The 268,912-nt window shown below is 40.1% G+C and overlaps 2 protein-coding genes, 5 long non-coding RNA genes, 1 other non-coding gene and 1 pseudogene across 18 annotated transcripts, besides 19 other annotated features; 3 read left to right on the top strand and 6 right to left on the bottom strand.

Annotated features, from left to right (window-relative positions):
* Nucleotides 1–47,001: 47,001 nt before the first annotated feature.
* Nucleotides 47,002–55,661, bottom strand: LOC105375185 (uncharacterized). Of its 3 annotated transcripts, XR_927095.3 has the most exons (4): nucleotides 55,475–55,661; nucleotides 55,169–55,279; nucleotides 49,394–49,489; nucleotides 47,002–47,115 (listed from the first exon to the last, which is right to left on the bottom strand). It is a non-coding gene; the product is annotated as an uncharacterized LOC105375185 (long non-coding RNA). The 3 variants fall into 3 exon arrangements; XR_007060253.1 differs by lacking the exons at nucleotides 55,169–55,279; nucleotides 55,475–55,661 and adding an exon at nucleotides 53,260–53,312; XR_007060252.1 differs by lacking the exons at nucleotides 47,002–47,115; nucleotides 49,394–49,489 and adding an exon at nucleotides 53,253–53,407.
* Nucleotides 55,345–56,544: an enhancer, noted in NCBI's record as "P300/CBP strongly-dependent group 1 enhancer chr7:23060419-23061618 (GRCh37/hg19 assembly coordinates)". NCBI's record gives its function as "activates an origin of replication core promoter dependent on BRD2, BRD4, P300/CBP, MED14 and CDK7 cofactors, with strong dependence on P300/CBP, by STARR-seq in HCT116 cells {active_cell/tissue: HCT116}" and the evidence as "EXISTENCE:reporter gene assay evidence [ECO:0000049][PMID:35650434]".
* Nucleotides 62,884–63,063: an enhancer, noted in NCBI's record as "active region_25715". NCBI's record gives its function as "activates an Ori minimal core promoter by ATAC-STARR-seq in GM12878 lymphoblastoid cells {active_cell/tissue: GM12878}" and the evidence as "EXISTENCE:reporter gene assay evidence [ECO:0000049][PMID:35858748]".
* On the top strand, nucleotides 63,214–181,501 carry HYCC1 (hyccin PI4KA lipid kinase complex subunit 1). Of its 5 annotated transcripts, none has more exons than NM_001363467.2 (12): nucleotides 63,214–63,419; nucleotides 86,205–86,283; nucleotides 93,299–93,400; nucleotides 98,896–99,075; nucleotides 99,923–100,003; nucleotides 100,536–100,651; nucleotides 101,039–101,134; nucleotides 112,813–112,929; nucleotides 116,022–116,109; nucleotides 116,929–117,088; nucleotides 130,097–130,311; nucleotides 131,181–143,133. In NM_001363467.2, exons 2-12 carry the CDS (start codon nucleotides 86,233–86,235, stop codon nucleotides 131,193–131,195), a joined length of 1,221 nt encoding a protein of 406 aa, NP_001350396.1. In that variant the 5' UTR covers nucleotides 63,214–63,419; nucleotides 86,205–86,232; the 3' UTR covers nucleotides 131,196–143,133. The 5 variants fall into 5 exon arrangements, with proteins under 5 accessions (NP_001350396.1, NP_001350395.1, XP_011513892.1 ...); NM_001363466.2 differs by having other exon boundaries at nucleotides 130,097–130,392; XM_011515590.3 differs by lacking the exons at nucleotides 130,097–130,311; nucleotides 131,181–143,133 and adding an exon at nucleotides 181,226–181,501.
* Nucleotides 63,224–63,413: an enhancer, noted in NCBI's record as "active region_25714". NCBI's record gives its function as "activates an Ori minimal core promoter by ATAC-STARR-seq in GM12878 lymphoblastoid cells {active_cell/tissue: GM12878}" and the evidence as "EXISTENCE:reporter gene assay evidence [ECO:0000049][PMID:35858748]".
* Nucleotides 63,604–63,873: a silencer, noted in NCBI's record as "silent region_18005". NCBI's record gives its function as "represses an Ori minimal core promoter by ATAC-STARR-seq in GM12878 lymphoblastoid cells {active_cell/tissue: GM12878}" and the evidence as "EXISTENCE:reporter gene assay evidence [ECO:0000049][PMID:35858748]".
* Nucleotides 63,831–64,512: an enhancer, noted in NCBI's record as "H3K27ac hESC enhancer chr7:23052451-23053132 (GRCh37/hg19 assembly coordinates)". NCBI's record gives its function as "activates a minimal SCP1, AML or CMV promoter by ChIP-STARR-seq in primed H9 embryonic stem cells {active_cell/tissue: H9 hESC(primed)}" and the evidence as "EXISTENCE:reporter gene assay evidence [ECO:0000049][PMID:30033119]".
* Nucleotides 84,296–84,375: an enhancer, noted in NCBI's record as "active region_25713". NCBI's record gives its function as "activates an Ori minimal core promoter by ATAC-STARR-seq in GM12878 lymphoblastoid cells {active_cell/tissue: GM12878}" and the evidence as "EXISTENCE:reporter gene assay evidence [ECO:0000049][PMID:35858748]".
* Nucleotides 87,406–87,916: an enhancer, noted in NCBI's record as "NANOG-H3K27ac hESC enhancer chr7:23029047-23029557 (GRCh37/hg19 assembly coordinates)". NCBI's record gives its function as "activates a minimal SCP1, AML or CMV promoter by ChIP-STARR-seq in primed H9 embryonic stem cells {active_cell/tissue: H9 hESC(primed)}" and the evidence as "EXISTENCE:reporter gene assay evidence [ECO:0000049][PMID:30033119]".
* Nucleotides 87,917–88,428: an enhancer, noted in NCBI's record as "NANOG-H3K27ac hESC enhancer chr7:23028535-23029046 (GRCh37/hg19 assembly coordinates)". NCBI's record gives its function as "activates a minimal SCP1, AML or CMV promoter by ChIP-STARR-seq in primed H9 embryonic stem cells {active_cell/tissue: H9 hESC(primed)}" and the evidence as "EXISTENCE:reporter gene assay evidence [ECO:0000049][PMID:30033119]".
* Nucleotides 184,489–187,600, bottom strand: LOC124901600 (uncharacterized). Its single transcript, XR_007060251.1, has 3 exons — nucleotides 187,537–187,600; nucleotides 184,780–185,015; nucleotides 184,489–184,540 (listed from the first exon to the last, which is right to left on the bottom strand). It is a non-coding gene; the product is annotated as an uncharacterized LOC124901600 (long non-coding RNA).
* LOC107986776 (uncharacterized) lies at nucleotides 185,921–202,653 on the top strand. Of its 3 annotated transcripts, none has more exons than XR_001745119.2 (5): nucleotides 185,921–186,409; nucleotides 187,651–187,985; nucleotides 188,731–188,839; nucleotides 201,644–201,733; nucleotides 202,152–202,653. It is a non-coding gene; the product is annotated as an uncharacterized LOC107986776 (long non-coding RNA). The 3 variants fall into 3 exon arrangements; XR_007060249.1 differs by having other exon boundaries at nucleotides 201,618–201,733; XR_007060250.1 differs by having other exon boundaries at nucleotides 185,922–186,409; nucleotides 187,827–187,985.
* Nucleotides 194,912–195,523, bottom strand: RPL12P10 (ribosomal protein L12 pseudogene 10; annotated as a pseudogene).
* Nucleotides 204,606–204,715: an enhancer, noted in NCBI's record as "active region_25712". NCBI's record gives its function as "activates an Ori minimal core promoter by ATAC-STARR-seq in GM12878 lymphoblastoid cells {active_cell/tissue: GM12878}" and the evidence as "EXISTENCE:reporter gene assay evidence [ECO:0000049][PMID:35858748]".
* On the bottom strand, nucleotides 215,908–223,104 carry SNHG26 (small nucleolar RNA host gene 26). Its single transcript, NR_146320.1, has 5 exons — nucleotides 223,064–223,104; nucleotides 220,788–220,822; nucleotides 220,328–220,371; nucleotides 216,706–216,797; nucleotides 215,908–216,458 (listed from the first exon to the last, which is right to left on the bottom strand). It is a non-coding gene; the product is annotated as a small nucleolar RNA host gene 26 (long non-coding RNA).
* Nucleotides 217,635–218,834: an enhancer, noted in NCBI's record as "BRD4-independent group 4 enhancer chr7:22898129-22899328 (GRCh37/hg19 assembly coordinates)". NCBI's record gives its function as "activates an origin of replication core promoter dependent on BRD2, P300/CBP, MED14 and CDK7 cofactors, and independent of BRD4, by STARR-seq in HCT116 cells {active_cell/tissue: HCT116}" and the evidence as "EXISTENCE:reporter gene assay evidence [ECO:0000049][PMID:35650434]".
* SNORD93 (small nucleolar RNA, C/D box 93) lies at nucleotides 220,658–220,731 on the bottom strand. The gene has a single exon (NR_003075.1). It is a non-coding gene; the product is annotated as a small nucleolar RNA, C/D box 93 (small nucleolar RNA).
* Nucleotides 222,100–222,329: an enhancer, noted in NCBI's record as "active region_25711". NCBI's record gives its function as "activates an Ori minimal core promoter by ATAC-STARR-seq in GM12878 lymphoblastoid cells {active_cell/tissue: GM12878}" and the evidence as "EXISTENCE:reporter gene assay evidence [ECO:0000049][PMID:35858748]".
* Nucleotides 222,100–222,732: a biological region, named in NCBI's record as "NANOG-H3K27ac-H3K4me1 hESC enhancer GRCh37_chr7:22894231-22894842".
* Nucleotides 222,121–222,732: an enhancer, noted in NCBI's record as "NANOG-H3K27ac-H3K4me1 hESC enhancer chr7:22894231-22894842 (GRCh37/hg19 assembly coordinates)". NCBI's record gives its function as "activates a minimal SCP1, AML or CMV promoter by ChIP-STARR-seq in primed H9 embryonic stem cells {active_cell/tissue: H9 hESC(primed)}" and the evidence as "EXISTENCE:reporter gene assay evidence [ECO:0000049][PMID:30033119]".
* Nucleotides 222,830–223,289: a silencer, noted in NCBI's record as "silent region_18004". NCBI's record gives its function as "represses an Ori minimal core promoter by ATAC-STARR-seq in GM12878 lymphoblastoid cells {active_cell/tissue: GM12878}" and the evidence as "EXISTENCE:reporter gene assay evidence [ECO:0000049][PMID:35858748]".
* Nucleotides 233,140–233,640: an enhancer, noted in NCBI's record as "H3K27ac hESC enhancer chr7:22883323-22883823 (GRCh37/hg19 assembly coordinates)". NCBI's record gives its function as "activates a minimal SCP1, AML or CMV promoter by ChIP-STARR-seq in naive H9 embryonic stem cells {active_cell/tissue: H9 hESC(naive)}" and the evidence as "EXISTENCE:reporter gene assay evidence [ECO:0000049][PMID:30033119]".
* On the bottom strand, nucleotides 243,501–254,387 carry LOC112267993 (uncharacterized). Its single transcript, XR_002956543.2, has 3 exons — nucleotides 253,645–254,387; nucleotides 245,466–245,582; nucleotides 243,501–244,190 (listed from the first exon to the last, which is right to left on the bottom strand). It is a non-coding gene; the product is annotated as an uncharacterized LOC112267993 (long non-coding RNA).
* Nucleotides 254,254–255,014: an enhancer, noted in NCBI's record as "H3K27ac hESC enhancer chr7:22861949-22862709 (GRCh37/hg19 assembly coordinates)". NCBI's record gives its function as "activates a minimal SCP1, AML or CMV promoter by ChIP-STARR-seq in naive H9 embryonic stem cells {active_cell/tissue: H9 hESC(naive)}" and the evidence as "EXISTENCE:reporter gene assay evidence [ECO:0000049][PMID:30033119]".
* Nucleotides 254,265–254,474: an enhancer, noted in NCBI's record as "active region_25710". NCBI's record gives its function as "activates an Ori minimal core promoter by ATAC-STARR-seq in GM12878 lymphoblastoid cells {active_cell/tissue: GM12878}" and the evidence as "EXISTENCE:reporter gene assay evidence [ECO:0000049][PMID:35858748]".
* Nucleotides 254,495–264,370, top strand: TOMM7 (translocase of outer mitochondrial membrane 7). Of its 3 annotated transcripts, none has more exons than NR_168014.1 (3): nucleotides 254,495–254,623; nucleotides 259,296–259,344; nucleotides 264,159–264,370. NR_168014.1 is itself a non-coding variant. In NM_019059.5 (3 exons), exons 1-3 carry the CDS (start codon nucleotides 254,565–254,567, stop codon nucleotides 264,172–264,174), a joined length of 168 nt encoding a protein of 55 aa, NP_061932.1. In that variant the 5' UTR covers nucleotides 254,495–254,564; the 3' UTR covers nucleotides 264,175–264,370. The 3 variants fall into 3 exon arrangements, 1 of the variants encoding a protein (NP_061932.1); NM_019059.5 differs by having other exon boundaries at nucleotides 254,495–254,667; NR_168015.1 differs by lacking the exon at nucleotides 259,296–259,344.
* Nucleotides 254,505–254,584: an enhancer, noted in NCBI's record as "active region_25709". NCBI's record gives its function as "activates an Ori minimal core promoter by ATAC-STARR-seq in GM12878 lymphoblastoid cells {active_cell/tissue: GM12878}" and the evidence as "EXISTENCE:reporter gene assay evidence [ECO:0000049][PMID:35858748]".
* Nucleotides 265,175–266,130: an enhancer, noted in NCBI's record as "NANOG-H3K27ac hESC enhancer chr7:22850833-22851788 (GRCh37/hg19 assembly coordinates)". NCBI's record gives its function as "activates a minimal SCP1, AML or CMV promoter by ChIP-STARR-seq in naive H9 embryonic stem cells {active_cell/tissue: H9 hESC(naive)}" and the evidence as "EXISTENCE:reporter gene assay evidence [ECO:0000049][PMID:30033119]".

Here is a 268,912-nt window from a genome sequence, read left to right as displayed (position 1 = left end):
CTCTTTCTCCCACATGTTTATAGAGCAAGTCTGTGAGCCTGTTGTCTGGCTTCTCAAGTCACGAATGAGTGAGCTGTAAATAAAATTAACAATTAGCCTTAACCTTAGCCTTTCTATTATCAAAGGCAAATCTACTTGAAATATAAATAAGGAGAATCTGCTTTCTTCTCCTGCCTTATCTCTCACCAGCTTCCTATGCCCCTGGCTCTTGCCCTTGATGTTCCTGCCAACTGGATTATCATCATCAGCCCCCTAACCCACGGTACTATTTTTGGCTTCTGGGTCTCAGTATCTGCTGCTAGCTTCGCTGGTGCTAGCTCTACTTGTTTGTCAGGTCTAATCTCAGACGTTTCCCCTTTCAGGAAATCTTCCCAGATTCTACTGGAATGCTAAAACAAACAAACAAACCCTGAGTTACTTTCCCCTCCTTTGTGCTTCCCTATCTGAACACCTAAGTAGTGTTTTACTTCTCTGTTCACACATCAGTCTTCTCTGTTGGAATAGTCATATTAGCTGTGATAGCTGTAATTCTAACAACTAATACAGTGCCTGGCATAAACCAGATGCTTGATCAATAGCTGTTGAAGGAGTGAATTAGTTTGTTAATCTTATTTCACTTCATAGGTCAAGTTGGCTAGAGGAAGTATGCACTTTTTCTAAATTTATTCCCATTGAGCATCAGCATTCTTGTCCAGTTCATCTGAAGTGTCCATCTGCTGCCCCTCCACCCCACTCCACTTTTTAAAGGATAATTGTGTTCTTCTGAGCTTATAGAGTATTTCTTTTCATCCTTCCTCATTGTCCTTCCCCTACCTGCAAACACACACATGAGAGTGGCCCTGAAAAGTCAGTGGAAACTCTTCTCCCCCACTCCTTTCTCACTGGGGACTTGTGGACTAGGCATTCCTGGTAATTCCTTACAGCTTCTCTAGACTTATTTTCTACCCTCTTCCCCTTTGTATTTCCACCTACCTTTCTCCACTCTCTATTCCGTGAACATTTCCAGCAATAGACAAAACAAACAGACAAATTATGAAACAATCAATTTCTGAATCTCCAAATAGGTTAAGCACAGTTCCCAAGTATTCCATTGCTGGAATTCATTCCATGCCATTCCCCAACATTTAAAATCTGTTGGGAAATGGTTCAAAAAGACATCCTTTTGATCTGGAAAGATAGCAGAACATATTGAAAATACATATAGAACATATTGAAAATACATAGAAAAATTGCCTGCAAACCAAATTATAAACCAATCACTAACATTGGTTATATAGGGGATGGGAAACATTTAAACAGAAATAAAAAGGTTAAAAATATTCTCATAACCCTTCAACATAAGCCTTTCTTATTTTAAGTCTTACTACTTGTTTTAGGGAAACAAGGGGTAACAGATATAGCAAAAATAAGGAAGTTATAAATATTGCAAAGTTCTTTCAGAAAAGGCTCCTGGGTCCATTTCTCTTGGCGCAGAGCTTTGGCATTTTGCTATATTAAGACTTTGGTATTTTGTTATCTAAATGGGCCAGGGCAGGTCATTTGCTGTTTCTCTCCTTTCTGGTGACAGTTAGCTGATGAGAGGCTGGAGAGGAGAGGCCTGGGGTGCTGCCATCAACAGAAATCTCTCTCGGTCCCAACCATGAAGGTATCAAAATAATCAAGGAAGTGGTACTCCAGGGGTAAATGTTAAGATGCCTCCCTCCTTCTGCAGACAGCCTAGGAGCTAAAAAGAAAGTGACGGAGATCAAGTACCTGTGAACTTGTTAGTCTTTATGGACTGAAGGTAGTTATCTCAGATAATGTGTGGGAAAAAAAATACAAAACTTGAAAAGCAAAATCTCTGAACAAAGTTATTCATTATAGTGTGTCAAAGTTTTTTTTAAGCCACTAGTGAGGGAACTGGAAATTAGACAACTAGACAAAAGAATTGGCTTTTCCAAATGCACACACACACACACACACACACACACACACACGTATACAGTAAGCAAAAGAAAATATTTGCTAATTTAGATATAAAATTGGCTAACATTCTACAGGGCAATAAAACTATAACATCTTCGGTGTTAATTTATCTAAAGCTTATAAAACATACCACCTGATCAAATCCTTCAGGGTAACCTCTAACTTTACGGCACTGTAACACTATTGGCCCTTTTATCAGTTGTGGGTTGTTAGTCAAATATACTTTGTAAACAAAGTTACAATGCACACTAGAATCAGAAAGAATGAACCAGAACTACATGGTTTGACTCCACCTCTGGGCTAGAGAGTCTCCTTTCAGTATTAACTTTGGAAGTTTTCCAAGTTTACCTTTGAAAGGGAGCCAATATTCTTTTATACCACAATTGCTAGAATTGTACATAAAGTAGGAAAAAGCCTCGAGGAGTCATGTCTAGGGATTCAACCCATAACTTTAGCATTTGGAATGTGTTGAATCTGTTTTTGGCTGCTTAGAAACCTTTTTTACTCACCAGCTAGTTCCTCACTGAGTTCTATTTAGGCAAAATGATCATTTCTTTTCTATAATAGCTGCCTTCACAACCAAAGCTGCTTCTTTTAAATGCAAGAGTCAGAGAACTGTTGTAAAATAGGACCAAGAGAAATCTTGTTGGCAGAGATTATTTTTTCCCCTCTTTACCTTTGTATTCACATTCCTAACATAGAACCTGGCATAGCAGGCATTTAGTAAATGAAGTAAGCATATACAAACTTAGCTAGACTATAAATGCTTCTTGCTGAAGAAGTTTACCTAGTGCTGGAATGTCATGAGATTGGATGAATGGAGTTTGTGAATTGCCTATTTGAATTTCAGTATCTTTTCAGAAAGTAGGACAACTGGATATTGTGTTAACTTCACCTTTATGTCTTTGATTATGTAAAATATTTTCTAAATTTTTTCATTCATCTCTTTCTCTCCATAGATAGATAGATAGACAGATAGATAGATAGATAGATAGAGACAGAGCGAGACTCTGCCTAAAATTAAAAAAGAATTTTAGACAGAGTCTTGCCCTGTCACCCAGGCTAGAGTGCAGGGGTGCCATCTCAGCTCACTGCAACCTCCGCCTCCCGGGTTCGAGCGATTCTTGTGCCTCAGCCTCCTGAGTAGCTGGGACTACAGGCACACACCATCAAGCCCAGCTAATTTTTTGTATTTTTAGTAGAGAGAGGGTTTTGCCACATTGGCCAAACTGGTTTCAAACTACTGGTCTCAAGCAATCCACCCACCTCGGCCTCCCAAAGTGCTGGAATTGCAGGCATGAGCCACCACGTCTGGCCCATTCCTCTATATTTGTGATGATGAGTTTCCAAAATTTGCCTCATAAATGCTTCAAGAGAGACAGTAATTTAAATGTGTTCCCAAATTTGGCTGGTTTGTGATTTTTTTTATTTTTTTTATTTTTTTTTTATTTGAGACCGAGTCTCGCTCTGTCGCCCAGGCTGGAGTGCAGTAGCGTGATCTCTGCTCACTGCAAGCTCCACCTCCCGGGTTCACGCCATTCTCCTGCCTCAGCCTCCCCAGTAGCTGGGACTAGAGGCACCTGCCACCACGCCCAGCTAAGTTTTTGTATTTTAAGTAGAGATGGGGTTTCACCGTGTTAGCCAGGATGGTCTCGATCTCCTGACCTCGTGATCCACCCACCTAGGCCTCCCAAAGTGCTGGAATTACAGGCGTGAGCCACCGCGCCCGGCCTGGTTTGTGATTTTTTAAAAATTATTAATTTATCTCCTTTGGGGGCAACATTAACTTCTCAGTTAACAGAAATAAATGTAGCACTTTGTTGCTTCATAGTCAGTTGGCATTAACTGCTACTTTCTTCAGACTAGTAAGGAAGAAGCTGTTTTCAAGACTGGCATATAACAATCTCAGTTAATGGACACTTTAGTATTTCCACAAAATGTATAAAAGCATTCAAGTGTATTCTTTTCCTAGTGACACAGTCTTGGGAAGAATCTTATCATCACACAACAGCATTTAACTGTTTTGTGTGTGCATTCGTGTGTGTTTGTGTGTGTATGTGTTAGAGAGAGAGAGAGATAAAGAGAGAGAGAGATGAGATCTTAAATGTTTGACTGCCTTTGAGAAACAATCTAGATTTGATCCCAGGTCACATGAGCTCTGTGCTAAGGCACAACCAATCCCCTTTTTCCCCTCTGGCTGCCTTACAAGAAGACTGGGAGGGTTCCTGAGCCTCCTAATTCAGATTCAGCTGTATTTCACACTGACAGGCACGTTTGAGATCCCACACCATTCCAGTCCTGTAGGTGGGGCAGGATGCAATTTTGTTCTCACAAAACCTGCAACTTAAAGAGAGGAAAAAAAGGAAACACTCTAAAATCAAACGATACCTTCAATTCCATCAGGACTTGGGGAAGAAAAAAAAAGAATCAAGTGATATCTGATCCTCACAGGCAAAGATAAAAATTCCACAGTGGAAGTAGTTGTATTTCCTGCATTAGAGAAAGCTCCAGGAAATTGTGAGCCACAATTCCAGTGTCCTTTGAGACCACTGACATCTCTTTGTCCCTGTCAAGTGGGAGGTTAAAATGAATGTTTTACTTCTCCCAGTGGACTGGGGCCCATTTGAACCCGGAGGAATGGAGATTGAGACGGAATGCTTGATTTTTCTTGTTCATGGTTCATATCTTCTGTCTCTAAAGAGATATCACCGAATCCTTGTGGTTTCCTACCCTCTTCCCTTCTCTGGTTATATGTAAATAACTATACATATGAGATAAAAGCAAGGAAACAGGTTAAGGTAAAATACAACATTTCTTTTATAGCCCTTCCCCAAACCCTTCCTCACTGCATCTGGAAACCTATATCTGTGTTTTTTCAAATGAGTCTAGCATCTTTTCTTTAGCAGAAAGATAGTAAAAAGTCTTAGAGGTCAGTGAAACCCTGGACTATAAGAAAAGTAGGGCATAGCAACTTAATATGCTTGGGAAAATCAGTATGAACTCAGGACTTTAAAATGACATATTTTCCAGCCCTGTGACTTCTCAAATGAACCAGCAGCCACAGCAGGGGCACTCACTCACCACCAACTCTCATGTAGACTTACAAGGCCCAAATTTGGGTCTTTGATAATTTTCTCCACTAGAAGGAGCCTGAACTCTTTGGATTGTGGATTTCCAAGATATGAGACAGAAAAACAAAACAAAACAAAACCCTAAATCAGTCAGGAAATATTATTCTTCCATTGGGAGAAAACAAGGATTCTTAAAAAACAAACAAACAAACAAACAAAAACATTAGAGGCTGGGCATGGTGGCTCATGCTTGTAATCCCGGCACTTTAGGGGACTGAGGTGGGAGGATTGCTTGAGCCCAGGAATTCAAGACCAGCCTGCGCAACATCGTGAGATCTTGTCTCCACAAAAAATACCAAAAAATTAGCTGGGTTTGGCTGTGCATGCCTGTAGTCCCAGCAACTTGGGAGGCTGAGGTGGGAGGATCACTTGAGCCTGGGAGGTCGAGCTGTTACTGGGCCACTGCATTCCAGCCTGGATGACAGAGCAAGACTGTGTCTCAGTATGTATATATATAGTTTGTCTGCTTTGCCTTTCAGCTCTCGCTTGCTCTCTCTCGCACTCTCCCTCTCTCTCTATATGTATATGTATTAGAGTGAGTGCTGAAAGGGCAAAGGAGACAAATTAAAAGTGTTCTCATTGGCTAAGTTTTGAAAAATTAAGAATCAAAAATGATTATTTGTATTATTTTAAGTTCAAAATGATACTCAAAACAATTAAAATAAAGTGTAAGTAGAAAGGTGGTTATAAAACAAGAGAATAATGAAGACAAATAGATTTGTTCAAGTCTTATTAATGAAAGTAATTAGTAAATTAGTAAATAAGTAATTTTTAAAAGTGGGTAGCTTTTTTCAATTAATTATCTGTCTTGCTAAAAGACTATTTTTAAAAGAGAGCATTATATCTATATGACTCTCTTGGGCAGATATGAAATAAATCCATGTGGAAGATTTTACTTAACTCATTCATTTTTTTTTTTTTTCTTGAGACAGAGTCTCACTTTACTGCCCAGGCTGGAGTGCAGTAATGCGATCTTGACTCACTGCAACCTCCGCCTCCCAGGCTCAAGCAATTCTCATGTCTCAGCCTCCTGAGTAGTTGGGACTACAGGCGCCAGGCTAATTTTTTTGTATTTTTGGTAGTTACGGGGTTTCACCATGTTGGCCAGGGTGGTCTCGAACTCCTGGCTTCAAGAGATCCACCCACCTGGGCTGCCCAAAGTGCTGGAATTATAGGAGTGCGCCACCACGCCCGGCTAGATTTTACTTAACTCATTAATTAATCAGGGAACCAGTGCTATGTTACTACTTGGTCAAAGGAGGATTTAAAGAATCACCTATATATAAGCAATAAGGAATGCTAAGATAAATTTACAAATAAATGCAAAATGAATCTATCCACAAGGCAATAATCAAGTGCATTCCACTTTAGTTTCTTTTCTATGGACAAGAATCCATTGTACTACTGTCAGTTCACTACAACTTATAGAATTATAAAATAGTTCAAAGACAATGAAACCTAGAAAAATGTGCTAGACAGGGCAGCCAATCATTTTTTGTTGTCTTTCAAAATCTTTTACAATTTTTCCTGACAGCTTGTTTATGAAGTATAGAAAGGTCTTTATTTCCATATCTATGTACGGGAAAGAATAAACACAGGGAACATCGAATAAGTAGATATTTGTTTCAAGAAAGAGAACAATTGATCAACACTAGTAATCAAATGAAATAGCCAGGAAAATGAAGGTTTGACAGTTAATCAGCAGATGTAATAATCATGCAGGAACATAATGTGTTCCAAGAAAATTAAGGAGCCAGATATCCCAGAGGAATTAGCTACATAGAGTCAATCCCTTACCACCCAGGAGAAGGAAGATATTCCTACATCTTTGCTATGCAAAGTACTTGGATGGTTCAACAGCCAGTAGCAATGGCATCTCTTAATCCAGGCCCTACTCCAGCTTTACTAAACCAGAGTATATACGTTAACAAGCTTCTCAGGTGATTTGCATGCACCGTGAAGTTTGCAAAACCCTGAACTAGATATGCTACTTATTATTATGAGATATTCATGAGACAGAAGTCTCCCTTTATACCTTCAGGCCAGACCATCATATTAGAGTGGCAGGACTATTGGTTAGGTACAGGCAGACATAGAAAACATGAGATAATTTATCATTTTGTAGAGAGAAACCATGCATTGGAAAATTCAAATCTATAGGAAAGGCAATTGATTAGAAGCAAAAGTGAATTTTAGTTGTAATAGAGGTTTAATTTAAGTTCTAGTAATTTAAAGATGAATTATTTTGGGCTGTGTGATCAGATTCCAAATCCAATGGAGAAACAATCATTCAACCACCCAAATCCTGCAGTTTTGGTGATCAGTATAATATTGCATGAGTGCTTTGTCTCTAGTTTAAGTTGTTTAAAACATTTACAAGAACCTGATATATTAAATTTGTGATTTTAAGTAATTATTTAGCATATAATTAAAGAAGTTTATAATCAGTGTTTGAATAGCTGGGAAATTTTTTTTTTTTTTTTGAGACGGAGCTTCACTCTGTCGCCCAGGCTGGAGTGCAGTGGCGCTATCTCGGCTCACTGCAAGCTCCGCCTCCCGGGTTCACATCATCCTCCTGCCTCAGCCTCCTGAGTAGCTGGGTCTACAGGTACCCACCACCACGCCTGGCTAATGTTTTGTTTTGTTTTTTTTTTTGTATTTTTAGTAGAGATGGGGTTTCACCGTGTTAGCCAGGATAGTCTCGATCTCCTGACCTCGTGATCCACCCGCCTTGGCCTCCCAAAGTGCTGGGATTACAGGCGTGAGCCACCGCGCCTGGCCATAGCTGGGAAATTTTAAGTTGTTAGATCTGTTATTTGGTTTATCAGTTGTATGAATAGTATATGAATGTTTACAGTAACCATTTAATATTTAAAGAAATATTAACTGCTTAATGTATCAGTCAGGTTTTTGCTGCAATATTGACATATGAAAAACTCCCAAATTACTTATTTTATATTCCTGACCTGCAGGTGGGCTGGGGAGGTTCTCCTTCAGTCTGTGAGTTTAGTATGTTTTACGTGTTTCTATTCTGGGACCAATGGTTACCTAGGGTTATTCTCATGGCAGATGGCAGAAGAGTAAGGGAGGAGAATGGAAATGTGATGGCTAAAAATGGACATGTTCTCTTTTCCACCCACATTCCATTGTCTAAAGCAAGAGATGTGGCCAAGCCCAACATCAAAGGAGTAGAATGACTGGGCATGGTGGCTCCTGCCTGTAATCCCAGCACTTTGGAAGGCCAAGGTGGGAGGATTGCTTGAGCCCAGGAGTTTGAGATCAGCCTGGGCAATGTAGGAAGACTCCATATCTAAAATAAATAAATAAATACATAAATAATCAGCCAGGCACGATGGCATACGTGTGTACTCCCACTTACTTGGGAGGCTGAGGTGGGAGGATCACTTGAGCTTGGGAGGCTGAGGCTGCAGTGAACTATAATTGAGCCACGCACTCCGGCCTGGGTGACAGAGCAAGACCTTGTCTCAAAAACAAAAACAAAATAATCCAAAGGAGTAGAAGGCTTTACCTACAGTGAACCATGCAAAGGTGGGGAGGGAAAGAATTGTGAGTAAATAATGTAATCTTCCACTCTTAATAAATCTATGAGATTAAAATGTTAGATATATAAGTGCAAATAGTCACGATCATTCTTCATGCACAAAAGCCTCACATAAATGACTTTATAGCAAAGTTCTGAGTCATGAAAGAATCTTTTGTTTTTGGGGTCAAATGCAATATAATGTGAACTTATTATTTATTTGAGTGTTTTTGTAGCAGGGTTGCAAAATTACTTGTGATACAGAAATTTAGAAGTGATTTAATTTCTTTATTTTGTTTAGAGCTTATTTAGTCTTGTGACCTGGTAGGTGGTGGGAAAGAAAAACAAAACCAAAAAACACAAATTAATCTGGTTTAAAATGTATTCTGATCCAGTCGTTTAAACCACCCCTTATGTAATTCTCAGGTTCTCAGACTTCTCCCATTTTCACCCCTTCATTGCCTTCCTACCTGGAAGTACGTGGGGGAGGGGTATAGTTTATTGTATTCTTACGATATAGGGCGGGAAGAGGGGTCTCTATGGCCTTAATCTTGGTTCTTGAGTGTGCATTGATTAGTGCCTATTGAAGTTCACCCAAGTTTTGGCGTTAGACTTCAGTGGCTGCTAAAGTTGTCTATTTTTTCCTGGTTTAGTCAAGCCCTAGTCACCCTTCCTTGTTGGCTTGGCCTACCTTCAGCTCTCTCTGGCTAGAGACCTTTCTGAATCTCTCCCTTATCCAGCCCCCAGTCAGGCTATTCATCCTGAAGACTTTTGCTGTGGGATCATCTATCCCAGTGCCACAGCAGGCCCCATGGCAGGCTTGTGGCTTTCAACTCCGTGTCCATGTTACATAGGTACCAATGTAGGCTTTGGAGTGCACATTAGGATCTCTCTCTCTCTCTTTCTCTCCCCCAAGGACCTTAGCGCTCCATTCTCCTAATCATGCCAGGAAATCTCGAGGTGAAGACACTTGGCAGAACTGACCTGGAATCTCAAATAGGCAAAATGACCACCTTGGAGCACAAGTTTCTCACCATCCACCTTTCCCTTCCCCTGTTTCCTGTTTTCCTTCTTGCCATTCCCTGGACAACAAGAGGAAGGTTTTCTTTTACTTCTCTTCTATCACATCCTGTTTCTACCACAGAGTGGGAAGCTTCTTGGCAAAATGTCATAGGCAAAAAAGAAAATCTCTATGATTTGAATTGCCAAGTCTGGCTCCTAACATGTGAAGTAGGAGTCAGAGAGATGTGGAAAAATCTTCTCTTTCACCATAACAGTTGTCTCATTACAAAATCCTACTTTACATGCCAGAAGCTGACTGTTGCCTCTTTCATTCCTAATTACTACCCTCCCCCCAAATCACACAGACAGATGCTTTGAACTCTTTAAAGAGAAGATCGTGACTAGGAAAAACAAAAGAGAAAAGCATGTGATTTTTTTCAAAACACTGCTGCTATTACACTGACACTTTACGTTTGTCAGGGCACGAGTTGAATAGCATTTCAGAAAATCAGATTTGTTTCCATCTTTAGATCAATAACCTTCTTAAGGCAACATGGTGGAGATCAATCTTAGACATACCTGACAGCCATGGAGTTTATGTTTTTGTGTATTTGGGGGGGTTGTTGGGCAGCCAGGGGTGATGAGAATTATCCAGGAATAGGAAAGAGAAATAAATTTGTCATCATCAAATTACCTATCATTATGGGGTAAGCAATAGGAATCCCTGTCCTGTTTATCATCCACCCTTCATTGCTGATCAAAAGATTTGCATTGTCATGATCCCTGTGTCATCTGTGGTGAGACCATAGGATATACAGGTTTAGGACAATAAGTTGCCACTCTGGCATTCAGCCTCTCAGAAGGAAATACATCTCTTCTACCAGTCATCTGGGAAGATTAGGATCTTGATTAAGAGTACTGTTGTAATCAGAGCCCTAATTGACAGTGTTAATGCTACTCGCTTTTCAGTGCTTTCACGAAATGGAAACGATGTCATACACATCATTCAGCTTATAAAATCCTACCAGAGCAGAGTTTTATAGAATTTTCTATAGGAGGTTTCAAACCAATCTCTACCTCCATCAGGACTTGCCAAAATCTGGAAGATCAGCTGATTTGTCCAATGAGAGGGAAAGGTCATACCTACTGCTTCTATTCTCTTACTGTCCTGGCAGCTGGGGTTGGCAGATATACCTTGATGACAAAACACTTTGATAGCATTGTGCCTTGTGAAGTGATACTCTGAGAGTTACAGCCTTTTTCGTAGAAGATAGTGTTTCTTTCATCTCTCTCCCTGGACCTTTAAAGTCTTTTTAAAACTCAGAATCACATTGACATAAACTTTATGGGACAATTCAGACTCTTAGATTAATTATTCAGTCAAGAGGAGAGCTGCAGATATTTTAGAACCATTCTAGGCAAAGACAGAAACAGCATTTTAGAGATTGCTTCTGTATTACTCACTATTCTCAGCAATATTAACTTAATTGGCATGAGCATGAGGCCAGTGAGACTAAGGTTGTGTGTTCACACCTCCAGAATGCAGTCATCTTGATGCTGTTTCATGACCTTATATGAGTATCTCAACCCTAAAGAGCTGCCCTTGGTCACAAGGGAAGCAAACAAGTGACTGAAGTGGTGTCTCACGCTCAGGTCTTACTGATCTCTTAGATCCTTACTAATCCTATGAACTTAGGAGACCCTAATTGTATCATGGCATCAGGGTCTCAAGATTTTCAATTTTTGCTGCAAAACTTGTCAGATTCAGTCACTGGTTACAGGTCTCCAAGGTTAAATATTTTGTTATATCTGTTTTTTTTTTTTGACGGAGTCTCACTCTGTCGCCCAGGCTGGAGTGCAGTGGTGCAATCTCGCTCACTGCAACCTCTGCCTCCCAGGTTCAAGCAATTCTCCTGCCTCAGCCTCCCAAGTAGTTGGGACTACAGGCGCATGCCACCACGCCTGGCTAAATTTTTGTATTTTTAGTAGAGACGGGGTTTCACCTTGTTAGCCAGGATTGTCTGAATCTCCTGACCTCGTGATCCGCCACCCTCAGCCTCCCAAAGTGCTGGGATTACAGGCATGAGCCACCGCACCCGGCCAATATTTTGTTACATCTGAACTGAGGTCCCTACTGGTTCTTGATTCTAGGCACCAAATTTAGACAGATTCAAAGATTCCTCAGGCCCCAGGAGGAGCCTCAAGAAAATTTAATATTTTTAATATATAAAACAGTGATCTTCCTCAACTGGATGGGGGGTGGGCACTGTTTTTGAAAGAGCCATTTAAGAATCTGTGAGAGAAAGCCAGCCACAGTGGCTCATGTCTGTAATCCCAGCACTTTGGGAGGATGAGGCAGGAGGATCGCATGGGCCTAGGAGTTGGAGGTTGCAGTGAGCCATAATTGTGCCACTCTACTCCAGCCTGGGCAACAGAGTGAGACCCTGTCTCTAAAAAAAAGAAAGAAAAATCTCCAAAAGGAGGCATTAATTTTAAAACATTACTTAATACTATAATGTACTTTGGGAATAGGATATTACATGAACTTTTCCTGCTATCTCAGAGTTTTGGCGGAGGCTTCAAAGGGCAAAAATAATACAATAGGTATCAGCTATTCTCACATCCTAAAGAAAAGGCTGGCCACCTTGGGCTGGCCACATTTATTCTGCTGTCATCTGCCCATGACCCACTCCCAGGTTATCTCAGAGGATGGGAAACATTCAAGTTTCAAGAGATTTGGAACGAGGGGCATTGTATTAGTCCATTCTCACATTGCTATAAAGAACTGCCTGAGACTGGGTAATTTATTTAAAGAAGAGGTTTAATTGACTCAAAGTTCCACAGGCTGTACAGGAAGCATAGTGGGGATCGGGGGTGGGTGCTCAGGAAACTCAAAATCATGGCAGAAGACGAAAGGGAAGCAAGCGTGTCTTACATGACTAGAAAAGGAAAAAGAAGGCACAGAGGAAGGTGCCACACACTTTTGAACAACCAGGTCTCATGAGAACTCACTCACTATCATGAGAACAGCAAGGGGGAAAACCTGCCCCCCATGATCCAATCACCTCCCACCAGGCCCCTACTCCAACACTGGAAATTACAAATGGATGTGAGATTTGGGTGGGGACACAAACCCAAACCATATTAGGCAGGTTGCTGTGCATTTCTTCTCCTTCCCTCCAAGGAAGCAGAATTCAGAGGGGAGAGACTTCACTTACTTAAAATTTATCTAAAGCCAGTGAAATAGGCTGCAATGGAGCCATTTGGAGAACTTGAGTTGGAGGGACAGAAAGACTGACACTTGACACACACCCAGGAAGTCTGAAATTGAGAGGTTGTGTCCAGGTCTGACTGAGTAGAAAGCACTTCAGCAGGTCAAGAACACAGGCATGTTTCTCCTAGGCCAGGGTCAATCTGACTAAACCTGGGCATGGGTTGTATCATTGTCTTGAAATGGGCCATGCCCAGGAGGGCCTCCTGATAAAGATGAGGCAACTGCAGCAAGAAGAATCTGCAGGTGCACCTTCAGACACAGAGTGGAGGCAGGGCAGCCTGAGGGGGCAGAGACAGGAAGATGGACAGGCAAGAGGTAGGGCTTCACCCATGATCCCAAAAGTGGTATCCCAAAGAGAAGGAATACATATTTGGGAACTAGCACACCAAGGCAACTGTAGTGGTCAAGTGGAATTGCTCTGTCCTTATGCTGCTTCTCTCTTGCCCCAAACCTGTAAGGGGTTCTGACTGTAGCCAGCAGATGTGGGAAAGGATTGCTGGAGACAGAGAGAAGAAACTGATGCAGCACCCCTCTAAATCCACCTAAGCAGAAAGGAGGGGAAATGTTTTCAACTGCATCAGAGTTTAGAATTTTGATATTTCACCGAACTAAATTATTTGAGATCTGACAAAAGAAAATATTCCTTTATTACCACAGAATGGCACCTCCTTTTCCTTTTTTCATCCTAATGCATGAGTGAGTTTTGGATATATGACAACATAATGTTAATATGAGCCCAGTTAAATTACATATGTCTTATTTCTCCATACTCTTTTCATAGAGAGCTTTAAAAACTCTCCTAACTCCAGTCATCAATGATTTTTATTATAAAACCTAATGGATGGTGCTTTAAATTAATTAGGAAGATTTTGGTTGCAAGTAAGAGAATACGTGACTAAATTTGGCTTAAACAGTAGGGGTCTATTATCTTACATTAAAAAGAAGTATAGATGTGGGAGGTTCCGGAAGAGTTAATGATGCTTGAGCTGCTGGCTAACTATGCTGAAATTCTCTTGACTTCTCCTCATGGCAACAAGATAGCTGCCACCATTGTAAACATTACACCTTCAATCTGACAACACCAGCAAAAGTAAAGGATTTTCTTTTCATATGACTCTCTATTTAATCAGGGAAAAAAAGATCTGGCTGGGTGCGGTGGCTCATGCCTATAATCCCAGCACTTTGGGAGGCTGAGGTGGACAGATCACAAAGTCAGGAGTTCGAGACAAGTCTGGCCAACATAGTGAAATCCCATCTCTACTAAAAATACAAAAAATTAGCCTGGTGTGGTGGTGTGCTTCTGTAGTCCCAGCTATTCAGAAGGCCGAGGCAGGAGAATTGCGTGAACCCGGGAGGTGGAGGTTGCAGTGAACTGAGGTCGCACCATTGCACTCCAGCCCAGGCGACAGTGCGAGACTCCATCAAAAAAAAAAACAAAAAACAAAACAAAAAAAACTATTTCACTGCCTTCAGCAGATTTTGCCTTATAATTAATTCACCTTCATTGGGTCACATTCTCATCCTTAAATCAATGACTAGTAAAGGGAAATGAGAATACTGTGATTGGCTTAGACCAATTATGATTCATTCCCAGAGGCAGAATCTACCTTTCTCAGCATATTGCTGCCTGGTACTTGAACAAATTTGACAGTCTAATAGCAATGGAGGAGGAAGGAATGGCATTTGCACTCACAATGTCTGCTACAGAAGTCTGTGCCAAAGGCTCCTAACAGTGGAACTGCGTGGGCTGGGCTGCAGTGCTGAGTCACTGCGCCTATGTGTTGAAGATCCTCCTTAATAACAAATGCCTCTGTCATCCCTGCCCCAAGGCCTAATGCGAAAAGTTGGGTTAGAGTTTTTGACTTTTTTTTTTTTTTTGAGACGGAGTTTCACTCTTGTTACCCAAGCTGGAGTGCAATGGCGCTATCTCTGCTCACTGCAACCTCTGCCTCCCGGGTTCAAGCGATTCTCCTGCCTCAGCCTCCCGAGTAGCTGGGATTACAGGCATGAACCACCACGCCTGGCTACTTTTGTATTTTTAGTAGAGATGGGGTTTCTCCATGTTGGTCAGGCTGGTCTCAAACTCCCAACCTCAGGTCATCCACCCACCTCGGCCTCCCAAAGTGCTGGGATTACAGCTGTGAGCCACCATGCCCAGCCCGAGGTTTTGACTTTTTAATTGTGAGAAATAACTACCATTCTTTGGTACACGGTGTTTTAATATAAAGCATATTGTTGTTCCATATTATTTCTACTTTGCTTCAAGTATATTTGAAGAAAGAATAATATGTTATCTTTCATAGGACTAGAAACGTGAATACCTCCCTTTGAAAATAGCGCACAAATACATAACCAAAAATGGTAAGCACTCTTATCACCATGTTTTATGTTCTTGGTGTAATAATAACACAGTTATAATAATAATAATAATAATAATAATAATAATAATAATAATGATAGTGATATCTACCACTTGTTGAATGGTGCCAGCCACTGGGCTGAGAATATTTATACACACACACACACACACACACACACACACGTTTTTTTCCAGTTTTCATAATGCTTTTTTTTTTAACTTTTATTTTAGGTTTGTGGATATGTGTGAAAGTTTGTTCCATAGATAAATGTGTGTCATGGGGGTTTGTTATACTTATTATTTTGTCACCCAGGTATTAAGCTTAGTACCCAACAGTTACCTATTCTGCTCCTCCCCCTCCTCCCACCCCCCCCCCAAGCAGACCCCAGTGTCTGTTGTTCCGTTCTTTGTGTTCATAAGATATTATCATTTAGCTCCTACTTATAAATGAGAACAGGTGGTATTTGGTTTTCTGTTCCTGTGTTAGTTTGCTAAGATAATAGCCTCCAGTTCTGTCCATGGTCCTGCAAAAGACATGATCTCATTCTTTTTTTATGGCTGTGTAGTATTCCATGGTATATATGTACCACATTGTCTCTATCTAATCTGTCGTTGATGGGCATTTCGGTTGATTCTTTGCTGTTGTGAGTAGTGCTGCAATTCACACGCATGTGCCTTTACGGTAGAACGATTTATATTCCTCTGGGATATACCCAGTAATGGGACTGCTGGGTTGAATATACTTACATGTTTTTAAACCTGTATGCATCATGAATGAGATAGGATTGACTCTCTCCATTCTACAGATGGGAGAATTAAGAGAGAGCTGGCAAGAGCAGTGGCTCGTGCTGGTAATCCCAGCACTTTAGGAGACTGAGGCTGAAGGATTGCTTGAGGCCAGGAGTTTGAGACCAGCCTGGACAACACAGTAGGACCCCGCCTCTCTATATAAAAAAATAGCTAGAGAGCTAATAGAAGTTGCCCAGTTTTACACAGCTGGGAGCTGTACTTTGAATCCTGCTGACTCCAGGTGAGCCAACTGAATGACTGTGGTGTCCTGTTCTCACTAGGCTTATGATCTCACCTGCTACGGATGAAGAGCCACAAGGGAAAGGGGAATGGGAAGAGAGATGTTTGCTAATGGCTGAAATTGATAACCATGTGGGCAGAGTTCAAAATTCATTTATCAGAAGACAAATCTTAAGTTATAGTTTTAGAGAAGCATAACTGTATTGGCAAGGCTGCCTGAGGTTAAGTCCCAGCTTGACCACTTACTAGCTGCATAACCTTGGCCAAATTATTTCAGCTGTCCCTGCCTTAGTATCCTCATGTGTAAACTGGGAATAATAATAGTACCTCCATCACAGAGCTACTGTAAAGATGGAGTTAATGGATAAAGCACCTAAAACAATTGCTGACACTTAATGTGTCATTGAGAGGATGTGAAAATAATGTGAGCTTCAAGTCAGACGGGGTCGGGTTTTGAATGCTGACTCTGCTACTTGCCGTGTGACCTGGACAAAAATGTCAGGCTCTCTGTGTCTAATACATAGTTTGTGTTAATGAATGGGGTTTTAAAATATGGCCTGTTTTAATATTATGTCTGCAACACTGTCCCTTCCCCCATTATCATTTCCTCCTATTTTGGTAGGTGTCACTTTGGTACCAAGTGACTTATTAAAATCAAGTTGATGCTGTGTTGATATAGCAACTCAGACTCCCCATCTTCAAAGATAACTAGACCTCAGTTTAGGATCTCAAATAATATCTGGCCAAAGAATTGTCAAAAGTAAAACATTTAGTACTAAAAAGAAGTGGGAAACATTGGGAAAGGTGATGGCAGTTATCTACTAGGTATTTTATCCTCTGAATTTCTCAGCAAAGGAATATAGCCATCTGAATAGGAGGCAAAGGTATGTGACTATTTCCTGTTTCTACTGGTGCTTATGATAATTTGAAGCAAATGCACTGTTGCTGTAATGAATTTGGGCAATTTCCTGAGTGCCCTGCTTTTTCTTCTTCCAAAATTACTTCTCCTCCCTATCTTCAATAGGTATATCAGATTATATAATTTATTTAGGGCCCTGTTCTTAGCCAGATGCCATAAAAGAGAAACCTGACAAATGAATTCATCCAAAGGTGTTAGTAACCTCCATAACTGCAATTTATAATGACTGACCGAAAAGAACTGCAATTTACAAAATAAGATTTAAAAAATGCATTTCTTTTTTTTTTTCTTACAGACAGAGTCTCACTCTGTCACCCAGGCTGGAGTACAATGGTGTGATCTCAGCTCACTGCAACCTCCGCCTCCTGGGTTCAAGCAATTTTCCTGCCTCAGCCTCCCAAGTAGCTGGGATTACAGGTGCCCGCCACCATGCCCAGCTAATTTTTGTATTTTTAGTAGAGACGGGGTTTCACCACATTGGCCAGGCTGGTCTTGAACTCCTGACCTCAGGTGATCCACCCACCTCGGCCTCTCAAAGTGCTGGGCCTACAGCCATGAGCCACCATGCCCAGCCAAGAAATGCATTTCTAATAAGAGTTTAAGCTGGTAGAGATTTTAGGGGTTGGAGACTCACCCAAGGCCCCTTATAAGCTCACATTGTCTGCTCTCTTGGTCAGAAAGGTCCTGGAAGCCCTGGTGGATTTGGCTTTAGTATATGCACCAAGTTATACCCTGAGCAAGATAAGTACAAGGTAGGACTCTAATGAGGGGGCAAAGATTCACTTCCTTTGATTTTTTCTTTCTTTCTTTTCTTTTCTTTTCTTTTCTTTCTTTCTTTCTTTCTTTCTTTCTCTTTCTTTTTTCTTTCTTTCTTTCTCTTTCTTTCTTTTTTCTTTCTCTCTTTCTTTCTCTCTTTCTTTCTTTCTTTTTCTTTCTTTCTTTTTTCTTCACATAGGGCAGAGTCTTTTCCTTAGACACAAACCAAGCTCATTGAATTGCATCAGACAAAAACCATATATTTTAACCTGAATAATAGGAACAGTTATGGCTATAATCTTGTCCTATAATTATTATTATTTTTTCTGATGGCTAAGGTTAGACCTGCTCAGTAGTGCTCAGTAGTGAAAACAGGAAGTTGTTTTGTGAAATTTTTATTATCACAGACTTAAACTCCAAACAACTCAGACCAAAAGATAAACTGCTGTCCTGAAATTGCTCAAGCCATTGCCCAAATGTCCACTTCCCTTTGAGCTTTATAGAGATGGCCGAAAAATACTTTAGCATTGGTAGGCACTAGGGGTTCTGATGAGTACTTATAAGGATCACAATTTGCTAGGCTGCCATTCTGCTTTGGGATGAAATGGTAATCAATTTTAGAGCCTAAGACATTTTACAACTTAACTGACAAACCAAAAGCAATTTTCAGTTTTTCACCAGGATCTGGGGACTAGAATTCCCTACCACACTATTAAACATTTCTTGGCAGCGGCTCGTGGGATGTGCCTGTCAGCTCTTGGCAGAAGCTATAATAGAATCGTCCTTCTTCCCTCTATCACTCTAGCAATTCACAGTCGATTTACAGTACTTTCTGGGAAAGGCAATTCTCAGTCCTAAGGGACATCAAAATGAAAAGCACACCAAATGAAGTGTTTAATTTCATCAACCCGAGGATTAAGTAAAAAGTCATTTTCTCCTTTAGGCTCATAATAGAAAAATAGCCTTCTGTTAGAGAGACTTAATTATGTGAGCACTTATAAAATAAATTCCTGTCATAGATTATGTGTCATTTAAAATTGTAACAGAGAAAAGTGTTTAAATGTAAACTTGGTTGTTGATGAAAAGAGTCAAACTGTAAAATATTTTAAGAGACTTATTCTGAGCCAAATATGAGGGAGCATGGCCTATGACACAGCCCTCAGGAGGTCCTGAGTACACGTGCCCAAGGTGGTCGGGGTACAGCTTGGTTTTATATATTTTAGGGAGATTGAGACATCAATCAAATACATTTAAGAAATACATTGGTTTCATTCAGAAAGGTGGGACCACTCAAAGTGGGAGCTTCCAGGCTATAGGTAAATTTAAACTTTTTCTGGTTGACAATTGGTTGAGTTTATCTGAAGACATCGGATCAATAGAAAGAAAATGTTCAGGTTAAAGGATTGTGGAGACCAAGTTTTATTGTGCAGAGGAAGCTCTCAGATAGCAGACTTCAGAGAGAGCAGGTTGTAAAATGTTTCTTATCAGACTTAAAAGGGTCCCTGGCTCTTAGTTGATTTTCTCCTGGATCTGGGAAGGGAAGAAGGAAAACAAAGGGGAAAGGGGCTTCTCTATAGAATGTGGATTGTTCCCACAAGAGACTTTGCAGGGCAATTTCAAGATATGGCAAGGAAATATATTTTGGGGTTAAATATTTTGATCTTATTCCTTGTCTCATAGTGTTATGCCAGAGTCAGACTGGAAAGTAAGCCACGATATGCAGGGTTAAATAACACCCGTCTGATGAGAATTTACGGTTTGCAGGGCATAACTCCCCAGGCCCCTTAGGTAGGAATTTGGGCAAGATAAAAAATCAAAGCTTAGTCTTCATGGTCAATTCATCCTTTATGGACTGACATACATTTTTTAAAAAGTAACAAATAGATCCTAAAATATATTTCAAAAGAATAGAAGCTTATTTCTCTTTTAAATGAGTGGACTATGTTTTTTTTTGTTTGTTAATTTTGTTGTTTTTGTTGGTTTTTTTTTGAGATGGAACCTCGCTCTGTTGCCCAGGCTGGAGTGCAGTGGTGTGATCTTTGCTCACTGCAGCCTCCACCTCCTGGGTTCAAGTGATTCTCCTGCCTCAGCTTCTGGAGTAGCTGGGATTACAGGAACATACCACCACCCCCGGCTAATTTTTGTATGGACTATGTTTTAAAGCAGTTTTAGGTTTACAGAAAATTGATTGGAAGGTACAGAGAGTTCTTATATATCCCACTTTGCAGCCTCCCAGGCCCACTCCCCACCTTCCCCTTCTTTATGATTTCCACCACTATTCACATCTTTCATTTGTTACACGGTACATTTATTACAATTGATGAGCTGATATGGACACATTATTATTAACCAAAGTCCATAGTTTACATTAAGATTCACTCTTTGTGTTCTACGTCTACCAGCAAATGTATGACATGCCTCTACCATTACTATCATACAGAATAGTTTTACTGCCCTAAACATCCCTTGTGCTCCAAGTTATCATCTGTCCCTCTCCTCAAACCCCTGGCAACTACTGACCATTTTCTGTCTTCATTGTTTTACCTTTTCCAGAATGTCATATCATTGGAATCATACAGTATATAGCCTTTTCGGACTGGCTTCTTTCACTTAGCAATATGCATGTAAGGTTCATCCGTATATTTTCATGACTTGATGGCTTTTTTTTCATGTCATTGCTGAATAATGTTTCATCATATGGATGTGCCACAGTTTATGTATTCATTCACCTGTTGAAGGATACCATGGTTTCTTTTGGGGATTGGCAATTACGAATAAAGGTGATATAAACATTTGTCTGCAGAGTTTCCTGTGGATATAAGTTTTCAACTCATTTGAGTAAATACCAAAGAGCATGATCGCTCCATCATAGAGTAAGATGTTTAAAATTTTTTAAGACTTGCCAAACTGTCTTCCAAGGTGTCTGGACCATTTTGTATTCCTACCCAGCAGTGAATGAAAGTTCCTTTTGCTCCACCAAATCCTCACCAGCATTTGGTTATGTTAACATTTTGAATTTTAGCCATTCTAATAGGTATATAGTAGTTTCTTATTATTGTTTTATTGATTTTATGCATTTCAAAGTGTATTAAAACATATTTCTACCTCCTGTATCCAAGGTTCTTAACCTTGAGTTGAGAGATGGAATTCAGGACCTTCATGAAGTTGTGTATAAAATTGTGTGTGATTTTCTGGATAATGAGTGGAGCTTATTTTTATCATTAGAATTTAAAAGAGATTTATCACAAAGACAAAGTACCTTTGTTTTAGACCATTTTATTATTATTGTTTTAATTTAAATCACTTTTAACAGTATTGTTTCAATTTAGATTCTGTGCTGTTTGAAAAGTTAGGCCATAGGCAATTGCACTTATAATTATCCAACAGATTTCTGGGGAATCGTTAATGTAACAATCACAATATTAGACACTGGAGATACAGAGCTCAAGAAAATATGATATCTGTTCTTAGGAAATTCATACTCATGTAACTCCTGTTATCAGCCAATAATCAAAGAGGAAGAAGAAAGGCTGCCCTGTCATTCTGATTACTTCTGGGTGCTCAGTCCTGATTGTGCCAGTAGATGTCACTGTAGTGTAGGACAGCTAACCTGATCAGTTAACCTGAAGGCATGGAATTCAGAAATCTCTCTCTTTTTGGTGCATGATGTACATTTTAAAAAAGTAATGTAGATTTTTTTCTTACCGACACAGACACAGAGCTGACATGAGTATAAAATTGTAGTTATTTAAAAATTTAGAGGATATTTTGAAGCCTAACTAAAAATATTTCTGCAAAAGAATATGCATAGCCAACAATATTATAATTTAACATATAATGTTTTAAGCTGGCAATTTGAAACTTCTAAGCTTTCATCATGATTTTAAAGGTAATTGGAGGATTCACATTAAACAAAAAGCCCAACAACAACCATTACTTATATTTGTTAGCATCTGGCATTTCTCTTGTAAAACCCAAAGACAAATTGAATACTTCTAGTAAGAGTGAAAGATTTAAATTTTAGCCTCTATGACATATATGTTATTTCAGAGATTCTTCTATTCTGAAACAAGAAGAATTCTGTACAAGGAAAAGCTGAACTAAAAATCAAAAGTCTTGCTTTAATTTTTAAAGTGCTTATTCATTAATCAAATAAATTATGCTCATACCCAAGATTTTTTTTTCTTTTCTTTTCTTTTTAAACGAGATAGGGCCTTGCTCTGTTGCCGAAGCTGGAGTGCAGTAGTGCAATCATAGTGTTGCAGCCTCAATCTTCTGGGCTCATGCGATCCTCCTACCTCAGCCTCCTCAGTAGCTGGGACTATAGGCACATGCACAGGCACATGTCCAGCTAAATTTTAAAATTTCTGTAGAGATGAAGTTTTACTATGTTGCTCAGGCTGATCTCAAACTCCTGAGCTCAAGCAGTTCTCCCGATTTGGCCTCCTAAAGTGCTGGGATTACAGGTGTGAACCACTATGACCGGCTGAATTTTTTTTGAAATAAAAATTTGAGTAGCAGTTGTATAGACTCAGACTCAATTACATTTAATGTTTTTTTTTTTGTTTTTTTTTTGGCTAGTCTCAAACCATTAAGGACCAATGAGATAAACTAATATACATCATGCTGAGGTGTAGGAGTTTTTCTTTATGCTGAGGAGCTAATATTCTGGATCCAATCACCCAATGAGAATGTCTAGCTTACTTTTTAGCATCCATATCCCAAGGAGGGTTTGTCAATGCAAACTCCTTTTCATATACAAAATCACTCTGAAGAGGTCTTTTGTTTCTAAATGTTCACCAATTAAGTGGGTGGATATTTAAAAGCTGTCTAATTTGTACTGGGAAGGTTGGCATGGGAAGCTCATTTTATGAGCCAGCATTACCTTAATATTGAAACCAGACAAAATAATTACACGTAAAAAAACTACAGACTAATATCCCAAATAAACATAGACCCCAAAATTCTCAAGAAAATATTAGCAAATTAGATGCAGCAATAAATAAAAAGGATAATGCATCATAACTAAGTGGGATTAATTCTAGGAAGGCAAGGTGGCTCAATATTTAAATCTAAATTAACGTAATTCATTATGTCAATAGATAAAAGAAGAAAAATTATAGGATCATCCCAATAGATGCAGAAAAAGCACAACAAAATTCAATATTCTTTCATGATAAAAACTGTAAGAAAATATCCTCAACTTAACAAAGGACATTTATGAAAATCCTATGGCTGACATCATTCTTAATGGTTGTCTTAGTTTGGTCTGTGATATCGTTTGGTGTGTCCCCACCCAAATCAATCTCATCTTCAATTCCCATGTGTTGTGGGAGGGACCCAGTGGGAGGTAATTGAATCATGGGGACAGGTCTTTCTCATGCTGTTCTTGTGATAGCAAGTAGGTCTCATGAGATCTGATGGTATTATAAGGGGGAGTTTCCCTGCACAAGCTGTCTTTTTGCCTGGTACCATCCATGTAAGACGTGACTTGCTCCTTGCCGTCCACCATGATTGTGAGGCCTCCCCAGCCACACGGAACTGTAAGTCCATTAAACCTCTTTTTCTTTCCAGTCTCAGGTATGTCTTTATTAGCAGTGTGAAAATGGACTAATACAGTCTGCTGTGACAGAATACAGATTGAGTAGCTTAAACAATAGACATTTAGTTTTCACAGTCTGGAGTCCGAGAAGTCCAAGATCAAGGTCCCAGCAGATCTGGTGTCTGGCAAAGGCACTCTTCCTTCTTTGCAGATGGCTGTCTTCTCATTGAATTCTCACATGGCCAAGAGAATGGTGAAAGACTAAGTGCTTTCCCCTAAGCTCAAGAATAAGTGAAAATTGTCTACTCTTACCACTGCTATCACCTTACCAGAGGTCATAGACAGGGCAATAAGGAAAGAAAAAGAAAAGACAGAGATTTTAAATGAAGAAATAAAACTGTTGCTATTTATAGATGAGAATCTGTAACATAGGAAATCCCAAAAGAATATACAAAATGGCTACTGGAATTTATAAGGGAGTTTAGCCAGGTTGTGGGATACAAGCTCAATATTCATATATCAGTTGTATTTATATATATTCATAATAAAAAAAGGAAATTAAAATTTAAAAATCACTTTGCAGTAGCACTCAAATTATTAATTACTTAGGTATAAGTCTAACAAAATATGTGCAAACTTTATATGCTGAAAATTAAAATATTGATGATAGAATCACAATCTTTAAAGAAAGAAGTATCTGTGTTCATGGATTGGAAGACTCAATATTGTTAGGGTGCCAGTTATTCCCAAGTTGATTATAGATTCAGTGCAATCCTAATAAAAATTTTAGCAGATTTTTTCTTTTATAGAAGCCAGCAAACAACCGAGCACAGTGGCTCACACCTGTAATCCCAGCACTTTGGGAGGCCAAGGCCGGCAGATCGTGAGGTCAAGAGATCGAGAGAATACTGGCCAACAAGGTGAAACCCCGTCTCTACTAAAAATACAAAAATTAGCCAGGTGTGGTGGCACGTAGCTGTAGTCCCAGCTACTCAGGAGGCTGAGGCAGGAGAATCGCTTGAACTTGGGAGGCGGAGATGGCAGTGAGCCAAGATCACGCAACTGCACACTTCAGCCTGGTGACAGAGAGAGAATCCGTCTAAAAAAAAAAAAAAAAAAAAGAGAAACCAGCAAATATACCCTACGTTTATATGGGAAAGCAAACCGGCAAACATACCCTACATTTATATGGGAAAGCAAAAGATAGTCAAAAATTTTTGCAAAAGAAAAAAGTTGGAAGACTCAACACTGCTAACTAATTTCAAATCTTACAAGCCACAGTAATCAAGCCATTATGGTATTGATCAAAGGATAGAAACAGATGAATGGAGCACACGAGAGCAGGAGTTGTCAAATTATGGCCTCCAGGACTAATCTCACTGGCTGTTTCTGTAAATAATATTTTATTGAAATAAAATAATACTTCATTAAAATACAGCCATGCTCACTTATTTACATGTTGTCTATGGCTGCTGTTGTACTATAACGGTAGAATTGAGTAATTGTGACAGAGACTGTATGGCCTGCAAAGCCTAAAATCTTACTTATCTGTCGCTTTAGAGGAAAAGCTGGTGAACACTTCAAATAGAATCCAGACATAAAACAACATATACATGGTTAATTGAATTTTTTTTTTTTTTGAGACGGAGTTTCACTCTTGTCCAGGCTGGAGTACAGTGGCATGATCTTGGCTCATTGCAGCCTCTGCCTCCCGGGTTTAAGTGATTCTCCTGCGTCACCCTCCTGAGTAGCTGAGATTACAGGTGCATGCCACCATGCTGGCTAATTTTTGTATTTTTAGTAGAGACGGGGTTTCACCGTGTTGGTCAGGCTGGTCTCAAACTCCTGACCTCAGGTGGTCCACCCAACTTGGCCTCCCAAAGTGCTGGGATTACAGGCATGAGCCACCGTGCCCAGGCTGTTAATTGACTTTTGACAAACATACAGAGGTAATTTAATGTAGAAAGGATAGGCTTTTAAAAAATGCTGCTGCAACAATTAAACATATGTGTGTAAAAATACGAACCTCAATGCATACCTCACACTGTGAGGGCCTTTAGGCAGAATTATCTACTTCCTCCCTTAAACTTAACTCAAAATGGATCTGAAATCTAAGTGTAAAACCTAAAACTATAAAACTTCTAGAAGAAAACACATGTGAAAATCTTTCTGAGCTTGGGTTAGGCACAAATTTCTTAGCATCCAAAAAGCACAAATCAGGAAAAAAAAGTTGACAAATTGGAATTAATCAAAATTAGAAACATCCACTCTTCAAAGGACACTGTTAAGAAAAATGAAAGAGAAGACACAGTCTGAAAGAAATATTTGTAAAACACTGTATAATAAAATACTGATATCCTTAATATGTAAAGAACTCAATAATAAGAAAATGGGCAGGGCACAATGACTCACACCTGTAATCCCAGCACTTTGGGAAGCCGAGGTGGGCAGATCACTTGAGCTCAGGAGTTCCAGGCCAGCCTAGGCAACATGGCAAAACCCTGTCTCTGTTTAAAAAAATACAAAATTAGCTGGGTGTGATGACTCAGGCCTGTGGTCCCAGTTGAGGCAGGAGGATCGTTTGAGCCTGGGAGGTGGAGGTTGTAGTGAGCCGAGATGGCACTACTGCACTCTAGCCTGGGTGACAGAGTGAGACCTTGTCAAAAAAAGAAAGAGAAAGAAAGAAAAGAAAGAAAGAAAGAAAGAAAGAAAGAAAGAAAGAAAGAAAGAAAGAAAGAAGGAAGGAAGGAAGGAAGGAAAGAAAGAAGGAAAGAAAGAAAGAAAGGAGAGAGGGAGGGAGGGAAGGAAGGAGGAAAGGAAGGAAAAGAGAGTGAAAGTAAGCAAGAAAGAAAGAAAGGAGGGAGGGAAGGAGGGAGGGAAGGAAAGAGGGAAGGAAGGAAGGACAGACAGAAAAGAAAAGAAAAGGAAGCAGCCTGGGTGACAGAGTGAGACAAAAGAGAAAGAAAGAAAGGAAGGGAAGGAAGGAAAGAGGGAAGGAAAGATAGAAAAGAAAAGAAAAGAAAGCAGCCTGGGTGACAGAGTGAGACAAAAGAAAAGAGAAAGAAAAAAGAAGAAAGAAAGAAAGAAGGGAAGGGAAGGAAGGAAAGAGGGAAGGAAGGAAGGAAAGATAGAAAAGAAAAAGCAGCCTGGGTAGCAGAGTGAGACAAAAGAAAAGAGAAAGAAAAAAAGACAAGAAAGAAAGAAAGAAAGAAAAGAAGAGAAGAGAAGGCAGCCAAGCCCATTTAAAAAAATGGACAAAATATTTGAATATTTTATGAAATGCAGATGCCACATAAACAATGAAAAGATCATTAGTCATCAAAGAAATGAAAATTAAAACCACAAAGAGATATCACTACACATCCATTAGTGCTGATGGGTATGCTGTGCCAATGGAGCTCTCATACATTTTGGGGTGGAATGTAACACTGCAGTAACTTTGAAAAACAGTGTGACAATTTCTTATAAAGTTAAACGTATACTTATTAGATGACCCAACTCATCTTTTAGATTTTTACCCAAAAGAAACAAAAACATACACAAAGATCTACACATGAATATTTATAACAGTTTTCACCAAAAAACTGCAAACAACCTAAATGTTCATCAGCTTGTGAAGGGATAAACCAACTGTGGTACATCCATACTGTGTACAGGTAGATTCCACGTGATAGAATTTCATACAGAACAGTACTACTAAGTGATAAAAAGAACAAATTTCAAATACACCATGCTAACTGAAAGAAGGCAAATTTATAAAGCCATATGGGATATGTTTGAATTTATATGACACTCTGGAAAAGTTAAAACCACAGTGAGAGTCCTGGACTGGGGATTAACCACAGGGGACATGTGGGAACTTTCTGGCATGGTAGAAATGTTCTGTATTTTAATTGTGATGGTAATTGTGTACCTGGATGTGTTTGTCAGGATTCCTAAAATTATGGGTATGTCTAAAAAGGGTGAATTTCACTCTAGGAATTATATCTCAATAAACCTGACTTTAAAAAATGGCCAAATCAGGGAAAGATTCTGAGTAAAAGTAGAAAAGCTCCCTGACTTGTATTGGGAGCAAACCCAGAATTTGAGAAATAATTTAGGAGAAATCCAGAAGCCCATATAAACATTTTTATGTTCAAATATTTGTATCTATGAAGTCTCAGGGTATCTACCTTGTGAATATCAAGGGTCTATGGCAGACACAGTGAAACACAAGCATCTAATAAGAATCTATTTTCACATAGGAGATCTATGGGTATTTAAGGGAGGAAGTAGATAATTCTGCCTAAAGGCCCAGGCCAGTGCTAACAGAGGTAATGATATTACCTATAGAGTAGCTTCTTGGTGGATGAACAGAGGATTAAATTGAAGAGAAAATCATTCTAGACAGAAGGAACAATGTAAGGTCCTAAGATTTGAGGTAGTAAAGTGCATTCTAGGAAAGATAAGTTATTTTCGAAACATTGAAGCACAGTTATTCATTTTATTACTAACTTTTCTTATGCTTAATTTGTTTTCTTCATTCATTTCACATATTCTTGAGTGCCTACTTTGTGCCAGGTACTAGGTAAGGTTTAAGGAGGTAAAAATAAGCCTGAGAAATATGACAAGATCCCAACTCTACTAAAAAAAAAAAAAAAAAAGCCAAGTGTGATGGTACACCTGTAGTCCCCAGCTACTCAGGGGTCTGAGGCAGGAGGATTGCTTGAGCCTGAAAAATCAAGGCTGCAGTGAGTTATGATCACACCACTGCACTCTAGCCTGGGTGACATAGCGAGACCCTGTCTCAAAAACAACAACAAAAAATAAATAAATTAATAAATTTTAAGTAACTAAATATATAAGCCATTATTTCTGTTCTCAAGGAGATCATGGGCTAGTAGGGGAGTCCCAGCATGTGCATGCTTGTGTACACACAATAATGACTCTTGAGTATCATAAAATTTCTAAATAAGGTATTAGCATGCACATGCAAGTTGCTCAGAGAATAGAGGGTCTAACTCAATATAATGGTTGTGAGCAACTAGTGACAGGGAAAATTTCACAAAAGAAGGACATGTGAGCTGAGTCTTGAAGTATGAGTAAGTTTTGTCAAGTGCACAGGGGACAAACATCTCGCAGGACAGAGGGAATAGTGTACACAAAAGCATAGCAGCAGAAGAGAACACAGCACTTGGAGAAAATGACAGGTTGTTTAGCAATATGACTAGACGGCACAGGACAAGGTGCATATGAATGCACAAAGAGTAGACGTGATTTAGAAAAGTGGATAAAGGAAAATCATGAAGTGTTTATATGACACACTAAGGAATTTGGACTTCCATAGACGGTTGGGATCTACTGAAATATTTTACTCAGAGTAATGACATGATCAGATTTGCATGTTAAAATGGTCATTTTGCCAGCATTCTTGAATATGATTTGAGGAAGGAAGAGACTAGAGATAGGGAGACTAGTTTAATGATTGCTGCAGAAATTGAAATATGGCATGCTGGGCACCTGACCTGAGGCAGTGACCATGAAAGTATAGTTTAAGGGGGCCGAGTGCAGTGGCTCATGCCTATAATCTCAGCATTTTGGATCACTTGAGGTCAGGAGTTTGAGACCAGCCTGGCCAACATTGTGAAACCCCATCTCTACTAAAAATACAAAAATTAGCCAGGCACAGTGGCACATGCTGTAATCACAGCTGCTTGGGAGGCTGAGGCAGGAAAATCACTTGAACATGGGAGGCAGAGGTTGCAGTGAGCTGAGGTGGCACCACTGCACTCCAGCCTGGGCAACAGAGGGAGACACCATCTCAAAACATAACAAAACAAACAAACAAAGTAGAGTTTAAGGGACATTCTTAAGGGATATCTGAGACATGGAACTGATAGGCTTGGTAATCAATTCAAAGTGTATGGGAAGAGGCCTACTGAGGGGAATCCAGGGACTGAATATATCTACCAAAGTTCTGATTTGGGTAACTGGACGTTGATTATTACAGGAGAAGAGCTGTTATTACAGGAGAAAGAGCAGATTTTAAACACAGTTGGCTAATAAGAATCTATTTTTCACATAAGAGACCTAAAGCAGCACAAATTTAAATTAGAGAAAGATGTCAATTAAAAATATATTACAGATCTATGCTGGGTGCAGTGGCTCACTCCTCTAATCCCAGCACTTTGGGAGGCCAAGGCGGGTGGATCATCTGAGGTCAGGAATTCGAGACCAGCCTGGCCAACATGGTGAAACTCTGTCTCTATTAAAAATAAAAAATTTGAAGAATGAGGAGGAGGAGGAAGAAGAAAGAAGAAGGAGGAGGAGGAGGAAGAAGAAGAAGAAAGAAGAAGAAGAAACTACTACACTACTGCTACTACTGCGCTACCACCATATTTTTTCTGTCTAAATTTGAAAAGACATTTAGCCTCTCCCTCTCCCTCTCCCTCTCCCCCTCCCCCTCTCGTCTCCCTCTCCCCATGGTCTCCCTCTGATGCCAAGCCGAAGCTGGACTGTACTGCTGCCATCTCGGCTCACTGCAACCTCCCTGCCTGATTCTCCTGCCTCAGCCTGCCGAGTGCCTGCGATTGCAGGCGCGCACCACCACGCCTGACTGGTTTTCGTATTTTTTTGGTGGAGACGGGGTTTCACTGTGTTGGCTGGGCTGGTCTCCAGCTCCTAACCGCGAGTGATCCGCCAGCCTCGGCCTCCGGAGGTGCCGGGATTGCAGACGGGGTGTCTGGTTCACTCAGTGCTCAATGGTGCCCAGGCTGGAGTGCAGTGGCGTGATCTCGGCTCGCTACAACCTCCACCTCCCAGCCGCCTGCCTGGGCCTCCCAAAGTGCCGAGATTGCAGCCTCTGCCCAGCCGCCACCCCGTCTGGGAAGTGAGGAGCGTCTCTGCCTGGCCGCCCATCGTCTGGGATATGAGGAGCCTCTCTGCCTGGCTGCCCAGTCTGGAAAGTGAGGAGCGTCTCTGCCCGGCCGCCATCCCATCTAGGAAGTGAGGAGCGCCTCTTCCCGGCTGCCATCACATCTAGGAAGTGAGGAGCGTCTCTGCCCGGCCGCGCATCTTCTGAGATGTGGGGAGAGCCTTTGCCCCACTGCCCTGTCTGGGATGTGAGGAGCGCCTCTGCCCGGCCGCGACCCCGTCTGGGAGGTGAGGAGCGTCTCTGCCCAGCCGCCCTGTCTGAGAAGGGAGGAGACCCTCCGCCCGGCAGTTGCCCCGTCTGAGAAGTGAGGAGCCCCTCTGCCCGGCAGCCACCCCGTCTGGGAGGGAGGTGGGAGTCAGCCCCCGCCAGGCCAGCCGCCCCGTCCGGGAGGGAGATGGGGGGGTCAGCTCCCTGCCCGGCCAGCCGCCCCATCCAGGAGGAAGGTCAGGGGGTCAGCCCCCCGCCCGGCCAGCCGCCCCGTCCGGGAGGTGAGGGGCGCCTCTGCCCAGCCGCCCCTACTGGGAAGTGAGGAGCCCCTCTACCCGGCCAGCCGCTCCGTCCGGGAGGGAGGTTGGGGGGGGGTCAGACCCCGCCCGGCCAGCCGCCCCGTCCGGGAGGGAGGTGGGGGGTTCAGCCCCCGGCCCGGCCAGCCGCCCCGTCCAGGAGGGAGGTGGGGGGGGTCAGCCCCCCGCCCGGCCAGCCACCTCGTCCGGGAGGTGAGGGGCACCTCTGCCCGGCTGCCCCTACTGGGAAGTGAGGAGCCCCTCTGCCCAGCCAGCCGCCCCGTCTGGGAGGGAGGTGGGGGATTCAGCCCCCCGCCCGGCCAGCCGCCCCGTCCGGGAGGGAGGTGGGGGGGGGTCAGCCCCCAGCCCGGCCAGCCGCCCCGTCCGGGAGATGAGGGGCGCCTCTGCCCAGCCGCCCCTACTGGGAAGTGAGGAGCCCCTCTGCCCGGCCAGCCGCCCCGTCTGGGAGGAAGGTGGGGGGGTCAGCCCCCCGCCCGGACAGCCGCCCCGTCCGGGAGGTGAGGGGTGCCTCTGCCCGGCCGCCCCTACTGGGAAGTGAGGAGCCCCTCTGCCCGGCCACCACCCCGTCTGGGAGGTGTACCCAACAGCTCATTGAGACCGGGCCATGATGACAATGGCGGTTTTGTGGAATAGAAAGGGGGGAAAGGTGGGGAAAAGATTGAGAAATCGGATGGTTGCCGTGTCTGTGTGGAAAGAAGTAGACATGGGAGACTTTCCATTTTGTTCTGTACTAAGAAAAATTCTTCTGCCTTGGGATCCTGTTGATCTGTGACCTTACCCCCAACCCTGTGCTCTCTGAAACATGTGCTGTGTCCACTCAGGGTTAAATGGATTAAGGGCGGTGCAAGATGTGCTTTGTTAAACAGATGCTTGAAGGCAGCATGCTCCTTAAGAGTCATCACCACTCCCTAATCTCAAGTACCCAGGGACACAAACACTGCGGAAGGCCGCAGGGTCCTCTGCCTAGGAAAACCAGAGACCTTTGTTCACTTGTTTATCTGCTGACCTTCCCTCCACTATTGTCCTATGACCCTGCCAAATCCCCCTCTGTGAGAAACACCCAAGAATGATCAATAAAAATAAATAAATAAATAAATAAAACAAAAAAATAAATAAATAAATAAAAATAAAAATAAAAAATTTAGCCAGGAGTGGTGGCGCACATCTGTAGTCCCAGCTACTCGGGAGGCTGAAGCACAAGAATCACTTGAACCTGAGAGGTGGAGGTGAGCTGAGATGGTGCCACTACACTCCAGCCTGGGCGACAGAGCAAGACTCTGTCTTTTCTTGTATCTCATACGGATTTTGAGATATATCTCATACGGATACACACACACACACACACACACACACACACACACTCACACACACACACAATCTAGATTCCATTCTCCTCTTTCCCAGCCAGGGACATATATAGATATAGATATAGATATATCTGTCGCCCAGGCTGGAGTGCATATATATATTTGCTACTTCTCATTCAAATACAAAACAAAATGGAATCAGAGACCTTTCAGACTCTGTCCAATTTATGCCTGAACTGTTTCACCGGCGATACAATGGTTACCTTAGAAATGAGCTAAATAGAAAGTTGTTTCCTTTTGTGTTTGGAATAATTGTCTTGTTGCCTAGGAAGATACATTCTAACCTTAGGCTTTCTGTGGAAGGTTACCACCTCTTCCTCTCTGTTAGTTTATTTCAACTCTGCTTTGAGATTTCCACTGAAATCTTAAGACATGTTGTTCCAGGTTTGTTTGAAAGGCCTCTATCTTTAATAGCTTCTACAATTGTAGCAATAGTTATCAAGTGTCTGCTATGCACCAGGCACTGTGCTAGGTGATTTAGTGATGTGATTTCTTTTCTTTTAATTCTCAAAATCCGTATGAGATACAAGTTAGTTCGGTGATTTTGAAGATAAGAAGTAGAAGCTCTGTTAGCTTAAGAATCTTGCTCCAGGTCTCCTAACCAGTTAGTGAAAAAAAACCCCAGTATTTATATATTAGGTTCGCCTGACTACAAAGACCTTGAAATTTCCATAGTCATATTGATTAGAGTCACACATAAAAGAATAAAAAATTTTAACGAAAAAATTTAAACATAAACCAAAGGGGAGGGAATAGTATAATAAACCCCCACGTATGTTCACTCAGCTTCTGCAATTATTTAACTCATAGCTAATCTCGTTTCATCTTTGCTTTCTACTATTTCCTCCCTCTTTCCCCTACTATTAAATTATTTTGTAGCAAATCCTAGACAGTATATCATTTTATTTGTAAATATTTCTCTATGTAGCTTTAAAAGATAAATATTCTTTCTGAAAACCCACTAATCATAATACTATTATTGCACCAAAAGAAGTAGGCAATAAATTCCTTAATATCATCAAATATATATAGTTAGTGTTCATATTTTCCTGGTTGTCTTATACATTCTTTTTATAGTTGGTTGTTTGAATTAGGATAATTAGAGCTAATTTTTACTTGAGGCACATTGTTTAAATTAGTTAAACCTCATCTCAGTTCAATCAATTTATCATTGTATCTGCATGCATAAAAGCTAGGAAAAACTCAATGACAAATTGTGAATAAATTACTGAATCAGTGAGTGACCAGCCAGTCTCTATTTCTGATGTAGACCAGGACAGACAAGGTAGTCAGTCCCATTGGTAATCTGTGTGAAGTAAATAATCACATTGGTTCCTTAACCAATGTGCGAAGTTTCACAGTGTTTGACCAGCTATGACACATCAGATTATTGTGGCTTCCTTGGCTAACTGAGATCAGCAGGGACTTCCATTTTGGGACCTGTGGACCACACCCCCAAGCATAAAAAAATTTTTCAAAACCTTAAGTTCCTTCAAAAAAATTTCAGGACCTAGCTAGCCCCCAAAAGTAAAAACAGTAAACGACAACAACAAAATAACAGCAGCTTAAAACAATAGCCCCCAAAATAAAAATCATAGGATGTTTATTTCTCTATAAAAAAATAAACATAACAACTTAATGTATGTCCCTGTCATTTTCAGAAACCCAGACTGCCACCAAACAAATCCACTGGCACATAAACTTCAAATTAAACAAAACAAAACAAACAAAAAGAAAACAAAACAAAACAAAAAAACAAAAAAACAAGGACTAAACTCTGACTGCCATTCTTTGTCTGCCATTCTTTGTTCTGAATTTCTTCCTCAGGGCCCTATAAAAAGTCACACCCATGAGCCAGAGCTAACATTCTTTTGTGTTGACCCAAATTTTATTTTTAATTTTTATTTTTTATTTTTTATTATACTTTAAGTTCTAGGGTACATGTGCACAACGTGCAGTTTAGTTACATATGTATACATGTGCCATGTTGGTGTGCTGCACCCATTAACTCATCATTTACATTAGGTATATCTCCTAATGCTATCCCTCCCCCCTCCCCCCACCCCACGATAGGCCCCAGTGTGTGATGTTCCCCTTCCTGTGTCCAAGTGTTCTCATTGTTCAATTCCCACCTATGAGTGAGAACATGCAGTGTTTGGTTTTCTGTCCTTGTGATAGTTTGCTGAGAATGATGGTTTCCAGCTTCATCCATGTCCCTACAAAGGACATGAACTCATCCTTTTTTATGGCTTCATAGTATTCCATGGTGTATATGTGCCACATTTTCTTTTTTTTTTTTAATTATACTTTAAGTTTTAGGGTACATGTGCACATTGTGCAGGTTAGTTACATATGTATACATGTGCCGTGCTGGTGCACTGCACCCACTAACTCGTCATCTAGCCTTAGGTATATCTCCCAATGCTATCCCTCCCCGCTCCCCCCACCCCACCACAGTCCCCAGAGTGTGATATTCCCCTTCATGTGTCCATGTGATCTCATTGTTCAATTCCCACCTATGAGTGAGAATATGCGGTGTTTGGTTTTTTGTTCTTGGGATAGTTTACTGAGAATGATGATTTCCAATTTCATCCATGTCCCTACAAAGGACATGAACTCATCATTTTTTATGGCTGCATAGTATTCCATGGTGTATATGTGCCACATTTTCTTAATCCAGTCTATCATTGTTGGACATTTGGGTTGGTTCCAAGTCTTTGCTATTGTGAATAATGCCGCAATAAACATACGTGTGCATGTGTCTTTATAGCAGCATGATTTATAGTCATTTGGGTATATACCCAGTAATGGGATGGCTGGGTCAAATGGTATTTCTAGTTCTAGATCCCTGAGGAATCGCCACACTGACTTCCACAATGGTTGAACTAGTTTCCAGTCCCACCAACAGTGTAAAAGTGTTCCTATTTCTCCACATCCTCTCCAGCACCTGTTGTTTCCTGACTTTTTAATGAGTGCCATTCTAACTGGTATGAGATGATATCTCATAGTGGTTTTGATTTGCATTTCTCTGATGGCCAGTGATGATGAGCATTTTTTCATGTGTTTTTTTGGCTGCATAAATGTCTTCTTTTGAGAAGTGTCTGTTCATGTCCTTTGCCCACTTTTTGATGGGGTTGTTTGTTTTTTTCTTGTAAATTTGTTTGAGTTCATTGTAGATTCTGGATATTAGCCCTTTGTCAGATGAGTAGGTTGCTAAAATTTTCTCCCATGTTGTAGGTTGCCTGTTCACTCTGATGGTAGTTTCTTTTGCTGTGCAGAAGCTCTTTAGTTTAATTAGATCCCATTTGTCAATTTTGGCTTTTGCTGCCATTGCTTTTGGTGTTTTGGACATGAAGTCCTTGCCCATGCCTATGTCCTGAATGGTAACGCCTAGGTTTTCTTCTAGGGTTTTTATGGTTTTAGGTCTAATGTTTAAGTCTTTAGTCCATCTTGAATTGATTTTTGTATAAGGTGTAAGGAAGGGATCCAGTTTCAGCTTTCTACATATGGCTAGCCAGTTTTCCCAGCACCATTTATTAAATAGGGAATCCTTTCCCCATTGCTTGTTTTTCTCAGGTTTGTCAAAGATCAGATAGTTGTAGGTATGCGGCGTTATTTCTCAGGGCTCTGTTCTGTTCCATTGATCTATGTCTCTGTTTTGGTACCAGTACCATGCTGTTTTGGTTACTGTAGCCTTGTAGTATAGTTTGAAGTCAGGTAGTGTGATGCCTCCAGCTTTGTTCTTTTGGCTTAGGATTGACTTGGCGATGCGGGCTCTTTTTTGGTTCCATGTGAACTTTAAAGTAGTTTTTTCCAATTCTGTGAAGAAAGTCATTGGTAGCTTGATGAGGATGGCATTGAATCTGTAAATTACCTTGGGCAGTATGGCCATTTTCACGATATTGATTCTTCCTACTCATGAGCATGGAATGTTCTTCCATTTGTTTGTATCCTCTTTTATTTCCTTGAGCAGTGGTTTGTAGTTCTCCTTGAAGAGGTCCTTCACATCCCTTGTAAGTTGGATTCCTAGGTATTTTATTCTCTTTGAAGCAATTGTGAATGGGAGTTCACTCATGATTTGGCTCTCTGTTTGTCTGTTGTTGGTGTATAAGAATGCTTGTGATTTTTGTACATTGATTTTGTATCCTGAGACTTTGCTGAAGTTGCTTATCAGCTTAAGGAGATTTTGGGCTGAGACTGTAGGGGTGGGTTGCCCCTACACACCTGTGGGTGTTTCTCATAAGGTGGGACGAGAGATTTGGAAAAGAAAAAGACACAGAGACAAAGTATAGAGAAAGAAATAAGGGGACCCGGGGAACCAGCATTCAGCATATGGAGGATCCCGCCAGCCTCTGAGTTCCCTTAGTATTTATTGATCATCTGTGGGTGTTTCTCGAAGAGGGGGATGTGTCAGGGTCACAAGACAATTGTGGGGAGAGGGTCAGCAGACAAACACGTGAACAAAGGTCTTTGCATCATAGACAATGTAAAGGATTAAGTGCTGTGCTTTTAGATATGCATACACATAAACATCTCAATGCTTTACAAAGCAGTATTGCTGCCCGCAGGTCCCACCTCCAGCCCTAAGGCGGTTTTTCCCTATCTCAGTAGATGGAGCATACAATCGGGTTTTATACCGAGACATTCCATTGCCCAGGGACAGGCAGGAGACAGATGCCTTCCTCTTGTCTCAACTGCAAGAGGCATTCCTTCCTCTTTTACTAATCCTCCTCAGCACAGACCCTTTACGGGTGTCGGGCTGGGGGACGGTCAGGTCTTTCCCTTCCCACGAGGCCATATTTCAGACTATCACATGGGGAGAAACCTTGGACAATACCTGGCTTTCCTAGGCAGAGGTCCCTGCGGCCTTCCGCAGTTTTTGTGTCCCTGGGTACTTGAGATTAGGGAGTGGTGATGACTCTTAAGGAGCATGCTGCCTTCAAGCATCTGTTTAACAAAGCACATCTTGCACCGCCCTTAATCCATTTAACTCTGAGTTGACACAGCACATGTTTCAGAGAGCACGGGGTTGGGGGTAAGGTTATAGATTAACAGAATCTCAAGGCAGAAGAATTTTTCTTAGTACATAACAAAATGGAGTCTCCTATGTCTACTTCTTTCTACACAGACACAGTAACAATCTGATCTCTCTTGCTTTTCCCCACATGAGACGATGGGGTTTTCTAGATAAACAATCATGTCGTCTGCAAACAGGGACAATTTGACTTCCTCTTTTCCTAATTGAATACCCTTTATTTCCTTCTCCTGCCTGATTGCCCTGGCCATAACTTCCAACACTATGTTGAATAGGAGTGGTGAGAGAGGGCATCCCTGTCTTGTGCCAGTTTTCAAAGGGAATGCTTCCAGTTTTTGCCCATTCAGTATGATATTGGCTGTGGGTTTGTCATAGATAGTTCTTATTATTTTGAAATACGTCCCATCAATACCTAATTTATTGAGAGTTTTTAGCATGAAGGGTTGTTGAATTTTGTCAAAGGCTTTTTCTGCATCTATTGAGATAATCATGTGGTTTTTGTCTTTGGCTCTGTTTATATGCTGGATTACATTTATTGATTTGCGTATATTGAACCAGCCTTGCATCCCAGGGATGAAGCCCACTTGATCATGGTGGATAAGCTTTTTGATGTGCTGCTGGATTCGGTTTGCCAGTATTTTATTGAGGATTTTTGCATCAATGTTCATCAAGGATATTGGTCTAAAATTCTCTGTTTTGGTTGTGTCTCTGCCCGGCTTTGGTATCAGAATGATGCTGGCCTCATAAAATGAGTTACGGAGGATTCCCTCTTTTTCTATTGATTGGAATAGTTTCAGAAGGAATGGTACCAGTTCCTCCTTGTACCTCTGGTAGAATTCGGCTGTGAATCCATCTGGTCCTGGACTCTTTTTGGTTGGTAAACTATTGATTATTGCCCCAATTTCAGCTCCTGTTATTGGTCTATTCAGAGATTCAACTTCTTCCTGATTTAGTCTTGGGAGAGTGTATGTGTCGAGGAATGTATCCATTTCTTCTAGATTTTCTAGTTTATTTGCGTAGAGGTGTTTGTAGTATTCTCTGATGGTAGTTTGTATTTCTGTGGGATCAGTGGTGATATCCCCTTTATCATTTTTTATTGTGTCTATTTGATTCTTCTCTCTTTTTTTCTTTATTAGTCTTGCTAGCGGTCTATCAATTTTGTTGATCCTTTCAAAAAACCAGCTCCTGGATTCATTGATTTTTTGAAGGGTTTTTTGTGTCTCTATTTCCTTCAATTCTGCTCTGATTTTAGTTATTTCTTGCCTTCTGCTAGCTTTTGAATGTGTTTGCTCTTGCTTTTCTAGTTCTTTTAATTGTGATGTGAGGGTGTCAATTTTAGATCTTTCCTGCTTTCTCTTGTGGGCATTCAGTGCTATAAATTTCCCTCTACACACTGCTTTGAATGCGTCCCAGAGATTCTGGTATGTTGTGTCTTTGTTCTCGTTGGTTTCAAAGAACATCTTTATTTCTGCCTTCATTTCGTTATGTACCCAGTAGTCATTCAGGAGCAGGTTGTTCAGTTTCCATGTAGTTGAGCGGCTTTGAGTGAGATTCTTAATCCTGAGTTCTAGTTTGATTGCACTGTGGTCTGAGAGATAGTTTGTTATAATTTCTGTTCTTTTACATTTGCTGAGGAGAGCTTTACTTCCAACTATGTGGTCAATTTTGGAATAGGTGTGGTGTGGTGCTGAAAAGAATGTATATTCTGTTGATTTGGGGTGGAGAGTTCTGTAGATGTCTATTAGGTCTTCTTGGTACAGAGCTGAGTTCAATTCCTGGGTATCCTTGTTGACTTTCTGTCTCGTTGATCTGTCTAATGTTGACAGTGGGGTGTTAAAGTCTCCCATTATTAATGTGTGGGAGTCTAAGTCTCTTTGTAGGTCACTCAGGACTTGCTTTATGAATCTGGGTGCTCCTGTATTGGGTGCATATATATTTAGGATAGTTAGCTCCTCTTGTTGAATTGATCCCTTTACCATTATGTAATGGCCTTCTTTGTCTCTTTTGATCTTTGTTGGTTTAAAGTCTGTTTTATCAGAGACTAGGATTGCAACCCCTGCCTTTTTTTGTTTTCCATTTGCTTGGTAGATCTTCCTCCATCCTTTTATTTTGAGCCTATGTGTGTCTCTGCATGTGAGATGGGTTTCCTGAATACAGCACACTGATGGGTCTTGAGTCTTTATCCAACTTGCCAGTCTGTGTCTTTTAATTGGAGCATTTAGTCCATTTACATTTAAAGTTAATATTGTTATGTGTGAATTTGATCCTGTCATGATGATGTTAGCTGATGATTTTGCTCGTTAGTTGATGCAGTTTCTTCCTAGTCTCGATGGTCTTTACATTTTGGCATGATTTTGCAGCGGCTGGTACCGGTTGTTCCTTTCCATGTTTAGCGCTTCCTTCAGGAGCTCTTTTAGGGCAGGCCTAGTGGTGACAAAATCTCTCGGCATTTGCTTGTCTGTAAAGTATTTTATTTCTCCTTCACTTATGAAGCTTAGTTTGGCTGGATATGAAACTCTGGGTTGAAAATTCTTTTCTTTAAGAATGTTGAATATTGGCCCCCACTCTCTTCTGGCTTGTAGGGTTTCTGCCGAGAGATCCGCTGTTAGTCTGATGGGCTTCCCTTTGAGGGTAACCCGACCTTTCTCTCTGGCTGCCCTTAACATTTTTTCCTTCATTTCAACTTTGGTGAATCTGACAATTATGTGTCTTGGAGTTGCTCTTCTCGAGGAGTATCTTTGTGGCGTTCTCTGTATTTCCTGAATCTGAACGTTGGCCTGCCTTGCTAGATTGGGGAAGTTCTCCTGGATAATATCCTGTAGAGTGTTTTCCAACTTGGTTCCATTCTCCGCATCACTTTCAGGTACACCAATCAGACGTAGATTTGGTCTCTTCACATAGTCCCATATTTCTTGGAGGCTTTGCTCATTTCTTTTTATTCTTTTTTCTCTAACCTTCCCTTCTTGCTTCATTTCATTCATTTCATCTTCCATTGCTGATACCCTTTCTTCCAGTTGATCACATCGGCTCCTGAGGCTTCTGCATTCTTCACGTAGTTCTCGAGCCTTGGTTTTCAGCTCCATCAGCTCCTTTAAGCACTTCTCTGTATTGGTTATTCTAGTTATACATTCTTCTAAATTTTTTTCAAAGTTTTCAACTTCTTTGCCTTTGGTTTGAATGTCCTCCCGTAGCTCAGAGTAATTTGATCGTCTGAAGCCTTCTTCTCTCAGCTCGTCAAAGTCATTCTCCATCCAGCTTTGTTCCGTTGCTGGTGAGGAACTGCGTTCCTTTGGAGGAGGAGGGGCGCTCTGCGTTTTAGAGTTTCCAGTTTTTCTGTTCTGTTTTTTCCCCATCTTTGTGGTTTTATCTACTTTTGGTCTTTGATGATGGTGATGTACAGATGGGTTTTCGGTGTGGATGTCCTTTCTGTTTGTTAGTTTTCCTTCTAACAGACAGGACCCTCACCTGCAGGTCTGTTGGAATACCCTGCCGTGTGAGGTGTCAGTGTGCCCCTGCTGGGGGGTGCCTCCCAGTTAGGCTGCTCGGGGGTCAGGGGTCAGGGACCCACTTGAGGAGGCAGTCTGCCCATTCTCAGATCTCCAGCTGCGTGCTAGGAGAACCACTGCTCTCTTCAAAGCTGTCAGACAGGGACATTTAAGTCTGCAGAGGTTACTGCTGCCTTTTTGTCTGTCTGTGCCCTGCCCCCAGAGGTGGAGCCTACAGAGGCAGGCAGGCCTCCTTGAGCTGTGGTGGGCTCCACCCAGTTCGAGCTTCCCGGCTGCTTTGTTTACCTAAGCAAGCCTGGGCAATGGCGGGCGCCCCTCCCCCAGCCTCGCTGCCGCCTTGCAGTTTGATCTCAGACTGCTGTGCTAGCAATCAGCGAGATTCCGGGGGCGTAGGACCCTCCGAGCCAGGTGTGGGATATAGTCTCGTGGTGCGCCGTTTTTTAAGCCAGTCTGAAAAGCGCAATATTCGGGTGGGAGTGACCCGATTTTCCAGGTGCGTCCGTCACCCCTTTCTTTGACTCGGAAAGGGAACTCCCTGACCCCTTGCGCTTCCCAGGTGAGGCAATGCCTCGCCCTGCTTTGGCTCACGCCCGGTGCGCGCACCCACTGGCCTGCGCCCACTGTCTGGCACTCCCTAGTGAGATGAACCCGGTACCTCAGATGGAAATGCAGAAATCACCCGTCTTCTGCGTCGCTCACGCTGGGAGCTGTAGACCGGAGCTGTTCCTATTCAGCCATCTTGGCTCTATTTCCGTGCCACATTTTCTTAAACCAGTCTATCATTGATGGACATTTGGGGTGGTTCCAAGTCTTTGCTATTGTGAATAGTGCTGCAATAAACATACATGTGTATGTGTCTTTATAGCAGCATGATTTATAATCCTTTGGCTATATACCCAGTAATGGGATGGCTGGGTCAAACGGTATTTCTAGTTCTAGATCCTTGAGGAATCGCCACGCTGTCTTCCACAATGGTTGAACTAGTTTACAGCCCCACCAACAGTGTAAAAGTGTTCCTATTTCTCCACATCTTGTCCAGCACCTGTTGTTTCCTGACTTTTTAATGATCACCATTCTCACTGGTGTGGGATGGTATCTCATTGTGGTTTTGATTTGCATTTCTCTGATGGCCAGTGATGATGAGCATTTTTTCATGTGTCTGTTGGCTGCATAAATGTCTTCTTTTGAGAAGTGTCTGTTCATATCCTTGGCCCACTTTTTGATGAAGTTGTTTGTTTTTTTCTTGTAAATTTGTTTGAGTTCTTTGTAGATTCTGGATATTAGCCCTTTGTCAGATGAGTAGGTTGCGAAAATTTTCTCCCATGTTGTAGGTTGCCTGTTCACTCTGATGGTAGTTTCTTTTGCTGTGCAGAAGCTCTTTAGTTTAATTAGATCCCATTTGTCAATTTTGGCTTTTGCTGCCATTGCTTTTGGTGTTTTAGACATGAAGTCCTTGCCCATGGCTATGTCCTGAATGGTAATAGCTAGGTTTTCTTCTAGAGTTTTTATGGTTTCAGGTCTAACATTTAAGTCTTTAATCCATCTTGAATTAATTTTTGTATAAGGTATAAGGAAGGGATCCAATTTTAGGTTTCTACCTATGGCTAGCCAGTTTTCCCAGCACCATTTATTAAATAGGGAATCCTTTCCCCATTTCTTGTTGTTGTCAGGTTTGTCAAAGATCAGATGGTTGTAGATGTGTGGTATTATTTCTGAGGGCTCTGTTCTGTTCCATTGGTCTATATCTCTGTTTTGGTACCAGTACCATGCTATTTTGGTTACTGTAGCCTTGTAGTATAGTTTGAAGTCAGGTAGCATGATGCCTCCAGCTTTGTTCTTTTGGCTTAGGATTGTCTTGGCAATGCAGGCTCTTTTTTGGTTCTATATGAACTTTAAAGTAGTTTTTTCCAATGCTGTTAAGAAAGTCATTGGTAGTTTTATGGGGATGGCATTGAATCTTTAAATTACCTTGGACAGTATGGCCATTTTCACAATATTGATTCTTCCTATCCATGAGCATGGAATGTTCTTCTATTTGTTTGTATCCTCTTTTATTTCGTTGAACAGTGGTTTGTAGTTCTCCTTGAAGAGATCCTTCACGTCCCTTGTAAGTTGGATTCCTAGGTATTTTATTCTCTTTGAAGCAGTTATGAATGGGAGTTCACTAATGATTTGGCTCTCTGTTTGTCTATTATTGGTGTATAAGAATGCTTGTGATTTTTGCACATTGATTTTTTTGTATCCTGAGACTTTGCTGAAGTTGCTTGTCAGCTTAAGGAGATTTTGGGCTGAGACTATGGGGTTTTCTAAATATACAATCATGGTGTTGACCCAAAATTTTAAATAGAGCTTCTTTTCCTTAACTAATTGCAAATCAGAAAATCTTAAAATCTCCTTAGGACCTGTAAGCCCCCACATCAAGATGTTCTATCCTTTTTACGTCAAACCAATATATAACCTTCATATATTAATTTATAATTGTTGCCTATAACTTCTGGTTTCCTGAAATTTACCCCTGCCTTTAAAAACTCTTAACCTGTGGCTAGGCGTGGTGGCTCATGCCTATAATCCCAGCACTTTGGGAGGCCAAGGCGGGCGGATCACGAGGTCAGGGGATCGAGATCATCCTGGCTAACACAGTGAAACCCTGTCTCTACTAAAAATACAAAAATTAGCTGGTGTGGTGGTGCACGTCTGTATTCCCAGCTACTCAGGAGGCTGACGCAGGAGAATCGCTTGAACCGGGGAGGTGGGGGTTGCAGTGAGCCGAAATCATGCCACTGCATTCCAGCCTGGGTGACAGAGTGAGACTCCATCTCAAAAACAAACAAGCAAACAAACAAAAACCCTTACTTGCAAGCCACTGGGGAGACAGGGTCTTAAGTGTGAGTTGCCTGATTCTCCTTGCTTGGTGCCCCGCAAATAAACATCCTTTGTCTGGCTACAAACCTTGGTATAGATTTTTGGCCTTACTGTGCCAGGCTAGTGGACCCCAGTTCGTTTCAATTACAACTGCTTCAAAAACAAATTAAAGACTTAATGAGCCCAGAATTTGAATGTAGATCTATGAGATTAAAATGTCACATGATTAAAAATATAAGAGCTGCATCTATTTATTTTCTACACAACACCAAGTCATGCCTGGATGTCAAAATCCATTTAATGGTGCTCAAGTTTTTGAAGCAGGTAATGCTTGTCTCTAATGCCCTCCCTCTCCCTTTAGTTCTTTCCCAGATCCACTGTGGCTGGGGTCCATGTTTCCCTGTCTTCCTAGAGTTCCCTTCTAGAACACTTATTTAGGACTGGTCCGACTCCAAATTCACACCTTCTCCAAAATTGGTCATTCTCTACCTCACCCTCCAACCAAAACCCCTTTCTCTCAGGATAAGCTAACGTAGTGGAAAGCTTATGTTCTCTGGAGCCCAAAAAGTATGGGGTGGAATCTCTTCTCCACCGCTGTGTGACCTTGATCAAGTTGGTTAACTTCTCTAAGCATCGGTTTACTGACTTGTAAAATAATAAAATTACCCATCCAGGTGCGGTGGCTCACGCCTGTAATCCCAGCATTTTGGGAGGCCGAGGAGGGAGAATCACGAGGTCAAGAGATCGAGACCATCCTGGCTAACCAACATGGTGAAATCCCTTCTCTACTAAAAATACAAAAATTAGCTGGGCATAGTGGCGCACAACTGTAGTCCCAGCTACTTGGGAGGCTGAGGCAGGAGAATTGCTTGAACCCAGAAGGCAGAGGTTGCAGTGAGCCGAGATCGCTCCACTGCACCCCAGCCCGGGTGACAGAGAGAGACTCCGTCTCAAAAAAAAAAAAAAAAAAATTACCCATGGGGTTGTTAAAAGGCATAGAAGCATTTATGCATCCTGCAGCTTTTAGCCACCTGCATCCAAGCTCTCTTTTGTATGATGATCACAAAGATGAATCAAAGTTCCAGACCCTGAATGGGGACCCAGTACATAAAAAAACCAGTGGTTGAGCCTCAGGGGTGGCCAAAGAGACAACCAGCTATCAGCCAGCCTTTTCCTCTTTTGTTTTGTTTTCAACAAAAAACAAGATTCATATGCCAATTGCCCACAACCACTTCCCAAAATCACCAAAGCAAAGTTGTCAAAACTATGCTCCTTCACTCCACACATTCCTTTCAGGCCATAGGTTGCCCTTTCATAACTGGGTATCCCTTTTCAGATCCCTTGAGATATTTGTTGAGACCTGATTTGGAGACAGGGGTACAGCAGATAAGAGAGTGGGAGCACACTGTAAAGTTTGCTTCATTTTTCAACCATTAGAAAAGGCTCTGCTTAGGCCGGGCGCGGTGGCTTACGCCTGTAATTCCAGCACTTTGGGAGGCCGAGGCGGGTGGATTGCCTGAGGTCGGGAGGGAGTTCTAGACCAGCCTGACCAACATGGAGAAACCTCGTCTCTACTAAAAAAAATACAAGGCTGGGCGCGGTGGCTCATGCCTGTAATCCCAGTACTTGGGAGGCCGAGGCGGGCGGATCACGAGGTCAGGAGATCGAGACCATCCTGGCTAACACGGTGAAACCCCATCTCTACTAAAAATACAAAAAAAAAAAAAAAAAAAAAATTAGCCGTGTGTGGTGGTGGGCGCCTGTAGTCCCAGCTGCTTGGGAGGCTGATGCAGGAGAATGGTGTGAACCCGGGAGGCAGAGCTTGCAGTGAGCCGAGATTGCGCCACTGCACTCCAGCCTGGGCGACAGAGTGAGACTCTGTCTCAAAAAACAAACAAAAAAATTAGCCCGTTGTGCTGGCGCATGCCTATAATCCCAGCTACTTGGGAGGCTGAGGCAGGAGAATCGCTTGAACCCGGGAGGCGGAGGTTGCAGTGAGCGAGATCACGCCATTGTACTCCAGCCTGGTCAACAAGAAGGAAACTCCATCTTAAAAAAAAAAAAAAAAAGTAGAAAAGGCTCTGCTTAGAATTAGCCACTCTGGGAGTTGGAGGAGAGCCTTCTTCTAAATTTCCACAGTTATTGGTGTTTCATAGCATGGTCATGGGCGAGCGGAAGTAGATCCAGGACTTCCTGGCTGGAGTTGAGTGTTGCATGAATTCAGCAGATTGTTCTGGGGGCCTTTCCATCTCGTTTGATATGTGACTTCTCTTGGCAGCCAGTCAGTGAGACAATGACGTTCTCTAGTGTCTGAGAGACAGATTTAAAACGGTACTTTGGGGAGGGGTGTGGTGGCTCATGCTTGTAATCCCAGCATTCTGGGAGGCCGAGGCAGGTGGATCACTTGAGGTCAGGAGTTTGAGACCAGCCTGGGCAACATGGCAAAACCCCATCTCAACTAAAAAAATAAAAAAATAAGCCAGGTGTGGTAGTACACACCTGTAATCCTAGCTACTTGGGAGACTGAGGCAGGAGAATCACTTGAATTCGGGAGGCAGGGGTTGCAGTGAGCCAAGATCATGCCACTGACTCCAGCCTGGGCAACAGAGAGAGACTCTGTCTCAATAAAATAAAATAAAGTAAAATAAAATGGTGCTTTGGGAAGCCTGGGGTTCCGATAATGATGGAGAAGGAATAGGAGAGCAGAGGGGCTTGAGGCCCTCTTCACTCCACTTCAGATCTGTCGGGTTGGCTTTGTTCGGTGTCATTTGTTATTCTGAAGGAAACTTCATTTGGAAAAAGAACAGAAAGCTTTGCTGCTAAACACACACACATACACACGCACACGTGTGCTTGCGCCAGCAAACCACTATCTTGGATATTCTGCTCAAGGAGAAGTTAAAGAGGAATCATGGGGAGAGGGAGCAGGTGGGCAGCAAACAGTAAGGCCTTATGTGTACTATAATACTGTATTACTAGTAACAGGTATTCCCAGTGAAGTTAAAAATATATGTGTTCAAGTGTGGTTGGTAGAACCTTTGGATGAGTGATTCTCAACCCTGGCTGCACATCGTAATCACCTAGGGGGTGTTAAGAAAATCCTAGTGCCTACGTTTCATCCCATAGTCTCAAGATACTTGGTTATTAACCCAGCTCTGGTTGCTAGTAATTAAAAACATATATCAATACAGTAGCAATAGAATAATTATATATTATATAAATACACATATAGAAGGACATAAAATAAACATACAAAAATTGTAGGGAAGTAGCATAATTACAGAGTTGAATTATTAAGAATGTCTATAAATAATGGCATCTTGGGATATCTTCTCAATTTTATGTTCTTCTTTGCTCATGAAGACACAAGATAAATGGCCATCAGCCTTCCTGGTGTTGTGTCAGATTAACAGAGATCATAAAACAAACATTTATAATTATGTCTATATTAACCAGAGAAATAATGACATACATTCATCTTCATGATCTATTACTGGCTGTTAGTTACAATAAAGAAAATTTTAAAGTGTTATCCTTCGGGTAAATTATCTGATGTTAAATACTTGCTCCAAAATGTGACTATAAGAGGGTATTGGTCATGGTATTGGAAAACACAAGGCCATAAATGTCCACTCTGTTGAATAATGTTGCAAGAAAGAATAAGCATTAAATAACTTCAGAAACCATTTATTGTAAATTTACTCCAAAGTGTGTTATTCTTCAAGATGACAAAATTTAATAGCCCACAACCAACTATAATATTAAAATCTATATTAGGGCCAGGCGCAGTGGCTCACACCTGTAATCCCAGCACTTTGGGAGGCTGAAGTGGGTGGATCACCTGAGTTCAGGAGTTTGAGACCAGCCTGGCCAACATGGCGAAACCCCGTTTCTACTAAAAGTACAAAAATTAGCCAGGTGTGGTGGTAGTCACCTGTAATCCCAGCCACTCAGGAGGCTGAGGCAGGAGAATCGCTTGAACCCGGGATACGGCAGTTGCAGTGAGCTAAGATCATGCCACTGCACTCCAGCCTGGGTGACAAGAGCAAGACTCCATCTCAAAGAAAACAAAAAGCCATATATTTTTTATATTATATATAATATATAAGACATAAGAGTAATAGAAATATAAGAGTAATTTTATAACATTAAAATAAAAAAATAGGAGCTTCTTTCTTTTCTTTTTTTTTTTTTTTTTTTGAGATGGAGTCTCACTCTGTTGCCCAGGCTGGAGTGCAATGGCATGGTCTCTGCAACCTCCACCTCCTGGGTACAAGCAACTCTCCTGCCTCTGCCTCTCTAGTAGCTGGGATTACAGGCACCCGCCACCAAGCCTGGCTAATTTTTTTTTGTATTTTTAGTAGAGATGAGGTTTCACCATGTTGGCCAGGCTGGTATTGAACTCCTGAGCTCATGATCCTCCCTCCTCAGACTCCCAAAGTCCTAGGATTACAGGTGTGAGCCACCGTGCTCAGCTGGAACTTCTTACTTTTCAAGCATTTGAAATGGATGTTTCCTAATTTCCTGCTTTTCAGCATTAGAAATGGTATGATGATAGAACCATAAAATAAATTGTCCTAAAAAGTCCACCAAAACCCCTGGATGTGAAACATGAAATATTTAGAACACACACTCTTCTGAGTTCATAGGGTAAAATTCTTTCCTCCTTGATGCAACTGCTTTGAAGGGAGCATTCTTTCCTTGGGAACCATGGCCTTTGTTGTTATGGATCAAATAGCTTTCCTGAAACTCCCTCTGTGGGTGCTGGTACCCCTTCATCATGGGAGCACGGTCTGTGAAAATGAAGAGCAGACTCCTTACCCCATACAGACTGTTTCATTTTGAGAGTAACACAGGTTAAGATGGGCACTTCTGGCCGGGCGCGGTGGCTCACGCCTGTAATCCCAGCACTCTGGGAGGCCAAGGCAGGCGGATCACGAGGTCAGGAGATCGAGACCATCCTGGCTAACACAGTGAAACCCCGTTTCTACTAAAAATACAAACAATTAGCCGGGCATGGTGGCGGGCGCCTGTAATCCCAGCTACTCGGGAAGCTGAGGCAGGAGAATGGCATGAACCCGGAAGGCAGAGCTTGCAGTGAGCCGAGATCCCACCACTGCACTCCAGTCTGGGTGACAGAGCTAGACTCTGTCTGAAAAAAAAAAAAAAAAAAAAATGGACACTTCTGAAATTTGAAAATAGTCTTCCAGATTCAAATGTGGACCATGTGCATCCCATTTGAAAAAGCCTCTAAGAAATGATGGTTGGGAGAGGGTGGCTATGGGGAGGCTGATGGAAGGTACTAGAGTGTTCTTGTCCTGGACAAGGTCATCCGTCTGTATTCTTAGGTCTAGAAAAGTTTTAGCCAAGAAGATTCAGGCAGAATTTTTCCATTCCTAGTGGTACTTAGTAAGGTCATTTATAAATGCAAATATCTATTTTGAGAAACAAATAAACGTTCCAAAATATTTCCCTCTTGTGCATCAAATAACATTTTCCATAGGGCAATAGGCAGGGGAAGAAATGAACATATTTTGAATACCTATTGTGGTCCACACACTATATAAATTATTTTTATATGTTTTATCTCCTTTAATCCTCCTTTAATGCCAGGTAAAAAATGTTATTCTGTGGATTACAAATTAAAGTTTCAGAGAAGCTAACTTACCCAAAGTCATCAATCAGAGGAATATTGATGCCAAGATTCAAATTATAGGCTGAATTCAAAGTTCACATTCTTTAATTTCACCAAACTGCTTTTTTTCTAAAAGGTATAAGGAACGAAACCACATGAAAACAAATGAATGACAGAATTGGAGTTTGATGGAGGTTGGGGAGGGGGCTGCAGTATAGTGTAATGACTAAGTAAATGGACTTGGGAGTCAGACAGACCTGAGTCCCAGATTCTTCACTCAGCAGCCCACTGAGTTTGGGCAAGTTATATCCTTCACAGGAACTATTCTAAGTATTAAATGACAGAGTGATAAATAAAATCTTTGGCAGATACCATCACAAAGAAGATGAGAAAAAAATATTTGACAGAGCATGGCACATAGTAAGTGCATGATAAATGCTGGCTATAATTGTTTTCATTTTTAGAAATTTAAACACTCTGTTCCAACACTCTTATGAAATAAAAGCTGAGGTCCAGAGAGTCTAAGTGAATTTCTCAAAGACATAGGATGAACCACTGACATAACTAGAATTGGAATTCAGCTATTTTGTGTCCTGGCATATTCTCATTATCTTTCTAAGACATTGTGCTTCACAGGAGGATTTCAAGAGTTTTTGAGATAGTCATCTTTTTTTCTTTTCTTTCTTCCTTTTTGTTTTTTGAGACCAAGTTTCGCTCTTGTTGCACAGGCTGGAGTGCATTGGCGTGATCTCGGCTCACAGCAACCTCTGCCTCCCAGATTCAAGTGATTCTCCTGCCTCAGCCTTCCAGAGTAGCTGGGATTACAGGCATGAGCCACCTTGCCTAGCTAATTTTGTATTTTTAGTAGAGACAGTGTTTCTCCATGTTGATCAGGCTGGTCTCAAACTCCCAACCTTAGATGATCTGCCCACCTTGGCCTCCCAGAATGTTGGAATTACAGGTGTGAGCCACCGTGCCCAGCCGAGATAGTCAACTTAATGGCCATGTTTTGTGAACCACATGAAACAGAATATTTGAAACTAATACTATTCTTGAAAAATCCAGGATGTGAACACTGTTATGAGCTCAATAAACATAACTTCTCCTTCTTCCTTTCTAACAGAACCTCAATTTTCTCCATGTATCCTCTCCTTCCCCATCTCTAGAAGTAAATTCTGTTTAGCCTAAAACAGTAGTCCTCAGACTATACAATATATGGAGGACTTGTTAAAACTCAGATTGCTGGACCCCACCCTCAGCATTTCTGACTCTGTAGATGTTCATTTCTAACAGGTTTCCAGGTTCCCAGCAGCTTAAACTGCCGCTCTGAGGACCCTGTTTTGAGAATCACGGGTTTAGGACCATCAGTGGCAGCTCCCTGTTCTAGGGACAGGCAAGTGTAGTAAGTTGGCCCAGTCAGACTAAAGGCAAAGATTTATGTTCCTTGGTGGGAGGATTTCCTCTCTCCTGTTGTAGGTGAATAGTGAACAATATTGCTCCAGTCCTTGCAATTGGCCATCTTATCACCATGAGGAGAGAACTAGCTTCGGTCAAAAGCCAGCACCGTAGATGGAAGAGCAGAGAGATGGATAGAGCCCAAGTGTTTGATTACATCATTGAGCCAGTGAATCAGCTAAGCCGGAGGCTTGATCTTCCTCTGTACCTTCTGGTATGAGAGGTTGTGCAAATGTCCTAGTTTAAGCTAGATCAAATCAGAACTTCTGTTATTTTGGCCACACTTAACTACCTAAAGTCAGGTAAATTCCTAAGACAATAAAATGAAAACGTGTATTTGAAAATAAGAAATATTTTAACTTAATGCCAGCTTTTTTTCATCCAAATAGCTGGCAACTGTAGCTTTCTTTTTTTTTTTTTTTTTTTTTTTGAGACGGAGTCTCGCTCTGTGGCCCAGGCGGGAGTGCAGTGGCGCAATCTCGGCTCACTGCAAGCTCCGCCTCCCGGGTTCACGCCATTCTCCTGCCTCAGCCTCCCGAGTAGCTGGGACTACAGGCACCCGCCACCACGCCCGGCTAATTTTTTTGTATTTTTAGTAGAGACGGGGTTTCACCGTGTTAGCCAGGATGGCAACTGTAGCTTTCATTAATGAGATAATACACACTTAAATACGAATCTATTTCTGTGCTTTACCTCACAGAAAGTGCTTAATAAAAGCACAGCCCTATTCTTAGTGTTTTCTTGATTTACTGTGGGCAGGAAAAACAATTGTCTTTCAAAAGATTCACTGTGATTAGTGAGCAGTTGTCAGTGGGAAACATACTTCAGAATATTACTAAATTAGGAAACACTTGAAATTCTTAGACAAGATAAATTCATTTTATGTCAGTTGATCCACATAATCTTAACTATTGCCAGTTTTTTAGAGCCTCTATTCTGTTTTATAAATATAAGTAGGAGTAAATAAGTTAATCCAACTCCTTTATGTTATCATATTGTTACTGTAAATAGCTGCAACTATGGTAAGGATATTAAAAGGAAAAAAATGCTCAAATAACATACTAGGTCCTCCTCCTAACATCACAGAACTGGAATATATATATATATTTACCCAGTCCATTTCTTTCTCATAGAAACACGAGATTCATTGTTTATGACTGTAAGCAAACAACATTTTTGTCTACGATTCTGATACAATTCCATTTAAGGCTTCTCTGTGTAAAGGTCATTTTATTGTGGCATAAGTATTTGGTTCTCTTTCAGAAAATATATATTACCTGAGGACAGAGCTGATCTAAATCTTTAAGTCATTTGGAAGGGGACAAATAACAGTTTGAGCTTTTCTGTTTCCCCTACACCAAAGAACAGGGTGTGTAGTAGTAACAGCATTTGTTGCTACTTGGCTCTGCTTCAGATATTGTGCTAACTGGTTCAGGGTAACTTTTGTTTCATTCGATCATTAATTCATTCAACATATATTTTTGGAACACCTAACATTTGCCAGTCTGCTCTGTCAGAATGTTCTATAGAACATTTTCTGCTAGTATGTTCATCGGGGTGAAAAAGAAGAGCAGTCTAATTTTGGATTCCAGGGCAAGAGTCATATTGCCCAGGACATAGGAGATGAAGAAGATAGGAATCATGTTTCCCTCCTTTTTATTTCCCGAGTTTCTGCTCCCAGCATGATATACTGTGTTTCTCAAAGGGTATTCTTTGTAATTTCAACAAGATAATGATAATAGATGTTATTTTAAAAGTTGTCATGGCTAAAATTTTGAGGAAGAAACATGGGAGTTCAACCATTAAACAGGATTCTTGCTACAGAAGTTCTCAGTGCCTTTAATAAGCTTTGGGGAACTCCGAGAAGGAGGCACATTTTGCACTATTTCTCAAACTTATTTGACCATAACCTCTGCACCTACCGAGCCCCATGGGAGGGGCTTACAGTGTCAGGGCTTCATGGTACACACTTCAGGAAAGGGCTCATCCAAGCTATTTTTGCTTTTAAAAGTTTGTCATTTCTCCTTCCCCTTCTAAGCTCTTTCATGCTCTGAAATCTCAGGGTTTTATTCTCCACTACTGCAAACTCATCACCTTTCTGCCAACCTTTCACATCTTCAACATATCTAGTTGAACCTCATAGACATTTCTAGTCAGACCTCACAGACATTTCTAGTCACATTTGGGATATCTATAATAGACATTTAGCTATGATGCAGGAGATGCAGAGCAACAGAGTGAGGAGGAGAGAATCTCAGGTACCAGAGCAAGTGAGGATCTCAGGAGGAAACGAAGAATAACCAGGCCTCCTTTGTCACACTGGGTAACAACGGGTAACAACTTTGAACAAGCCCCCTATGCTCAATGAACAGAACATTTTACTTTCAGATCAGAGTTCAGTCCCTTCATTTTACAGATAAGAAAACTGAGAACACACATCTTACAAGAGCGATGTGAGCTTTCAGCTCAAGCCTGACTTCTGGTTCAAGGCTCTTTCCATTCTCTCACTCTGCATCTTTTATAATCTCTCTGGGTCTTCTCATTATCTTACTTCAGCCTCAAAATTCCACTTGCTCAGATCTCTGGTATCTCCTAGGCAAGGAAAAAGAGGGATGAAGATTTCCTCTGCAGGCACACATAGGCTGCCAACACTAGGCTATTCATCCGAATAAGGAAAACATTCTCAGTTTCTGCAAACACAAGGCGCAAATTGCACAGGAATAAAAGCAGGCTTATATTAAAGCCTGGCTATATCTCATTGGCTGAGCTGGATGGATCTGAAGAACTGGCTCACCAGGAGAGGTCAGCTTGATCCATCCAACTATGCCACAGGTATTCCGTGTGGCAATCTCAATAGGTGATGGAGGTGGCCAAAATTAGGTTCTACTAGGGTTAGTGGTGGCTTGGGCCACCTGAGGAATGTAGGGCACTTAAGGTTTCCATGCTTCAGGGCCAGCCTTGGGGAAACTGGGAATTGATTGACCTTTCTTTTAAGTGACCTCATACCCACACCTTCTTCCAAGGTTCCTTCTTCCCCTTCCATCTCTAAGCCCTGGCTTAGCCTGGAGCCACTCTCTTTCCTTTTGAATGAGGCTTCATTGAATGTGGTCCCACATTTCAGACTGTCCTTGGCCCTCTGCTCAGTTGAGGCTTAACTATCCTTTAGGGTTTCCCTTCCAGTGAGATTTCTGCAGGGGTTCTGATATCTAACTGTTCAGGGTGGCTACTTAGTGTGTAATGTGTTACCCTTCCCAAGTACTTGCCCCATTTTCTCACTCTTGGCTACTCTCTCCACATTTACAATGTCTCAGTGTGATAAATAGACCCTGTGATGGAATGTTCATATACTCCAGTCAGTCTGTAATGCAGGCAGCAAGGGAACACCCACCTAGCATCCCCTCTTGGTTAGGATGCACAGGAAGGCAATTCAGAGCCTCTTTTTCTAAAACAGAAGGAGCTTCCCATTGGCCGCTGTTGCGTCTTTGGACAAAACTCTGACAGATGGGATTTGAGGTTAAGTAAACCTGTCTTTGTCCCTCAACAATCATCATGTTACCAGAGGTTCATCCACATTTTCAGAGAAACTGTTTTTTCTATGAGTTATTCAGAGAAAGATCTTTCTGGGAGATTTTTATTTCATAGTATCATCAAACAACTGTTATAGTTCACTTTTCCCTTGTTTATGAGGACTAGTGTTATCTGTAGCAGTATTAAACATTATCCTATTTTATGGCTGATAGGTTAAATTATGTAGTTGTAGAAACTGTCATCAACTATTCTTAAGCCAGAAAGCTTGAAAATCCAGCTGGTTTTCATTCTCTACACTCAACCCCATTCCTGCCCTCTGCCCCCAGCCCTGCTGGGACATTCTCTTCCCGGAAGTGCTCTCTCCACAATGTCAGTGATAATATATCCTAGAGCGAAACCAGCAGGACTGACCAGAAACCACTTAGTCCAGAAAAAAACTCTCTCACCACCACCTTCAGGCCGGGCACATGGAGGCATCTAACGTATGTAGACTGACTCACGGTAGGGACTTAATAAATGGTTGTTGATTTTAAATCTCAATACAGCTGAGGAACGATTTGCAATGAAACAGACATGCAGAGTTGCTTTAAAATTGCAGAGCACGAAAAAATCTGTGTGAGTCATCAGGGAAATGCAAATTAAAGCCACAATGAGATAGCACTACACACCCACCAGAATAGCTAGAATTTAAAAGACTGATAATACAAATATTGGCAAGGATGTGGAGCAACTGGAACTCTCATATTCCACTGGTGGGTGTGTAAGTGATACAATTACTTTGGAAAGTCATTTGGCTGTATTATATAAAGGAGAGCATATGCCTACCTTCTTCCCAACAATACCCCTCCTGGATATATACCACAGAAGAGTATGTAGATGTGCACCAAGAGGCACGTACAAGAATACTCCAAACGGCATTCTTCGTAATAGTCTCAACTGAAAAGAACCCAAATATCCATCAGCTGTAGGACTGTCAAACAAATCATGGCATATTCATATAGTAGAATACCTAACAGTAATGAAAATGAACACACTACAATTCCAATAAGAAATATAGATGGACTTCACAAACACAAACTTGATAGAAAAAAACCAGACACACAAGCATATATCCCATATGATTCCACTTACATGAAATTTAGCAGGCATAGATGAACTAAACCATCATGAGTCAAAACAGATGTTGTCTTTGAGAATAAGAGACAGGGTGATGATTGGCAGGCGGTCCAAGGGAGCTTCTGGATTGCATCAATATTCTTTTTCTTGACCTGGTTGCAGTGTTTGCCTGTAAAAATCCACTGAACTAATCATATTTTTGTTGTCTCTACTTTCCTATATGTATATTATACTTCAATGTTTTTTTTACAAAAGTTCCAGTTGCAGAGCTTGTAGGACTGATCCAGGTCAACATAGTCTGCCCCCTTTGACCCTTTAGATTCATCTTATTTCCTTCAACAGTTGCTTTGATTCTTCTCAGCCTTGGTTGTGTCTTACTGTTCATGGTCCCCAGAGATTGAGTCCTCCCTGGATACTCTTCCAGGCTCAGATATCTACATTTCCTCCCACTGCCCTCCCCATTTTTTTCCCCTAAAGCCCCACACTTTCTTAGGGACCTAACCAATTAATCTTAGCTAAGTTGCTGATGACTAATGTGACTTCTCATCCTGGTGCAACTCAACTTTGAAAAACACCCTCAAGAGTGCTTTAAAGGTTAGTATCATGGTCCAACCCACAGGGGTAGAGGTTTTTTGGATGATGCCCTTTCAATGACAGGGTAGCTGGCCCTAGACATGTCTATGCTGAGGACTTGCTTCAGGTAAGCAGAGAAGATGAGAGAATAAGTGCTTTGCCTCTGCCAGCATAACAGGGGTTTTGATAATGGGATGGGTCACTTCCACATGGTGGTAGAGGAAATGGAAGCCACACTTGTTCTTATTGAACTTTGATGATGTACTCGCTTGCTGAATTTTTTTTTTTTTGGCATAAGTATCAGGGTGTGGTGCTGATGACTAAGTAAATGAGAACAGAATTGAAAAAATGGAAGTATTACTCATACATTGGACTCCCTTAGCACAGAGTTACAAACCAGCGAGAGTCAGCTGGCAAAACTTTTTGGGGGTATGCCTCTTTCTGGCATTTCATCCCTCCTCTTGCAGCTGGGCCGAGTTCCCAAACTCACCCTCCCTTCATCCAGTGCTTGTGCTTGTTGAATTCCTTTGTGGGAACCACTTAGCAAAGGAACCAAGGAAGTGTGTGCCTTGATTGCTGCCTCTGCTCTCTGGGTGAGGGGTTAACACATGGGAAATGATTTTGGAAAGATAAAAGGTGATACACAATGAAGTGTTAAACTGCATCTAATGAATGCAGCCAGTGGTCAGAAACGGGAGAAGTCACATTTTCCAATCCTTGGCCTGTATGCTTGGGGACAGGTGTGTAAACCTGAAAAAGATTCAAACCCAACCAATATAAGATGGAGGAGGAAAATGGCCATCTTTTCATGTGCTCCTTTAACCTGTCTTTTTGAAGGTCCTCCATTGGCCAAGCACTATACTATTGCAGGGGGTCCAAAGATGACAAAAAAAGTTCAACTTCTTCTGCGGGAGTCAGTTTATCATATTTACCTATGTATTTTCCCCATGTTATTTTCTGTTCGCTGGGCCACCATTTGTCAGAGAAAATCTGTATACAAGTTCATGCTTCTATACTAAATACTCATTAGCAAGGTCTTTTGCTTGTCAGCAATAACCAGAGCTTCTCTGTGGAATTTATGAGAACATTTTAAAGAATTTTGAATAATGCATTAGCTAAAAGTGAAAGGAAGAATGTTTAACTGAGGTTCACTTAGGCAGAATTAACAATAAGCAAGGCACAGTCTGCTGTGTCTTCATCTAAAGAAATAATGTACACTTCTGCTTTTTTTTTTTTTTTTTAAGACAGTATCTCACTCTGTTGCCAGGCTGGAGTGCAGTGGCACGATCTTGGCTCACTGCAACCTCTGCCTCCTGGGTTCAAGCGATTCTCCTGCCTCAGCCTCCTAGTAGCTGGGACTACAGGTGCCCGCCACCATGCCCGGCTAGCTTTTTGTACTTTTGTAGAGATGGGGTTTCACCATGTTGGCCAGGATGGTCTTGATTTCCTGACCTCTTGATCTGCCTGCCTCGGCCTCCCAAAGTGCTGGAATTACAGGTGTGAGCCACCGCGCCCGGCCACACTTCTGTTTTTTTGTTTTTTTTTTTTTTTTAATAAAACCAACACTTGTTTATTGTAGAACATTTGGTAATTTGAAAACATGTATGAAGAAGAAGATAAAATTCACTTATGATTTCTCCATGCTTATATGTTGCTGATATATCCTCCTGACATGAACACTTGCCAGATAGTGACCATGTCATATACTGTGCAGTTTGTAACCATCTGTTTCATCTAACATGATGAAAGAAATGTCTTTTTCCCATGTCATCAAATATTTTTCAAAAACATGATATATAAAAGCTGCATAATAATCCTCTCCTGACAGGAATTCTTCTAGAAGACATTGGTTAATAAAATGTCTTAGAAGATAAATGTGGATATTTTTCATTTCCAGTCATGTGAGGGTAGCAGTTAGTCATTATGTTTTCCACTCCTATCTATATGACCTACTCGTAAATATGAACCAGGTTGGTGCAGCTATTAAAAGACAAGAGAAAGGAGACGTTTTTCCCCTTAAAATATAACATTATAAAGTTTTAATTTATGTCTTGTTGTTTAAGATGTGAAGAATGTTTTCTTCTTTTGAGAGATGTTACTCCTAGAAAAACCAAAATTCTCTTCACAAAATGCAATTGGTCCAGCTTCTTTCACTGAATGCATGATTCTGGAAGTCTACGTATTGGTTTACACAGGGGTGAAAGACACAATGATTTACTTAGAATAGGTGATGGAGATGGGAATTTCGGGGACTCTGGGAACAGCTGCAGTTGGAACTCACAGATGTTGAATGCAAACACTGGGAACTGGAGCAATTCAGTGCAGCTGCAGGAAATGGATTATCTCATTGTCCTTTCCACAACAGGACCTCATTGATCCCCATCTTTGTTACCGTGACTCATTCCATTGTCTCTACTTCTGCCACTCCTTTGTTACCTATTACTTCACCATCCACTTTATACGTCTTGACGCTACCTAATGGCTTCAGTTTACTGAAAACGTGCCCTTTTTATAGCTTCTCAGGGCTTCTTTCTACTGACTGATTTTTTAGCTTCTGCTTCCACCACGTGATTTTCTCTTCCTATTTCCAGTTCAAATTCTTGAAAGAGAGTGGGTGTTCATGTCAGGTCACCTCTTGAGGTTGGCTGCCCTTGGGTTATACAGTTCATGAAGGGGGTTGTATGGTATAGATCATGGCTCAGGTTGCTGCCTCAGCTGGGTCCACTGGCTGGGGTAGTTCCCTTAAAAAGGGAATCTGATATAGCAAGCCCTTGAATGACCTCTCAGGCACACTCTTTTTGTTTTGACTTCATTTCTTTGATTTTCTTTTTTCTTAAAGAATGTTTAACATACCACAAAAGCAACATTTTGACATATTTTTCATGTTTTTTTAAACAAAATTCTTTTTAATTTAAAATAATCATGTTATCTATTTTAACCATTTTAACAACAGTTGTTGTCCAATTGACTTTAATAGAAATATATAATATTTGAACTAGGCCGGGCATGGTGGCTCATACCTATAATCATAGCACTGTGGGAGGCCAAAGTGGGCAGATCACTTGAGGCCAAGAGTTCGAGACCAGCCTGGCCAACATGGTGAAACCATGTTTCTACCAAAAAAATACAAAAATTAACCAGGCACGGTGGCACACACCTGTAGCCCCAGCAAGTCAGGAGGCTAAGGTACGAGAATCGCTTGAACCCAGGAGGTGGAGGTTGCAGTGAGCTAAGATGGTGCCACTGCACTCCAGCCTGGGTGACAGAATCAGACTCTGTCTCAAAAACAAAACGAAACAAAGAAAGGAAAAGAAAAAGAAAAAAAGAGAAAGATATTTGAACTAAATTTTTCTTAAAATTCCTGAAATTTAATGTCATAGGGAAAATGTTTATGTTTATAATGTTCAACTGGCACTTTTATACAGTTATTTGCAAGAAGATAAATGCATTTTAATAGTTACTTTAGAATTATGCGTGTGGATATCAGAGACTAGCAAAGATGAGCAGGAAAGATCTGGAATATGTTGACTTTTATAAAGTAGGTTAAAAGCATTTTCCTTTTGAAACAGAATGTTCTCTTAGGCATTTTTTCTGGTGCTTTGCGATTAAAATATAAACGGCTATGTGTAAAACTTAACTGCAGACTGTTATTGTTGGAAATTATTTTTATATGCACAAATTGTGATGGAAAGGAGAGTAGACTGGAAACATAAATTTGTGCTTTCGTTTTACTCTGACTTAGAGGGAAGACAACTTAAATTGCCTTCTATACTACCTTACCACTGCAAAATGGGAAGTGAAGTCAGGCAGTAAACTGCTTCCTGTCTTCTTGCAGGAAGGAAACAAATTATATATAAATATACATAGCCAAACTTCAGTTTCTCTCCACTCAATCTATCCTATGCACGGCACTGATTTGGCACTAGTAACATGTTATATTATTTCCCTTTTGTCAACCTTGGGTGTATATTAGAACCACTTGGGAAGCTTTTTTAAAAACCCAATGACTAGCCTCACACACCAATTTATTTATTTATTTACTGTGGGGTGCGGTTTGAGTACTGATAATTTTGAAAGGCATCCTAAGTGATTCTAATGAGCAGACAGGAAGCCACAAGGCAAAAGGAGAAAATCTGAACAACTGAGCTTGCCTTCAAGGTGTTCTATTATCTATCTGCAACCTAGCTTGCCAGGCTTGGCTGACTCAAGTTGCCTCCCATGCCCTCTGAACATTGCTTGTGCTTCCCCTCTTGTGTTATTTCTCCAGGCATTCTGGGAGTTACTTTCTCACCATTTTATCTGGTTCAAATTCCTCCCCAGTTTTCTAGACCCAGCCCATTTTGCCTTTTTCATGAAGCCTTCCCTGACTGCCCTTGACTGCAGTGCTTGCATCCTCCTCTGAAAACACAGCGGCTAATGCCTAGAAAATCATTTGAACAATGAATCGATTATGTACTGCCTTATGTAATCTCTCCACTGCTGCATTAAATAATTACTTTAATCTTTGCTTAACCTTTCATCTGTTTGTTATGCAGCTAACTATACTATAAGCAAGCTTCTAGCATTCATCTGTATCCTTGACAAGCCACGTGCCTTGTACAGTACAGGAAGTCAATAATATTTACCTGTCCCTTCCATCCTGACTTCCACAGGTTTGGTTCGAGATTCTCTCCTGGAATCTTGTCCTGGTCTTGGCTGGGCTTCCTGCCACCAGAAACTTTGGCTCTTCAAATCAGGTCAACACATTACTGGCACACATGGCCAATGGCCAGTAAAACTGATGGTGTGTGTGTGTGTGTGTGTGTGTGTGTGCATGCGCGTAGGTGTGCACTCTTTTGCCCACTCTTGTTTCTCTCTATCTTATGATCTGGCTGACTCGGTTTCTTTCCTTCCTTGGTCCCTCACTCTCCTACTCAATGGGACTTGACGGCAGAATTCAACGTCTCAGGTTTTGACTGCTTGTGTTCTCTAAGATGAATAACATGCTGCCTGGATCTTCCTCTCCCTATTTCTTTGAGTAAACACTTGTCCTGAACAGGCTCTGGCCAAGGGGACCTAAATTAAGTCAGTCTGATCTGTCAAGAATTTCCTCTCTACCCTGTTTTTTTTTCTTTGGATTCTCACCATTTAAAAGAAACCTGATTGCATTGTCCACATGATTAAAAGCTGTTGTCTGTCCCTCATTGCCTTAAGAAGAAAATCTAAACCTGAGCTATCCAATATGGGAGTTGTTAAAGTTAAAATTAAAAATTAATGCCAGACATGGTGGTTCACACCTGTAATCCCAGCACTTTGGGAGGCTGAGGTGGGTGGAGCACCTGAGGTCAGGAGTTCGAGACCAGCCTGGCCAACATGGTGAACCCCTGTCTCTACAAAAAATACAAAAATTAGCTGGGTGTGGTGGTGAGTTCATGTAACCCCAGCTACTCAGGAGGCTGAGGCAGGAGAATTGCTTGAACCTGGGAAGTGGAAGTGCAGTGAGGTAAGATCCCACCACTGTACTCCAGCCTGGGTGACAGAGGGAGACTCTGCCAAAAAAAAAAAAAATTAAAAATTGAGTTTCAGCCGTGTATGGTAGTTCATGTCTGTAATCCCAGCACTTTGGGAGGCTGAGGTGGGAGGATCACTTAAGCACTCTACCCCAGTTTGGGTGACAGAGTGAGACCTTGTCTCAAAAATAAATAAATAAATAAATAAATACATTGAGCTCTTCAGTCACACCACATTTCAAGTATTTGATAGCCACATGTGGCTAATGGCTACTATTTTGGACAACACAAATATAGAACATTTTCACCAGTGCAGAAAGCTCTGCTGGACAGTGCTTGTCTGAATATCTTAGTGTAGCTTGTGAGGTCTTTTACAATCTCACCTCAACCTTTTGCTCCAGCCCAATTTTTGGCCGTTCCTCATCATTTAACCCCATCTACCTTCTCAACATTCCACAATGGCTCTGTGCCCTTTCACAGCTCCATGCCTTTGAACATGGTGTTCTCCCTTTCTGAAATACCCTTTGACTTTCTTCTCTGGCAAACTCCCATTTACCTTTTAAGATCCAACTCAAACATTACCTTCCTTGTGGAGTTCGCTGACTTTCCTAAACAGTCATTTCTTGTCCTCTGTTTCCATTGCTCATTGAACCAATCTCTATTGTCCTTATCACTGTAGTTTGTTATTATTTACTCATTAATCTGATCCTCCCTTTGGAGGGGGATCCTATCTGTTTTAGCAATCTGCCCTAATAATTACCTGAAATTGTTTGCTTGATACCCTTTTGATATCAAGTAATATATCTTCTTATTTATGTGCTTGTTATTTATGAGTTCAGCATGTTTGAAAAGTTCACTTAGTGTTTCTGGAGAAATCCTGCCCATTTCTAGTGTAAAGCTAGAATGAACTTCCTGTCTTCTAGGGTGGAGGTCAGTTTTTCTTCTAATTAATCCTGACCAGTCTTGAGAAGGATGTGGTAGGAGAGGTTTACAAGGTCAAAAACAGCAGTACTGTCTGCAGGCGCAGGTTCAGGTGTTCTCGGGTTCCAGTTATTATACAAAACATTTAGTATATGTTCAGAGAAAAAGTAGGGAGGAATGATGGAAAAAATAAAAACAACCCCCATGGAAAGAAAACTGAGGCATCGTATTTGACTTTTTCCAGGCTAAGCCCAAAAGCAATGATGTAGTGAGGGGGAAGTTTGTATTTCCATTTTGCAAAAACGTAATTTTTTTTTCCTCCCGGGATTTGATAAGATTTTGATAAATTCTTGTGAATTTAATTACAGGGAAGTAAATCCTACTGACTAGTAAATTATCAATTTGTTTCTCTTTTCTCACAAAAGAGAAACAAATTGATACCCTTCACATCATCCGGTAAGGTTTATTTTTTTCTGAGAAGGCCATAAGCCCTAACGGCTCAGAATCTAAGAGACCTTCGCTGATTGTCATCGCCTAGCGGCCACCGCAAACCTTACAGTCAATCAACTTCCCTCGGACGCCCGGATCACGCCCATTGCTCAGACCACGCCCACTCAAGGCGCCTCATGGCTCCGCCCCAGGCCCAGCAGAAGAAGATTCTCATTGGTGGAGAAGTTGTTCTGATCCCGCCCCGGAGGACGGCGATAGGCTGAACTGGCGTGGGGCGGTGGTGGTTGGCTGCTTGAGGACGGGTCCCTGGTCGTGCCTGTCAGAGAGGCTGGCGGCAGTGGTGGCTCTCCCGGCTGGGTTGTCAGTCAGTGAGAGGAGGGGGAAGATGGCTCACCGGGACCCGTTCTGCTAGGAAGAAGGGGAGCAGGTGGTGCTGCTACTCGGGAGGAAGCAGAGCAGCCTCCGTCGCTGTCGCTGAGAGCCTCACGAGTCGAGGTCCTGCAGGTGGAGCTCCGGCAGCCGCCCTGGTGAGTCCAGCCGAGAGACCCACGCCGGGCCCCCAGGGCGTCCGGCAACGGATAACTTTTTTTTGTCAGGGAGGAGCCGGGGCGAGGCGGCGGCGAGGACAGGACCGGGACTTTGTCCCTGGGGCCGCGGCTCCACTGGGGGTAACGGCTCCCGCGCGAGGCGCCATGGGTGGGTGCGAGGCGGCGCGGGGCGCTGGGGGCGGCTGGCGGGCGGGTGGGCTGCGGCCGGCGCTGCTCGCCCCGAAGTTGGGCGCAGCCTGCCCGCTGCCTGGAGGGCGGCAGCTTTGTGCGCGCGACTCGGGTCTTTCCTTCCCGGCGAGGAGCAGTCCAGCCTCCTGCTGTGACCCGGGTGCCGCCGCCTCGGCCCCACCGGCCGCCCCTCTGCCGGGTGGGCCTGGGGCGGGAGCCCCCCGTCCCCTCCCTGCCGCGGCGGATGCTCTGGCCTCTGCCTCCTCTCCCACTCGCGCCCTCTACTTCGGCGAGGCCGCCACTGTCCGTCCGGTCTGGTGGCCACAATGGTCACTGTCGACCCCCCGCCCTCGCCCCCTGGAGAGCAGCGTTGGCCCGAGTCGGTCTTTGGTCCCCTGCAGGGCGGAGAGGTTCAGACAGCAGCCACGCTTCCTTCCTTGGTTATTTCGCTGAAGATCTCTTCTTGAGCCCTTGCCCCTTCTTTCTATGAGTTATTCCTCTCCTGAGGCTCATTTTAACATACTCGGGAATCCTCGGGGGTTTGGCTGAAAATGGTTGCATTAAAACACCCCCAAGTTTGTACGCTTCCCCGAAATTTGCTGTCTGCCCGTCAGCTTGCACATGTGTGCTTTGTGAGTTTAGACATTCCTGAAAGATTTTAATTTTGCCTAAGTGGTTTAGTACTGCACAGAATCTGCTCTCTGAGAAATACACTATCACAAGCCTGGCAGCCGCGGCGCTCTTCAGGTAGGGGGAATTTGTTCCACCGGCAGCTACTTCTTATCTCAGAGACTGCCCTACAGGCAGTAGGGCCAAGCTGACCTTTTGCAAATTATTTATCCTTGGATCACACAGTAGTTTTTGGAGCAGGTGGGCCACCTCTTTGGTTCATGTAACACTTTACAGTTTGAGGTTTTCAGCTTTCAAATCTTATTGCCATAAAGTCAGAAAGACTGGGAGGCTTGTTTTCCATGAAAACATTCTACTGCTAACATCCACAGGCACCCCACCTCCCCCGACATTTCCAAGTATTTTTTTTTCTTTAGGTGAATACATTTTAAGGTTTACAGGATGAATAGTAGTCTAAACCACCATATTTTTGAAGTGCAGGCAAAGACAAGGAAGGAAAAACATTTAAGATCTGCTTGGCCAATAGTGGCTTCAAAGTCAGCTATTCAAATAATCAGTTCAATCAAACCAAGTGGCAAGGGGGAAAAGCATCACATATTTAGGAAACAAATTCTGGATTTGGCTCGTTTATCCTTATTCGATTTATTGAAATTACCATGAGGGATTAGAAGGATTAGAAACCTTCTTAGTCATCGGCATTAGCAGTACCTGGATACAGACACCCGATAAGGCATTAGCTGGGTCAGCGTTTATCCTTGCTCTGCTTCCTTTCATTGTTGTATTTCTGTTTTATGAAATTTGCTCTGGGTTGTATTTTTTAGACTGGTGTCTTTGACGGTGAGTTTAAATATATGTACTGTTTTATTCAGCATCCTGTTGCCTAATATTTATTTTATAATGGATCTTAAGAAATTTTAAGAAATCTTAGTATTCAAGACCTATTTTGGGGTATCGTTTATATTTTATAAATGATTGAAATTATATCAAACATAAATTTATTTTTTCACTCTTCCAGGCTGAGTAGGTACTAGGGATACAGAAATGAATGTCATAGCTCTTGTCTTCAAGGAATTTACTATCTAACATACAAGATGTTAGTAACATTACAGTAAATTAACAATTATAATACTATGTAGTCAGTGGGAATAGAGATATGCCTAGTGTAGTAGGAGAGTTTAGAGTAGGAGATAGTTAACTTGCCTTGAGTGTAGGTGGAGTTGGGAGCACACAGCCAAGTTGTGAAGGATGATATGATTTTGCCAAGTGCAGGAGGTAAGTAACTTCCCAAGAGGAGGATATAGTAATTGAGAAGGCAAGGAGGCCTGAGAAACTGTGGCAATTTAGATAAGTCATTGACAATGACGAGTCAGTGTCAATTGACATTGGCAGTTGACAAAGTCAATAACATTGACATTGATATGGCTTGAATGCAGGGGTTAGTAGGAAATGGTGCCAGATGAAGATAGTGAGGGTGGTAGAGGGCCAGATCAGGGAATGGTATCCTTAGCTAAAGGGATTGGATTGAACGTGATAGATGAGAAGCCATTTATTGGATTTGTATTTTAGACCTTTACTGTGGCAGAGTGAGGGAAAAACTAACAAGTCCTAATCACCTATGAGAAGAAAGGAGGACTCAGGACTGTGAAGGTTTGACTTGGGGTTCTGTTGATGGAAATGAGGAACACAAAAATGGAAGGAAGATGATAAATTCTGTTTTGGCTATTTTGAATTTGAGGAAGCAGTGGAACTTCAGGCGAAGATATAGATAGATGTTTGTATCTGTGGATGTGAAAATCAGGATTAGAGAGATGATTGGGGGTTGAATTGAAGCTATATTGATTTAGTTGTGATGAAATGACTCAGGGAAAGCCTTTAGCCTGGTGAAAGTGGCAGCCAGAGAACAGACTCTCATAAATAGCAGAAGTAGGAAGAAGAATTGTCTGAAAGTTAGAGGAATAGTAGCTAGCAAGGTAGGAGGACCATCAGGAAAGATGCCAAGGGCGGGGAGATTTTCCAGTGGAGGAGGAACAGGTTAACAATTTTGAATGCTGTAAGGAGGTGTCAAGTTAGGAGAGGGCCCCAGTGACCACTGAATTTGTCAGGAGTCCATAGGTAACTTTAACAAGAACAGTTTTAACTGAGTGGTGGTTCAGAAACCAGGCTTCAGAAGATTGAGAAAGAATGGGTGTGATAAAGTAGACATGCTTAAGTGAGACTTTTCAAGAGAACTGAAATAAAGAAGGGAGAAAATGATAGCTATAGCTTTCATTGAGTAGTGGTTCTCAATCTTGGCTGTGCATTTACAATAATGTAATAATAATTTACAATAATCTCAGGAACTTTAAAGAATTTTGTTTTCCAGAGGGAATCCCTATACCAATTTGGTGTGGGGGGGTGTTGAACCCAGATATCAATATTTATTTCAACAGCTTTTCTATTGAAGTGTAATTGACATATAGTATACTACATATATTTAAAGTGTACAATTTGATATTTGACATATGTTTATACCTGCAAAACCATCACCATAATCAAAATAATATTCACCTCCAAAAGTTTCCTGTGTGCCTTTATAATCTTTTCCTCTTATCCCCAGGAAACCACTGTCTACTTTGTGTCATTATTGATTACTTGCATTGATACTTTTTTATAGTTTCTTAAGTAATTCCAGTGTGCAGCCATGGTTGAAAACCATTGCAGAGTGATATTGTTTGAGGGAATGTTATGTTTGTTTGTTTACATGCATAAGGAAAGAGTGAGTAGAGACAAGTAGGAAGAGATTCTTAAGCAATTCAGGAAATGAGATAATTATTGGAACTAAGACCCTGAGGAGATAGAAGTGAATGGAATTCAGAGCTTTGGCTAGTAAGAAAGGAAGACATTCCTGGAAGCAACATCTCTAAGAATATAATGTTAAAGACAGTATATTTCTTTGTTATCATCATCAAAGTTGGCATATAGTATCCAAATTGGTTCCCTGAAGTACTTCTGAAGTACTTTAAAAAATTAGAGAGCATCTTAATATTGTGAAAATGGATACCCCTCAGAACAATTCCTTAAATGGAGCCTGAGATCCCTGGCATCATCATGTAATGCTTTGTCATTTTTTGGAGGGGAGCAGATGGAATTAGCAGTTTGACTATTGCTTATTGTTGAGAGCCAAGTCCTGCCAGAGTCTTTTTGCCCTTCTCAGAGTTAGGCTGCATATCTGCACTAAGGAAAAAGAACATTTAACACTTGAAAATCTCCTATTTAAAGTATCTTTGCTCAGAAGAAATCTTGTTTGCTTGCCCTTTGGATATATGCCTTTTAAATACACTGGAGGATAAAATCATTCCTCTGTCTCCTAAATGAGACAGAGAAGAGTTGTGACTAGAAGTTCTCAAAGGCTCACATTTTCTATCTTGAGAAAAGTAATACCTATCCTCACCTCACCACCTTTTTTTTTCTTTTTAAAATTTCTGGCTCAGGATTTGGATATAGGAAAAATCTGAGTCCTGCTGGTTCTGAAGTCCAGGGCTTGTTCCTCAGCCTTGACTCTTGGCTTTCATAGGGGGCTGAAAACAGAATAGCTTATCCAAATATTATTTGGCATTGTAACTTGGTCATAAATAGAGAGGAAGTGAAAAGTTTTGTCTGATTGTCTTCTAGAGTTCTGAAAATTTCTTTCATTGTGATAAAGAATTAAAGTATGATTCTTTTCTAGAGAGGAAGGCATCCCTAATTTTGGTGCAGCCTAAAAGAGTGGAAATATCAATGTTAGCATGATATTGGTTATTATTATTGTCACAGCCTTATTGTAAACATTCTATAGTTTCTTAATTACTAATATAATAATCATTGTAGGAAATTTGAAAAATTCAGGAAAGCATAAATGGTAAATAACACTTATAATGTCTCCACCCAGAGATACTTATTTCCTTTATGAAATATCTATTAGTGTCCTTTGTCTATTATAATACTGGAGATTTTTAAAAACTAAGTTACGAGAGCTCTTTATGTATACAAACTATTAGGCTTTTGTCAAATTACATTGCAAATAATTTCCCTAGTTTGTCATTTTTATCTTAATTTTGTTTTTGATGTGAATTTTCTTTTTAAACAGATTGCTAACATTTTAATGTGTTTAAACCTATCAAATTTTTCTTTTATGATACCTCACTACTTAGAAAGGGCTTGCATTTCCAAATTATGTGACTATTCACCTCTGTTTCCTTATATTAATTTCACAGTTTTTAAAAAAATTTACATCTTTAGTCTATTTGCAGTGTATTTTAATGTAGAGTGATGGTTCAGTTATTTTAATGCTGTTTATTGAACAGTTATCGTCTTCAGAGGTTTTAAATACCAAATCATGTGTGTATACTCTGTCTGTCTATAGATATGGATATATGACTTTTTCTAGGTTTTTCTATTTAGTTTAATTGGGCTATTTCTTTTTGCTCTAGTAATTCCAAACTGTCTTAATTATTGTGAGTTTTTAATGTATTTCACTAAATGGTTTTGTGAATACTTATTATTGTCTTTGTCAAAACATTTTCAGTATTTCTCATGTATTTCTTTATTCATGTTACATTAAAGGCAGTTAGGATCCTAAAAGAACCTCACTGGAATATCTGAGTTAATTTTCTAGAGAAAGTTGTACTATCTCTATTAATACAATGTTATCATTTATTGAAGTCATCTTTTATGACTCAAAGATGTAGTTTTGAGTTTTCTTCATGTATTTTATAGTTTGTAGTTTTCTTCATGTGGGTTCTGCCCATTTTTCAAGTGGTATATTTGATATTTTAAAACTTATTGATTCTATTGGGAATGGAACTCTTAAAATTATTTTATAAAGAGGATTAAGTGTACCTGATGGAACATAGAAAGATGGCTAATTCTCGTATACTGTTTTCTAACTGGTCATTTTATGAAACTCTTAATTCTGATAGTTTTTATTGTGTTTTGTAGTAACTAAATTATAGCATGTGTAAAGCGCGTGAATGATTTTGTCTTCTTGCTAACACTTAATCCTTATTTCTTTTTCTTAGGACATTGATCAGAACTTCTAGAATAATATTAAGTTATAGCAGTGAACAGTGAGGATCCTTGGCTTATTTCTCATTTAAATGGAAATGCCTTTAGGGTTTCACAGTTGTGTGTTCAAAATTTTTATTTATGGTATGTTAAGGAAATAGTCTTCTATGCCTTTTCAGGGGGAACCAAGATAGATATTCAGTTTGATCACATGCCCTCTTAATGTACCTTGAGATGATCATATGGTTTTCCTTCTTTTACCTATTGGTTGATGAATTGTGTTAGATTTCCAAGTAGCTTTCATCAAACAGTTGCTGTTTTAGGGATAAAGGCAACTTGATAATAGCATATCTCTTTAAAATAGTGCTATATTTGATTTGCTATATGAGATTGATCTTTAGTATTCCTTTTGTATTACCTTTTTAAGGTTTTGATTTCTGAATATGCCAGCTTTGTAAAAAGAGAGACTGAGAGAGAAGCTTTCCATGTTTCCATTTTTGCATGTGCTCTGGCAATTAATCTCTTCCTTGGAAGATTTGAAATAGATTGGCTCTAAAAATGTCTAGGTCTTTTTGGACTGAATACAATTATAAAGATCTTAATATGTGCTTGTGTACTAAGTATTTTGCATAATTAATTTCATTTAGTCCCTATATAACTTTGTGAGGTGAAGATTATTATTTCTATTCTACAGATAAACTGAGACTCAGAGGTTAAGACAGTCGTCCACCATCAATAAAGTACACAAAGTTTAAACTCAATTTCTATCTGATGTAATAGCCCATGTTTTCTAATCAGTACCGTAATGTTTTTCTTAATTAGGACTCTTTCTTCACCCCATATTACTGAGAAGTAAATTTAATCATTTTATTTGAGCATCTTATTAAGTATTTTTCCTCTTTGCACACTTAGTTTTAATTTTTGGTAACCCTGTTATATTATCACTGTTCTGTTCTGTGTTGATGTGTCATCTTTTGCTATTTTAATAAATACTGTGATCTTGGAGTGAGGTGGGATAGGGTGGGGGAACTTAAAATTGTTGTTCATATAATGCACTTAATATAATTTACATTTTAATTCGTTGAGTGTTCAAGATCAATTTGCATTCCTGAATCTTGTTTGTACCTTGTAAGAATGTTATGTTAAGTGTACCACATACAAGAGATCAAAGAGTTTTGGAAACACAGTACTTTTCCATTTTAGTTTGAATTATTTTTGTTGTGAGCCTTGCATCAGGGTAGCTTTTTAGTAGTAATGTTAAGTGATATATGTTTGGTGTGCGTTTTCTTGAACAAAGAGTCTTTTCATAGTTGACAAACATTAGTTGCTTTCTCATATAAATACATAGAATTCAGTCATTTGTACTTGACTTAATGAAAACATAATATATGAGTTATTAAACTGTACCATGAAGATTAGGTTTTAGCTACTGGAATATTTATATTTACTATTATGTTGAGTGATGTATAGGCTTGGAAATTTAAGAGAATAATGTAAGCCTTAAAAGTGCTTAAATTGGCCGGGTGCGGTGGCTCATGCCTGTAATCCCAGCACTTTGGGAGGCCGAGGTGGGTGGATCACGAGGTCAAGAGATCGAGACCATCCTGGCTAACATGGTGAAACCCCATCTCTACTAAAAATACAAAATAATTAGCCAGGTGTGGTGGCAGGCGCCTGTAGTCGCAGCTACTTGGGAGGCTGAGGCGGGAGAATGGCATGAACCTGGGAGGCAGAGCTTGCAGTGAGCCAAGATTGTGCCACTGCACTCCAGCCTGGGCCACAGAGCGAGACTCCATCTCAAAGAAAAAAAAAAGTGCTTAAATTGGGAAAGCAGTCATAAACTCTATATTTATCTTTTTGAACTCTTCTGTTCCCTCCCTTTAAATATAAATTAACATTTAATTAATTCAGTTAGGGTTTTGGTTATAATCAGCACACCCAGACTGCACTCCCCATTCCCTTCCTATGGGGACAATCTGACCCTCTTAAACCTGCCAGACACATGCATGCTCTTTTGTTCTAAATTTCAAGGTTCCTGCTGATTTGTTAATCAGTATATGTCACAGTAGTGGACAAGGTGACAAATAGCCCCCGCAGCAGTGTACACATTAGTAGTTAAGAAAAGGGAGAGACTGTTTTGGAAAATCATGAAACTTCAAGTGAGTCCTGATAGGGAAATGGAGAGGAAGGTGAAAATATTATAGAAATGGATGGGGGAAGAAGGGAAGATAAAAATGTGTAAATCAAATAGATTGTTGGAGAAATATAGAAAATTGGAAGAATGGTTACATGGGTGGTAGAACCAGAATATTCAAGTCAGTGAGGTCAAGAAGTAGAGTTTCAGAAAGGAAGACTCTTGCTTCAGGTTACAGAAGAACAACCACCATAGAGAAAGAGCTGATAGAGTTGTCATTTATAAGGTCATGGAGAGTAGATGATGAGACCCAAATTTATACTGTAAAAGGGGTTAAGGAATAAATTGATGGTGAGCAGCTGGAAGTGCTGGTAGTAGATTAAGCTACTAAATCAGAAAGTTAATCAGTGAAGAGTAAATAAGGATGGAGTAACTAGGGCATTAGAATCTGATGAAGCCTTACTCCTGTGCCCCCTCTTTTCAGAACTATAAGATCATAAAATACATTCTCAATTGTCCAAATGATTAATATTTTGTTAGTGATACTTAGAGGTATCATTCATTGAGTACCTTTTGTTTGCCAGTGCTTTATTTGCATTATTTTTAATCCTTAAAACATCCCTAAAAGACAGATGTTATTATCTATCATTCACAGTTGAGGAAACTGGGACTTAGAAAGTTTAAGTAACTTGTTGAAAATTGGCCCGGGTTTTTTGGACTCCAGAGTCAGCATTCTTTTCATTATGCCATGTTGCTTCCTTTATTTATTGAGCTATATTAAAACACTGGGGGCTTATAAGAGGAATATAGGTGGGATTCCTCTGCTTGTAGAAAGTAGTAGAAGAGGCCGGGCGCCGTGGCTTTCACCTTTAATCCCAGCACTTTGGGAGGCCAAGGCGGGCGGATCGCGAGGTCAGGAGATCGAGACCATCCTGACTAACACGGTGAAACCCTGTCTCTACTAAAAATACAAAAAATTAGCCGGGCATGGTGGCACGTGCTTGTAGTCCCAGCTACTCAGGAGGCTGAGGCAGGAGAATCGCTTGAACCCGGGAGGCACTGGTTGCAGTGAGCCAAGATTGCACCATTGCACTCCAGCCTGAGCGACACAGTGAGACTCCCTCTCAAAAACAAAACGAAACAAAAAAAGCAGTAGAAGAGAAATCCTAATTATGCTTGCTGTAATTTGTGTTGACTATATTTTTATTTAAAATGTTTTTATAAAGGGAATCCTTCTAGTAAGCTTCCCTACTATACTTATAATATCTAATTTTTAACAATTGCTGTTATTTGGAGATGAGATTTTTTTTTTACCCATGATAATGATGGGTTGAGAGGAAAGGAAGGACAGGCCAAGAAAAAGCATGTAAAGAAAAATAAGACTAAAACTTTTTGTTTTCACTATGAGAACATCAAATATGTCATACAATTTTAGGTTGCACCTCAGAAAGGCCAGCCTCTTCATGGAAATCATATTGAGCTAGTCACAAGATGGTAATTAAAGCAGATGCTCTCCATGTCACCAGATTATAGAGCTCCAAAGAATTTATTGTAATACAGTGTGATTTACTGAATTTAGGTTTCATCAATCAGGAATTAGTTATTGGTGAAAGGGTCTAAGCAGATGTTTGGTTTTTCTATAATAAACCCTTTCTTCAAAAACAATGTGTAATTGAAAAAGAAATGCTTAAAATACTTTAGGGATTAAACAATCTTATAGGACTTTCAATTACTTTGGGAGGAACCAAGATAGAAATTTTTGCTCTGCTAATTTTAGCCTCACATTCAGCTACAAAACAACGTCTAGGTTACATTCTGCTATACTAGTATAAGACAGTATTATTGAAAACTTTATCTTAAAAATAATTTTATATTTCAGCCTCTGCTAAAACAAATTGACTCTTAGCCCAGTTAATATGAATCAGCATGGTCATACTGAACTATTTATTTCTGCTTTGGTTACTATAATGTTTTTAAACCAAGAAAAACAACTATATTCATAATATCCACATAGTTTCTGATTGGGGAGAATCAAATAGAATTTTGTACAGTCAAGATCTGTTGTTTTTATTATTATGGCCCTATTAGCACACATTACCACCATTAACTGTGTTTACTTACATTTTCTCATTGCACTTCCCTCTTTGCCCTACTATTTTCTGTTGAACATCTGAGCCTCTATTGGCAGACCTCATTAAAGGCTGAAAGTCTCATTCCAACATATTAAAGGGCAGCGACTCCCTCTAAGACATTAACTCCCAACTTAGTTGGAATTTGATTCTCTTAACATTTCTGTCTTTCTTTGTCCCCAACATTGTAAAAAGGAAAGCACTTAGAATGCAAAGAACTTTAAGGAATCAAAGTAGAGCTGTGCTTTGGAAACCATATTTCCATATGCTGTTATGTTTGGGAGAGAGGAAAGAGGGGTTATTGATAGCAAAATGATTGAAAGATAATGTTTACATTGGGCTTTCTTTTACATTCCTCCTCATTTTTTCTCATAGCATTTATTTATTTTATTTTATTGTTTATATTCTGATTTACCTTGATTTGTTTTAAAAGGACTTAAGGCACACTCATTTCTGCTGTTTTAGGTTTATTTGTCTCTCCTAATAGACTGTGAATCCCCTAAGTCAGCTATGTCGTATTCATTTTTGTAAATCTAGTATCTAGGACATAGTTGGCATTTAATAGTTTATGAATAAATGGATGATATTTAACCACCTTAATATAAGAAAAAAAAAGAGCCAGGCTGGTTGCTGAACCCTAGCTTACTGCAGCTTTAGTGGTATTATGGGCTGCATTGTGTCCCATCCAAAATTCATAAGTTGAAGGCCTAACCCCCAGTACCTCAGAATGTAGCATCATTTGGAAATAGGGTCTTTAGAGAGGCAGTTAAGTTAAAATGAGGTAATTAGGATGGGTCCTAATTCAGTATGATTGGTGTCCTTGTAAGAACAGGAAATTTGGATAGGCTGTATAGAAGGAGGACAATGTGAAGACATAGGGAGAAGACCGCCATCTATAAGCCATAGGGAGTGACCTGAAACTATTCTCTCAGAGCTCTAAAAAGGAACCAACCCTCCTGAATCTTGATCTTAGACTCCTAGCCTAGAGAACTGTGAGAAAATAAATTTCTGTTGTTTAAGCCACCCAGTCTGTGGTACTTTGTTACGGCAGCCCTAGCAAACAAATATAGGTGGCTTTTATACTTGGATGTAGCAAAATCTCAAATACCCTTAATTTGCCTGTTCCCAAGAAATAGTTTGCCAAGGCTAATGTCAAAGCCTCAAAAATTTATATACTTCCCCTAGGTAAAACATGGAAGAGAAAAATTTGGATAGCTTAATGAAGAAAGTAATAACTATTTGCCTCCTCCTTCACCTTTCCCAATACAGCCAATGGCAAGCAACTGGCTAATTCCTTAATTTAATTGAATTTGTTTAGTTTGGCAAGGAGAAAGTGTTTACAGGGTATTTGTGTTCCTAGGTGTTCAAGAGCCTCTCCCTGGTTGCTTCTTCATGGTAGAAAATGGAAGGGGAAGACTAAATAAAATACTTTTTAATATGATGTTGATTTGAGCTAATTGCTTGTGTATAATCTTAGTCACATTATTTTACTTGTGTTATAGTCAACAGGGGCAAAACAGTATATCTTTTACATGCCCATTGCTGTGGTAGTTGCTGTACCCTTTGATCATCAACTAGTCATACTGAGTTGCCACAGTGGTTTTTCAGCATTTTTCATTACATGCTGTAGCCGCAAACTATATGTATATATATATATATATATATATATATATATATATATATACAATTTTTACCATTATTTCTTCTTGACAATTTTAATTGAGTTGTATATCAAGTAGTGCTGTGTTCAGTCAATTTTTATAGTGCTTTGAGATGCTTTGTGAAGAGAAAATTTCAAACATATACAAAAGCAAAACATTTGCTCTTTCATCGTTTGGAGGCAGTTTTCCCAGAGTTCTGAAAGTAGGGTAAACTAAATTAGAGAACTGAACAAAGGTCTCAGCCCCAGAATTAAAAAAAAAAAATGTTTGCCATAAAGCAAAGGAAACCAAAACCAAACAGAAAACCTCTGACTTAGGGGCAAATAAGAATTTTGGTCTAATTTTGGCATTTCAACTTCAGTCACACCCATGTTTTTGGATCACTCTTGTTACCAGTATGTAGGCACTGTGGTAAATACCAGTTGATAGATTTTTCTCATCTTTTTTCTTTTCCTTCATTCCAACTGAGAAAAATACTGCAACCACATGCTAGCAAGTGGCAGAGCTGGGTCTAAGTAAATTGAATACTTTTTCTCCAGTACCCTACCATGTTCTTTTACTACCCTATAGTTCTCAACCTGGCTGCCAAACACAATCATCTGAATAATTTACTTTTCCCTAGCAATTTATTTTAAAATGAAAATATCCTACTTTTCAATTTAGAATGAAAATATTAGGAAGAAGAAAAGAGTAAACCAGAGTAAATTATTTATGAGACAAGGGAAAGGTTTTGAACTGTTTTAGGTGCCATGGGTAGGGATTGCTGATAGCATGGTGATTAGAATGGGGTCTTTGGAATTGGGCTGCATGGGTTCTAACCCTAACTTAACCACTTTGGTAGTGTGTGATCTTGGGCAAGTTACTTCTTTAAGTGTTAGCTTTCTTTTTTGTGAAATAGAGGTTATGTTAATTTACCAGCTAGGATGGCTATGAGAATTCAATTAAAATTCCAATAAATCGCTTAGCATAGTGCCAGAAACATAAGTGCTTGAGGAATGTTAGTCATTATCACAACATTATCTATGGACATCTACCATTGCTATGTATGACACATTTGGTCACATTGAGTGTTTTCCAGACCATATTCCCAATGATGCCAGTTGTGTATGGACAGCAAAGGATCCCATGGTCAAATACATTTAGGAAAATATTTCATTCCAAATGCTTTTCTTAGAGATTAATAATACAGATTTAGCATATTAAAGGCTCTGAAAAGTCCTTTGATAAAAAAAAAAAAAACTTCTTTAACTTTGTCAAGTAGTTAGTTAAATTTTCACAAGGAAAGCCTTTTTTTTCTGCTGTCCTCCGAGGTCTGTCTTCATGTGGCTTCTTATGCAGATGTCTATCCCTCAGCTCTTGTAGCATGGTGGTTGCCTTCTAAGAGGGATTATTCAAGAGGACAGGCCCTAGGTGGAAGCTCTTATTAAGTCTCTCCTTGCAGCACCTTGCTAAATTCCACTGGCAAAAACATGTCACTTTGCCAATTCCAGCATTGATGTGGAGGAGGACTATACAAAGGACTAAATAACAGGAGAGATCGTTTGTTGAAGGTCGTAAATATAATAGTAATAGTGTACCACATATTTTTAAAAAATGTCCATGATATATTAGGTGAAAAATAATCAAGTTTTGGTAGAATGTGATTGTATTTTTATGTTAAAATCAAAATATAAATGGACTATGTATACATGTATGTGTATATGTGTATATATACATATGTACATGTTTTGATAGAGCAGATATATTTTGTTTGGTTGAGCAGATATCTATATAGATATAGATAGGTACCTATCTATATAAATATATTATTTGGTTGATATCTTTTTCTTGGTTGAGGAGATATATTTTGTTTTGGTTTAGATATACTGCTCAATATTTTTAAGAGTAGAGAGTTTTCAGAACTGCTGATTATATAGCATATGTGTAGAAAAAAGTTTGAAATAATATAAAGTTAACAGTATTTTCTTTTGAAGAGTGGGATAGCAGCAGTGAGAAGGATGATTATTTATTTTAATTATGTGGAAAAGATTTAAGTGTGGCCATTTAAAAAAATCTCCCGTAAAGAAAAATATTAGCAGGGATGGGAGATCGGTTTTCTCCCTAGGTGTTGATAGTTTTTGTGTATGTTTTATTTTCTTTCTTGGTGGAATTTTTATAATCTTTTATAGTTGCATAGTGAGCAGAACCCTTGTTTTAAACTTTTCATTGTTGATTTTGTGTATTTCTGATAATTTTCTCATGATGGCCCTTGCAATTATTCGTCTAGAAAATGTAAGGTGCTACCTTGACTTATTTTCCTCTCGTCTATTCCCTGCTTTTCCTTTGCCATCTGGATTACAATTGCCTTGAGGACACAGATCATATTTTACTATTCTTTTGCTAATGGTGCAAACTAATAGAAACACTTTGCATTATACTCAGCAGGCAATCAAGGGCTTGCTGAATTATTAATGTTGCAATTTGAACATATACTAGTATTGACTTTTTGCATATACGACCTCCCATTCTATGTTTGTTTTTGCTACTTCTGTTTCTTTGCTCTTACTCTGACTCTGCCCAGCCTACTGTCTGGATAAATTATATGAACGGGCTGTCGACTTGACATCCTGTTCAGTGAATATGTAGAAAGCATTTCTAATCACCATGTTATTTAATATGCAATTGTGTGATAATCATGTTAATGAATGTGATTGAGGTAATTATTATAGTTCAGCACTTTTACACTGATCTCTTAAAATCTGTTAACATAAACTTTATCATTTGTATGTTAGTTATCAGGGCTTACTGAAGTTTGATTCACTGAGGTAATACTTGAATCACTTAGTATGTGCTGTAATTATATTTTGTAAAAGGTGGTGCAAACATTTTGGAAAGCTTTATTTCAGCAATAACTGCTCTTGTAGATTTTTACCCAATATTAAATGTAAAATAATTTGTTTGTGATATTTTTATATTTAGTGAAATACATAACATATTAATGGACTTTTAAGATTTCTTATAACATTCTAATAAGAGGTTTTCTAAGTCAAGATTATCTGCATCAATCAGTCTTTAAAATAATCAGATGATGCTGTTTTGGTTCACAGATGCAGTGCCAGTTCTCTCCTGGCAGCTTACCTTGCCAATGCATGCATTTCATTAATAAGAGCCCCAAGTTTTTCCTAGGTAGGGTGTAAAAGCTGAGGAGTGAAAGGAAGGTAGAGAAGAGAAGCATAGGCAAAGACATGGAGCCTGGAGTGGCATGGATTATTTTGGAGAATAGTGTTAAGTAAAATTTGGATAGGTAAATTATGACCATATTTTAGGGAAAGTTTGATGTAGAAGATTTGTGAGGTCTGATGTCATGGTGTGTTCAGGAGAAAAGAAGTTTCAGCAAGATTATATGGCAGCAACATGCATGGTGCACTGGAAAAGGGAAGAAATCAGGAGCCAGAAGGCTGTGTGATCAGCAGATGCAGAGGAAATAAGGGCCCAGACTCAGGGCGTTGCTGTGGAGATGGAGAGCAGATGGTAAATTTGACGGGCATTATAAAGGGTGAAATTTATTCTTCTATTCAATAAATATTTATTAGATACTTGCTGTATGTTACTTATGCTTATAGTATCTGGACTGAAATTTGCCTGTAGTTACTAATACAGTTTAAAACTTAAAAATTATGTTATATAATTTTTATTTGAAAAAAATTTTAAAAAATGTTGAACCACTGAGTCATGTGCTATGTTAATGTCAATAAGAAGTGCTCATCGTAGTGCCATAGTTCCCAGAGATCTCACCATTCTGTCTGCTCTTATCTAAAAGAAATCTAAATTGTTAATAAATTGTACATGATCTTAGTCAAGGCTATTTGAATGCTGGCTCAAAAAAGAGGGAGAATATTTGCAATAGAAATCCAAGAGCAGTAACTGTTGGCCTCAGAAGTTTCATAGCATTCTGTTTGCTGCATTCTTTTGGTCAACATGGTTATTAAAAAATAGTTCTTCCTAACTTCTCTTATTAGAGTCCAAATCAGATATCCTTTCCCTGGAAAAAATGTTCTTCTGAAGTCCTGGAGGATCTTGTCTATGACCATACCACCTTGAACGTGCCTGATCTTGTCTGAAGTCATGGAGGATCTGAGAAGAACAGGAAGATAGAAATGGGAAATGAGAAGAAAGAACTTCTTACCTTCTAATTGTTCTAGCTTTTCCAACAGAAACACACTGGGCTGGTTGCCACAGCACACTGATATCCCAACATGATCTTATTTGTCCTTGGGGTAGGCAAAAGATGGTTTAGCCAAAAACCATTTTATAGAGTAAAAACCTATGTTCTATTCTTGATAATCAGACACTTGTTTTGTGATTTTTGGGGAAAATAGGCCTAAGTAATAGGCCTTTGGAAAGACTTCCCAAACCTCTCTTACTATGAATTATATTACTTCTCCTGGTGCCTTGAGAGGCAGCTTTATTTACTTGATGACCTAGGTAGGCAGTGAGGCATCAACACTTCTTTTTAAGCAACAGCACATATACTGTCCTCCTTCACAATTGATTGGTCAGTTTCTAAGCAGCAAAATCCTAAAATTAAATTAATTTTATTCTGTAACATAATCTGAACATTTCTCTCCATTCTGTTTTCCTGAAATTCACCCAGGAATTCTTGATAATCTTCTGGTAGCGCTTAATTTAACTACAGCAATGGCCTCATTGCATAGGAGAGAAGTTTAAAATTTCGTGATGTGTCACAATCCATTTATAGAAATTTGGTTGCTCTATAAATTTATAGAAACTTAAGCTTCATAATGATATATAAAACAAATGGTTATAAAAAGTTTTATAGTAGTTTGTCGTTAGTGCTTAATGGTGAAGGGGATGATGTAAAAGATAGGAATAAGGAAATTTTTAGAGTTTTACAGTGAAAGTTACAAATACTTTTAAAATATTCTTATAAAATAATTAAAATGTTATATGTCTCTGATGACAACACTAAAAGATAAATTTTGGTAATTGTTATTAATAACATAATGTGGGAATTGAAGAATAAGACATTTGACTTAGAAAGGTTTTATTGTACATTGAAAATATAAAAAATTAATGTTATACAGACTTATTGGGCTAGTGAAATACTACATAGACTCCTAGCAAGCCTTCTAATGTAATTTTAAATATTCTGCTCCGGAACATGTTTGGCAAAAATAGGAAGTTAGTTACACAGCAGGAAACATGTATTTTAATTGTCTCTTTTATCTTTGAGAAGAATAAAGTTTTTACAAATGCAAGTATATTTTGAATATTACTAGAGATGTCTAATTAGATTTATAAAGCTTGCAGAGTTATATAGTCAAGTCTTTGGCATAGATGTTAATAGGTTACATATTATATATGAAATGTGGGGGTGGGTTAGCAACTTGTAGAGAGCCTCTTGCTGCTTGCTGGTAGAGAGAAACAGTTTTTAAATCATTTTGTGGCCAGTTTGCTTTTTGTCCTATCTAAGCTTTACTGATACCTTTAGTCAGAACTGTTACTCATCTTGAAGCCCAGGGCTAATGGAAAGAATTTTTTTTTTTTTTTTTTTTTTTTTTTAACAATTGTACTGTACGTGGTAAGGACAAAGAAAAGCTTATGTCAGCTAGTAAACACTGTTGGCTTTTTAATTTTTTATTTCTTTAAATACTTATCCTACAATAGTACTCCAAACCTCACCATCACACAGTATACCCATGTAACAAACCTGCACATGTACCTCCTGAATCTAAAATAAAAGTTGAAATAAAAAAATTATCCTATACTTTATAGAATTCCATTATTCTCTTTCCTACATAATGCATTGATATTTCAGGATTCATTTTTAATGTTTGTATATTTTTGCTTCTTTTTTTTTTTTTTTTGAGACGGAGTCTCACTTTGTCATCCAGGCTGGAGTGCAGTGGTCTGATCCTGGCTCACTGAAACCTCTGCCTCCCGGGTTCAAGTGATTCTTCTATCTCAGCCTCCCAAGTACCTGGGATCACCTGCACATGCCACCATGCCTGGCTAATTTTTGTATTTTTAGTACAGAGGGGTTTCACTGTGTTGGCCAGTCTTTCTCAAACTCCTAACCTCAAGTGATCCTCCTGCCTCAGCCTCCCAAAGTGCTGGGATTACAGGCGTGAGCCACCGCACCCAGCCATACTTTCTCTTCTAAAGATATTCTTACTTTTATAGTTAAAAGGAACTTACCAGGGGCCAGGCACGGTGGCTCATGTCTGTAATCATTTTGAATGGTACTTGATATTCACATGACGTCGTGTTGATGTTAGCTTAGATCAAGGCAGTGCTTGCCCGGTTTCACCACTATACAGTTACTCTTTTCCTCTTTCCGTACTCTCTTTTTTTGCAAGTGAATAGCTATGTCCAGTGCACTCTCAATGGGGGAGCAAGGACTAAGCTCTACCTCCTGGAAGAGATAGTGTCTACATCTGTTACTGGGAATTCTTCCGTAAGGAAACTTTATCTCCTATTCTCTTATTTATTTAATCATTTATTTATATGAGTATGGCCTCATGTATGTTTATTTTATACTTTGGGTTATAATGCAGTACTACATTACTTGTTCTGTTGCTTGGATTGTTCCAGCTTTGGCCATTGGGTGTTCTTTCAGGTTGGCTTAATATTTAAGAGTATAAAGAGTCCCTAACCCAAATGTTTGAAAACAGGTGGTCTAGGCTATGATCATAGACTTTGATCGTAGGATTGAGTAGCTGAGGCAGATAGGAAGAAAATATTGTAGGAGGAGAATTCTAGGAATTAAGACTTCTAGGAATTTAGACTTCAGGTAAGAAAAAAAATCACCAAGATTTAAGCAGGAGTTGTTTGAAAGCATGACAGTGAGCTAGGAGCTAAGATCATCCAGAAATGAAGGGGAGGGACCGAGCAGGGCAAGGGCGTGGGGTGGATTGATTGATAGATGATGGTGATAGAGTTTCAAAGCAGCTTTGGGTGGATGGTTGAAGGAGGAAGAGAATGATCTTGAGTGGTAATAAGAAGAAAGGAGAACACCTACTTTACCTCTAAGCCCAGTGGTTTGTTTCAGGGATGTGTGAGGAAATGCAATCACTATTTGGTAAGCTTGCATGCAGGGAAACTAGTGTCTCATGAAAAGAAGAAAGCAACATTTGAAGAACTGTTGAAGATGTAGAGGATTTTGCTGGTAATAGACTGTAAATTCCAGAGGACCCATGGAAGTATATCGTCCTTCCAGAATTAGGATGGGATGGGAGATGGGAGCAAAACAGAAGATGTACAAAGAGTTATGATGACTAGTGTGTGAGATGAGTGTCATCTAGGTGTCTGTAGCTTCTTGTGGTGCTGGACATAAACAGAGATGAAGGGAATAAAGACTTTAGTCCTGGTGGACCTAAAGCAGACAGTGGTGGTGAGACTGTGAAAGTTTCAGGATAGGGAGGCATGTCATAGACTCCCTTTTGAGTTCTGCAGGAGACAGAGAAGTTTGGGGAGGAACAATTTTATTCTGAGCTTGCATGCGTGCTAAACAAGTGAGTGTCCATGTGAGCTCAGCTATACAATGAGGGCTCCCATTTGATCTCTATCAAGTGGAAGATAAGAGACCCAGGGCTGACTGGTGTTACTAATGTATAATATACATACAGAAAAATGTACAGTTTATGAAATGTTTAGCTTGGCAAATTTTCACCAAATGTATACACTTGAGTAACCAGCACCTAGATCAAGAAACAGACTGTTATCAGAACCGACAAGATAGGCCCCTCAAGAGCAGCCACTATCCCAACTTCTAACACAAATGGATTCGTTTTATCTGTTCTTGAAATTTACATAAATGTAATTATATAGTATGTACTCTGTTTTCCTGCATTCTTTTATCCAACACTGTAACACAGATATAGTTTATTCATTAAAAGTTATATTTTGTTGTATAGAATTTCAGATATTGTACAGTATACTGTAATTTATTCGTTCAACTACTGATGGACATTTGGTTTGTTTCTAGTTTTTGACTATTAAAAAATACCTGCTGTAGCCAAGCATGTGGTACACTCCTGTAGTCTCAGCTACTTGAGAGGCTGAGGTGGGAGGACCCCTTGAGCCCAGGAATTTGAGGCTACAGTGAGCTGTGGTAGCGCCATTACACTCTAGCCCGGGTAACAGAGTGAGACTCTGTCTCTAAAAACAAAACAAAAACAAAAGCCTATTGCTCAGATGAACATTTTCTGAACATAGCTTTCAGAGAACATATGTCCTCATTTCTGTTGAGTATTAACATGGGTAGAATTTCTGGGTTCGTAGAGTATATGTATATATCCTCAAGTTTAGAGGATATTGCTAAAGAGTTTTCCAAGATATTGTACCAATTTGCATTCACATTAGCTGTGTCTGAATATTGATTGCTCCATATCTTTTTCAACACTTGGTGTGATCTTTCATTTTAGCTACACATGCGTACGTGTGTGTGTGTATGTGTGTGTGTGTGTGTGTGTTTGTATGGTGTATTTCACTGTGGGTTTTAACTGACATTTCCCTGATGACTAACAAAGTTGAGCACGTTTCATGTGCTAAGTTTCCATTTGAGTAAGTGATGGTCTTGATTTCCTATAGGATTGTCTACCTTTTTTCTTAATAATTTATGAGTTCCTTATATATTCTGGATATGAGACTTTTGCCATGTATATGAATTGCAGATATCATCTGCCACCCTATGGCTTTGCCTTTTCATTCTCCTAGTGGTATCTTTTGGTGAGTAGAAATTCTTACTTTCAAGGAAGTCCAGTTTATCCTTTTCCCCTCCTTGTGATTAGTGCTTTTGTGCCTCTTGTTTAAGAAACCTTTGCCTAGCCTAAGATTATGAAAGTACTCTCTTGCATTTTCTTCTAAAAGCCTTATGGTTTACTGTTCACAATTAGATCTGTGGTCCAACTGAAACTGTTTTTATTTTTGCATACAGCATGATCTCTAGGGTCATGGTTCTTTTTGTCCTCCCCATGTAGCTATCCAAATAACCTAGCCCCATTTATTATAAAGAGCATCCTTTCCTCACTGAATTTCAGTGTCATTTTTGTCATAAATCAGGTGACCATATATGTGTGGGTCTGTTTCTGGCCACTCTATTCTGTTCCATTGGTTGTTTTCTATTCTTCTGACAGTGCCACCACTGGCTTAATTACTATAGTTTTTGGTAAGTTTTATACTAAGCTTTGCTGTTGGAAGTCCAGGTCCCACAGTTCTGTTGTTCTTCAAGACAGCCCTTGACTGTTCTTGGTTCCTTGTATATTCCTCTTGATTTCTTTTAATTTTTGAAAAATTAACCTTAATTTTAACTGGAGAGTTATTTTGAATTTTTGTAAAAATTTTACCTCCCCATTTCTATGTAACTTGATGTAGTGTGGTTCCATTTGTGATAACTTTCTGTCCTAATTTATTAAACAATGGAATTCATACAAAAGAAAACTTTTGTGCATTTATATTGGCTTTGCTTTACAAATATACATAACAACATAAAAAAAGTAGATACAGGCAGACAGAAAATAACAGTAAGACAAAGAGAATTGGTTATGAAACTCACAGTATTCATAATATAAAAACAAACAAGTTACTCCAAAGGAGAGATTTTCCTAGTACTGAAAACTTAAGATGTGAATTTTCTAGACTCTGTTGGCTTTTAAGGAGGATAAATGTCATCTAGCAGTGCTTTGGTAACATTTTGGACATAATTTCAAAGCCCAGTTTCTCCAAACAGACAGTTCTATAAAATCAATAATACAGTACATATATGTGGTTTTCTGTTAGTCTGACTTGATCCAAGGAGAAATATTTTTTATTTTAAAAATAAAATGCGTATTACCCAAGTAATCTTTTATGAGTGAATGAATGAATGAATGACCAAAAAATGTTTTAATCATGTTTTTTTATGAGAATTAGACAGCAGGAACCTTAGAATGTATTCTTTGACAAGAACCTGCGTTGTTCATTAAGGCATATCTGGATACTTTCGTAGACAGCTGAGCAGAGTTTATAAGAATTAATAATAATAATAATATTGCATAGTGATAATAGTTTGTTGCCAGGAATGGAAATAACTGCTTTTATTTGCATTTTAAAATGTACTCCTCACAATAACTCCTTGCAAATAGGTACTGTCATTATCCCTATTTTGCAGATTAAAAAAAAGTAAGGCAAATATATCTTACCCAAGTAAGTAATAGAATCAGAATTCATTTCTGGCTACTCTACCTAAGTTTCTACTACCTTATAATGCTGATGAAAATTAAGTAGCTTAATGAAGGATTTGTGACTGAATTTGGAAGTTAGGAAATTCAGATAGAGCTCAAGTTTTCCGTCAGGAAATAGTTTCCAAGTCTACTCCCATACAAATGGATAGGTAAAGAAAAATACGTTGTATTTTGACAAACATTTTGCTTGAGATAAAACTGTTCTGCATTTCCTTTAGCTTACTTCTTTAAATTTATACTTAAGTAAATCCCAGTCTTCTGCATCACTGTTGTCAAATATGGTCATTTTGAATATTGTCACTTTTACTTTTTAAAAAATGAACATTACACTTTCAAGAAACCACATGGCTTGCCTAGTTACTGTTGTAAAGAACTGAAATATAAGCAAATTAAATTACTTTAATGCTTTCTATAAAGTCAATTTTGGATGCGTGTCTTCTTATATTTTCACAATTTTGAAATATTTTCTGCTTTCTTTTAAGATAAATGATCTTTTTGAAATTATTTTATTGAAACTAGGGAAAAATGTCCAATATGTTTTGCAGCTGGCATTCCTGAAAACTAAATGAAAATTGGAGAGCCAATTTCATCATGTTATGATATTTATACTTTTGTCAAAATTCTTGCATTTTAAGGCTTGTTTGTGCACATTGGTTTTGAAATGAATTTAGTAATTTATGTTTGAAACTCATTTCACAAATATGAAGTAAAAACTTTATAGGATTATCTCTGTTCATAGTAATCTGACTAAATAAAATATATTCAAAACGTTAACATTTTTCTATGTTAATTTTCAGGTTGAAGGTTTAGAACAGATGTGGAAAAATGTTTACTTCAGAGAAAGGGGTTGTGGAGGAATGGTTGTCAGAGTTTAAGGTAATATTTACTGTTCTACTATAGTAATTATATTCCAAGGAAGTTTTGTCTGGCGTTTAAATTCCAGTGATTTTTGTATTTTATATGACTGAAAGGCTAAATATCTGTGGAAGTATTTTCTATCAAATCTCAATAGAGAGTTATTTACACATAGTAATCTTTTCTAGGAAATTGATTCCTTTTTTCCCCCAAGTGGTTCAAAGAGTTTATTCATTTGTTTATTTTCTTTCTTTCATGGCAATACCACAAAGTAGTTAAAGTCTCTGAATGTTGATGTCATTCTCCAGCGACCATCAGTGATTCATTGTCAAAATGTTTCTTCCAGTTTGGAGGGCAGTGGAACTGGGGTGACCAACAATGAGGAGAGGATGGGAAGATATTTGCTCAACTTTATACCAGTGAATCTTTCTCTAGTTGGCTAACCCAGTGGCTATATAAGGGGTGTATGACCTTTGATTAGTTAATGAAGAAAATAAAACATATTTTCTTGTCTCATGAGCTTTTCTCTAGGATAGCTAAAATAGTATTTCTTTAATCAGCTAATTACTTTTCTCTGTCCTTATGTGACACATAATTATGTGCACTTGCATGATCATGAACCACAGGAATGAAGAGTTTGGGCTGCAACTATCAGTTTGATTTTGTCCAGCCCAGTCAGCCCAAGACCTATAAGGACAAAGTTACAGTCTGACAAAGTCAGGCTTATTGGCTTGTTGCATTGAGAGAGATTGCCCAACAGACACCATGGGACCATCTCACCAAACCAAAGAAAAGATAAAATTATAGTAATTTGGAGGAAGGGTAGAGTTTAGGTGAAATTTAAATGAAACGGTATTCTGGTAGACTCAAAACAAAGCAGGGCTATTTATAATGGGGTGAACATCTGGTCTGGCCTTCAAAGTAGACCCAGGATCTTGTTGTCTTGAAAACTACAAAGTTAATGTAGATTTGAAATGTTATGTTCAGAAACTCCATATTTATATCTCTGCACCTGGGTTGAAAATCAAGGCTGCTTCTCTATGTCAAAGTGACTTCGATGCTCTAGGCAAGAGTGGGATGTTTTGTTCTTACTGATACATGTTCAACAACAAACTTTTTTATAATCTGTGATTTTAGATAACAAGTCATCTTAGTAAGTAAGAACTTAGTAGTCACTCAAAGAAGGAGATTGTTATGACATTTTTCAGTTGCAGTGTGTATTTAGGAAAAGCACCGTTTCCTGTTAATTTTAATAGCTGGCCTTATCTGTCTCTTTTATCTAATCCTGATGAATAGCTGGGCAGACTTTTACTTTCTCAGCTTTTATAGCCATGAATTGAGCATCCTTCTATGGATTCCCCAAGTCATCATGAAGTGACATTAGAATGTTACAGAAGTGCTTTCTACATATTTTAATAACTTGTGGCCAGATGAGGTGGCTTATGCCTGTAATCCCAGCACTTTGAGAGGCAGAGATGGAAGGATTGCTTCAGGCCAGGAGTTTAAGACCAGCCTAGGCAACACAGCAAGACCCCCTCTCTCCAAAAAAAAAAAATAAATAAATAAATTAGCTGGGCGTGTTGGTGCATGCCTGTAGCCCCAGCTACTTGGGAGGCTGAGTTGGGAGGAACACTTGAGCCCAGGAATTCAAAGTTGCAGTGAGCTATGGTGGCACCACTGCTGTCCAGTCTGGTGACAGAATGAGACTTTTGTCTCTGAAAGAAAACAAAACAAAACAAAAAACTTTGATTAAATCTTGTGTGTGTGTGTGTGTGTGTGTGTGTGTGTGTGTGTGTTTCCTGCTTGTGTTATCTTTGTGATTAAAATAGTCTGTTATCACGGCTTTTTTTTGGCAGATTGATGGAAATAGTCAAGTTTAACAGTTGAATGCTATTTCTTCTAGGGCATTCTTATGTTAATGATGAAGTAAAATATGCAAAAGCAAATGTCGACAGCTATCCATTCTTTAAGATGGGAGTTGTGGAAAGAGAGCATGTTAAAGGGTGGGTTGTAGGGGTGAGATCAGCTAGTAAGGTAAAAAATGGAAAACCATGACTGATCTCCTTCCCTTTCCATCTGTTTGTTTATTCCCTTCCCCTCCTGGTTTGGATATATAGACACCTAGGAAGTGCAGTACCGAGGAGTGAGGGGCAGAGCAGCGGTTAACAGCAGTAGTGTCTGAGGAAGTAGGTGGTTGGGGTGAAGGGCTGCAGAGGTGGCGTGTAGAAGAATAGCCAGAGTAGTTACATTGGTAGATTGGTTACATTGAGCAAATAAGTTGATTGAAGAAATAAGTAAATATTTTGAGGATAATGGGAGTTAGATTTCTATCTGTCTGAAAAAGGAATTACAATCATGGAACAGCGAAAGCCAAGAAAGAACTCTAAGGTGTTGTGTTGGAATCATTATGAACTCATGGGTTCTAAGTATGCATATGATACATATGTGTGTATGTATCTGTACATGTATGCATGCATATATCTCCTAGCTTTGTTCACTGGGAGGACCTAGAAACAATGGCACCCTGGTCGCAGTGAGTACACTAAGCTCCCAGATCTTGTTTTCCAAATACCATCTTCCACTACAAGAAACCAGAGTATGAATAAATAGGAAATATTATTTAAGTAATATTTTATCAATATAACATATTATGTGGGTAACAATATTTTATTAACATTTTTCATAAATTTAATGCAAGCATAGGGAAACTTTTCCTTTAGGAGGAGAGAGTGAATCATGGCCTGCAGGAAATAAAATGTAGTTTAAGTAGTTTCTCCTGCCCAACCCCAAGATTAACTTTACCCAATTTTGAATCAATTTGATATTCAAATGTTTTAAATTATCTTCAAATCTGTATTATAGCCAGTTCAAGGAGGGATATTTCCCATTCCTTGGTTAATTTGGTAGGCATTCCTGATAATTATTTGGAGTGTTATTCTAAATTGGGTTAATGTGTGTTGTATTCAGCTCTATGTTTGACAAAGAGAAGAAGGTTATCAGGCAAAATCAGCAGCATACCAGAGGTAATAGAATATAGAAAAGTGCTTGGGAACATGTCTGCTAAGTACTTTTAAAATTAGAGTAACGTATCTCTTGAAATCTCTGGTGTTAAATTACATATTTTTGTTAAAATATTTAAGAAAGGTTTTGGTTACATACATATTTCTAGAAAAGCTTCTGCTTGATTGTTTTATTTAATAACCATGATGCTAATAAGGCCAAGTCATCATGATTGAGTAAGTGAACTGAAAGAAACCCTTTGACTTAATTCTAATTCTCCCCAAGCTGGTTTTATGATGTTGGGCATAACCTCTCCGGGTCTCATATTTTCATCAGAAAAGTTAAAGTACTGTAAGTGGTTTATGAAGATGATTTTTAGCTCTACACTGTTGCACAGTCAGTCTGAACTCCTAACCTCACCCAACATCTCTCAGATGTGTAGAGATGAAATTTTTGAAATTGAAAATTTGGTAAAATTATTCATTGTCTGCTCTAGCTATGGACTCTCATTAGTATTTTCTTTTTTTAAAATTTGAGACAGGGTCTCACACTGTCACCCAAGCTGGAGTGCAGTGGCACAGTCTTGGCTCACTGCAACCTCCACCTCCTGGGTTCAAGTGATTCTCATGCCTCAGCCTTCTGAGTAGCTGGGATTACAGGTGTGCACCACCATGCCCAGCTAATTTTTGTATTTTTATTAGAGCTGGGGTCTTGCCGTGTTAGCGAGGCTGGTCTCGAACTCCTGGCCTCAAGTTATCCGCTTGCCTTGGCCTCCCAAATGTGTTGGGATTACAGGCGTGAGCCACCGCGCTTGTCCTATTTTCTTTATGTACCAACTAAATGATTAGTCTAGGACTTCATTATTTTAAGATTTCATGAATAGTTCAAGCTCTATCTTTTCAAAGATTTACTTATAAAATATTATCTTTCAGATTGTGTTATTTTTGTTACTGCTGTGTGGTAGATTTATCTAGCAGATTTCCAGACTCCTGATTTTTTTAAATTTTCTGATAGTTGCTGAATCTCAATATGTGACTCAAAATCAAATCTTATGTGTGATGTTGTTGAATAGGATTGTTTTAATTACTGGTTCTTCACCCATCTGTCCATCTTCATTAATTCTCTGCTACTCAACCCCTATCACCTCCTTACATTTTTGAAAAACCATCTGTCAAATGATACTTTAGTATGAGGCATCTGTCTTCAAATTTTGTTGTTGTTGTTGTTGTTTTTTGAGACAGAGTCTCGTTCTGTTGCCCAGGCCGGAGTGCAGTGGCACTTTCTCAGCTCACTGCAACCTCTGCCTCCCGGGTTCAAGCGATTCTCCTGCCTCAGCCTCCCGAGTAGCTGGGACTACAGGTGCGTGGCACCACACACCTGGCTAATTTTTGTATTTTTACTAAAGACGGGGTTTCACCATGTTGGCCAGGCTGATCTTTAACTCCTGACCTCGTGATCCACCTGCCTCAGGCTCCCAAAATGCTGGGATTACAGGCGTGAGCCATCGCGCCCAGCGTCAAATTTTGCCAAGAATAATATACCAACATAATTTTCCATTAGGTGCTTTTCAACTCCAGTTATGCCTTCTGAAATGTGAGAAAGCTAAGCTAGTATTTAAGAAGGTCACTACCTTTGAACTAGTACAGTGTGAGAAAATTTAAATGTTTTTGCTATAATAGTATTTAAATTCATTTGGCTCCTTTAGATCTTGTTTTTTAAAACACCATTCATGAACACAACATTTTCTCCCTCTCTACAGACAAAATTAACTTTTCCCACATTCATTAAATAAAATGATGACAGAATTGTGAATAAAAGGTATTATTACTGCACTAATATTTAAGATACCCTTCCTTTCATTTATCAGTGGTAGCCTGGGTCCATGGTATTTTCCAGAGCTTGTCTTTTCAGACAAACAGCTGTCTTTTTGCCTTTGGGTGTTTCACAGAAAATATTTTACCTCGTGACGGTCAGCTAGTATATAAGCTGAACATTGTAATTCATGTTTTTAATGAATGATCTAGTTTTAGCCTAGATGATATATATATATATAAAGTAGTAATCTTTCTATTCACTAATTTTTTTAAACATTTATATTTTGGTTCATTTATTCTTCAATTTTATAGTTAGATATATATGTTAGACATGTATACACAGTATACATAGACATGTATACATGTAACTATGTATACATAGTTACATATGTTAGACATCAATGTGTTTTAAATATATATAATGCATTTTATATATATAAATTATATATATAATTTAGATTTATTTTTATTCAGAGGATTAGGAATCTGCTGTTTATTTGACTGTTATTCCCTTTTATATAAATTCCCCCAGTATTAGGTTACTCTTGATCAAATGACGGAAATGGAATGTTGCCTCGAGATCTTTTGTGTCATACTTTTGAAATATTGAAGAATGCCTTAATCTCGTCTTTATGTAAGCAGTTGCAGTAAAACCTTTTTTTCCCCCGTCGGGAGAATTGTGAAAGGTTTCCAAATAGTCCACATTTGCTTGCCCTTCTGGTAAATAAAACTCTCTTATTAAACTTAAAAAAAATTCTATTCACTTATATATCCCAAGGTGAAATATGACCCACTTTTAAAGAATCTACCAAAGTATAAGCAATGGCAATTTTCATTTCTTATTTTGTTTATCTATAATATGTTCCCTCAGCAAAGATTTGCGTATGAGGGCCTGTGGTGAGTGCTGTGGTTGCAGAGATGATAAGACAGTTCTTGCCCTCAAGGAGCTCACAGTAAAGTGAAAATGAATCAAATGTCTTTATTGTAAAAATTTATGCTGTTTAATTTATGCACACATCCACCTATATACTAATCATAACCCATATTAAATTTTGAAATACTAGGATATGAGACATATAAGGAATAATGTATGTTTAGAGTGAGTTAGGAATATCCTGAGACATGGTATCTACTGCAGGATTGGCAATGACTGACTGAAGGAAGTAATTTGGGTGAGAGAGAATAATGACTTAGGAAACAGATATCGCTGAGGAGGGGGTGTGCTCCAGAAGGAAAGGTTTTTATCATTATGATAATGAAATGTTTTTATTCAGATTTCCCTACTCTTTTATTCAAAATCATCTGACTTACTACTGGAGTTTTATCTCTTCCCATTACTCTCTGGTCATGGTGTTTGTTCTGAATAGGTGGTTCTGGCAAGCTGTGACTAGTTGTCTGTATTTTAAATGGCATTAGGAAAATTCGTTTGTTGGTAGTGTGGATATCTTTTTCTCTAGCTCTGAAAAGTCTAAATTTTCCCTTCAATTGGTTAAGTAGAACAGCCTTCTCATGCTCAACCGTCAGAGTATGTAACTCCGGAGTTAATTTGACCCTGTCTCATTCTGTTACCCAGGCTGGAGTGTAATGCTGCAATCATGGCTCTCTGCAGCGTTGACCTCCCAGGCTCAAGCCATCTTCCCACCTTAGCTTCTCGAGTAGCCAAGACTACAGGCATATGCCACCATGCCCAGCTAATTTTGTTTGTTTTTTTGTAGAGACGAGGTCTCACTATATTGCCCAGGCTGGTCTTGAACTCCTGGGGTCAATCAGTCCTCCTGCTTCAGCCTCCCAAAGTGCTAGGATTACAGGCATGAGACACTGCGCCTGGCCTATATTCCCATCTCTAATCCCAAACTATGATCAAAGATGAAGTGTTGATGTTAGTTTATGTCCTTGTTGATAAGAGGATAAAGTATATTTTTTGTTTTATTTTGAATTTTTGTTGAGATATAATTAATATAAGATAAAATTTACTAATTTAAGGTAAACATGTTTACCTTGCCTTGGTTTTTGATATATTCACAGTGTTGTACAACCAATGCCAGCATCTAATTCCAGCACATTTCCATCACCCCAAAAAGAAACTTCATACCTGTTAGTCACTCCTAATCTTCTTCTCCCATCTGCAGTCCTGGCAACAACTAATTTACTTTCTGCATCTATGGATTTGCCTATTCTGGACATTTCATAAAAGTAAAATGTATTTTTTTAAATTTGTTTAGACATTACCAGAAACATCTTTACCAAATTATGCCACAAATTTGAAAGACAAGAGTTCTTTAGTTTCATCTCTCTATAAAGTTATCCAGGAGCCACAAAGTGAGGTAAGTACTTTTATGGTTTATTGTGCTAACAGTATTGACTTGATTGATTTTTAATTTTTTATTGTGAAATAGATATAAAGGGGTAAGAAAATGTATATGTTTAAAGAACAATACTGAAATGAACTCTAGTGTACCATTCCCCAAGCCAAGAAATATAATTTATTACCGTATTCCAGAAGCCATCTCTGAACATTTTCTCTCTTTTTCTCTCTCGCTAGAGGTAGCTTTGAAAAGTCTATGTCACTGCATTTCATTTTATTCATTCAGCAAGTATTTGAGTGCCCATTATGAGCCATCGGCTATGCTAGGCAGTAGAGAATCAAATTGAGTAACACATGGTTTTTATCCTGAAAGAGGAAAGTGGGAGAAAATAAGTAAACACATGGTTTCAAGGCAATCCTTAATCCAGTCTACGGATAAGCACAAGTTTTCCAGGTGGCAAGGTAAAAGAATATTCCATGCAGTGGGGATAGTATACGGAGGCTCAGAAAATGCAAGGCATTTAAAGAATGGCAAATAGTTTAGCCCGGCTAGTGCCTTTCCCAGTCTTTCCTCTTGCCCCACTACCACTCTTTCTTTTTTCAGATGGCTAATTTAGATTTTTTTTTTTTTTTTGAGACAGGGTCTCATTTTGTTGCCCAGGCTGGAGTGCAGTGGTGTGATCATGGCTCACTGCAGCCTTGACCTCCCAGGTTCAAGCGATCCTCCCACCTCAGCACCCCCAATAGCTGGTACTTCAGTCGTGCACCATCACACCTGGCCAATTTTTGTGTTTTTGGTGGAGATGGGATTTCACCATGTTGCCCAGGCTGGTCCCGAACTCCTGGGCTCAAGCAATCCATCCACCTCAGCCTCCCAAAGTGCTGGGATTACAAGCATGAGGCACTGTGCCTCACTAGCTGCCCATTTAGTTTGAAGGTAATAAAATAATCTATATTCCAGATTCTGCTGCTTGTAAATCCTACCATTCATAGTAGAAATAGAAAAAAAATTGGAAATAGGATGAAAAGTAAAAAGGTATGGCATTTGGAAAAAGGTGAATAGGCTAATGCAGTAGTTAACAATAGAGGGTAAGGCTGTGATAGGAGCTGAAGCTAGAAAGCTAGGTTTAGGACATAACCATGGTGGGCCTCAAATTCCATCTTAAGCAGTTTAGACTTTTTTTGCACTGAGGGGTTAGGAAGGTGGCTATGTGGAGGATAGATTGGCAAATGAAAAGATGGGGAATGCAAGAAGACTAGGAAGCTATGACAATAGCCTAGGAGGGAGCTGTTGAGAACCTAAACTTGGGCAGCGTCAGGAGGAGTGGAAAGAGGTATGGTAGAAGAGAGGGATCTGAAGTACATAATTCCTTTTGTACTTGAGTTTGATTGATGGCATGATAGACTCTAACAGCAGATTCAGTGGTAAAGTAACATATCCTGGAGTCCAGTCCAATATGGATCTATGTATCTCTGGGATGAAACTACCAAAATTGAGGGAGGCTCTTCTTTTGAGTAGTTAACCTCTTTTGGAGGGGGTATAGAATATCCCACTCCTACTGGTAATACTATAATGCGTATCATGAATTTTAGGTGCTGAAGGGATTAGGGAGTATATTGACAAGCCAAAAAACTTTAACTGGAATAACTGAATTGAAGAATCATATTTGTCTTGTCTCTTCCTTCTTCCCAAAGCTTCTTAACTTGTATAGAATGCACAGGTAGGCTGTTTTCTTGAAGGATTTTACTTTTTAAATATTGAGTGAAAGCTGTTTTAAGGTTTTCCATGTTTGGTTTAGAATTATATATTTCACCAAATAGGGTAAGTATAGCCATACGCTTTATGTTTTTTAACAAATGTTGTTGATCATTTATTATTTATTATTTTGAGAAGCTTAAAAATTATTCTGTCATGAAGTATGTTTTAACTAGGCTACTTTGGAAAGTGTTTGTAGGATAAATTTATGATTGGCTAGATTAGTTTATAGCATTCCTTTTATTCAGATAACTCTAGTGAATATAGCTCTAATGGTTCAGAGCAGTGTTTCTCAAACTACTAGTGATGATGGACCAGTTTTTTAAAAAAATTATCATCTGTCACAGACAAATATGTGTATCTGAAATACATGACTAACATGAACTCACACCATGTGTGAGGCACCACACAAATTTGATATTCCCTAACTGATGTATACTCTGATAAATCTGCTAATCACTCACTTGGATCTTGTAACAATATTAAGTTGCTATAAAAGTTTATAAATATTTCCTCTCAATTTCTATATTTATATTGTTGGAGATTGATAACAGTTTGTGGATGATCCTCAGGACCACACTTTCCGAAGCATTGGTTCTGGTCTTGCATGTTAGTTTCGTGCTTTTATTCTGGTTCATGTGGTGAAGACTGTGTGTATTCTGTATTCTTAAAAAAACCACTCGCTCTTTCAGATATATTTGGAAGTGCTTCTAAAATATAACAGTGTAATCTACTTTAACATTTTAACCTCCCTTTTGCTGTTTAGAATATTTTGTGTCTAAATTTGAAAATATTCCTAACAAGTTGATATTATTATTTTCCAGAATTTTTGAAATTTGAGATATTGTTTCTGGTATTATTTGAAGTGCAACAAATTTGGCATTTAAACTTCACTAATAGTACTTTTTCATTATTCAGTTTTATTCATTTAATAAATATTTATTAAACGCATTTAATGTGTCAGGAACCACTTAGGAATTATGAGAACAAAATAGACTAAATTCTTGATCTTGTAGATTAAAACTTGTTTTCTAGTTAGTGAGAAGACATTAAACAAATAACTAAACATATAATACTATGTCAGTTAGTGATAAAGCTATAAGGATAAATAAAATGAAGTAAGGGAAATATGTGTTGGGACTGAGGAAGTTGGCGATTGAATCAAGATCCAAACGAATTAGGAGTTGGGGTGGAATCAGGGGCAAGAGCCTTCCAGGAGAGGGAACTGTAGGTGGAAAGGCCCTGCGATATGTGATGTGTTCAAGAAACTTATAAAGAGGCAGTTTATATGGGTACAGTGCAGTTTGCTTAAGCGGCGCTTTTAGTTGACTATAACTTTGAGACAGGCCTATGAGTAGAGGTTGATACTACTTAAGTCTGTTATGAAATCAGCTGTTTTTTGAAAGACCTACATAAAGTCTCCTTGGAGTTCTAGGAGTCGGGAGTCCAGAGAGTGGAGAGGTCCGGTACCAGTAGCTGCTGGTTCCTGAATAGTAGTGTTCTCCAACTTTTCCGTATCTTTTTCTTACCCAATGTTCCTGAGTAATTGTTCAATACAAAAAATTTTGCAAGATTTTCCTTCTAAATTTACCAAAACTTGACTCTTTTCCTGCTTAGTCATTAAAGAACATTTTCCTTACTTAGTCATTAAAGAACATTTTTGAGTCATGTGCCTGTTACCACTAGAAATCTCTCTTAGGATACAGACTTGTTACTTATGAATGAATTGTTGTAAAAATCCATTTGCAGCTTAGTTGTTTCAGAACTCAAAATTTATTTTACAATGGAGAGATGACACATGGTGACTAGGTTCTCATTAAACCCATAAAAGCCCATTTAACACATATAAATATACTTGAGGTACAGTCTCTCTTAATAATACTGTAAAACCTAACCACCATAAATAATATGGTTTCCATGAAAAAAAAAAAACATTAAAAAATGCAACCCAGACACCAGGAACACAGCAGGTTCTAATGCTCCTTTGCTTGCTTCAAATATAGTCAAGTTAGATATGTCAGACACTGTCCGTATTTCCCACACTGTATATCATTTTATTCTTCCTGACATTTTTCAGGTATGTTGGTAAAGAAGTCAAAATACCTGGCTCCAGGTCTGACCCTTGTGAGTCATGTGATTTTGGTCATAGTGGATAGCCTCTTTGTCTTAGTTTCCTTCTGTGGAAAGTGTGGATAATGATATTTTACCCTCCAGTGTTGTGGGAATTTAATGGGTTTATGTATGTGTAAGTACTTTGTAATCTGTGACACACTATGCAGATATTGATATTTATCTGTACTAATTTCAAATGCATAATTTCATCTAATCTTGTTGCAATATATTTCTACCTCCCCTTTGAATCTGTCTTGTTATATTTTCGTATGGCAAAAACTCTAAATTTTGGATTTTAAATGGGTTATAAAGCCTTTTGAGTATGTTTTGATTAAAATTATGTGTTCATACAAACTGTCTTGAATAAAATTTCAAATAAGATTTCATAATTTTGCAATGTTTGTTAGACTATCTCAATTGATTTAGCTTTCTGAGGGATTTAGAGATGAGGGAGGGATGTTATGCCACAATTCAAGATTATTGATGTGGGTCCGCAAAGAAAATTTTGAAAACTCCACCCTGAAAGCTAAATATCCCTAACCAGTCATTCTTTCTTCCAGCCACCTCTATCCCCATTCCAAATTCCTACGCTAAAAACTTTTCTTGCTATCTCTGAATGGCATGACTTTACCTCCTGCCCCTCTGTTTTTCTGTTATCTTTCCATGGCCACAGTGGACATCTGTTGCCCTCTAAAGACCATTTCAAGAGTGGAGAAAGTATTCCTTGTGGAAGATTAACTGTCAGAAGTTAGGTAATTTTTCAATAGGAAAGACTAGTTTGACTTAGTGTTTATTGAAGTATAACTTTTGTTATACCTTTTATAAACAATATTGACTTTAATTATATTCAGTTTACATATTTCACTTACTTGAAATCAAAACATCCACTGTAAATTAGTTTTTGTTCATTACCATTATTGGTTGTAGAAAATCTGTTTAGTATATTTAAATTTGTTGCCTTAGGTGAGGTATAGTTCATTGGATATATATAATAAATAGCCTGATAATTTGCTTGAAAAATCAGTACCTTGTGAACAGTACCTTGTGAATCTCTTAACATATTTGATTATGACTTGTGTGCAATCATTGTATATGCTTTAAGAGAATACTTACCTATAAGAGGGTCTTACCTTGCCTATCTGATTTTTTAAAGCCCATTATAAAGATACAGTCAGCTCTATTAACTGGATAATGTTGAGAGTGTGGTGGGAGAGGAAAAGGTTGTAGATGACTCCAAATTATGTTTAAAATAAAATTACAGCAATATTTAGATTATCCAGGGCCAATTAATCATGGTTACAATAGGGTTCTAGATCCAGGGGAGTCTGTAGTTATTTAGCCCCCCTATGTACCAATCATTCCTGTCAGATGCTGTCAAATTATAAACTCAGGAGGCGGGAGATAGGACAGTAACTACCCAGGATTCCCATTCAATTTCTTCAACCCCATAGTCAATCCTTTATATAGTGGCATGTGTTTTACCAGGAAGAAAGGATATTTTAGGAAGAAACTCCCTACAACTTAGCTATTTTAAGAACTTAAAAAGATATGATTTTTACCAATCTGAGAAAACCTTTTATACTTCATATAGTAGTTCCATTCAAATACAGTCCAGTTCTTGAATTAACATTTTGTCTTTCTTCTAGTTGCTAGAACCTGTCTGTCACCAGCTCTTTGAATTCTATCGCAGTGGAGAGGAGCAGTTGCTTCAATTTACGCTGCAATTTCTCCCAGAACTAATTTGGTGCTACCTTGCAGTCTCAGCCAGCAGAAATGTGCATAGCAGTGGATGCATTGAAGCTCTTCTTCTAGGGGTTTACAATTTGGTTTGTATTTAATGGAGTTAACAAAATCTTTTTTGACAAAATCAAATATATAACCTGTGCAACTGCTTTTCATTTTAATAAAGCTAGTGTTTGTTTTTTCATACACCAAATGACTCATAGCCCATTCTTCCAAATATAACTTTCTGGGGATTGGGAGACATACAAGCGTACATGTAATTATGTAACTTACCTTTATGGATTGATTGAAGGTTGAAAATCAGACCATTTCATTTCTTTTATAGAGATATCTGAAAATATCAGTGTTGCATTTTAAATTTTGTAAACTTAAAGTCCATTGTCTATAAATGATCTGTTTCTGACCTTCACAGAAAGTTTGGGAGAAAAGATTTACTCTAATATTCACCAATCATAGTTGCATAAAATCTAGACTGTCTCCAGAGTGTACAACATTATTTTAACATACGGCTTGCATTACTAATAGAGTTTATATGTTAATTCGTATGGTATTCTAGATACTTAAGTTTTGTACCTTTCAAAATAGAAAAGAAATATAAGGTCATTTTCTTCACATATTTCATATTTAAATGATTACTTCGCTTAGCAAATATAACTTGTTACATGAGTAAGATCAAGGATTATTAAGACACTGTATCTGTATCTCAGCCATCCTGAAAATTTGTTACATATGTTTTTTAAGTGGAAGGATGTACAGTTTAACTACCGGTGTTGATGAATAATAATGGATTATCATGGTTTAAGGTTTTAACTTAAAATTCCTTTCTATTCAGGTCTTTTTCAAAAAAATGTTTTAGACTATTTAAATTTAGTTTGTAAATTTGTGTGTAAGAAAGTATGTATTTTAATATATTTTCTTTCACTTCTATAGGAAATAGTTGACAAACAGGGACATACCAAAGTATTGAGTTTTACGATTCCATCTTTATCCAAACCATCTGTATACCATGAAGTAAGTGACATTTTATCACAGTAAGTTTATTGACCCTAAGCTTTGATATTGCCACAAGTTATAATCTAGTTATTTAGGAAAAAAATTGATCAATTTATTAGTACCTGCAAAAGTATAAACACCCACAAAGTATTTACTATTTCCAAATTGAGATAAGAAATCAAAATAAATGAACATCAAACTAAAATGTGCTAATAAGAGATCTATTGAAAGTATTCTTTTTGAAATATTTTTCCCTCTTCCTGATGGATGGCTACTTGTGTGTGTTGGCCGGCGGGCAGGGGGGTGGTGGGTGGGCAATTGTGTATTTCCATGGTAGAATTTGTGAAATTAAACTAATTTTTATTTCTCATTTGTGGTTTGTTTTAAAATTAGTTATTAAATCTTCGAGCAGAAAATTTGGTAGGCAGCCTAAATATGTTTAAGATATATGATGTTCGTGGTAGCTATTTTAGTGGTATATATATATTCTATATATCACCTTTTCAGCAGAATAGCTTTTTTTTTCTTTATTCAAATGTCTTTTCTCTAGCCTTCCAGCATTGGGTCCATGGCTCTGACTGAGAGTGCACTATCCCAGCATGGTTTGTCAAAAGTGGTATACAGTGGACCTCATCCTCAAAGGGAGATGCTGACAGCACAGAATCGGTATACTGTGGGGATAAAAATTCTTATCTTAATCCACTAATTTTTTAAGAAAATTATTTCAGTAGACTTATAAATAATGTTTAATGAGTTGTGTGTGACAATTTATTTGAATACTGAGTCATTTTATACAAGAGAAAAACAGATCTAGATTTGTCACTGTGCTTTGCTTCAGGTGTCAGCTGGAACACTGAATTTTAAAGACAGGTTTCATATGGCTGTTACTTGGAAAGTCTTTTTTTCCTTGTAGTTTTTCATTATTGGTGTGCTTATACTGTGCAGGTCTGTTCTGTAACATTGTATCTCTCCCCAAGGAGTGCTCTCTCCCCTATTATAGTTGACTTCTTAGAATTCTAAAGATTTGTTAATATTCTTTTTGTTTGTCTTTAGGTTTGAAGTGTTGACATTCCTTTTGTTGTGTTACAATGCTGCCTTAACTTACATGCCCAGTGTTTCTCTTCAGTCACTGTGTCAAATTTGTTCAAGGTAAAGTAAAATTCAAGTGCTTCTAATATTGAAATATATGAATCTATGATTGCTAGTCTGGTACATACCTAAGTTATTTTTGTTTTGTGTAATCATTTGTTTAAAACATTAAATAAGTTAATGTAAAGCTCAGCCTACCCAACACATGGAAAGTTCCCTATAATTGATAGTCACAAAAAACATGATAAAGGGCCGGATGCGATAGCTCATGTCTGTAATTTCAGCACTTTGAGAACCTGAGGTGGGAGTATTGCGTGAACCCAGGAGTTCAAAACCAGCCTGGGCAACATAGCAAGACCCCTGTCTCTATAACAAATTTTAAAAAATCAGCTGGGCATGGTGGTGCACGCCTGTAGTCCCAGCTACCTGGGAGGCTGAGGTGGGAGGATCACTTGAGCCCGGGAGGTTGAGGCTACAGTGAGCTATGATTGCACCACTGCACTCCAGTCTGGGCGATAGAGCAGGACCCTGTCTCAAAAACAAAGAACACAAACAAAAACAACAAAAACAAGAACATCATGAAGAATGTAAAGCTGAATAACGTTTAAATTGACTATTTAATCAGAAAAGGATTATAGTATATAGCTAAATGATAGAGCTGTTATGACCTTTCAAGTTTTGGCATGTGGTTGGCTTCTTTTTGTTTGCATTTATTTATTTATTTTTACTGTGCTCTAATTTGGAACTAAGAAATAAGTAAGAGATACTGGTTCTTAAACTTTTCTTGTTAAAAATAAATTGAGCCAAGGGGTTATAAAATAAATTATATCCTTGAGTATAGTATATTCACATTTTAAAAATCCTGATTTAAAAGAGTAGTTAATGATAGTATGTATGGTATGATTTCCTGATTGGTTGAATATGACCAGAATATTAACAATGATTATCTCTAGTTGGTGGAATTGTGGTTTATTTTAATTTTCTCCTTTGTGATTTTTTTTGTGATTTTCTAAATTTTTGGTAATGTGAATGTTACTTTTTTTAAAAAGGAGAAACAAAACAAACAAAAATGACAGATTATTCCCCTCGATAATTCAAGTAAATAAGAGATATTATAGAACTAAGGAACATGTGGAATAATTTCTATTTGAGGAATTTATTTAGAAAATGCAACTTATCCTGAGTGTATTAGTCCATTTTCATACTGCTATGAAGAAATACCCGAGACTGGGTAATTTATAAAGGAAAAGATGTTTAGTGGACTCACAGTTCCACATGGCTGGGGAGCCTCACAATCATGGTGGAAAGTAAAGGAGGAACAAAGGCACGTCTTACATGGCAGCAGGCAAGAAAGCATATGCAGGAGAACTCCCCTTTATAAAACCATCAGATCTCATGAGACTTATTCACTATTGTGAGAACAGCATGGGAAAACCCAACCCCATGATTCAATTACCCCCTGACTGGGTTCCTCCCACGACATGTGGAGATTATGGGAGCTACAGTTGAAGATGAGATTTGAGTAGGGACACAGCCAAACCATATCACAGAGGACGGGATCATTGAGCAATACTTAGAAATGAAATGAAAACAAAATAAACAAAAAATCAGAACTTGATACTGAATAGGATAGAAAGCCATGCAGAATCAGCAGAGGAAGAGAATTCACAAGACAAAGGGCTTGGTAGAGAAGATAGAGACGTGAAGTCTTTCAGGTGTTTTCCAAATTAGAGCATAATTACATTTCCTAACCTTAAAAGATGGTACCAGTGGTTCATCTCTCCCACTCACCAAGTCGTTCTAAGATGTTTTTTGCTTTAAATTGTTTAAAGGCAGAAATGTCCGGACTTTTGAATTTCACAGATCTGTAAAATCTCAAAAAAGGTGGAACAGCTGGGTTATTTACATAAGTGTTGGCAACTTTTTATTTTGCCAAGTCATTATATTGTAAATGTCTACCATCAACATTATTTAACAAAAGGGAGACTATTTTAATATCAAAAAGGTGGGAGGGTGGAAGGGAAGGAAAATAATTTATAAGTTAAAAATGGGATAAGTTTAGCTTTCCTTGCTTTTCGTTTCACTATGGTCTAGTGAAAACTCTGTTATCGACTAAAATGGGTATAAGGACCAACATTCAGAAATACTGGTTTAAGGAGTAACAATGCAGCAATTTTCACCTCTAGAACTTAGAACACACTGCAAAGTCCAGGTCCTACTTTGAAGCAGTGTATTAGATGGTAGGATCCAGGAATGCCTATATATGTATATATTTGTATTTTTATGTATTATATATAAATGTATTTTTTGAAGCTCCATAGATGTTCTAATACAGTGCCCAACCACTCTTGACGTTTCCCTGAAACTACTGACGGAAAAGTTAGAAAAGAACATGTGTCACTGATTTTTAGCCTATCTAACTCTAACGTAGTACATTCTAATATACTTACTTTTATATTATGAGTAGAAAATTGCTAATATACCAATTTTACCTGACCAGGGAACTGAATAATTCTTCAACAGAGAATGCAAGTAAAAACTGGCTTTAAAAACAAAGAGAAACAGATTATTTTAAAACTAGCTATAGGATTTTGGCCAAGGAAGTTTTGGTAGAAATAGATCAATTTATGCCACAAGAGAAATTAATTTCATGTAAATGTCCACCAGCTGTGAAAAAAAACAAGAGTGGGGGAAAAGATCTAAGTAATTTAAAAGACTTAAGCTATCTAAATAATGCTAACTCTTAACTACAATGTGTTATATTAGAGGAACTCTATCAAATTTATCATTCCTGTCATTTTTAGTTGTTTATGTCTTTAAGTTTTCATTTTAGATTCCCTATTGACTGTATTCTCAATGATAAAATCCAGTTATTTATTTCTCTTACCTACTGGCTTTCTTAATCATTTATCAGATATTCTAATTAGGAGGTTTTGTACATTTCTAAGATGAATAGAAAAGAATTAGAAAACACTTTTGTTAATCATGTTAAGCCTAGTTCATATCTATGGAAAGAAAATTGGTTACAGAACTGTGGTGATAAGTAAGTTAGAAATGGTTATACCAGTTAAAGTACAAGAGCTTCTTAATGATCTTAGCACTAACACAGGTTTTCCTGAAGATGAAAGTGATCCTGCTGTTACATGGGCCATCTAATCCTGTTTGCCATGTGATAGTTGTTTTAGATTGCTGCTCAATTTGGTTGATGACTATACCAAAATGATTGACTGGGTCATCTAGGAGAAAGGATACATAAATACAACCAGAAAAAATTCATGGGATAGATGAACTAGATTCAGTGACAAATGTGTTACAGTCTTTTTTTAATCTTCTGATTTTAATTAGTTATGAAAATAATTAAAACAATCTTGAACACTTCCCACCCTCCACCTATGCTCACACAAATTCATTCTACTGAGCAAAAATCTGTTCAGTTACTATAAGCTTTGCCTTCCTGATTCAGACTGATTGATGGCCAGCTTGATAGCCTGTTTTCTTCCTACATAGTATGTGTGAACAACTTGAAGAAGAGATCTGACAGCAAGCAAGAGCTAAACTGAATAAGCTATAGTCAGGAAGCTTTTGTTCTCTGCTAGTACTAAATGTATATGGCACTATGAAAAGAAATATACTCACCAATGCTACAAATAAGTTTTGCTAGTATATGCCAGAGTCCTCTAAGTTTGAGGAAATGATTTCTTTCTGTTGGACATTTAATACAAGACTGTTTAACAAATGGCTTATCTTCTTTTTTGATGTGGAATATAAATATTAAGAATGAAACTATGCTCAGCTATTAAGTTGAATTCTCTCCCATTGTCTAAGGGACAGCTCTGATTTTGTTTAGCTAGTGAGTCATCTAACTGACGAACCTGGATATGGATAGCTGTGAGTTCCTGATCAGTGTATTTGTTTCTGTGTACCTGTAATGAATCCCTGCCTCTCCTCACTTCTAGGTCAATTTTTCTGACCACCTGAACAGATTGTTTTCTGTCAATTAAGGGCAGCTTTGTTACGAGTAAGCCATTTTGCTCCTGACTAATAAAATTTATATAAATATAAAGCACTTAATGCAGCATCAGCCACTTTGCTATCATCTAGTAAATGACAGCTGGCATATTATTGTACCCCATCAGTGAGCACACACATTCACTATGGATGCACATAAGTCATTGCTTTCATTTTTTTTCTCACCTGTTTGCTATGACTGTATCAACAATTCTAGAGCATATCTGATATAAGGTCATTTCTGGTTGAAAGAACCTATGGCAAATTTTTCAATTGCTTGTTATTTTATTTGGAAACTTCTTTTTACCGGTATGTAAATCTTGCCCATCCTTCACAACCCAACTGAAATAATCTTTCCTCCAACTACGTGAGCATGATTTTTGTGTGTGATCTTCACTTGAGAAACATGACAGAAGATGCAGACTTTATTAAGCTCTTAAAGAGCAGAACAAGCAGGACAGAAAAGTGCTCATTACTATTCAGGCAATTCTTCCACTTTCTCTTTTCTCCTTTCCCCTTTTTCTATTCTCCTGGTCTTTTCCTCTCCACTTCTCTCTGCCCCTCTTTTTTTTTTTTTTTTTTTTGTGAGATGGGGTCTTGCTCTGTTGCCCAGGCTGGAGTGCAGTGGCACAATCTCTGCTCACTGTAACCTCCGCCTCCCAGGCTCAAGCAATTCTTGTGCCTCAGCGTCCTGAGTAGCTGTGACTACAGGCAAATGCCACCATGCCCAGCTAATTGCTTGTATTTTTAGTAGAGACAGGGTTTCGCCATGTTGCCCAGGCGGGTCTCAAACTCCTGAGCTCAGGCACTCTGGGGGCCTCAGCCTCCCAAAGTGTTTACAGATGTGAGCCACCACACCCGGCCTGTTTCCCCTTTTCAGCCAAGTTTCTACTCACTAGCCTGATGATCTGGAGATCCGATAATAATAATCTGATAATAATATTATATGTAATATTATAATTATATATTTATATATAAATATATTATCTGAATACATTTATATTATCTGATAATTAACCTTTCTTTTCTACTTTTGGTTCTGGTCTATCATGAATAAATAAACTCACTGGAATGGGTCTTCCTAATCATTTTATGGTTTGTAACTGAGGCTATATTAACAATCCCAAAAGTTTATTTTTATTCTAAGAATAACACACATGTCTCTCACCAGAGAATGAGAATCACAACAAGAGTTTTTCTCACTTACACATTGATGCTAAGAACTTCTCCAAGAAATATATTGACCAAATACACCTTCCGGAAAGGATTTTATTTTCACATGCCTTGTGAATTTGGCAGAGTAAATTTAATACAGACATAGCTGTTATGGCACTCAGCTGCTCTTTTGTAAGGACATACCCTTATGTTTGGATTTGTGAAGGGAAATCAGAGAACTTCAGGACATAGCCGTGATGAACAGAGGAGCCAGGCATTCATGTGGCATATAGCTTTATTGCTTTGTTTTTTTGGCATTTAAATTCAGTGAAGGGTATATGGGCAAACAATATCCTTGAAGATAGGAATCAGAAAAAACCTAATTCAGAGAATTCTTAAGTACCAAAATAAAGGAGTAGAGAAAAGAGATGCCATTACCAGTTAATGATGCAGAGGGATAGGACTAGATTATTTTGGGTCTCAGCTCAAATGATACCTCCTTGGAGAGGCTTTCCGTGACCATCATTCCTAAAGTAGCACTTTCCCACCCTAGTTTATTTCCTTGTAGCACTCATAACACTGTAATTACCTTGTTTGTTCTTTTGATATAGACTGTCAACTGCTAGAAACTTCAAGAGGTCAGGAACTTTTTGTTCACTGCTATATCACAAGAGCTTAGAAGTGCCTGGCATATGATAGAACCTCAATAACTGTTGAATGAGTGAATGATAGATGAGCTCTTCAACTCAGATTTATGATTTGATAAGTAGAGTTAGGATTAAAGGAAATAATTGGATTTTTACTTTTAAAAAATCTTTCATTGGTAAATAAAATCATCAGTTTTAGTTTTCCTAGTTATAAAACATTAACAATTTGCATTTCTGAATAAACGTTTAATTTCAGCCTCTGATAGATGATCACTTATTTCCTTACAAGTAGCTAGTATAGAAAATGAGAGAACCTGGAATTTTATTTCCTTTGTAAATCTTTCATGTGTGTTGGTATTTGAGAGAATTGTCTCTGTAATTCTTACATAAAGTAAGTTTAAAAGATGAGTGACCATCCTAGAGCCATGCAAATTTTTTTTTAGTTGTATAATAACAACAGTAACTTACCTATGTTCTGTTTCCTGAACCCTATACTATTTCCTTCCTGATTCCTAAACCTGTATATTCAATCCAGGAACCATCTCTGTCAACATGTCCCATAGATACCGTGTAAGTTTTAGGACTCTTCCTATGGCAACCAACTGATATCTACATCAAACTAAATTATACCGAAGGGGCCAGATGCGGTGGCTCACACCTGTAATCCTAGAACTTTGGGAGGCCGATGTGGGTAGATCACTTGAGGTCAGGAGTTTGAGACCAGCCTGGCCAACATGGCAAAACCCCACCTCTACTAAAAATACAAAAATTGCCAGATGTAGTGGTGGGGTGCCTGTAATCCCTTCTACATGGGAGGCTGAGGCAGGAGAATTGCTTGAACCCGGGATGTGGAGGTTGCAATGAGCTGAGATCATCGTGCCACTGCCCTCCAGCCTGGGCGACAGAGTGAGATTCCATCTCAAAAAAAAAAAAACCAAAAAAAAACACCCAAATTTTTGTACCTAGGAAGAGCAGTCATGGAACTGGCCTCAGGATGGCCAGACGTTGGCTCATGCCTGTAATCCCAGCACTTTGAGAGGCCACGGCGGGTGGATCACTTGAGGTCAAGAGCTTGAGACCAACCTGGCCAACATGGTGAAACCCTGTCTCTAATAGGAATACACACACACACACACACACAAAATAAACAGGTGCGGTGTGGGAGGCTGGGGCATGAGAGTCACTTGAGCCCCAGAGGTGGAGGGTGCAGTGAGCAGAGATTGCACCACTGCACTCCAGCCTGGGCAACAGAGTGATACTCCATCTTAAAAAACAAACAAACAAAAAAAGAACTGGCCTCAGGGTCAGCTGGATCCAGAGACTCAGATATTTTTAGGATATTCCCTCCCATCTCATCATCTTCATTTGTTGGCACTGTACTTTGTTTTTGCAGATAGGCTTCTTCCATGTGGTAAGAACAGTGACCTCAGGCAGCTAAAGGCTTACATTGTCCACTTTTTTTTTTGTTTTTTTTGAGATGGAGTCTCGCTCTGTCTCCCAGGCAGGAGTGCAGTGGCGTGATCCCAGCTCATTGCAACCTCCGCCTCCTGGGTTCAAGCGATTCTCCTGCCTCAGCCTCGTGAGTAGCTGGGATTACAGGCACATGGCACCATGCCAGGCCAATTTTTGTATTTTTAGTAGAAATGGGGTTTCACCATGTTGGCCAGGCTGGTCTTGAAACCTGACCTTGTGATCCATCTGCCTTGGCCTCCCAAAGTGCTGAGATTACAGGTGTGAGCCACCGTGCCAGGCCCTTACATTGTCTGCTTTTAGTGACCTCAGCAGAAAGAACTTCTCCCAGCTTCAGTATTAAAAACATCCAGCAAAGGGGGTGACAGCCTGAGACTTCTACATACCCCTATAGGGCCATATTGGGTAATACAATTGGAAGAGTACTCTGTCAGGTTAAATATTGCTTTGGTTGTATTAACACAGATAAACAATGATAACTTAAAGTAGATATTTATTTCTCTCTCACATAAAAGTCCAAGCTGGTAGGTGGTCTCAGAGGTAGATTGCTTATGTTTCCAATGTGTTCAAGTTGCTTCTGTCTGGGGATTCTGCCATTTCCTATGGTATTGCCCTTGTTGGTATGGTCTCAGATCACTACTATTACATCTGCCTTCTATCCTGCAAGTGGGGAGAAAGGGAGTGAAAGGCAAGTAGCTGCTTTTTAGGGGTATGACATAGAAGTTTTTTTAGGGGTATGACCCGGAAGTTTCACCACTTTGGTTAATACACCATTGTCTAGAACTTAGTCACATGATCACATCTAAATGCAAGGAAAGCTAGAAAATGTAGTCTGTAGTGGAGCGGCTGGCATTCCTAGCTAAAATTGCTGGGGGAAAGGAAGGGAATGTGACTTATATGTATGTATTATTACAAATAGATATGGAGGTAGTGATCTCTGTAATAGATAGTTTTATTAGCAGACTCACCATAATCATGTGATTATTCTTGATTTTATGGGGAAAGACTAGTTCCTAAAGGGAAGAGGGATGGCAGTGCTTTTAATAGAAGATAGGGATGGTGGCATGGCAGACAAAATTGATACTATACCACGGTACCTAAAAATCAACATATCTGAAACAGTATATTCCAGTGTTCCTATTTGTTCTAACTCAGTTAATGACACCGTCATGTGGTCAGCTATTCAAACTAAATGTGGAAATAATTATCCACTCTTCTTATTTCTTTGGTCTCACCTTCTTTATACTTCCTAGATATGACTCCAAACCTACCCTTCCTCCTACCCACCATTATGTCTTGTATTCAGTCCTCCTTCATCTCACTACTGGGATCCTCATCCCACCCATCTCCAGTTTCAATGAACTCTTCCAATATAGCCAGAGTGATGTTATCGGAAGACCAATCTGATTTTGGTACTCCTTTGCTTAAAACAAAACAAAACATCTTTAGTTGCTTACCAGTGTCTACGTGGTAAAACCTAGCAGGTTATAAGATATTCATGTTCTGGCTCCATGATGTGATGAGCTTCTCTAGTATTTCCTAGTGTCCTAGCCCTCTATCCTGCTAAAATATCCACAGTCTCCTCAATGTCATGCTGTTTCATCCCACCTCTGCCTTTGAACTTTCCTATGTTTTCCACTTGGAAAAATATCACTTTTTCTTCAAGACTCAATTCAAAGGAATCTCTTTTCTGAGAATTCCTCTCTGACTCTCCGCTTCTTCTACCTGAGTTTACCATTCTCTCCTTTACCACATCTTGAACTTGTTCATTGAAAATATTTGCTTACTACACAGTCTCCATGATTAGATTGTGAGTCCCTGTGGGAGCTACATCCATCATGTATATCTCTAGAGTCTGACACAGTATCAATCTTTAATAAATATTTACAGAATGAATAAATGAATTAACTGAAAATTTCTTTCATCCATCGGTTCTCTATTATTTACAACCATACAATCATCCCTATCATAACAATGTGAGATGTAAGAAAGTAAAATTTTTTGTTTGCTTCTTTAGTTAATAAGAGTAACAGGAGTCTCTATTCTAGTTTGGGCATACATTTTTGTAAATTCAAACAAAACTTGAGTTTGTTTTATTTCACATGCAGCTAATTTTTCTGTTTCCCTGCTTACTTTTTACTCTTGGTTCTAAAAAGTTCTGGGATCCTCTAATATCAAATGCATTTATGTTGATTTTTTAAAGTTGCTCTGAATTAATGACATTCTTGGGGAATATTTTTGAAATGGTCTGTGGCATACTTAGACATTTTAAAGTGAAGGCTTAGATTCATTGAGTAGGGGAAATAACTTTAAGTTCTAGGTAGTCAGTGCGGGGGAAGAGTGAGTAAATAATTACAATCTATTGGCTAGTATTATATTAAGTGAAGCTCATATTATATCAAGCATAGAATATTATGTGAAAGCATCTATTTTCTAGTAAATTTATTAAAAATAAAAACTTACTGTTTATTTTAAAAACAGTGCATGCTGACCAACGTGGTGAAACCCCATCTCTACTAAATACAGAAAAATCAGATGGGCATGGTGGCACAGGCCTGTAGTCCCAGATACTTGGGAGGCTGAGTCAGGAGAATTGCTTGAACCTGGTAGGCAGAGGTGGCAGTGAACCAAGATCATGTCACTGCACTCCAGCCTGGGCGACAAGAGGGAAACTCCATCTCAAAAACAAAAACAAAAAACAAACAAACAATAAAACAGTGCATGTTGGTCAGAAAGTTCAAAAATACATGTAAATATAAAGAAGAAAATAGATCTATAATCCCACAGATCAGAGATAACTATGACTTTTTAATGTACTTTTTGCAGTGACACACACTATACGCCTATTTGTTTATTGCAAAATGGGATTATGCTGCATCTGTTGTTTTGGACAGTTTTTTTTCCCTGTCATTTAAATAGATTTTCAAAACATTATGTTTAGTTTCTATAGTATTCTCTGAATGATTTATATAATTGGTCTCCTGTGTTGGACTTTTAGGTTGCTTCCTTTTCGTTATAATAAATGCTCCTTAGCTTTAGTACTCCTTAAATATTCCTCACTATAATACATATTTCTGGAGCTGAGTGTGATACCTGTAATCTCAGCGACTGGGAGGCTGATGTGGGAGGATTATTTGATGTCAGGAGTTCAAGACCAGCTTGGACAACATAGCAAGACCCCATCTCAAAAAAAAATTTTGTTTTAAACAGCTAGGTGTGGTGACATGCACCTGTACTGGGGAGGTTGAGATGGGAGGATTGCTGGAACCCAGGAGTTCAAGGCTGCAGTGAGCCATGATCATGCCACTACACTCCAGCCTAGGCACACAGCAAGACCTTGACTTTAAAAAACTAATAATAATAAATAAATATTTCTTTGTTTTTTTTTTTTTTTTAGTTTCCATGTCTTCTTTTTATTTTTATTTTTTTACTTTAAGTTCTGGGACACATGTACCGAACATGCAGGTTTGTCACATAGGTATACATGTGCCAAGAAATAAATATTTATTTACATGTCATTTTGTTTATGGTAGTTTCTTGAAAAAAAAAAAGTAAAATCTATTGATCTTTCTTTAGCATTCTACCTTTGGTGTCATGTTTAGGTAGCATGCAAAGAGTATGTAACTATTTGCCTATGTTTTATTTCCTTTGTGGTTTTTAAACATTAACGGTTATAATCTATCTGAAGTTTATTATGGTATACTGCATGAAGTTTGAGTCTAATTTATAGAATTTTTTTGGATCCTGCAGTTTGTGTCAAGAACTTTGTCAGAAATTGTGGATCATACCACACATCTATTTATGACAAATAGTGCCAAGTTTCTTTTGTCTTTCTTTCTTTCTTTTTTTTTTTTTTTTAATGGAATCTCACTCTGTCACCCAGGCTGGAGTGCAGTGGCTCGATCTTGGCTTACTGCAACCTCCACCTCCCAGGTTCAAGTGATTGTGCTGCCTCAGCCTCCCTAGTAGCTGGGAATACAGGCACATGCCACCATACCCAGCTAATTTTTGTATTTTTACTAGAGACAGGGTTTTACCATATTGACCAGGCTGGTCTCGAACTCCTGGCCTAGGTGATCCACCTGCCTTGGCCTCCCAAAGTGTTGAGATTACAGGTGTGAGCCACTGAGCTTGGGCAGTGCCAAGTTTCATGTAGTAGGTTTAGCAGTACCCAAAAATTATTGGTAGTTAATTGACCAAAATTAGCGAACTAACCAGTAAGTGAATCTGGTTCATTTACTCTGTGTATCAACATACCTCAGCTTTATATGTTTTTTCCTGGTATAACTTACTCAGGAATGTATTACAGACAAATGTTCTGTTTGGAAAGATTCTTTGTTTCATAAATATTAGGTTTGTTATGAAAGTGTACCTAGTACATTGTTGGCTTATAAATGTTAAAATAAATCACCTAAAATTTTACCAATTTTAGAAATACATTTATTTTGGTTTTTCTAGAATCTGTGTTTGTGGATATCCTCGACAACATGTAAGAAAATATAAAGGTATAAGTAGCAGGATACCAGTTTCTTCAGGATTCATGGTGCAAATGTTAACAGGGATTTATTTTGCCTTGTAAGTATCTCATCATATGCGAAATAAACATTTAATTTCTTTGGAAAATTATAGTCTGTTCATCTATTGTCACTATATTATAATGTCAATAGATAAGTGATTTGCATACTTTTTGTGAAATATGAAGATCTTGATAATAGTTTTAATACTTTAAAACTATTATCTTAGTTTAAAACATATCTTTTAAAGTTCTGAAGAATTTCTAACCAACTAAAACACTTCATCATCTTTCTTAAATTCAAGGACGGAATGAAAATCAGTAACACTTAAATATATTCATGGTCCCTTTCTTCATTTTTTTTTTTGCTATAATTTCCAAATAGCTTTTTTTCCTCAAGAAATATATTTTTCCATTGCCAGAAACTTTAGCTCTTAAAAAAATTTCAGAGCCTCTTTGATTAGAAATAGTTTATTATTAGCTTTCTATTAGTTTCTAATATTGGCGCTCAGTCTGTCTTACCTGATGACTTGGGTACTAGTATTTTTCTTTGAACCCTATCTTTTACTTTATAATTCTCTTATTATATGTATCTCATTTACTTTGCATTATATTCACTTGATACTTTTAATTTTCTCTAGTAGAGTATAAACTTTTTGAAGACAGAATTTATAAACTTCTTAAAGGCAGAATTTATGGTCTGTGGGCCCAGTCTGGCCTGATGCCTGTTTTTGTCAAGTTTTTTGCAATACAGTCATGCGTGTTTGTTTATGTATTGTCTATGGCTGCTTTTGTGTTACAATGGCAGAGTTGAATAGGTGAGACTGTACGGCCCACAAGCCTAAAATACTTATTGTCTGGCCCATTAAGAAAAAATTTTCTGACCCTTGTGTTAGACCATTAATATTGTCCCACAGTTCTTGGATGCTCTGATCTACTTTATTTTATCTTTTTTCTTTGTGTTTCAGTTTGAGTAATTTCTGTTAGCTATATCTTCAGCATTTATGGATTTTTTTCCTTGACTAGATCAAGTCTAGAAAGGAGACCACTGAAGGCATTTTTCATCTCTGTTACCGTGTTTTATTTCTAACCATTTCATTAGACTCTTTCTTGTAGTTCCCGTCTCTTTGCTGAAATCTTCATCTGTTCATGCATGTTGTCCGTCTTTTCCACTAGAGCCTTTAGTATATTAGTCATAGTTATTTTAATTTCCCAAATAACTTCAACATTTAGGTCATCTATGAATTTAGTTCCACTGCTTGCTTTATCTCTTGACAGAGTTGGTCTTGTTTGTTTTGCTTTTCATGTGCCTTGTAATTTTTGATTGTTCATGATTTTGTTTAGCAGTAGGACAGTAGAGACTGAGGTAAATATTATTTATGACAGGAAATGGGCATGCCTCTTCTAGGCTGCTAGTGGAATTATTATAGGCAGAAGTGACCTAGGATTGGGTTTTGTTGTTATGGTTACCCTCAGGGCACCATCTACTTCAAATTCCTCTAGTGCTACCTGGTACTTAGGTGGAGAGCTGGATTGCTGGAGGGTTTTTCTTAATACTCCTGCTTCGTCCTCAGCTTTCAGCCTTCTCTGTATGCCTCCACTGCAGATAGGTTTCTTTCCATGTTCTCACCCCTTCCTCCAGCAGTACAGTTCTGTTGCTTGGTTCTGGGTGTGCACTAGCCTGGTGGTGGCTGGGGCGGTGGTGGGGTTGGGTGGGGGGGCATGGAAATGGGGGGAGGTAGTGTTCTCTGTTGTCCTGGTCCAGCCTCAGTTTTAGGCTGATCCCATGTCCCCGCATCTCAGGGATGGGAGTTTCTCAGTAGTCCTGCCCCTTCAGTGATGACCCCCACTACTTATCTCAGCATAGAATGAGAGGTTTTTTGCTTTTTTTTTTTTTTCTTACCCTCAGAGCCGAATTGGTCTTCACTTGTTCGCTGGGGGGTGAAAGGGATTGCTGCTCTTTCCCCAAAGGCTTTAAAATTTTTGTTCTGTGTGATAAAGGCATCTGGCTGGCTCTTTGTACTTTTCTCACAGGAGTGGTTACTCTTTTCCTTCAGGCCTATACCATCAAGGGCAGTTTTCTCTGACCTGCCCTGTTTCTAGTTTTTCTTGTGAGTGCCTAAAGGAGATTTATGGCGAAGAGCCTGTGGTGGATACAGGCTCCCACTTGTATGTGCTTTTAGAGATTCTGTACTCTCCTGCTAGCCCATGAGTTACCTTTTAGCAATTTGGCTTCTAGGAATTTGTTAAGAAAATTAGCTAAATGTTTCTTACCTGCTTGTATTGTGGCCCATCTCTCCTTAGAGGCACCTGTCTCCCTTTAGGGTTCCGGCTATGTGGAAGCCCTTGTTACCTCGGCTCTTTGATGGATTCTTGAGAATTTATAATTTTGTAGATTACCTGGCTTTATCTTGTTTTTATGGTGGGAGCAATGTTCTTGCCAGTTTTTAGGCCTCGCTTGCACTCTTGATGTAATTTATACCTCTTTATTTTGTTGGAAGTTGATCAAGCCACTATATCCCTGTTCATTTTTGTAATTTAGCTGATTTTTAGGAAGGGTTTGGCATATCTTTGAAAATTATGCATACACACACACTCACACATGCACACACACACACATGCACAGACACACACACACATGCACACACACTTTTTCCCTCAAGTTGCTCTGCTATTTGCAACATGTAGCAAATACACTTCTAAGTGATTATCAGAATGCAAAGAAATAACTACTCAGGATACTGCAAGCCACACTGGTAGTAGATTCTCATTAAAAACTGTGGGAGTTACAGAATAATTTGGCCATAAAGTGTTCTGAACATTTTTCTAAGGTATATAATTTATTATTCTCTGATTTGCTTTGAAAGTATAAAATGCTTTGAAATTGCCTTAGCTTTTTTTATTTCTGTTCTATAAATAGTCATGTTCTTTAGAGAAGAAATGTACATCTATAAAATTTTCTTTGCTATTAATAGGCATTTAGATGCAATTGAAAGGAATTCAAAGATTTAAAGATACATTTTTAAGAGGAGTAGAATGTTAAGCAATGTGCTAATATGATCTTTTATTTTCTTCAGTAAAGATAGTTTCTCATTGTATTTTGTTCAGTTATAAATAATTATAATTTCTTCATTTAATTCATCTAATTTTATAGTTATAATGGAGAATGGGATCTAGCTCAAAAAGCACTGGATGATATTATATACAGAGCCCAGCTAGAATTATATCCAGAGCCATTGCTGGTAGGTGCCTGACTTATTTATGTAAATGTTATAATTTAAGATTTCTCAATTTAGAACTATAAATTGAGAGCCATTCATAGTTTATTAATATGTCATTAATACTCAGTGTATTCATGCTCTTGTTATACATGGAAGTTTTATAACTTAGAAAAGTAACAAATAATTTTTTTTTAAATTTTCTTTGAGACGGAGTTTAGCTCTTGTTGCCCAGGCTGGAGTGCAATGGCACGATCTCGGCTCTCCGCAACCTCCGCCTCCTGGGTTCAAGCGATTTTCCTGCCTCGGCCTCCCGAGTAGCTGGGATTACAGGCACGTGCCACCATGCCCAGCTAATTTTTTGTATTTTTAGTAGAGACAGGATTTATTCATGTTGGTCAGGCTGATCTCAAACTCCCGACCTCAGGTGATCAGGCCCCCTCGGCCTCCCAAAGTGCTGGGATTACAGGCGTGAGCCACTGCACCTGGCCAAAATAAAAATTTTTATTAGACTGACTTCCTAGACACCTAACTGTCTTTTTAACTTATGAGAATTGTTCTCCTTAACATACTTTAGCTGCATTTATTAATTAACATTAGGCATTTGGAAATCTAATTGAATATTTTGAAATTTTTAACTTTATCATTTACATATTTTTTTAACCATGAATTTCCCTCTTAGCCTCCTATTCTTATCTTAGAGGATTTCTGTATCATCTTATAAAATGCTTGGGAAGAGCCTCTTTGTATAAGCCTGTTTAGCATCATGTTTTATCGAAGGGTTAGATAATATATCTGCTCTATCTGCTCATGTTGATCTTAAACTATATTTTTTCTCCTTAGGTTGCTAATGCAATAAAGGCTTCATTGCCTCATGGTCCCATGAAATCTAATAAGGAAGGTACAAGGTGTATTCAAGTTGAAATCACACCAACTTCCTCTCGAATATCAAGAAATGCAGTAACCAGCATGTCAATAAGGGGTCATAGGTGGAAAAGACATGGTAAGAAATACGTAACTCTTCAAGTCAAACCATTGTTGATTCTTTTACATTTTTCACTGTACTTATGGTGCTATAACTTCTAACTTCAGTAAATAGTAATCTGGAAGAAAGAGCTGTGGAGTTGCCCTTAACTCCTAATTTATTATCTAGGAGCAATAGGCAGTAAGAAAAATGGAGCCCCTTATGTTACACATATGAATGAAAATGTATTTAAAAATCATATTCAATTTGAAATTGTTACTTCAGTAGGAGAATAAGGAAAATGCATTTTAAAATTACTCATACATTTTGGGCTTGTATTCAAAAGTATTTGCAAATGTTCCTTAATTAATATTTCTGATTTCTCAGTGAACTCTTAAGCAAGTGAATTTACATATTGAAGTAGAACAACTAATAGGGACTTTAAACACTTTGTCTGCACTTTCTGGTAAAGAATGCCATAGTGTTGACGCAACACTAGTTGTATTTTCTTGAAGTTAATTTTCTTTCAAGATTCTGTGTATGTGTGTGTGTATATATATATCCCTTCTTGTCTGCTTCATTTTATTATTTTAAAATTTTATTGGAAGTCATTTTCATTCACTATGGCTTTTTCAGTGCTTTCCCATTTCCCTCCCTTGTCTTTTAATTTATTGTTCTTTATTTAATTTCATATTATTTTTATAACTTCCCTCCTACCTAGAAGTTATTGTAGTGTCAACAACCAGTCTAAGAAGGAAATTATCACCTTCCTCAGAAGGTAACCATGGTGGGAAGCAAAAAGCTACTTCTTTACCCTAAGCAAACGTGTATATTAGAGGTAAAACAAAATCCATTCTCTATTTTCTTCTTCCTGTAAACTGAGGTGAAAATAATAGTTCCTTTTGGTATATTTGGTACTGGTTGTGTTGTGGTTTCTATAGAGAAAATGGGAAAGGAGAAGAATGGAGCTATTTATGGTAAACTAGAAAGTTGGTGATGAGAACAGTTGCCATTGTTTTCACTTAAGGAATCTAGGTGATTGTATGTCAGAAAACAATAATGATTATCCAGCTTACCTAGTGATCATTTTTGGTGTTTTTAAAGTGTAGCAATTCTTGAAAGTTCCATAGGAAAGTATAAAAGAGGCGGTGATGTTTGCCAATAGCAAGGCAAATTATACCACCATTTAAAACATATAGTCTAAACATACTTCAGCTTCTTCAGTGAAAATTATGCTACTGAATGGGGCTAGATTACAGGTAGAAAGTAATTTAATTAGATATGGTTTACCCTGAGGTTGGTTTTTCTGTTTTGGCATTAATGTGTGAGAACAGGCACGGAGGCAATGAAGCAGATCATAGTGGTTACTGTGGCCATAATTGCTTCTAAGCTACTGCTACAGGAAGCACAAGAATGAATTTTAATTTCTTTTCCACTTTCCTTCTTGCTATTTAGGTAGACATATTGGGAATTTGGGAGAGAAATGTAGGTCCTGCAGTTAAAAATGTGAAATATTGATGCTCCCTTGTATTTGTGCATATGTGTGTATATGAGAGAGAGTATGTGTGCATGTCCAGGCGTACATTTAAACAAGGAGGTCTGTACCCTGCAACAAAATGGAAGCCATTTCCCAGACATATTTTATAGGAAAAAAATTACAAAACAAGAGAAAAGACTGCTTGAATGTATTGTTTCTAGCAGATTCTTACATATCTTCCAGATTGTATTTTGGCTGCCACTTGAGGGGTTAGCACTCTGTCTTAGGATTGTACCCTCATTAAAGTAGCATTCTTATCACCTGTACCCCTTCACAATTCTAACACTTGGGAAACTCTGTTTATTATAACAATAAAGTCACAGATGAGAATATAGAAGTGAATGAACTATAAAAAGTAAGTCACATGCATGGAACAGGTACAGAATACAGCTTAGCCTTGTTTATCACTCTTCTTTAGTGTGAATTCCCTTTATCCAGTGGACTCTAAAATACTCTTAAGTCCTTCTTATTTGCCTCTACAGGTAGGTTGCAGTCTCCTCCCTTTTTAGGGTAGTCTTGGCTTTCCCTTCTAGAGCAGTAAAGTTACCATGTTCGGCTGAATTTGAAAGGTTTCTATTTTCCATCCTCATGGTCCTGCTTCCTACTTGAACACATTGTTTTTCTAGGCTCTCTAACAGGCACTGGCTTCCTGTGGGGAAGGTAGACACCTTTGCTGTACTTCTTAGATATATAGACAATTCTCAAATTATAAATAGATTTTTAAATTTAATTTTGTTTATATATAAATTACAAATTTCTCAAATTATAGATTTTTTAATTTAATTGTGTTAATATATAAATTCTATTGTTAATATTTATATATAAATCAAAACAAAATTTGTTTATACATTTCTTTAGAAACAATGTTAAAGGGCTTGTAGATCCCAGGGTGAGCCACAACAGCCTTTTTATCTCATAATGTTTCTGAAACATAGGACTATAGAATGTAAGTTCAGTTTATGGCTGTATGAAAATACATTTAGAGTTTCTATATTTAATGGAACTCTAAATGTGTTTCCCATTCCACCCACTCATATCCCTACTATTCCCTCACCACACCAACCCTCACAGTAGGACAAATTTCTTCCCAAACCCTCAGCTGTATCTATCATACAGTAGAAACAAGGAATATCCCACCTTAAGCCAGTGGTGATGAGGATTGGGAAAGGAGAAGGGACGAGAACCATGAACTTTAAGAAATATTCTTTTTTTCCTCTTTCTCCTTGCCTCTTTGTTTTCCTAGTTTTTGGAAAGAAGAAAGCAATTGGCCCTTTTTTCTTTTTTTCTGTTGGAGCTCTTCTCTTTTTCTTTTACTTATTTGTCTTTATTTATTATTGCATTTCCTCTAATTTCTCCTCTTTCTATCTTTTCTGGGTAGAAGAGGGAAACGAGTGAATGAGGTTTTCTCATGGAAGACGCCAAGTAAAACTTTCCTTTTTGCTTTTTTTTTTTTTTCCATCTCCCTTTACCATAAAAGAATATACGTAATTAAGCCATGTGAATGTACTGGTGTGTTTGCATATCTGAGTCACCAAAAATTATTACACAGCCGACAAATACATTAAATTAGAGCAATTAATGGATATTTATTCTCTTTTATTATCAGTAACAGAAGAATCTTTCAATTTTCTTTACAGCCCAATCTCACATTGTAGTGTTTTTAAAATGAATTTTGAAAAGTTTTAATTGTTTACATTTTAAAATATTTTAAAGCTATCCTAGAATGTATTTTAGGATTCTGTAACGCTTCATAGATCTGCCATTTTTTTCTTAAGGTTAAGAATTATTCACAACATATTTTAATGGAAAGTATTATAATGGAAGTTTAAAAATTACTTTATTCTTAACATTTCTACACATTTCAGAATACGCATCTCTGGCCATGGTTTTGCTGTTGTTATCAATTCAAGTTTCTAGAATTGTATTTTGACCAGTCCTGTTATTTGCTTGGCTCTGTTTTTTATTTTTATTTTTTTAGTAAACTTTATTTTTTAGAGCAGTTTTAGGTTAACAGCCAAATTGAGTGGAAAATAAGAGAGTTCTTAAATACCTCATGACCCCACATTCATAGCCTCCCCCAGTATATCAACATCCCGCACCAGAGTGGTACGTTTGTAAGGACCTATAATTTAAATTTTGACCAGACAGTGCATCCTCATGTCAATTAAATAGGATGATTTTTAAAGAAAGGTTGGTTTTAACTGAGGTATTATTTTGGAGAGATCTGTTTGACAACTAATGGTGTGTTTGCTTGATTTGCCCCACTTTTCAGTTTAAGTTAAACAATTGTATGGACATGGCTTAACTTAATGTGTTTTTCAAATTTTTTAAACTTTGTGTTTAAATCTTTGAGAAAATTCTAATGACTTCATAATTTTATGTCAGTAAATATGTTTGGGAAATAAAATTACAGTGTAGAATTGCTGCTTTCGACTTTTAAGGAACATAATTTCAGAATTAAAAGCTTTATGTGTTGCTTATTCTTTTATGCGTATTGTGTTTAATTTAGTCTATAGATGGCAAATAATTCAAGGCAAAGGTGTATTTTTTCAAACATAGATTTTCAAGTCACCTACAAATTGAGGGCTGTCTAGAAGTCATAATTTGAAAGTAAAACATAGTGGGAGAAAGATAATAATAAAATAAGCTTTAAAAAGCATTCAATAAGTTTAGAGAAGACTGAATAGATTATGACCATAATAAAAGTCAAAATGAAAATTCCAGTAAGAAAAATGAGATAAAATTTAGTAAAATAATTCATTAATTTTTCAAGTTAATCATTAAAATTCAATTTTGCTTAAATATTTATTTCCTTTTAAAAATAAAAAGAAGTTAAAGGAAAATAGAAAGTTATTTCTTTATAATTATGCTTTAATTCTATAGTCATTCTTAAATGTCGTTTCCAAAGATACCTTCATCATCTACCATTTCAGCTATTTTAAAAAGCCCCTTTTCTTAAGTCCCTGAAAAGTTCTCTACCACTCCAGTATTCTAGTATACAATTTATACTTGTTTATTTCCTTGTGTTTTTCCATTCCTTCCTCCTTTTCTAGAGCAAATCTAATTGCTATTTTCTCTCTGTTCACGACAACTACTACTACCATGATTACTCATTCTTCTTCCACTTTTTAAGAAATTATCCATACTTGGAACAATGTAAGAGATTTCCTCCTTTCTTTCAAAATAGTTATTGTAATACTAGTCATTCATTCTATAAAAGTCCCCTAATTAAGTTATAGTTCCAAATAATGAGTGCTTATATTTTTTGCCAACTAATCAAAAGGCTTATCCAGTGGAATCTCGATTTTTTTATTGCTGCCCATCATTCTTCCCACTTGTGCCTTTGTGAGATAATGAGACAAGTAAGTGAAAACATTTGGTATACTTTAAAGCACTACATAAAGGTAGATTATTAATTAAGAACAGTTTTGTTTGTTTTACTAGCTACAAAATAAGTATATTCTTAATAAGTTTTTATTAGCTAGTTTGCTATTCAAGTTGTCCTGTGATTCTTTAGTACTTTCCCAAAACTGTAAGTTTTTGAAACTTGTAATTTGGATTTTCTCAATTTGAGTTAAACTTGTTTAGTTTGAGTATAGCATCAAATGCAAAAATACACGTTATATAATAGTAACAATTACTTTAAAGATTTTTTGTATGTTCTGTGATACTGGAGTATAGTACTCTAACTTTATTATCTAACGTGTATATCACTATTACAGTAAGGATTTTAAAAATGTTGTTATTGTTTCAATCCCAAGTTAATATAAAAATAGAAATTACATAGACAAAATTTATGTTTCTTATTTATGTACAGTTATAACTGTTTGCAACTAGTAGGTATCAATAATAAAAGGAATGTTTATAAACAAGATACTTTCAATGTTTCCCTACTTTTGGTCCTGGCAGATGTTAAATGGTTTATTTTAATAACAGTGCATTTAATTATTTTCAGTTAGGGGATCCAAGAGTACAAAATTTTAAGTAGTAAAAAAGAATTAAAAGTAGCAACTGTATATATTTCTAAGTCTTCTAACTTAATGATGCAAAATAAGTACTGCAAGAATTTTAGAATATTTAATTATATGCAGTGTTTATGTGAACAATCAGACTAAATGAAATTTATGTAGTTGAAATAAAAAGAAAGTACAGTTTCATGTTGTTAAAGCAGTTTTATTGCATTTTTCAGCATTTAAAATAATTGCTTCTCTTTAATGGATGCCATCATATTTAAATAAAGTTAAATGATTATAACAGAGTTCAAAGAGATTTAAAAAAAACAAAAAAGTGATTTGTTTCATAATTTGCTTATTCAGTGGTTTAGTACTAGCTTGTTAGATGAAAAAAGAAAAGAATAAAAGATTGCAATTCATATCGGAAAACATTTAAAACTGGTTATTGATTTAGAAAATTCTAATAAATTTCTGCTGTATAATAACATTGATAAAGCAAGGAAGTACTAATTATTGAACAAATCTGAAAAATTATAATGGGTGTATTTTAGTAAATATTATAAATAATAATTGTTTATAAATATTTTTAAGCATTTAAGGTTGTCTTTCTAGATATTACAAAAGGTAAATGGTAATAAATCTTGAAATGGAACATTTATTTTGTAAATCTGATTTTACAACTATGAGAAAAGTCTTCAGTTGAGGAGAAATAAAGTTGCTAACAGTTAAGAAGCATTTTGAAAAACAAAGAAATGGTAATAATTTTAAACCCCAAAGTAGTAAACTTTACAGAATTGTCTATTGGAATGATTTTTACATCGGCAATTAAAAATTTATAATGTGTATGTTTTTATTTTAAAGGTTGTCTATACTTATTAAGGAAATTTAGAAAATAAAAAATTATCTGGCAGTTTTATTTTAAAAAATGTAAATACTTTTAGTATCATTTTGAGAAGCTCCATTACTTTCAGATTCTAAAATGCTATTTGAGGAACAGATTTTCTTTCCCAATATAGAAGATAAAACATTTGGACAAAAATAAGCATTTCTTTCTTACCAAAAATTTTGTGAATTTTAACTGGCATTTTCAATGTGGAACTTCCATGGAGGACAAAATAAAATATTAGGAAATATTAGATTACTCAAGGAAAAAAGACATATTAACCAAAGAGCTGAAATACATTGATATGTTTGACACATGTGGATATTAAGTTTGAGAGAGGAAAGAAAGACTGTGTACAGAATCCTGACTTAGACAATTTTTGAGGAAAACAAAAAATCTCATTTTATTTCCAGGTAAAATGAAGTTAAAAAATTTTCCAGCCAGAGACAGAATTATTGGTCTCATGAGGCAAAAAAACTTGTTCGTAAATTATTGTATTCTACATTTTTACTAAGGGGGACTTACATAAATCTTGCTGTAGTTAAGAAAGTTATTATTTTTTATTATTGATTATTGAGCACTCCTCCTTTCTCCACCTTTTTATGAGCATTTGCTGCACATTGCACACCAAGGAAGAAATAAGCTTTTACAGGTAGTTTTGTAATAGGTGTTGCTGACCTGTTTTTGGTCTGTGCTACGTGGTCATGAGGATCTGTAATAATCATAAAGGATTCACCTGGTCCTGCAGCGGCCGTATGTTGCAATTCTCTATTGGATTTTATTTAAAACTTGAGACTTAATAAAGATGACAAAAGGAGTTACTGAGAGTAATTGAATCCACCTCAATAAGGAGAATTCTGTCATTTACCATGTATACAACTAAAGCTAAAGATCTGACTGTTTATCTCTTATGGAAACTGCTGATAGCTCCTAACTGGTGTGTCTATACAAATTGTCTTGTTCCAGACTGTTTTTCTGTATGCCCCAGGCTGCTCTTTTCTTACCTAGAAAGACTACTTACTGCTTCAGAGCTCAGATTTTGACATCTTAGTCTTTGTTTTTGCCCTTGCTCAGAGTGCAGCCCTTTAACTGCAGGGTCCCATCCTGTGTTTCTGTGATAGCTTTGTTTTCCTCTAATCTGCCTTGTAAATACTGGCCCAGGTTAAGCATTGCCACAGTGCTATTCTTTATGACTTGGGACACAGTTTATGCTCAGTATCTTGTGTTACGCGAATGTGACTTCTATTGATAAAAAAGGCTAGTAAAGTATGAAAGATATGCAAATAGTTTTTTCATGTAGCTGTCACTGGCCATCCACTGTAATCACAATAAAATCCAGACTTCGTGCTATGGCATATGTGATCCTGGTGATATGACCTCTTGACTACTGCTTTGACCTCACTTTAAGACCACTCTCACCCTGGTTCATTAGACTCCTTCATTCTAACACTTCAACGTACTAAGCCATTCTGCCTTAGGGGCATTGTCTAGTTATTTGGAGTATTTGAGCTGAAATTTGAATAGTGAAAGGTATGTTGACTTCCCTTACTCCAGATTGTTGTGTGGCTAGCAGTTTTTCATCATTCAAACCTCAGCTTAAACATCTCTTCTTCAAAGAGGTTTTCCCAGACCACCCATCTAAGTACTTTTATCCCCTATTACCCTACTTCCTCTTTCCCATCTTATTTTTTTATTGCATTTTCTGCTATTTAAATTATCTTGTTTACTTGGTTCCGATATTACAGTGTGAGCTCTGTTCCCTTATTATATAGTGAGGGAAGAATCTATCTTTTTGGCTGTTGTATCCCCAGCATCTAAATCAATGTCTGACATATTATAGGTGCTCAACAAATTTCAGTTGAATGCATGAATAAGTGAGTGAATGATAAAGAAATGTATAACATAGGGTGAGCAAGTTGTTCTTTCTTTTCTTGTTTTGTTGAAGAACAGTATAACAACATGATAGTAAACTAGATTAGGGGATATTTACTTATAATTCCAGTATTTAAAGAATTTTCATTTAGTTTTTTCTATGCATGTATGTTTTCATGGTTGTACTCTATTTAAACTTTTTTGGTATTTTGTTTTTGTTTAGTTAATATTGTCAGACATTTTCCCTAGTTCTCCTAGTAAATACAGTTATTTTAATGGCTACATGATATCACATTGAGTTAATATTCCATCATTTGCTTAATCATTCTTCTAATATGTTAAGAAATTTGTTTCTGAGTTTTGCTATTATAAATAACACTGTAAGGAATAGCTTAATGAATACAGATAACATTTTTCTCCATTGAACAGAATATATTATAAACATAAAATGACTATATTAAAGGATATTTGTTCTGGTATGGCATTTAAAATATCTACATCTCATAAATTGTAAAAGAATGTGTATGACTTTGTTTTGGGGTTTATTCTAAGTTAAAGTATTTTTCATAATTCATGTAAAAAATTGTATGATGCAGACAAATAATAAATTATATTTTTAAAGCTTCAGCTTATTATTTTCACAAATAAGTTTGTAAGCACCCCATGTCAGAGCCAGATGCCTTTAGACTCAAAGTAATCTGAGTACAGAGATGTATAAATTCTATGAATAAATAAATTATTCTTTTATTAAAATTCTCACCTTTAGTAAATATGGCAGCCATAAAACAAATAAAAGCAAAAGCTAAGGTGGTTTTGTAAGTGACATAATAAAATAGATATTTGGGATTATAAAATGACATTTGAGAGAAATCACAACTTTTCGTCATCAGTTTTAATAATATTTGCAATTTGCTTCACTTTTTTTCTTAAAGCTGGAAGAAATTTTTTTGGGCAAAATTATTTGAGTACCTTTGAGAACTAATTTGGAAATGTCTATTAAAAGTATTCTTTAACTTTCATTTCTACATGTGGAGAGTTTACCTATTTGTGCATATAGGGGGTTACACAAATAAAATATATCCTGAGAAGTTTCTTTTTGGATCTTTTTTGAGCTTTTTGAATTATTTGAAGTCAAGTACTTGTTTTTTGTTTTTTTTTTAAGGTGTGGATTAATCATGACTCCATTTGCATAGATTGTTAAGTTCTGGGAAAAACAAAATCTATTTTATTATGCATTTATATTCCCTTACAGCATCTTCTATATAATTTTCTTAAAGAAAGGATTAAGTTCTACTCTTTAGCTATATATGCCATCCTCTGGATAACATAATAAAAAAATAGATTTTAAAAATGATCTTTTTGACCTAAGCATCTTGCTAAACCTACATTTAGAGACGGCTCCTTCACTTTTCCAAAACAAAGAGGCTTTGCTTTTCTTTGCCATGTAAAAATTCTTATTAGCATAAGCTATATGTATTTCATTTATCCAGTCAAGTAACACATTCACAGCTTACCCTTCTCATGTCTTCTGTATGTTTTCTCACTTTTATTTATTCTAATAATTTAATCTCATAACAGAATATTCACTCAATTCATCAAAAAAAGATGTATTGAGTGTCTACTATATACAAGCTACTTTTCCAGGTACTAGATACATAGTAGTGACTAGATGAAAATTTTAAAAACTCCTTCCTCATGGAACTTAGGTCTAGGAAACAAGATAAATAAATAATTGTAGGTTAGAGAGTGTTAAGTGCTAAGAAGAAGAAAAAAGGAAGAGGGTATGTGAAACGTGGGGGCTATTAAAACTTTGGATGGGTTGACCAAGGGAGACTTCACTGTAAAGGAAATTTTTGAAAAAGATGTGAAGTAAGGAAATGAGCCATTCAGCCACCAGGAGAAGACAGCAGCCAGGACAGCAGTAAGACAGTGTGGGTGGGAATGTCGGGTCACAGAGTTATATAGGGAAAGAAGTTGGAGAGCTGATAGAGAGCAAGATTAGGTAACAAATGTTTGTTTGGATTACTTAATTATCTTTCTTTATTCTGTAGTTTTCCTGAGAATTATGTTTCTGTTCTTTCTAGCTCTGTACAGAATTACTTGCTCTTCTTATAAATTTAATAAGCAGTTTAAAAAATCTGCCATTGTTAACCATTTTTGAGTGATAACAAGTATCAATTAATTAGGTAAAGACTTATGCTTGTGGGAAAACACATGATCTTATTTTTCTACTTGCCATTTAATTCCATGATTTTTTTAAATGTAATATCATTACTTCTTGGGCTGCAGACCTTTATTCTGATAAAAGTGATTACATTTCAGTTGCGTGGTACTGCTTTATGTAATATTCTCCCTGTCATTTTCTAGTTTTTCTTGCAAAATCCTGAATTTCTGCCATTGAAGCACCACTTTAGATTAACAGCTTTCATTGGCATCTCTTAAAAAATTGACCCAATTAAAAAAATACACAGACCTAAACTCAAGAATTATTACTTTCCTAGGATTTCTTCCAGACTTTTATTTTCTCCGGCTCTCCATTCAAAGTAAATTGTTTGCTTTTTGTAAAATGGCCAGGAATCTACATGAATAAATTAAACCTAACTGTGGGATGTCAGAGGATATTTAACTCAAACGGACTCGAATGAAGAGTTAGAGTTAGTATTTATAGTATGTTAGAAGAGACATTTGAAGTTAAAAGATTTTACTGGTTAGCTTCCCCCACTGAATAGTTGTGTAGCTCTTCCTGAACTTCAGTTTCCTTGTCTGTAAATGGGAATCAAATTGCCTACTTCAGAGGCTCACTAATAGATTGTTTTGAGATTACAATTGAATAATATATGTGAACACTTTCAAGAAAGCGACTTAGGGCAATTCATTGTAAGTATTGTTCTGTATTCTATTAGGCCTATGCTTAGCTTTTAAAATTTTATTAAATTTTAATATTCATTGCCTTTTTTATGTCTGGATAATTTCCGAAGTTTGATTTTTTTTGGACTGGAGATCCCTTTAGTAGATCTTTTGTGAAACAGCTTCCACAATGTAAATAAACAAGTCTTGGCTGTCACTCCACAGTGCCATGGCGATTTTATCTCAGTTGCAGTGACCTCTGGCATGTACCTCAATAAGAATTTATTTGCCCTAACTTGGAAGACAGTTGTTAGCAATTGGAAACAGGCTTGGTTGGAGGTTTTTAGTTTCATTAATCCTTTATTACAGAGCACCCAGAAGCAGCAGTGCACTACTACCTCACCAACATTCTTCAGCCTATCTAGGAAATAAAAACTTCATTTAGAGAACCTTTAGTCAAAAGCCTATGAAGCACTAATTTAGGGGAAATAATTACACCAGCATGTTGGCTCAGCAGTGCGAGGCACCATGAAGCTTTGAGGAGGGGCTCCCAGAAGTGCATATTGCTGCTGGGTATGGAGTATCCAAGGCACCCGTAACAACTTTTATCTTAAGTTTTTAAAATTTGAAAGAATCAGAATAGAGCAGTGGTTCCCAGACTTTGTTACACGTTAGTCACCTGGGGCTTTTAAAAATCTTATGCCCAGGTCATATCTCACACTAATTATAAATTAGAATGTTTGGGGGTTGGAGCCAGGCATCAGTAGTTTTTAAAGATGCTCAGGTGATACCAATGTGCAGCTAAGTTAGGGAACCACAGTAATATGTGGCTCTGGCCTTTGTTCTTTTACTACCTGTTACTGTTTCTCAGCCTTTAGCATCATTAGTGGGAGTCTGATAATCCTATCACGAAAGTATTTGAAAATAGTAGGTGATGTCCCATAAGCAGGTTTGTGGTCTACAGTTTTTAAAAAGTATATGCTGTTTTACATAGTCTTATGTTGCTTTGAACTTTGTTTCACTACTGTCACCTTCTAGGTATATTTATGTTACTTTTCCCCATTTACATGAATAACTCCTTGTAACATTATGCCTTTCTTATTTAAGACCAGAATAAAATCATGTCTACAGGTATTAACTAGTTAGGAGTTTTGTTTCTTTGTTTCATTTATAATGGCTGTTTTCAGATAAAGGGCTGACAACGAATTTGTTTTTCCAAATCCATTTTTATTTTTCTCTAGTCTAGTAATGAACTAAATTTATGAAATTGGTATGAGTCTGAATAAATCAACTGCTTAACTATATCACAGCCACATTAATACTTACTGTTAATAATAGATGATGTATATGTGAGACAAAAACTATACCTGTGCCATTACTAACCATGATATCATATATGAATAAGCATTTTCCCAAATATCATGGTTTATTAAGTCAGTCTCAATGTAGCCTCATAAAAAATAGAATTTTAAGAGTACAAAGGGGAACTTCTGTGTGGCTTGGTTCCTAATGTTGACAAAAGCTAAAGGTTTGGCTGTAGATCCTTGAACATTTGCCTAAGACTTGACATAAATTCAGGTGGTCACCATATTATCTTAAAAACACTAGAAAATTACCCAAAGAACACAAAAAGAACAATTTAAAAACAAATTTTATTTTGATTTATTAGAAAATTTATCTTTCATATTCCATGTGAAATGTGTGTGTGAAAAAATGCAGAACGTGAATTGATGCTCTGTGAATTTTTTGTTTGTCATTTAAAATTAAAGAATATGACCCTATTGTCTCTGGTGCTATCAGAGTATTATAAATTATGGAAATTACTACAGTGCAAATATTTGGCTTAATTCATAACATTCAGTCATCTAATTTTTGTTTTGAGTCTTTTGCTTTTCTCATTTCACGTTTTTGTTTTGTTTTCATCCATCATTTTGTCTTATCATCTTCAATTCTAGAGCAACCTGACAACAATAATGATGCTACTGAATTGGGCATCCTTGTCATTCCTGAGATTAGTGTCACAAATGTGGCCGGAGAGAGAACCGGGAATGGGGAAAAAGGCAGAACACTAGGAGAGATTGATGCTCAGCATATACAGGGTGTGCAGGAAACAGCCACAGATCCTAGAACTGAGAGCAAAGGCTTGCCAGAGATCAGGAGGCAAAAATCTGTAAGAAAAATGATGGAGGATGGAATAAACTCACCTGGCAGAGTGCAGTTTTAGCAGAGCACTTTATAACTGCACTCCAAGGTATCTTAAGGCAAAGGGCCACTGATGCATGTTAAGCAGCAGTTGCACAGTCACAAAAATTTTGCATGTAATCTAATCCAAATGCATGAATTATGCACCACATTTCTCAATGACTCTTAATGTTCTTTGGAATGATTATACCTTTATCGTCTTTGAGTAAATTTTTATGAAAACTGAGGCAGAAAATTCCTTCTAAAATAATTTTCTGCTTATGTTTGGAGTTCTAAAATTACTTTTTCGGCTTTGTCTTTTTGCCATCTTTGTTATGAAGGATAATGTGTATAGAATTTTATGTTTGAGCTTGTGATATTTAGAGTCTAGATTTTTTTAATTTGATAAAATAATCTACAATATAGAGTACAACCTTCTAAAAAAGTCTTTAAAGTATTCTAATACCAATTTTTTAAAAGTTCCTTGGTAAGAGCTTTGATTTTATACTGCTTTGCTACTGAAGGAGAGTTCACCCCTAGTTTTACTGCGTGATATTTCTAATTGTTTCTTATCTTTTGCATGAATAGGAGAATTCTTTCTAAAAACTTAATGGGGTATGGTTTATGGCATGCTTTTTGTTTAATACACTATAAATTACTGTCATTTAATTACAGTGAAGTATTTTTGACATTTTATAATAAATGTTTTGATTTATCCTTTGATTTTCTATAATCTGTTGCTTTATAAATTATGCTAAAGCTTAATTTATGTAAAGCATAACTGATTTGGTGTTAATCATTTAAAAAGATTGCTTAAAATACTTAATGTTAATTAATCTTTGTCATTTCTTTGTTTAGGAAATACAGAATTAACAGGTCAAGAAGAACTGATGGAGATATCTGAAGTTGACGAGGGATTTTATTCCAGGGCTGCGTCTAGTACCAGCCAGTCGGGTTTATCAAACAGTAGTCACAATTGTAGTAACAAGCCAAGTATAGGAAAGAACCACAGACGGTCAGGAGGAAGCAAAACTGGAGGAAAAGAAAAAGAAACTACAGGGGAATCTTGCAAAGATCACTTTGCTCGAAAACAAACTCAGAGAGCCCAAAGTGAGAATCTTGAGCTTCTCTCTTTGAAGAGACTTACTTTAACAACCAGCCAATCCCTACCTAAGCCTAGTAGCCATGGTTTGGCTAAGACCGCAGCGACTGTATTTAGTAAATCCTTTGAACAAGTCAGTGGTGTCACAGTCCCACATAACCCGTCATCTGCTGTTGGTTGTGGGGCTGGGACAGATGCCAATAGGTTTTCCGCTTGTAGTCTCCAAGAAGAAAAGCTTATTTACGTTTCAGAAAGAACTGAACTTCCAATGAAGCATCAATCAGGTCAGCAGAGACCTCCTAGTATTAGCATTACTCTGTCCACAGATTAATTAGTAACATATTTTTCTCCCATAACCTAGTGAACCTGGAAATACAACTTTGCTTCTTTATGAAAGTACCCTGGGTCTTTCATCCGTATTCCTGACAGGAGCCCTGATGTCTTAAATTCTGAAGGCTCCCCTGACTTTATGAAGGGAAGATTGTCTAGGTTGCAGTAAGTTGAAATATGGTTTTGTTATTTCTTGATTAAGATTTTTTCCCCTTGGTTTGAGTCTTTTTTTTCCCTCCTCTTATTTGTTATTGTTGCCCTAAGATTGTCAGTGACAATAAATTTTGACAGGTTGTCTAATCAAGTTGGTTATGTCTCATGTGAGGTTGTAAGGTGGTTTTTCTTGTTTTGGTTTGGTTTGGTTTTTTAATAGCTCCTATTTTGATGGCTGTGTGTTTGGCCTTCAGAGTCAAAGGGAGTCTGCATGTATGGGAACTGTTTTATAGAGAATGGGGCAGAGGCACAACTCCAGGAATTCTCTAGCTCCTGGTCAGGAAGCCAATCTGAAAACAGGCATGTGGAAACACAAAAATGATGTGTATGAAAAGCACCTGATGAAAATATTTGTAAGCAGATCATCTTTATGATTAGAACAATTTGCTCAAAGCCCTGGAAAATGCCTGGTAACCCAGTGCCTAGAATATTATATGATTCCAGGGGATGGCTAGAGGCATTTCTGTTGTTATCTCTGAAACATTTTTATATCAAAAATCAGATTGCTGGTAGGTGTGTTGTTTTGAAGTGTTTTATCTGGATTTAGCATGTGAAGATCCCTTTCAATTATTAAGGTATAATAGGCTGTAAAGCTGATTTACCCTACTGCTGGACTTTGGAAATCCTAGTTAGTTTGGACTCCTATAATTCAGAGCATACGTCATTGGAAGACTTCCTGGAAATCAGTGTAAATCTTGCAACATAGCTCTCAAGATACCACTGTATAATATGTAATTGTTTGTCTGCAAATGCATTTTTCATCTATAAAATGTCATGAAAGAAAATAAAGGTAGTGAAATATGGACAAAGGACATTTATATATTAACTAAAGTTGTTTATGTTTGTGTTCTTAAATTTAAAACACGAAGAAAAAGAAATGTCTTTCTTGTTAGTGAACAGGCCTGTTTTAAATATCTTAGTATGATATCAAAAGAATAATCAATTTAGTTACCTCCCAACTAAAAAGTAAAAATGAAAAAGACGACATGGCAGAAGTTGAAACAAACTTGTATGTATCTGTATGTGACCTCTAGATGGAAATAAAAGTTTGATGTTTGCTAGCCGTGGTCCTTTTGGCTATGGTTGCGGTTCCCCTGTAAAGCAAATGTACTTAAGTCATCATTCAGAGTGAGAGAGAGAAAGCACGGCTGAGGCTGAGTCAGTTGACCGTTGAGGAAGACCTAAGGAGCTGTCCAGTTCTTGGCTCTTTTTCACTGTGACTGCACAGCGGTTTCCTTCTTCATAGTCCCTTGCTGTAGTCACCAAGAGAGCATGCTAGTGTTTTCCTCTTGTTCCTGCTTATGCAGAGCTCAGATATATGAAAAATTTGTATGCTTTGAAGGCTGCCAAAGCATTTATACTCTGGACATAGTTTTAACTGCAACTGCTTTGGCTACCAGTTTAAACCGAGTTCTTCAAAAAGCATGAACTCGTTTTCATTCATTAGCCCTGTTTACAATGTGGATTTTGACATAAATGAATTTGATTTTCTTTTAGCTCCAGTAACAGAATGGAATAAGATCTATTGCCATAAATTGTAGTTAAGAACTGTAAGGCAATCGGGCAGTGAAACTTGATATTGTATTAACTTAATAGGAACCCTGTGTACAATTTAAAATATTTGTAAAATATCACTGTGAATTTACAGATGTCTTTTTGTCATTCTTTAACAATGAATTTCCCCTGTGCATAGTTATTAATAGTATTGGTATTATTAAAAACTAATTTGGCATTTTAAGATTGGCATTTTAAGCAAGTTGAGGTGCTTAGGAAACATTGTAGAATAAGTTTGGGGAAATGTTAGCTGACAGAGCTGAGAGATCAGATTTTCATGTTCTATCACTGTAATGGAACCTCATTTAGACCTCTCTAGACCTTTGCTAGCTGTGTGGTCTGAGGACCAGTAAGTAGGATTGGCATTATCTGGTATCTTGTTAAAAATGCAGAATTTCATGCCACTCTAGGTCTACTAAATCAGAATTTGCATTCTTAACAAGGTTCCCAAGTGATTTTTATGAGAAGAAAGTATCAGAGTGCAAACAAATTACTCGTCTAATATGTAGAATTCCCAGTGGTCTCACAGCCCTAGATCAAATGTGTCAGACACTAGATCATTATAATCTTCATTGGTTTTGACAGCTAATTAATTAGTTTAATAATATTGACATATGGCTTCTTAAGTATTTGAATTCTAGATTGCTAATGATCCTTATTTTTGCAGTAAAAAAGTAACACTTTATATTTTTCTTGTTAACTATAAATGGAATCAGAGCTGTAAATGCCTGAAATTTTAAGTGTGAAAAGGGGTGCCACCCTTTTATATACTGCACAACAAATTTGCATTTGTATATTCTTTTTAAAAAATCTCTGAAGACTTGCTCAGTGAAATGGTTCTGATTTTTTGCTTCAAATGATTTGCACTAATTGATTTTCTGGAGAGCGGAGTTACGTTAACAACAAAATTCTTTTATAGTTCCTTTGATACTATTTCAAATAAGGATTACACATTGAAAGTTTTTATAGAAATTATGAAAATTGGATAATCTTAACTATGGTAACCATTACTATTATCCATACTACTTTCTCCCCACTGAACTTTCAAATTTGAAAATTGGGGTAGCTTTTGTAGGTCACTTTCTTATAAAGATGCTGATGGTCACAGATCTCCTAAGTATCCAGAATAATATTTTTATCATGAGAAGGATTCCACACAAAATTGGGGTCTTGCACCCCATATTTCAGAGGATCTGAACAGAAATTGTGGCTTCATTGCACATTTTAAATCTCTATAGATTCTTGAAATCACCCAACCTCTCACATTTGAAAACCCAACGGCCTGGAGTATTCTGGTGGCACTGGAGCCAGCACTAGCTTTTTGGAATCCAAGTGGGGAGAGAAACAAAAATAGACTTTTCAAGGGACTGTCCCAGACTACCCAGGGCAAATGTCTTCCCTTCCCTTCCTGAAGCCACAGGAAAGCACCCTGGAGTCCTTTGTATACCACTATGGAAATTTTTAAGGCAAGCTCTCAAGACTTGAAGAGTTGGAATTCTCGGCATTTAAATGATGCCTGAAGTTTGTTTTGAAAAAGCAATATTTCATTGCTCTTTTCAATTGTGAAGCAACTGCTCAGCAAATATTACTCATTTTTTTAAAAAGTTGAATTAAAGGGAAATATATTTTTAAAACCAAAATAGATCAAAATGATCCCAGTTTTAAGGGATTTTGCCTATTTTGGAAGAATAAAACTAAAATGTTAAAACTGTTGAATTACAGAGAACAGATGTACTCTGAGACATAATTTTAAACAAATATTTAAAATAAGGCAGGTTAACATTTGCGTTTAGGCACAATAAATCTGTATTAAAGGGAAGCACATCAAGGAAATATATACATGTTGAATAATGTAACTGAAAAATATTTTTTAAAAACCACTTAAAAAGAAAAATAATTTGATGGGTACTTTAAGCATTGTAGATAGAAATTAATGTATAATAGTGTCCTCCCAGTCTTTGTATGAAAAATTAAAACTCTCTAGTCCTTTAATGAGCATGAATTTATACTTCTACATTTGTTGCTTAGTAAAATTATACTCAGTACTTTGAGTTATTCAGATTTATGTTTAATATTGTTAAATTCTTCATCAGAGAGCATAAATATATTGTCTTCTATACTTTGTAACTTGTGCATATCTAAAGAAACTAACAACGAACATTTTGGGAGATGTTTTTGTGTTTTTTTATAGTAGAGTTTTAGAGTACATTTGTCTTAATAGGAAGTTTTTACCATAAACCCAAGATTTTATTTCACGTATTGTTGCTTTCTCTTATATGGAACTTATTGTGTACCTCTTACCTTTATTTCTAATCATTTAGTGATACTAATCTTTTCATAGTAAATATATTTGTTTCTAATTGTATTCCTAGAGTTTACATTCCTAAAGAATAAACGACGACTTTGGCTATTTTTGTGTGTTCCCTACCTTCTTAAGGCTATGGAAATAAACTGGAGTTTAGTTTTTTGAATTTTTGTATATTTGTGTAAATGTTCTCCATATGTAGTACTTTATACAACAAGTGTTGCCTCTTGTTTTATTGAAATAAAAACTGAAAAAAATATTTTTTCCAGATCAGTTTACTCATTTAAAAAATTATTATAAAAATTTGCAGAAGTTTTGATATGAAGGAAGAGAATAAAGGAGGAAGACTTAGGTAAGTTGAGCCATTGAGAGCTTTTGGGGGTAAGTGATAAGACAATGACCTCATTCCTGGCTTTGTGCTTTACATGTCATAGGGCTGAGGAGTATGACAGGTCCACTCGTATTCATCCAAAGATGAAGATGAGCTCTATGGGCCATGCACCAGTGGCGGATTATTTGTCATATCAGAAGCACAGGCAAATTTAGGTAACATCACTTTGTCCTTCTAACTTTAGAATCTTTATTGCCATGTGTGGTGAGTAGTAGTCCCAACTACTCAGGAGGTTCACTCGAGCCCAGGAATTTGAGACCAGCCTGGGCAATATAACGAGATCTTATCTCTTAAAAAAAAAAAAAAAGCAAAAGAAGAAGAAAGAGTCTATATCTCTTGAGTACAGAGATTATATGCCCCTAGTACCTAGATAGGACTTTGTGCGTGGTAGGTATCTAGACATTTATGAGACAATAAATGAGTTAGGTTGATGTTAGCTTTGGAAAAGAATCAAGGATAAGTCTTCAGTGTTTTCTTTAACAGTACAATTTTAGAATTTTGTTTGTTGGCTTTAGGAAATCTCAGTGGCATTACATGAATTGCATTATAGCATGTACTTAGAAAAAAGAACTTATGGCTGGGTGCGGTGGCTCACACCTGTAATCCCAGCCTTTTGGGAGGCCGAGGTGGGTGGATCACCTGAAGTCAGGAGTTCAAGACCAGCCTGACCAACATGGCGAAACCCCATCTCTACTAAAAATACAAAAATTAGCCAGGCATAGTGGCGGGCACCTGTAGTCCCAGCTACTCAGGAGGCTGAGGCAGGAGAATCACTTGAATCTGGGAGGCGGAGGCTGCAGTGAGCCGAGATCATGCCACTGTACTCCAGCCTGGGCAACAGAGTGAGACTCTATCTCAAAAAAAAAAAAAAAAAAAAAAAAAAAAAAAAACAGAACCTATTAACCTATTAGACACTTGAAAAAATTCCTGGCTTGTAGTTGATTATATGTTTGGTTAATTCCATTTCATCTAAGGAACTAAGTAATTTAGGAAATGTGTTCTTAACTACTCTTAGAAGGGTACTTGTAGAGAACCAGAGTGGTGATTTTGTAAGCAGTATTTTGTCCTATACAATATGCACTCTTCCAGTAACTCCAGTAGTCCACATAGCTGACTCACCTCCTACAACCCGACTTTGTTAATATCAAGATAACTGTTTTATAATTGTAGAGAAAGATTTTTTACAACCAGTTGTAGTTATTATTTTCTTTGCATTATGTTATTGTGATAGTAGTGGTAGCTAATATGTGTAATTAAAATGATCATCTTATCCTCAAAATCATCCTATAAAGTGCATAGAATCCCCATTTTACAGAAGAGGAAACTGAAGCTCTCAATAGGGTAGAGGACTTGGCTAAGGTCACCTAGCTGCTGAGTGGCAAAACTCAGCCTTGAACACAGGTCTTAGGACTCTCACTTTATATAGCTTGGTAAAAGAAGATACTAATTAAATCCTACCTAATAGAGATGTATTTAAAATTCACTCACCCCATCTGTCTTACAGGTAATAGTTTTAAGGTAAGATAAAATCAAAGTGTTCTAAAAGTAAATCATAATACATTTTACAGAATTAGAGATAATTGTGTTTTAGTGGTCAAACAATGCTCGTTATTCTGTTAGTAAAAGCATGGTAAAATGCAAATTAAAATAAGATTTCTCTTTTTTTTTCCTGTCAGATTGATAAAGATGAAAAAGATTGGTTCTAGTATTGACATTGGTATGGGGAAATCATTAGTCACTGAGATGATTAGCAGGACTGTAGATTGGTACAAATGAATTGGTGGGCAGTTCAACAGGATCTATCAGACTTTAAAGTGTATCTCATACCCTCTGAAACAGCCATCCTACTCTTCTATATTTATTCCATTCTCTGTATTCTACTGAAAATTTAGCACAAATATATAAACATAAGCATGCAAGGTATTCATTGCAGTATTGCTTGTAATAGCAAAAACAAGCCAGCAAATCTAAATGTCTGTTAATAGAGGAATAGATAAATTATGGTACGTACATATAGTGGAATATAATGTAGCCATTAAAAAGAATGCAGATCTGTATGTGATGATTTACATTGATTATTCAGTGTATGATCCCACTTGCATTATAAATGTGTGCAGTAGTTAAATATGAGTGTGTGTATATGTATAATACACACTTACGTTTGCTAGTATGGGGGAGGAGAGCATTGTTTCTCAAAGTGTGGTCTAAAGACAGCCTGCATTAGGAAATTTTTTTTTTAAATGGGGATTCCTGGGCATTGTGCTAATTTCCCTGAATCAGAATCACTGTGAGTGAAGCATGGAAACCTGTATTTCTAACGGGTTCCTCAGTTGATGGCTTATACAAATGTAAAATATGGTCTAGTAGCTGTCAGCAATGAATTGGATATCTGGTAGTGGATTGTAGTTAGAAAGGGCAAACTTCTTGAAGAGATCTTGTATTTTAAATGAGGCCTACCTAAAATAAAGCCAGTTGAGTAACGTTATCAGCATAGACCTGTTAATGAAGGTGAATTGGCCTGACATAGAAAAATGATTCTACCATACAGCACTACACACCAACTAAATGAGCAAGCCTTTTAAAAAATCCTTGTTGAACTTCCCAAATATCAGATGACCTGTTAATAAAGCACAAGTAAATAATAGGACTTACTGTGGTAAGAGAAAGTGCCACCTTGATTTGGTTGTGTGTCAGAACCAGAAAGTAAGATTATTTGTAGGGCTTTGGGATCTATGCTCAAATGGTTTAAGGTATGTCTGTCAAGGCAGGGAACTGATTGGGATTAGCAAAGTTGATAGTTCAGAATTAGTGGACACAGCAAGCAGGGTTCTTGAAGATTCCTGAAAAGTCAACTGTTGTTTGAGAAACAAGCTGTTTGCCCAGGTGAGCAGGGCTTCACCTGTAGGAATTGTCTTCAACCTTAGGAATTTCCTCTACAAACAACAACAACAAAAAAATAGGGATTGTTCTTGTTTTTATTTGCTTTGTTTTGTTTGTAATCTTATCTTTCCTGGGCAAAGATTTCCTGGAATAAACAACTAAGTTATGTTGACATACATGGGCTACAGTCTTATCCAAGCTGTATTGACACTGATGGATTCAGTTTGTTTTTCTTAGCTCTCTCTATTCAAAGATTATAAGTCAATATTATGTATATAGCAATTGACAGGTCATAAGTACGGCATGCTAACTGATCGTACCACTGGAGCTCCAACAATTGATGTATCTTTGGTGACTTCTTAGTGTTCTGCTGAAGATCGCAAAGATTTCTGTAGCTTCTTGACCTCTATAACACTTGGTTCACACTTGTTAAGTGTTCTAATATAATCCACATCACATTGTGCTGTGACTTATCTTTCTCATATTTGTCTCCCTCACTAGACCACAGCCCTGTGGGAATATAATATAACTAATACATAATGGTGAATAAAGATTTGTTTTACTAGATAGAATATAAATCGAATCCAGGAAATCAGTGGCAGCATAGGAGAGACTGTGTTGCTTCTCTTCTATTCAATAGAAGTCTTTGAAACTCCTTTTATTCTCTAATATTCTTCATGGAGATGAAAATGAAGGTTGTAAAGCTTTACTCTGATTATTTTAAGCATGCCTGCATAAAAATGTTTTGAGAAGTAAATTATGCATCATGTTTCTCTTTAGTTAGACTATGAATGGTGTGAAGAATTTTCTGGGCTAATGTTTGACATTTATTATTCACTCCTGTAGATTTGTGGTGAATATGAATGGTATCTGGACTAATCAGAAAACAACGTAGGAAAGGCCTAACTTCAACACTGAATTCTTGCTCCTTGTCTCACTTGCTTCCTTTTGTAGAAACTACAAGTATATTTAACTTTTGTATCCTAGATCCACTACGGCCTACTGAAAGCCTATCATGCATTTATCTTTAAACTTTTACTCTCTTCATTTAGCCAACATATTTCTACTTCTATGTTGCCTGCTGTGCTGTGTAATTTTCTACAAACATTTTCACCTCCAAATCCCTTGAAATGAAACCCTCTGGAAGAGCATCACCACTTTTTCTTCCTCTATTCTAATTCCCCTCTAGTTTCCCCTCTAGTTTAAGACTTTTGTTTCAATATTTATTCTTTCCTTAAGCCTTTAAATTCATTTATATCCACCAAGTTGAATTTGATGAGACAGGACATGTTTGAAAGAAGGACAAACCAAACAAGCAAGCAAACCCATGAATACTCGTACAATAGGACATAATATACATTTCCCAGTTCCCTGAAGGGGTAAAATTGAGACTGGTTATACAAGCAGTATTGCACAGCATGCTGATACTAGCTAGACATAGCCTACAGTGTTTCAGCTTCACTCAAAGATGGTTCTGGAGGACAGTGAGGAAATGAACTTTTTCCAGCGAGAATAAATATGAGCAGTATTTCTAGTCTGCTTTGCACCGAAAGTGAGCCATCCCAAGATACAGATCTACACCATTTATACCTGGCCAGGTGGTTGGAAACACAGACGTAATAAGATTGGAGGATGAGTGACAAAAATTGGGAGCTAAACATATTGGACTTCTTAAAATAGGCTCAGATTGCAAGAATAATTGTTTCCTACAGACATATTAAACAAAGGCCCTGTGGTGAAGGAGGTGCTAAATAATCAGATGGTCAAGATGACTTTGAGGATATCAGTAAATCTCTTTGGTATTCCAGCCTTTGTTCAAACAGTTTATGGGCAAAGCGGCTATACTGGAAGGATAGGGCTACACAGGAACTTCAACAATACAGGCCTCCTTTCATCAAGGCTGTCCTTATTACTGCCAGGAGCCGAACTGGCCAGCAGCAGTGACCATCCTAAGATACAACATCTGAGGGTGACCAGATAGTTAGTGGCAGATTGATTATATCAAATATTTTCTTTCATGGAGAGACAACTATTTGTCCTCATGGAATAGAGCCTTACTCTGGATCTGGCTTTAAGTTTGCCTTCCCTAAGCACCATGCTTGTGTGTGCAATAATAAGCTTCCTGTTCACCATTATGATTTTCCCCAAAATATTGCTTCTAAGAAACTTATTTTACAATGTAATCAGTGAGGTAGAGGTAGAATTACACTTTCAGTCATGGGAAACTAGGTAATTAACATCAAAATTCCCATTGGCAACTAGATAATCCAGCAAAACTCTTCAAAACATGAAAATCTAGGCCAGGCGCAGTGGCTTATGCCTATAATCCCAGCACTTTGGGAAGCCGAGGTGGGTGGATCACCTAAAGTCAGAAGTTCAAGACCAGCCTGGCCAACATGGTGAAAGCCCGTCTCTACTAAAAATACAAAAAAAATTAGCCAGGTCTGGTAGCACATGCCTGTAATCCCAGCTACTCAGGAGGCTGTGGCAGGAGAATCGCTTGAACCTGAGAAGCGGAGGTTGAGGTGAGCCGAGATAGCACCACTGCACTCCAGCCTGGGCAACAGAGGAAGACTCTGTCTCTAAATAAATAAACATGAAAATCTAGAGAGGCAAGCATTGGCACAACTTCTTTCCTGGAGGTATTGGCTGATTCTAGAAGCATTTAAGGGGATAAGCAGTGCTTCTTACTGCTCCAGGATATTAGGAGGACAAAAACTGAATGCCAGTGCCTGCCAAGTCATAAAAGAGGGCTTAGGAAATTCCCATGCTTTGGGCTGGGACCCAAAAAAGCTCCACCATAGGAGTAAGAGTGAATTGGAAGTGCATCAACTCTCCCCCATACACAGGGAATTCAGCACGGATTCAAACCATCCCAATTCCTGAAATCAGATTAAAAATGATCCCCTAAGTGCTTGGTAATAAACAAATCCTCTGTGGAGGTGGAAAAAAAACCCCATCATCTTAAGCCTCAAGTTCTACAATTTTTCAAATACAGTCTTCACAAGAGAAAAGAAAAATAACCAGACACTTCTATAGCAGAGCAACACTCATTGAGAACAACAAGCAGCTTTGGGTAAAATTGCTTAAAACCTCTGTTTGAAGCCATTGAAGAACTTTCAGCTAAACAGGACTCTAGAAGACAAAACGCCAGAGAGAAGGTGTGCAGAAAAGAGTTAACATAAGAGGCTGAGATGCTATCCTTAGCCCTGATTTTAAAGCTGGGCTTTGGCTAGTGTCTGGGAACTTGGATTACCGGAATGTTCCCACCATTCCCTAACTGATAAGGGGGTTTACTCTTTGTAAACTATATAAACAACATGGTTTATGCTGAATTCCCGCTTTGCTTCTAGGAGTCTGGAATTATGATTTGTGCTGGGCAGAGGGTGCCTCTATCACTAACTTCCAATACAAACTTTGGGCAGTAAGACTCTAACGAGCATCCCTGGCAGACAACATTTCACACCTGTTGTCACAATTCAGTACTGAAGTAATTAACCACAGCCTGTGTGATTCCACAGGCAAAGGATTCTTGGAATCTTGTGTCAGGTTTCCTCTGGACTTCACCCCATGTCCTTTTCCCCTTTGCTGATTTGCTTTGTAGTACTTTTCTCTAATAAATCATAGCCATGAGTATGACTATATGCTGAGCCTTGTGAGTGCTTCTGTTGAATCACTGAACCTGGGGTGCTGGCGTGGTCTTGGGGACTCCCAATACAAAAGTATTTTAACCAGAGAAGTGAGCAGACATTCTGCAGCTACTTCTTCCATTATGGAATTTGCCAAATCTGGGTAAAAGGCCCAAGAAGAGAGTTACTGTTAAGAATCAGAGAAGCAAACAAGTTATGGAAACCACACAGGACTGGAGAAACAAAAAGAACAGGGCCTTTAAACCAATCGCACTTGGGAGAGCAGAGATCCTAGTAAGACAGGAAGTTCAGAGAAGTGAGCCTGGCACTTTCCTTGTTTTCCTCTTGAGTATTTGCTGAATTCTTGGATTGCTCAGAGAGGGAAAAAAAAAAAAAAAAAAAAAAAAAAAAGAAAAAAAAGAGGCGGAAACTTGCTGAAAGCCAGAAAAAAGATTTTTAGTTTTTATGCATCATGGCACTGAGAGATAAAAATGTTATTTCACAACCCTTCAAAAGGGAAAGCCCCTAGTACATATCCCAGGATCTCATTTAAGAACTCTGTAGAGATACAAACAGGAGAATCAAAGTAAATTATACCTTATAAAAATTGTAACTTAGCTTCAAGTCAACTGAATGATTGATTGAATTAATGCAGTCTGCCTGCCACCACTCTATCTTCCCACCAGGAATATATCATCCAGACACTATAAAATGTATCATATCTAATAGCTAACATTGTGTCAAAAATTTCAAAGAATATTAAAAATCTGAACTATGAGGGAAAAGGCAATAAAAACATCCACAGATGACCCAGTTATTAGTGTTATCAGAGACAGACTTAAAAAATAGCTTTGATTAATGAGTAAAGATGGAGAATTTCATGAGAATCAGAATCTATTTTAAAAATTCAAAATTCCAGAATTAATGCAAAACATACATATTTATGCATATTGAAGAATGGATTAATCAAAAGAAAGAGATTGTCAGACTGGATTTTTTTTCAAAAGATCAAACTATATGGTGACTACAAGAGACATGCCTTGGATTCAAAGACACAAGACACAAATAGGTTTAAAATAAAAGGATCCAAAGTGCTATACCATGCAAACAGCAACCATCTAAGAGAGGCAGAATGGCTACACTAATATCAGACCATTAGACTTTAAATCAAAACAAAGAAAATTGTTATTAGAGATAAAGAGAAATTTTATAATGATGAAAAGGTCAACTATCACAAAAATATAACAATTATGAACATGCATGCACCTAACCCCAAAATACACGAAGCAAAAATTAACAGAATTGAAGGGAGAAACCGACAATTTGGTAGCAGTTGGAGATTTCAATATTTTACTTTCAGTAATGGATACAATACCTAGGTAGAAGATAAAGATTTATCACAATAATTCAAGGTTGATGAATTAGCTTCCTAGAACTGTTGTAACAAAACACCACAAACTGCATGACTTAATACAAGAGAATTTATTCTCTCATGGTTCTGAAGGCTGTGTGAAATCAAGGTGTCAGCAGGAAAATATCCCCTTTGAAGGCTCTAAAAAATCTTTTCTTGCTACTTCCTAACTTCTGGTGGTTCCTGGCAGGTCTTGGCTTGTAGCTGCATCACTCCAATCTCTACTTCTGTTGTCACAGGGCTTTCTTTCCTGAGTATTTTCATATGACCTTTTTATAAGAACACCAGTTATTGGATTTAGGGTTCACTCTAACCCATTATGACTCCAACTTAGCTAACTACATCTGCAAAGATTCTATTTCCAAATAAGGTGAAATTCTGAGGTTTTAGACCAATGTGTTTTGGGGGATCATCATTCAATCCCATACAGTCGTCCCTGTGACTCCCCAAAATTCACATTCATCCCACATGCAAAATACATTTACCTAATCTCAGCATCCTTCAAAGTCTTAGCCCATTCCAGCATCACTTATAAGTTCAAAATCTCATCTAAATATCATCAACTAAAAAAGTCCTAAATCTCATTATCAAAATTAGGTATTGGTGAGAATCTGGGTATGGTTCATCCTGGGGAAAATTTCTCATCTGTGGACCTGTGAAACCAGAAAATAAGGTATCTGCTTCCAAAATACAATGGTGGGACAAACATAAGAGAGATATTTCCAATCAAAAAGGGAGAAATTTGAAGGAATAAAGGGGCCTCTGTTAGCCAACAGGTTTCCTGATTCCATTAAGATTCAAGATGTAAGAATAATTCTCTGTGACTTGGTGCTCCATCTTCTGGGCTGCAGCAATAATGACCCCATCTACTGCATCCATGGCTCAGTCCTTGGAGCCAGACTTCTTTCATTTTACCCCATCTTTACCCCTTTTAGTACAGGCTGGCAGTGTTCCTACTGGCACAAAATCCTCAAAAACCTGTCTGCTTCCTATGCAGCTCATGGGCGTTCAAGCCATTAGACAAGGGAGTCTTGCATAGATTTGTTTCTAGATAACTCCATCTCTATTTGTGGCTTCTGATAAGATGGTTGATTGTATTTGTAAGTCGCATATCTCATCAACAAACTTTTGTCCACCACGCCTTTGGTGTTCTCTCCAGACCATATTTTCTCATCTTTTGCTATCTAGATAGGCTGAGAATTTTTTCAGGCAGCAAATGCTGGTTCCTTTCACATAATAGTTCCCTTCTCAATTTATCTCACACCTCTTGCATTTATACTATAAGAAGCAAGGAGAAATAAGATCACATCTTCCACACTTTGCTTGCAAATGTTCTCCACTAAATCTCCAAGTTTATATCTCACAATTTTTACTTTCCATCCAAATCTAGAACACAATTCAGTCAGCTCTACTGCCACTTTATAACAGTAATCACCTTTCCTCCAGTTTTTTAATCATGTGTTTCAATTCCTTCTGACCTCACCAGAAGCATCTTCAATGTTCACATTTTTACCATCAGTCTAATCATGATGACATATGTGTTACCTAAAGTGATAGAAACTCTACTATTCTCTTCTTTTCCTTTGAGCCCTCACCAAAATCACCTTTAATGCCCATATTTCCACCAGCAAACTTTTTAAAGCAATTTAGGTTTTCTATCATGTATCTCAAAATTCTTTCAGCCTCTACCCATTAACCAATTCCAAAGTCCCTTCCACAATTTCAGATATTTGTTATGGCAGCACCCCATGCCCTGGTACTAAAATCTATATTAGTTTCCTATGGGTACTGTAACAAATTACCTCAAACTCTGTGGCTTAAAACAACAGAAATTTATTCTCTCACAGTTCTGGAGGCTAAAAGCCTGAATTCAAGGCCTATGCTCCCTTTGAAGGGTGTAGAAGTGTCACCACTCGTAGTGGTGACAGGCTGGTTTTTTTTTTTTTTTTTTCTTTTTTTTTGGCATTCCTTGTCTTCTAGCTGCCTCATTCCATTCTGTCTCTGTCATTAGATGGCCTTCTTTCCTGTGTGTCTTCATGTGGCCTTAAAAGGATACTAGTCATTGGATTTGGGGCGTATCTTAATCCTATATGACTTCATCCTAACTAATTTCATTTGCAGAGACACTATTTCCAGGTAAGATTATATTCTGAGATTCTGTCTTTCACGTTATGATGCAAACTGTGGGTTTATCTCACATGTTCTTTATCACATTGAGGAAGTTGCTTGATATTTGTAGTTTGTTGAGTGTTTTTAAAATCATCATGAATGAATGTTGAATTTTGTCAGATGTTTTCTCTGTAAGTATTGAGACGAACATGTAGTTTTTGTCATTTATTCTATTAATATGGGGTAGCACATTAATTTATTTTTTGAATGATAAACCAACCTTGCATTCCTGGAGTGAAGCCCACTTGGTAATGGTGTAAAATTCTTTACACCATAAAAATTCTTTTTATGTTTCTTTGATTATTTGATTTGCTAGTATTTTGTTGAGGAGTTTTACATCTCTACTCATGGGGAATATTACTCTGTATTTTTATTTTCTTATGATGTTTTTTCTGGCCTTGTGTCAGGGTAATAGTGGCTTCAAATAATGAGTTCCCCCCTTCTCTATTTTTTGGAAGAAATTATGGGGTATTGTTATGAATTATTCTTTAAATGTTTGGCAGAATTCACCAGGGAAACCACTAGGCCTTCAACCACAGTATTTTCTTTGTGCAAAGTTTTTTTTGATTACTAGTTTATCTCTTTACTTTTATAGATCTGTTCTGATTTTCTATTTCTTCTTCTTTCTTTTCTTTTTTTTTTTTCTTTTTCTTTTTCTTTTTACTTTGTTTCTAATTCTTTTTTTTTTTTAATTATTATACTTCTAAGTTTTAGGGTACATGTGCACAATGTGCAGGTTTGTTACATATGTATACATGTGCCATGTTGGTGTGCTGCACCCATTAACTCATCATTTAGCATTAGGTATATCTCCTAAGGCTATCCCTCCCCCCTCCCCCCACCCCACAACAGTCCCCGGTGTGTGATGTTCCCCTTCCTGTGTCCATGTGTTCTCTTTGTTCAATTCCCACCTATGAGTGAGAACATGCAGTGTTTGGTTTTTTGTCCTTGCGATAGTTTGCTGAGAATGATGGTTTCCAGCTTCATCCATGTCCCTACAAAGGACATGAACTCATCATTTTTTATGGCTGCATAGTATTCCATGGTGTATATGTACCACATTTTCTTAATCCAGTCTATCATTGTTGGACATTTGGGTTGGTTCCAAGTCTTTGCTATTGTGAATAGTGCCGCTATAAACATACGTGTGCACGTGTCTTTATAGCAGCATGATTTATAATCCTTTGGGTATATACCCAGTAATGGGATGGCTGGGTCAAATGGTATTTCTAGTTCTAGATCCTTGAGGAATCGCCACACTGACTTCCACAATGGTTGAACTAGTTTACAGTCCACCAACAGTGTAAAAGTGTTCCTATTTCTCCACATCCTCTCCAGCACCTGTTGTTTCCTGACTTTTTAATGATCACCATTCTAACTGGTGTGAGATGGTATCTCATTGTGGTTTTGATTTGCATTTCTCTGATGGTCAGTGATGATGAGCATTTTTTCACGTGTTTTTTGGCTGCATAAATGTCTTCTTTTGAGAAGTGTCTGTTCATATCCTTGGCCCACTTTTTGATGCGGTTGTTTGTTTTTTTCTTGTAAATTTGTTTGAGTTCATTGTAGATTCTGGATATTAGCCCTTTGTCAGATTGAGTAGGTTGCAAAAATGTTCTCCCATTTTGTAGGTTGCCTGTTCACTCTGATGGTGGTTTCTTTTGCTGTGCAGAAGCTCTTTAGTTTAAATAGATCCCATTTGTCAATTTTCACTTTTGTTGCCATTGCTTTTGGTGTTTTAGACATGAAGTCCTTGCCCATGCCTATGTCCTGAATGGTATTGCCTAGGTTTTCTTCGAGGGTTTTTGTGGTTTTAGGTCTAACATGTAAGTCTTTAATCCATCTTGAATTAATTTTTGTATAAGGTGTAAGGAAGGGGTCCAGTTTCAGCTTTCTACATATGGCTAGCCAGTTTTCCCAGCACCATTTATTAAATAGGGAATCCTTTCCCCATTGCTTGTTTTTGTCAGGTTTGTCAAAGATCAGGTAGTTGTAGATATGTGGCATTATTTCTGAGGGCTCTGTTCTGTTCCATTGGTCTATATCTCTGTTTTGGTACCAGTACCATGCTGTTTTGGTTACTGTAGCCTTGTAGTGTAGTTTGAAGTCAGGTAGCATGATGCCTCCAGCTTTGTTCTTTTGGCTTAGGATTGACTTGGCAATGCGGGCTCTTTTTTGGTTCCCTATGAACTTTAAAGTAGTTTTTTTTTTCCAGTTCTGTGAAGAAAGTCATTGGTAGCTTGATGGGGATGGCATTGAATCTATAAATTACCTTGGGCAGTATGGCCATTTTTATGATACTGATTCTTCCTACCCATGAGCATGGAATGTTCTTCCATTTGTTTGTATCCTCTTTTATTTCGTTGAGCAGTGGTTTGTAGTTCTCCTTGAAGAGGTCCTTCACATCCCTTGTAAGTTGGATTCCTAGGTATTTTATTCTCTTTGAAGCAATTGTGAATGGGAGTTCACTCGTGATTTGGCTCTCTGTTTGTCTGTTATTGGTGTATAAGAATGCTTATGATTTTTTCACATTGATTTTGTATCCTGAGACTTTGCTGAAGTTGCTTATCAGCTTAAGGAGATTTTGGGCTGAGACTATGGGGTTTTCTAGATATACAATCATGTCATCTGCAAACAGGGAAAATTTGACTTCCTCTTTTCCTAATTGAGTGCCCTTTATTTCCTTCTCCTGCCTAATTGCCCTGGCCAGAACTTCCAACACTATGTTGAATAGGAGTGGTGAGAGAGGGCATCCCTGTCTTGTGCCAGTTTTCAAAGGAAATGCTTCCAGTTTTTGTCCATTCAGTATGATATTGGCTGTGGGTTTGTCATAGATAGCTCTTATTATTTTGAGATACATCCCATCAATACCTAATTTATTGAGAGTTTTTAGCATGAAGGGTTGTTGAATTTTGTCAAAGGCCTTTTCTGCATCTATTGAGATAATCATGTGGTTTTTGTCTTTGGTTCTGTTTATATGCTGGATTACGTTTATTGATTTTCGTATATTGAACCAGCCTTGCATCCCAGGGATGAAGCCCACTTGATCATGGTGGATAAGCTTTTTGATGTGTTGCTGGATTCGGTTTGCCAGTATTTTATTGAGGATTTTTGCATCAATGTTCATCAAGGATATTGGTCTAAAATTCTCTTTTTTGGTTGTGTCTCTACCAGGCTTTGGTATCAGGATGATGCTGGCCTCATAAAATGAGTTAGGGAGGATTCTCTCTTTTTCTCTTGATTGGAATAGTTTCAGAAAGAATGGTACCAGCTCCTCCTTGTACCTCTGGTAGAATTCAGCTGTGAATCCATCTGGTCCTGGACTTTTTTTAGTTGGGAAGCTATTAATTATTGCCTCAATTTCAGAGCCTGCTATTAGTCTATTCAGAAATTCAACTTCTTCCTGGTTTAGTCTTGGGAGAGTGTATGTGTCGAGGAATTTATCCATTTCTTCTAGATCTTCTAGTTTATTTGCGTAGAGGTGTTTATAGTATTCTCTGATGGTAGTTTGCATTTCTGTGGGATTGGTGGTGATATCCCCTTTGTCATTTTTTATTGCGTCTATTTGATTCTTCTCTCTTTTCTTCTTTATTAGTCTTGCTAGCAGTCTATCAATTTTGTTGATCTTTTCAAAAAACCAGCTCCTGGATTCATTGATTTTTTTTGAAGGCTTTTTTGTGTCTCTATTTCCTTCAGTTCTGCTCTGATCTTAGTTATTTCTTGCCTTCTGCTAGCTTTTGAATGTGTTTGCTCTTGCTTCTCTAGTTCTTTTAATTGTGATGTTAGGGTGTCAGTTTTAGATCTTTCCTGCTTTCTCTTGTGGGCATTTAGTGCTATAAATTTCCCTCTACACACTTCTTTGAATGTGTCCCAGAGATTCTGGTATGTTGTATCTTTGTTCTCGTTGGTTTCAAAGAACATCTTTATTTCTGCCTTCATTTCGTTATGTATCCAGTAGTCATTCAGGAGCAGGTTGTTCAGTTTCCATGTAGTTGAGCAGTTTTGAGTGAGTTTCTTAATCCTGAGTTCTAGTTCATTGCACTGTGGTCTGAGAGACAGTTTGTTATAATTTCTGTTCTTTTACATTTGCTGAGGAGTGCTTTACTTCCAACTATGTGGTCAATTTTGGAGTAGGTGTGGTGTGGTGCTGAAAAGAATGTATATTCTGTTGATTTGGGGTGGAGAGTTCTGTAGATGTCTATTAGGTCTGCTTGGTGCAGAGCTGAGTTCAATTCCTGGATATCCTTGTTGACTTTCTGTCTCGTTGATCTGTCTAATGTTGACAGTGGGGTGTTAAAGTCTCCCATTATTATTGTGTGGGAGTCTAAGTCTCTTTGTAGGTCACTCGGGACTTGCTTTATGAATCTGGGTGCTCCTGTATTGGGTGCATATATATTTAGGATAGTTAGCTTTTCTTGTTGAATTGATCCCTTTACCATTATGTAATGGCCTTCTTTGTTTCTTTTGATCTTTGTTGGTTTAAAGTCTGTTTTATCTGAGACTAGGATTGGAACCCCTGCCTTTTTTTGTTTTCCATTTGCTTGGTAGATCTTCCTCCATCCCTTTATTTTGAGCCTATATGTGTCTCTGCACGTGAGATGAGTTTCCTGAATACAACACACTGATGGGTCTTGACTCTTTATCCAATTTGCCAGTCAGTGCCTTTTAATTGGAGCATTTAGCCCATTTACATTTAAGGTTAGTATTGTTATGTGTGAATTTGATCCTGTCATTATGATGTTAGCTGGTTATTTTGCTCGTTAGTTGATGCAGTTTCTTCCTAGCCTTGATGGTCTTTACAATTTGGCATGTTTTTGCAGTGGCTGGTACCGGTTGTTCCTTTCCATGTTTAGTGCTTCCTTCAGGAGCTCTTTTAGGGCAGGCCTGGTGGTGACAAAATCTCTCAGCATTTGCTTGTCTGTAAAGTATTTTGTTTCTCCTTCACTTATGAAGCTTAGTTTGGCTGGATATGAAATTCTGGGTTGAAAATTCTTTTCTTTAAGAATGTTGAATATTGGCCTCCACTCTTTTGTGGCTTGTAGAGTTTCTGCCGAGAGATCAGCTGTTAGTCTGATGGGCTTCCCTTTGTGGGTAACCCGACCTTTCTCTCTGGCTGCCCTTAACATTTTTTCCTTCATTTCAACTTTGGTGAATCTGACAATTATGTGTCTTGGAGTTGTTCTTCTCGAGGAGTATCTTTGTAGCATTCTCTGTATTTCCTGAATTTGAATGTTGGCCTGCCTTGCTAGATTGGGGAAGTTCTCCTGGATAATATCCTGCAGAGTGTTTTCCAACTCGGTTCCATTCTCCCCATCACTTTTAGATACACCAATTAGATGTAGATTTGATCTTTTCACATAGTCCCGTATTTCTTGGAGGATTTGTTCGTTTCTTTCTCTTCTTTTTTCTCTAAACTTCTCTTCACGCTTCATTTCATTCATTTTGTCTTCCATCACTGATACCCTTTCTTCCAGTTCATTTCATTGGTTACCGAGGCTTGTGCATTTGTCACGTAGTTCTCGTGCCGTGGTTTTCAGCTCCATCAGGTCCTTTAAGGACTTCTCTGCATTGGTTATTCTAGTTAGCCATTTGTCTAATTTTTTTTCAAAGTTTTTAACTTCTTTGCCGTTGGTTCGAACTTCCTCCTTTAGCTCGGAGTAGCTTGATCTTCTGGAGCCTTCCTCTCTCAACTCATCAAAGTTATTCTCCGCTCAGCTTTGTTCTGTTGCTGGTGAGGAGCTGCGTTCCTTTGGAGGAGGAGAGGCGCTCTGATTTTTAGAGTTTCCGGTTTTTCTGCTCTGTTTTTTCCCCATCTTTGTGGTTTTATCTACCTTTGGTCTTTGATGATGGTGACGTACAGATGGGTTTTTGGTGTGGATGTCCTTTCTGTTTGTTAGTTTTCCTTCTAACAGTCAGGACCCTCAGCTGCAGGTCTGTTGGAGTTTACTGGAGGTCCACTTCAGACTCTGTTTGCCTGGGTATCAGCAGCGGTGGCTGCAGAACAGCTGGTATTGGTGAGCCGCAAATGCTGCTGCCTGATTGTTCCTCTGGAAGTTTTGGCTCAGAGGAGTACCCGGCTGTGTGAGGTGTCAGTCCCCGCCTACTGGGGGGTGCCTCCCAGTTAGGCTACTCGGGAGTCAGGGACCTACTTGAGGAGGCAGTCTGCCCATTCTCAGATCTCAAACTGCATGCTGGGAGAACCACTACTCTCTTCAAAGCTGTCAGACAGGGATATTTAAGTCTGCAGAGGTTATTGCTGTCTTTTGTTTGTCTGTGCCCTGCCCCCAGAGGTGGAGCCTACAGAGGCAGGCAGGCCTCCTTGAGCTGTGGTGGGCTCCACCCAGTTCGAGCTTCCCAGCCACTTTGTTTACCTACTCAAGCCTGAGCAATGGCGGGTGCCCCTCCCCCAGCCTTGCTGCCGCCTTGCAGTTTGATCTCAGACTGCTGTGCTAGCAATGAGCAAGGCTCTATGGGTGTAGGACCCTCGGAGCCATGTGCGGGATATAATCTCCTGGTGTGCTGTTTGTTAAGCCCGTTGGAAAAGCACAGTATTAGGGTGGGAGTGACCCGATTTTCCAGGTACCGTCTGTCACCCCTTTCTTTGACTAGGAAAGGGAATTCCCTGACCCCTTGTGTTTCCCGGGTGAGGCAATGCCTCGCCCTGCTTCGGCTCACACACAGTGCGCTGCACCCACTGTCCTGCACCCACTGTCCGGCACTCCCCAGTGAGATGAACCCGTTACCTCAGTTGGAAATGCGGAAATCACCCGTCTTCTGCATCGCTCATGCTGGGAGCTGTAGGCTGCAGCTGTTCCTATTCGGCCATCTTGGCTCCACCCCCCTTTTTTTTTTTTTTTTTTGATACAGAGTCTCGCTCTGTCACCCAGGTTGGAGTGCAGTGACATGATCTCCCTCACTGCAACTTTCACCCCCTGGGTTCAAGCAATTCTCACACCTCAGCTTCTCAAGTAGCTGGGATTACAGGCGTGCACCACCGCACTGGCTAATTTGGGTTTTTTTGGGTTTTTTTTTTTTTTTTTTTCATTAAAGTCAGGGTTTTGCCGTGTTGGCCAGGCTGATCTTGAACTCCTGACCTCAAGTGATCTGCCTGCCTGGGCTTTCCAAAGTGCTGTGATTACAGGCATGAGCCACCATACCCAGCCTTCTATTTCTTTTTAAATCATTTTCGGTAGTTTGTACCTTCTAGTAATTTGTCCATTTCATCTAGGTTATCTAATGTGTTGGCATACAGTTGTTTATAGTATTTCCATGTAATTATTTTATTTGATTCCTAAATTTCCTTTATTTTGTAAGGCCAGTAGTAATGCCCCCTATTTTACTTCTAATTTGTGCAACATGAGTCTTGTCTTAATCTTATTCAGTCTAGCTAAAGGTTTGTCAATTTTACTGATTTTTTTGAAAGATAAACTTCTTTTTTGTTTATTTTCTCTCATTTTTCTATTTCCTGTTTCTTTAATTTCTGCTCTAATTCTTACTATTTTCTTCCTCTTGCTTTGAGTTTCGTTCTTTTCTTTTTACAGTGTACTTAATATGGAAGATTAGGTTATTGATTTGAGATATTTCTTCTTTTTTAATATAGGAAGTTACATCTATAAATTTCCCTCCAAGTACTGCTTTAGCCATGTCCAACAAGTTTGGATATGTTGTATTTTCATTTTCATTCATCTAAAAGTCTGAATTTACTTGTGCTTTCTTCTTTGACCGTTTGGTTATTTAGCAGTATGTTGTTTTATTTCTACATATTTGTGAATTTCCCACATTCCTTTCTGTTAATAATTTCTATTTTTATTCCTATGGTTGGAGAGCATACTTTGTATTATGTATGTCCTTTTAAGTTTATTGAGACATGTTTTGTGACCTGACATATGATCTATTCCTGAGATGGTTTCATGCACACTTAAATATGAGTATTTTGTTGTTGTTGGGTGAAGTGTTCTACCAATGTGTGTTAGGTCAAATTTGTGTGTAGTGCTCTTTAAGTCTTTGGTTTTCTTGTTGATCTTCTGCATAGTTGTTCTATCTATGATTGAAAGTGGAGTATTGAAGTATCTCACTATTATTGTTAAATTGTGTATTTCTTCTTTCAATTCTCATTTTTTACTTCACATGTTGTAGGGTTCTGTTGTTAGGTGTATATGTATTTCTAATTGTTATAGCTTCCTGATGGGTTGACACTTTTATCATTATAAAATGTCCCTATTTATTTCTAGTGCTTTTTTGTTTTAAAGTCTATTTTGTCTGATATTAGTATGGCCACTGTAGTTTTTTTATGTTTGCTGTTTGCATGACATATCTTTTCCCATACTTTTACTGTCAACATTTTTCTGTCTTTGAATCTAAAGTGTGTATTCTGTAGACAACATATACAGATGGTCCCTGACTTATAATGGTTCAACTTATGACTTTTTAACTTTACAATGGTGTGAAAGTGATATGAATTTAGTAGAAATCATACTTTGAACTTTGAAGTTTGATCTTTTCTTGGGCTAGCAATATACAGCACAGTACTCTCTTGTGATGCCAGGCAGTGGCAGTAAGCTGCAGCTCCCTGCCAGCCATGCTAACGTAAGTGGTCTGAGCATGTTCAAGGTGGGCTAAGCTAAGCTATGATATAGTAGGCTGGATGTATTAAATGCATTTTTGACTTATAATATTTTCAGCTTATGATGAGTTTATCAGGACATAACCCTATCGTAAATTGAGAGCATCTGTGGTTGGATCTTGCTTTTTATCCAATCTGACAATCGCTGTCTTTCAATTGGATATTTTGATCATTTGCACTTAATATTATTCATAAAGTTAGATTATGTTTATTAGTAATAAATATTATTAATCATAAAGTTAGATTAACTTTATTATTCATAAAGTTAGATTAACTTTATTATTCATAAAGTTAGATTATGCCGTTTGATTTTTTGTTTTCCATGGGTCTCATGTGTTTTTTGTTCCTCTATTTTTCCTTTACTAATTTCTTTTGCATTAAATGAATATTGTCTAGAGAAACATTTTCAAACTCATTTAATGATTTTTTTCACTGTAGGCTTTTGAGTTTTTCTTACTGTTTGCTCTAGAGCTTTCCTATACATATTAACCTATCAGAGTCAGCTTCAGATTTGTTACAGTTGACCCTTGAGCAATGTGGATTTGAACTGTATGGATCTACTTGTACATGGATTTTTTTCAACCAAACTTGGCTTGAAGGTTTCTCAATTGAATGTGAAACCTGTGTATATGAAGGGCTGACTTTTTGTATATGCAGGTTCTGCAAGGCTGACAGAATTTTAAAAATTCATATTTTTAAAAATATGAATTTATGTTGCTATTATTTTTACCCATAATCCTCACTATGTGAGTTCTATGGGACACATGGGTGTGGGGAGCCGTGTGGAACTAATCCCCTATGTATACCAAGGGACAACAGTAACTTAATTCCACTGAGATGTAGAAATGTTACTCCACTTCCTCTTTCCCTTTTTTTGTGCTATTGTTGTTATACATACCAAATATTTATATTCTACAAACCCAAGAATACATTGTTACAATTATTACTTTATGTAATTTTGTGTCTATTAAAGATGGAAAAAGAAAGAGGAGAAAGTATATATTTATAGTGTTTGCTATATTTAACTTCTTCTTTACCTTGATACTTTTTATTTGTTCTTGTGTGTTTGAGTTACCATCTGGTATTATTTTCCTAGTCCAATATTTTGCCCCAAGCTACTGCCTTTATTCTGTTTTTGCAAAGTATTCATTTCTATATGTTTTAGGCCCAAGAATACATACATATGTACATGCAAACATATATACATACATACATGTAGTTTTATATACTTGCTTTGTAAATCAGCCAAGAGAAATGTGTTAGCTCATTTTTGCATTGCTATAAAGAAATACCTGAGGCTGGTTAATTTTAAAGACAAGAGGTTTAATTGGCTCACAGTTCTGCAGGCTGTACAGGTAGCATGGTGCCAGCATCTGTTTCTGGAGAGGCCTTAGGAAGCTTATAATCATGGCAGAAGGGAAACAGGGAGCTAGTGCTTCACATGGCAAGAGAGGGAGCAAGAGAGAGGGTGGGGAGGTGCATATGCTTTTAAGCAACCAGATCTCACATGAACTAGCTGAGCAAGAACTCATCACCATGGGGATGGTGCTAAGTCATGCATGAGGGATCCACCCTCATGATCTACTCAGCTGTCACCAGGCCCCACCTCCAACATTGAGAATCACATTTCAACACGAGATTTGTAGGGGACACACATTCCAACCATAACAAAAAGAAAAAAGAAGAAATATGCATTTATGCCGGTATATATTTTTACCTTTACCCATACTTTTTGTTTTTTCATGTGGATTTATACTTTCATTTGAGTTTACTTGCTTTCAGCCTGAAGAACTTCCTTTGGTCTTTCTTGTAAAATATCTCTGCGAGCAATGATTTTTTTTCAGTTTTGTTTATTTGAGAATGTCTTTATTTCATCTTCATTTTTAAAAGATGTTTTTGCTAGATATAAGATTCAATGTTGACTGTTTTTCCTTTCAGCATTTTGCATATGTTATTCTATTGCCTAAGGTTAGTCAAATACTAACCTTATTTGGGATCTCTTATATGTGATAAGATGTTTTTCTTTCCTGCTTTCAAGATTTTCTTTTCTTTTGTTCTTTTTATTTTTATTATTATTTTTTAAATACAGGTCTCACTCTGTCACTCAGGCTGGAGTGCAGTGGCACAATCATGGCTCACTGCAGCATTGAAGAGATCCTTCCACCTCAGCCTCTCAAGTAGCTGGGACTACAGGTATATGCCACCATGCCTACCTAGCTTAAAATATTTTTTTGTGGAGGCAGGATCTACAAAAAAATCACACCACCCTATGTTGTCAAGGCTACTGTCAAACTCCTGGGTTCAAGCTATCCTTCGTCCTTTGCCTCCCAAAGTGCTGGGATTACAGGCATGAACCACTGTGCCTGGGCAATATTTCCTTTTTATCTTTGTTTTCAGCATTTTTACTCTCATGTGTCTGAATTTGTATCTCTTTGCATCTATTTTCCTTGGAGTTCATTGAGCTCAGATATGTAGATTAATGTTTTCTCAACATATTTAAACATTTTATGCTATCATTTCTTCAAATAGTTTTTTTTTCTGTTTTCTTCTTTTTCCTTCTTCTGATATTCTCCTTATGTGAATGTTGGTGCACTTAAAAGTTTCCCATATTTCTCTGGGACTCTTTTAATTTTTCTTCATTCTGTTTTTCTTTCTGTTCTTCTGATTGTCTAATCTCTGTCAATCTATCTTAAGTTTGTTGATTCTTCTGACACTTTAAATCTAGTTTAGTTGAGCCCCTCTATTAAATTTTCATTTCAGTTATTCTACTTTTCAATTCCAGTATTTCCATTATTAGTTTTTTTTTTTTAATAATTCATATCTCCTAATTGATACTCTCTACTTGATGGGACATGGTCATCATAACTTCCTTTACTAATTTTTTTTGAGACAGAATCTTCCTCTGTTTTCCAGGCTGGAGTGCAGTGGTGTGATCTCGGCTCACTACAACCTCTGCCTCCCGGGTTCAAGTGATTCTTCTGCCTCAGCCTTCTGAGAAGTTGGGATTACAGGCACGTGCCACCACACCTGGGTAATTTTTGTGTTTTTAGTAGAGATGGGGTTTCGCCATGTTGGCCAGGCTGGTCTCAAACGCTCAACTTCAGGTGATCCCCCTGCCTTGGCCTCCCAAAATGCTGGGATTACAGGTGTGAGCCACGGCGCCTGGCCTCAATTTGCTTTACTTTTTAATGCATCATTTACTTGAGTTCTTTGTACGTATATAATGGCTACTTTGAAGGCTTTGTCTATTAAATCTGAAATCTAGCCCCTCTCACATGCAATTTTTTTGTTCCCATGTATGCCTCACACGTTTCTGTTTCTTTGCATGTCTCAGAATTTTTTATGAAAATTGGACATTTTAGGTAATACATTGTTGGGACTATGGATATGGATTTTTCTCTCCCTCTCTGGGACTTGTTTTTGTTATTGGCTTGAGTGTGTTTTTGTGACTTGGCTATACTATTTTAATGAAATCTGTTGTCTCCTTGTCACATGCGTCCATGTGAAGAGACCACCAAACAAGTTTTCTTTGAGCAATAAAGCTTTTTAATCACCTGGGTGCAGGTGGGCTGAGTCTGAAAAGAGAGTCAGCAAAGGGAGTTAGGGGTGGGGCAGTTTTATAGGATTTGGGTGGGTAGTGGAAAATTACAGTCAAAGGGGGTTGTTCTCTTGCGGGCAGGGGTGGGGGGTCACAAGGTGCTCAGTGGGGAGCTCCAGAGACTTATTGTCCAGGAGAAGGAATGTCACAAGGTAATGTCATCAGTTAAGGCAGGAATCGGCCATTTTCACTTCTTTAGTGATTCTTCATTTGCTTCAGGCCATCTGGATGTATACGTGCAGGCTTGGGCTCAGAGGCCTGACATTCCTGTCTTCTTATATTCATAAGAAAAATAAAACAAAATAGTGTTGAAGTGTTGGGGTGGCAAAAATTTTTGGGGGTGGTATGGAGAGATAATGGGCCATGTTTCCCAGGGCTGCTTCTAGTGGGATTAGGGGTGGCATGGAAACCTAGAATGGGAGAGATTAAGCTGAAGGAAGATTTTGTGGTAAGGGATGATATTGTGGGGTTGTTACAAATAGCATTTGTCATACAGCATGATTAGTGATGGCCTGGATATGGTTTTGTATGAATTGAGAAGCTAAATGGAAGACCCAAGGTCCAAATAAAAGAAGGAGAAAATCAGGTATTAAAGGACTAAGATTGGGAGGACCCATGACATCCAATCAGAGTGCCTAAGGGGGTTCAGTGTGATTATTTGCTTGGTTGGCGAGTTTTGGGGTCTATTCTTGAGTTTTTTTATATTGTCATATACCAGGCTAGATTGATTTTAGGTAAAAACAACACTCTTCTTTTAAAAATATACAGAGTCCTCTTTTTTTAAGCAGTAAGTTGAGGCCTCAGCAATTTTGGAGGAAAGAGAAATGCAAAGCCAGCAATTGTTTGTTAAAGAAGGATTAGAAATGGCTAGGAGTGAGATTGATAGTGTGGTGGAGATAGCTGGGGAGAGGTAGAGGATGGCATAAGAATGGGAACGAGAATAAGAGTGACTATGAAAGTAAAGAATAAGACTTTATCAGGGTGAAAGTATTGGATTGTACCTTGCCACTGAAGATCTTTTATCCACTTTAAGAGAGACTTAAGGGTGGTGGTTTGAGGTAAAACCAGGAGCCACTGAATACCAAGAGCCTGAGAAACTGCTTGGGCGATTTGACTAATAAAGGCCAATCCGTTATCAGACTGTATTATAGAGGTGGGAAGGCCAAACCCAGGAATTATGTCTGACGGAAGGGAAGAAATGACCACAGTGGCCTTTTCAGGCCCTGTGGGAAAGGCCTCTACCCATCCAGTGAAAGTGTCTACCCAGACCAAGAGGTATTTTAGTTTCCTGACTCGGGGCATGTGAGTAAAGTCAATTTGCCAGTCCTGGACAGGGGCAAATCCCCGAGCTTGATGTGTAGGGAAGAGAGGGGGCCTGAACAATCCCTCAGGAGTCGTAGAATAGCAGATGGAACACTGAGAAGTTATTTCCTTGAGAATAGATTTCCACGATGGAAAGGAAATGAGAGATTCTAAGAGGCGGGCTAGCAGCGTGTAACCTGCATGGAAGAGGTTATGAAATGACAACAGAATAGAATGGGCCTGTGAGGCTGGAAGGAGATATTTTCCTTGTTCAAGAACCATTTGCCTTGTGTGGGAAGAGATTGACAGGTGGAAGTTTCAGTGGGGGAGTAAGTGGGAGTGACCGATGAGAAGGAGAAAAACTGCCGTGAGGGACAGAAGTTGGAATGCTAGCTGCTTTTTTAGCTACCTTAGCAGCATAAGCATTACCCTGAGCGATGGGATCTGACACCTTTTGATGGCCCTAGCAGTGAATGACTCCAGCTTCCTTGGGAAGTAAAGCGACCTTGAGAAGAGTTTTTATTAAAGAGGCATTAATGATGGAGGACCCTTGTGTAGTGAGGAAACCTCTTTCAGCCTATATAACAGCATGGTGGTGCAGGATATGGAAGGCATATTTACAGTCAGTATAAATATTAACACATAGTCCTTTTGCAAGAGTGAGGGCCCGAGTTAAGGCAATGAGTTCAGCTTGCTGAGAGGTAGTGGAGGGGGCAGAGTGGTAGCCTCAAGGATAGATGTGAAAGATACTATAGCATAGCCTGCCTTTGCTGGTGAGTGGCAATTAGGCCTGGTAGAACTGCCATCAATAAACCAAGTGCGATCAGGGTGAGGAACAGGAAAGAAGGAAATATGGGGAAATGGAGTGAATATCAGGTGGATCAGAGAGATACAATCATGTGGGTCAGGTGTGGTATCAGGAATAATGTGGGGGCCAGCCTAAAACAGTAAGGTTAAGTTGTTTGGACAGAAAGGCTACAGGATGTGGTCCTGGCTCTTGTGTAAGAATTTTGACTGCACGGCCCTGTACTTTGCCTGCGTGTAATGAAAAAGGTTGGGATGAGTTAGGGAGAGCTATTGTGGGAGCAGCTTTTAGGGCTGTTTTTTAAGGAATGGAAAGGGGAGTGTGGAGAGGATTTAGGATTTATGGGGTCAGCTAGGTTTATCTAGAGCAGAATATTGGGTTGTGGAGGGAGGTATTTAGGATAGGAGAGTATATGGGTTAGGCACCATGGGTGGATAGGCAAGACAATTTGGTTGATAAGGCGCAGATCCTGAACTAACCTGTAAGACTTGTCCGGTTTTTGGATGGTAAAATGGGGGAATTGTAAGGAGAGTTTATAGGCTTTAAAAGGCCATGCTGTAACAGGCGAGCGATAACAGGCTTTAATCCTTTTAAAGCATGCTGTGGGATGGGATATTGGCATTGAGCGGGGTAAGGGTGATTAGGTTTTAATGGGATGGTAAGGGGTGCATGATTGGTCACCAGGGAAGGAGTAAAAGTGTCCCATACTTGTGGATTAAGGTGGGAGATACAAGGGGAGGATGTGAAGGAGGCTTTGAATTTGGGAAAAGGGCAACAATGAGGTGTGGTTGTAGCCTAGGAATAGTCAGGGAAGCAGATAATTTAGTTAAAAAGTCTCGACCTAATAAGGGAGCTGGGCAGGTGGGGATAACTAAAAAGAAGCCCATAAAAGAATGTTGTCCAAGTTGGCACCAGAGTTGGGGAGTTTTAAGAGGTTTAGAAGCCCGGCTGTCCATACCCACAACAATTATGGAGGCAAGGGAAACAGGCCTTTGAAAAGAATGTAATGCAGAGTAGGTAGCCTCCGTATTAAGAAGGGGATGGACTTGCCCTCCACTGTAAGATCTACCCAAAGCATCTGTGATGGTCCAGGAGGCTTCCGAGGCAATCAGGCAGTGTCAGTCTTAAGCCGCTAAGCCGAGATCTGGGAAGGAGTCAGTCAGAGAGCCTTGGGCCAGAGTTCCAGGGATTCTGCGAGTGGCTGCCAGGCAAGGTGGACAGTCTGATTTCCAGTGGGGTCCTGCACAGATGGGACATGGCTTAGGAGGAATCCTGGGCTGCAGGCATTCCTTGGCCCAGTGGCCAGATTTCCAGCACTTGAAGCAAGATCCTGGGGGATGAGGTCCCGAAGGAATACCTGACCGCTATGGCTTAGGCGTTTTGAAGTTCTTTTGTGCTGGAGATGTGTCTGGGGTTTCTCTCACAGCAGAGGCAAGTAATTGCAACTCTTCTCTATTATTGTACACCTTGAAGGCGAGGTTAATTAAGTCCTGTTGTGGGGTTTGAGGGCCGGAATCTGATTTTTGGACCTTTTTGCAATGCTGGGAGTGGATTGGGTAATAAAATGTATATTGAGAATAAGATGGCCTTCTGGCCCCTCTGGGTCTGGGGTGGTAAAGCGTCTAAGGGTTGTTGCCAAATGGGCCATGAACTGGGCTGAGTTTTTATATTTGATGAAAAAGAACCTAAACGCCAACTGATTTGGGAGAGGTCGGATAAAGAAAAAGGAGCATTAGCCTTGGCTATGCCTTCAGCTCCGGCCACCTCTTTAAGAGGAAATTTTTGGGCAGGTGGGAGAGGGCTAGTCACGGAACGAAATTATAATCTGGACCAGGTATAAGGAGGGGAGGTGATAGAAGGATTATAGAGTAGGGGAGCGGAGGCTGAGGAAGAATTGGGACCTGGCTTGGCCTCATGAGGAGCAGACTGGGGAGGAGGGGAGAGGTCAGATGGGTCCGTAAAAAAGGAGGATTCAAAGGACTCAGAGCTTGAGGTGGAGACCGAAGGAACAGGAGAGAAAGAAGAAAGATTTGGGACGAGTTGCATTGGGAGCAGAGACTAGGGAGGGACCAATGTGTAAAAGAATGCCTGGACGTCAGGCACCCCAGACCATTTGCCCATTTTTTGACAAAAATCATCCAGGTCTTGTAAGATGGAGAAATCAAAAGTGCCATTTTCTGGCTATTTAGAACCATTATCAAGTTTGTATCGGGGCCAAGTGGTGTTGCAGAAAAAAAAAATGCTTAGGTTTTAGGTCAGGCGAGAGTTGAAGAGGTTTTGTTTTTGAGAACACAGGCTAAGGGAGAAGAAGGGGGAATAGACGGTGGAAGTTTGCCCATAGTGAAGGAGGCAAGCCCAGAGAAAAGAGAGGGTAGAGACACGGAGAAGGGGGGTGGTGAGCAGCCCTGGGCTGCAATGTGGGTGAGCAGCCAAAGCGGGCGTCCCCGCAATTGACTTGCCACCAAGGGAATGTGGGTGAATGACCAGGGCAGGCGTCCCCGCGGTGATCAGACACCAATGGAGTGTGGGTGAATAATCAGGCAGGTGTCCCCACAGTGATTAAACACCAAGGGAAGACTGTCTTCCTGAGTCTGTGACCAGCTACGGAGTTTTGGGTCCACAGATAAAATGTGCCTCCTTTGTTTCTACTAGAGAGGAAAAAGAACTGGAATTGGAAGGAAAGGGAGATTGAAGGGTAGTGAGAGAGGCTGGAGAAGAGAGTGAAAAGACTGCTTACCCAATTTGAAATTGGTGAGATGTTCCTTGGGCTGGTTGTTCTGAGGACCTGAGGTCATAGGTGGATCTCCTCATGGAGTGAGGGTGAGGACAGGGGACTGATCTCCCAAAGGAGTCCTCCTGTCCTGGGTCTTTGGCACCAAATGTCACACGTGTCCGTGTGAAGATACCAGCAAACAGGCGTTGTGTGAGCAGTAAAGCTGTTTATTTCACCTAGGTGTAGGTGGGCTGAGTCTGAAAAGAGAGTCAGCAAAAGGAGTTAGAGGTGTGGCAGTTTTATAGGGTTTGGGTAAGTAGTGGAAAATTACAGTAAAAGGGAGTTGTTTTCTTGTGGGCAGGGGCAGGGGTCACAAGGGAGCTCCAGAGACTTATTGTCCAGGAGAAGGAATGTCACAAGGTAATGTCATCAGTTAAGGCGGGAACCAGCCATTTTCACTTCTTTAGTGATTCTTCAGTTGCTTCAGGCCATCTGGATGTATACACGCAGGCTTGGGCTCAGAGGCCTGACACTCCTACTGTGCCGGGTATGACTCCTAGGAGGGCATTGCCTTGGGTGTGCACACAGTGAAGTCGGATGACAGTGATTTTGGCAGGACATTCTTTGACTATCTTTTCCCCTAGTTTCTCTGTTAAGCTCTCTGCCTCATTTGGTATCACACCCAACTGTAGACTCCAAGAATTAACAGCTGATTCCTCTATTGTTTTCAACAATGCCCTGGGGCATAAATTGCTCTGCAGTCTGATCCAATTAAACTTAGGCAGGGGTAGTTTTTGAGACTAGTCTTTAGTTTTAGTTTTTGAGACTAGGTTTAGTCTGACCCCAGGAGAGTACTTCTTTTTTTTTTTTCCAAGATGGAGTTTCGCTCTTGTTGCCCTGGCTGGAGTGCAGTGGTGCTGTCTCAGCTCACTGCAACCTCCGCCTCCTAGGTTCAATTGATTCTCCTGCCTCAGCTTCCCAAGTAGCTGGGATTACAAGCGCCCACCACCACACCCAGCTAATTTTTGTATTTTTACTAGAGACAGGTTTCATCCAGGCTGGCCTCGAACTCCTGACCTCAGGTGATCCACCCGTCTTGGCTTCCCAAAGTGCTGGGATTACAGGTGTGAGCCACCATGCCCAGCAGAGAGTACTTCTTAGCTGTCACTTTCCTTGGTTCTCTTTGGTGAAATAGCAGGTACATGCTTTAGCTGGTGCTCTTAATTAAGAAAAGCTGTTGTTTTCTAGAACACCCTTAGGCTTGAACTTTCCCACATTCTCTTTCAAATGGTCAGTTACTTTGGGGAAAGATTGGAACTCTCTTTTCTGATGAACTAACTCTCCCCATAGGAAAAATCTCTGAAGCACTATTCTGGGTGGGGCAGTAGCCTCTGATCTTCTTGGCTTCCCTCTCCTTGCTAACTTGAGCAAGCTGAAGCAAAGGTCACTGGGGTTATCCCAGCTTGGCCGGCTGCACTTGGGGTAGACCCTCCATTTTATGTGTGAGTGTTAGGTGGAGGAAGGGAGCTCCCAATCTCCTGGCTATACTCTCCTGGAATTTTTCCTTTTGAAGTTGGAGTTGGAGGCCTTGAGAAATGTTGGCATTCTACCCTCCTGTTAAGATATGGTACCCCTTGATTAGGAGCTGAGGAGAGAGGGAACTCCCATCTTCCTGGTTGTATCCACCTGGAGTGGAGCTTCTGTCAAGCTGAGCTGGGTGAATAAAGTTGGGAGAGGGTCATGACTCAAATTCCACATACTCTTATTGGTTCCTTCTGAGTTTTAGTGGATTTTCTTTAATAAATGTTTCTTCATTTGCTGTATGCTTTGGAGAATTTCCAGAGACTTTAAATAGTTGTTTTAAAATAGTTTTTATCAGCTATGCTTGTATGCCAGAAAGTGGGTCCTTGGAGTTTCTCATGCTGCCATACCAGAAGTGGAAACTACTTAAGTTTAGAAGACAAATGACCATAAACATTGGTTTTAAAAACATTTTGTGGTCTTCTATGTAGCCAATGAATATATTTTTATGGCAAAATCACTAGCCAAGCTTCAAACACATTTGTCTCTTCTTATTTCACTGATTATTCTCTTTGAAAAGAGGATAAAGATGTTCTGCTAAGTTGAGGCTACATGATCAGAAACATTTAGTTAGAATTCACTTCAAAAATATAGTACTGGGATTAGAAACATTTCAGAGAAGTCGAACCTTTTTATTTGTATTATTATTACGATTTTTTGATATGGAGTCTTGCTGTGTCACCAGGCTGGAATGCAGTGGTGCGATCTCAGCTCACTGCAACCTCCGCCTCCCAGGTTCAAGCGATTCTTCTGCCTCAGCCTCCTGAGTAGCTGGGACTACAGGTGTGCGCCACCACGCCCAGCTGATTTTTGTATTTTTAGTGGAGACACGGTTTCACCATGTTGGCTAGGATGGTCTCCATCTCTTGACCTCGTGATCCGCCCACCTCGGGCTCCCAAAGTGCTGAGATTACAGGCGTGAGCCACTGCGCCTGGCCTTTTGAACTTTAATGTAGGTATGAGAACAATAAATTATTTGTCTCTAGGGACTATTTTAGGAGTAAATTATCTTGCTGCCAAAGACATTGCTGAAGTTTTCTTCTAAAACAGTGAGACTGATTATCAAAGAATTGCTTGGTATAAAAACAAAACAAAAATCTAGTACTAGGTCAATTGCTTGTAATTAACAATAAACAAATGAGCCAAAACAAAACCAGCCTACACAATGTTGCTCTCATTTACAAGGCCCCTGTTTCCTTGATAGCAGCCACCAAATTGATGGCCATCGCACAGGTCCAATTTCAGTATTTGTCCCCAGATGCTATCATACAATGGTAAGAACTCCTATATTTCTTCCTTTCTGTTCCTGAAATGAAAAGCCATGTAAATGAGCACTTTACATAGTTATTACTTTAGTCTTGCCATGAAATGTTATCAGCTGTAGGCTTCATTTATACTAAAACCCAAAGTTCTCAAAATGCACAAGTCCGAAAAGATAAGCCCTAATTGTTGTATAATACAGCTTAATATAATAAAATATAAACATTATGAATAATGAGAGTGACATAGTTTCTGTGGATTTCTGCATGGTTTTTTTTTTTGAGTGAACATATTTCAGAAAGAATAAGCATACTCTTAAAATACTTTCTTACAGTAACTCACTAGAAGTTAACTAAAATTAGTTGCCCCCCCAAAAAAACCGGGAAAATGTAATGATATATTTTATGCCAAAAGTAATTGGATTGCTAAAATAGATCTGCTTATGATTTAAAATATGAAAATTTGCCCATTTTAGAAACATTTTACACATCATATTTTAGCATTTCTAACCTTGCAGTTATACATGTGCATCTTGGGAAACAGTTTTTATTGTAGTGGTCCTACCCTCGTTTTTCATGTTAAAAAAGAAATGGTTTCTTTATGCTAAGAAAGATAATATTAGGTGTTAAATAGGTATGTATTAGTCTGTTTTGCATTGCTGAGACTGAATAATATTAAAGAAAAAGGTTTATTTGGCTTCCGATTCTGCAGGCTGTACAAGCATGGCATCCACATTTGCTTGGCTTCTGGTGAGGCCTCAGGAAATTTACAATTATGGTGAAAGGTGAAGGGGGAGCAGGCATGTCACATGGCATGAGAAGGAGCAAAAGCAATGCCAGGCTCTTTTTAACCAACTAGCTCTCTTGTGAACAAACAGAATGAGAACTCACTCATTACGATGGGAAGGGCATCAAACCATTCATGAGAGATCTGCCCCTATGACCTGCATACCTCCCACTATGCGCCACCTCCAACATTGAGGATCACATTTCAACATGAGATTTGGAGAGGAGAAAGATCTGAAACACATCAGACAGTACTTGGCATGCCTTGCTGGTGCTTATTAATAGCCTTACATATTTGTCACTGAGTTGCATTTCATATGTGCATATTTTCTGGTCTGGATTTTTTCCCCTTTATTTCAAACAGTCATGTCCGTATGTAATTCATTCAGTTCATACACATGCACTAAAGGCCTACTCTGTGTGAAGCCCTCTGCTGGGTACTGAGAATGCAAAGATGTGAGGGTCATGATTATTTGTGCTAGGTGTCCTAAGAGAACTAGCATAATGGGAGTGGGATGGGGAATGACTAATTTCGTCTGAAAGAAGGATCTGGTGAGGACTCACAAAAGAGGTGCTTAACAATACCTACATAAAAGAACAGGAGTTTGCCAGGTGAGTAAGGGAGAGAAGGGTCCGGGGAAAGAAGTATCAGGCAGAGGGAACTACAGGAGGAAAGATCTAGAAGAATAAAAGACCTTGATGTGTTCAGAGCATTGTAGGTGTGCAAACTTAGGGAGTCAGCAAGGCCATCTTTAGGGTTAATAACCCGCTAGAAGGATTCACAGAACTCACTAGAAGCAGTCACGCTTATGGTTATGGTTTATTATGGCAAAGGGATATCGATTAAAGTCAGCCTGTAGAAGACATGCGTGGAGTGGTGTGTTAGGCCATTCTTGCATTACTGTAAAGAAATACTTGAGACTGGGTAATTAATAAGAAAACAAGTTTAATTGGCTCATGGTTCTGCAGGCTGTACAGAAAACATAGTGCCAGCATCTGCTTATGGGAAGGCCTCAGGAAGCTTCCAGTCATGGTGGAAGGCAAAGGGGGAGCAGGTGTCTCACATGGCAGGAGCAGGAACAAGAGGTGGTGGGGAGGTGCTGCACACTTTTAAACAACCAAATCTTCCAACAACTCACTTGCTCTCATGAGGAGAGCACCAAGCCATGAGGGATCCACCCCTGTGATCCAATCACTTTCCCCCAGGCCCCACCTCCAACACTGGGAATTACATTTCGACATGAGATTTGGTAAGGACACAGATTCAACCCATATCAGGCAGAGCCCAGGAGAAGTCCATGTGTGGTTTCTAGTTGTCCTCTCCCAGCATGGTCATGGACCATGTTAACTTCTCCCAGCAATAATGGGAGACAGTCCACCTAGAGTATTATCAACCAGGAAAGCTCATCTGAGCCTTAATGCACAGAGTTTTTATTGGGGCTCAGTCACATCAATACAGTTGACTGCCTGCATAACTGGCTTTTAGGCTGTAGCCCCTCTGGAGGTCAAGCTGATACTGCATAGTACCAAACCCCCACAATAAATCACACTCTTAGACTACCCAGTGTGGCCCAAGGCCCCCAGGTAAACAAAGTCATTCTTATCAGTCAAGACATTTCAAGGGCTTACAGATGACCTTTTAGGAGCTGAGAGTAAAGGCCAGACCTCTCTTTGGGTACACTTAATTCTTTACTACACAAGGTATAAGGAGTCCAGTCTGACTGGAGTGCAGATTTTATTAGAGGCTGGAAAGGTGTTCAGGGTCAGATGGAGAATCACTGATGGGGTGACAAATGGAGGGGGAGTAAATGCAAGTAACAGAAGATGTAGATCAAAGATGCATGGAATTAACAGCTCTATTTGGAGAATGTGGTTTTCAACATTACCTCTCCACATAATGCCTGGAAGACCAGAATAGAGGCATAATAAAACCAAAATCACAAGCAAAAGAAATGCCAAATCGTGTCTGTGTGCTGGAACATTAGAGCATGTGTTTCACAACAGTGCCATACAAGAAAATGTAACCAAAGCAAGCTACTTAAATTGAGTATATAGTGGAAGTCAGACTAAAAAGGAATCTATGGGTACCAGGGCTCTTGTTAGCTCCTAAAATAGAAGAGCACCAACGTCTTCCAAAAGAAATTTGTCAAATGACCTTTTTACCACTCCATTGTATGGAACTATGCCTTGTGCATTTCCCTATTTTTCATCACTTAAGCTCTTCTTATGTTTTAGTCTACTAAAACAAAATTATAAACTCAGAAAATTTGGAGGCAAGAGAGGTCTTAATCCTCCTTTAAGTCCACTTTTTGCTTGAGGGCAGCCCTCAGACTGCCTGCATGAGAACCTTCTGGGAAGATTTCTCATTCCTAATAATAGATTATGGGTCAGCAAATGGGAGAGTGGGGGTGGTAGTGGGAAAGAAGCATAAAAATCTGCATATTTATTTATTTATTTTTGAGACAGGCTCTTGTTCTGTTGCTCAGGCTGGAGAGCAGTGGTGTGATCTCAGCTCACTGCAACTTCCGCCTCCCGGGTTCAAGCGATTCTCCTGCCTCAGCCTCCTGGGCAGCTGGGACTATGAGCATGCGCCACCACGCCCAGCTAACTTTTGTATTTTTTTAGTAGAGACGGGGTTTCACCATGTTGGCCAGGCTGGTCTCAAACTCCTGACATCAAGTGATCCACCCGCCTCGGCCTCCCAAAGTGCTGGGATTACAGGGGTGGGCCCCCGCACCCAGCTGAAATCTGCATTTTAATAAGCATGTCAGTCTGCATCTACCTATGAATCCTTCAAAATATTTTGCACACTTCCTTATGATTATTTGTTTAGATAAGCACCAGGAAAATATTTGGCTCATTGAAGTCTCTAATACCTAAAAGGTTCTCAATAAATGGTGTTTGAATAGTTGTTCACTCTCCTAACAGATCTCCTAGATTCCAGGGACCAGAAGGGGCTGAGGGATTCCGTGATGAGGTTGCCTGGACAGGCTAAGGTAACGTGCCAGCCAGCCTCAGCCAGTTTTTGGCTAGACCCCACCAGGTGCCAATACTTTTTTGCTTCATTGTTACCTTTGTTTCTTAATAAAGGTTTATTTTTAAAAATCCAGGCATCTTAGTTGAACTAAGTAAGGAGAAAGGGAAAGTTTTCACACCACTCCTAGATACCGTTATTCTTTTGTGAAGGCCCGAACCAGCCTGGGCCAGGTGATTGACTTGTACACTAGAAGAACCATTGCTTTTTTTTTTTTTTTTTTTTTTTTTTTGAGATAGAGTCTCACTCTGTCACCCAGGCTGGAGTGCAGTGGCACGATCTCGGCTTACTGCAACCTCTGCCTCCCAAGCTCAAGTGATTCTCCTTCCTCAGCCTCCCGAGTAGCTGGGATTACAAGTGCCCGCCCCCATGCCCAGCTAATTTTTTGTATTCCCACCTTCCAACCCCAACTTCTGCAAATGAGTGCTTCCAATCTTGGGCTTTTAATTCTTTTTCAATTTTTAATAGATGTGTAATTGTGCCCTAGATTGTACATGTATTAAAGAAACCCAGCCAGGTGTGTATTTTTCATTTTGGTAATTTGATGTCTTTAAGTCTGCATGCGTAAGTGGTTTGTCCACCTTGGCTGTAAGTCAGGCAGAATCAGGTACTAACCTTATATATTTAAAATTGTCTTTTATTAGTACTATATTACATATTTATCTTTCTTTTGTTACTTTTAATATTTTATACTAGTATATTTTATGTATATCTGAAAATGGCCTCCATTTTGTCATGTATCATTCTTTTTTTTTTTTTGAGACCGAGTCTCACTCTGTCACCCAGGCTGGATTGCAGTGGCGCGATCTTGGCTCACTGCAACCTCAGCCTCCTAGGTTCAAGTGATTCTCGTGCCTCAGCCTCCCAAGTAGCTGGGATTACACACACACGCTACCATGCTCGGCTGATTTTTGTATTTTTAGTAGACGTGGGGTTTCACCATGTTGGCCAGGCTGGTCTCGAACTCCTGAGCTCAGGTGATCCGCCTGCCTTGGTCTCCCAAAGTGCTGAGATTACAGGTTTGAGTCATGTATCATTCTTTCATAGCTGAGATAAATACACGAGTCCATTTTTTTCTAGCTTTTAGAATAGTTTTTAATGTTTAATGCCACCTCTTTAGAATAACTTTCAAATTTAATACATCAGTCAGTGGAGATGGAAATATTAATTGATCTGAGTTAGCAAGTATCAATGCTGTTCTGGAAAAAAAATTGCCGCATTCAGATGACTATATTATTATAACTACTAATCATCATCATCATTATCATTATCACCATCATGATCATCAGTAATGGCACTGTATGATAGTCTTACTAATCTTTCCAGATGAATTACACTATAAACTTGTCAAGAGGGTGGGCTGGAGACTGTAACTGGTACTTAATGTAATCTAACTTAATGAACATATTAATATTTTACTTCATCTTCTCACACAACAATAAGGCACATGTCTTCATAAATTTATTTTTCCTCTATTAGAGTTTTGTATCCTCCTGTAAATAGATTGCAAAATTATAAATTGTGTTAAAGAAATCCTCCGTAACTTAATATATTTCATTTTTATCAAACAACTTATGTAGACATAAAACATTTTATATTCTATGTGAAAAACCAGAATGCATGATGCCATGTATAAATATAACTGCATTTCAGGAAAAATTGAAAAGAATTATATAAAAATAAAAACTTACAGGATGATAATAGCACTTTTTTCCTTCTTAGCAAATTTTCTTTAATTATATTATTAAATCCTTATGAGAAGAAATTAAGTAAAGATGGTGACATGGTTTGTATATTTGTCCCCTTCAAATCGGTGGCTCATGCCTGTAATCTCAACACTTTGGGAGGCTGAGGCGGGTAGATCACTTGAGGTCAAGAGTTCAAGACTAGCCCGGCCAACAAGGAGAAACACTGTCTCTACTAAAAAAAAAAAAAAAAAAAAAAAAAAAATACAAAATTAGCCGGGTATCCTGGTGCGTGCCTCTAAATCCCAGCTACTCACTACTTGGGAGGCTGAGACAGGAGAATCGCTTGAACCTGGGAGGTGGAGGTTGCAGTGAGCCAAGATCACCACTGCACTCCAGCCTGGGCAACACAGCAACACTCTGTTTCAACAAAAAGAAAAAAAGAAAAAAGAAATGTAATCCCCAGTGTTGGAGGTGGGCCTGGTGGGTGGTGTTTGGATCACGGGGGTGGATCTGTCATGAATGGCTTAGTGCCAACCCTTTGGTGGTAAGTGAGTTCACAAAAGATCTGGTTTTTTAAAACTGTGTGGCCCCTCCCTCCTTCTCTCTCTTGTTCCCTTTCTTGCTGTGTGATACTCTACTCCCTTTCTCCTTCTACCACGATTGTAACCTCCCTGAGGCCCTCACCAGGAGTCTTGTGGATGCCAGCACCATGCTTCCTGTATAGCCTGCAGAACCATGAGCCAATTAAACCTCTTTTCTTTCTTTTTTTTTTTTTTTTGAGACAAAGTCTCCCTCTGTCACCTCAGCCTCCTGAGTAGCTGGGACTACAGGTGCATACCACCACACCTGTCTAATTTTTGGATTTTTAGTAGAGACAGGGTTTCACCATGTTGGCCAGGCTGGTCTCAAACTCCTGGCCTCAAGTGATCTGCCCACCTCGACCTCCCAAAGTGCTGTCATGAGCCACCATGCCTGGCCCTAAACCTCTTTTCTTTATAACTTACCCAGACTCAGTTATTTCTTTATAGTAATGCAAGAATGGTCTAACACAGATGGTGACTTGTATAAAATATTTTCCTTTAAAATGTGACTTATACCTTTATTCTGTTGAAAGCATGATGAATTATGTTTTACTTCACTTTGCTTTCCAGGAATAAGTGCTATGGGTTACCAAAGACATATATATATTATTATTATTATTACTTTTTTTTTTTTTTTGAGACAGAGTCTCGCTCTGTTGCCCAGGCTGGAGTGCAGTGGCACGATCTCAGCTCACTACAAGCTCCGCCTCCTGGATTCATGCCATTCTCCTGCCTCAGCCTCCCAAGTAGCTGAGACTACAGGCACCTGCCACCACGCCCGGCTAAGTTTTTGTACTTTTAGTAGAGATGGGGTTTCACTGTGTTAGCCAAGATGGTCTCGATCTCCTGACCTCGTGATCCGCCCGCCTTGGCCTTCCAAAGTGCTGGGATTACAGGCATGAGCCACCATGCCCGGCCCTAAAAACATATTTTTTTAAGGTTTCAATTACTAAGTTTCTTTAGGATTTGATAATTTCTACATTTTTGATATTATTGGTCTTACTATGTTATACATTTTCTTGATTTTGTTTTATCAGCTTGAATATTATGGTATGTTTATAGCTATCTACTTCTAGGTAAAAATAAAATTTGTTAGGGAATATAGGAAAATTATAATCCCTTCATTTTTCCTTCAACATTTCATAATAAAAATTGTGAAATGTTACAGAAATGTTGATTCCTAGTGCTTATTCCTTTATCCAGTGGTTGTCCACCCCTCTCTGGCCAGGTTATGATATTAAAAAATGTCTTCACATGTTGACAAATTTCCTTTAAGAGGGAAACATCATGAACCACTACTCATGAGGGATATTAGTATGTCATTTTAAAAAAGAATTTGACATTAGAGTTATTGTCTCATAACATGAGTAGACAGTGTTTCCTCCTGCTTTATTTTCTGAAAATTTTACATGAGATCAGTATTATTTCTTCCTTGATTGATAAAATTTACCAGTGAAACTAAGTGTCCTAGAATTTACTTTGTGGGTAGGTTGCTGGTAACAAATTAATTTCTTTTAACAGAGATAGAGCTATTCAGATTTTCTGTTTCTTCTTGTGTCAATTTTGATAAGTTTTATTTTTCTAGGAGTTTGTTCATTTATGTAAGTTGTCAAATTTGTTGGCATAAGGTTTTTCATAATATTCTCTCACAATCCTTTTAATATTGGTTGAATCTATAGTTATAATTGTTTTTAAATTCTTGGTTATTTGGAGTCTCTTTTTTTTTCATTACAAGAAGTTTGTCAATTTTAGATTGTTTCCAGTTTAGGGCTATTACAAATAAAGCTGTTATGAACATTTGTGTACAAGTTTGTATGCTTGCATGTTTTCATTTCGCTTGAATATATGCCTATGAGTGAAATTACTGGATTATGTGGAAACTATGTTCAACCTTTTGAGAAACCACTGAACTGTTTTCCACAGTGGCTGCTTTATTTTATACTCCCCCACTCCAGGAGTGTATAAGGGATGCAATTCCTTCACCTCCTTTCCAAAATTTATCAACACTGCCTTTTTTATTCTAGCTATTCTAGTATGTGTGAGGTGGTATCTTACTGTGGTTTTGATTTGCATTTTCCTAATGACTAATGTTATTGAATACCTTTTTATGTGCTTACTGGTCATTTGTATACCTTCCTTGGCTGCTGCAGTTTAATTTATCATTTCTTCCATTTATGGTCTATGCTTTAGTGTTCCTATCTAAGAAACTATGTTTATCTCAAGGTCACTAAAATTTTATCCTAGTTGTCTTCTGGAAGTTTTATAGTTTTAGATTTTATATTAGTCTATTATACAGTTTGCCTTAATTTTTGTACATGATTTGAAGAAAGGGTCAGTGTTCATTTTTTCCCCATATAGATATGCAATAGTTCCAGCACCATTTGTTGAAAATATTTTTTTCCATTGAATTTCCTTGACACTTTAAAAAAAATAACCATATATATGGCATATTTCTGGACTGTCTATCCAGTTCTCCTGGTCTATATATCTACCGTTTGCTAAGGCCAAACTGGTTTGTTACTGTAGCTCAGGGCTTCTCAGTTTCAGATTATTTAAATTTTGGTTCCAATAATTCTTTGTTGGTAATATTTTCAAAGAACTAGCTTTTGGTTTTGTTAATTTTCTCTATTGTGTGTTTTCTATTTTTCTGACTTTTGTTGTAATTAATTTTATTTACTTTCTGATACTTACTTTGGGTTTTTTTTTAGCTTCTTAAAATAATCATTAATTTAAAACTATCAAATTGTTTTCTAATACAAGCATTTAAAACTATACATTTCTCCCTAAGCACTGCTTTACCCACATCCCATATATTTTTATGTGTTCTATTTTTGTCATTGTGTTTAACATAATTTCTAAATTTCCTTCTGATTTCTCCTTTGACTTATAACATTTGAAAGCTTGCATTTAATTTCCAAATATTTGAGGTTTCCTAGATATGTTACTTTTATTGATACGATTTGTAATTTAATTCTATTGTGGTTGGACAATATGCTCTACATGCTATCAATTCCTTAGAAGTTATTGAGATTTGTTTTATGGCTCAGCATATGGTCTGTCTTGGTGAATGTACCATGTGTACTTGAAGAGGATATGTATTCTGCAATTGTTGGATGTAATATTATACAAATGCTGATTATATCAAGATATTTTATAGTATTATTCAAATCTACTATGTCCTGAATTTTGTCTAGTTGTTCTATCAATTGATAAAAGAAGTATATTAAAATATTTTACTATGATTGCAGAATTATCTGTTTCTCCCTTTAATTTGGTTAATTTTTTTTCTTCATGTATTTTGAGGTTCTGTTATTAGGCACATATTTATAATTTATATGTCTTTCTGATGGATTGCTCCTTTTATATTTCTGATATATTCTCTTTTATCTCTGGTAATATTCTTGTCTTATTGTTTATTTAATCTGATATCAATATATCCTCTTCAGCCTTCTTAGGCTTACTTATTTTTCCAAATACCATCTTAGTTGGGGCTAGAGCTTCAACAAATGAATTTTGTGGAAACACAAACATTTAGTCCCTAAAAATGTTCTTAGGATTTGTATTTGAAATGAGTTTCTTGTAGACAGTATATAGTTAGGCTATGTTCTTTATCCACTCTGCCAATCTTCGTCTTCTAATTGGTGTGTTTACACCAGTTACATTTAATGTAATTATTGATATGTCAGGGCTTAAATCTTTCATTCTATTTTTTTCTATTTTTAGTTTTCTGTTAGTTTCTTCTTTTTTGTTTATTTTTTCTGACTTCCTCTGGGTTGCTTAACATTTTTTAAAAAGAATTATTGGTGTATATTTTTCTTTCCTTTTTTTTTTTTTTTTTTTTTTTTTGAGACAGGGTCTCACTCCCATTGTCCAGGCTGTAGTGCAGTGGTGCAATCATGGCTTACTGCCCCCTCAACTTCCTGGGCTCAAGCGATCCTCCCACCTCAGCCTTCCAAATAGCTGGGACTACAGGCACAAACCACCACACCTGGGTAACTTTTTGTATTTTTAGTAGAGATGAGGTTTTGGCATGTTGCCCAGGGTAGTCTCAAACTCCTGGGCTCAAGGAATCTGCCTGCCTCAGCCTCCCAAATTGCTTACAGGCATGAACCACCATGCCAGGCCAGTATGTTTTTCGTTGCATGTACTTTCAAACCTATTTGTGTCTTCTTACTTAGAGAAGACACAAATAAAGATGGTATCATGTACAGAGCATATAGTTGAGTCTTGCTTTTTTCTACTCACTCTGATAATTTTTGCTTTTTAATGTGTTTAGATCATTAACATTTAATGTAATTATTGATATGGCTGAATCTAGGTCTATCATTTCATCATCTCATCATCTGTACCCTTCATTTTTTGTTCTTCTGTTCCCATCTTATTGTTTTTTAAACAATTTTCCTAGTATTCCATTTTAATTTATCTATTTGATTTTTAGCTATATTTCTTTGTATTGCTATTTTAATGATTGCTCTAAGAATTATAATATACATCCCTAAGCAGATCTTGCCTTTTTAATACAGTGCTTCAAAGGTTTTCCTGGAAGCTTACCTAGCAGATATCTGTTTACATCTCATTGGCTAAAATTGGGTTTAATCACTACCTTTAGACCAACCATTGTCCATGGATAGTGACTAGGTTAGACAAATTTGATTCACATTCTAGAATTGGAGAATGAATCCATCTACACTGAAATAGGGGATTCTCTTTGTTTGATATTTGCTAGTAGGAAAGAAGGAGGGTGAATACAAAGTAAACAGCGGTCAGTGCCTGCCAAGGTCATTAAGCTTGTCAAATGTACTTAGTGTGCCAACATTTTAACCTCAGCACATTTTTAACACAGTTCTTTTTTTTGTTGTTGTTATTTCCCTTTAATTATCTTACTAATAAAGGAAAACTGTCCCCTTTAAAAAATTACATTAAATGTAGCTTCTAGTATTTGTTGCCCATGTCTCCTATTCCCATTTTGTTGTTTATTTAGGCTAGGAGTGCCCTTTGGAATAAATTTTGAAAGTCTGTGCAAAACTGGCCTATGGTAGACAATGTTTATTATCTACAAATGAGTGATTTAATAATGAATGCATAAAATTTTCTGACTACAAAAATGAAATTTCCTAAAGAATCAGTTCAATTTTATTCTAACAGATCAGAATTTCTCTTCAGATTATTTTGCTGTAAAGGAGACAACCATAACTTTTCTTTAAAAAAAAAGCAAAAGAGAGAAAAAAAAGATTAATTTGGGCCATTGACTAGTTCCTTTCCCATTTTAAAAAGAAGGTAGTTGTCATAAACAATGTTACATATAATTTTGTTTTTAAAAGCCTAAGTAGTATTTTAAGTATCTTTGACTTAACACATTTTGGTACAATATGGATATTCATAACTAGAGAAAAAAAGAATTGGCATTTACAAAGTTTAATTAAAAATAAGATGTTTGGTTTGCGAAAACCAGGCCCATAATTTTGAAAGCACATTGCCCACTTTCTTCTCTAATAGGAGGGTACAGCTACTCATTACTGATGATTGAATTATAAATTCTCTAAGGCAGAGACTATTTTCTGCCTCATTAGCAACTTGTGTGTGCAGAGGGACAGGTTGGTCAGTCTCATGATGACTTACAACTTAATTAATACATACATACATTAACTTATTGGATATCCTTAACCTTCCGAGAAGGTAGTGGAGGAAATTTCTTCCATTTTTTGGATATTTCCTCTATGCCAGCATCCCCAGGCCCCCCATGCTGTACAACTTCCTTGGAGTTGGGCCACGTACAACCTGCAAGAAGACTTTCCTGCCTCCTAAGTGTTTTCCAGAGGGACAGCATGGGGAGTCTGGGTGGAAAATCATTGATTGTGCAGGACTGTTTCATTTAATATCCCCAGACCTCACTCAAAGTGCCAGCACTGCCCTCCTGCCATCGTGACATTCAGAAATGCCCCTCCCCACCAACCACCAGATGCCCCTGGGAAGCAGTGCCATGTCAGGACTTGCTACCACGCTGCCTCTCTAAGGTCATAAGTGGCAGGATTTATAACCACAGTGAATAAAAATGGCCTTGACAAAGAATTTTGAACATTTTGGACCAACCACATAAACCTTCCTGTATGCAAGCTTGCTTGGACACACAAGGGAGTGCTTGGAAGGGATTGAGAAATATTCGGACCAGCCGGGCGGGGTGGTTCATGCCCATAATCCCAGCACTTTGGGAGGCCGAGGCGGGCAGATCACAAGGTCAGGAGTTTGAGACCGGCCTGGCCAATATGGTGAAACCTCATCTCTACTAAAAATACAAAAATTATCCGGGTGTGGTGGCGGGCGCCTGTAGTCCCAGCTACTTGGGAAGCTGAGGCAGGAGAATCACCTGAACCCGGGAGGTGGAGGTTGCAGTGAGCCGAGATCATGCCACTGTACTCCAGGCTGGGCGACAGAACGAGGCTCTGTCTCAAAAAAAAAAAAAAAAGAAAAGAAAAGAAAAGAAAAGAAAAGAAATATTTGGACCAGCCTGGGTAACATGGGGAAACCCTGCCCTGTCTCCATAAAAAATGCAAAAATTGGCCAGGCACAGTGGCTCACACCTGTAATCCCAGCACTTTGGGAGGCCAAGTCAGGCAGATCATGAGATCAGGAGTTCAAGACCAGCCTGACCAACATGGTGAAACCCCATCTCTACTAAAAATACAAAAATTAGCTGGGTGTGGTGGTGTGTGCCTGTAATCCTAGCTACTCAGGAGGCTGAGGGAGCAGAATCGCTTGAACCCAGGAGGTGGAGGTTCCAGTGAGCCGAGATCGCGCCACTGCACTCCAGCCTGGGTGACAGAGTGAGACTCTGTCTCAAAAAAAATAAATAAATAAAAGCAAAAATTAGCTGGGCATGGTGGTGTGTGCCAGCTACTTGGGACGCTGAGGTGGGAGGATGGCTTGAGCCTGGGAGGCAGAGGTTGCAGTGAGCCATGATCATGCACTGCACTCCAGCCTGGGTAACAAAGCAAGACCCTATCTTTAAAAAAGAGAAAGAAAGAAAGAAACATTTGGAATCCCTCAAGCAATATCAGTGCCAAAGCTTAGAAAAGGAGTTGGCGTAGAAGAATCACCTCAAAATAATAATCATGATGATAGCAATAAGAATGCTCAAGCCAGGTGTGGTGGCTCAGACCTGTAATCCCAGCACTTTGGGAGGCCAAGTTGGGTGAATCACTTGAGCCTAGGAGTTCGAGACCAGCTTGGCAACATGAAAAAACCCCATCTCTACAAAAATAAATAAATAAATAAATAAATTTTAAAAACACACAAAAATTAGCTGGTGTGGTAGCGAGCACCTGTAGCCTCAGCTACTTGGGAGCTGAGGTGTGAGGGTCGCTTGAGCCCAGGAGGAGCTCACCCCACTGCACTCCACCCTGGGCAACAGAGCAAGACCTTGCCTCAAAACAAACAAACAAACAAACAAAAGAATGCTAACACTGTTATTACTATGTGCTAGGCACAATGTCAAGCTACCTGCACGTACTATCTTATTTAATTCTCACAACAGTGCCGTGCAATTGTTGCTACTGTTACCCTCATAGATTAGTGAACTACCATCATCCCTTGCCACAGTCATCATTATAACCTCCTTTCTGGTCTTATTGCTTCCATGGAGTAAGCAATACTTTTACTCTTCTGGAGTCCACTCTTGACAAAATCAACCAGAGCCAATTTTATAAAACAAAATCAGATCACGTAACTCCTCTGCTAAAACTCTCCAGTTGTTTCCTGTCACTGAATAAAATCAGAAGTCCCACAGTGGCCACAGGGTGCATATGTCCTAGTTCCACGTACCTCCCTCATTTCCTTCTACTCTGTCCCACACAGACCGCACTCCAGCACACCAGCTTGTCGTTCTTGGAACAGGCCAACCTTAGTCTCACCTTGCTGTCTGCAATCGCTGTCTCTCCCCAAGATGTGACTCACTCTCTTACCTTATTTGGTCTCTGCTCAGACCTCATGACCTGAAGAGCTTTTCCTGGTGGCTCCATCCAAAGTAACCTCCCTCCTTCACTCTCTGCCCTTCCCCCACCCCAACCGCTGACCTTTGCCTCCCTCTTACACTTTATTAAGTGCCTCTTTGTTCTCCCATTGATTGTTTCTGCCATATGTATGTGAGCTTATAAAGTGGGGGCTTTATCTTGTTCTCCCCTTAATCCCCATCTCTTAGAAAACATACTACCTCAGTAAATATTTCTTGAGTGTCTGTGGCTGACAGAAGTAAAGGGACTTGTCCAATGTTCAGAGCTAATAAGGGGTGATTTACACTCTGAACTCCCAGACTGTCAGAGAAGGCCCTCCTTTGGGAAGAGGAAAAAAAATACAGATGGAAGAGAAGTTTAGTATGGAAGATGGGAATGAGAGAAAGGCCTTTCTCCTCTCTGCCAGGGAATGCTCAATGGAACATTTTTTTTTGAATGCATGCAATAACCAAAAGACAATTGTATAAAAGGCAAAAACCAAGGGGCAGACACTGAGACTTCAGCAAGTTAGGAGTTTGTCAGTAAATTGGAACCAGAGTTGTTTCTTTCTGGGCTATGCAGTTGCTAGATTGCTCTCTGCTTTAGCCTTGCTGTCTAATTGTCATATGTAGGAATCATGCAACTGCAGAACTGTGTACCCTGTCTCTTAAAGCAGCTCTGTAGTGGTCATTCTGAGTGAATTAATTTAGGATTAGCTCAGAAATAACTAATGCCTCCAGGGTAGCCAGAATTGCAGTCTGCCTATTAACATTTGCTTTGTTCCATTGCTTTAGAGTCATATTCAATTTATCAATTTCCCTCTTCCAGTTTTTGGCATGGTATCCTTTTGTCCCTTTCTCCTGTATCATAACTCTCAGGGAGCCTAGCTTGCTATGTGTTGAATACTTGAAACATTTTTTTAAGTAATTATACAATTTTAAAAATGGCTTATCTTTTTGGCTAGGGGGAAGCAAGGGAAGTCGACAGAATAGCACCTCAAATGATGTGGACTCAGTTTCTTGCTGGAATTTGCAAAGCCTATTTAAATACGATCTTAATTGTCAGAAGATTGTTTTTAAAATATAGAAATTCAAGAAGACAGACTTTGAGAATGCAAATTTGAAGAACTTGGAATCTTTTTCATTTCAAATATAATATTAACCACAGAGCTTGTCTAGCTGGATGCCACAGTCTGTGTACAACATAAGGAAATCATCATAATAAAAACAGCTTCACAGCCTTGCTGGTGTTGGGTGCTGTCTTTGCCCTTACACCATTTTTTGCATGTTGTTGGTTAGAAAAATAGCAGTGTATGTAGGAGATCTAAAGGGCAGATTATTAAATTATGGCCACTAGCGATGAACCAATGAATGAATGTCAACAGAGGAAGTGTGATGACTTATAATACAGAAATGATGCTTCCAAAACTTTCCAAGTCTGTTTCCATCACTGTTAGGGGCAAAATAAGGTTTATATGGAGAAAAAAATTCAAGAATGCCTGTAAGTCACATAGCAATTATGACAAAAATTCAAAGCAGTTCACAGGCAGGAATAAAGGTGTAAGGAAGGCAGGGTCTAAGCTGGTGCAATTTGTGTAGGGAGGGAGGGGATGATGGTGGGAGACAGGGGGAGGGGAAGAATCGTTTAGCCCTCCATGGTTTATGTTTAGCATTCTATTAAAGAACACTAGGATTTAATCCAATGCTGGCTTTACTCTAAATCTGTTTGATTATGCAGGCAGGGAGCCGAAGGGCTGGAGGCTAAGGATTGACTTGCTTAGTTAACTAGAGAAGCAGATGGGGTTGGGAGGTTCTGTGCTATGTCTCTCCCTCCACAGACAAGGCTGAACCTGGGAGCAAAATAAGGAGTTGGGGTTGGGTGTGGTTGCTCACACCTATAATCCCAGTGCTTCAGGAGGCTGAGGCAGGAGGATTGCTTGAGGCCAAGAGTTCAAGACCAGCCTAGGCAACCTGGGAGAGTCTGTCTCTACAAAAAAATTTTTTTAATTAAAAAAAAAAAAAAGTTTGGGGGCCCTTCAATCTTGGAGCTCTAAGACCACATCTAAGGGAGTGGGAATGTGGTTGGGGTTGTGAACAAGTCCAGTAGAATGTGGGACATGGGGCAAAAGGCTGGGCTCAACCCTAGGGTACGTACTGGCAGGTTATGCTACGAACTCTCTAGGTCTTTACAACCTACTGCCACTCAGAGGAAAAGGGAAGAAGGTAGGAGAACGTTTGCTGGGTCCCCTCTCCCCCTCGTTCAACACCGCAGCCCTCACGTTCCACCTCCACACTCCCCACCCTCGATTACGTCACTGCTCATCCACACCACAATAGGTCCCAGTTTGCCATTTCCTGGTGAAACAACATTTCCTTTTTGGTATCAGTAATGATAATTTTTTTATGTTCCAGCAACAATGATAAGAGTTATAAAACGATCTTTGCCAACCACCTTCCTCCTGCACTGATTAAACATTAATAGTGGGGTTGAAGGAAACCTCATTAAAAACAAACCCATGCTGACAAGCGGCTCTCCAAGGCTTCATCTGATCTCTCTGACAGCAAAGTACAATGGTGATGGACTGGGGAGTGAAAGAACTGCCCCATAACACAAACACCCTGTGGGTAGAAAACAAGCAATGGCTGAGATTTTGGAAGCACCAAGGCTAATGGTCTTCGTTCTTCATTTTAATGTCCTGGCCGCTGGACATAGTAGGCGCTCAATAAGTGTTGAAGAAATAAATGATTGAACGCAACTTTTTAGGGTACTCAAATCCCTCCCTTTTAGCACTGACTTCCCCAAACCTGTCTTCTGACATCCTAATTTTATCCCCAATAAATGGTCCAGCTGTAATTATTTTCAACGAAATTCCTTCAGAGGAATTTGTGTATCTGTGGCTATGCAAAAATATCTTGACTCTGGTGATGTCAAATAAAGCTCACATACTATTAAATACTAGGCATGCATTAAAAGAACAAGGTAAGCCAGAGTATAGGTGAGGAATAGACCTGACCTTGTGGGAAGCATTGGTAGGAATAACCTCCTCAGAGATCATCAGCTTTTCCCACTCACATGACTTTTTTCACTCTGACATTTGAAAAAGATCATTTTTCTCTGTCTCAATACCAAAATACTGATTATCATAGCTGTTTGGAAACTTAGAAACCATATAGTCCAAATCTCTCACTTAATAGATAAGGGAACTGAATTTCAGAGTGGTCTAATGATTAACGCAAGGTCTCACTTCTAGTTAGAATTGCTAGAGCCAAAAAACAAATGTCCAGTGTCTCAGGCTAGTAAGCCGTTTCCCCCACAAAGCAATGACTTCTGGAACAGACAGAAGCAGGCAAGGGATGGACATCCATCAGGCCTATTGAAGCAATCCATTGTGGTTATTGGGAATAGGCACCATTTTTTTTTAAAAAAAGAATACTAACATGGAAATAGCTCCAGACATTATTGAATGAAAAAAGCAGTTGCAAAATAACGCATAGGGTGTAAGTCCATTTATGTGAACCAAAATGAGCAGTGTAAATTTTTCCATGGACAAGGTGTGGAAAGATGGATTCTACTCTGACAACAGTGCTTCCCTCTGAAGAGGACTCTAGGATCAGGGATGGTGGTCAAAGGCCAATTTGTCCTTACCTGCAATTGTTTGAATTTTTATAAGGAGGATCTATCTATGCATGAATTGTTTAAGAACTAATTTAAAAGGGTAAAACTGGCTGAGCATGGTGGGTCATGCCTGTAATCTCTGCAGTTTGGGAGGCTGAGGTAGAAGGATCAGTTGAGGCCAGGAGTTTGAGACCAGTTTGGGCAACATAGTGGGATCCCATCTGTTAAAAAAAAAAAAAAAAGTTTAATTGAGTGTGTTGGCACATGCCTGTAGTCCCACCTAGTAAGGAGGCTGAGAGGCAGGAGGATTGCTTGAGTCCAGGAATTTGAGGTTGGACTGCTTACTAGCTGTGATCATGCCACTACACTCCAGTCTGGAAGACAGAGCCAGGTCTTGTCTCTAAAATAAAATTAAACAAAAATAAAAGAGTAAAAGTGTATTTCTTGTTGTGTTCTATGGCACTCTGATGGCTTTATTCCTAACACTATGAATCATGCTCTGGGGGACTCAGCCTTTGACCTTAATCCCAATGGAAAGTCTAGATTCATCCCAAAACATTAGGGTTCATGGTCTACCACAGGGAAAGAAGAGAGTGTGTTTGTGAGGGTATCTTCCCAAAACGTGTTTATTGCTCACTTCTTCGCATTGATTGCCATTTCACACCTGGAATATAATAATAATGACAATAATGATAATTGAATATGTAAATGCTACTAATAATAAATGACAATAGCTATGCTCTTTTGAGCTCTAACTCTACCCCAGGCACTCCCCTAAGCACCTTCATGCATTCTCATTTAGTCTTCATAACCACTCTGAGAGGTAAGTATTATTATTATTCCCATTATTATTCCTATTTTAGAGATGAAAATCTGAGGCTTAAATAAATCAATTAACCTGACCTTGGCCACAGGGCTGTTGGGATCTGAACCAGGCAGTTTCACTCCAGAGTCTGTGATGGGACACAGGCATTGGCACTTCTCGCGCCTGGAGAAATGCTGACCAGTTTCTGTAGGAGGAGTGCATCGGGCTGGAAAACATGATTTCATCCACAGCAGAAAATGCTGCTTCCAGAGAGACCTTCTGTCTAATCTGCTTCCCCATTGCTTTCTCTTCGAGTTCCTTTGAGCCTTCTTACCTATGGATTCAAATGCCCCTGGGTCACTAAGTCAAGTGCATAATTCTATCACGCAGTGTGCACTGAGGGGAAAATATTCTTATTTGGAGAGTAAAAACCCATCTACTATCGTGTACAAGCTCAGCAACAACTTCTCAATTACCTGTTCATTTTATTTAAAACAACAGTCAATAAAAACAGCAAGAAACTTTCTTTGAAGGAGGTAAGGGCTGATCTGCCTGGAGCCAGGGAATAATACCTTTTTTCTTGGGTTCCCATTTACTTTGGATATGTCAGTTTTGGACCTTAAAGGTGTGGACGGCATAAAGTGGTAAGTTTTGAAATGATTTTTGGAGTTTATATTAGAGAAAGGTACTTTTCAGGAAGCTGGTCATCTTATGCTAAATGGCATTTTCTCCCTGCCCCCACCTCTGTCCAAAATTAATGAATTATTTCATTATTTCTTTTTTTTTTTTTTTTTTTTTTTGAGATGGAGTCTCGCTGTGTCACCCAGGCTGGAGTGAAGTGGGGCAATCTCAGCTCACTGCAACCTCTGCCTCCCAGGGTCAAGCAATTCTCCTGTCTCAGCCTCCCGAGTAACTGGGATTACAGGCACGTGCCGCCATGCTCACCTAGGTTTTTTGTATTTTTAGTAGAGACAGGGTTTCATCATGTTGGCCAAGCTGGTCTTGAACTCCTGACCTCAGGCAATCTGCCCGCCTCAGCCTCCCAAAGTGCTGAAATTACAGGTGTAAGCCACAGCACCCGGCCTTGTTATTTCTTTATTAATGACCAAGGCGTCTCTGATTCAACACCGAAAGTTTGAGTTAGATCATAGAAATCTTTGTTTAAATATGTATATACATACTTACGTATGTGTTATATATGTAGACCTATGTATATATACATATTCTATAACCTATCTATTCTATATCTATTATGTACAGATATGTAAAAAATATAGCTTTAATTGGGAAAATTTGCACTGGATGAAGCACTTTAAAATTCTTCTCCCATGCCCCAGTACTGTCAAGTTTTTGCCTAGAGCAACGTACTGACTTTTTGAGTTCTGCTGGATCCTGCCTAGAGAAACCGCTTGTCATTTCAAAGTTGCATTTATATTTCCATACACTTTTTGAATATTTCGTTTTGGAAAGAGTAACTCCACCTGCTTCTTTTTTCCACATGTGTACATCAAAGGTGAAGCTGGGATGTGTCCTCTTTCCTCTTAACCCCCTAGCTCAGGACCTGGTAAATACAGCAAACGGGGAGTGAGTTTCTCAAATGCCTGGCTGTGTCTGCCCTGTGGCTGCCCCGAGATGGGGTGGTGGAATAGCAAGAGGAGCCTTGCCAGCCTGCAGGACTCAGGTGCTGCTGAGCCCTCCAGTTACCACGACTACAGCGCTTTCCAGCAGGTGAGGAGTTTTGATAAATGTGTGGTACACATTTCTGCAAACAAAGCCATTTATTTTAGGCCAAAGCATTTGTAGCAAAATGTAGATAATATATCTAGAATGTGTCAAATGGAATGCTTTCATTACATATTTTTGGATTGATTTCTTAGGTTGCACATTTATAAAGTAAAAGCCTTGTTATCTTAGATTTCTCAGCTAACTCTTTGCCATTAACTGCAAACAAGATGTATGGACTAAGTGTGTGGAGGCTGTCTCAGGAACCTGAGCCCATCTGGGAGAAATATTTTAGGTCATTACTGAAGGGAATCAGTGCCTTGAGGGTCCTTTCTCAATGCCCTAAGGTCTTGGGACAGAAAAAATGTTTTTGTTGGGCCACAGTTGCCACTAAGTGGTATCTATTATATGATGAGCCAAAGACCTGGAAAACCGTCCCCAATCCCCAATCCCTCTCCCCTTCACCCAAAAGAAAATACTGGTTCCTGAAATTCTCATTAAAAATGGAATCCTTTTGGTTGGGTTAGCATGGCTCTTGGAGGAAAGGCCAATCAGGACAGGAGCGGTGGCTCCCACCTGTAATATCGGCACTTTGGGAGGCCGAGGTGGGCGGATCACCTGAGGTCGGAAGTTTGAGACCAGCCTGGCCAACCATGGCCAACATGGTGAAACCCCATCTCTACTAAAACTACAAAAATTAGCCAGAAGCAGTGGCGGGCACCTGTAATCCCAGCTACTCAGGAGGCTGAGGCAGGAGAATTGCTTGAACCCGGGAGGCAGAGGTTGCAGTGAGCCAAGATTGTCGAGATTGTGCCACTGCACTCCAGCCTGGGCGACAGAAGGAGACTCCATCTCAAAAAAGGAGAGAGAGAGAGAAAGCCAATCAACCCAGAAGGACCAGCCCAAAGCTTGTGCTTGGGATTAACCTTTAGTAGGATTTATCTGTTCAGGGGCTGGCCGGCACAGGTGGCCTAGGGATCCGGCACCACACATGAGAGTCAAACTTCCAAAGGAAGACGGGGGGAGGAGAGAGAGAGATGCTGGACAATGTTGCCCTGGAAAGGCCTGGAGAATCATGGGTACCAAAGGGGCAGCCTCTAAGCCTGGAGATCTAGGGCATGTTAGCCACTTACCTCTGCAGAGGGCCAGATCTTATTTGCCTTCAAGTGATTTCTGACATATTTCCAAGTGCAAAATAAAACTTTCTTCTTTGAGAATATTAATGAATGTTCCTGTATGTGTCCTAGGTTTCTATAAGACAAGGATGTTTTGGACATGTTCAAGCCCCCAGAACTGGCTGCACCCCGTGTGCCTTTCTCTCAGTGCAGCAACTTATGGGCTAATAATGGCCCCTGCCAGAGCATATTGTGCTGGGCGGTCACGGGTGGCAGAAACTACTGGCCTCTCTTTTGACAACCCACAGGAAACATTTGCACCTCCAGCACTTTCCGCTCAAAGTGCTCCATGGTAGCAACACCTGTGTGTGGTGCAGAAGCTGGGGCTACACTGCTTTATAACTCGTCTTTCTATCTGACCTCTGGAGTCCAGTGAAAGACCAAAACTTTACTGCTGTCCATGTTCGGTAAGCAAACTTAAAGGTTTAAAATTCCTTATTCGAACTCCATTTAGAATTCAAATAGTCATTAGCAGGAGCAAGCATTTTCTTCTTAAGGATCTATGTTAGTGAAATTACAATGAAGCTTTTATTTATAACTTGCCAAATAATCAATTTACCCTGTTGAGAAATAACATGTTGAAAGAATAACATGTTAAAGAAGGACAAATTGGGCCGGGCGATATGGCTTACATCTGTAATCCCAGTACTTTGGGAGACTGAGGAGGGAGGATTGCTTGAGGCCAGGAGTTGGATCCTCCCTGGCCCCAGAAACATAGCGAGACCCTGTCTCTATAAAAAAGAAAAAAAAAGAAAAAAAGAAAATAAAGGACAAGTTACTTACGTCATTGTTCCTGTTAGAATGGCGACACAGATAATTTAGTTAAAACGTATCTTTAACCTTTTTTTTGCATGCGTGATTAATCTGTGAGTCTCTGATTATAGCTGGTTGAATATTTCCCCCTAAATAATTGGTTTTGAGCATTAATAATAGGCCTTTATGTTGATGACAATTGTTATGACTTTATTCATGTGCAATAAAGCCCTTATAATAGATTATACAATTAACTTTCTACAGTTGAAATAAGTGAAATATAAATGGTTTTAGAGGGATCCAATTGGAATTAAGTTAAAGCACATTGACTTCTTCCAGTTTAGGACCGTATAACAGTTTTGAATATATTTTTCATTATTTGAAACCTTTTTCTTCTAGCATGTAGTAATGGTGGGAGAACTAAATGACACTGAAAATTCTGGAAATGAGGAGAAACAGACTAAAGCCACGGGCACCGGATGAATGAAGAGAGAGAAGAGTGCTTTAGGTAAGCCTCTGGTTAGACCTAACTTTAATAAGCTCTACTTGAGAAAGGGGGCACATGGCCTTTCCTGGGGTACTATGGCTTCATTCATGTCACCCTGAAATTGCACAGTTCCTCTGAGCATAGTGGTATTAATTAGGGTGGGAGGTTAAACAAAATAAGCAAAATTAACAAAGCATTTGTCCTTCTATGTAGCAATGTTCTAGAAAAATCTTAATGGATTTCACTAATTTAAATGTCACAACACAATTAACTTTGTTTTTCCATCTCTTCTAGATTGTGGGTGCATCCTAATTTTTCTTATAGTTATAAGTTATAAAAAGTGTTGACTATTTCATATACACAATTAGTATTGTAATTACCACAACTGTGGATAAAAATGTCATCTCTTGTTTATCTTCTCACACTGTTACTTGTGAATTGTGGAGTGTGATGTGTAGAGCTGTTTTGGGAGGTGGGATACAGGTAGGACCCCTAACCAAGAAGCCTGGCTCACAGAGAGGGTGCCTTACTCCACATTAAATGTTCACAGTCCTTTGCCTCACTGTCTAATTGAGAAGAATATTAGTACATCACGAGCTCAATCCCAAGTAAATTTCCAAATGGGAAGTCTTACAACACTTTTGGAAGATACGTGGATGAGGCTTTTAGGTGACTTGTAAGTCTTTTTTTTTTTTTTTCTTGAGACAAGAGTCTCACTCTATCACTCAGGCTGGAGTGCAGTGATGTGATCTCGGCTCACTGCAACCTCCGCCTCCCAGGTTCAAGTGATTCTCCTGCCCCAGCCTCCTGAGTATGGGACTACAGGTGCACACCACCACGCCCGGCTAATTTGTATTTTCAGTAGAGATGGGGTTTCACTGTGCTGGCCAGGCTGGCCTCAAATTCCTGACCTCAAGGGATCTACCCGCCTGGGCCTTCCAAAGTAAATCAGCTTTATGCATTTAAATTTAATCAACGATTAACTTTAAATTGCGCCTGGCTGGATTTGTTAGTCTTAACGCCAAAGCTTTATTCCAATCTTCCCAGGGGCACTATGGGCCCAGAGCCAGCATGGTCTGGAAAATGAAACTTTGTAGCCACAGGCGGAGAGAGTGGAGAATGTTTCTTTTTTATTAAAAGGAGAAGGCCAGTAGTGGTGGCTCACCTCTGTAATCCCAGCACTTTGAGAGGCCGAGGTGGGTGGATCACTTGAGGTCAGGAGTTTGAGACTAGCCTGGCCAACATGGTGAAACCCTGTCTCTACTAAAAATACAAAATTAGCTGGGCATGGTGGCGGGCACCTGTAATGCCAGCTACTCGGGAGGCTGAGGCAGGAAAATCGCTTGAACTTGCGAGGTGGAAGTTGCAGTAAGCCAAGATCGTGCTATTGTACTCCAGCTTGGGTGTCACAGTGAGACTCCGTCTCAAAAAATAAATAAATATAAATAAATTAAGTCTGGGCGCGGTGGCTCATGCCTGTAATTCCAGCACTTTGGGAGGCCGAGGCAGGTGGATCACAACATCAAGAGATTGAGACCATCCTGGCCAATATAGTGAAACCCCATCTTTACTAAAAAAACAAAAATTAGCTGGGCGTGGTGGCAGGTACCTGTAGTTCCAGCTACTTGGGAGGCTGAGGCAGGGGAATCGCTTGAACCCGGGGGGCGGAGGTTGCAGTGAACCAAGATCACACCACTGCACTCCAGCCTGGTGACAGAACGAGACTCCATCTCAAAAAATAAAAAAAAAATAATAATTAATTAAATTTTTTTTAAAAAGGGAAAAGAAAAGGGAAAACAAAATCCCAAGTCCCGTTTGTATGAACATTTATATGAAAATTTTATCCAACTACAAAAACACATTTTTGTGTTAAATGTGTTTTGTGATAAAGGAAACCGAATATGGACTAGTGTTCAGATGATATCACAGAATCATTAATATTTTTAGGAGGGATAATAGCCTTGTGGTTATGAAGGAAAATGTTCTTCTTTTTAGGAGATACTTGCTGAAGGGCTAAGCGTTATGTCTACAATTTATCTTCCACATATATTGAAAACTTAGAGAAAAAAGCAAATGTGGTAAATATTAGAAGTAGTTAAATTTAGATACTGGGTGTATGGGTAGTCATTGAACTAGTAATTAAAGGTCTGTGAATCAGTTGGAATTGCTTCTGGCTGCAAATAAAACTCAACTGACAAGAGTTTCAATTTTAAGAACCTTCAACCTTGGCTAAACAAGAATTGCAGCTGTTGTCCATTTAGTGTTGGTGCAGCCACTCAGTGATGCCATTGAGACCCCATGTTGATCTATCCATCTGCCTTGTCATTTTCAGCAGATTGGCTTCTGACACTGTCAATTCATGATTGCAAGACAGCTGCTGCAGCTGTAGGCACTGTCACACTCCCAGACAGGATGTGGGTGGGGAAGAGCAAAAGCAAACTCTCCTCTTGCACTTGCATCATTTATCAGAAAGCAGATTCTTTCCCTGAAGCCCCCAGGAGACTTCTACTTATACCTCACTGGCCAGAATGGTCCTATGCCAATCCTAGCTACAGGGTAGTCTAGGGAAGGAAATCACCACGTGGAATTTATATCTACTGTGATTCATCCCCTTGGGCTACAGGTGTACTGTCACCCTGAACAAAAGTGGTGTTAACAAAAAAAAAAAAAAAAAAAAGAAAGTTAAAAAAAAGGAGAAAATGGAAGCTGTTTGTCATTGGCTAAATAGATACCCTTTTTCTCTGGAAGGGAAATTGTTCTGTTCCACAAGATATCAGAAATGATTTTTAAATGAAACTAAAACTCTTGCCACATGACATCAGATTGATGTTTAACAGAAAGATAAATGGTGCCTGAAAGGAGTTTTAGTTTCTTGTTCTTCTTTAGCTCAGGAAAAACAGAAAGTTTTTAGCTATCTATGGAAACTATTTTTGCTTAACTTTCGATTTTGGTAATACATTTCAATATACAGTTTACTTCCCACAATTGTTTTCATTGTGATAGACATTGTGAGGCAGAACAGAATATTTATTTCTACTCATCATATTATTAGCCACCGTTTGTTGAGTGTCCCTTATATGCAAGGCATTATAATAGGTGGTTACATCTTCTCTCATTTATGTAAGAGGATGTGCCTGGCTGTTACAAAAAGCCCTAGATCAAGTCTGAGTCATCAGACTTAATAAAGAAGAAGAAAACGGAAAGTTTTCAACAACCATTCTAATTTCTACTTCATTCCCAGCCTGTGTGAGGCCACTATAATAAGATACTCTTGACATCTGGGCTCTTAAAATGGAAATCCATTTATTGGTTAAAACAAAGAACAGCCATAACTAGAATTCCCTTCTGTTCCCTTCCCTATCCCTTGGCCCAAGGGTAGGGTTTCTTTTAGAAAGGAAGCAAGACACTCATTGTAGAGTCTTAGCTCAGTAATAGCCACCTAACCATCACTGGGGGCCACAGTCATGTGTCCTGGAAAGGCATAGAAGGCGTGACCTATGCCCAGAAGGTTTCTGTGTGTGAAGTCCTTCATCATGAGGCCATTTGGTGATGATTTAGCATGTGGTGTGGATGACTGAGGTCCAGCTTCTAACTCTGGTTGACTGCCGAGAGATGCCGTGAAGTGCTGTGTTGTTTTCTGGAGTCTTAGCAAAGAAGAGAAGCATAGGCTGACAGCACTCTTGGCCTACCCCATGGCTCTTGGCCATTTGTTGTCTCAGGTAAGCCTAGTTAAAGAGAAGCCCAACAGAGCCAAGGCTGGCAGAGAGGACCAAGAGGCTATAGACTGGTGGGTTGAAGTGAAGGTAGTGGGTACACCACTGGGAAACTAGACACTGGTTTCTGAAGGAAGAAACCATTCAGAAGGAGAAGGGCCAGAGGAACCTATGAACATCCAGGTCAGGAGATGAAAGTTAGATCAACGTCTGGCAAATTAGCAGAGAGTAGACATGGACAGAGAGCAGAGCAATGCCTGGGTGGAGCTTGTAGAGTCTCCTACTGCGTGTTCCTTCATTTAACAAAGATTTTGTTAGTATATACTATGTGCCAGAAACTGTTCTAGGTACCAGAAATATAGTAGTGAACAAAACAGACAAAGATTCCTGCCCCTCATTCTCCGTGTAGTCATAATTTGTTTTTTCCACTTACATTCTAGTGAGGAAAACAAATTATAAACAAGATGTATGAATAAATTATAAGTAAATTATGTAGTATGTTAGTGGCAAATAGTAAGCAAAAAAATAATGCAGCAAAAAGAGATAAAGGAGTGTAAAGATGCTGTGCTTACAACATAGTGGCCACTAGCCTTGTGTGGCTGATGATATTTAAATTAGTTAAAGTTAAAAATTCCATTTCCATGTCATACAAGCCACATTTCCAGTGCTCAAAAGCCTCATAGTGGCCATCCTATTGGACAGTGAAGATAAAGTTTCATCAAGCACAAAGTTCTGTTGGTCAGTGCTTTTATAAAGGGTGCAATATTTAGGTGGGGTGGGTAGGGAAGGTCCTACTGCAAAGATAACTTTTAAATAAAGACCCAATGGAGTTGATGGGGTTGATGGGCTGATGGCCTGACTCCTGAGCCTGCCTAGAGGAAGAGTATTCCAGACAGAGGGAATGGCAAGTGCAAAGGTTCGGGAGATGGGAGTGAAGTCCATGTGGCTGGAGCATAGTCGATGGGGTAGGGTAGTAGAGGAGGTCAGAGAAGTGAATGGAGGGAACAGATCCTGAGGCCCTTGTGGACCTTTGTAAGGACTTTGTATTTTACCCTACGTGAGATGAGAACCATTAGAGGTTTTGAGCAGAGGAGTTTCATGATCTGACTTAGATTTTTAATAGAACCCCTCTCGCTGCTATGATGAGGATAGATTGAAAGTGGGCCAAGGCACAGATAGGGGATAAGTGAGGGGATATTGCAATAACCCTGGAAAGAGGTGGGGGTGTTTAGGCTGGTAGCAGTGGTGGTGGTGAAAAGTAATCAGATTCAGGATATTCTTTTGAAGGCTCAGGCAACATGATGCCTGACTGGGGTGTAGGGTTTAAAAGAGAGAACAGATGAAGGTTTTCTGGTCTGAGCAACAGGAAGAATGGAGTTTTCACTCACTAAGATGGGGAAGCCGGGGGTGGAACGAGTTTGAATGGAATAAGATCAGGAGTTCCGTTTTGGACATGTTAAATGTGATACGCCTACTCAGGCTCCCATGGATGTTGGACAAGTGGTGGTTGCTGGACTTAGAAATTTGGGACTTGTCGGCCTTGTGGTATTTTAAATCATGAGGCTGGTGATATCCTTAAAGGAGTGGGTTTAAATAGAAAATAGAAGAGGTGGCCAGGCTCACTCCTGTAATCCCAGCCCTTCGGGAGGCCAAGGCAAGTGTATTGCTTTAGTCCAGGAGCTTGAGACCAACCTGGGCAACATGGTGAAACCCTGTCTCTACTAAAAATAAAAATTAAGAAATAGCCAGACATGATAGTGCATGCCTGTAATCCCAGCTACTCAGGAGGTTGAGGTGGGAGAATCATCTGAGCCCGGGAGCTCAAGGCTGCAGTGAGCCGAGATCACACCACTGTAATTCAGTCTCGGCAACCAGAGTGAGACCCTGTCAAGAAAGGAAAGAGAAGGGAAGGGAAGGGTAGAGGAGGAGAGGGCAGGGGAGGAGAGTGGAGGGGAGGGGGTCCAAGACCAGATGCTTGAGGACGCTAAAGATAGGAGGTTGGTAAAGGAGGCAATAGAAGGAGCAGCCAGTGTTGGAAGAGAAAAGCCAGGAGAAGGGGGTGCATGAAGCTTAGTGAGGCAGGGTTCACAAAGGAGGAAGGGAGCAAGGTGTCACATGCAGAGATGAGCACTCAGAACTGACAGCTGGATTGCACCCTGTGGGGGGTAATTGATGACCTTGTGAGGAGTAGATATGTTGAGAGATGGGGATGAAAGTTGTTCACAGTGGGTTGAGGGAGAATTGAAGCAAGAACAAATGATCCTTTCAAGATATAAAGGTGAGTAGAGAGCTGGGGTAGTAGCCAAGAGAAGAACAGGGAGGCCAAGAGAAAGTTATTGTTGCTGTTTTTGTTTTTTTGTGTTTTTTTTTTTTTGTTTGTTTTTCAAATGATCCTTTATTGAAATATTTTCCTTTGTGCTTCTTAATTAGCTGGGCATTCCACAGCACCACCGTTGATGTCATCTATGATATCATGAGGGTGGCAGCCATCAACATTGCAGCCCACAGACTGGGGAGTCCCCAGGATCTCTTTAATGATTCCAGAGAGTTCTCTGGCTAAAGATCGGTGCCACATGTGTTGAGCAACATTGACAATCTCATCAAAAGTGATATTTCCACTGTGTTTAATGTTTTTCTGTTTCTTTCTGTCTCTTGGCGGTTCCTTGAGGGCTTTGATGATCAGGGCAGAGGCAGAAGTCACCACCTCAATCTGGGCCTCTCTGTTCTAAATGATCAGTTTCACTGTAATCCTCAGATCCTTTCAGTCACCAGTTGCTTTAGCAATGTCATCACCAACCTTTTCTGAAGACAGACCTAGGGGGCTGATCTTGGGGGCCAACACAGACGTGGCACCCACTTCATCCCCAGTACACCTTAGGTATGTGACTTTGATCTCATTGGGGTAGAACTTCGGCAGCATGGCAGAGGTGGCTAGATTCAGGACGACCCAAGAAAGTTGCACCTTGGCCTCCTCCCAGCTGAAAGCTGAAAGCCTTGTTGCTGTTTTTTGAAGAGATTCTTGGAATAACAGCTTGTTTGTAAGACCTAGTAAAGAGAACGTTTGAGGACACATGAGCAGGGGGGAAGAAAGACTGGAGGGAAGAGGGATGTGGGGGGGAATTGGTCTGTGCCAGGAGCCTGGAGACAGGAGGAGTGGCAGAGCCCAGGGCCTGGGTGCAGGCAGGGGGGCAGGTGTGGGGATGAGAGCTCAAGGAAGTCCTCTCCCATGCTTTTTAGATCTTTAGTGACACAGGAAACACAGTCATCAGTGCAGAGTGAGTGTGGGAGAATTTTCAGGAGAGAAGAGAGGTCATTTAGGGAAGTGGGAATGTCAGTGGACACGAGAAATGCAGTCCAATGGCAGCCCAGCCCAAGGACCAACCTGGTGCTGAGACTTTGAAGGGAGACTAGCCAGTGAGGAGTGATCTTCTCCTGGCCAGACCCTCTACCCAGACTGGGCCAGATGGAAGATCCTGACACATTCCAGAGAATTCCTGCTGTGGCAGGCTAGCTCCCAAGAAGCTCTTTCCACCAGCCGATGGGCCAGTGGGGTTGGCTTGAGCAGACTGTGGTTCCAGCACTTTAATGCAGTTTCTGTCACTGGAGGATTTGTCCAGTGCTGGGGTGTGGAGTGACAGCAAAACCCTGATGCCTCAGGCATGGCTGAAGTGCTGAAGCACAGAGGGTGCACCTGGGGAGAGGCCACAGGGTTGGTGACCTCTGCGGGTGTGAATGACCCCAGGCACTGTTTCAGTGTTGGGGTGGGTGGCTGGGTAGTGCTCCTGTGTCAGGGGTTGACATGTCCAGAGTCAATGTCCTTCCTCAGTGCCATATGCCAACCTTTAGGTTCCAGAGGGCCTTTTGAGTGACCTGCCATGGTTCCTCCATGACTAGCTTCTGGGGTGATGGGGTGGCACCTCACCCTGTCTAAGCTGAAACTTATCACACTGGGTTGTAATTCATGGTCTATTTGCTGTTATCCCTGGGCTGTAAGTGTAAGAACCCTCTCCAACTTTCTTACCACTTTATCCCCAATGCCTGGCAAAATACCTAAATACATGAATACATACAAGAGGGCAGGTGAGAAGGAAGGATGGGAGGAAGGAAGAGGGAAGGAAGGAAAAAAGAAGGGAAAGAAAAGAAAGGAAGGGAGGAGGGGAGGAAGGAAGGAAAGGGTAGATATGGAATCCCTGCCACTATAGCAGGGCTATTCTGCTGAGGGTTGCAATGATGGATCTGAATCAGTGGTAGCCTCCATAGGGGATGTGGCGATGAGGTAGGGTAGAAGGCAGTGGGTGCCATAAAGAGGGCTTTCAGCAGGGCTCTCTAAAACCAGGAAGACACACATGAGATTGCAGGGCATAACCAGGAAGACTGGGATGCCACTGCCTGGCCAGATGGGGGTCTGATCCACTCTCCTAAATGACCTCTCTTCTCTCCTGAAAACTTTCCCACACTCACTCTGCACTGATAACTGTGTTTCCTGTGGCACTAAAGATCTAAATCAGAACCGCATTTCTGACCCCCATTTATGACCCCCATTTCTGATGGGCATCAGAAAGGTGAAAATAAGGAGTGATGGTCAGGATGGGCAAGAGGAAGCAGGAAAGGAGTCCTGGCAAGTAGCTGAGACAGGCCCTGGCCCCCAGCTCTGTGGGGAAGGTGCAGGGTGAGTGTGTTGAAAGGCTGGAGAGGAGGCCGCCTGCAGCTGGGAATCCACAGAGGGCTGTATTAGTCCATTTTCACACTGCTGATAAAGACATACCTGAGACTGGGAAGAAAAAGAGGTTTAATTGGACTTACAGTTCCACATGGCTAGGGAGGCCTCAGAGTCATGGTGGGAGGTGAAAGGCTCATCTTACATGGTGGCGGCAAGAGAAAATGAGGAAGAAGCAAACGCAGAAACCCCTAATAAACCCATGAGATCTTGTGAGACTTATTCACTACCACAAGCATAGCGCAGGAAAGACTGGCCCCCGTGATTCAATTACCTCCCCCTGGGTCCTTCCCACAACACGTGGAAATTCTGGGAGATACAATTTGAGATTTGGATGGGGACACAGCCAAGCCATATCAGGGCACAGCAGCTTTGGTGATCCACCGCTCCTTCCTGCTCCTCCCAGGTAAAGGGGAGTCTCTCTCCAGACTTGATTCATCCCTTCCCTTTCTTATTCCTCTCCGACTTTCGCACCTTCCACCCCAACCTCTGGATTTTGTCTGCAGTTATCCTTTCTCTTTTCAATAGGCCTCTGTACCCACTGTTCTCCCAACCTGGAGAGCTGTCTCTACCCCTAATCCTCACTTGCTAGTTCAGTTCCTTCTTGGCCCTCAGATTTTGCCGTGGGGCAACTTCCTGCCATTTTTACATACTTTCATTGCATTCTGGGCTACTTCCTTTATGGCACATATATCAATGGAAATGCCTTGCTTATTTCTCTATTTCTAGACTTAAGAAAAGGGATACAGGTGGATATTTCCCTAGCGGTCCCTCAGTGACAAATGAATGAAGACAACTTTGTCAAAAGAAAACAAAATCCCTGAGAATCCCCTAACTTGGTGCCTGTATTTTTATCCAGCACTGGTGTACTCTCTAAAAGCAAATTCATGCTAAACAGCATTTTACTCTTTCTGATTAGCTGGCAAAATTTGCTCCAAATAAATAATGTATATATATTTATTGTTTAATAATGCTCGTGGTTTAAATACATGTGTTTTAGGAGCAACTTTGATTTACCTCATGAGTCCAAGATTTTTTATTTTTATAAGTTGTGCCTTATGAATGTGGGTAAGAGAGGAATCAAAATGAAATTAATCTTTTATCTTTGGATGGTTAAGAGAACTGCAATATTAAGGACATTAGGATGTCTCAAAATATTAGATGCAAAAATGTGTATTTTTGTTTAAATATGTTTGAATTATCAAATATAGAACAAATAGAGGAAGGTGGCTGGGTGTAGTGGCTCATTCCTGTAATCCCAGCATTTTGGGAGGCCAAGGTGGGCTGATCACTTGAGGTCAGGAGTTCAAGACCAGCCTGGCCAACATGGTGAAACCCCCGTCTCTAATTTATTTATTTATTTATTTATTTATTTGAGATGGAGTCTCACTCTGTCACGCAGGCTGGAGTGCAGTGGCGCTATCTTGGCTCACTGGAACCTCTGCCTCCCAAGTTCAAGCGATTCTCCTGCCTCAGCCTCCAGAGTAGCTGGGACTACAGGTGCACGCCTCCACGCCTGGCTAATTTTTTATATTTTTAGTAGAGATGGGGTTTCACCATATTAGCCAGGATGGCCTCGATCTCCTGACCTCATGATCCACCTGCCTCAGCCTCCGAAAGTGCTGGGACTACAGGTGTGAGCCACAGTGCCCGGCCAACCCCATCTCTATTAAAAATACAAAAATTAGCTGGGTGTGGTGGCGCATGACTGTAATCCCAGCTACTCAGGAAGCTGAGGCAGAAGAATCACTTGAACCCAGGAGGTGGAGGTTGCAGCAAGCTGAGATCATGCCACTGCCCTCCAGCCTGGGCGACAAGGGTACTCCATCTAAAAAAAAAAAAGCAGGTACATAAAAACATATGTGTTGGAATAAATATAATAAATAATTATAAAGGCTGGGTGTGGTTGCTCACACTTGTAATCTCAACACTTTGGGAGGCTGAGGTGGGAGTATTGCTTGAGCCCAGGAGACCAGCCTGGGCAACATAGTGAGACCCCATCTTTTTTATACATAAAAAAAAAATAACTGGGCATCCTGGTGCATGCCTGTAGTCCTGGCTACTTGGGAGGCTTGAGGTGGGAGGATCTCTTGAGCCTGGGAAGTTGAGGCTGCAGTGAGCTATGATTGCACCATTGCACTCAGCCTGGGAGAACGCGTGAGATCCAGTCTCAACATAATAATGATAATAATTTGTATATTATTTTATAAAATTTTTATTTTATTATTATTATTGTAGGAATACTTTGAAGCCTAAGATGGTGGCATCTTCCTTTAGAGATAACTTTAACTAGCTTCTACCAGATGCATAGTGGACACTAGTCATTTGGTAACACTTTAATCCATGTTCAAGGTTTGAGATTTCCTGGCCCATTGGGATGAGGCAGAACTGGACTACAAGTCCATGTGAGGGTCAGTTTACTTCAGGTTTACCCTTGCTTACATTTAGGATGTAATTACATGGGAATCTCAGCTTAAAATGGGAACTGGTTTATCTCAGTCCCCATCTTTGGTAGCATGGACTTCCATAGTCTGTCTTTCTGAGGACAACAAACCTGCTGTTGTATTTCACAGCTGTTGCTTCGGAATCAGCAGATGTCCTCAGGGCATTGTGGGCTTTGTTCTTGGAGGTCTCATGTTCTTCCAAGTGTTTGTCTGATATTTTCTCATTAGCTTGTTGACTCTGTGGAGCTTTTAAGATTTTAAAATACATTCTCTCCAGCTTTTAAAATTTATAACTATATTGCACAAAAATAAAGTTATAGATGTACTGCATAAAAGTATAATTTTGACATTCTGTCTTGTAATCCTGCATATTACATGTCCCTGGGGAGAAATGCATCTTTCTGGATTTTAACTTTGATCCATCTTTTAGGTCAATGATGAAAACATGCTTTGCCTGTACTGCCTTGCAGGGAGATCAAATGTGGCACTTTGCCATGTCTGTCTTCCTGGTAGAATTATATGGACATAATCTGCTTTTATCAGCAGTGTTTGGCTTAGTGGTGGCTGGATATGTATTAATATTTGGGGTCTTAATTGGTGATTGGATTGAAAAGAAACCAAGAAATAAAGGTAACACTCTTAACTGTGACATACATATTTATGTGGTACATTATGACTTCACTGGCTTTTTTGGTTTATTTAGTGAAATAAAATTCATAAATTGCTATGAACTTAATAGCAAAAGAGCATAAGTTAAAAACTCTAGATGAAGTTATACAGCTTTGTGTCATCATTCTCTGATTCTACATGTAAAATATTTTAATGTAGTTTTTAGATTTTTGCTAAGTATAGGTTTTTAATATCAAATTCCTGAAAAGTGCTTTCTTTTTAATATTTTGGCATTACCTATGCATAATATACTTGTGTTGTTTTTATCAGAGGCAATTTATTTGTGTAAATGAGTTTTTGTACTGGGTAATCTGTCTAAACTAGTCATTAATATCTGGAGACTTATTTGTTCAAATGTAGATCTATTTTAGCTTTGGGCTATACTATCTCTTTAAGCGTCTTTGTCCAATAAGAATGTAGGCTATCCTAAGTTTTTCCTATTCCTTGATTTCTAGTCAACGTGACTGCCTTCCTTCTACCATGGAAGGTAGGACTTTTCTCCTTCTACCATGGAAAGGCATTCTCTGAAGCCACACCATTGAAAAGACTAGCTGATTGAAAATCTGGTGTGCTGGTCTTTACGCTAAATTGGTAAATTCAGTTACAAATTAAATCCAGAAGAGTGTGATGTAGCACTAGAACATTTTAAGTTTCTTGACTTACCTAGAATCCAGCTTTTCATATGATCCGTCTCTCAGATATGTTTTCATTCACTTGCAAAGTACAGCTTTTTTCTCTTTTGGTTGCAAAGGCTTTGTCTTTAGTGAGCTCAAGAGTCTGCTCTTTGCCTCTTAAGCCTGTGATCACCGATGGAAATGCTAACCCTGGTTGCACTGGGATTTGGTCTAATGCAACTGCTCTGCATTATTTTTTATTATATTTTATTTTTTTGAGACAGGGTCTCAATTTGTCACCCAGGCTGGAGTGCAGTGGCACAATCTCAGCTCACTGCAACCTCCGTCTCCCAGGTTCAAGTGATTCTCGTGCCTCAACCTCACGAGTAGCTGGAATTACAGGTGTGTGCCATCACGCCTGGCTAATTTTTGTATTTTTAGGAGAGACAGGGTTTTGCCATGTTGGCCAGGCTTGTCTGGAGCTCCTGACCTCAAGTGATCTGCCCGCCTTGGCCTCCCAAAGTGTTGGGATTACAGTTGTGAGCCACCGCACCCAGCCTCCTCTGCATTAAATGATGATATAGCTGTGAACTGCCTGTTAAAACTGAGAGTAGAGATTGGGCTGGGTGTTTCCATTCACAGTTGCTTATACCTCGCTCTGCATGCAGAACGCCTCCGTCACCGCCTGTTGCACTGTCCTGATGCTTGTGCTCCCCTACAAGAGGCAGATGGAACAAATCTGGGATGGCTGGCTCACTGTGAGTGTCTCCCATGTCCCTACGTCACAGACACCCTGAATGTCCACCAGTTAGTGTTTTCTTTGTGGCCACGCTCACTGGTTTTGGATCAGGCTAATCTTTCCTCAGTGTCCTCCTCTCCCCTAATTTGTGAGTCTGAGCTGAAATCCCACTGACATGAAGGCAATAGAACAGCAGAGTCTGTGTCTGCAAGGTGCAAATTAGCATCGGCTCTGGCTCTGATGGGGTGGGAGGAAGAAAATGCTTAGCATTAACACAGTAGAATTGGGCTCCAAACCTACATTGAATCTTTTTCTCTCTCAGGTCTTTGTGTTCATTTAGATGTTCCTTGAGCTGTCAGATAAATAACCTTATGCACTGCAGTGGGGCGGGAAAATCTATTCTTGGGTTCCATACACCCTTTCCCCTCCTTCGGTAGGTGGCCTGCTGTGCACTGGTGACCACCCTAGTGGCCTTGGCAAACCTGGCCGGCACGGCGCTGACCGTCACCATCCAGAGGGACTGGATCGTGAGCTGACGGGTGACAACAGAGGCCAGCTGGTTGGTGAGTGGTACCGCCCTGGGTACTGATCCTCTAATCAGCTGAGAAGTAGAGAGCTGACAAGGCAATCAGGGCTCTGAGAGAGGCTGACAACAGCCTTTAAGAATATGTTATTTGGAGTCAATGAGACCTGGGTTTGAGTCTGAATTCAGCTAAAATCAGCTGTGCCTCTTACTAGATGCATACTCCAGGGCAAGTTACGTGACTTTCCTCATCTGTATAATGAGGGAAATAAAGACACACACACACACACACACACACACACAGCTCAGCTTTGGGAAGGATTCTATAAGATATAGGATTTGGAAAGCACTTAACACTATGTCTGCATGTAGGAAGTGCCTAAAAAATGATTGGTACTGTATTATCTAAAGAATATATAGGCCAGGCGAGGTGGCTCACGCCTGTAGTAGTCCCAGCTACTCGGGAGGCTGAGGCAAGAGAAGTGCTTGAACCCGGGAGGTGGAGGTTGCAGTGAGCTGAGATCGCGCCACTGCACTCCAGCCTGGGCAACAGAGCAAGACTCTGTCTCAAAAAAAAAAAAAAAAAAAAAAAAAAAAAATATATATATATATATATATATATATATATATATATATATATATATATATATATAGGCTGTACTTTTAGGAGAGAAGCTTCTCAAAATGTATCACAGAGGTACCTTGGCAATTTTAGGCCTAGAAAATAAATAAATTAAAATATTTATTGGCCAGGCTTGGTGGCTCATGGCTGTAATCCTGGAACTTTGGGAGGCCAAGGTGGGAGGATGGCTTGAGGCCAGGAGTTCAAGGCCAGCCTGGGCAACACAGGAATACACTGTCTCTATAAAAGAAAAAAGAAGGCTGTGTGGGGTGGCTCACACGTGTAATCCAAGCACTTTGGGAGGCTGAGGCAGGTGGATCACCTGAGGTCAGGAGTTTGAGAATGGCCTGACCACATGCAGAAACCCTGTTTCTACTAAAAATACAAAATTAGCTTGTTGTGGTGGCACATGCCTGTTATCTCAGCTACTTGGGAGGCTGAGGCAGGAGAATCACTTGAACCTGGGAGGTGGAGGTTGTGGTGAGCCGAGATCGCACCATTGCACTCCAGCCTGGGCAACAAGAGCAAAACTCTATCTCAAAAAAAAAAAAAAAAAAAAAAAAAGATTTATATTTCTTAATTCTGGCCAGTGATAAGCTTCCACTTTAAAAAAAAAATTCATTTTCAAGCGTAACTGTCAATTATCATTGATAATAAAGGTAAACACAATTTTTTAAATAATGGAGTTAAATGAAAGAATCTGGCATTTTTGCTTTTTCTCCCATTTGCAAAACTTGGATCATTCACATTGAGATATATACACGTTGCCAACTTAAAGCTGAAGATCTCATCCTACTCTCTATTTGTGCGGTTGGTACTCTGCTAGAAAATGTTTGTGAGCACGGATGGCCAAGATAAAGGAAGCTATTAAGGAGGAGTCTATAGAAATCATGCCTTGCAAAAACTGGGAACCCCTTATAATCATGATTTCTTTTAAACTACACTTATTTGGATGTACTCTGGTTCAAATAACAGCACCTAAAATAAGACAGCTATGTGGATAAAAGCCAAGTAACATGGTATCGTCCATCTCCGGGTGAAGAATAGAAAGTCTTCCTATTCTTTGTTAATTAAATTTTTTTTTTAAAAAAAGATAAAGCACAGAATTTATTACAATTAAAAAATCTTGTAAATATATCCTTCGATGATGGTGGAATAGTTAAGATAATAAGCTTCATAGTCACACTGCTTGGGTTTGAATCTCAGCTCAGCCATGTGCCCTCTCTGTGACTTTGAACAAATAAAATCACCTATCTGTGCCTCAGTTTCCTAACTTGTGAAAGGGAAACACTATTGACCTGTAAGAGTTGTTGTGAGGATTGAAATGAATAGATGTAGAAAGCTTAAAACTATCGCCTGGCACAGAGTAAGTGTTCAACTAATTCTGTCCTCTACCCTCCTCTTGTCACCTTTCTCCCCGACAAACATGTTGGTTATAATAATGGCTGTTAGTACTATTATAGTTGTTAAGATAATGGGTTGTGTTGGGAAAGAGTGCTGAGATGGGAGTTAAAATAATTAGCTACAAGTAACACAGTCTGTCTGTTTCTCAGTTTATTTATGTTAATTGTCCATGTTCCAATAGAATTGATCTTGAAGGTCTTTTCCTGGTTGCAAATCCTATGGCTAATCTATAGTTAAACCCAAAGGGATCTTTCCTGTTTTCACCATAACTGCATGGCTAGCAAATCTAGCAAATGCATGATGTTAAATTCACCAGAAGGAAGGACTCACCCATTAAGTTGCAATGTTTCCTTCCTCTCACTTACAGGGATGAATACCAACAGTCCGGCAGGAGGACCAGATCATCAATATATTTGCTCCCCTGTCTGTGGGTCAAGTGATGACATGGGCATCTCACGTGATCAGTTGTTGTTTCATTCTTGGATGGAACTTTGTTTCACTTCTTGTAGTTTCTATTTCTGTCCAGGGTTTATCAGCTAGTTCGCCAATTGGCTATACGACCCCAGCAATACACAGTAGGGCACCTCCTAGAAAGGCAACAGGAGGCTGTGAACATTGAAAGTTATGCAAACTCAGAGGGAGTTCCTGTTCTTTTCTTCTCCTTTATGTCAGTGTTTCTTTCCAGAACTCTTCTTTCCAGAACTCTTGAAAGTTCTGATCATAATCTGATCACAATCTCAACATTTTATCTGCAAATGTGCCTAGAAACAGTGACAAATGAGAGGGCTCCAGCTGTGCCATTGGTCATGCAGTTCATATGGCTGATCTTATTGGTGGGGGCAGGCAGGGCTGCCTTATACACAGGTTGTGCACTGCATAACTCTGGGGACTCCATTCAGAGAGACTAACACCCCCATGGGACTGTGCAGTATACAACGTGCACAACCTATCCCACGGTCCTGGGGGGCGATTACTCCTCCAATCTCACTTACGAACATCCTCCCCAGAGATACTAGAGAGGCAAGTGTGTCACAGTATGAGCTGCTCTTTGGTCAAGACAATATGATGAATTGGTCATTTCTGTTATCAACAGTATTTTTTTTAAATCAGAAATTCCCAAGCAGTATAGTGGGAATAAAGGGAAGGGGGCCTTGCCAGTAGATATGACCTCATTCTCCCAAAGAAAGAGCCAACACTGCATACTGACTATATTGCCCATCTGCCTGGTACAGCACAGTCCAGGAATTGCTTCTGCTCTGTTTCTTTTTCTGTACTTCTTATAATTAATTCTCTTTTCTCTCAAGTTATTTTGCAATTAAAGTCCACCAGATCTCACTGCATAAATAAAATATATGTATTTGGAGAGATAGATAAGTAGAGATACATATTTAGATGAGGGATGAATAGATAGATATGCAAGCAGATAGATGGATAGATAGAGTAAACTATATCCTTCCCCTCTGTGGCTATTACCTGTGTGACCATGCAAGGTTAGTTTATTCACATTCTGTCTCACTATCTGTAAATTAAGGACAACAAAAGAAGTGATATCATAGGGATGTTGTGACAATTAAATAAGATAGTTTATGTAAAGCCCTATTTTACTCCCTGGCATATAGTAAAACTTAAGTCAACATTAGCTATTTTGTTCATTGTTGTCATTGTGACCTTTTTAAAAACTGTTCTGGCAATACATTCATTTCTGCAATTAAGAGCCTAATCCTTCCCACACTTCTTGGTCTACAATGGATCTGGCCCACCTGCCCCTTTGTCCTCCCTCCACAGTCCTATTTGGTTCCTCTAGTCCTTTGCAGGATTTGTCTTAATTTGCACTAAATACCCCTCACAATGGTGTGTGTATATATTTTATTTTATTTATTTATTTTGACACAGAGTCTCACTCTGTCACCCAGGCTGGAGTGCAGTGGCATGATCTCGGCTCACTGCAACCTCCGCCTCCTGGGTTCAAGCGATTCTCCTGCCTCAGCCTCCCGAGTAGCTGGGATTACAGGCACATGCCACCACGCCGGGCTAATTTTTGTATTTTTAGTAGAGACAGGGTTTCACCATGTTGGTCAGGCTGGTCTCGAACTCCTGACCTTGTGATCCACCCACCTCGGCCTCCCAAAGTGTTGGGATTACTGGCGTGAGCCACTGTGCCCAGCGGTTATATATTTTTAATCTGCTTATAATCATTGTCTATTCTATCCTGGAAGACTGAAAGGTGTTTAGCTTTTTTTCACATAAGTATCTGTTTCTTCAGAATAACCAAAGGAAGTATCTATCACTGTTTCCTGGGGCTCATGACTGAGTTCCAAGCATGTGGCATTTTATCTTCTACAAAATGTGTCCTCCTCTTCCTCCTCCTTTCAGTGTCATCTTCCTGGCTTGACTATGTTTTAGTTTGGGTTCTCTCAAAAGTAATCCTGGAGACAAAGATTTGGGGGTGAAAAGTAATCTATTAATATTTGGAAGATGATCCCAGGAAGCATGGTGAGAGAATGGGAAGTGAGACAGAGAAGGAGAAAAGCCAATAAAACTTATGTTAATATATAGGTTACCGCTGATGGCCACTGGGGTCAGTCCTTCTGGGGACCTTATGAGAGACTGTGTAGGACATACTTCAGAACTGTCCCACCAAGGCCCAAGGAAACTAGGATGTTTATCCAGCAACTCTTGTCTGTCCTTGGTTGAGAGCTGTTCTCAGGGCAACTTACAGCCCACCCCTCATGTTCCTATGGCTGGAGAGGGATCTTCAGGCAAAGAGACACAGGTGCTTTGGGTAGGAGGCCATCAGTGTACACAGGAGTTGTCCAACAAAGAAGCAGATGAGACTGGGGATGGTTGAGGGGAGATGAACAGGCACTGACTTAAAGCTTGTTTGGATTTTGTTTTGGGTGAAATGGACTGTTGGGAAATTAATGATGGATTCGTCTACAAGCCTAGGCCTTTGGAAAAGCCAAAGGACCACAAGTTTAACCTTGAAGAACAGACCACAAACACAGGTTTTCCTTTTCACCTTTTTTTTTTTTTTTTTTTTTTGAGACAGAGTCTCGCTCTGTCACCCAGGCTGGAGTGCAGTGGCGCGATCTCGACTCACTGCAAGCTCCGCCTCCCGGATTCACGCCATTGTCCCGCCTCAGCCTCTCGAGTAGCTGGGAATACAGGCGCCCACCACCATGCCCGGCTGATGTTTTGTATTTTTAGTAGAGACGGGGTTTCACCGTGTTAGCCAGGATGGCCTCGATCTCCTGACCTCGTGATCCGTCTGCCTCGGCCTCCCAAAGTGCTGGGATTATAGGCATGAGCCACTGCGCCCGGCCTCCTTTTCACCTTTAAAACATGCAAAGGCTGCTCTGCATGTGCCATGAGGGATGGGAAGCCTACTGCAGGCAGATGGTCTTCTTAGCTGGCTTGTGCTTGGTCTTCCTCTACATGACAGTTCTGGGGTCTGGCGGCATCATCACTGGCTATGCCTGTACCCAGGGGGTTGGAGACTCCCTGCTTAGCATCCTCACGGCCCTTTCAGCTCTCTCTGGCCTGATGGGCACCGTTCTCTTCACCCAGCTTAGGGGGCACTATGGCTTGGTCACAACTGGAGTCATATCTAGCCAGCTCCATTTAGGCTGTCTAATGCTCTGCATGTTTTCTGTCTTGGCTCCTGGAAATTCTTTTGATCTGGCTGTTTTCTCACTTCCATTAAGTAAAAATCCTTCAAACTATGAGTTATTGGTCCAGTGGATGGAAGAACAGTCCAGAGGAATGGCTTGGTTCAGGTTTCTTTCAAAGGGATAAACATGGGTCTGGTTCTCTTTTAGCAACTCATGGTAAGACTTGGGATGCTCAGAGTCCTGCAGTTTGAAGGCTAGCAGGACCCTGAGCATCCCAAGTCTTCCATCTCCATTATCTTCCTCTTCTCAGGTGTGATCCTGGCAAGAACCGGTGAACAGCAGGTCATATGTGGCACGGGATTCTGCAGCTTGTGATGTTGCCAAGTGCAGTCTTAGAAGCATTCAATGGCCTCACCACCGTGCTGTTGTGTCTTCATCAGTCATTCATCTAGAACCTGTTATGTGACCAGAACTGTCTTAGACAGTGGGGATACAAGAGTTATTTGATCACACAAGGTGTTAACTCTATGGAGCTTACAGTCTGGTCAATAAGTAAGTAGTTAACAATACTCAACAATACAGAGTGATAGGAGCTTTGATAGGGAAGAGCAGAGCAATGGGGACATATGGGAGGGATACCAATGTGGTCTTGTGGGTTAGGGAAGCCTTCCTAAAAAGAGGCACAATTAAGAAATCCCTGTAGAGCAAGCTAGGCAGGTGACGGAGAGGGCAGACTGTTCCAGGCAAGGCAGAGACAGTGGTGCAAAGTTGAACACTGGGAGATGTGGGGAAGTGAAAATAGTTATTTCCTGGGTGTCAAGCATGTAAATGCTACAGATGATGTCCACATTAAAGAACTACATTGACCTGATTCCCTTTTCTGCAGAACTGGGATAAGGAGAGAGGAAAGAGACAGCTTGGGGGTGGGGGAGAATGGCAAGTCTTTCCTTAGCTGCCTGGGGGAGAGCAGCGCAATTCTTCCCCAAGAACAGTATGCCTAGCCTTGAGAGTCTACAAGGTACGTGGGTTAGGAGGCCATCAATGTACACAGGAATTCTTCAACAAAGAAGCAGATGAGAGTGGGGATGGGTTGAGGGGAGATGGACAGGCACTGACTTAAAGCTTGTCTGGATTTTAAAGCCTGTACCTCCTACCTCTACTTTGCCTTAAAGCTTGTACCTCCTACCCCAAGTACCTGTCTTTGCTCCTGGTCTGCTCCAAATAATTGTTGTCTGAACTCTGCCATCAACCATGTGTCGTTCATACTTGGCAGCAAGAACATATCTGGTTTTGCAAGTGTGTTTATTTAAACAAGTATGTTTAAAATGTTGGTCGTTTGATGCCCGACAACTCCAAAAGTGACATGTTGCGGATCAATGGTGATGGTGACAGAAACCACTTAATAGCACACTGGCCCTAGTAATTAGACCTGCAGATTCCCAACCTGTGAAGAGACTGGGCCGTGCTCTTTGACATGGAATCCCCACAATCAGGTTTCTACCAAGAAAACATCATTTCTTTGAGCCTTTTTCCTTCCTCCTCAATTCAAAGTCACCACCTGCAAAGCCCCTCTCTGAGGCCACAGCTCAGAGCCAGGGGATTCCTCACCCCTAGGCTAGAAACAGGATGGGGAGAGTGGAAATTGTGGCAGTGAGTGGTGGAAGTTGTAGATCAAAAACCCCCTCATTCACCAGCCCTTCCCACATACCGCTTCAGTGCACCACATTCTCTACCCCAGGCACTGAGTTGAAGCAAGGTCCCTGCCCTCCTGGGACTCAGAGCTTCACCTTCTCATCTCTGAGGCCACAGTGGGGTGGGACCATGGGGTTGGGGGAGCTGTTCCTGACTTCTGCTGTCGTGACCCAGAACCCCTTGGTCTACAGAAGCTTTGAAATACTGGGAGAGAGGAAATAAGAATGTTGTAAGCTCAATTAATGAGGTTAGAAAACCATGAGCTAGCCTGGGAGTCTCCTTCTTTTGAGGCAATATGCATGTATGAGAAAAAACTGTGTTCCTAATTCCAAATGATTTAGAAACTTATTCTTTCATCTAGAGATTACCTAGCCTCTAAAATACTGTAAGTTGGGTACCTGATGGGTAGATTATCTTTTATTAGGGCATTTGACTTGCACTTCTAGTCTTTAATTGCACGAAACTGAAGAACAGATTAGCCATTTAAGAGTTATGCAGTTCACATTATATTACACTAAAGTATTTAGCTCAAAAAGAAAAAAAAAGTCCACTAGCAACTCCTGTTTACTAGGATAATTTGGCTCTTACTGACACAAAGGAAATGATCGCATTTGGAAAACACGAAAGCTCACTGCAGTGCCTGCAATCTGGAAAAACATTCAGTATGAGAGACACTTGGTGTTTTCTCTATTGCAATAAGTAATCTTTTTTTTTTTGCTGTATCCCGAATGAGGATTCCAGAGTGATAGAAATCTTTTAATTTTTTTGTTTTATGTTTTTACTCTGCAAGATATTTGGATTTTTTTTTTTTTTTTTTTTTTTTTTTAGATGGCTTCTTGCTATGTTGCTCAGGCTCTGCTCAAACTCCTGGGTTCAAGCAATCCTCCCACCTCAGCCTCCTGAGCGACTGGGACTACAGGCATGTGCCACCGTGCCCAGCAGAAACACAGAACACTCTCGACACTCATGAGGGACAAAGCTCAGGACCCGGGGCCATGCTGTCTGATGATGTTGGCCAGTTACTGAAGCTCCATGTCACCATTTCCTGTTCCATAAGATGGAGATAAGAATAATAATGGTAGCTACTTCTCAGTGAAATCCAGAGAATGCACTGAAATAATTTCCATAGGTAACATGTTTAGCACAGAACTTTCTCAGTTATAGGAAAGACTTGTCCTCATTGTCATCATTATATTTTCGTTACAATTTTGGTGGCTCTCATGAGTGTTGCTGTGTGAGGTCTGGGGTGCAGGGTGGGTAGTGAGACATAGAGAACCTTAGGCCTGAGTGGTGAAATGGATGCTTCTGACTCTCACACACCTAAGGCCAGCAAGCACCATTTACATTTATTCATACCAGGATTACACATGACCTTGGGGTTGGGGGTAAGGGGTTGAAACTGCAGACATGAAAAGCACCAGTGCCACTGGGCGCAGTGGCTCACATCTGTAATCCCAGCACTTTGGGAGGCCGAGGCGGGCGGATCACCCGAGGTCAGGAGTTTGAGACAAGCCTGGCCAACATGGTGAAACCCCATCTCTACTAAAAATACAAAAATTAGCCGGGCGTGGTGGCAGGCGCCTGTAATCCTAGCTACTTGGGAGGCTGACGCAGAGAATTGCTTGAAAGTGGGAGGCAGAGGTTGCAGTGAGCCGAGATCGTGCCACTGCACTCTGACAGAGTGAGACTCCGTCTCAAAAAAAAAAAAAAAAGAAAAGATTAGCCACGCGTGGTGGTGGCACCTGTAATTGTAGCTACTTGGGAGGCTGAGGCAGGAGAATGGCTTGAACCTGGGATGCAGAGGTTGCAGTGAGCCAAGATCACACCATTGCACTCCAGCCTGGGGGACAAGAGCAAAACTCCTCAAAAAAAAAAAAAAAAGAAAAAGAAAAAGAAAAGCACCAGTGCCCTAAATGATATATCATTTCATTTCTTAGCATGGCTCACACTATTGGGCCTGGTGGCTGTGATGATGGATCCTGTCCCCGGGAGGAGTGGCCTGTGGCCTACCTTGGAATTCAATATGTATCATCAAGCATAGGGCTCATCCAGCTGCTTGCTCAGTAACTACTTATTTCCATTCTGATGGAAACTAAGTTACAGTACTCTGGCTACAGTAAGATTTGATGCATTAAAAGTCACTTTGCTTTTTAAAATCGAAGAACTGTAACTCTTTATGCCCTCAATTTAGAAATAATTCTCAGTGCATCATTAGCCCTGACTTGTTTGAGCGCTTCACATTATACCATGGCAGCATTTTACAAATATTTCCTAACTTTGTAAGCACTGCTTGCTAAGAGCCAAGTGTGGGGATTTTACAGGCGAACTCTGGGTCAGAGTCCAGAGTGAATCGAGGTCCTTGACAGGCCAAGCCCAGAGAGACATAGAGGCCAGCGAGAGTGGTCAGGACAGCCCAGGAGGATGGTGGATGGGGGACCTGATCAGGACATCCATGTGGAAGCCACAGCAGGGTGGCTGGAGCAGCCTGGAACAAAACGCCTGGCTGGTGCTCTGCAAAGGCAGACACTGGAGGACAAAGCACATTATCTCCAGATAATTCTTCAGTCCAGAGCTAAGTGCGGGGATCAGGACAGAGGCAACCAGGAGGCCTTTACAGGGCCAGAGGTGGATCTCAGGGAGAATCTAGAAGCTCAGCTGGCTGAAAAACCAATCAGGCAGTCAGAAGCTGGGAGTGGGTCCCCTGGGAGGAGGCACTAGAGCCCCCAGGGGAGATGTTGTCATGTGAGGACATGGTCATTGCCACAGCTCACTTCTGTCCTATTTGATGCCTACACAGTAGGTTCGGAGGCTGCTTCTGAAGTGTAATCAAATACAGCCTCTTCATGTGGTTGAAAGGGGGGGGGGTGGGGGGGGAATGGGGAAACAAGGAGGCCAGTTTTTCCTCTGCTAAACCAGGAAAGGAAGAGGAAACATCTAGAAATGGAACTAGATTGGAAGCTCAATCTTTTCTCTTTGTCTTAAACATGTCTTAAACATTTTTGTAATGAAGTGGGGGCATAAATAAATACCTCCAAGTGAAGTTAGAGTGCATCTGATGATGATGGTGGTGATGGTGATTCAAAAAGATAAATATAAGGCCACAAATTATGACAGTTACTACCATGTACAGTTCTATAGTACTATCATAGAATCTTCCAATGAGATAGCACTTGAAATATTCATATTTCACAGATGAGCAACAAAAAGGCAACCAAGGCAACAGTGCTAGTCAATGCCAGAGCCAGAATTCTCACCAAGGTCCTCTGATTTCTATTCACATTCATTCTTAGCCTACGCTGCTGCCCTGCTGGCCTCTGGTCCTTTGCCCTCACTGTGACTCAGCTTCTTTAGGAAAATGTTTCAGAAGTGGAGTGAGGGGCTGTGGATGGTGTGCAGTGCTCCCTGAACAACCTATGGACCTTGTTTTAGTCCATTCTCATGCTAAGAAAGACATATCCAAGACTGGGTAATTTATAAAGAAAAGAGGTTTACTTGACTCCCAGTTCTGCATGGCTGGAGAAGCCTCAGGAAACTTACAATCATGGTGGAAGGCACCTCTTCACAGGACGGCAGGAAAGAGAATGAGTGCCAGCAGGGGAAATGCCAGACACTTATAAAACCATCAGATCTCGTGAGAACTCACTATCATGAGAATAGCATGGGGGAAACTGCCCCCATGATCTAATCACTTCCCATGAGATCCCCCCTCCAACACATGGGGATTACAATTCGGATTATAATTCAAGATGAAATTTGGGTGGGGACACGGAACCAGACCATATCAGACCACATCCACTTCATCCTCATTACACTGGCCCCATAGCCCCAGCAATTTGGCATGCTGGTTTTCATCTCCAAACTGTTTGTAACCATAGGGCATGTGCTGTACTCTTTTTTTTTATGCAAGAAAGTATAGGATTAAACATGTCCATGCAAATAAGACAACGAAGGGCATTTGGACGCCTTTAACCTAAGAGGTAGGCAGCACCTCTGGTTTCTCAGAGCTCGGGTAACACTGGCACCGTCTCACACTGTTTTCAATGATTTCCCTGTGTTGCTGCTGTGTGTCTACCTTGGGCTTTGCTACATTTGAGAGCAATTGCGTCGTTGCCTTTTGCCAAAAGCATCAACTGCATTAAATGTATCTTGGCAGTGGTGGTGCTATCCAGAGTTTGAAAGGGGTCTGACTCCTGGCATACTCATTAGCCAGTCAGAGATTCCACCCCAGACATCTTAAAGGGGCTTGTTTTGCTTTTGCCAATATAATAACTCAATGTTTTCAGGTTCTTATTGTTCTTCAGGTTTTAAAATTAGTCAGTATTGGCTGGGTGCATGCTCACTCCTGTAATCCTAACACTTTGGTAGACCCAGGTGGGAAATTCGCTTTAGGCCAGGAGTTTGAGACAAGCCTGAACAACATAGCAAGAACCCATCTCTACAAATTTTTAAAAAAATCAGCTGGGCATGTTGGCACGTGCCTGTAGTCCCAGCTACTCAGGAGGCTGAAGCAAGAGGATTGACTGCTCAGAAGTTCAAGGCTGCAGTGAGCTATGATGGTGCCACTGCACTCCAGGCTAGGGAACAGAGTGAGACCCTATCATCTCTAAAAAGATTAAATAAATAAATAAATAAATAAATAAAATTAGAATATTCTGGTCAATGTTAAAATTAGAGAGGTGGAGTGTGGTCAATGATGTTTGGTCTCAATTCATTGGGTGTGGGATTTTGGTTCTTTTCCCAGTTTGTCCACCCTGAGGGGGACACATTTTCCCCACCATCCCCAGTCACTATTAAGAACAACTACTTAAGAGAAATGTGAAAACTAAGGGAAGAATTCAATTACTGTTAAACACAAAAAGACAAAATGTCATTATTAGTAGCAACAAAACTACAAGAGAATTTACACAGACCTGTTTTTTAAAGCACACAGTGAAGACAGGAAAAGGAGAGTTTTATGGAACATTTTGCTTAACATAAGGTAATTTTTTAAAAGAGTGCTTTATACAAGGTAAGATTTATGGTGCCACTTCCCACAATCTCTCCCCTTCCATTAAAAAAAAAAAAAATCAAAAAACCAAAACCCTGAAAGACACTTTAGTATACACACACACACACACACACACACACACACACTAAGATCAGGGATCAAGAAACTAGAACTGGCCGGGCACGGTGGCTCACGCCTGTAATCCCAGCACTTTGGGAGGCCCAGGCGGGTGGATCATGAGGTCAGGAGATCGAGACCATCCTGGCTAACACGTTGAAACCCCATCTCTACTAAAAACAGAAAAAATTAGCCGGGCGTGGAGGTGGGCGCCTGTAGTCCCAGCTACTTGGGAGGCTGAGGCAGGAGAATGGCGTGAACCCAGGAGGCGGAGCTTGCAGTGAGCCGAGATCGTGCCCCTGCACTCCAGCCTGGGTGACAGAGCGAGACTCCGTCTCAAAAAAAAAAAAAAAAAAAAGAAACTAGAACTATCCTTTATATGGTTCTTCATTAAGGAAGTTGCATTTTGATGAGATGTAGCATACCAAGTCCTTTTGCTCTTAACTAAAAAAATTTGGGGTCAGGCATGGTGGCTCAAACCTGTAATCCCAGCACTTTGGGAGGCCGAGGTGGGTGGATCACTTGAGATCAGGAGTTTGAGACTAGCCTGGCCAACATGGTGAAATCCTGTCTCTACTAAAAGTACAAAAATTAGCCAGACATGGTGGCACACGTCTGTAATCCCAGCTACCGGGAGGCTGAGGCAGGAAAATTGCTTGGACCCAGGAGGTGGAGGTTGCAGTGAGCCGAGACCACCACTGCACTCCAGCCTGGGTGACAGAGCAAGACTCCATCTCAAAAAAAAAAAAAAAAAAATTTTTTTTTTTACGTTTATTTAGAGATGGGGTCTTGCCATGTTGCCCAGGCTGGTCTGAAACTCCTGAGTTCAAGCAATCTACCCGCCTTGGCCTCCCAAAGTGCTGGGTGGGAGCCACTGTGAGAACCACTGCACCTGGCCTGCTCTTGATTAATGAACACACAGATGCTTGTAGAGTGGGCATAGCAGAGTGTTTACTAAATACACTCTGAAGTCTTTCATTTAAAATCTCCAGAAGTACTAGCAACTTGAGTATAGAATTTATGTCAAATCTTCTAAGTAGTGCTGAGTACCCCTGCACCTTCTGCCCTTCAAATAATAGCTGCTTATCTGTAAGTTTTTCCATTTTCAAGTGCTAATTTTATTCTTCTTTTCCCTGAAGGTCACATATGGTAAAACAGCAATACCTTTCTCTCTACTGGATAGTGAATCAACTGTTTTAGACCAGTACTGTCCAACAGAAATATAATACGCATCATGTATCATTAAAAAATGTATTTCATTTAACTCAATATATTCAAAACATCATTTAATTTGTAATCAATATAAAATTGAGATAGTTTACATTTTTTTCAAGTTAATTCTTCACTCCTGGTGTTTTTCACCCTTCAGCACATGTCAACTTGGTCTAGCCACATTTTAGGTACTCAATAGCACATGTGAATAGTGGCTACCCCATTGGACTGCAGTTTTAGATTCTGATTTCCAAAGTTCCACATATTTCTCACTGTGAGAGGCCTATAAATGATACAATGTGCTCTATTCTGCCTTAAAGAGTGGCAGTAACATGGCAGGGCACTTGTCCAGCTGCAAAATCAATGGTATGAGACTCCATTCCATCAGCTACAACATTCGGCTCTATTCCCAGAAACATACATCAAACTGATTAGACTGGATTTTGTCTTTGAAACAGATTAGTGTGGAGCTGTCCTGGAGATGGAGATGTCAACGGAGGATGATTCTGAGACAACTGGCCCCTTGCAGTGCAGATAAACTCCATTAGGGGGCCTTCTAGTCATGGTGGCATAATCCTGGATTGTGATTAATGACAATTTTGTAACAAAATATTGCCATCAGAACTTTCCAGTTTATGAATACGAGGTAAATTTTGGAAAGACAATCTTTTCTAGTACAAAATAAAAGTAAGCCTTTCGAACACATCTCTGGCTGTTCACAGAATGTGAGCATGGCTTTCGTCTCAAGAGGAAAAGTTACCCCTGGTTTTAGCTTGAAAATCAGCTGAGTAGGCCCAGGCCCACAGTGATCTGGTCCACTCACCTCCCTGCTCCAGAGGCAGTCTCCACTTTCTCTAGATCCCCATTTAGTTATGCAGACACCTTCTGTTCCATTCCTTTCTTCAAAGTAGAGTACTTGAGATCATGAAGGAAAGAAAGCTTACTCCTCGGCTTTAAAGAGCTTAGAATGCACATGACCACTCCCCTCCTCCATTAGAAAATTATGGCAATTGCCTGATTACTAACTTGCCAGTTGGCTCTTTGCTCTTAGGAAGCTCAGAGACAACTTGGCTGGAGCCTACAGCATGAGATCTAACAGTTAGGTTTTTTATTCTTGCCCTCTACTTGCTGAGCTTTTATCTGCTTCTAATTATTGTTGCTTGATATTTGTTATAAACCATGCTAAATTATTTTGGGAATGTGGTGGTGGGGGGGTAAAACTAGATTTTTTTTTTCAGTTTGCCCTAATAATTTAATCTTTCACATATTGACCCAGACATGAAATGAAATTATTCCTTACAACAGAAGTCAACCAGAGAACATTCTATTAAAACTGGCTCCGACTTACGTACTGAAATGAGTCACACTGTGAAAGCTCCAGAAAGGTAGGAACTGTCTCTATCACAGGACTTGACACAACACAACAGCAAATATTTGCCAAATTACACAATTAAGTATGTAAGGCTTAAGGACCTTCAAAAAGACACATATTTTAGTCTGGAATATTCACTTGAACTACAAAGATTTGGCTACTTTTAGGAAACAGAATCTATTTGTATCCAAGTGCTCAGGAACACCATGGAGTAAGACAAAATGGGATATGGCCATTCTCGAAATCAAATTGTGACTCAATCTACATGAACTGACATGTCAATGCCACAGTTGTTACACTGGGTCTTATTTACGTCACTATCTGGGGAGGTTTTGTGACCAGAGTTCTTAAATAAGATTTCCTATTTTCAATGAAATCATAACCACTAGCATAAAAATTCTATTTCCAATCACAATTTCTTTTATAGTCATAATTAAAGATTCACATGCCCAAGTTCCTCACTTGGAAGCCCTCTTTGAAAACTTTCAACTCCAGGTTTGCTTCTCTTCATGGCACTTGAGCACAAAAGGATGGTAGTTTAACAGTCCATTCCTGCTTTTAGCTCTGCTAAACACGTAGACAGGCAATGTACTAAGGTAAGCAAGTTGATTCTGCAGAACTGTGGTACTGACTGCAACCACTCATCCCATTTTCCTGGGTGATGCTATGTTTAACAGAGGTTCTATATTGGACAACTCTGCATTGCTAGGCTATAGGGTAAGGGGATTTGGTAGTGGGGGAGTGGCAGGGAAGGTATGAAACCTAGAATCCTAAGGGACATCTGAAGAACTCTGCTCATACGGGCAAGATGGCCTAACTCTGTTCATGTCAGAAAATGCTCTTGGTCACCAGGGCAGGGCTCAACAGGCCCTGTGGTTAGACCTATTACATACAGAAAAGAAGAATGACTCACAACCCATACTTGAATCTATCCCTCTTCTAAGAAGCACCCTTCATTACTCCAAGGAAATGAGGACAAGGAATGCAGACTGGCTTTTTAGCCAGCTTTTCAGAGTCAACCACGTAGTTTATGCAGCATCACCCCGTTTCAACCCAAGACCAATTACTCAGCCTCCTTTCATTTTTCAAATTTCTTGGTTAGCCAGTATTTACCAAGGACATCCTAAGCTTTCCTGAAATGGAAAACAGCCAATATGGAAAGTAATGCTGCAGGGAAGCCACAGTAGTATTCGGAATGGCGCACGGCAACATTTTCCATATCCCACTTTCTGCCATCTCATGCCCACAACAATGGATACATCAGAGGTGAGATTTAAAATGCTGCTGTGGATACAGCATTGTTGTTGCCATCCAGAAGGGGAATTTTTGCAGCACTGATGAGCGTGCCAATACACAACTGCCGTCTGGTCCTGCTTCTTGGGTATTTATTGTGTGCATGAGTCACTTCCGTGACTTATGTCCCAAGAGTGATTTTGATGTATTTTTGATTTTCCAACTTGGCAGTTCATGTAGATAGTGACCCCAAACCATCTTGCCATAGATTTCACTGGAAACACCACTGAAATGCCAAGGAGGGTTAAGTTTTTAAAGTCATGTTTATTGAAGTATGATTTTACATTCAGCAAAATTCATCCTGTTAAGGTTTGACAAACGCACAGTCATACCATAATCAAGATGCAGAACTGTAGAATCACACTAACAATTCCTTCCTGCCCTTGTAATCAACCCCTTTTTGATCCCAAGGAACTCACTGACCTGTTTTTCTGTCAAAAGTATCAAATTTCATCACTAAAATGATCTACAGTACTATGGAAAAATGTGTAAGCACATAAAATACACAAACCTATTTTTTTAAAAGTGAGATACTTAAAATTTCTTTAGCATACCAACAAAAAATGAAGGTAGCATTGCATTTTACTACAGATGTGCGGACATTCAAAGTCCACCATTGTCGTATATATGGCTCAACAGTAATATTTAAGAATATACTGCTGGGTATAGTGGCTGACGCCTGTAATCCCAGCCCTTTGGGAGGCTGAGGCAGGCTGATCACCTGAGGTCAGGAGTTCTAGACCAGCCTGACCAACATGGAGAAACGCCATCCCTACTAAAAATACAAAATTAGCTGGGTGTGGTGGCACATGCCTGTAATTCCAGCTACTCGGGAGGCTGAGGTAGAATTGATTGAACCCAGGAGGTGGAGGTTGTGGTGAGCTGAGATCATGCCACTGCACTCCAGCCTGGGCAACAAGAGCAAAACTCCGTCTCAAAAAAAAAAAAAAAAAAAAAGAATATACTGGGCGGGCATGGTGGCTCACCCCTATTAATTCCAGCACTTTGGAAGGCCGAGGCAGGCAGATCACTTGAGATCAGGAGTTCGAGACCAGCCTGGCCAACATGGTGAAACCCTGTCTCTACAAAAATACAAAAATTAGCTTGTAATCTCAGCTACTCGGGAGGCTGAGGTGGAGAATCGCTTGAACCCGGGAGGCAGAGGTTGCAGTGAGCTGAGATCGTGCCACTGCACTCCAGCCTGGGCGACAGTGAGACTCCGTCTCAAACAAACAAACAAAAATGTGTAAAAATACAAAATTAGCTGGGTGTGGTGGCACGCGCCTGTAATCCCAGCTACTCAGGAGGCTGAGGCAGGAGAATCGCTTGAATCTGGGTAGCAGAGGGTGCAGTGAGCCAAGATTGCACCACTGCACTCCAGCCTGGGCAACAAGAGTGAAACTATCTATTATAAAAAAAAAAAAAAAAAAAAGACTATACTGTAAAATAACAATCTTAGAGTTAAGTCATATCTTTGTTGACCATGTGAACCATGATGAAGGTATTGCTACTTGTTTTATTAACACTGTCAAGTTACAGACCACAGCTGGTTCATGGAAAAACTACCTTAAATAATAGAATTGAATTCCACAGAAATGTTCTACAGGATCAAGTCAGCTATAAGGCAGTTTTGTGTCTCCAAAACTGTCAAATAATATTCCTATAGATGATTGGGGCCATCTCAAAATTCAACCTTGCTACCACTGTGAAAGGGACAAAAAAAAAAAAAAAAAAGCAACCTCTATTCTGTAGATACTAAAGGTTACATATTCAAATATACCTCCTCTACTTGAAAAGCTTCACTGATTCTTTCAAGCGCCAGACCTGTAAAAGAAGTATCACAGTAGGTATTACTAAATAGCAAAATACAGTACTGTCTAGACTGTTTACAAAAACTGTGCAAGTAAGTAAATAAAATCGTCCAGTATCTTACACACTGTTGCTTTAGTAATGTTGTGACATCTAAATTTATGTTTTCACTCAAAATCCTGTCTTTCTCTTGGCTTAGTAGTATTATCCATTTACCAAGAGCTTTTTCCCTTTTACCAAAAGCGTAATTTTAAAAGGGGGGGGGGTATGATTCCATTTAATAAATTCCTGCATACCAATTTGGCCTCAGGTAAATCCTTTAATCCATCACAGCAGAAGCACATAAAATCAGATTAGAGTTCTCATCCTTGGCCACAATTTCAATTCAACTATTAATAACTTAAACCAAATTCTTTCCACTCGGCCCATACCTTAAGTTCATCAGCATCTTGAAACTCCACCAAGCCTGGTTAAAAAAAGTGAAAGACAATGTTAAGAATATCATGCAATTTTGTTTTTTAATGAGTGGTCTTTATGGTGGCTATCCAATAGCTCTCTTTGATGAGTAAATAAATTGCTATCTCTGAATATAATTCCTGTACAAATTCTCCAAATTTCCTGATACTTGGGAGTCTTCTGTAGTTTCCAGCTAGGAGGAAAATGGTCAGGAGTCACTATCTTCCCACTGATGAGCATTGAATCCTATCCATTTTTGAAAAGAAACACTATCCCAACAATATTTGTCTGGGAAAAACTGAAACAAACCTTCCACAGATTTGAAAATCAAAGGAAGCACTATTAAACTCGCTTACCCTGAGGCTGAGTTCAGGGGGCTGGGAAGTTTCTAGTTCTGGGCACTTGCTCAGTTTTCACAATCCTTAGACGCTAGCTCACACTGCTTCCTTGACATGGTGTCTCTCACAGTTTAAACTGAATAGTTAAAAAACAATTTGGCAGGCCGGGTGCGCTGACTCACGCCTGTAATCCCAGCACTTTGGGAGGCTGAGGCTGGCGAATCACCAGCTCAGGAGTTCAAGACCAGCCTGGCCAACAAGGTGACACCCCGTCTCTACTAAAAAATACAAACAGTTGGGCATGGTGGCGGGCACCTGTAATCCCAGCTACTCAGGAGGCTGAGGCAGGAGAATTTCTTGAACCCGGGAGGCAGAGGTTGCAGTGAGCCGAGATTGCGCCGTTGCACCACAGCCTGGGTGACAGAGCGAGTCTCCGACTCAAAAAAATAAATAAAATAAAATAAAAATAAAATGGGCTCAATAAGAATCTCTAACACCTAAAGCAATGGTAAAACAAAGCCTTACCACCGCTATCTTCCTGTGCTGTATATAGGGCTATTCGCCAGAGCTGGAGGTATTCCAGGGAGGGAAAATTGTCCATGCTCTGGGTCTATCTATAACGCTGGATAAAAGATGCCTAGAACCTAGGCTGCAAATGTACAAGCTTTCCTCATTAAAGAATGGTAAAATGGGTCCCATTTGGTTTCATCAAAAAGGCAGCAAATCTTTCACAACTGAGGAAAACAGGTGAACCACGAGCTTCACATTCCAACAGAACTGTGGTACCTATGCTAGCCACAAAGATTATTTGTTGACTCAAATGTAAATTTAGATCTTTATCAATTTTACTAAATTCGCAAAGTATCCCTTTATATAGCATTTTGTACCAGTAATGAACAATTAGTATGCTCAGCGATGCTCAGGAGAGCCGCTCCAAAAACTTACATTATTCCCCAGACAAACGTTCTCTAGGGGCAGCCTTGCGTATTTCTACACCTTAGTAGACCTAAGTTAGGCGTTCAACACCTTGTCCTGGTCCAAGCCAGAAAGAACCCAGTAGTTCAGACTTTTCCCAGGTCAGAAAACCACGAAGGGCCTCCTCACACCCTGATTAAACGTTGGAAGCGGGCCCTGTGCTGTAATAACGCTCTGGCCACTCCCAAAAAAGCGAATCTTCGGGAGGAAAGCAGGCTCCCTTATTAGGGCTCACAGCACTCCGCTCAACTTACTGTAGGCGTCGGCTCCAGCAAGACTCGTCCCTCCAAGCCTTTAAATTATCTGACTGCGGGCCAGTAGCAAATGAACGGCACTGGTGGCGGTGGGGGATGGCTGCGCGAGTGAAATGACCTCCGTGTGTTTGCTAACCCCGCTATTATACTGCCCCGCTTAGAAACTTAAAGCGCTTCAGACATCAGATCTCACTCGCTTCCCAAATAGGCTTCCGTCCGCGCGGTCACAGCCCCTGGGCAGGCAGGAGCCCCGAGTGCACCAAGAACCCAGAGACCGTCCGGGGCTCGGCGCCTCCGCCTGCGGTTGGAATTTGATCCTCAAAATGCAATCATTTAATTGAAAAAGGACTAAAAGCTGCCTGTAGGCCGAATGCGTGGACGGCAGGGACTCAGGCACGGGAGGTGACGGGCGCCTGGCGGCTTCTGCTGAGTGGGGGTGGGATCCTCGAGGAAAGGGGGCGGCCCCTTCAAGCGCACAAGGACACGGGCCGTCCTAACCCGGGACGAAGGGCCCAAGCGCCACGAGGACGCCCCCACCCCCGAGGGGCCCTAACGGAGGCTTCCCCGCGGCGCCGAGCCGAGGCCTCGGCGTGGGGGCAGCGAGAGGCGCGCCTAGGAAGCGCACGGGGTAGCCCCGGAGCCACGTGGTCGGCTCCTGCGTCCAGAAGGTCCGAGCCCACTTACCCAGTCACGCGCCGCGGCCGAAAAGGGAGGGCACTGCGGAGATCAAGTTTAAAAGGGGCCTGGGCGGGGCGGCACCAACCAAAAAGTTGCCGGAAGGCCCCTCCGGGTCCAGCACCCGCCCCGCCCGCGGGGCCCGGAGGCCCTCGCGCGCCCCCTGTCGGCGGCCCGGGCCTTCCCCGCCTTGGGCCCCCCCCCCCACCCCACACGGCCCCGGCTCCCACTTGGCCCCGGCTCCCACTTTGCCCCGGCCTCCGAGTCTGGGGAGTCTGCCCCAAACTCTCGCTGGCTGTGATGTCTCTTTACCTCGTTGAAGGTCAGAGGAAGCTCCTGCCACTCAAATAATGTTAGGTGTCTCTGGTACCCACTCCCCTCCCTTGCCTGGTGTTTCTTAAAGTCTTCAGCCACGCCCCTGGGTGCTTCTTTCAAGACTCGTCTAATTACGTAGCAGAAGACTGGCTCCCGTTAAAGGATGTGAACATTAGCGGAGGTCGGGGGTGCAAACTCATCGAAGAGGGGTTGAAGCACGGGGAGGACTCCTGGTGCCTGGAGTGCTGCATGCTTAGAATGATGGCCACGGCCCGCAAATATCTTGCCCCCAAAGCACGTCTGTGTCATTGGACTGTGAGGAGGAAGGGGAGAAGGTATTCTGACTGCAGTAAAATAAGCAGGTCTGTTGGCTGGATGCCTAAGCAGCACTACATATAGAACATGAGTGTTAAGGACTGAATTTGTCCCCACTCCCAAAGACATTGAAGACCTAACCTCCAGCACCTGTGAATGCGACCTAACTTGGAAAAACTGCGTCTTTACAGATGTGGTCAAGACGAGATCATTGGGGTGGACCCTCCTAATTCAACATGACTGATGTCCTTATCACACGGTGTCAAAATGCCACTTGAAGACAGAGACACACGAAAATGTGGCGGGACAGGGGCAGATCAGAGTGATGCAGCTGTAAGCCCAGGAATGCGGTGGATTGCCGGCCACCACCGGAGAAAGGCTAGGAAGAGGCAAGGAAGGACCCTCCCCTGCAGATTTCAGAGGGAGCTTGGTGTTTGGTTCTGCTGACACTTTGATTTTGGACTTCTAGTCACAAGAAATGTGAGACAAAACATTTCTGTTAAGTCACCGAGTGCTTTGTTAAGGCATCCCTAGGGAATTAATACAAGGACTGTGGGGACTTTCCCTCTGCCGTTCTGTGTAAAATCTGGCCATAAAGACATTATTTGACTTCCCTTGTTTGACTGTAGGTCATAAGACCCCCATTCCAGAGGGAGTCCTGTCCCATACCCAGAAGGAAAGAGTGCATGCTCAGAGAGGCCAAGAAGAATCCAGACAGACAGGCCTTGCTGGGTTTTCTCCCTCTATTAGTCTTAGATCATACACTTTTTGTCCGATCACATTTCTACGTCACTGCCCATACTTTGTTGAACCTAGGCATAAAAATGGATAATTTCCCCTGTATCTTTGGGTCTTCATTTGAAGGATCCCGGGTATACACATTAAATACATTTATATGCTTTTTCTCCAATTAATCTGCCTTTTGCAAGTTGATTTTTTAGTGAACCTTAAGAGGGCAAAGGGAAAACTTTCCATGTTGGCCCCTACAGATTGCTCAGTGCAGCAAATACTTATTGAGTGCCTATTCTATGCCAGGTGCTGTGATTGGTGTTGGAGGGTGTGAAGTTCAATGAGAAACTGCCCCTGCACTAAAGTGAGGAATATAAAATGAGATTCACCCACTGATAGAAGCCCATGAAGAGTGCCAAGGGCACAGCATAAAGCCACAAAGCCCAGCCTGCTAAGGCTACAGGAAAGGCTTCCAGAAGGAAGAGGTACCTATTAGTACAATGAGTGTAGCATGACCAGCAGGAAACTCATATGCTGCATGAAATTTAGGAGAGGAAAGAAGCAAAGAGGCCAAGAGAGTTACAGAAAAATCATAGGATAATAGAGTGCAGGGGACTTTAATAGGTCATCTAGGATTATTCTCTGGTGGGTGGAGCTGGTCTTAGGGTGTTGTCATGCAGAGTTGCCATGATGGTGCAATGTAGGCTCCATGAGAACTCTGTTTCCTTCTCTACTGAATCCCCCGAATTCAGTGTAAACGCCTAGAATATATTTAGATAAGGGGAAAAACTCCTTATCTAAATATCCTTATCAGAGGAAGAGATTATTCCCCCAAAGCAGTTCAATATTCATACCATAAAACTCTTCAAGGCTGATAATGGGGCAGTAGTGGGGTTTTATCCCAGGCGGTAGCTTCCTTGGGTCACCTTGAGTGTGAATTTATTCCTGTATTCCCAGTACCTGGCCTAGGGCTTTGCACATTGTAAATGCTTGATAAAACCTACTGAATTTCCTTTTCTTGCTGTCCATTTGACTTGTCTTTCACACATGTGGTGAACTACAGATATTCCCTGACTTACAATGGTTTGATTTATGTTTTTTTTTTTTTTTTTTACTTTGTGATGGTGCAAAAGCAATACGTAGCTCAGTAGAAAGTGTGCTTCAAGTATCCGTACAACCATTCTGTTTTTCACTTTCGGTACAGTGTTCAATAAATTACATGAGATATTCAACACTTTATTCTAAAATAGGTTTTGTGTTCAATTGTTTTGTCTAACTGTAGTGTAATGTAAGTGTCCTGAGCACATGTGAAGTAGACTAGGCTAATGGGATAATAGTAGACTGGGATGTTCGGTAGGTAGGTGTATTAAATGCACTTTCAACTTACCATATTTTGAACTCACAGTGGGGTTATCAGAACATAAATCCATTATAAGCTAAGGAGCATCTATGCTTGGAGAGTAGGAATCCCAGGGCATTGGGAGGCGTTGTGCACTTCCCTGGCTTGTTTTGCTGCTGTTAGTGGGGAGCCTTTTCCCCCAGTCCCATGCTTTTCTGTAGAGGAGCTTCTCCCAGACAATGCCCCGGGCCTTTTACTCATTCTTTCCTCATTCCTTTCCAGAGAAGGAAGGAATTTCAATACAATTCTGTGCCAACATGAATGCTGAAATCATGCAAACTGTGGTGGTCCTGTTGGCTTCCATCCTCTGCCTGTCACCTGTTTTCAAGGTGGACAGGTGCAGACTATTATTTCCTCTGTGGGACTAGGGGAAATGGGTGTGGTGAACTGCACCCAGCCATTTTTGTGTTTTTTCGATGGTCAAAGTGGAATTAAAAATAATGTCGCTCCCAGCACTTTGGGAGGCCGAGGCAGGTGGATCATCTGAGGTCGGGAGTTTGAGACCAGCCTGACCAACATGAAGAAACCCCATCTCTACTAAAAATACAAAATTAGCTGGGCGTGGTGATATATGCCTGTAGTGCCAGCTACTCGGGAGGCTGAGGCAGGAGAATCACTTGAACCCGGGAAGCAGAGGTTGTGGTGAGCCGAGATTGCGCCATTGCACTCCAGCCTGGGCAACAAGAGTGAAACTCTGTCTCAAAAAAAAAAAGTATCTCTCATTAACCCTGCAATAACATAATCCTGGAAGCCACTGAGGGTTTTCTCAGCTCAGTGTATAGTCAGTCAATTGGGGACATTGTAAGTGTCACTGCCTTAACTTTTGTGCTTTTCTTTTTTTATTTCTTTTTTCTTGAGGTGGGGTCTTGCTCTGTTGCCCAGGCTGGAGTGCAATGGCAGAATCATAGCTCACTGCAGCCTTGACCTCCTGGGCTCAAGCAATCCTCCTGCCTAAGCCTTCTAAGTAGCTGGGACTACAGGTGTGTGCCACCGTGCCTGGCTAATTTTTTTTTTTTTTTTTTTTTGTAGAGGTGGGGTCTCACTATGTTGCCCAGGCTAGTCTTGAATCCTGGGTTCAAGCAGTCTTCCTGCCTTGGCCCCCCAAAACACTGAGATTACATGTGTGAACCAGCATGGCCTGCCACTTTTATGCTTTTTGATGGTCAAAACGGTATTAAAAATAGTGTCTCTTGGTTGGGCGCAGTGGCTCACGCCTGTAATCTTAGCACTTTGGGAGGTCGAGGTAGGTGGATCACATGAGGGGAGGAGTTCAAAACCAGCCTGGCCAACATGATGAAACCCCATCTCTACTAAAAATTAAAAAAAATTAGCCAGGCATGGTGGCGGGTGCCTGTAATTCCAGCTACTCGAGAGGCTGAGGCAGGAGAATCACTTGAACCCAGGAGGTGGATGGTGCAGTGAGCTGAGATCATGCCACTGCACAGCCTGGGTGACAGAGTGAGATTCTGTCTCAAAAAAAGAAAAAAGAAAAAAGTCTCTCATTAACCCTGCAATAACATAATCCTGCATTTTACCCAATTTAAATTTTTGGCCGTCACTTATGTTGGCAGGTGACATCCACTGGCTCATCTTTCTCAAAAAAGAAACACATCTATTTGAAGGCTGCAGCTATGATGATTCACTCCCCTTTTCTTCCCTCACTGTCCAAAACCAGCATAAGGCAATGATGGCCCAAGGTCTAGACTGGGATGGGGAATAGGGTGTCTCAGCTCTGAAGACACAATCTGAACAGTAATAAAGCTAGCACCTTAATTTCCATTCTTTCTTATGTCTGAGTTGGTTCTGAATGCAGAAGGAAGGGAAAGTGCATTATTTTTCACCCTCCCCCTATCCTACCATTGCCTGATCCTTATCCCCAGGAGGATCTAAGACTCACATGTTATCGACAGACTAACCTCAGACATTTGCTTTCATGAATTAATTGGCCCATTCATTTACTCTTGTGTCTGTGTGTAGTGCACATTTTAGTGTGTTGTTGCAGTGTAGAGTCAGAATATAAAGCAACTACAGACATTATTTATGATTTAAAGGATCACTCCAGTTGGGTGACATTTTAACTGGGGTCATTGGGCTGTTTGCCATGAGCAGGTCTCTGCCCAACAGCTTGCCTTTTCCAAGCAGCTGTTGGCTTGTTTTCAAGCCAAGAGAAAATGTCTGCCCTTGCTGAAGCATATTGGTTTCATCTGCTTAAATAAACCCATGTGGCTGATTTCAGCAATTAGAAGGTACACACGTGAGTATCCTGGAAGCCCTGGGATATGAGTGCTCTGATCCCCACGTGGGTACAAAATGGCCTTTTGTTTCTGATTCTCATATAGGTACAAAATAGCCTGTTAAAAAAAATCCCGACAGTTTCGTTATTTACAAACATGAGCATTGTTGTTCATGATACTTCTAGAAAATACATGAATAGAGTATAAAACAGAATTGTTACATATTTAACTATATCAAACATATTACCTTAATTGATAAGAATGATCAGATTTGCTGTAAAACAAATAAAATACAAACATTTTTAACTCCATATCCTTCCTCAATGAACTGCTTATTTCTTTGTTTCTGCTTATAGCAGAACTCCTCAAAAGAGTTGTCTGTATTTGTCTCTAATGCCTTGCTTCCATTCTCATCTGAATCCAATTGTGGTGGGCAGCCTCTGAGATGGCTCCTAATAATCCCCATCTCCTGCTATTCAGGCCCTTGTAGAATCCCTTCTCCTTGAGTCTGGGCTGCACACCGGAAGTGATGGGGTGGCATCTTAGAAAAGATGCTAAGCATTGTAAGTCATTAGGGAATTGCAAACTGAAACAACACTCAGATCCCACTACATACCTTCTAGAATGGCTGAAATTCAAAACACTGACCATTACAAATGTAAGTGAGGGTGTGGAGCAACAGGAACGCTCATTCATTGCTGGGAATGCAAAATGGTACAGGCACTTTGGAAGACAGTATGGTGGTTTCTTACAAAACTAAACAAACTCTTACCATAAGATCCAGCAATTGTGGTCTTTGGTATTTACTCAAAGAAGTTGAAAACTTATGTCCACACAAAGGCTTGCACGTGAATGTATTAGCTTTATTCATAATTGCCAAAACTTGGAAGCAACCAAGATGTCCTTAAGTAGGTGAATGGATAAATAAACTGTGGTACATCCAGACAATGAAATATTATTCAGTGCTAAAAACAAATGCTCTATCAAATCACAAAAAGACATGCAGGAGCCTTAAAGGCCTATTACTTACCAGGTATGGTGGCTCACACCTGTAATACTAGCACTTTGGGAGGCCAAGGCAGGAGGATCACTTTAGCCCAGGAGTCCGAGACCAGCCTAGGCAACATGGCAAGACTCTATTTCTATAAAAAATTTAAAAATTAGCCCAGCATGGTGGTGGGTGCCTGTGGTCCCACCTACTTAGGAGACTGAGACAGGAGGATCACTTAAGCCCAGGAGGTTGAGGCTACAGTGAACCAAAATTGCACCACTGCATTCCAGCCTGGGCAACACAGTGAGATCCTGTCTCCAAAAAAAAACTCCAAAAAGGTCTGGTGCGGTGGCTCACACCTGTAATCCCAGCACTTTGGGTGGCCAAGGTGGGTGGATCACTTGAGGTCAGGAATTCGAGACCAGCCTGGCCAACATGATGAAACCCTGCCTCTACTAATAATACAAAATTAGCCGGGCATGGTGGTGCATGCCTGTAATCCCAGCTAGTTAGAGAGGCTGAGGCACGAGAATAGCTTGAACCAGGGAGGCGGAGGTTGCAGTGAGCCAAGACTGTGTCACTGCACAGCCTGGGCTCCAGCCTGGGTGACAGAGTGAAACTGTGTCTCCAAAGGAAAAAAAAAAAAGCCCACTGCTAAGTGAAACAAGCCAATCTGGAAAGGCTACATATTGTATGATTCCAACTAACATCTTGGAAAAGGCAAAACTATGGAGACAGTGAAAAGATCAGTAGTTGCCAGGGGTTGGGGATAGGGAGGGATGAATAAGTGGAATGGGGAATTTTTTTTTTTAATTTTATTTTTAGAGATGAGGTCTTGTCCTATCACTGAGGCCGTAGTGCAGTGATGAGATCATAGCTCACACAGCCTCAGACTCCTGGGCTCAAGGATCCTCCTACCTCAACCTCTCAAGTAGCTGAGATTAAAGGTGCAAACCACCACACCAGCTGAAGAGAGAATTTTTAGAGCAGTAAAACTGTTCTGTATGACACTATAAGGGTAGATACATGTCATTATATAGTTGTGAAAACCTGTAGAATGTGTAACACAGAGTGAACCCTGATGTAGACTATGGATTTGGGTTATCAGTGATGTGTCAATGTTTCACCACCTGTAACAAACGCACCATGCTGGTGTGGGATATCATGGTAGGGGAGGCTGTGGGGAGGAGGGATGAGGGCATGTGGGAACTCTCCATTTTCTGCTCAATTTTGCTGTGAGCCTAAAACTGCTCTAAAAACTGTAGTCTTTTTAAAAAAAGTGATGTGGGCTGGGTGTGATGTCTCACACCTGTAATCCCAGTGCTTTGAGAGGCTGAGGCAGTAGGATTGCTTGAGGCCAGGAGTTCAAGACCAGCCTGGGCAACAGAGTGAGACCTTAACTCTACAAAAAATTAGAAAATTAGCCAGGTGTGGTGGTACACACCTGTAGTCTTAGCTACTCAGGAGGCTGAGGCAGGAGGATCACTTGAGCCAGGAGCTGGAGGTTGCAGTGAGCTGTGATTATAGTACCGTACTCCACCCTGGACAATAGAGCAAGACCCTGTCTCAAAAAAAAAAAAAAAGGTGACGTGATGTCACTTCCAAGATTAGGTTGCAAAAGACTATAGCTTCCACTGTAAGCTGCCTCTTTCTCTTGTAGATTATTTGCTCTAGGACAGGGGTCCCCAACCCCCAGGCTGCAGACTGGTATCAGTCCGAGGCCTGTCAGGAACCGGGCAGCACAGCAGGAGGCGAACGATGGGTGAGTGAGCATTACCACCTGAGCTCTGCCTCCTGTCAGATCAGCTGTGGCATTTGATTTTCATAGAAGTGCTAACCCTGTGATGAACTGCACATGTGAGGGATCTAGGTTGCACACTCCTTACGATAATCTAATGCCTAATGATCTGAAGTGGGACAGTTTCATCACTACCTCCCCACCCACCCCCCAAGCCCCCACGGGTCTGTGGAAAAATTGCCTTCCAAGAAACTGGTCCCTGGTGCAAAAAAAGTTTGGGTACCACTGCTCTAGGGGAAGCAAGTTGCCCTGTTTTGAGCTGCCCTATGGGGAGACCTACTTGGCATGGAATAGGTGTCCCAGGCCAGCAGCCAGCAGGGATCTGAGCCCTGCCAAAAGCCAGATGAGCAAACTTGGAAGCAGATCCTTCCTGTCGGGCTTGAGACCATTCTCACCCCAGCCAACGTGAGGATCCTACCCTTGTGGAAGACCATGAGCCAAGCCATACCCAGATTTCTGACCAACAGAAGCTGGGAGATAGTGAATGTTTATTGCTTTCAGCTGTTAGGTTGGGGTAGCTTGTTACACAGCAGTAGCTAAGTAATACACCAGTCCACCACTCCATAAAAACAGCTCTTTTTGAGGGCAGCAGTGATTTTGGTCTTTGCCTTAGTGAACCTTCATCTCAGTTGTGTGATCACTCTCTCCTTGAGACACTCTTCATTTGGCTTCCAGGTCACCACACCTTCTCTGTCTTTATCCAGCCTCCAGCCTGCCTCTTTTCTGCCTCTGTGACTGGATCCTTTTCATTTTGCCCGCCTTTTACTGCAGAGCTCTCCAGGGCTCAGTCCTCAGATCTCTGCTCTCCTTGATCCACTCCTGTCTAGGTGATGGCTTCGTTTAGTCATACGGTGTGAAATGACATTTTTATTTGATGAATCTTACATTTCTGTCACAGGCCTAGACTATTTCCTGACTTGCAGACTCATCTCTCCAACTGCCCACTCAACATTTGCACTTAGGTTTCTAAAAGGCATCTCAGAATTAACTTATCCAAAACTGAATTCTTGATTTTTCGCCCTCAAAAACTGATCTTGCCACCAGTAACCCCACTGAAGTAAATAGCTATTTCATTCTTCAGATGCCTGTGGCAGAAACCTGGGCAGCATCCCAGACTCCCCTCCTGCTCTTACACCTTACATCTGTCCATTGCAGCAATCCCAGCTCTACCTCTAAACCCCAACTCTGACCACTTCTCAACCACCCTAGTCCAAGTTTCCATGGTCACCCTTCCTGATGATTTTAACAGCTCTCTATGGTACTTTCCTTCCATCTTTGCACCTGCAGGTTATTCTCCACACAAAAGAGTGAACTCTTAAAACGTAAGTGTGATCATGTTATTTCTCTGCCTAGAATTCTTGAGTGGCCTCTCATTTCTTTCAGTGTAAAGTCAAAGTCCTTTCAGCGGCTTACATGGCTGTACATGATGTGGCCTCCATCTGCTGTCTGTCCTACTTCCTGACACTCTGTCCTTTTCACATTTGCTCCATGTACACTGGCCTCCTTGCTGTATTTTGAATGTAGCAAACATGCCTGCCTCTGGGCCTTAGCACTTGCTGTTCCTCTGCCCAGAATGCTCTTCCCCCAGGTTTCATTTTGGCCTGCACTGTCTCTTCCTTGAGGTCTCCAGTCATAAGCCACCTATTATGGCTGAATTGTGTTCCCCCAAAATGCATAGGTTGAAGCCCTAACCCTCCATGTGACTGACTAGACAGTATTTAGAGATTCGGCCTTTTGGGAGGTTAGATGAGGTTTTGAGAGAGGGGCCCTAATCCAACAGGACTGGTGTCCTTATAAGAAGAGGAAGAGATACCAGAGGCCCTTCTCTCTCCCCGGCACACATGAACAGAGGAAAGACCATGTGAGGCACTGCGAGAAGGCAGCTGCCCATACTCCAGGAAGAGAGTCCTCACCAGCAACCATCCCTGCTGGTACCTTGATCTTGGACTTGGAGCTTTCAGAACTGTGAGAGAGTGAGTTTCTGTTATGTAAGCCCCCAGTCTGTGGTCCTCTGTTATAACAGCCCAAGTCCACTAAGACACCACGTTAGAACTGCCTCGTATAAAGTGCCAACTCCCCTCATCTCACCCAGCATGCCTGTCCTCCCTAATCTGTTTTTCTCTTCACAGTGCCCTAACTTCCTTTTCTTGTTTGCATGTTTGTTTTTTTTCCTCTTCCCTGAATAGAACATCAGTGCCATGAGGGCAGAGGCTTGTACTCACAGCACCTAGCACTGCGTCTGGTGCATCTTAGGCCCCCACTTAATGGTTAAGTGCCCACGATTGAACTGGAGAAAATTCCACTGTGCTACCATTGCTCCAAATTCTGCAGACAACTACAGGTGCCCAAGAGGAAGAAAGCACTGTCAAAAAGTGAGCACCAGCCACAGTGGCCACCTAATTTATATAGTCTCACTTCTGTCATTCCTAGAACCAATTAAGGATTGCATTTGGCTACACATAATAAAAATCTGACTACAGGGGCTTAACCAAATAGAGATCTCATTTTCCTCACACAACAGTTCAGAACTGGTTCAAAGGGACCCAGGATCTTTCTTTCTGTTCAGCCATCCTTAAAATATAGCTTTAGCCCTTCTAATTAACTCCTCGCGGTCACACATCCTGCATTCTCATCTGCATTCTCAAGAAGACCAAGAAGGGTGAAGGGCAAAGGGCAAAGGTGAATGTCAACTGAGGTAGCCCTTTTAAAAACTGTTTTTTCCTAGAAGCCCTACTTGGTGATTCCCTTTACATCTCATTGGCCAGAACTGTGTTACATGCCCTCCTCTAGCTGAAAATGATACTGAGAAACACATTAAAAAAAAAAAAACAACGCCGGGTACAGTGGCTCACAACTGTAATTTCAGCACTTTGGGAGGCTGAGGCAGGCGGATCACCTGAGGTCAGGAGTTCGAGACCAGCCTGGCCAACATGATGATGAAACCCCGTCTCTACCAAAAATACAAAAATTAGCTGGGCGTGGTGGCGCATACCTGTAATCCTTGCTACTTGGGAGGCTGAGGCAGGAGAATTGCTTGAACCCGGGAGACGGATGTTGCAGTGAGCATTCCAGTCTGGGCAACAAGAGCGAAACTCAGTCTCAAAACAACAACAACAACAACAACAACAACAACACCACGCTAGGCACATTACCACTCTAAATAAAAACAGAGTACTTTTGTAGAAAAGATGCCATGGAGTAATAACAATTGGCTAGGTGTCCAACAGTGTGGGCCTATCCCTGTTTTACAGGAAAAGGCCCGCACTTTTCAGTTCCTGGAAGAGTATAAGCCAGCACCACATTCCAAGTGTCTACTATAATCTGGATGGAGTTCCAGGTAGTGAGAACAGCTTGTACAGAATTTCTGAGTGGACATGAGAAAGAGCTTCCCTGTGGCTGGATCTCGGAGTGGGCGTGTGGGAGAATAATTGCAGGTGAAGCTTTGTTTGGTTCCTTTTTTTTTTTACGTAATTGTTCAAATCAACATTGCCAAGTTTAAATTTCAAGAGGGTAGGAATTGTGACTGCTTAATTTCTGCATATAAAGCCCAGGCTGCCTGAGCCACATGCAGGCAGTTACTAACAATTGACCCTCACAGAAATGGTAATAAATGACGTAAAGCCACTTGATTGCTTTGTCCTTTTTGATTAACGCATATTTATGACCCACATGTGGTGTGGGAGCCTGGAAATAGCTGCCAGGCCCATCCAGATCTGTGCTGGGTAATTGAATGCGGCAATGCCACAAATGGCTACTCCTAAATCATGCTTTTTGCTTTAGAGAAATTATAATGAAAAATGAATAATCCTTTTATTCTTTCCAGAGAAGTACACAATGTGTATTCAGTTCCTAACCCGTGACATTCCTAAGCATCTGTGTGAACATGACTTCCTGCCTTCCAGAAAAGCAACAGGGCCTGTTTAGGTTCCTTTTGCTTCCATCCTGTGTCCTTTCTCCTCTCCTTGCCAAATGTAGTCTTCAAGTTGGGGCAGCAGCGTCACAAATGCTGGCTTGAGAACAGAGTTACTCTGTATTTTTCTGTTGCTGGTCTGCGCTTCCTGTTGAGCCCATGTTCTGCTGGATAGGGCTTGAGGTGCCTTGCAGGTCTCACACTTTAGTCCAGTCAAGTAATTTATTCAGATTCAATAATTTAAACAGGCGTTTGAGGTAAATGTTCAGTCTATTTTTGTAACAGACTTAGTCTTTCGGGTTTCTGCTCCCCTTCCCTTTGCCTCTCCAGATGGCATCTGGTGTATGTGTGTGGCGGGGGGAGGGAGGTGCTTACGGCAGGGGAAGGGAAACAGGGTTACGGGGTTGATGCACATCCTCACTGGCCTCTGCTGGGGTCTGAACTGCCCTCAGGACAGTGACCGCTGAGATGCAACTGTTCCCAGTCTTACGTCGTCTCTGGAGTTTGCTGCTGAAACCTGAGATGTGATCACACGCTCTTGGGTTGGGCAAGCCTTGGGAATCTGCCCTGGACAACTCCAGTCAATGTTGCCTGCTTTGGTCACTCTATCTTTTTTTTTTTTTTTTTTTTTTTTTTAAGACGTAGTCTCGCTCTGTCGCCCAGGCTGGCGTGCAGTGGCACGATATCGGCTCACTGCAAGCTCCGCCTCCCGGGTTCACGCCATTCTCCTGCCTCAGCCTCCCGAGTAGCTGGGACTACAGGCGCCCGCCACCACGCCCGGCTAATTTTTTGTATTTTTTTTTTAGTGGAGACGGGGTTTCACCGTGTTAGCCATGATGGTCTCGATCTCCTGACCTCGTGATCCACCCATCTTGGCCTCCCAAAGTGCTGGGATTACAGGCATGAGCCACCGCACTGGCCCCCTCCATTACTTTCTATCGCTTTACCCTGCTTTCTTTATTGCAATTATCTTTCTCCATCTATTTGTCTCTCAATTAGCTTCTGCTAATAAAACTTAAGTGCCTTTGAAGATTATCATTTCTGTTTAGAGGTCTTCTATCCTCTAGAACGGTGGGGGAGTTATTTCCTTATCTCTCTCTCTCCCCATGTCTTTCTCCCTCCACCCCCCTATCTACACCAATACGTATCTATATCTATATGTATCTATATTAGTCAAATACATGAACTCTAAAATTTAACTTCCTGGATTCAAATCCCCATTCTGTTACTTTTTAACTCTGTATACTTGAACAGGTTGCTTAGCTTGCCTATGCCTTAATGTCCTTATTTGTAAAATAAGGATAATAGCAGTACCTGCTGTATAGGTTGTGATAAAGATAAAATGAGGTAATGTGTAGAAAGAGTTTAGGAAAGGGGCTGGCTCATGGGAAGCACCATGTAAGTATTTGCTGCTGGTATTATGGTTGACTGCTTATTGTTACTATTATCCGCCATTAGAATACAAAGTCCACAGAAGCAGAAACTTTATCTTTTTTATTGTTATATTTTCTAGTCTTTAAGCAATGCCTAACACATAGCAGGCACTTAATAACTACTGTATTGGTTGGGTGAATAAATAAATGAGTGTATTGAGAAACAACAACAACAAAAAGAAAAACACAGTCTTTCAAAAAAGATGACAACCCTTTCACACTCCCTCTAGTAAAAGTTTATGTTTCTCTCAAGGTTCTTCACTACTACTTAGGGCTGTCCTATCCCTAAACTAGTGATAACTAGGTCTTAGGCTTTAACGGATTTTTTTCTACCCGGAAACTACACCACTGTAGGACTACCAAGCCCGCTGGGTGACCTGGTCCTGGGGAAAGTCTCACCTCCTAACTCTCAGAAGTTCCTTCCTTTTCCTTCTGTTACCTCTCAAGAATTCCTTCTCCTGCTCTGAGAACCCAGCATGTGGACGGTCGAGGGGTAATTTTTTTTTTTTTTTTTTGAGATGGAATTTCGCTCTTGTTGCCCAGGCTGGAGTGCAATGGCGCAATCTTGGTTCACCGCAACGTCCACCTCCCGGGTTGTAGCGATTCTCCTGCCTCAGCCTCCCAAGTAGCTGGGATTACAGGCATGCACTACCACACCCAGCTGATTTTGTATTTTTAGTAGAGATGAGGTTTCTCCATGTTGGTCAGGCTGGTCTCGAACTCCCGACCTCAGGTGATCCACCTGCCTTGGCCTCCCAAAATGCTGGGATTACAGTTGTGAGCTACCATGCACGGCCCGAGGGGTACATCTTCTATTGCTGGAGGGAAGGACTTAAAGAAGTCTTGCTGTGCGTGTGCGTGTGCGTGTGCGTGTGTGTGTGTGCAGTGAGGGAAGGCAGATGATAATGAGCAGCTCTCACTGCTTAAAAGCAGCCAGTTCCCCATATTCTGTATGGTTTGAGAGAGAGCTGTCCTGTGCTAGCTCTCCCCACCGCACTGTGGTGCTCATCACTGTCCCCTCCTGCCACGCTAGCGGCTGCTACTAGCTGGAGGCTTTCATTCTAATTTATCTCCCCAATTATGTCCCAGGTCATCCCACTAGTGGCAGGAGTCACTGTTCATGGAGATGAGCTTCCCCCTTTGATAAGAGTCTCTGAATTCAAAGCAATCGCTCTGAGTTTGAATTTTGGTATGGCCTCTCCTCCATCTTTCTTCTACTGACTTTCCTCTCTCTGCCTCAGCACAGCACCCCCCTTGCAGGATTAGATTCAAGACCTGGCCAGGTGCGGTGGCTCATGACTGTAATCCCAGCACTTTGGAAGGCTGAGGCAGGTGCATCACTTGAGGTCAGGAGTTCCAGACCAGTCTGGCCAACATGATGAAAACCTGTCTCTACTAAAAGTACAAAATTAGTCAGGTGTGGTGGCACACACCTGTAATCCCAGTTACTTGGGAGGCTGAGGCAGGAGAATTGCTTGAACCCAGGAGGTGGAGGTTGCAGTGAGCCGAGATTGTGCCACTGTATTCCCACCTGGGCGACAGAGCCGGACTCTGTCTCAAAAAAAAAAAAAAAAAAAGCAAAAAACAAAACAAAACAAAAAACTTGAATTCAAGATTTGGCTACTTAGTTTGAATATAGAGGGTTATAATCAGCCCCCAGGGCAAAGAAGTGAGTTGGGCATGTAGCAGGAGAGGGATTGACTATTGTTTAACCCCACCCAAGTAAAGTGTTAGGGCTCCATCCCTTTGGGCACTAAGGCCCTTAGTGTTCAGGGATGCGGGGGTACCCAAAGATGAGCTCATATATGACAATTTGAAAGGGCTCAGCAGTCTTGGGGCGTGGCTGCGTTTCCTTTTGCTGGACAATTCACAGGCACCGTGCAAGCCCCCATTGACAGAAAACCCTTCCCCCATAGCAAAGAAATGATTAAATCAATCTTCCACACAAGTACTCCCAGTGGCGTACACTGCTCTGCGAATGTTGACTTGGTGTTTAGGTCTATCTGGCCAGAGAGGAAAGTCCCTCTTCTCCTTGCCAGACCTTTTATTATTCATTACTTGGTTCTATTTTTTTTTTTTTTTTTTTTTTTGAGGCAGAGTCTCTCTCTGTTGTCCAGGCTGGAGTGCAGTGGCATGATCTTGGCTCACTGCAATCTCCACCTCTCGGATTCAAGTGATTCTCCTGCTTCAGCCTCCCAAGTAGCTGGGATTACAGGTGCCTGCCACTATGCCTGGCTAGTATACTTGTTTCTTTTTATAAGGTGACGAGAGAGAAATCCTCTCTGGGAGAAAGATATATACATATTTCTGCAATTTTAAATTTTAATTTTTTTAGAAACGGGGTCTCACTGTTAGGCAGGCTGGAGTGTCATGGTACAATCGATAGCTTACTACATCCTCAAAGTCCTAGGCTTAAGTGATCCTCCCATCTCAGCCTCCTGAGTAGCTGGGGCTACAGGTGTGCACCACTGTGCCTGGAGACAATTTTTAAAATATATTTTTCTCTTCTGAGGAATTATGCATGCTTGCTACTATGTGATATTTCTATTAAAAATAGAATGGTGGTTATTTAATAAGATGTTAACTACAGTGGCTTCTAAGCCCTCCCCTTGGGATGTTGCTTTTGTTTTAAAAGTCTGAATGGTGGAGAATCCCTGATCCAATCTGACCTAGTTTTAGCAGGGGCTTCTGTGGGGAAGCTCTGCGTATGTGACCTGGCCACTGCGTCCCAAAGGACAAGGTGACTCGACTTTCTCTTTTAAAATGAAAGTTCCTGTCTGTGATAATACCCAATTTCAACTTTTCTTTCTTCATTTGAGGCCCTGAGAGGGGAACTTCTACCTTCCAGTAGAACTGTTACCCTGCAGTAAGCATGCAAAATTCCTTAGAATAGAGAGAAATGTACAAGTGACATTGCAAAACATTTTATATTTTTGTTAATGCTTATATTTTGTTATGTTTTGTTAGAGATAGGAACTCAGGTGGCAACGTACCCCTTGATGTGTATTGTAGGTGTTGGAAAGGTCAATAAAACCAGGAAAATAAAACTGAGAGCAATTGGGAAAAGAGGTCTTATTTTACACAGGGTGGTTGGGGAGGCCCCTCTGAGAGGCTGATATTTATGAAGAGACCTGAAGGAGATGAGGGGCTGAGCCATGGGAAGAACATTCCAGGCAGAGGGAATGAAAATGCAAAAGCCCCGGCTGGGCATGGTGGCTCATGCCTGTAATCCCAGCACTTTGGGAGGCCAAGGCTGGTGGATCACCTGAGGTCAGGAGTTCAACACCCGCCTGGCCAACATGGTGAAACTGCCTGTCTACTAAAAATAAAAAATTAGCCGGGTGTGGTGGCATGCGCCTATAGTCCCAGCTACTTGGGAGACTGAGGCAGGAGAATCGCTTGAACCTGGGAGGCGGAGGTTGCAGTGAGCCAAGATCATGCCACTGCACTCCAGCCTGGGTGACACAGTGAGACTCTGTCTCAGAAAAAAAAAAAAAAAAAAGAAAGAAAATGCAAAAACCCCGAAGTGGGAGCCTGGGTGGCGAGTTTTGGGGTCATAAGGAAGGTGGGAACGTGACTTCTTGGCATGAACCCCACAGGCTGATGCTTCTCAGCAGGCCCTTTGATGTGCATGGCCTGCATTCCTGGCACCATCTCTGACCTCCTTCTGCCCCTCCCTCATCCCTTCCCTAGGTCTCCTAGGAGCAGGGGATGCGGTCACCTCTTTCTCTTCTTTCCTATCCCAGGCTCCAGTCCTTTGGTGTTAGCTCTGTGCCCTGCTCCCGACTTCCTCCCCGGGCCTCATATTTTAATTCATAAACCACTTATGAAAAATTTTTTAAAAGCTGAAATGGACTGTTTCCACTTCTTTTTGTTTCAGTGATAATAATTCTGCTTCTGTTGGAAGCAAAGCAGATGTCTCCACCTGACTGTAGTCACATACAAGACAGCTGGGTAGGGGAAGAAATAAAGAAAAGAGCTTACTGCGTTGCTTTTTCACCCTCCACCTACTTAGTCCCTGGAGATCTGGTTTTATATCTTAAATCCCACAAAATTGTCTTACAGTATTGTGACTTGTGACTTCCTAATTTCCAAAAGCAGTGGCTTTGTTCTCAGTACTCCTCTTAAATAATTTATCTGCAGAACCTGGCACTGTGGCCACATAGTGCTTCCAGGAACTAACTACTGTTACCAGTGGAGGGTTCCCAGGTTCTTGGTGTTTTGAACAAAGAATTGGACAAAATGCACAAACAAAGCAAGGAAAGAACAAAGCAACAAAAGCAGAGACTTATTGAAAAACTGAAGTACACTCCACAGGATTGGAATGGGACTGAGCATAGGGGCCCAAGAGCCCCTTTACAGAATTTTCTGGGTTAAATACCCTCTAGAGGTTTCCCATTGGTTACTTGGTGTATACCCTATGTAAATGAAGTAGTGGCCCGCAATCAGAGCAACCAGAGACTGAAGTGAAGTTACAAAGGTTACACCCTATGCAAGCATCTGATTGTGGAAAGCAACCAGTAAGAGGCTGAAGTGAAATTACAAAGTTACTTTTTTTTGAGATGGAGTTTCTCTCTTGTTGCCCAGGCTGGAGTACAATGGCACAATCTCAGCTCACCACAACCTCTGCCTCCTGGGTTCAAGCGATTCTCCTGCCTCAGCCTCCCAAGTAGCTGATATTACAGGCATGCACCACCACATCCAGCTAATTTTTTTTTTTTTTTCGAGATGGAGTCTCGCTCTGTCTCCCAGGCTGGAGTGCAGTGGCACGATCTCAGCTCACTGCAAGCTCTGCCTCCCGGGTTCATGACATTCTCCTGCCTCAGCCTCCCGAGTAGCTGGGACTACAGGCGCCCGCCACCACGCCTGGCTAATTTTTTTTGTATTTTTAGTAGAGACGGGGTTTCACTGTGGTCTCGATCTCCTGACCTTGTGATCCACCCGCCTCGGCCTTCCAAAGTGCTGGGATTACAGGCGTGAGCCACTGCGCCCGGCTGTATTTTTAATAGAGACGGGTTTCTTCATGTTGGTCAGGCTGGTCTTGAACTCCTGACCTCAGGTGATCTGCCCACCCTTAGCGCCCAGCCTTTTTTTTTTTTTTTTTTGAGATGAAATCTCCGTTTGTCACCCAGGCTGGAGTGCAGTGGCATGATCTCTGCTCACTGCAGCCTCTGCCTCCTGGGTTCAAGTGATTCTCCTGCCCCAGCCTCCCGAGTAGCTGGGATTACAGGCATGCGTTACCATGCCCAGGTCATTTTCGTATTTTTAGTAGAGACAGGGTTTCATCATGTTAGTTAGCCTGGTCTTGAACTCCTGACCTCAGGTAATCTGCCCGCCTCAGCTCCCAAAGTGTTGGGATTACAGGCCTAAAATTGCTTCTTGATGTGTCCAGCAAAATGATTTTCCTACTAAATGTACTACCACAAAGGGGTCAACTTGTTGGATGGGTTCATTATTATTACTATTGTTATTATCCTTTTGAGGCAGAATGGCTACCAAATGCAAGTATTTTATTTACCATTATTACTGTGTGGCATACCTTCTGATAGTCATTAGTGACTGGATTAGAAAACAGAAGGGCCCAGAAAGCCATATTATTTGTAAAACAAAAATAATATGGACTAGGGTGCAGCTCTTTTTGATGCTCCTTAAACTGAGATAGAATCTGTCATGAGATAAATCCTATGACTTCTATGATTGCACACACAGGATTATGATACAGCCTCTAGGTGAAAATCATACTTGCCAGATTTTTTATTTCCACAGTGGATTCAACTCAAATAAACAACTGTTACAGGTATCATCTCATTGAACACTCAACCTAATTGGGAAGTAACCAGGTGGTTAATCCCAGTGTCACAGGTGAGGGAACCAAGACTAGAAGGCTAAGTGATATGCTCAATGTCAAACAAGTAGCAAGCAGCTGGACTAGGAGGAGAACTGGGTGCCCCTGATTCCCTGGCCACTGCTCTCTTGTTAGAATTTTTATTGTGGTTACATAATTGGGTCCACAGACAACTCTTAACTATGGAGTCAGAGATGGGACATACAGTGATGGACACTGTCATCAATTTTCAGTGCTAAGAAAATCTGAAATAGTTTGCCTTCTTAGAGGATAAATTTTAAAAATTATTTATTAAAGGTGTGACAGTACTGTGCATCTATAAAAAAAAGGAAGCTATGTGTTGATATGGAATAATCACCAAGAAATATTTATAATACTTTTTATTTTGACATATACTTCAAGACTCACAGGAAGTTCCTAAAATAGTACAGAGAGTTCTTGTGTGTCCTTCACTCTGTTTCCCCAGTTGATAACATTATACATAATCATGATACATTGTCAAAGCCAGGAAATTAACATGGTGCAATACTATTAATTCAAATAAAGACTTTATTTGGGTTTCTAAAAATATTTTTAAATAAAAAGGACAGGTGTTACATTGAGTGTATAGTTTGCATCCGATTTGTTTATTTTAAAAGAGAGGGGAAGGATGTGTGTGTATTTATTTCCATATGCCTAGAATATCTCTGGAGGGATATATAAGAAACTAGACACCGCCTCCAGGGAGAACAGCGCAGCAAGTTGCAGAAGAGTTAGAGACAATTTCGCCTGTATATTCTTTTGTACCAATGCATCTATTTAAAAAAGAGTGAATGTTGAATTTTCATAGCATAATTTAAAAAAGTGAACGAGGACCTTTTTTATGTATTCATGCAAAATAATCTGTAAGTTAGATTTTGGAGTGAAAAATGCAAGGTAAATAAGTGTCTACGCATCTCATTTACAAAGGAGGAGGGAAAAATTTATGTGCGTCTTTATTTCCATGGGCATAGTTATCTCTGGAAGAATATATAAGAAGCTGCTAACATTGGTTTGCCTCCAGGGAGAAAAATAGGCAGCAGGGGACCGAAGTGGGAGGGAGACCTTTCACTATTTATTGTACTTTTTCAATTTAGACTATGTGAACTTATTTCCTTTCAGCAAAATAAAGAAAACTGAAAAAATCAAATCCAAAACTGCTTTCACTTTGTAATTTTTTTCCCTTTAAAATATTCAGCAGCTTTCCAGCTACTCTCTGGATCAGTTCCAAATTTCTTAGCTTGACATTTTGGTTCTTTTTATAATTCGATCTCATTATTTCCTGACTGGAGCTTTCTGTTCCACCTAAAGTGTTTGACTCTCTGTCTTTTTTCTGATAATGGTGCACTTTGTGACATTTCTTCTTTTCCTCTTCTCCAGCCATCAGAAATCATCCCTGGCTCACCTCTGTGAGGTTTTCCCTGAACTCTTCAGCCTTTTGTGACTTGCCTCTCTCCTAAATTCCTGTAATATGTATTGTCTGCCCGACACTGGGCCCTAATCCTATGCTTTCTAGACTTATCAGGGGAATGTGCACTCTGTCCCCAAAGAAGATTACCATATCCTCACTGGCAGTGGCTGGGTATGACAGTTTTCTGAAATTCCCTTTTCCTCACAGAGCCTTACACTTGGTTGGTGTCCCAGTGATGCTTTTTGACGAATCTCTTCTTTGTAGAAATTTTATTTCATACATATGCTTGCCTGGTGTGCTTAAGAGTTCCAGGCTGTATCCTGGCAATAAGAAATTGTTTGTCTGCTCAAAAACACCCTAGCAGAAAAAAGAGGACAAAATTAAGAGTTAAAACTCAATAAAGCACATGGTGTTTTGAATATTGATATATTTTAAAACATAACATTTCAGAAAAACAAGATGCATGACAAAAATTTCCCTCTTTTTTATTTGGCTCCTCTATTTGGCTGTACTTTGGAGACTAGGCCCTGTTTTCCTGGTAACCATGGCAAATTAATTAGCTTTTCTGATATGCTATCAACTGGTTCTCAAGGTCCTCATATGAAGTAAATGGCAGAATTGAATTTAAATCTTTGCAAGTCTTATCTTAGATCCATGTGACTTCTGAGTTTGTGTTCTTTTCTTCAAGGCAAAAAATATTTCTTGGGTTTCCTCCATTACATAGCACTGTGTTAATATCTAATGGAGACAAAATATAAAACACAGTCTTTGAGGACTATATGCCATTATTCTTATATTACACATTCCATTTTCTTTCCTTGCCCCATTATGGCTGTATATAGTACATACATGTTACGGTGTATGTAGTAGGTACAGTCAGTTCCCAGGTAGCCTTAAGATGAAAGAAAAATCTTTTGAAAAAGGCTGATCTTAGAAATTGCAATAGTAAAAAGCAGGAAGCAAACAACAAACGGTAATAGTCACAGCTTACATTTGATTAGGTCTTTATTTAGCTAGATATATTTCAGGCATATTATCTCTTTGTGTATAATAAATGATGGAGGTGGGTGCTATTATTTCCCTGTTTTGCAGATGAGAAAAGGGAGAGGTTAAGCAATTTGACTGTGATCACACGGCTAAGTTATAGAGCTGGGAGTCAAATGCAAATCTTTTGGACCCTGGGTCCCTGTGCTGAATCTTGACTTTATATGATTGTTTTTCCAAAGATAGTCATATGGGCCAGTAACATTAATATACTTGTCTTCATCTCTAACTAGATGGTAAAATATTTAAGTGAGGACTGTGACTCATTTTCTTGTTTCTCCACACATAATAATCCATAGCACAGAAAGCTGAACATCCTTAGTACTTACTTTTCCAAAATGAATACATTCATAAAGACAATTATGGCTTATAAACATGGTGTTAATAAGACTATGATATTCATATCCCAAATTCAACAAGCCGGCCGGGTGTGGTGGCTCACTCCTATAATCCCAGCACTTTGGGAGGCTGAGGTCGGGGGATTGCTTAAGGTCAGGAGTTTGAGACTAGCCTGGGTAACACAGTGAGACCCTGTCTCTACAAAAACATTTAAAAAAAATTAGCCAGATGTGGTGGTGCATGCCCATTGTCATAGCTGCTCAAGAGGCTGAGGAAGGAGGATCTGTTGAGCCCAGGAGTTGGAGGTTTCAATGAGTATGATCATGCCAATGCACTTCAGCCTGGGCGACAGAATGAGATCTTGTCACACACACACACACAAATCAACAAGCCAACTATGTGCCTGGCAGCATGATGTGGTGCAAACAGCATGTGTTTTGGAGGACTAGAGATGATGGTGAAGTGCCTGGCACAGGGAGGTGCCCAATACATGGTATGTTTATTAATGCATTTATATTTTCTGATTTAATTCTTCTCATTCACTATTAGGTAGTGTATTAGTCAGCTTGGGCTGCCATAACAGAATACCACAGGCTGGGCGGCTGAAACAGCAGAAATTTATTTTCTCACTGTTCTGGAGGCGTGAAGTCCAAGTTCAAGGTGCCAGCAGAGCTGGTTTCTGGTGAGGACTCTCTTCCTGGCTTGTAGACAGCTGCCTTCTCATGGTGTCCTCATGTGGCCTTTTCTCTGTGCACGTGTGGAGAGAGAAAGATTTTCCCATTGGATTAGGGCCCTATTCTCATGACCTCATTTAACTGAAATTACCTACTTAAAGCCCTTAGCTCCAAATACTGTCACATTGGGGTGTTAGAACTTCGATATATAAATTTTGGAGGGATACAATTCAGTCTATAACAGGTAGTTACTCTTTCCATTTTGCAGATGTGGAAATAGATATTCAAAGAAGTGGTTTCTTTTCTTCTGTGAAGCCTGTCTGTGCAGTCAGAAATATCCACCAGCTATATTTCCCCAGGTTTCTTTTTTCCTTACGACCTAAAGAGTTCAACTATTTTATCCTCTCTGGAAGTTGTTTTTTTTTTTTTTTTTTTTTTTTTTTTTTGTGACAGAGTCTCGCTCTGTCGCCCAGACTGGAGTGCAATGGTACAATCTTGGCTCACTGCAACCTCCACCTCCTGGGTTCAAGCAATTCTCCCTGCCTCGGCCTCCTGAGTAGCTGGGATTACAGGCACCTGCCACCACACCTGGCTAATTTTTGTATTATTATTATTATTTTTTTAGTAGAGACGGGGTTTTGCCGTGTTGGCCAGGTTGGTCTCGAACTCCTGACCTCAGGTGATCCAGCTGCCTTGGCCTCCCAAAGTGCTGGAATTACAGGTGTGAGCCTCCACACCCAGCCATATTTTTAAAAATAATACAACAGAGCTGGTAGCATCTTTTCCTTGGATGGTGCTAGTGAAATCCTGACAGTTGATTCCCCACCTGGGTTTCTCACCTTGATGCTTTTACCTCTCTTCTGTTATTTTGTAATTAGCAGAGACCATGGGGTTATAATGTACTTAATTATACATTCAGTACTTGATGTACTAGCAGAGAAAAATTCTACTTTTCTCTACATCAAAAAAAAAAACAGGAATTGGCTGGGCATGGTGGCTCACACCTGTAATCTCAGCACTTTGGGAGGTTGAGGTGGGCAGATCGCCTGTGTTCAGGAGTTCAAGACCAGCCTAGCCAACATGGTGAAACCCGATCTCTACTGAAAATACAAAAATTAGCCAGGCATGGTGGTGGTGCCTTAATCCCAGATACTCGGGAGGTTGAGGCAGGAGAATTGCTTGAACCTGGGAGGTTGAGGTTGCAGTGAGCCAAGATCGCACCACTAAACTCCAGCCTGAGTGACAGAGTGAGACTCTGTCCCCCTACCCCTTCCAAAAAAAAAAATACAAAAACAACAAAAAAAACCTCCCAGGAATCATGTCACAGCCAGACTTACCAACTTTGGACCATAGCTGGGGAATGAAAGGTTGCTCAGCACGTAGCAAACTCTAGGGTGGGATTATCTTGCTGCCCAGAAAGCACATTGTTCTCCATTCCTGTGCTTTGATATCACTATAACTCGGTATTCTCTGCCCACTGGTGGATTCTATTGCTTCATGTCTTCTAGTCTCTCTGTCTAACTAGCTTCAGTCAAATGTATTTCTTTCTATCTTGAGTACAAATCTCACTTACAGTGGATCTGATTGGTTCAGGTAGTCAGCACCCACCCCTTAAGTCCCCAACCAGCTTTTGGTCTAATCATATGTGCCACTATAGTACCATGAAAACAGGTCTCTTATCTATCATAGCTAAAGGAAAATATTCTTTGAGAACATATAAAGGTTTGTCTTCTATTTCTATGTTTATTTCTCACCTATAGGGCAAAATAGTGTTATGGTTAACATTGAGGTTCTGCAGTAAGACCGCTGGAGTTTCCATTCTGTCTTTACCCCTTACTAGCTGACCTTGGACAAAACAAATTTACTTCACCTTCCCATGCCTCAGTTCCTCATCTATAAAATGAGAATGATAATACAGTCCCTGCCTCACAGGGTTGCGAAGATTCCATAAGTTAATGCGTGTGAGGCCTTAGCACAGTGCATCATATACTACTAGTAAACACCCAGGAAGTATTAGTTAACATTATAATTGGTTGCTTGAGTGTTCTTGCCCACCAGAATGGAGAATGCCAGCTTTTATTCTCAGGATATCTCTAAGGGTAAAGTTACAAATAAGCGTTTTAGATACCCACTTTATGGAAGATTAAGTAGCATGGTAAACTAAGGCTGTTTCTGATGAAATTCATTCACCAGTTCCACAAGTGTTATATACACAGTCAATGGGGATATGAAATGAATGAGACAGAGTCTTTATCTGTAGTTTACTTGGGGGAGATAGTCAAGGATCTAAGTTAGCTTGAGATGGTAGCGAGAATAAGATAGAGTAGGAGTCACCATGGAGGAAGTGCTCAATTTGCTCTAGGCTGGTGCAGGGGTAGGGACAGGTCACAGATGACATCTTGGAGGAGATACTTGAGTGAATCGTAAAAAGCAAGGGGTATGGGAAGGCATTTCTGGCAGAGGTAACAGCAGAGATGAGACAGCATGATGCCTTCAGGGACCATGTAGCTTGTAAATGGATTTTAATCTTTTGTCGTAAAGACAATAAAGAGCCCCTGGAAGGTTTTATTTGGTTTAAAGATCTATCTACCTTTATTGTTTTTTTTTTTCTCTGATGACAAATCATATATGCTCATTATAAAAAGCAATGAACACATTACAAATATATATATTTATCTAGATACATATGTGTGTGGGTATGTGTGTGTATATATATAAGTGTATATATATAAAGTAAAGCATATATATCTATATAAAGTAAAGATTTCCAGTAATTCCCTTCCTTATCTCCTGAGATAATTACTCCTACTGACAGTTTAGAGTACATTTTTTCTAGATTTCTTTCTATGCACATACTAACCACAAATATATCATAATTTCATTATTATTATTTCTAATATAGGAATTGCTTATACGTATTTTTCGTTTTTTGAGACAGTCTTGCTCTGTTGCCCAGGCTGGAGTGCAGTAGTGCGATCTCGGCTCACTGCAGCCTCTGCCTCATGGGTTCCAGCGATTCTCCTGCCTCAGCCTCCCGAGTAGCTGGGATTACAGGCGCATGCCACTACACCCAGCTAATTTTTGTATTTTTAGTAGAGACGGGGTTTTGCCATGTTGGACAGGCTGGTCTCGAACTCCTGACCTCAGGTTATCCACTCAACACGGCCTTCCAAAATGCTGGGATTACAGGCATGAGCCTCTGCACCTGGCCATGCATGTTTTTTTAAAATATCTTTTAATGATTTAGTACTGGAGGTTTTCTTTTTCTTTCTTTTTTTTCTTTTCTTTTTTTTTTTTTTTGTGATGGAGTCTTGCTCTGTTGTCCAGGCTGGAGTGCAATGGCGTGATCTCGGCTCACTGCAACGCGATTCTCATGCCTCAGCCTCCCGAGTAGCCTGGGATTACAGGCATGCACCACCACACTTGGCTAATTTTTGTATTTTTAGTAGAGATGGGGTTTCGCCATGTTGGCCAGGCCAGTGTCGAACTCCTGACCTCAGGTGATCCACCCACCTCAGCCTCCCAAAGTGCTGAGATTACAGGCATGAGACACTGCGCTAGGCCATGATTCAGTACTGGAGGTTTTCTTTTCTTTTAATTCCTTCCTTCCTTCCTTCCTTCCTTCCTTCCTCCCTTCCTCCCTCCCTCCCTCCCTTCCTTCCTCCCTTCCTTCTTTTCTCTTTCCCTTTCTTTCTTTTTCTTTTTCCGGGATATGAAGTTTAGAGGGAAAATTGGAGACTGGAAGGTCAAGGCTGAAGGAAAGGAGACCATCTTGATGTAGGGCACACAAGCCCCAAGCCCAAGAGGGTTTTTGGCTTCACACAGTAAAGAAGCCAAGGGTGAGCTGGTGGTTTTAGACAGCAACTTTTACTGAAGCAGCAGTGTACAGGAGCAGCAGAGGTATTGCTCCTTCCACAGCAGGGCTAATCCACAGGCAGTGTGCCCAGAGTAGCAGCTCAGGGGCAGTTTCACAGTCATATTTATACCCAGTTTTAATTATATGCAAATTAAGGGGTGGATATTCAGAATTTTCTAGAAAAGAAGGTGGTACTTCTGGGTCATTGCCACAGAAAGGGGAGGTGACTTCCAGGTGTTGCTATAGCAATGGTAAACTGACATGGTACTTGTGGGCATGTCTTATGGAGAGGTGCTTTTGCCTCTTCCCTGTTTCAAGTTAGTCTTCAATCTGGTCTGGAGTTCAAGCCCCACCTCTGGAGTCAAGTCCTGCCTCCTACCTCAATCTTGTCTCAACCAGATAAAGTTGAGTTTCTGGATCTGTAAACGCTCATCAAGACCAACTATGCTCTCTGTGAAGTTTTTCCTGAGTATTTTAGCTCATAAGGCTAGCTCTCCCCTCTTAACACATTTAATTTTTTTTTTTGTTGATTCCACTCATTTAGCACTTTCTGGGTACTGTCTTTTATCATTGACTATGATGTTACTTACTATGTATCTAATACTCTAAAATTTGCAAAGATCTTTTATATATTAACTTTTTTATTTCTCACAATAATATTCTGAGAAGTACACTTATTTTCAGAAGATAAACAGATTTAGGGAGGTAGCCCTTGGTAACTCACTGGAGGTGTTTGAACAGGGGAGTGACATGAGCAGAGCAATGATGTAGAAGCCTGATCTTAACTACAGTGTATAGAGTATATAGCAAAGGTGGAGACTAGAGGCTGGTAGACGAGATAGCTTCCAGCTATTATAGTTTAGGCTATAAGGAGCTGAACTAGGAGGGCACATCAAGAATAGAAGAGAGGTTCTCAACCTTTTTTCCTTCAACAACAAATGTATCCAAGGAATATAACATACTTTTGGCCATTATAATGTTGTCTCCATTTCCAACTGTATATGTGGGAATTACTGTAGAGGTGAATCTCTACTGTGAGGTAGGAGGCAAGACTGAGCTCCAGAGGCAGGGCTTGGACACTGGACAAAATTGAGGACCAGCTAAAACAGGGACAGGGTGGAAGCAGTTTTCCATAAGTCACACCTCCCATGTGCCATGTGCCATGTGTGCTATGTGCCATGTCAGTTTACTGTTGCCATGGTAACACCGGGGAGCTACCACCCCTTTCCATGGCAGTGACATGACAACCCAAAAGTTACTACCCCTTCCCTAGAAATTACTGCATAAACTCTGCCTTAATCTACATGTAATTAAAAGTAGGTATAAATACGACTGAAAAACTGCCCTGAGTTGTTATATCTGCAGGAGCAGTCATGGAGCTGTAACACCTCTTTAATAAAGCTGTTTTCTTTTACCACCAGCTTGGCCTTGAATTCTTCCCTGGGTAAAGCCAAGAACCCACAGGCTAAGACCCACTTTAGGGCTCACCTGTCCTGGATCAAATCTACATAATTTAGACTTTGTGGAGGTCAAGGAGTAAGATTAACCCAGTATGTTACACAAGCTCAAAACTTGACAGTCATCCTTGACTACTTCTTTCAATGTTGCCCTACATATTCATTTGGCCGACAAGTCCTGCTGATTTCACCTTCTTAATGGTTTTCAAATTTACTCCTCTCTCTAGTTTAACTGCATGGGGTTCTTCAAAAGTTCCCTGACTCCTCTAGGCAGTGTTAGTTGTCTTTCTTCTGCCTTTCTGTCAAATTTTGAGCATAACTTTATTGTGGGACTTAGTATATATATTCACATTACATTGGAATCATCTGTTTACTCATGTTTCTCCATTCAACCATGATATTCTTAAGGGCAGTTTAAAAAAAAATCTTATATCTCTAGTGCCTAGCATATAATAAGGCTCAATGAATGTTTGAGGAAGGCAAATGACTTTGGTATTTTTAGCCCATCTGGCAGGATAAGTGCCACATTCACTGCATTCTTACTATGTATGAGGTATTTGAATAAAAAGATGAGAAACAGTTTCTGCATTGAATACATGGACACTAAGAAGGGAGCAATATACATGGGGACCTACTTGAGGGTGGGAAGAGGGTGAGGATCCAAAAACTACCTATCAGGTACTATGCTTATTGCCTGGGTGAGAAAATAATCTATGCACCAAACCCCCACAACATGCAATTTACCCATATACCAAACCTGCACATGCACTCCCTGAAACTACAGTAAAAGTTTGAAAGAAAAAAAAAAAAAAGAAATAGCTTCTGTTTTGGAGGAGCTCAGATAACAGCAAGGGACAATATAATGACTAAGAGCAACCAACTGTGTGATCTTTTATCAATTATTTAATATCTCTGAATCTCAGTTTCCTTATCTGTGAAATGAAACCATATATATCCTTACAAGAATTAGTAAAATAAGCTATAATGCAGTGCAATCTTACAAATTCCTGTAAGGATTAAAAGAACAATTATTCAGCCGGGTGCGGTGGCTAACGCCTGTAATCCCAGCACTTTGAGAGGCCGAGGCGGGCAGATCACGAGGTCAGGAGATCAAGACCATCCTGGCTAACACGGTGAAACCCTCATCTCTACTTAAAAAAAAAAAAAAAGTACAAAAAATTAGCTGGGCATGGTGGCAGGCGCCTGTAGTCCCAGCTACTTGGGAAGCTGAGGCAGGAGAATAGCGTGAACCTGGGAGGCGGAGCTTGCAGTGAACCGAGATCGTGCCACTGCACTCCAGCCTGGGTGACATTCCAAGACTCCATCTCAAAAAAAAAAAAAAAAAAAAGAACTATTTTTCAGCACTTAACACAGTGACAGGCATAGTAGACACAGGTTGTTATTATTCATGATGATGAGCCTAGCAGAAGAACACTATAATATGAGGTGAATTTTTTTTTCTTGTTTTTAAAGATGTGGTCTCACTCTGTTGCCCAGGCTGGATTGTAGTGATGAAACTGCCACTGTAAAATTATAACTGAGACGGCGAAAGACATCTGACATCACCAACTCCATCTTGCTTCTAACCTCCAAGCTGTCCTTGTTCACTCCTGGGCATAGGCTGAACTAACTTTGGAAAGAACTTTTAGTTTATAGCTTAAAACAAAGATGATAACAGCCCTTTCCCTAAACAAATCCCCTTCTTGCCTAAAAAAATTCTTTTAATCCTTACAGGAATTTGTAAGATTGCAGTGCATTATAGCTTATTTTACTAATTTTGTAAGGATTTAAATATATATAGTTGGCTTCATTTTACAGGTAAGGAAACTGAGATTCAGAGATATTAAATAATTGATCAAAGATCACACAGTTGGTTTGTGCTTTTAGTCATTATATTGTCCCTTGCTGTTGTTATCTGAGCTCCACCAAAACATAAACTATTTCTTTTTTTTTTTTTGCTCTTTCCAACTTTTACTTTAGTTTCAGGGAGTGCATGTGCAGGTTTGGTATACAGGCTAACAGATTAGCGAAAAGATTAGACATTATGGTTTAGGAGTCATGCAGCTGGAGGCTACAAGATTCTGACCCTCCCCAAATTGCTCCTGGGGATAACAACTCTATTGTAAAGCCTAACATCAGTGTTTGAGATATTTTGCAGACCCTGCAAAATGGATCAGCTGGAACCACCCAGATAGGTAAACTGGCTCATCTGATCTTGTGGTCCCAACCCAGGAACTAAGATTCTGACCCTTCCCAAATTGCTCCTGGGAATAACACTATTGTAAAGCCTAACATCAGTGCTTGAGATACTTTGCAGAGCCTGCAAAATGGATCAGCTGGCACCACCCAGATCGGCAAACTGGCTCATCTGATCTTGTGGCCCCGACCCAGGAACTGAGGCAGTACAAGACAGCTTCCACTCCCTGTGATTTCATCTCTGACCCAACCAATCAGCACTTCCGACTTACTGGCTGTCTCCCCACGCACCAAATTGTCCTTAAAAACTCTGATCCCCGAATGCTATGGGATACTGATTTGAGTAATAATAAAACTCTGGTCTCCTGCACAGCCAGCTCTGCGTGAATTACTCTTTATTGTAATTCCCCAGTGTTGATCAATCGGCTCTGTCCAGGCAGCGGGCAAAGTGAACCCTTTGGGAGCTTACAGCAAGTGACCCAATCACAGCTCACTGCAGCATCAAACTCAAGTGGTCCTCCCGCCTCAGCCTCCCAAATAGCCAGAATTACAGGCGCAAGCCACAGAGGTCAGCAAGGGGAAATTTTTAGGAGCACAGACATTGGGCACAGAAAACGACTACGTACCTTCAGAATGAGGCAGGAAAGTCTTAAAAGTCAAAGTCTTAGAAATGTCTTACAGCCTTAAAAATCAATTAAGTCTTAGACCTGGGGGGGTCAAATCTCAAATACGACAGCAGCCAGAAATTTATTACATCAGAGGTTGGGAATCACTTGGGAAACTTCAAAGGCAGATCAATGGCCAGTTCCCAGCCCCAAACTCTTTAGAATTTCTAGGAGTAGGTCTCCAGCGTGAGTATGGTTTTACCTCTCCTAAAGTGATTCTAATGTGCAGCCAGGGTTGAGAACCACTGCCATTCTAAACCAATGAGGGCAAGATGGCCAAACAGAAGTGTCATTTCCTATTTAGTCTCCTTGATTGTTGCAATGGAATTCCTCAGCTTCAAAAGTCCAGAATTTCATGTGAGATTTCCAAATTCTAAAATGTTGGCAAGTAATTAAAAGAAATTTTTTTAAAAAAGATTGGGATCAAAGAAAACATGGATTCGGGCCCTACTGAGTGTCACTTCGTAACCTTTTTGCAGTTCAACCTCAGGTTTGAACAACCTGATTCTGAGAAGTTAAATAATTTGTCCACGGTTACACAGCCAGTAGGAATAAGAGTTAGGACTAAAACCCAGTCCCTCTGAATTTAATTAATGTTCCTTCCATGAGAAGGAAGGAACACCTGAAGATGCGTTTTAAAAATGGGTAACAGAAACGCGAAGTTACCGCCAGCCATGATCGCAACCACGCATGCGCCTACTACTGCCGGCGAGGCGGAAGAGCAGGGAAGGTTAAAGGCGATGAATTACGACCTCTGCTGGCGACGCTCACGACTCCTGCCGTAAAGGCCGTGTGTGGCGCCTGCGCACCTCCTTTCCCTTTCGGATTCCCGACGCTGTGGTTGCTGTAAGGGGTCCTCCCTGCGCCACACGGCCGTCGCCATGGTGAAGCTGAGCAAAGAGGCCAAGCAGAGACTACAGCAGCTCTTCAAGGGGAGCCAGTTTGCCATTCGCTGGGGCTTTATCCCTCTTGTGATTTACCTGGGTCAGTGGGAGAAGAACCGGGAAAGTGACTGGAGGGAAGAGGGTGGCGGAGACAGCAGCCCCATTTTTGGCCGTCGGGGGAGGGAGAGAAAAATAGGGGACACTGCCGTGCACGGCCCCTGAGGCTGTCTGGTCAAGTGGGGCCGATCTAACCTGAGTTCGAGTTCCCGTTCTATCGCTTTATAGTTGCATGGTCTTTAAGCAGTCTTGCAATCCCTCCTTTTCTATTTTTGCATCCTTAAAGTGGAGGTCATATTTCTCGGGATTGTAGGGAGGGTTGGATGACCCCAGTGGATGTGAAAGTCACTAATTCACTCTCTAGCACTAGGTGGTTCTCGGGGTGTTTTTCCTCACCGCTCCATGTGGTCCTAAGTGGAAAGAGTCCTGTTCAGGGAATCGAGACACCTCGTGAAAGTACCACTGCCATGAAAGCATGATTATAATAATAGTCGTTGGATGCCTCTGCTTTCTTACCTGTACGATGAAGGGTTTGGATGATTTCTATTACTGCCCCCATTTTACAGGTGAGGAAACAGCCGTAGAGAAACTTTTTTGCCAAGGTCGCACAGCTATGCTGACTGAGGGAGTTAGGGGCTCAGGCAGTGGGGCATCAGAGCCCATAGTCTTAACCATTATAGCGCACTTAAAGGATTTGGGGTTTTTTTGGTTTTTGTTTTTAAGACAGAGTCTCGCTCTGTCACCCAGACTGGAGTGCAGTGGCGCTATCCCGGCTCATTGCAACCTTCCCCTCCTGTGCTCTAGCGATCCTTCCACCTCAGTCTCCCAAGTAGCTGGGACTACAGGCTGGTGCCAACAGGCTCGGTCACTTACTGCAAGGATTTGTTAATATTTTTCAGTTAGGGTTGCAGACTGGGACCTATTCTGTAGTTTTTTCTTTTCTTTTCTGTCTTTTTTTTTCCTTTTTTCCTTTTTGAGACAGTCGCTGTGTGCCCAGGCTGGAGTGTAGTGGCGCGATCTCTGCCCACCGCAATCTCTGCCTCTCGGGATCAAGCGATCCTTCCCCCTTAGCCTCCCGAGTAGCTGTGATTACAGACTTGCAGCCACCGCTCGCGGCTAATGTTTATATTTTTAGTAGAGACGGGGTTTTGCTTATGTGGGCCAGGCTGGCCTCAAACTCCTGGCCTCAAGTTAGCTACCTCCCCTCCAGCCGGCCTCCGCCCCGCGCGCGGCCTCCCAAAGTGCTGGGATTACAAGTGTGAATCACCGCGGCCAGGCTGTAGTTTTTTCTTTTTCTTTTTTTTTTTTTTTTTTGAGACGGGGTCTGCCTCGCCCAGGCTGGAGTGCAGTGGCGCGATCTCAGCTCACTGCAAGCTCCGCCTCCCGGGTTCTCGCCATTCTCCTGCCTCAGCCTCCCGCACAGCTGGGACTACAGCGCCCGCCACCATGCCGGGCTAATATTTTGTATTTTTACTAGAAACGGGGTTTCACCGTGTTAGCCAGGATGGTCTCGATCTCCTGACCTCGTGATCCGCCCGCCTCGGCCTCCCAAAGTGCTGGGATTACAGGCGTGAGCCACCGTGCCTGGCCAAGTTTTTTCTTTTTAATTTTACTGCCCCACTCAGGCAGTTCGGTGAAAGGGAAAGAGCAGGTTTTTCATCCCAGCTGTGTCAGTTTGAGCATATAGTTTGACAATTGTAAAACTCAGTTTCACATTTTAAAATGCTATGGTTTTAACAAGGTGCTGCTTCCTATTTAATTTAGGTGTCATGCATTGTATAAGATAAAGTACACTCTGACTAAGCAGCTGTGGTTTCTATTTCTCCATGAGTTGCAAGCCAACTGATAACCTGGGATTATAGAACTTAAAAAGACGTTTTTCTCCCTTATTCTGGGTGCAATTTTTTAAAAAAACATTACTTTTCTAGATTTTAGTGACTTTGTATGGGTACCAAGGATTAGAGTAAATATGACAGTTGGTGTTGTCCCCACTATTCTTGCAGCACCTCCCCCCACACCCACTTCTTTCACTTACTGATAGAAGGGCCTACTCTGGCTGGTCAAACACTGGGACTAGCTCCCCTTTTAGCTAAGAGAGGTGTGGAAGCTTGATTCTTCCCCTTCTTTGTGCCACCTTTTTTCACTGCGTGTACGAGGTCCTATTTTAGCGTGCTCTTGCTTTTTGTGTCCCTTTGGTTTTTTGCTTCTCTGTAAGTCTTTTCATCTACTGTTCCCTCCTCCTCCCTGTTTTGAGATTCCGTTTCTATTGCTAGAAAGCTGTAGCTGGTTGCTGCAATCTGCATGCCAGGGGCTTCGTGTAAGAGTGGATAATGCATTCCTTTTCCATACTAGAGTTTATCTTTCATTTTATGCACACTGGCTATATTCCCTTCCTAGGACTACCGTTACGGTGATTTTCACCCCAACATTCAATTCAAGTTATATGAGATTGGTGTTAAGGTTGTCTTTCCAGTACTTGTCTATCATTGTCTTTTCCTTTATACTGTATATTTAATTTTATGTCTAAACCAGTTCCCATGTTGAAATAGAGACAGGGTCTTGCTGTGTTACCCAGGCTGGTGGTCTTGAACTTCTGGTTTCAAGTGATCTTCGATCTTGGCCTCCCAAAGTGCTGGGATTATAGGAATGGGCCACCACACCTGGCTCCAGGTTGTTCTTTTACTTCCTCCACCTCAACTCTCACTAAAACCAGCAACTGCGGATTTAACTTTGTGTGTAATTTAGGTTCAATCATAACTTTCAGTGCTTCAGGGAGTATAGTGCTATAAAATATGACAAGCAGTGGCACGATAATAGAGAATCTGTCTGGACATTTACTAACAAAAAGGTTTTAATGAGCCGCTTGTTGGAAGACAATTCTCCATGGTGTCTTGCATTTCTGCACATCTTATAAGCAGAGGCTCTGATGACCCTTTGTTCCATATTATCTTTTGAGGATGTTTGTAGAAGAGCCTTGGAAAATAGTACCTTCAGCCAGAGCAAAGAGAGACATGCTTACAGGCCATTATAAAAGACTCTTGTTCCCTACACTCCAGTTAATCTCCTGCAGTGCAATCCACCACATGTGCAGGAGGCTGGGGCGGGTGGATTACCAGGGGTCAGGAGTTCGAGACCAGGCTGACCAACATGGAGAAACTCTGTCTCTACTAAAAATACAAAAGTTAGCTGGGTGTAGTGGCGCATGCCTGTAATCCCAACTACTCAGGAGGCTGAGGCAGGAGAATCGCTTGAACCCGGGAGTAGGTGAAGGTTGCAGTGAGCTGAGATCGTGCCACTACACTCCAGCCTGGCGACAGAGCGAGACTCCGTCTCAAAAAAAAAAAGAATAGTGTTTTATACCAACATCTGTGAAATTGGCAGGCCAGTTTGTTATCTTTTATTTATTTTAATGGTCTAAGTCACAGAAGATTTTTTTTTTAAATATTAACTTTTATTCCCTATTACATATACTATTTTTTATCTTTTAAATAAGATAAAATTGCAGACCCCTCATAGTTCTTGAAACCTCCCTAACTTAGTCAGTTGCTTCAACAAGTGAACATATATGTCATCAGGTTAATTTATAAATATATTTTAAATGGTAAAAGATATACTTAACCATACTTGTAACGAGTTGATTTAATTAGGTTGTTAAATAATAAGTATTGGATGATCCATCCCCTGCCGCCAACCCCCCCGCCCTCCACCCCGTCCTTTTTCTATCATTGGTCTTTGTTTTATAAAAGGAGAGGTTTATGGGGGATAAAATATCCTCAGTTGTGTTTTTTAAAAAGTTCAGTAGTTTTTCCTCCAGGCATGGTGGTTCACGCCTGTAATCCCAGCACTTTGAGAGGCTGAGGAGGCTGATCACTTGAGCCCAGGAGTTCAAGACCAGCCTTGAACTGTATAGTGAAACCTTGTCTCTAAAAAAATTAAAAAGTTTAGTTGTGTGTTTTTCCAAAAATCATTTTGCTCTTCATAGTCTTTCATCCAGTATAATTTGGGAGTTGTGGTATCTTATTTCTGGGTAAATGACTAATAATGAAAGATAGAACATGCTAAGGGCAACTGTGCCAATTGTGTATATAATAGGAATAATGGCCGTGTGCAGTGGCTCACTGAAAAAGTTGTTTGTTTTCGTCGGGGCATGATGGTTCACACCTGTAATCCCAGCACTTTGGAAAGTCGAGGCAGGTGGATCATTTGAGGTCAGGAGTTTGAGACCAGCCTGGCCAACATGGTGAGACTCTGTCTCTACTAAAAATACAAAAAAATTTAGCTGGGTGTGGCAGCACGTGCCTGTAATCTTAGCTATTCAGGAGGCTGAGACAGGAGAATAGCTTGAGCCTGGGAGGCAGAGGTGACAGAGGTTGCAGTGAGCCGAGATCATACCACAGCACTCCAGCCTGGGTGACAGAGTGAGACTCTGTCTCAAAAAGAAAGGAATAAGATAGCTTGTTCTTCCTACTGATTAGTCCTGGACATAATTTCATACTCTAATGAAGATTGGAGACTTCTGTAGCGTAGGTAAATTTAGATAGTACTGGTTGGTCTAGATATCATTCTAACTATCCTAGGTTGGATTACAAAGAAGAAAAAGTCTTGATTGTAAATGTTTTGTCTGCTGGGGTTTTAATTAATATTTTTTCTCTTCTGTCTTCCTTGATTCAGGATTTAAGAGGGGTGCAGATCCCGGAATGCCTGAACCAACTGTTTTGAGGTACTGCTCTTAAAACTAAACATTTCAGGACAAATGTTCATACAGTAGTACTGAATCACTAAGATGTAAAAGAGTAATAGTGGCAGGCCTTGAAATGGAGCTTTATCAGTCAGTATAGTTTTGGGCTATTGGAAAACTGCAACTACTTTCTCTTCCCCCTCCTAATTTGTATTTACTGTACCATGTTATAACTACAATGAAGCATATTTTAACAGAAAAAGAATTTATTATCCTACCACTTTAAAATACGAACTGTTTTAAATTTCTCATATTCCCGTCTTATCCTCATTCAGATGAATACAACCTTTTATATCGCTCTGACAAGGGTATGCAGGATTTTGTTTTCACCTAAAATTTTAGTTGGCTGTCCCATATGTTTTCCAGTTGCGGTTTACATAGGTTTTTCAATTTTTCAGTATTTTATACAACAATACAATTAACATTTGGGCAGGGTGTGGTGGCTCACACCTGTAATCTCAGCACTTTGGAAAGCCAAGGTGGGAAGATCATGGGAGGATTGCTTGAAGCTAGGAGTTCAAGACCAGCCTGGGCAACGTAGCGAGACCCATCTCTACCAAAAAAAAAAAAGTAAATAATTAACATTTGTGTGTACATAGCTTTTATAGATTTTGATTTCCTTATAAATTGTCATGGGATTAATAAAGTATGAGCATTTGTGGCTCTTGACTGTCAGATTCCTTTCTCAGAAATGATCTTGCTGGTATGTGTAAACACTTGTGAAAACTTCACACACACAGTATACATATTCATATACATATGTATGCGTATATGTGCATACTTATGAAAATTATATATATAGGTATAATCTCAAACAGGCAGGTTTGCTCTGGAGGAACGACTGATACTTGTGGCACTATGATGACCATGACTACTGCACACTAGTGAATCGGATTTCTCCTTGATCCTGTCTCAGACATCTCTTGTGGGTTGCCCTCACAGACTGTTCACTGACTATTCTAGGGCTTTATTCATTTTCTTCGAACTTTTACTCGAAGCCATGTTTTTCTAGAGTGGGCAGAAAATATGTTATTCACTATCACCTAGAATGTGTCAGCCACTGCTTTAGGTGCTTTTTATGCAATGTGTCTAGTTGTCAACTTCAGTCCTTCAGAGCAGGTTATACAGTCAGTAGGTGGTGGAATATGTTCTATTTCCAAAGCTCACATTCTTTCCACTGGATCATGTGGCCTTCCCCAAGTAATTTTACCTCTTTCTTAACTTAGCACAATACTATCTGATATGAATTTCCTCCACCACATCTGCCTTGCTGCTCTCTTCTTTTTCAGAGGAAGGTCTTTTTTATTCTCAAAGGGTACTACAATATGTGCTTTCAAATTGTTCACTTCTGCAGTTATTCTGTTTTCCCTGATAAAGTTTTTCAACAAATGATCTTCACACACTACCTTCTTCACCTCCCTCTCTTCCTTTAACTGTTTATGGCATGACTTTTAGAAACTGTTTTCAGAGATTCCCCACTAAGTCCTTTTTTCTTAGCCCTTACTCTTTGATCTATCAATTTTCTTTTCTGTAAAATAGCGATTGAGGTAATATATCTTCTGCCTACTAGTTGAGTGGCCTTGGCCTTAGACCAGTTATTTCCTTAGAGAAACATTACCTTGGGAAACATAAGAGAGGACTACTGAGTCAAGCTGTGTGGACATTTTCCAAGTATTGGAAATTATCATCAAATACCTTCCTCCAAGAAGCCATTAACCTTTCTAAGCTGTCATCTCCCCTTTTTATCAGTTGGGGATAATAATACCTACCTAATAAGGTAGCCATGAGCATTGAATATTATATATAAAGTATTAGCAGTACTTGTCAAGTAATACGTGATCAGTAAACTATTAATAGTAATTTTTAACCTTTTCAGTGTCATCTTTTTTATCCCCATTTCCTTATGAAAACAGTGCTCTAGCTATATGATACTGCATGCTAAGTCCCAGAATAAACTATATATATTTTTATGCCTTTGTTCCTATGCTTGTGCTCCCTCAGCCTGGAATGCTTTTTCCCCTTAGTTTCCACTGGATGGAAATCTGCTTCTAGAAAAGCCCAATCTCAAATGTCGCCCCTTCTGTAAATCTCTTCCTTCTTTCCTCCTAGCTAAAACTACTCTGTTTTTTGTGTTTCCATAGTTTCTTTTTTTTTTTTTAATTTTTATAGAGGCAGGATCTCGCCCTGTTGCCTAGTCTGGTCTCAAACTCCTGGGATCAAGTGATCCTGCCTCGACCTCCCGAAGTGCTGGGATTATAGGCATGGGCCACTGCACCCAGCCCCATAGTATCCTTTTGTATCTGTCATTCTCTGCCTTGTATTATGCTTGTAACTATATTTTGTCTCATAAGCACCTAAAGTAGTTGCTCAACAAGCATTGAATTAACTAATGACCCTCATCTCTTGATGGTCTTCTGTGGGTTTTTTATATTTTATTTTAGTTTTTTTTGTAGCAAGAAGGTCTCACTGTGTTGCCCAGTCTGGTCTCGAACTTCTGGGCTCAAGCAGTCCTCCCACCTGGGCCTCCCAATGTGCTAGGATTATAAGCATGAGCCACAGCACCTGGCCGTCTTGGTGGTCCTTTGGACAGGAATTGACAAAGCATTGCATCTTGTACAAATTTTAGGCTGGACCTGCATGCTAGGAAATAACACTTTTTTGTGCCCTGGGTGATTTAGGATACAGAAGTGGGGCAAGAATGTGTCTTTCTGTTGTCCTTTTTTGGGGCTGCATTTATCCCAACAAGATTTGAACCTTCAGCGACTAGATGAAGCATCCCTGTCCTACTGCTTTTCATTTCTTCATCTTATTGTCTTCTCAGTGCTTCTCTCCTTCCTGATACTAACCCTCTTGATCTTTTCTGTCATTAAGAGCATCTTCTGGTTTCCCTCCAGAGGCATTTGTGTTTTAGGAAAGAATTGAGTGAGTGAGTGCCTGCAAAGGGTTACTCAGTTACGGAATTTCATGTACTGTGCTCCCTGCACTGGGAAGAGTGACTAGAGAGATCTGAGCTGCCTAATCTGTACTCTGAAAGGAACAGAATTATACCTGCTATGGTTTTTATTAACGTAAAATTTATTGTTTATTAATATAAAGTCTGTTGTTTCTACATATATTTATTGTTTATATAATACTTATGTAAATAATACAGTTAATTATCTACTAGTTTGTTTCCCTTGCCAGGTTGTTGGGTTGTTTGAGATTAGGACCACATTCATCTTAGTATCCTCTTTCACCCAGGATGACTCATTGTATGTGGTCAGCAAATATTGGTTGACATGAATGCCTTATTCAAAAGTACTTTAATATATAAGGGGCAGTGTCTTTGTAAAACATTTAGGCAAAATATGTGACTATCAAGGTTAAGAGAATCATTTCCATTATCTGCATAAGGCTGAGCAAGATTTCCTTTTTATATTTTTGCTGCCCATTACCATTGAAGAAGAGACCTTCATAGATCTTTTTTTGTGTGTTTTTTTCTGTCACCCAGGCTGGAGTGCAGTGGCGCAGTCATGGCTCACTGCAGCCTTGACCTCCTGAGCTCAGGTGGTCCTCCCACCTCAGCCTCCCGAGTAGCCAGGACCACAGGCACGCGTCACCACACCTGGCTAATTTTTTTTTTTTTTTTTTTTGAGTCGGAGTCTTGCTCTGTCACCCAGGCTGGAGTGCAATGGTACAATCTCGGCTCACTGCAACCTCCGCCTCCCAGGTTCAAGCGATTCTCCTGCCTCAGCCTCCTGAGTAGCTGGTATTACAGGCATGCACCACCAAGTCCGGCTAATTTTTGTATTTTTGTATTTTTTTTTTTTTTAAGAGACAGGGTTTCACCATGTTTCCCAGGCTGGTTTCGAACTCGTGGGCTCAGGCGATCCACCCACCTCAGCCTCCAAAGTACTGGGATTACAGGCATGAACTATCATGCCTGGCCAATAATTTATTTTCATATCTTAACTGTGTGCAAAAATACTTAGGGTTTAAGAGGCGATTTTAATACACATTTGAAAATTGGAAATAGATGTGTGTTTTCTTCTTAGGCACAGGGAAAATATTTTTTAAAAATAAACTTTACAAAACTGTCAGTGTCATTTAATAATGCAGTTTTATTCAACTGGGCTACATTTTTAAGCAGCAGGATTTAGAAATGAAACCATCTCTTTTCTCCTTCCTACACTCTATTGGAGTCAGCAAATGATTTGGGAGTTTGGGCTTCTTAGTGGCTGGAATGTTTGGGGTAAGAGTTAGTTGAGGTGGAAGTGGAGGCTAATTGCTCCCCAGGAACTTAATGGTTGTAAGGGCACTTAGGCCACATCGCACTCTACCCACTTAAATGATATATAACTATCTCAGAGCCTCAATTCCCACATTAAAATAGGGATCGTAGTTGGGAGTTGTGAACTTTCCTCAGTGTCTAATGCACAGAAACCATTCAATAAATGTTATTTTAGTATTACTGATACTGCATCTAGTAATGAGATAGCTTTGTTTTCTGGGTTTATCAGGCCTACCTGTTAATGGAAATCAGTAATCGTTTTCCTTTTGATTGACTTCATTTTATGTCTGCTCACATTTTTGTTTTTGTTTATGATAGGTAACTGTGCTCAAAAGAAAAGTGTATTTGAATACAGTTCTGTATATTTAATTTGTTTGTTCAGTGGGATTGATCCTTGTCTTTCACAACTGAATTTGATAGATGAGGAAACAAACATAAATGTATAAAATTTTCTAGGTCTTAGGTTATGTCTAGAAGATTTTTATTTCGGAATTTAATTTCTTTCTTCTCTTCACAAACATTTTAGCCTACTTTGGGGATAAAGGATTATTTGGTCTTCTGGATTTGGAGGCAATCAGCGGACAGCATGGAAGATGTGTGCTCTGGCTCGGATAAGAGATGGGACATCATTCAGTCACTAGTTGGATGGCACAAGGCTCTTCACAGACGCATCTGTAGCAGAGTGGAACTTGTACTAACTTATGATAGAATGTATCAGAATAAATGTTTTTAACAGTGTTATGCTTGAGTCTTTTTTGAATTGAACATGCTAGGATTATCAGGTAAAAATTAAGCCTTTTGGTACTTTCTCAAAACAGGGAATTTATGTGTGTACCTAGGTGCTATTTAAGCCTGTAAATCCCAGCACTTTGGGAGGCCAGGGCGGGTGGATCACGATATAAAAAAATTTTTCCAAGTTATTCCTGCCCATTGACCTAACATATGGATTACAGTTTCCCTTTGCAGTGAATTAATAACTCCTTCTAGGATATTCCGAGGTAGTAAGAATACAGATAGTTCTGTTTGTGACAAACCAAGCTGTTACTTCCTCCTCTGCATTAAAGTTCTGACTGCAAGAAATAAAGGTCCTGGCGGCTCTGTTGCTAGGGGGTGGGAATGGCACTGGAGAGTTGTGTGATTTATTTGTAGGTTAAATGTGAGGCTAAAGTTTCCCTCAGTTATATTAGGAAACTAGAGCTGGCTGGGCAAGAGCCCGTGGAGAGCTACATGGAATAGTAGCACTATTTTCTGGTAGAAGGAAAGGCAGCTAATTAATGGAAACTAGTTTTCAGTTCTAGACACTGGTTTCCTGGGACCTTCACCTGTATTTGAATCCTACTTTTATTATTTAGTTTTTTCCGTTCTTCTAACAAAATAGCGTTATTTACTACGTTTGGCCATTGTTACTAATACAAGAAAGTAGAACCTGAAACGGACAGTTTGGAAAGAGCCTATTGGGTTGAATATTTTAAGCATCCAGTGTTTAGGCATGATCATGACTATAATCCCTCTCAGGTGCTGGGAGCTGCCATCACCAGAAAGTTCTTATTTCTAATGTAAAACCCTCTTAGCTATTTAAGCCTATTTCCTCAAGGCTTGTTACCTTTGCCATGGAGACATAGAAGACTATTGTGGTGTCTTGTTGCATAAAGGGATTTTAAAGTGGAATTCTTGAGAGCTAACTGCAGGAAATCAGTTTTGGTAAGTACTTAACGTAACTGCTTCAGCATCTTTGTGAATCTAGGCGTGTGTAATTTTGCTGAAAACTGTATTAAAATTCCATAGAATTGCTTAAGTTTGTAGTTCCCCCCAATCCTTTTTGCCAAGTGCATTGTCAGGGAATTTTTGTTTAGTAAGTATTTTGTTTATACGTTTTTCTTCTGTTTCTCACTTGGGATTTTCAGAAATTGAGAAAGCTGTGTCAGGTATCTGTTTTGATTACATAGTAATGTGAAGGGTAAACAACTGGTTGTGGTTTTTTTATTTTTTATTTTTTTGTTTTTTGAGATGGAGTCTCGCTCTGTCACCAGGCTGGAGCACAGTGGTGTGATTTTGGCTCACTGCAACCTCCACCTCCTGGGTTCAAGTGATTCCCCTGCCTCAGTCTCCCGAGTAGCTGGGACTACAGGTGCATGCCACTACAGTTGGCCAATATTTTGTATTTTGGTAGAGATGGGGTTTCACCGTGTTGGCCAGGATGGTCTCGATCTCCTGACCTTGTGATGCGCCTGCCTCAGCCTCCCAAAGTGCTGGGATTACAGGTGTGAGGCACTGCGCCCCATCTGGTTGTGTTCTTTTAAGGATGACCTTTGTGAACCCCAAATGTCTGAGACAGGTTTCAGTCAATTTAGAAAGTTTATTTTGCCAAGGTTAAGGATGCGCCCATGACACAGCCTCAGGAAGTCCTGAGGAGGTGTGCCCAAGGTGGTCGGGGTACGTAGTTTGCTTTTATACATTTTGGGGAGATGTGAGACATAAATCAGTATGTCTAAGATGTACATTGGTTTGGTCTGGTAAGGCGGGACAACTCTAAGTGGGGGCTTCCAGGTTATAAGTAGGTAAGAGACAAAAGGTTGCTTTCTTTTGAGTCCTTGGTCAGCCTGAATACACAATTTAGTCTGGCTCAATGAGTCTGCATTTTTACATAAATAGTGCAGAGGAAGCAGTCATATGCATTTGTGTCAGGTGAGTCTCAGAGGGATGACTTTGAGTTCTGTCTGTCCTTTGTCCACAAGAAATTTCCTGTGGGCAAATTGTGAGGGAGGTATGTAGCTTCTTTTCTTTGTGGCTGTCTTATTTACAAATAAAACAGGAGGAAGTTTGGCCTGACAGTTCCCAGCTTGACTTTTCTCTTGGCTTAGTGATTTTGGGGGTCCTGAGATTTATTTTCCTTTCACACCTTGTAGCTATCTGTAAAACCTCAGAAGATTTTAAAATAAGGCATCCAGAATTAAGTAGGAAGGAACCAGCTCCCTGATCTCAGGTCTACGGAAGCTAGGAACAGAGTTTAAGCACTTCTTCAGGGCACAGCCTAAGAGCTGAGACTAGTACACAGTTTAATGTGTATGTATATATTATAAAGTTTGTGAAATGTTTAAGCTCCCACATTTTATGAGTTTTAGTTTTTAGGACAGTACAATTCAAGCATTTATTGATTTCTGTTCTGTGCTAGACACTAGAGAGTCCTTATGATTGAGATTATTCCTGACCTTGATTAGCTCATGGAAAAACACTGAGCTGGTAGGACCTGATTTAAGTCCTGGCCCTGTCAGTTCTAGAACCTTTGGTGAAGTCACTTTTGTTTTTTCCTGTTGTGGGGAGAACAAGGCCTCTGTGTTGCCCAGGCAGGTCTGAAACTCCTGGGCCCAAGCTATCCTCCTGCCTCTGCCTCCCAAAGTGCTGGGATTATAGGCGTGAGCCACCGCGCTTGGCTGAAGTCACTTAATCTTTAGGTTTCTTCCACAAGATAGGAACAATAATACCTGCCCCAGGATATTATTTTCTAAACAAGTGATTTTCATAGCTGGTCCCAGACTAGCTTCACCTGGAAACTTGTTAAAATGCACATTTTCAAGTCTTACTCCAGACCTGAATCAGAAACTGGTGATGAAGCCCAGCAATGTGGGTATGCCTGTGTGTTTCATTTCCTCAAACATTATTTTAAGCATATTTTGAGAAAATTGTAGAGTTGTATACAGTGTAAGAAATGATACAGAAAGATCCCTGTATCCTTTACAGTTTCCCCCAATGGTAATATCTTGTGTGAACCCCAATTATCGGAGACAGATCTCAGTTAATTAGGAAGTTTATTTTGCCAAAGTTAAGGACGTGCACCTGTGACACAGCCTCAGGAGGTCCTGATGGCATGTGTCCAAGGTGGTTGGGGCACAGCTTGTTTTTATACATTTTAGGGAGACACAAAACTTCAATCAATATATGTAAGATAAATAGTGGTTTGGTCCAGGAAGGTGGGACAACTCGAAGTGAGGTAGGAAGCTTCCAGGTCACAGGTAGATAAGAGACAAATGGCTGCATTGTTTTGAGTTTCTGATTAGCCTTTCCAAATGAGTCAATCAGATATATGTTAATCTCAGTGGACAGAAGCATGACTTTGAATAGAATGGAAGGCAGGTTTGTCCCAAGCAGTTCCCAGCTTGACTTTTCCCTTTAGCTTAGTGATTTTGGTGTCCCAAGATTTATTTTCCTTTCACACTTGCAAAACTGTGGTCAGCATCAGGATATTGACATTGATGAAGTCAAGAAAGAACATCTATCACCACAAGGATCCCTTGTATGGTGGGATATAGTCAACCTTTCTCCTCCTACCCTGCCCCTACCGCTAACCCCTGGCAACCAGGAAATCTGTTGACTACTTTTATAATTTTGTCATGTCAAGCAAGTTCTATAAATGGAATCAGACAGCTTTTGGGTTTGGCTTTTTTCAGTCAGCATAATTCTCTGTAGATTTATCAAAATAGTTTTTTCCTTTTTATTGCTGAGTAGTATTCCACGGGATGGATGTACAAGGATGACATCTGGGCTCCCAATTTTTAGCTGTTACAAGCAAAACTGCTGTGAGCAATTGTGTACAGGTTTTTGTATGATTAATCTGTGATTTAACAAATCACAGGTGCTTCTGATGCAAGTCAAGTTTGAGAACTTCCCCAGACTTGCAGTAGCCTTCTTGCTTTCACCTGTGCATTACAGTGTGCTCTCAATGGAACATCCAGAGTGATCCTTTTAAAAATAAGATCACATCACATCCTGATCAAAGTTTTCCAGTGATTTCCCATCTCACTGGGAATGAAATCCCAAGTACTTATTTTCTGTGACCTACAAGACCCAATGTCATCTGGCCTTCTGCACCTTTGGTCTCTTTGTTGCCTATGATTCATCACCCACATTTGCTTGTACTCTTTCTGTTTTGTTCCTATCCAGAGAAAGTCCAAGTATAGTCTCACCTTGTAGTCTGTACTACCTGTTCTCTGCTAGAACTCTCTCCTCCCAGATATCTATATGGTTGGCTTCCTCTATTCCAGTCTGCCTAAATGTCATCTTGTTAGAGGGCTTCCCTGATCCTTTAAAATAGAAGACCCTAAACCTGTGTTGCGGATGCAGAATTTTTGCTCCTTAGTTAGCTAAATCCAGGTTCTTGTGTCATGACCAGGAGAAATTAGGCACACAGACACATTGAAGGGTGAGGAGGGCTGAATTTATTGGGTGAGAAGGAAAAAAAAAAAACTCAGCAAAGTGAGAGGGGGTCCTGCTAACAGAGGGAAC

This window comes from Homo sapiens, chromosome 7, assembly GCF_000001405.40.
Source record: "Homo sapiens chromosome 7, GRCh38.p14 Primary Assembly".
Lineage (NCBI taxonomy): Eukaryota > Metazoa > Chordata > Mammalia > Primates > Hominidae > Homo > Homo sapiens.
The sequence above is the reverse complement of the archived record's forward strand: the minus strand, read 5'-3'. Positions and strand labels throughout refer to the sequence as shown.

Bases quoted from the DNA above. Each gene is read 5' to 3' on its own strand.
- HYCC1 (NM_032581.4), top strand. From the start codon at position 86,233: ATGTTTACTTCAGAGAAAGGGGTTGTGGAGGAATGGTTGTCAGAGTTT. The intron at 93,401-98,895 runs GTAAGTACTTTT...TCTTTCTTCTAG, and splicing joins TCCAGGAGCCACAAAGTGAG to TTGCTAGAACCTGTCTGTCA. The intron at 117,089-131,180 runs GTAAGAAATACG...TTCTTTGTTTAG, and splicing joins TCATAGGTGGAAAAGACATG to GAAATACAGAATTAACAGGT.
- TOMM7 (NM_019059.5), top strand. From the start codon at position 254,565: ATGGTGAAGCTGAGCAAAGAGGCCAAGCAGAGACTACAGCAGCTCTTC. The intron at 254,668-259,295 runs GTCAGTGGGAGA...TCCTTGATTCAG, and splicing joins CCCTCTTGTGATTTACCTGG to GATTTAAGAGGGGTGCAGAT.